The sequence below is a fragment of the Anas acuta genome, chromosome 1 (genome assembly GCF_963932015.1).
Source record: "Anas acuta chromosome 1, bAnaAcu1.1, whole genome shotgun sequence".
Classification (NCBI taxonomy): Eukaryota; Metazoa; Chordata; class Aves; order Anseriformes; family Anatidae; genus Anas; species Anas acuta.
Window position 1 is genome coordinate 106,274,441 of NC_088979.1, and position 264,940 is coordinate 106,539,380.

At 37.5% G+C, this 264,940-nt stretch overlaps 2 protein-coding genes and 3 long non-coding RNA genes across 11 annotated transcripts; 1 reads left to right on the plus strand and 4 right to left on the minus strand.

The window, feature by feature from the left end:
* Positions 1–957: 957 nt before the first annotated feature.
* LOC137860696 (uncharacterized) lies at positions 958–86,245 on the minus strand. Of its 2 annotated transcripts, XR_011099133.1 has the most exons (6): positions 86,158–86,245; positions 60,345–60,423; positions 46,984–47,088; positions 21,913–22,039; positions 5,530–5,642; positions 958–3,000 (listed from the first exon to the last, which is right to left on the minus strand). It is a non-coding gene; the product is annotated as an uncharacterized lncRNA (long non-coding RNA). The 2 variants fall into 2 exon arrangements; XR_011099132.1 differs by lacking the exons at positions 958–3,000; positions 5,530–5,642; positions 21,913–22,039; positions 46,984–47,088 and adding an exon at positions 57,852–59,130.
* A 5,930-nt stretch (positions 86,246–92,175) lies between these two features.
* LOC137856932 (inositol 1,4,5-trisphosphate receptor-interacting protein-like 1) lies at positions 92,176–93,696 on the plus strand. Its single transcript, XM_068683238.1, has one exon. It carries the CDS (start codon positions 92,176–92,178, stop codon positions 93,196–93,198), a length of 1,023 nt encoding a protein of 340 aa, XP_068539339.1. The 3' UTR covers positions 93,199–93,696.
* Positions 93,697–109,987: 16,291 nt separating this feature from the next.
* On the minus strand, positions 109,988–184,023 carry LOC137860702 (uncharacterized). Of its 3 annotated transcripts, XR_011099135.1 has the most exons (4): positions 183,843–184,023; positions 182,450–182,529; positions 114,472–114,665; positions 109,988–112,019 (listed from the first exon to the last, which is right to left on the minus strand). It is a non-coding gene; the product is annotated as an uncharacterized lncRNA (long non-coding RNA). The 3 variants fall into 3 exon arrangements; XR_011099137.1 differs by lacking the exon at positions 114,472–114,665; XR_011099136.1 differs by lacking the exons at positions 109,988–112,019; positions 114,472–114,665 and adding an exon at positions 123,452–125,912.
* Positions 184,024–185,600: 1,577 nt separating this feature from the next.
* Positions 185,601–218,780, minus strand: LOC137860706 (uncharacterized). Of its 4 annotated transcripts, XR_011099140.1 has the most exons (7): positions 218,684–218,780; positions 213,128–213,849; positions 204,475–204,596; positions 203,211–203,298; positions 197,622–197,752; positions 191,956–192,141; positions 185,601–188,764 (listed from the first exon to the last, which is right to left on the minus strand). It is a non-coding gene; the product is annotated as an uncharacterized lncRNA (long non-coding RNA). The 4 variants fall into 4 exon arrangements; XR_011099145.1 differs by lacking the exon at positions 185,601–188,764 and having other exon boundaries at positions 190,455–192,141; positions 213,718–213,849; XR_011099139.1 differs by lacking the exon at positions 185,601–188,764 and having other exon boundaries at positions 190,455–192,141.
* Positions 218,781–222,630: 3,850 nt separating this feature from the next.
* On the minus strand, positions 222,631–224,169 carry LOC137857495 (inositol 1,4,5-trisphosphate receptor-interacting protein-like 1). Its single transcript, XM_068684481.1, has one exon. The coding sequence runs from the start codon at positions 224,167–224,169 to the stop codon at positions 223,144–223,146; it is 1,026 nt and encodes a 341-aa protein (XP_068540582.1). The 3' UTR covers positions 222,631–223,143.
* Positions 224,170–264,940: the final 40,771 nt, after the last annotated feature.

Here is a 264,940-nt window from a genome sequence, read left to right on the forward strand (position 1 = left end):
AGTAAGTTCTATGTGCGTAACAGTAAGATCACCTAACAAGGTATTTCATAAGTCAACTTTCTTATATCATTGATTCGGAAATGTTTACTTTGCCAAAAAACAGCCAACCAAAGAAAAAAAAACACAAAACATTTTTTAGTTTTCAAAGTAGTGTTATCCAAAGAACTAAGCAAAATCTAAGCAAAATCAATATATGCTTTATATATTAGAAACCGTACTGAGACACTGGACTTTGTCTAGTTGCAATCAATGGTCTGATCACCCATTAAGATCCCAAGCTGTTGGTTTCCCTGCACCAACATGACAGGCAGCCACCAGACCATTTCTTGAAAGTTATCACACCAATTTAGACTCATCTACGTGACTGTGCTTAAAATAATCTGATAAAATAAAGTACATTCTGCATATAAAGGAACTTGTACATGGGATATGAGATCTATTAAGACACCAAAGCATAGGTCAGTCTGAAAGTCAGCTCAACAAAATGTGAAACTAAATCTTAGCCCCAGGCTATCTCAGACATTAGAAACTGAAGTATCTAAACTGGGTTATCACAGGAGAAAAGAGGGATCTCACAATAGGAATAATATGAATCCATATTTAGGTTTAGATGTTCCTCCTCCTCTGATTTTAACTTCTTGATTTCAAAACAGGAGATGCTACAAGGAACACGAGTTATTTCTTATTTTGCCTATTTCTCTCACTGGCAGGAAGCTATTTTTTTTTTTTCCAAATAATTAATTCAAAAAACCATAAGTCAGAATTTTGACATCTAATTCTGGAAACAAAATGTGATGTATTTTGGATCAAATTCTGGTGGGTACTGAATGTCTGGTTGCCACGTTGACTTTTGCTGGCCACACTCAAAAGCTCTCAACAGCAAAGAACCTATTAGCCTGGCTGCTCCACTTACTATTCCTTTCTCAGTGAGGTATGCAGAAAAGACCAGAGAATTTTGGTTTCATCTTTAAATTAAATTATGGGTTAACTTATGCCATCTAATTCTGAATATCCAGGAGAGAACAGGCAGTAGGAAACAAGCTGAATAAGTATCAAGTGACACTGCAGGAAAAATTGCTGTATTATCTGGATAGCAATAATAATTTAATGCAATCCATTAAACCCCAATATAATTTCATGTCTTAAACCAGACTCATAACCCACTGGAGCCCCACTGTGAACCACAACATACGCAGAGGAAACTAATCCGTAAATGAAAAACAGGAGCACATTTTGACAAAATAATGGGAGAGGAGAGTATGAGAACTAGACTGTACCATTACTCAGACTCAGCTGTAGCTGAGCTGTAGGATTATTTGAAAAATAAAACAGCTGAATACATATCAACATAGTAGAATAAGGTCAGATACATAATGCCACTGCCCACATGACAATAAAATAGGAAGCTACAGGAAAAAAACGAATGCAAACATCAGGCAGCAGCATGATAACACATATCTTTGATACGTCTAATAGTACAATATAGTACCTAAAACACAGGGATAACATTTACTCATGTAAAATGAACTGACATATTTATACTGTGACACTGGATTGAAGTGGGCAATGAGATTAGAGGTTAGAAACAGACTGGATAAAGAAAAAGCCTGGAACTAACGTCTGTTTACAGAGGTAGAAACAGCAGAGCTTTAAGCAAGCTCTAGGTAGATCCAGAAAACTGAAGCGTCAATTATTTCAGTAATTTGAAACACAGGTCACATCAAACCTAGGTTGGTATTTATGTACACTTGACAAACAAAAGGAAGCAGAATTAGTTTTGTCTCATTCTTTTAATTTATATGAACTATTTTAGAATCTCCTGTGTGGTACATATTCTCTATAGTATATTCAGCAACACTGCCAGCCTGAAGGCCACAAGTTACAGGGGCAACAGTGATTTCCCCTCCTCCCCTCAAATATGCAGCAAGGATAAACTCATTAATTTAGAATATTTAGTATTCGCTACTGCCGTGGAAAACTACAGAATACTTCTCTGGAGTGCATGAGAAAACCAGCATGCTTTTGAGAAATGGACTTCACTTGAGGCAAGATCTTTTTATATAGATATTTGTGGATAAATAGGGCTGAAACAGCTTTAATTAGGCCTATCCCTCCTTTACAATTACTCATGAATAAAAATGAACTTTTTTTTTTGGTCTCCATGGCAACTTTCCCCTATGAGACTTTTCAAAGAGTTTTTGTAATAAGAATTTGTTACTCGAAGATGTACAGAATTGAAATCCTTAACTTTCACAATCCAGTTCTCAATGCTAAATGCCAAGATTTTTGGCGACATGTTTGACAAAAAAAAAAAAAATATAAATACAAATCAAATTATTTTCCATGTCAAAAAATGAACAACTAATGTTCACCCCACAAGTGAACATTAATTGGAGATAATGGCTAAGCCTTCTCTACCTGGAGAGGCACTTGTAGATTAGAGTGCTTTCTTAAAGAAGAGTACCTGCCTTAAGCAGTAATTTTTTTAACTCTGCTACTGACTGGCTTTCTAAGGTCTTAACCCCGATTCTGTGACAAGAGCTGATGATAATTCTGCACTCAAGAGCAAGAAACATTCTGTTCTACTTTCAATGATGTTTAACAACTTTTTTTCATCCCCCCCAGACATCCAGAAAGAATAATTAAGCTTGAACAGTGCAGAACGGATGAGTGAGGGGTACAGAATTGAGTTTTTCAGAACCCTAGCATGCGAAGCACAGCCTTTCTGTTAGGTCCTCTTTACAACCAGATTCCTCAGGCCTCCTGTCTCCAAGTTACTCTTCTTTCAGGGACTCCAGCTAGCTATTCTTTCCATTAAACTGAAAAATATTTAGTCTCTTGTAGGGAAAAAAATTGAGAATGCTTCCAGACACAAGAAAGTGCTCCATTTCCATTGCCCTGTGAGACCTACTGGTAGCAAAAACTCTAAGATTACAGAAGTGATGGTGAGAACTGTGATCGAGCTCCTGAAGAGGATATAATCACCGATTAGTTGCAGACCTGAAGTAAAACAGAAGACATTTGTGCATATACAGCTACATATAACTTGTTCTGCCTGTTAGTTAATGACCCAGCTATTTAATAGCTTGCTGCTGGTTATAAAACTGGCACAAGGCTGTGGGGGAACGGAAAATTGATAGTTCACAATAGGAATGTACTTTCCCATCACTGAGCTGCAGAGCGTGCTCACAAATATCTCTGCTAGAAAAGGGTGAGAGAGAGGTGACAAAAAATCCCATTTTTCAAAATTCTCCAAATCAAATCCCTTAATGCTTAATATGCAGACATCTGCATACTGCAAAATCGAAAAAAAGAACAAAAAAACAAAAATAAAAACACCATGCAAATACCAATTAGTAACTACTCAAAGCAAACCAGTTTGGAAATGCTACAATTGGAGAGTCACCACCTCCTTTCAGCAGAGAGATTTTGAAGTACTGTCCATTGTTTGCTTCTGCCAAAAGGTGAAGAGATCCCAAAAGTACAGGTTTCAAGGATTTTTTGGACAACATCTACTCTGGATCCAAATCAGTTCTACCTGTAACACACCAGGCATGATTTCATAAAATCATAAAAAGACTCGGGTTGGAGGGGACCTTCAAGATCATCTAGTTCCAACCCCCCTGCCATGGGCAGAGATGCCACCCACTCGATCAGGGCTCCATCCAGCCTGGACCCATCCAGGGATGGGGCATCCACAGCTTCTCTGGAGGATCTGTTCCAGTGCCTCACCACTCTCTGACTGAAGAATTTCCTCATAACATCTGATCTAAATCTCCCCTCTTTTAGTTTAAGACCACTCCCACTTGTCCTATCATTATCTGACCTATTTCTACTCCTGCTTCAGTGTCATCACATGTTGTTCATGGCAGCAGTCCAGATTTTAATTGCTGTTGTGAAATAATAAAGTTCCTCTAAATGTCATTCTTCATATATTCTGCTGTATGCCTTAAGCTTCTTTCTGGAACTCCCGGCATTTGACCCTTTGTATGACTGTAGGGGTGTAGGAGTCTTCTTCCCCTTTAATTTGATAACCTGGCCATAACTAATGTCACTTCTGAACTCTGCCCTCTATGATGTTATTTTGAGTTAGTGGCTGCAGTATACATAAGTTTTATGGGGGATCTGTATGTGGCTTCATTGCTATGTTTTTAAAGAAAATAACAATAGTACTAAATTTAAAATTAATGGTTTGACGTGCTCAGGCCTATGGCATCTGTAACTCCTACTGAATTTCAACAGATGTGGCAGTTCAACACCTCTGAAAGTAAGACTTTTATAATATTTTTCCATTGTTTCTAAAGCCTCCTGAGAAGCTTGAAAGAAAAATCTGTTTGAGCTCTGGAGTGTTTTCTTTCACAACCCACATGTTCAGCTTTGTTATTGTTAGTATCCTCATGAGCCTTTCTGTGCTGATAATGATTCAAATAATGATCTGGGGGAAAATGAAGTATTTTTAATAAAGGATTACACTGAGACTATAGATAGATATAAGGAAAAATAATTCAAATGGGAGTCTAGCATACTTGACAATGGCCCTTTAATTTACCCAGGTTTTAGAGATAAGCCAAGTGCTGGATGCATTTATAGTAAAGGGATGAAAAATTTAAGTTGAATTCCTTATTATAAAGGCTTATTGTTTGACCTTGGGGACAAGTCACCTTACTCCTCTGTACCCCAAGCCTATTTTTGCGGTTCTGTTTAGGCTGTAAAATACTGAAGGGTAGTCTACACCAAGAATAAAATGCCCTCCTTTTAATTGCATGCTTGGACACTATTGTAACACAAATGCTGTAAACTCTTAGTCAGTCAGTGAGTAAGGTAGAAACTGAGAATAGCATTCATCTGAGAAAGCAGTTTATGTACTGTCATTTTAATAGTAGCATCACATCATCATGGCCTCTTTCTATCCAGCACAGCTGCTACACTTATTAGGCAAGCAAGCTGTAATCAGCCACTTAAAGTTGTCGGTACATCACAGTTGTGCTCAATTTATCTGTTTAAGTTCATTTCTGACTGTGCTGGCCTCTTTCTCTCTCCCCTAAAACATTTGAGATGAAGGCTACAGATACATCAAACTGGCAATATTACATGTAATGTATTCAGTGATGAGATCAATGTTTTCCATTTTAGTTTCCTTTGAAAATGGAAAAGACAGAATACCGTGAGCTCACCCATTACAGTTCTCTGGATCTTTCCCACTCAGTAGGAAACAGAATTGGCATATGTATGTGGCCCACTTAATTTTTTTTTTTAATTTTGCTTTCATGCTAGCAAAAAATTTACATGGTCACAAGTACTCTTTCCCATCACAGAGACCAGTTGTGACTGATAACAGCATTTGGGCAGTATTGAGAGCTGAATTACTATCATTGTGCTCTTTAGATTTGGCAAGCTGGAGTTTTGGTTAGCAGGCAGAAGGACACCTCAGTACTAAGTGGCCGCTGGTTCATGGGCTAGCAGTCTTTCCCTAATGAATGCTAACTGTACCATTAATACAGCAAATTAATAATAAAAGAAAAAACTTACCTTTCCTACCAAAAGGTCAGATGCCTCCCATAACCTTTGTATAGTAAAATAACAACCATTACCACTCCTTCCATGACAGACTGGGGCACTGTGCAGTCCCGAACATAAAGTCTCTGAAACATAATTAAACACCTGCCACTTCTCAGCAAAAAGAGTTTTACTTTATCCATAGCTCAACTGTTAAGGTTCTAAATAAGTATTTCAGCAATATCAGAAAGGTTTTAATTACATGTAGCAGAATTGTTTTTTTTTTTCCAATTAACTTGAGTCCTGCTCCTGCACAGGTACGCAACACTAAATATTTCAGTGTCCAAAAAGATTTCTTCCCCTGTAAATTACATCAAATAAACATAGTAACATTAGCCAATGCACCTACCTAAGAAATCACATTAAAAGAAAACTTACACTGAAAAATTTTATATATATACAACCTATAAACTAATTTTACCCTGGAAGCAAACTATATATCTTCTGAAATGCATTCATTTACCTTTGGGATATTTATCCATTTCTATTATTTCTGACACATAAAACCACACAAGAAAAAAAAATAAATCCCACAGTTTGTGAGAAGTAGAATAGTTTTCAGGAAGGATAACCCAGGAGAGCCATTTCTGAATCTGGTAGAGTATTATCATTTTATTACACATTTTTGATGCATATTTTTTCAATCTATTTATCAAGTCATGTTTTTTCTGTTTCCTGGTACCATTTCATTATTTTTATTTTAGACCTACTTCAATTGCTTCAGAAGGTGGTAAAAAATAAGAAAGAGAATGAATTAGAAAATACTGCCTTTAAAAGTGATTGTTCAGTGCAACTTACTAATTTATTTGCTAAGTTTCAAACTGCTGCCTTATTGGGTCATTTCAAGGGCCCGTGTTGCCTGCTGTCCCATTTCCAATGGCTGTTGACTGGAGATGGTGAGTGCAGAATGCTGCATCAAGTATGTGGTCATCCTTCCCTTGAGTATTCTACCAGTCTCCAATAATCTATGGCTTAGATTTTTGCTTAAATATGGTCTGAACATACCTTGAGGCTTCAAATCTGGATGCAAATAGAAGTGGTAAATATTTGGATTGTTTTAAATAGATAAATATGAAGTTCATTACGTCTCCATTTTTGTTGCCATTGACATGCTTTCTGAATCACAGAATGGTTGAGATCAGAAGGGACCTCTGGAGATCATCCAGTCCAACCCTCTTGCCCAAGCAGGACCACCTAGCACACCTTGCACAGGATCACATCTAGGTGAGTCCTGAATATCTCCAGAGAAGGAGATTCCACAACCTCTCTGAGCAACGTGTTCTAGCGCTCTGCTACCTTCACGGTAAAGAAGTTTTACATCGTATTCAGATGGAATTTCCTTTGTCTCACTTTGTGCCCATTGCTTCTTGTTCTCTTGCTAGGCACCACCAAAATAAGTCTGGCCCCATTGTCTTGACATCCTCCCTTAAGATATTTATATACATTGGTAAGATCCCCTCTGAGATGGCATCTCCCATGTTCCAGTTTGTGCCCACTGTCTCGTTTTGTCACTGGGCATCACTGCAGAGAGCCTTGCTCCACCTCCTTTGCAACCTCTCGAGATATTTACACACATTGATGAGATCTCCCCCCAAGCCTCCTCTTCTTCAGGCTGACAGACCAGCTCTTTCAGCCTTTCCTCATAAGAGAGGTGCTCCAGTCCCCTAATCATCTTTCAGCATAGAGTACGCCTCAGCTAGACTCTGTCTACGATCTCTGTGTCTCTTTGGTACTGGGGAGTCCAGAACTGGGCACTACTCCAGATGTGGCCTCACTAGGGCTGAGTAGAGTGGGGGGACGATGTCTCTCGATCTGCTGGCAACACTCTACCTAACGCTCCCCAGGATACCAATGGCCACAAGGGCACATTGCTGGCTCATGGAATATTAAGAATGAGGCAACTTAAATAGGACTCTAGTACCATGTTTCTCCTAATTTTGAAGAAATACACAAAAAATAAAACAGGCACGTACATTTTTTTTCTTTTTTTTTTTTTTTGGTTGTGGCGGTAGGGGAATGGAGAAGAGATTATTACACTAAGCTCAATGTTTTAAAAGGAAAAGTATTTCTAAACAGTATTGTTGCAAAGCCTCCTCATTTTGTAGATGCATATTTACTCTGCTTGTCAACAGACTCTGACATTGCTAATAGACAGCTGTCCTTCAGAAATTTATAAATATTTATTCTCTTTATACTACACACACTATCACATGAAGTGATGGCATACTATGCAATCAAAAAGCTTGACAAATTTCACATCCATTTTGTTTTCTTTAATTAAAATGACTACAGATATTGAGACGCATATAGAAAAGTTGATGCTTCACAGCAGCAAAGTGAGCATCAAGATTTACTGGAGGCTGCCTATCTGGAAAGCAGCTTTACAGAAAAGGAGCTGGGACTCCTGGTGGACAACAAGTTGAACTTAATTCAGCAATGTGCCCTTTCTGTATAGAAGACTCTTACGTGTCAAATCTTAAACTTAAATCTTAACAGTAGCCAAAACAAACTAAAGCAAGCCAGTGAATCAATTTCATCCTGGTCATACCAGTTTAACTAGAAGTCTCTCAAACATCTGGATGCTGCTGTAATTCAAGGCAGTTGAAGCTACTGAGATGAACACCTTCCACAGAAATGTTTTCAGAAGAAGAAGGGGGAAAAAAAGAACAAACAAAAATCAAAACAGACCAAGCAAGATTGCAGAGAAAAAAAAAAAATAAAAAAAAAAATAAAAAAACACCAAACAACCAAACAAAACAATGAAAAGCAATTGGAAAATTACCAGATAAAAGACGATACCCTTCAGATTGAGGGTAACCAGTTTCAGCTTTCCAACAACAATAAAAGCAATATGTCTGCCAGATGAAATCTTTTTGTTTTCCTGTTTTGCTCAGAGTGATTCATTTGCACATCATTATTTACAATATAGATCAGTGATACATAAACCTCAGAGTAGCTCATCCTGTGGTAGATAAAAACTTGCTTGGTGCAAGCATTTTCATGTTATTTTCAATAACTGACTATTTCTGCAGATTAAAAATTCACACATTTTCCTCCTTCATTTGAGTTTTGAGTTCTATTTAAAACTTTTTTTTTTATTTATTCCTGGGGGCAGTAATAATGAGAAGGAGACAAATAGCAGAAGAGAAATATATGAATATATAACTCCTGACTCTGAAATTAGTTGAAAGCAGCTACTTGGAAAGATGTCTCCATAAGCATTCAATTTGAAGGTAATGCAATAAAAATTGGAAAGGGGAAAAAATGTCAGAAAGCAAACTGCAAATCCCATCTTTCGTTTTTGTTCGCTAGGTATTTGTAAACGCATTTAAAGAGAAACACAAGGGACTTGAAAGAAAAAACCCAGAAAGGCTAGACACAACTGAAAGATGCACAGTCCAATGAATGATCTGAATTTGAACAGTGTAATTGTAACACATGCCCTAGAGATCATTTTCAATCCATAAGAAAAGTTTATAAAGGCTGAAAAAGGGAAGGACTGCCTGTGAATTTGACTGTTGCATAATTCTCTTTTTATGCTATTTCTTAAGTATATATATATAAAAAAAAAAAAAAAAAAAAAAGAACAAAAAAGCAGAATGTACAAGATTCCAGAGAGAAACTGACATTTCCAGACTGGTGAAGATTAGGGAGCAAATTAAAATAGAATAAACTCCAGTAATATCAAGTTAACATTATGTCACTGAAGCAGAAAGTAGGAATTTGTTTTTTTCTCATTTGTATATGAGATTGCTATGGGCTTCGTATCTTTAGGCATGGCATTTAATTATTTTTTGAACAAACGAATCAGACATTTAATTTATTAATTTATTTTTTGTCAGTGTCACATTCCTGTACTACATGTACACTAAAAAATGTGTGGGAGAGAGCAGAGAAAATATGCTATTACAGTGCTGACACACAGCAGCTCCATTTGAGCAACTGCTTCAGGATATGCCTCGAGCAACTTTCGTATGTTAAATACCCATATGAGGGGAAAAGTAATTTCTCCAGCCTGATAGGTTTTTTGGAATATCAGCTATGGTTGCTCCAAGAACTGACTGACTCAGCAAACCAGACGTCAGGTAAACAAGAGACATTAAGTTTTTCAGAAGCAGATTAACTGCTCTCTAGACTTAGGAAAAGCCAGACTACAGGATGCCTGGGCTTATAGTATACAGACAGCCACAAAACAATAAAAGCATGATATATCAGATAAGCAAAATGCATGAGAATGTATGTCTGATCATGAGAATGCAGTAAAACAAAGTGAACTCGATTGTATCCTGGACGGAAACAATACCTCTTAAGAAAATTCTGAAAAGATCAAATTCAATTTACATAAACTAAGATATTTTATATCAGATTCAAGAACTGCATGTGAAGCTTGAAACCATGTGTGATAAATGTAACCAAAGATCTCCTGAAGAAATCAAATCAAATCATTTTCCCACAGGAAGGAGAAAGTTGTCCTGAAGGATAAAACCACACAGGAATGCTAATAACTCATCAAATTAATACAGTCCAATCCTCTTAATTGGGACATCTCCATTCATAGCTTATTGTCGCTATTGCTCTACTTTAGACAAGTAATTTTTAAATCGAAGTTAAAAGTTGTACCTCCTCCTCCCCACCCCTCCTTAAAAAGAAGAAAGAATTGTTTACTGAAAGCATATTTTTAGACTTTTATGTGCTGTTCCTAGTAATTTCTGTGTCCTATTATTTCAGCTCAGGATGAAATATATATAAACTCCCTTTTCTTTAAGACTCAGCTAATTGCATTAATACATTTAAGAGCAGTGATGCTCTTATTCTGTCTATAATGTAAAAAACTTAAGTCACTATTTTCTTCAATTAAACTGGTTGCTCTTATCTCTAACTTCATTTTATAGTACTTACAAATAAATTAGGGTCACTCAATTAAGCATCTATGCTGATTAAGCCAGTTGAATAAACCAAGTATATTCCAAACTAAAATAAACACACATATATATAAGTATTTTTCTTCTCAAATATACACATATATATTTAAATATATTTCTTCTTAAAGAGCTACATAATTTTGCAGACTAGTCTATGCATATAAATTATTTTAGCCATCATTAAAATTAATGTCTTTTCAAGAATGAACAGCCAGTGAACAGCATATGGCCGCAAGGAGAATTATTATATTTCTTATATTGGTAACAAACATAATAAACTAAAATTATTTTATGTTTTAGTCTTTTGAGCAAGCATATTCAGTGGGAAGCAGGTAACACTTACATGCTTTCCATAGCCTATTCAGACTAGCCTGCAGCAAGTACAAGCACTGAACCTTCTGTTCTCACAGAGTCTTCTGGGCATACAAAATAGTAAAGCAATGACTGAAAAGCCATGAAAATATATATTCAAAAATAATTTAAGTAAGCAGATTGTAAATAACAGATAACCTTACTACTGTGGAAAACGACAGAGTAATAATGAATAAAACTACCTGCAACATGACTTCTAACCTTATCTGAAGGCTTTCAGTAGCATTCCGCCCCATGAAACCCCAATGGAAAAGCAGTGACTAAACAGAAACTCAGAATAAATATTGATCTGTACTGACCATCAGTACCACTTTTCGTAAAATAGCTTCTTTGCACGTCCCTTTTTCGCCTCTTGAAGTATCAACTTATCAAACCTCTGAAGAGTCTGCAGAATCTGACTTGATCATTTCTTTATTACAGCTGCAGGATATATATGAAAACATAGTTATGAATGCTAGTTATCAGAAAATGTATTATCCAGATAGGTCTGGTCATAAAACAGAAAGGCAATGTATGTGACATACCACATAACATATAAATGTGATAATTTGTTCTTGTGTCTAATGTATGTTAACATGGACCTGAAATACAAAAGATGGCTTTAATAGAAATCCCAACAAAAGACAGCATCCTGGGCTGCATTAGGGTAAGTGTATCCAGCAGGACTAGAAAAGTGATCCTTCCCTCCTCTTGAGCACTTGTGAGGCCACATCTCAAGTACTGTGCCTATTTTTAGGCTCCCCAAGAAGATGACAGAAGCAGACTGGATTAAGTCCAGTGGAGGACCACCAAGACAGTCAAGCCTGAAAACAAGATACACAAGGAGCAGCAAAGGGATCTGTGTTAGTTCAGCAACACGAAGAGAAGGCTCAGGAAAGATAGTCTTGTCATCTCCCTCTTCTCCACACTGTCCAATGAGGTAGGTGAAGCCAGACTCTTTCCAGAGGTACACCAGAGCAGAATGAGAGGGAACAGAAACCAGTTGCAACTAGAATAAGCCCTATTGGCTATTCAGTAAAATTTTTTCCCTAATGAAGGAAGTCAAATGCTGGAATGGGTACTCAAAGAGCCTGGGAATTACTATCCTTAGAGAAATTCAAGACTTGACTGGGTGTGGCCTGAGAACTAGATATCCTTTGATCAAATTATTTCAGGCAATTCCTATGAAACAGATAAATTTTCCTTTGATCCAGCCTTCACAAAGATAGCATCTGCAATGGGATCTGCATTTCAATTTCCACCACCATAAAATTTCTGCTACCATAATGAATGCTCTACTCTTGAGGTAGAAAAAATTTAATTCCCCAAATATTTTTTACAACCATTTTTGTATTGTTTCAAATTACAAAGATAATGCACATCCATTGAAAATGCCCGACTTAACTAGATTCTCTCTATTAGCAAGGAATTGTACAGTCCTTTCATTTTTAAGATGTCCTGAGTTCCATTAAGTTTTGATGTGATTTTGAAATCCAGTTTACTTAAGAAATTGTGTGTCAGTGTAGGGGATAATTAGCAAATATTTGATTCTTGTTGCAGTTTCCCAGGCAGTGAACACATTTAGTAATCATTGATGCTAGTTACAATCCATTCTGTTGAGATGAAAAAAGATTTTTAAAGCCACCTGTCCTTTGGGCATCCTACAAATTAAATGAAGTAGATGCAAAAGTTTTGCATGTCTAATTACACATTCAAGGGTGTATCTCAGAAAGAATTTTATGAGCATCTATAGGTAATGCAGGTATTTTAGAACATAGCCACCTCAGTGTTTTACAAATTAAAAAACTGTGTACAAACTATCTTTAAAAAACAAGATTACAGGTACTTTACTTGTAGACCCAAATTGAGATAAAGTTTAACTTACATGTTCTATTACAGAAATGGGCTGTTCCTTCTGTCTGAAGTAAAATAAAAGATCACAGCCCTAGCTAATACCCTTTCAAGGTTAACATTCATTGGCACTATAACACTCCATGAAGAGAAACACCTTCATGTTTCCAAAAATCACTAAACCCACATTTGTTAGCTCCCTTGCTTTTCTTATCCATACCTTATTTTCATGTGACTATGAAGGCACTGGATGCAGAAGACTGCACCACTGTGAGTCCCTTCTCTTATCAGGTGGTAGGGAACAGACATCACACACCAGGCACAACAACAGAACAATGGGGTTGTGCTGGGTTTGGCTTCATCTATTTCAGATGGACTGCCTGAGCAAATTGTAGTTAATATGCTAATAAAACAAGCCAACTCATGGCAATTCTCTGAATTTTCCAAAAATTCACAAAGATCTTTTATCTTTAATAGATATTGTCAAAAGTTATTAAATCAATCAGTTTTCTTCATTTAGAAGTGATTTTTTTTCCTAATGCAAAGAAAATTCTGTACTATTATTGCAAAAATACTGTTTAAACTTTTAAAAAAATAATAAATTGATATGGTCTGTCAAATTAAACAAATCAGTTCATAGAAGTGTTCTAAATGAGAACGCATACCCTACACACCAGATATTTTTGACATCTTACATATTTTCATGAAACAGAAAAGCATCCCTATTTGAAAATGTAGAAGCTTGACTAGTTAAGCATGTGCCAATCCTTCTACTCTGAATGATGAATTGCACCTTCCTTGCATTGAAAAGGCTGTAGACAAGACTACGTAAGATTCCACTTCTGAATTTTCTAATTACCAACAGCACACCCATTCCTTTTCATGCTCCATTATAGCCTGTAAGCACAGTAAATATAATATTACTGTTAGCACCAGGATTCACGGAGTGCATCAACTCAGCAAGGTCTCAGACTTAGGAACTGTCAGGTTTCACTTGGATTGGCTTGACTGAAGCTTTTATTTTAACTTGTTTAGCTGTGTGGGCAATTGCTTAATGACAAGGTAAATATTATCTTATCTGTTTTAGTTTTATCTTAGCTTTGAGCAATTGAGTTGTATAATGCCAGCTGTTATAGTAATTTTGATACTTACCTGTAATTAACAGATAGTAGAAATAAGTAGTCTTTCCATGCAGACTGAACTATGACCCTAGAATAAAAATGCAGTCTAGGAAAGCACAGTGATGGGTAATCGCAAAGGCCTTGAAAGTACCAACACAGCATGAAATCACAAAACCTCAGCTAGATACATTCTTCATTGGTCAGGTACTGCCCGTTAAAGGAAAGATGCATTGGGATACCAGGTAAAAGCAGTTTTAGGGATACTAAAGAACATACGTTCAATATAAGTAAGACATACCATATAGGGCAAGTGAGGTAGAACTGCAGGTCAATGAATTAAAAACAAAACCATACCATTCTGGAAAACATAACACAGCTCCCAGCAGACCCTAGAGGAGTAAGTAGGAGGAAATCGGTGTTGAGGACATCACGTCCCTCTCCTCCTGGTGAAGATCTCTCATGATTTACCACAATCCTCTTTGACTTACTCTGAGAGGGACAAACAACTAAGACACAAAGAAGCGTGGTCTGAGTCAATTTCTATCAATGCTACAGGTTTTGGAAGTGTGTCCTTGTAACAAGCCTAATGATAGGTTTTTGATGGGATTACAAAGATTTTAATCAAAACAAAAATATATATACTATCCCATACATATATAATCCCATATACTATATATATGCATGTAGATACAGATATTGATGTATGTATAAGGTGTGGGTTTTTTCTTCCAAAAGAATTGCACAGGTGCTTTGATCTGCCATCCCTACTTCTGAAGCTTATTCATAATTTCCATGTAACATCAGAAGAGCCACAGTTTAAAGGAATTACTGGCAAAGCTTCAGCTACAAACTGTTGATTTCTTCTGTATGCATGTGCGGTGACACCCTGAAGTTTAGATCCATGGATATTGTAGACTTAGTCCTCCAGACTGGAAATACTTACACTCATTAATCATTTGATTCCAATTCTTGTAACATGACTGGATGTATATCAAGGTTTTTTTTTGGTTTGGTTTGGTTTTTAATGAAAAAGCCCATAAAACAAGCAATGAATATGCAAGAAGGCCTTTTGCAAAGAATAACAACTGATGAAAAAACAAAACAACAAATACTAATGAGAATATCACAAAACAAGAAACAAATAAAATTTCAGTCTTTTGCTTCATACTATCAACTATTCAAAGCAATATGAAAATGACAATGTGCTTCCTCCTTTCAAATTTTCCAATATGAAGCAAAGTGTCAATAGATTTTGCTAACAAATACACTGAGTCATAGAGAAGTCTGCAAAAAAAAAAAAAATGACAAAGAAATGTTAAGTCAAGTGTCATGAATTCATGAGAGTAAACATTCACTCTAACTACTAAGTATAAGTGCACTGCAGTAAAAATGTTACTAAAGGAGGAGTGGAATAACGACATTTATTTTAATCTATTTGCATTAAAATATAATCAAGCCATTTTTCATCAGGTGAATAATGTTTTGTTCAGGATTTTTAAGCCCAGAGTATCCTTAAAGTCAGCAACTGAAGAAAAAGATTCTTCATTTAAGTTTTTTTTTTTTTTTTTTTTTTTTTTTAAGGAAAACCTAAACCCAAATGGAAATAATGGATTTTTGAAGTTGTAGGTTGAATTAGTAGACCTAACACACTGCAGATGCCTTAGTAAGTACTTCCTGAAATCTACAGCTCAACTACAAAGTAAAGTAAAATTCCAAGATTTGAGATCACGTCCAGATATCTTTTAAAAAGCACAACAGATACAAAAACCTCATCAAATTCAATTGCAACATCATTTCAGTATAGATTTGAGACAAACAGACTTTCAAGGCTTTGTTTACACTTTATAAATCATCTAGTAATATAATTTACCTCATAATTTTATAGATATGTACTGAAAAACTTTGAACTAGCTTTTAACATGAATTGTTTATATAGCACCTAAGCTAAAAAATCATTGCAATGCTGTTTTCTTCTACTATTCCTTATTAGGAAACCTAGGTTAAAGAAAGTGGTAAAACCAAGAGAGTGCATTCATCCTGCTGTCATCGTCCACCAGCTTTATATGCTGCTTGTAACTCACAGTCCTGCTAGCAGTGTGATGGATCCCTGACAGATTTCTTGGACAAAATGCGCAAGTCCTTATACCTACGCGTGCCAGGCAATACAGATGCGTTGGCATGGCTTTCCTCTATGGATCATCTTGGTGTCTCCTTCTGCTGAGAAAAGGTCTGTTTCTCCAAGACAGAAACATATGGTGTCAGTCCAGCAGGTGCTAAGCATCTCCCTGATATTTAAGTCCATTTATCATCAGCTAGGAAAGGAGAAACCTGAATCAGATACCATCTGAAGTTAACACGGCGATGGTAAAAGTTGTGAAACTGAGTATGTATGAAACAAGCATAGAAGAAAAATCCAGTTTGTTGCCACTTACTTTCTTCTATCAGGATTGAGTGCATTTACTAATTTACTCATTTAAAACAAACAAACAAAGAAAACCCAACTGATAGCAGTTTTCACCTTTCCCCTACCTGAAAGAGTCCACAGAAAGCTTGAAATGAAACAAGTGTAAAAATCCCTTTGAAGATTGGTGACATTCTTAAAAAGGATGTAACATTTCAGTACAGAAATAGCATGAGCACAGCCTACAAACAAACGCGTTTAAGAGAGCTGCCTCAGTAAAGCAGGTCCCAATGCAGTTTTAGAAACCAAAGTGAAAAAGGCCAGAGACTGCTGAAGCAGAACCTGGGCTGGTTGAATACCGAGTGCCTCGCACGTAGCTGAACAATACACTGCCACACGAGGTGCGGATTTGAACACTCAAGAAGGAGAAAGGTACAGAAAGTTTATAAGGTCATTGCTACATGATTGCTGTAAACTACAAGAAGCTGAATACCACTGATGCAAGACAGAAAGGTTACAAACAACTGGCCCAAGGCTAAAAATGAAAAAGTAATAGCTCAAAGGCTAACCCGGCACAGGACAGAAGGTTACTACTGTAAATCAAAAGCAGGTCTCTCTAGAAAAGGAAAGGGGAGTGCTAATGAAAGAAACGTGCAGCCTGAACACTAAGCATACAATGCAGACTGATTCAGATTTTTACAGTGACCTGATTTACTGGTGGAATAACATATCATCTTGCTGAACATATTTCTGTTCAAAACCGATGTAAATGATACCAGAATCAAGCCCAGAGGGCAGACAGATAACACACCCTGAAAGAGCTAGTGAATTACAGAATACCCAAGTCTTGTCTCAAAGGAGCCAGGTAAAAAAATAAGATTTTTTTCCCTATGGGAGAGGATTGTATTTTTTCCAGTCGCTTCTGGTATCAGTAACAGTAAGCTGAAAAGTACCTGAGAAATGACTACGTTATTAATTCCTTACAATGCATTAGCCTGATTAAAATGGCTTGGGCATGAATTCTTCATCCTGGCAGGCTGCTTTGGAAGCAGAGGTCAGAGTCAGGCAGGAGATTCTGTTCTGCTTCTAGCCTTACTACAGTGGATTTACCATTGTATGACTATTAAAATGGGCTGACTGCCTTATTAACAAAGAAAATCCTCTTGGAAAATTTATTTTCCCATTTTTCAGAATTTAAGAAAATGAGAGACAAGAAATAAGCTTGGTGTAGGCCCTAAAATTAACACAATAATTCCAGTAGAAAATGTCTAACAGCTCAGGATACAATAAAGCAATTTAGTATGTACTTAGAGAAATTAAAAGATGTAAAAAGGCAATACAGTCCAAGCAAATCAGGTATCTTACTCTCCCTTGCTCACAAACAGTTCTTTAAGTTACAGGCTCTCTAACCAATGACAAAAATCAAATCATTTACTGGGGACACTTAAAATTTGAGAATAGAAAACTGAACTGGGAAAATAGATTATATATTTTTTGCTGCACATACACAGAAGTTTATCATATAGAACAGTCAAAAAGAGAGATTTTATGTGCTCGCTCTGAGTAAAATTATTATCTTTTCTCCTTCTAAGATCTACTGTAAAATCTATAGGAAATATCCACTGATAAAAAGGACAACAGGATTACATTTAATAATTTTACTATTTTTGTGCACAGGCGTGACTACAACATAGCTTGAGCAAACTCAAGCCCATGATCCATAAATGCAGCTCCAAAGTGTGTGGGAGCCCCAGAAGAAGCTCCACACCAACTCTTACCATTTTGCTGTTTTTCACAGAAGTCTGACCCAAGGCCACACAGCATCATATGGAATCTGACATTGAACACTGACAGCCTAATCCATCGGAGAAGGGGGAAGACAATGTGTTTAACTCAAGACCTTGATACAGACTATCCCCAGCATACTGCACGTGACTTGTTAGCTGGACAGCTGGCTTGGAGAGTTTCCTGAGTGCTGATGCACCAGTGTTACAGCTTAGAACACTCTTAGCTTAAACATCCCTGATTCAGAAATTTACATTGCTGTAGGTGATATGTTCCATGCCTATATTATCTCTTGTTACTGTGGAAGGTTTGGAAAGAAATCCAAAAGTAATTTCTGCCTGTTAGGGAAAAAATAATGCTTCATCTGTCAAGCTTTCTTCTACCACTCTCTATAGATGGCTCATATATAAAAATCATCTTTTTTATAAGATGGGGAGCAACTTTTTGCTTAGGCAGATAATGACAAGACAAGGGGAAATGGTTTTAAACTAAAGGAGAGATTTAGATCAGGTGTTTGGAGGAAATTCGTCACTCAGCAGTGGTGAGGCACTGGCACAGACTGCCCAGAGAAGTCATGGATGCCCCATCCCTGTAAGCACGCAAGGCCAGGTTGGATGGGACTTTGAGCTACATGATCTACTGGAACGTGTGCCTGCCCATGGCAAGGGGGCTGGTACTACATAAGATGCCGTCCAACCCAAGCTATTCTATGATTCCTATGATTCTGTGAAAAATGGTCTGCAAAGAGTGAAGACTTTGGAATGGAGCTACAAGTACTAGAGTCATACAAAGTATGATATATAGACTAAATAAATCATTAAAGAAATCCTGATATCTCAGCTGTAAGCTACTGAATGACCTTGTAAATTTGAGTCAATTTCAAAACACGTAAAACAGATCAGGACAAGGCAACACTGGCAGAACATGAACACAACTTCTCAATTCCCAGAATCCAATATAGCTATGTATATTTATGTTAGGATCTGACCATTATCAGAACTGCACAACATTGTTCCTCTGAACATCCCGAGAACGTAACACTTCCATCACATGGAAGTTAGAAGTGTGTTAGACACTTCACTCTATAAAACTCCTCTTTATTCTTTCATCTAGCATTCATATAATGATAGGTTCTCAGGTCACAAGGATATAGCAGCAGTCAGCAATTGGAAAGTATCGAAGCATCCTAGCTATACTATTAGCATTGTTGTACAACACAGGATGCAGTGTCAGGTTCCAGAATGGGCCAGATTCATGAGCCCCCTCTAGTTGCTTTCCACTGCTTTGGTAATGGAAAGCAGCCTTAAACCCACTTCAGCTGAACATTTAATCTGGGTCTATGGTTATTTTGCACTGTCTGACAAGCACAAAGCAGCTGGAGCCTACTAACAAATCTGGCTTTCTATTTATATATTCTGGTAGTGAGGGATTAATTTTCAGACTATATGCAATTGCTTACTGGTGAGAAAGGTTTTTATACTTTCCACATAGATATTATGCAATATAACATTTTAAGAGGGTGTAATACTACAAGCTGCGAGTGATTCAAATCAGATACACAGTGGTATAAAGTCAAACGTTTTCCTTTTCTAATTTAAAATTGTTTTCTCATACAATAAATTATACTTTATCCTTGAAGGGTTTTCTTTCGTTCTTTCTTTCATTTGTGCAAAGACCAGATGGGTCTCACAGGTCATTCACAGTTATAAGAGAAACAACATCAAAAAAAATCCCTTTTCAGCGGTGAGATATCTTGTATTCTTTACTGGAAAAAATTATTTGCTTGGATGGAAACCTTTTGTATTCCAGTGTAATTGGTAATATCTGTGGGGTGTCCTGGAAAATGAGATGCTTTGTATCAAAGGGTTATAATTTAACCCTGTGCATAAAATCTAAATAAATAAATCGGAGCAGACTATAAGGTATCATGCAGGGAGGAGATACAAGGAATAGAACTGTGAAATCAGTGAAAAAAACTTAAGTGGTAACAAGTAGACAAGACAAAATTATTTCACAGTGGGATGGGGCTGATCTGCTTGTAAGTTTTTTTTTGTTTTGTTTTTGCTAAGAAAAAGACAGGGAGAGGTTTTTTCTGGACATTATATTTTATAAATAATCTTAAACTACTTCCTGCTGTTGCAGAAAAAAGAGATGCTTTTGGAGAAGTCAATCAAAGATGGCTTATTTTTCTCAGGCTGAAAAGATCACTTTTGGTAAGATAACTTTTGTTAGTTATTTTACAAACACTAGCGTGGCACACGAACAAAAGTATTGCAGTATTAGGAACATCGTAAATAAAGCATTTTATGAAGTGGTGAATTTCTGCCCCTTAAGAGGACACCTATAGACACAGTGAAAACATGACTAAAAAGTGCTTTTACAAGACAGGAATATTAAGAAAACTCAGCGAGACCTTTGACTGTGAGAACTAAATTGCTTATTCTTTCAGCAGAGCTGAAAGAACGTGATCAAACTATCGCAGTTCATCATTATTACTGAGAAACAGGTCCCTTTTAGTGGACCTCTGCTGCCAGCGGCTTCAGTGCTTTCAGCTATGCAAAACTTCTTTTCCTCTGAGAATGAAGGTGCATAGGAACATTCCCACTGGCACAGGACATGGAGACAGCTGTTGGTGTTGCAAGGCTGATTTTTATCAGCCTTGGCACAGACCTGTGTAACCCCAACTGCTGAAAATCATAGAGCTCAAGGCAACAGAAACCTACCATTCAGGATCAAACCGCGTCACCTCTGCATCAACTATGGAATTAGATGAATTACGTCACTGAAGTGCCTCCTTCAGCTGATTCGCTGTAAACAAAACCTAGGTGTCTACATTCCAAATAAGTGCATTTGAAAGATGAATCCCACACATAGTGGGATTCTGGCAGATGTGGCATAAGAAAGAATGCAAGTGTAAGAGAATAAATGACTTTCTAGAAAAGTGATCAGTGAATACAAGGAAACATGAGCTTCAAGACCACCACCTATAGCAAACAAAGTGAAATAGTTTAACTTGACAGATGTTGGGCAGATAAGCAAGATATTTTGAATGTATAAAAAAGTAATTTTATAAGAACTTTGACTTGATGCTACAAGGTTGGGAAGGCAGGAAGGGCAATGATTTAGCTTCAAGTGTCTACATACCGCAGCACATACTATTGCTCAGGGATTCAAAACTTTATGGTGTTCGGCAAGGATTCTGCCTTTTCTTTCTACTTGTTTTCACATAACTTCTAGTGATTAGTACAAGTTAAACTTTGGCTAGTGGTGCCAAGCATGAATTACTATCTCTTGCATTTCAGCCTTACTAGATCCACAAAACCCGCAACTTTGGCCTGGGACAACAAGTTTGCATCTGGTGATATTGTGATCAGAAACTATATGCCTGCTTACGAAGTATCCTTCAGACTCAATGCCACTGTACACATCTAAAAATAGTCTGGACACTCACAGATATTTATGAATACAATTTACTTATTTATTTTTTAAACAAAATGGAAGTCATCCTCCTATGTAAGGGCCTGGTACATTTTTAAATCTAGAAAATAAATCTTAATTGGGATATAACAATTGTGTTGACCTTTACTGGCAGATTTCACCAGTTACATATTCAAAATGGCAAACAGACAAAATATTTAATGTGACTGAGAAGGCAACATGCCATGATTAATTCAGTGAAGGTCTGGTAGTCAAAAGACAGGCATGCATTTGTTCCTTTACAGCATATTGAAAAGACATCTTTTAATGCTTAGAAACACAAATTACCGTTCATGCTGAATTTGAGAGACTACAGGGTAGGGTAAAGATGACTTCACTTGTTTCCTCCAATATGCATTTTCCCTTCGATTCTTTCATCTTCACAACACCAGTGCTATAAATATACTTTGGTTGCTACAGTAATACTTGTATAAAACTTTTCACTTACATTTCACTCAACGTTTTCCAAAAGAAACTAGCTGTCTATGGATTAGATCCAAAGCCCATTGATGTCAGAAATTCTTCAGTGGGTTTTGCCTCAGGACTTGAGTGCATGGAAAAGCTCATGACAGTACCTGTCAAGAACAATTTGAAAGAAAGATTAATATTTGCAGGCTAGAAGCAACAACTGAGAACCAGTAGTTCAACCTCCTTCCATTGAACCTCACTCAGACATGTCTGCATCAAACACATAACCTTGTGGTTAAAATTAGAGCACACCTTTTGGAAGCCATCCAGCTGCCTTGCAAATACAATATGAAGAGTCCAAGACCTCACTTGATAAATGACTCCAATCCGTAATTGCCTTTGTTGTTTATTGCTTAAAAAAATATGTAGAAGTTGCACCTTATTTTCCATTTGAATTTGTCTAGCTTCACAACTTGAAATTCCTTAATGCTTTTGTCTGATAAAGAGCCCTCTACTGTCAAAAACATTCTTCCTGTGTAGATACTCTCAGAACATGACGATCGAGTTACCTTTTAACTTTCTCTACAATAAACTAAATAGATTGCAGTAGGAAGATGATGTTCTTGTCACAGAAGGAAGAATGAAACCGTTTTGCACAAATATTTTGTACCAGAACAGCTGGAAAGCTTATCAGCTTATCCTCACCACTCAACATGGCACACAGGCTCCTCTGAATCAACCCAGGATCATACGTAGTCAGACAAAAGGGAATACTAACAGCAATTGTGGTGCGTTGTTTTTTTTTCCCCTGGAGTTAAGCAGCTGTGTGCTACACAGAGTAAAACCCAGAAAAACTGAAGGCATTGAGGCTTTACTCTAACTACACTTGAGATCGAAAGTATCAATTAAATATCCACATATACATACCCATACAAACACATACTCCTACATGTATATAAAACTAAGATTTCATTATTGAGATCAAAAGTTAAACAGACAGAAAAATCCTGGTTGTCAACAATTCATTATGAAAATGACTTTTTTTGAAAAGTTAAAGTTTCGCTATAACATCCTGTTGCAAATGCATTCCTTGGTTCCAGAATAGCTCTAATGCACACTGAAGTAGCAATTGCAATACAATGTGACATAGTATTTACCATTTTGTTAAAAAAATAAAATGTTTTAGAAACTAGAAATTTTTAGAAACAGCAATGCTTGGGACATTTATATCTCATCACATTAAAGCTATATTTAAAGTAATGCATACGTCATATTACAAAGAACAAAAATATTTTTGGACAAAGAATATGCCTATAGTTAGATTTGATTCCCGAGAACAGTGAGTTTTTCCAAGCAACAAATATTCTCTTCTTCTACTAGTTCAACATTATTTCTAATACATACATGTACCAATAAGAATAAGCAGAATAGAAGAATCTAGCTATAACCATTATTTGTGGTTTGGTGCTACGTAAAAGTGATGCTAATTGCCTTTTTAACACCAATTGTATAAGCAGCTTTGAAGATAACAGTAATTCTTATGTTTTATGTTAAAATAAATATTTACTTAGTAATTGTTTATTATGACATACTTATCATCCTAACTTCTTTGTGCACCAAACATTCATTTCTATTAATACAGCCATGGAAAACTATTAATATAGCCACAGGAAAAAAAAAAAAAAGTTTCTGTGGTTTGAAAGAAAAACAACCATTTAATCATAAAATGGCTAACAGGGTGTTACTAGAGTAATTTACACAATTGATTTATGAAGGTGTTGCAGAGTATTTATTATTTATCCAAAGAATGTAAGAGATTAAAGCAGAATTTTAGGATGTGAACGGGCTTTTCAATCTGTTTTATACATTTTGATAAATGAGTAATTAAATTTACCAGTATAGCACGCCAGCTTTGTTTTCTATTTTTATTCTTGTGTCTAGCAAACGTGAAGGAACATTAGACAGATTTGCTGAAGTATTTCCTGATAAGGTTTTTTCCTTCCCAATAAATTTAAAAATTCTAGAAGGGAAAGGAAATAATTTATGTGAATGGGCACTATACACTAGGAATCCATCTCAATCAATTATTCATGATGCTTCAGAAGTGGACTCTATCCAACACGTAGGTTTGCTGTACTGGCAAAGTATGCGCATGCTTGCTGAATTTTTCCTGATAGGATGTTCCCTCCAGGATACTGACAGGAGAACACCTGTATATTAATTAGTGTTAGAAAAGGCATCTGAAGCAAGATGAACCCTTAACCAAGCTCTAGTTATTTGAATCCTTGTACGCAGATTTTTAAACATGTTGAACAAACCAGATGTGAAAATGCATGTTATATCCTTATGATAGCTATTTGACTGCCAAAATTAATTGAAATGGCATTTCCATGTAAGCAATATATCATACTGCTGAATCTGCTTATAATGCAAGCATTGTCACATTAACTGTTTCAAATATTTGAGGTTATTTAAAAATAAGGAAATTGTTCACTATTTTGCTATTTTCACATTTCACAGACACAAAACTACAGACCAAGAGTTCAATGCTATGCTTTACTCGACACCCCCCCCCCCCCATTGCTGAATATCTGAGCTGTTTCAATATAAGCCATTGTAAATAAAAGTACCATTTCAAAATGAATATCCTGTGAAACTGCTTTTAGACAGTAGCAGTAGAGACTTGTACTTCATTAGTCCACAAGCAAGGAAGATGTTAAGAATGTAAAGCCACTGATGATTTATTTTTTTTTTAAGATGACTGAAAAAAAATATATATCTTTTTTTTTGGTGGGGGAGTGGGAGTAGAAAATGACTTGTTAGAGAAAAGCAGAAGTTGACCCTTAATCTTTGGTGCACAGAGGATTTTTTTTATTACTTATAATGATTCTCCCCCCTTCTCACTGCCTCTTCTTATGAATGAGAGTCTTGGGCAGCTCCATTACAGAAATTGATAACTATCCAGATTTACAGTTCAGATATAATAGTAGCCTACAGGAAGGTCACTGTCACTTTAGTTCCCAGTTTGCCCAAGGCTAAATACAACTCTGGGCAAAACTCCCAAAGGTGTCAAAAGCATCAGCTAACTTCTATCTAAAACTTCAAATGTGGACATAATTATCTATTTAGATAATAGCAACAGTGCAGATATTAAAGAAGGGGGCACATTTCATTCGTAATATTTCAAGAGATGTACAACAGCCATACTGCTGCGATCATCTTCCTAATAACATGGCTTGTTTTCAGTATCACAAAGCGTGGCCAAAGGTATGATAAACAAATTTGATGTCTGCCTTCCTTCATACCGATTCCATACACCCTTCAGGGTTGCAACACTATGCACTTGGCTACCTGAACTGAAGAAACACAAGACCATGGGAACTGGGAGACTGACTGCCAGGGCTGTTTAGAAAACAGTTTTTGTTCTTCCAGTTGTGTTAGTTAATATACTTTAGTTTACCAGCTCCCTCCACTCTTTGCAGAGGTGTAAACTTGGGAGAAATGACACCCATTGAGTACATTACAAAGTACCAGTAAGCATTTTTCTGCCCAGTTTCATTTATCATGCCCTCAAATCTCCTGCTTTCGGATATTGTTTCTTTGTGTAAGAACTTGAAGGTGGCCAACAGAACTTTGCTATATTACAGCTAAACTGAATCAAAAAGGTCAGACTGCCCTCAGTTTGATACTAACTGCCACGTGCCTGCAAAGTGTCATTAACCACAACTTGCATGCACCCCAGAAATACCGTTGTTCGTTATGGGAGACCTATTCTGTTCAGCAGGCACACCCACACGTGATCAAAAAAATTAGAGAAAAATACTCCTCAAGTCTAATTGCCTTTTAAGACATGGTCTGTATCCTTGCCAGCGACACTTTGTCATCATGAGTCTGGTATGCAGTGTCGAAAGATTATCCGAGAGGAAAGCACTAAAATCCTGACCATTTTTCTAGAGCAACATTTTGAATTCTCAACAGATGTCACTAATGCACCTGATTTACGGTAACATGCACTTTTACATTTTGTCATTCATATTGACTTTCCATTTGACACTCTCTAATGGGTAATCAAGGTCAACTAAAGCATAATCAATTAGTCTGCATTAATTGGTGCCCAGAACTACATTTTTCTTGTGATTTCCTACATATCCATGTACTGTACATCTTTCAGCTTTCCCCAGAGCCCCCCTCAAGCATGTTGCTTCAGAGTAATTATAATGAGTTAGGATGTCTTTGTTCAATGATATTCTGGCAAATTATTCTCCAGGAGCAGCAAATAGAAGATAGAAACTGGGAATATTTTAAGGCAAAATCTATCAAAAATATAATTTGTTCTCTTACAGTCACACTGACAGATATCTTCAGTGATATCTTCACAGTCAGAATGGCAGGTAGGAAGACAGGCAAAAAAAATTGCATCTCACAGAATGCTACTAAAAAAGAAAAAAAAAAAAAAAGAAAAGAGGAAATGTGTTTCAGCTGCAGCCTCTGAGGGTTCAGTTCTTTTTGATATACACCTGCGGGCAAGGGTAGACTTTTCTCTAACTGCAGATATTAGGCCATGAACACCAGGCCACGGACTGAAGAAAGAAAAAAGCTCTTCCCTACCTTACAAATGTCTAACCAAACCTCTGCTGGATAAGCTCATTTACAATTCACATCTTTTGCTCCACCATACCATGCTTTCTCACTTCCCTCCCCTCCCTACCTCTGTTAAACAACTATCTATCTTACGCCTAGTCATTCCCAGCCTCCCCATTAATTTCGGGAGCATTGTCAATGCTTTTGAGAACCACAACTTAACTTTATATGAATCTGAGAAAACTTCTTAAATTCCTAATTTTAATAGTCTTTGCAGAGTTGAGAAAGCCTTCTAGTCATCATTGTGAGCCTTCAGAAAATATGAGAAAAAACACATCAACATAGCTAACATGCCACTGCTTTTTTTTTTTTTTTTTTTTTTTTTTTTTGTGAACGGACAACCTGGATGGCACTGACCAGCTTCCATTTTCCGCATCTTCTGATTCTTCTCTCAAAAGGGTGACAGGCATAACCAAAAACTTGGCTCTATCATAACAATATAACTTTTCCCTCCAGTATATTGAGTGCTGCTTTCAGTTTGCAGTTAGCCAAGTATGCATGTGGTCTCATTCCCCAGGTCATTAATGAAAACATTAAATGGGATTGATCCCAGGATGTGCCTGACACACAGCAATAGAAACCGATTGCCAGTTCGAATTTGCCTCATTGATTACACCTCCTTGAGCCCACTGGAGCACACAACTGTAGTCACCTGTTTGTCCACTTAAACATTTCACATCTCAGCAATTTGGCTATCAGGATGCAATAGGAAAGCATGTCAAAAGACATCCTGAAATTAAGGAAAACAAAATGCAATTCTTTCCTTTTGCCCATGTAATCAATCATCTCATCACAAAAACAATCTGCGGTCAGCTACAACTTGCCTTTGTGGTTACATCTGGGCTGACTGTTCCCAGTCACCTTGTCCTTCGTGTGCCTGAACATGGCTCTTGTGGGATGCTTTTGTGAAGACAAAAGTGAGGCTTACCTGTCTTCAGCAACAAGGAACCTCTCCCTTGCCATCACCTTCCAAAAATGACAGAAAGAATCACAGAATGGTTTGGGTTGGAAGGGATCTTAAGAATCATCTCTTTCCAACTCTCCTGACATCTCCCACTAGACCAGGTTGCTCAAAACCCCATCCAAGCCTTGCAATGACATTAGCCAGCTTTTCAGCAAGCTTGAAGGTATCCCTTTGAGGTGCAGCTAGTCACAGGGACCTGGAACCATGGAAGTCACGTTCCTGAAGAATCCATGGCAGTACTATCGAGCATCTCAGCCTTTTCTGTGTTGTCAGTACATCTACCACCCCACTGAGCAGTAAGCCCAGAGGTTCCCTGGTCTCACTGCCAGTTTCCAGGAGTATCTTCATACTAATGGTGCTCCCTTTTGACTCAGCAAAGCAGTATTGACTTGTGCAGACAGCAGTAACAACTTGGGAATGACCAGCAGTCACTTTCCTAGAAATCTCACTCTGCAAGTACAGAAACAGCACGCTAACATGAAACCATCCAAAGAAAAAGAAAAGCATGCAGTTAATGGTCTCTGAAAGCCTGACACCCAAAGGTACTCTAAGTCTCTAGTTTAGAGGCTTCATACAATTAGACATTTATTTTGCTGCCATGGAGACATACACTGCCTGAGACACTGATGGCAAATGTCATGAAGCTAATGAAAATTGTCCATGAAAAGGAATGTATCTGTTCATTTTGATGAGATGGGTTAGAGTACTTTGATTTTTGGCACCCAAGACAGCCACATTTAGTTTCAAGGATAAAAGATCCCCTTCCAAACAATATTCAAACTGCTTTGTTCAAGACCTCAATGTGTTGGCACCTGTCAACAACTATTATTGCAGGTCCATCCCCTTCACCTCACTCCTGCCACCAACGTAGTCCACTCCCATACTATCTGTATTGCTACGCATTAATATATGATAACGACCAATGCCACCACTTGTTTTTAAACACAGAACACAGGAGGAGAATGAAAATATAAATATTAGTTCACTGGAAGCATTGTGTTTTCCTATTAACAGCACAGAATGAAAAGCTTCCTGGTCATTCTGCATACCACTGACAGTGTACTTCCAGGACAGCAGTACCCTGTGAGGGCAAAGGATGACCGAACTTTGCAGAACTTGTCCATCTGCCCTCTGTTATTTTGAACAAATGCCTTCTTTGAAACAACTAAGAAGCAAAGAGTATTTTCCAACTGAAAGAATGAGAAAGTTAATTAGCATTTATTTTAGCTGCCCCCTAAACCAGACACATAAACAGCCTAAAATGCCAGGCTTTACTGAACATACAGTCCCATTTGAGACATCCATCACCTTAACCTCTCAAAATTAAGACCAGGTGTCCCATTCACAGAAAGATAATGCGTAAAATCATGGGACATCTCCAAGCCTCACTAAGAACAAAAGCGGCTATGGGGTTGATCTTTCCAGATTGAGAAAAGAAGGATTTTAATTATTTTGCTCAATTCAGTCACCTTAGCAACAATGACTCTTTGGTGTTCACTGCAACTCGGAGTCTCTTATTCTGACATACAGTATAAATGCACAATGCCCAAGTGTACACCCTTTAGGCCAAATAAGAGAAGGCAGACAATGAATTGGTCAGGATTTCTTTCCAGGTATTAGAAAAACCCACAAGCAAAAGACGTCTGGAGGAGAGACACAGAGGCACTACCAGGAAGAGGCAGGATGTACAGAAATACATCCTTGAGCTGATGGAAGCCAGCCATCCCTGACAGAAGAGTCATGCATTGCTTCTACACAACATGGAAATCAGAATTGCAGCCCAGCCGAGCACAGGGAGCAACACAGCCAACAGTGTGTCCCTATCACGTAAGCTTTTTATCGGCCCATTCTTTCCCGTGTCACTCTGTGTGAAGAGATACTTCTCTGTGATGCCCACCTTCCCTTTGCACGCTCCCCACTGATCCACTGCAAAACCAAATTCATTCTCCAACATCATTCTGTAACAGAAGAAAAAGTTATTGCCCAGCTGACTAGCTCATGGCTCCCAAAGTGCAGTCAAAAATCAAGTTCTGCCATCACAAGGGCAGGGAGTAAACAATGACTACACATCTGGCCACAGGCTGTGAGCAGGTGCTGTCTTTCCTCTCTCACTAGGGCCTAAGGGGTGTTTGAAACCTTTCACAGACAAAACCACCATCATGTTCCTCTTCACAGCCAGAGCGGCTGTCTAACTGCAGTATCCCTCCCCAGCACCAGAGAGGAAAGGAAAGGGAACTGCCAGGCTTGGGAGCTCACTCAGTCCTATAGCACTTCGGGTCAGTCGGACACAGGGGTACCACGTGGAGCTGCTCCACCAACACCTGCAGCTGCTCATTAGACGATCTGGGGACAGACTGCTCTGAAAAACTGCCTGCTTTGCCAGTTTACAAGTGAGGCCTAAATGCATTTGCAGAAGTCTGTGGCATGTTCAATACCTGCTGGAACGCTTACCACTTTTAGGCATGCTATCTACAACACCAGCATTAACGTCTTCAGCGTTCTTGGTCGTGCGATTGCGAGCCGACAGCTCTTACACAAAGCTTTCTCCCGACCACTTCCACAGAAGAGTGGAATAAGTAGAAAAAGTGTCTATCTGCCTTTGCAATATTCAATAAAACTGTTCTAACACCGGATCTGTTATTCAAATCAAAGTACAGAATTTGCACTTTAAAAAGAACCACACAATGATGTCAGGAAAGAATTCCATAACCAACGGAATTATGTTTACTTAATATACCAAGGATGTAAGAAAGCACTATGCCTGATTTATAACAAAAGTTACTGCTGTTATGAAAGGCTATGGCATCAAATATCATTACATAACAAATCAAAATTCCTACAATAAAATCACTGCTGATTACCTTAGGGACAAACAAGAACTGCTGCTTAATGATTCATTTTTAAGAAATTGGTCACGGAAATGAAGATGCTGTGCTTGCTGCACTAAGATTCCTAAAACACTAAAAGGAAGAAACCATATAGTGAGGATTTCAAGGCCACATGCTGAAAGTTGTGGGTATCTTACCCCTGAGAACTATAAAGCTATATTTAATAAAATCAGCTTATTTGTGACATCAGGGTCATAGCGTATAGAAGACCTTTGCAACTGTGTTCAGAAGAACACAGAAAGTTTTGCTGCATTTTTCCTAGTGTTGAATAGAACTTTGAATACCAGATCTGAGCTCCTAGTTTTAACGGTGAATAAGAGAGGAATTCAAAACTTCTAAGGAGCTACTTACCCATGTCTTGAATGAAACCCATCATTTTATGTTGTATCTGCCAAGTATTTTATGAAAACAACATGAAGTACTTTCTATCTGGCACACTTCCTATGATAACAGGGTAAAGGAAAAAGGAAGGCAAGTGAGAAACAAAAATTTAAGGTCTAAGTATCATCATTTTTAAAAAACTGAGATCTTGCTGCATAAATCTTCAAGATAAGTTACATCATGAATAGTTTGTTAAAATACAGGTACATTCTCAAACAGAGTTGAGAGCTGCTTTTTGGCTTGTCTAGAAGACTGCAAAATTTTGTTTGCAGGTGTCAGACCTATCAGACCAAAAAGCGTTTGATCGCCAAGCAAAACAGTAGTGCCAACCAAAAGGAGAAGGATTGCTGAAGAAATCAATTTGATGAATTTCTCTATTTTAAGGCTTAATTCAACAACAAGCAAAACAGTACTGAGCTCATAGTTGGCTAGTTGGCTTCAGGTTCTCTTACATTATTGGTTTTCCCAATGCTTGTGCACTGGTGCAAGAAAGGGAAAGAAGGTGCAAGAAAAGGCAGAATTCATTCCATTCGAACTAAAAGGTTGGGTTGAGATATAGAAATAGAGTGTCTTTTACTTTTTTTTTTTTTTTTTTTTTTTTTTTTAAATCACTGAAGGAAATTGCAACGTATTTTCCCTAGTTTACTAGTTTTGTAGTTCGGTCCATAAAGCCTTAAATGATCAATTAAGTGTTAGTGTAAAAATGCAACTGTTCATTTTCACCATAGGGTGCTTACACAATCCTTCCTTTTTTATTACAGGCATGATTTTATTTTCAGTGATGGTTCCACGCTGGTCTACAGTATGACACAATGAAGAAGGAACATGACAAGCAGATATCTATACGAAAACCTAGATGAATTATCAGAGTGCCATTTTGAATTAAAACATCCCTGTTTCAAGGCATTCTGGCTTTTTTTTGAGAGAATGTTGAGTGCAGAGATTTCTCAGGAAAGTTGGTTTTGTGAAAAAGCTGTATCACTTCTTTGAGGTGGGGTTGTTGTGGGATTTTTTTTTTTTAAGTTAAAAGTTTAATCCAGTTATTTTTTTAAGTTTAAAAGTTAAATCCAGTTAAATTCTTCAGCAATGCAACTGAAGAATGAGTAGACATACACACTATCACTAGTTACAGTGATTAAGATACAACAAGCATGCTGAAGCTGTTACAAATAGGTGTCTAGCAAATTGCTAAAGCTATTATCTACACTGGCTAGGTAGCTAGCAACAGCAAAAGTATGGCCTTTCATTCTGCAGTCATAATAACCAGTTAACAGTGTGGACAATGGATTTAACCTGAAGAGCTTTGCAACCCCACTTCCAGTAAAAAGGACAGCCTTTATTCTCAGCACTGTACAGAAAATATCATTATGCTTGAGTGTACACAAACAAAAACCTGAGCTACTTACCTTGAGACCAGTAGGAAATCAGAGGACAAAAGATGAAGCTCAGTATTTGCCAAGTGTTGAAAGATAAAGAGTTGTTCTTATTCTTTAAAATATACTGTTTGAGAGTAGGACAGAAAATAGCTTTTAAAACTTTGTCTCCCAAGAAAGCATTTCTTAGTCCTCCATTTCCAAATGGGTTACCTCCAAAATGTTAAGACATCTTTGATAGTTTGTGATTATAATAAACACAAAATCATCTCGTTCTCTGAAAAAAAAAAAAAAGTAAAGAGAAAGCGGGGCGGGGGGGAGGGGGCACAGATGGGACGGACAGAGATGCCCTACATTACACACAACTGATATTCTCTGAGAGCACACGTTTAACAGAAAAAATATTTTGTTTTCACATTTCCTTCCCCAAGAGAACGTTCCTGATATGGAAGGAGTAGCAACTGATGATGTACCAGCCACCTGTAATTTGAAGCTTTTCAGGAAATATTGACAATGAAGAGGTAATTACTGATTTCTCTTCTGTAGGGGTGCACCTAATTCCCCTCTAAAAATCTGCACTTGAGGATAAAAGTTATCAGATCTACCTGGAAGAACTTAAGCGCTAAAAGAATGACAGAAGAAGTATCAGTGTGACACTGCATAACAATTCCCGAAGGCCCATCCAGTCTGTTTTCCTATCTTCCCATTTCCCACTGACAGAACCAGATGAAAGCTCAAGAACTTCTTTCTATATAATACAGGATAACTTGCTGCATCCTACCTTACTTCCCCTGCATTTTCTCTTCCATAGACTAAGGAGATGACCACAAAAAACAGTGCATTCTGAAAATGAAATGTCAGTAAAGTGTGAAAGCTTCCAACAAAATCAGTAGATTCTGAGGAAAAAAAAAAAAAAAAAAAAAAGATTTTCATCCATTGCTAAAGATGGAAAAAAAAAAAAAGATGGAAAATGGCAGGTTTTACATACATGGTATAATTTTTTTCTTGTTGTCACAATTTATTTTCCTTTCCCTGGAAGGAAGTGAAGTTGATGTAGCACTAGTCATCTCAGGTTCATTCCTATTACCAGACCTAATAAGGTGACTCTCCTTTTCAAGCGACGAAAAGTTAAGGATCTAGTCTCATCCCGTTCTATCACATTTTTCTACACAGATCTTGAAAACCTGATGCAGACAAAAATTTAGAGAATCAAAGTAATGTTTAGAAAATTCTCAAGACAAAGACTTGGGAACAAAACACCATAGTCATTGCGTTTGTATTTATTTTCCTTTTATCTTACAGCAACTAAAATATCAGCAAAAAACAGACTAAGCCACAGAATCACCAGCTAACCTGGAAGAAGAACAGCATGTCAGGGGAATATGTGAGCCAGGGGAAAGGCGGAGAAATGCCCCCCTCATCTCAGAACCAGCTCAGCATCTCCTTGCCTGCCTTCTAATAAGAAGGTAACTATAATATTGCAGAGGAATGGGAAAGAAGGGATAGGCACCCTGTTACAGAAGTATATGTTAAGAAAAGACTGAAAGCTAAACACTAGCTTTACTTCATATATTTCAAAATTGGTAAGAGTAACCACCAATCAAAGACAGCAAGTATTTGAGATATTGCCTCAATCTTGGGGCATACAGTAAGGATATGTTTTTGCTGATTTAGCAACTAAATGTGACAATTCCAAAGCAAAGAAGTGTTTGGCTTGCTTCTGTACATGTCCTATGACCAAAGAGATGATGCCACCTCCCTCAAAGTTCTTTCTCACAACTTCCACTGATTTACCTTTATATTGAAGACTCATCTCCTTTATAAGCTCTGATAGAAACATCTCACTAACCATTGCTCAGAAACTACACAAAGCAGAAGGGTGATTAGGAATAGAATAAGTCATCTTAAAACAGAAAAGGTATTAAAACAAAAGAGGTAACAATTGAGAATTTCAACATACCTAAAATGTCCTAAAATTCAACGGGAAGGCATTCAAATCAGAGTTCAGTGTTCTCACAAGCCAACATTTTAGCAACATCATTACAAAGTGTATTGGGTCTGGCTGGAATGTTAACTTTCCCAGCAGCAGCCCATACAGTGCCGTACTCTGTACTTGTAGCTGGAACAGCGGTGTTATCACACCAGTGTTGTGTCTGCTGCTGAGCAGCAGTGGCACAGCATCAGGCCTCTCTCTAACCCTCCTAGGGGGTGGGCAAAAGGTGAGGAGAGAAACTTCACTAGGGCAGCTGGCCTAAACCAATCAAAGGGATATTCCATACCATGGGATGTCACACTCAGCAATAAAAGGTGGAAACAGGAAGAAGAGGGGAGGGGTGGGCTCTCGTTTGGAAGACGTCGGTCCTCCTCTCAACACCGGCTGCGTGCGTTGAGGCCTTGCTTCAAGGACGTGGTCAATCATCGCTCATTTGTGGGAAGTAGAGAGTAATTTCTTTCCTCTGCACTTCCATATAGCTTTCATTTATTTTGTTTGTTTGTTTTCCTCCCTTCTTTTTATTTTCCTTTTTTTCCCCTCCCTTTCCCCTTTCCCTTTTTATTTTCCCCTTAGTTAAATTGTTAGTTCATGGTAGTCTTTATTTAATTATTATAATTATTTCCCTTTAATTAAATTATCCTTATCTCAACCCGTGAGTTGTTCTTTGCTTTACTTCTCCCCCTCCTCATCTAAAGGAGGGGGAGTGAGAGAGCGGTTGTGGGGTTTAGCTGCCCAGTACGGTAAAACCACCACACAAAGAAACCATGGCATACTCACAAAAGGAAGTGTTTCCAAGCAACTTTCCCACATGCAGCTCCCAGAAGACCTGTCCCAAACATGCAGGAAGAAAAGCAACATACAGGAAACTTCTTAATTAGGCTGCTACTCTATTAACTTAACCCATCTGGGAACTGCCACCAGTAACTTACTGAGTGTAAATTATCATCCTTTCATTGTTTTACCTATTAAAGGGCTGTCCTCAGTCCCCAGCCCTTCATAGCTGGTCCACAACCTGCTGTGGGTACCCCACCTTGCCCTCTTCCTATCAAGTAGGTTAGAGGGCTGCAGAAGAGGAGCTGTCTCCTTGCTGTACTAGGAGTCAGTTGCTCCAGCTTTGCTTCTCACTTCCTTGGGGCATTCCTAGGCACTTGTTCATGTGTCACAGATGTGACCTAACTTCGCACCACAGTACTGAATCCCTGAGCTGTTGGGGCGAAAAGACAGGAAATGCTGAATTGAGAGCACAAGAAGGAAGAAAGAACATATATCCAGGTTTACCACCAAAAAAAAAAAAAAAAAAAAAGTATATTTCCAAATATACTTTCACCAAAAAGTTGATTGTCAGAATGAGCAGAAAAGACAGAAGTGACCTGACACCTGAATACAGCAATCCAATGTTACTGCAAGAGTTAATCACTAAATGTGTTACATTCACTAGATCAAGCACTTACAAAACACTACTATTTCTCTATAAGAGAGATCTGCTTCCCTCCTGGTTGGTATGCACACAGACATATTAATAGAATTGAAAGGAGGAAAAAAGAAATACCAGCTGAGCTATGCGATGTGTGTATTTATATAACTTTGCCAAGGAGAGGCTTAAAAAGACAAATCGCAAACATCTCACGACACCAGGAGGAGTGGTGGGACTGCTCCCAACAGCAGCAACACACTGCAGAGCAGGAGCCTGAACTCCCTCAAGCAGCTGACAGCACAACAGCATGTATGGGAAGTCTCTAGAGCAATAAGCCTCGTTTGAAAGTTTAGAGCATATGTTGCAGCTTAAGAAAATACATCAAGTTTATTGGAAAAATATCAATATACTAATGTTAAAAGTCTTTACAGGTACCTGGCTGTCTCCTGGAATGCTGAATAGCATTACCTAGCACGCTTTAGCAGACCTCTTTCAAAATGCATTACGTATCAAAATGCAGCAGTTTTAGAGTAACTTGAATTAGTAAGTGCTGTTGCTCGATATGGAAGGAGTGCAGTGAAGGTATCCGTTGTTTTGTAATCAGCTACCTGTGATCTACCTTCTAAGGAGAATTGGAGTGGAGAAGTTAAAAGGTTTAATCTAACTGTGAGGCTTTGATCTGCTAAACAGACATTTTAAAGCTGAATCTGAAAAGACTCAGGGTTTCAGTCTGCTTTTCTTTTTGTTCCTCCTTGTTCTGTTGTCTAGCAAAAACCGCACGTGCTAGCCTTGTGATGGATTTGACTGAAAAGCCTTTCTTTCACCAAAGATTTCCAATGTATTATCTTGGATGGAAACCTGCTATATAAAACATCATTATATAACAGAGCTTGACATCTTCAGCCCTCCAAGATCTCTTTCTTAATATGATTATGTACTGGCAGAACAAGAAAGATGGCAGATAAAAGAAGGAATTAACTAATATTTTAGTTAGTCTATTTATTTCCCCCTTTGGCTGCACTAGATTCAAGCGTTTCGCAAGGTAAATTCACCAATAGAATACCAATTTCTAAGAAAATAAAAAATACTCCCATGTGTTACAATCACTTCCAACTTGGACTTTTTTTCTTCCTCCAAAAATTGAGCTTTTTTTTGTTTTTTAAGGCAAAAAACAGATTTGCAAATGAGCTAGGAATACTCAACATATATCCATGCTACATTTAAGCTTGAGAGATTTGAAATCCCATGTTTTTTTAATAGGATTATCACATGCTGGTGACATTATACTGCCTCTGGAGGAGAAGTGGTTATTAGAAGGTTATCTAGCTTGCTAAATGTGCTGACCCTTAAATAGTAAGAATGTGTTTAAATAAATACAGAGAAATAGCAAGTGTCTTAGCTGCTACTCAAAGGCTCCAAATCCCTGCCCACTATCAACATTAATGTCCAGGAAAGACTGAACCAGAAGGATTTCTTGATATTGAAAATGAGTTCATAGCCTAGATAGTTTAGTGGTCAAGATGCAAGGCTGACAGTTTTCCAAAGAGCAAAAAAGAGGCTCACAAGACTTTTGTTTCATGGAGGTAAACCTTGCTCCCATGAGAACAGGGCTTACATAGTAGGACAGTCAGATGATACATAAGAAAAAGAGGACAACTTCAGCTTCTGCAGATGGAGGAGAATCTTCTCCAAACCTACCAGTTCCAAAACATGGCAGGCTACTGAGGGGAAAATGTATCAGGGAAAAGAAGCAATCGAACAATGCAAAGACTGCGCCCAGTTGTTAAGGCTGTTGAATTTGTAAGTTCTGCCTAATATCCTTTAGGAACACGCTTTCAGTATTGTACTGAAGTGTGACACCCTACAATAGGGTGTATGTCAGTTTGAGCACGTATTTCAGTGGCCAAATGCCTACCACAACAGGCATAACTAGCTGGCCACGTAATACCTAGCTTTCCTTTGCTTGGTGGACAATCTAATTGCTAGGTTCAGACTTCCTCTGATTGCTGGAGTTGCTGTCCCTGCCTCTCTGCTCTCCCAAACTATAACCAACCCATGTCATTACCTGCTTAGTAACAGATCCGTTTGTGCTTGCTGCCCTTCCAGAGCGTAACTTGGGCCGGTATTATTCACTCCTGTTTTCATATCTCTCCTCTCCTGCCAAGTGCTCAGAATAACATTATTCCTATAATTAAGGTATCTGCCCAAACACCCAACTTTAGTTAACAGCAGTGCCAAATTCTCAGATCCTATTTGTATTTCAGCATTTTCTTGTTCTTGCTTAGTACAGTTGCAAAGTCTCTTAATCAAAGTGATTAAAAAAGGGGGGAGGGGAAGTTATAAAGAATTAAGAAAGGATCATTATTCGATTTATACCTAAAGAGAAGCTAGGGAAGGAGGAGGAGCAGAGAAAGAGTTTGAAGTGTCAGATGATTTCAATGAATGAATAAGGACAATAAGAAGCTGCTCCTAAAATAGTACAGAAGCATCTCAAAACCTTTCATCGTCTTTTTTGAGCTGCAAGGAATGGTACAGATCAGAGAATACAGACTGAGACAATCCTACAGCACAAGCACAAAAGCAAGAATATGAACTAAGAGAAAAAAAATAAGCAGAAATTTTGGATCTGCTATCATTTTACTAGCTAAATTCTATAGCCTGTTTATATTTATTTACCAAGGATAGATAATAACTGCAGAAAAGAAAAAGGATTACTACTCCCCAGATTATTTCATGTTCCTGCTGCCATTCTGATCTCTCTTCCTAATCAAATATATATACATAATTGTCTCAGTATCCTAACTAGAACCCGTATATTGTGGCTTAAATTATTTGAAGATTGTAGCTTTTCTTCCTCAATTAAAACAAACTTCAATTCCATCAAATGCAACACCAAAACTATGGGCTTTGGGGCAAGAAAAGAAATAAGACAATCAGAGGAAAAGAAAAATCTATTGATTGAAATTCCTCAGCAATAGCTCAGACCTTCCTACAGAAAGTCATTATGGTAGGAAATCACTGTAGAAATCATTCAGCTTGCACAGTGTGGGGAAAGTCATGCGGCACACCACAAGCTGTCAGTGGGACAGCAGGGGACAGGATGCAATCACCTTCCTCTCCTGGAACTTCCAGTGGAGATTGAAAGGAACCAGACGGTTAAGCCACAAAACTTTGCTGATACTTGCCATGGGTAAAACATCTCTCAAAGCACTTTTCTCACAATGGTTTACTGACAGGAAGAAAGAAAAGAAAGGTATGGAGAAATTAAGCAACTGTTTTGGTATGGTCCCAAAACATCTAGCTCTACCATCATTCAAAAAGACCTCATTACCAGCATGCCTTTTTTTTTTTTTTCCTTTTTTTCTGACTATTGAATATTGTGATAATTGAATTTTAAAACAAACAAACCATACTATGAAAAAAAGTGTATGAAATGCAAGTCCAACTCAGTATGCTTCCAAGGCACCTTGGCATGCCATATGAATATACCAGCTCAGGTCAGAAAGCTGTTTTCTGTACTAACCTCTACTGTATAATGGGGGCACATACTTCATAACTCCAGCTGGAAAACAGGAACTTGAATCAAATATTGTAGAAAAAACATCTTAAATGTATGAATTAGCTAGATATTATAGAGCCAACAGAAGAGCCATCCGTTGACAGAGAACTGTGATGTCAATCATTTGAGTAACCTTCCGAAACATTGGGGCTTGCATTTGTCTGTAAGAAACAGTAAAGCAAGTAAAAGCTAGTGCCATCAAAAAGTTGCCCAAATTCAACATGTCATCTCATACAAAGTACTTGCAAAGTAATATGATGTCATGTGTACCATCTCCCAGCATTACACACTGCATTACAAATAAGGGCTTGTATTTTAAAGATCAAGAAAAAACAGGAATTTTCACTGAGAACCGGTACGCCATAACATTTTTGTAAAAAGTCTTAAATCCATCTGAATATGGGAACTTAAAATATGACTTATGTTGTTCCCTCTACAGTTTAGCCACAACAGAACCAGTTGCACTGGGCAACAAATATTTAACATGCTGCTTTATCAGAGGCTTGTCATGGGAAATAACTCAAAGTAATTTATTTAATAAGATTGCCATGATAGCCAATAACATTTCAACAGAAAGGTTGCTCTTTGGACTAATTAAAACTAAAGCTTTTGAGACCTTTGCGTTCTTTTTTTCCCCTCTGATGTGCCTTCAAAGTATGAAAGACGAACAGTATTTCTGAGGTTGTTTACTAAAGGTAATTTGATAGAGTTTTGAGCTCTACTAATGAGCTCATGTGTCTTGCATATTAAATAAAATGACAGAAATAATGCTGGGAATTCACAGCCCTTGGTTATTGGACCATATAAAGGAGCAGATCTTGTAAAGGTTGTGACACTCCATCTATCCATTGTGACTTTGCAACTATGTATTTTTACTATTTCCTAAATCCATGTCTGACCACAGAGGACATGGCAGAACGGTTTATTTTGAAATATTCACAATGTGTTCCATTTTGCTTCTGTTTGTATCGTGAGCCTTCAAAAAAATTATCAGATTTGACAACAGATTTACAGAGGAAAAAATAACCAGGAACTATTTATACAGTATTATCTATGTATTACAATAGACACTGTTTATTCAAAAATGGTCTTATGGAAGGTTTCCCTAACTTGAGTGAACAAAACAGTCTGATCTTGCCTGATCCCGCTTGCTCCAAATACTTAACCCCTCATACAGGAAAGTTCAAAATATAAAGTTTAGGTTTGATTAATTTGTTTCATTCTGTGATTCTGTTACCTCATACATAAGTATGTACTGTACATACACAGGACTGAAAAGGATGAAGGCTTAAGCGAGATCCCAAAGAAAATAAGATACAAATGGTAAGGATTATTTCACATTCAATGATGGCACAAACATATTATGTCAACAAGTTTTTCTTACTCCAACTGAGACAATTTCTCCTCACAGAGTGGTGTGGGCGAAGAAGAGGATGAAGTGAATATATATTATTATTCAGCTTTGTAAAATAGATGTAATGTCCATTCTTAAATATTTTACGAGACCTAAACTCTTGCTTAGAATCACATTAACATTTTTATCTATGGTCATCTACTTGAATATTTGCTGCCACAGAAACAAAAAAAAGTATTTCTTTAAAGTTGTCTTCTCTGATGGCTGGAAAAGGAAAGTAACATTTAACATGTCAACTGTACAAATTTTATATAATTTATTTTACTTATTTTCTAGTCTGTGTACACAATTATTTTCTGCACCTACATAACATTTTAGTGACCTGTGCTTTTTTTTTTCTTAAGATGTATCCTTTAAAAATAAAAAAATAAAAAGAAAGCAAAGGTGGTTAATGCCTCAAACAAATACACAACTACTTGAACTGAGAAGTTAAGAATTTCAAAACTGAAGTTTTTTGTTGTTGTTGTTTCCTAGAAACATATCTTTGCTTCCTGAATCATCCAAAAAGAGCATTTGTCAGGTAACATACAAAAAAGCATCTAATTTTAACTGTTTTGTTAAGATTTTGCTTAAGCAATGCCTGTAGCAGTCTATCCAGATCAGAGCTCCATCATTTGAGGCACTACATGTATTTATAAGAGAAAAAGAGCCAGCTGAAACACTTTATTGTATACAGTAAAGTCAGCCAGACATAAACAGCTAATCATGGGAGTATCACAAATTCATAGTGAAATGGGTAGCCAAATGTAGGTCGTGATACAAATTTTTTCTTTCTTTTCATGTAAATCAAGTGGTACTCAAATGTGTAAAAAAAAAAAAAAGTGTAAATCAAATTGAAATAAAGTCTGTTAATTTCAAAACAAAAGATCTCTCATTTGCTCTTTCCCCAAGATATAAATTTGAACACAAAGTTTAAGTGGTACTATTCCTCTTCAAGTTGAAGAAGGTATAGATATATATTTTTCGTTAAGCACCTGAAGTTCCTAAGAAGTATTTTTGCTAATCAAGCATATAAAATTACTGACAGGTTTTCCAGTTTCCTACCACCTGCTATCCCCAACCTTTTGTGTTCACCTCCCATATCCTTTTTCAAACACAAGAAAGGAACGGAAGAAGAGCAAGAGTAGTTGTTGTCAAAATTTGGGGGGGGGGGGAAAGTTTCATTAAGTCCATTTCTGACTTACAAAGCAGAAAAATGTTGGCCTGCTCTATTATTTCCATATGCTTTTCCCCAATGAATTCCTTCTGCTAATACGTGATGTATCCCTTTCTAACACTCACCACATTATCTATTACAGAGACACTTGAATTTTTATTTCAGTTTGCAAATTTATTACATAGACCAGCTGAATGTCTCATTTCTCCAAAAGTATCTTTCCACCCCGCTTGATCCATTTCAAGTCACTGATGTTCAAGAAAAAAACAATCAAAAAAGGGAAGAACTCGCAACAAAAAAAGTGAAGAACTCTACTTCAGCAGAAGCTACAAAATGCTTCTGTGGGTTTGCTGAATGAGCAACACACTGGAAGACAAATAGTTACCACAAGCTCTAAGTCTAAACGTGCAACTCTCAAGACAAGATTGCTTCAGATCCAGCTGTATTCTGCTACCACAACGTATTGGGTACTGTGTATTTTCTTCCACAATACCTTAAAATACCATTCCTTACACCCGCCCTCAGAGTTCATCGGCTGCATAGGAAGATTTTAATAGTGTTGGACACTTGATTAGTATTTAAGTACCCACCTTTTAAGAATCACATATCTGTACAGCTCATTACCTTAAAGTCACTATGAACTCATGCCAGTCAAAATGAGTAAAAATATTTAATAACAAAATCTAAAATTGACAGTGCAGCTATAAAGGCATGTAGGGATATGCATGAGAGAAGAGGAAACAAAGTCTCACACAGGCTACGTATTCCAAGGCTGGTATCAAAAATAGCACTTCTCTTCCTCTCTACATGCCGTAGACACTCAACCCATATGCTCAGGAATGCATTACACTCCTCGCAAGGCAACATGTGTTTGAGAATCTGCAGTATGTTTTCTCCATAAAACCTAACTTTGTTATGCTTGTGGAAAGGCTTATTCAAATTTGTTGTCTGTTGTTTGTTTTTACCTGCCCTCTAACTCCATTAGAAGATAGCTTCAATAATATTCAGTGAGAGCTACAGAGTGCAACAGCTTGTAAGGAAGATTAGGGACTGTCTGCTGAGCAGAAAGTTTAATACGACCCATTAGCAGCAGCACACAGCACACTTGTAAAGCCCTCATGAAAATCTTAATTCATGCTCACTCCTGCCATATGTGATTGCATTCCACTTTGCATGCTGAATCTTATTTTTTTTTTACATAAAATGTTGCATATTTTGGTCATCACACGTGGTGCAACTGCACAGGTGGGACTGATGTGCTCAGCTCACTGCGGTCACTCCACAGCAACAACCGTCACGGTCTCCTTTACAAGCTGAAGCATGGTTAAAGAAATGGTGATGGACTGACTTTTTTTTTTTTTTGTAATTAATGTATCCCAAAGTGTTTTTTGAAGCCTCTATTTTTAGCTCGTCTCAAAACTGTAACATGCTTCAAGAGGGAATTCGTAGTTTTTTTTTCCCTTTTTGCCTTGTCAGTCACAGAAAATGTTCTATTATAAAAATTATACAAAGAAAGAAGGCAGCACAACTGAACAACAACAAAAAAACTTACACCAGGGAAAATTCATAAATGCTTATGCTTGATTCCTTAAAAGCACATCCACTACTATCAAGGCAATGAAGAAAAAGCAACACCTTTACTAGAGGCTCGACTCTCATTCTGTCAAAATGCACACAGCAGGCAGGTTACTAATATGCTTTCTGAAATGAAATATATACACTGAATGGAAATTTTCCAGAGGAAAAAATATAATTTGTGATTAGTTGTGATTCTGAAAAGTTCAGAAGTAATTTGTAGCTGGGACTTCAAATGCCTTGGATTTTACACACTTCATTTGAATGAGCTACTCTGGGATCACAAAGCAGAATGTGGTTTACAAATACCAGAATTTCAGAAATTCACAACTTGAACTGCCCCAACCTATTCTCTAACGAGTGCTTAGCTTGCACTGAACAATATATATATGTATTGCTCAGTGCAATATATACATTAAAAAGGGTATTTCAATAAAAATACTAGAAAAAAAACTCCGCATTGCCCTACCAGAAATCCCACATTCCTCTTTAGATGGACAGATGCTCTCTATTTGAAGAACCAACCCTTCACCCCTCCTACATCGCCCCCCTCCTCTTAAAACCAAACCAAACCAAACCAAAAGTCACCACCCCACCTCCACCAAACCCCCTCCAACCCTTCCTAAAAAGCACCTCCAAATACTTCCCCACAAAAGCTACAAAACCAACTCTCCCACCCCCATAAAAAAACTCTCCAAGCCACCAAAAAAAAAGTCTCCTCAGAAAATAACCAAAAACACCCCTCCAAAAATAAAAAAATAAAAATGACAGCTGCCTTCCCTCACTCCCCCCCCAATCTCTGAGACTACCTCTATATAATTAGCATGAAACAGGAGTAACAGAAAATTCAGCCTTTATTGCCTTGCTGACAGTGTGAGCAATACGCATTCATAAAAGACCAAAACCAATTCCTGAGTAACATTCGACTGGCTCCATTAAAAGTTCCAGACCTGGTGCAAGCAGGCACACAGCCCAGCTGTATGTGGCAGCTAGCTACGAATCCTGTTTCAGAATTCTTCATTGCCCCAAGCATTACTATCTCCTAGGCCTCCACCAAAAAGTCTAGCTTCTACAATTTCTTTCTTTTGTACTAGGAGCGAGCAACTCGTGTTTCTCCTTGAATGCTTCTGAAAGTCATTCATCAAAAAGGGAAATAAATTAAGGAAACATGACTTTTCCTGCAGTTCAAATTCAGCCTTGGTAAAGTCCTGCTTCTTTCTGCCACACACCTTGAACACAGTCTAAAGAAACTCTGTTTATAGTGTAAGAGGGGAAAAATAAGGAGTTATTTTCTGCATACACAGGGAAAGCTAGCCTGTCCATTCCTATAGTATCAAGGGTGCATCATCTATGCCATTTCGCATTTTAGTGGGCTTCAGAAGGAATGCTTGTGCTAAAGTGATAAATAACCGATAAAGTTGTCCAGACAGCTGCGGCTGAATTTCTGAAATCATCTATGTCTGCTACATAAAAATAAGGGACTTGGTGTAGCATTTATTAGTAATGACCTGTCCGTCAAGTTACATGGGATATTAACTTGCGTGGATGCTTCCAGTTCAATCAAAAGAATAAAACCATAGGAACCAAAAAAAAGAAAAAAAAAAAAAAAAAACGATCTGGGAAGATAACCTGAAATTTCAACGTTAATAGGCTTCTAGTTTATTTCCTTAGTTTTCTTTTATCCTTTCTCAAGCCACTCTAACCATGACAAGAACACAGATGTAATAATGTGTTTGTGTATGCATAGCCATTAATATTCTAGCAAATAAAATATAAATTTGATGGATATTCTACACAAAAAAACAAACAAACAAACAACAGTCTGAATATGTAGAAAAAAGCAATTTATGAGCCATGCATCTCAAAAGCCAAATTATGAGTATGTTCATGGGAGACTCTGTTTTTAAAGATACAGTGCAAGCAAATAGGAGACAGTTAAGTGTTGTAATTTGCTTTGCCCATGCTCTCAGTGAACATACAAGAATCAGACCAAACATAACTTGCAGAACCTCTGAAGCTGAAATATATTCACGAACATTTGTAAAGTCACTGAGTAAACACACTCATTTAAGAAAAATAGTTTCTAAACTAATCCAAAGAGGGAGGGATGTTTGTGGAAATAGAACTTATCCCAAGAATTGTCAGCTCCAGTTGGAAATCATACCTTTGCTTTTAATGTAACAAATTTGAGTCTTCAAAATAACTAATATTTGTGTAAGTGCAGCATTAAAGCAGTTGAAGTCAGCAAACACTGAGCGAATACAAGACAGAGAAGGTAACGCACTTCCAAAAGGATGTAAACAGCTGAGCTTCCACATCATGGATGTAACTGGTATGAGACACTGCATAAATATGCCAGTCCAACATTTATAAATGTTGCCACACTTAAGTCTACTAGAGTAAAAAGCAGGAAGTATCTCCAGAAAAGTCAGGACTACATCGCTTTTACAGGCTTCTGAGAAAGAAGGTTCAAGGAAAGCAAGAAATGAACATCACAGCATGTATTCACTTGCAATTTATACACAGAAAACCAGGAAAATTTTTCACCTATGCCTTGCCAGATCTCCAGCCCTAATTGCCTCAGTTAATTGACATATCAGTACTGCATAATCTTTGTCAACAGTTGTGTTTTCACCTCGTCTACAAGCAGCTATTTGTAACGTCTGACTTAGGCAACCAAAATATTCAAAGTCATTTTTACCAGCAGAGCAGCAGTCTAAGTAATACTGTTTCACCTGAAAATCTTTCTGAGATATATCTCAATGCTAAAAAGATGAAACTCTCTTTTGAGTGATGCACTGAACTCCTGAAATTATGGGTTTCTGATTTGGAGTATACATTGAATTTTGGTGTCACACTGACAGACACTGGTTTTGTTATTCTTTGTATCACACTACCAAATTATGAGCTGAGCAAGCCATATTTAGAATCTTTAAATAGACTCAATAGCTTTCAGGGTGGTTTGTTTCTATTTTTCTATATTTCTTATTCTCAATAAGTTCTATTTAATAGCAGATCTAACTTTCAGTACCTAAAAATATAGTTTTAATAGAATTTATGCCCAGACCAAACTGTAATAAAGAAATCAAAATCCTCATTTAACTATCTCAAAAGCCACCTACAGTCGTACTTTACTTTGAGACTTGATCTTCCTTAGGCATCTAGAAATCTGTTCCTGCTCACAGCTAGAAGACTCCAAAAGTTCTATGGGCACATCCACACTCACAGTTTAATTCCCTACTACGCTGCCTGACCATGGGTCCCTGATCATTCATGGCTTAATACATGTTAGTTATTATTTATAGCCACACTCAAGATGAGATTCTCATAATAACTCGATCCAGGGAATATTCCATGAAGGCAATACGGACAGTCCGCCATGAGTTTTGACTTGATTAGCCTTACAGGCTCCACAACTATTCTTTATATTAAATATATATATATATATTAATATATATATGTTAATATATAATATATATTGTTATGTGTTATTACATATATATGTTATATATAATATATATTAACATACATATTAAATATGTATATAATAACAAATATATATTTAATATATATTCACTTAGAGTGCAGTATGGTGCATATGGGGCATCGGGTGCCATGAACTGAAAAATGGTAAAAAAGATTTGCTCACGTATAACTGATGTTATATGTCCATAAAGTATCACAATTCCTAGAGGAGACCCAAAATCAAATGCTAGTTAGTATATATACATACACATACAGGCCACAGCTCACCTTGAGAAGTGATGCCATAATCCAATTTGCCTGGGAGCCGAGGATCAAATCCGGGAGCATATCCTTCCAGCAGAACACATACATCCTAGAGTCTCTGTCAACCACCTCGAACCAGGAAAAATGAATATCCAGAGAAACAGAGTCACCATCTTCATCTTCTGAAAGACTGGATTAACTAGTCTTGATCAGTGCATTCCAACAATTAGCAGGGGGGACAAGTTATAAAGTTGACTTTTTTTTTTTTGAGTGATGATGACAGTTAATCACTACATATTTAGCTAATGATTAATTGATGCTCCATGGAAGTGTAGTGCCTAGACTCATTTAAAAATGAGAAGATATATCCTTATATTTCATTTTATTTGTGATAAAGTTTTGAACCATTACCTCCTAGACTAGACTTCTGATCCGCTTCACAGCAACTATTTTGTACACATATGCTACTCTCCAACTACAAGCGTGGAATTCATCTTTGCACTTTGAGATACTTCAGAACAAGGGAATACATCAGAACAAGGGAAAAGTTCATATTTTCATGAACTCACCTGTGTTTCTTTTCTATCATTTTCCATTTCTGACTTACCAGTTAATTTCAAAAGGAATAACACTTTTCAGCTTTTACTACTCAAGCAGGTGTGCTATGACAAAAACCTTAAACTGTGTTTAAAACATTTGGACTTCCTTGGTGAAATTCCTCAACAGGAAGATGCCTGATAACTTTGCCAAGATCCAAGGAACAAAAGTAATAACATGCATCTCCTTGACCATCAAGATAATATTTGAATAGCTCATTGCTGTGCTTTAGCAGGGAAGGGGAGAAATACGTGGAGTAGTACAGAAAGGACTCAGCTGCCATGGGAGAACTGGCCATCAGTAGGAAGGTGCCCAGTCAAAAGATTGGAGGTATTCAGTATCAGATAAAGAAAACAGCTGCCATTAGAAGCAGCCAGACTCTTTCAGTTTATTGCGTATGTAATTGAAATCTACTGCCAGTTTATTAAAGCTACATTTGGAAAGAAAAAAGGCAATAAAAATCAAAAGCGTTTTTATATTTTTTCCTTCCTATTCCTTGATTACGAGGAGGGATATATGTTTTTTGCCCTATATGGGAAAGCCTAGAATGATTCTGTTCTATTAAGGGTATACATAAGACTAAAGAGCTAATTTTATAGGCATTGAATGAATTAGTTTATTTTTATTATTTATTTTTTTAAATGGGATAAAGACGTGTATGAAAATGACTAATATACTGTATCAGGACAGGGTTTATGCGTGGTAAGCAAATATCACTTTAATGGGAAGGGAAACAAAAAAAATATCAGTTCTAAGTAGTTCATGCTTTCAGCTTGTGCCTAATGCTCAATTCATATATTTGCACTGTTTATTTCACTGTTAAAACTTGCTCAGCAGTGATGGTAGACTGTTGAACTTTTACAGTGTACTTCAAGATATGCTTGCAAGCAACTGAACCCAGTGAAGTTGACAAAAGAAGAAAAATCTTAGAGGCCTATTTTCTGTTTAGTGAAGTGTAAGCAATACAAATATTAAGCAGACTGTGCATCTTTATCATATTATGAACAAAGATTCAGTACACTGAAAAGAAACAGACAAAACAACAGTGTTTAATATAACAAAAAAATAACAGACTTTTTGTTGTTGTTTTTCCTCCAAATAAGTTTTATTTTTAAATAACACTAGGAAAAAAAATGTAAGAGGGAATTTTTCAACAACAAATAAACATAAATCTCAGACACAATGAAACAGCTTTTATTTATACTATCATGCCACATTAACAGAATACCTTATAGGTATTTTTATAGGTCATCACATGACCAGACAAATCATAAAACACTTGCAAATTACCAAGAGTAGAACTAAGAATGCTTGGCTATAAAGTACGAAGCCTAATTACAAAGAACACATCTTTCAGAAATGAACTCAGAAGAAAAAAACAAACTTCACCAGAAATCCTTGAAATTATCTATTTAATGTTAGCTCCCAGAAATTACAAGTGGTGACATCTTCTGTAGAGATTTACTGTGGCATTAACTTATATGAAACTGAAGTTAAAACAATTTTAAAAACTCAAATTGGAATTCCATATGCAGCAAGTCTCTGTTAGAGGCAGAAATTTAATGCGTTATAACTAGTCATAGCTTTAAGCTCCCCTGACCCTGTTTGATTTGAAGTTTCTTTTACTACCAGCTATTATATCACCCGGGTTGGAAAATGTTCTTGTGTAGGCAGTGGGCAGAATGCTGATGATGTAACTCATGATTATGAAGAAGGAGGTTGTAATTGCTGACTTTTAAAAATAGCACTAGCTAATTCCCCCATGACCTCTTCAAGCCAGTGGAAGCTGCTGAAGGAGATGTCTTCATAGTTAGAGTAATTAGGAAGCTTGGGGATGTGAATCCCTCTGGAGGGTTATCTTCATTTTATATTGTGCTATTTATACTGCAAGTTTTAATGCAACTAATAATTCCTTTTTTTTTTTTTTAATGCATCATGATATATTAGCTATTAGATTGCTAGGAGGAGAAAGAAAATGGAGAAGAAAAACATCAAAGCAAGTGGACTGGAGAGCATGGCCCCCCCGTATCTAGAGAGACTAAAATCTTCCACTATTATGGCCCAGGAAGAGTAAATTACATCTGAAACTCCAAAACTAGCATCAAACCAAGTCAATGAATATGCTAGTTAATAAAACGCTATACTTTTTAATATTACCTACAATCTACAAGATGAGTCCCCTGCAATGATGAACAGAAAGTGGTCAGCGGTGAAAGTGTAATAGGAAGGAAACTGATAAAAGCTATGTCTTCAGGAGTAGAAAAATAAAACCATGGAGCTCTTATGACATTTTCTACCATGATTCAGTTTCAGTTGTTACTAGCTCCATAGTACTACAGTATTATCATCCTCAATTTCTATTTCTTTGTGGTGTAGCCAGTAGTGAGTGAACCAAAGTGACTTAACAAATGTGAGCTTTCAAGGGCAGTATTAGGATACAATCACAATTATGAATTAAACCTACACTGAATGTAATTTGTAGCAATGAAATAAATACAATAAAATGAACCCCAAGTTATCTCATACTCTTTCAAAACAACTAATTTCTACTAGAAATATATTTCTGAAGAGTAACTTCGTGATCTTTTGTGAAGGCAGTGTACAAAGTCATTTTAAGATCCAGAACAAAGCAATTTTTTGGGTCATCAAGCTCAGCCCCTTGTTATGATGAGCATCACATCATAAAACCCCCTCATTAAAAGCACTGTACTCCATCAAATGTGATTAATATTTTTTGAAGGGCCTCTGTTTTCCTATTTAGTAGGCTCTTTCAGATACTTTTTTGTGGTAATTTGAAAATTTGTCGTTTTCCATCTTAAATTTGGTTTTGGTACTTGCTCTAATGCAAACACTTTCTTTAAATTCTCTCCCTACTATTTACATTTTGTGTAAGTAGAAAAACATCAAAAAAAACTATGAAGAGTTTTAAACACACTATTACTAATATAGCTGCACCCCTAGCATACACCCAAACTATGATGAAGAAAAACACCAAAAAACAACTAGCTAAAAACAACTAGAAAAAAAAGCAACCACCTGTTCTGTAACTGGAGTTATGTGCTTTAGAAAAGTGATACTCTATGCACCTGTGCATTTCTTGTGATGTTCAGGCATTCTAACACATTTATGGCATCTACCTATATAACCATCATTTTAATTCTTTCTACTGAATATCCAGATAGATGTAGCACTTCTGAAATTGAAAAGAAGATCACTTTTTAGCATTCAGAACCATTTGTTATTTTCAATAACATAAAAAACCTCAAAAAGATTCATGTTACTACAAATACTTAAGTCCTTCATTAGTATTGTTTTCCACCAATTAAGAATTAGGGAAGCTTGCAAGCTTGGAGCAGTCACAGACCTTTGCAAAATTCCCTTTTATCCTCATGCTACGTAGAGGATCTGACAGATGCTTGTGAGGGGACTGAATGCCTTTAATTTCATGCTTCTTGCATATATATGCAATTCTGAGAATCAAGATACGTTCCTCAAGTTGGTGTAATGCAGAGCTGCTCCACTGAAATTGACAGTTTGCCTTACCCACTGAGGAGGTGGTACTCCATAGAGTATCTTGTAATGGAAGTTAAGATTAGGTACCTACAACTCATATCACACAAACAGCATGATAAAAAAGACTAGCGGTTATGGCAGTAGCACCTCAACAGGAGGCTATCGGCACTTTTTGTCATTACAATAATGTAGATATCCAACACATAAATGGAAGAAATTTTTACTTTTAATGTACTGGGTAACTTGTGCTTTACTTATTTTTACATTTGGTCTAACGTTTGAGAACATGAACACACAAACTGACCTAACATGACAAGATTTTTCCTTGATTACTGATAGAAAATTTAGGAAGTTTAGAAAGAAACACAGACTGACACAGGAATGGCCAGGCCTTTTATAAAAGGTTTCCATAAATCAAATGCATCAAAGCAAACAAATCCCAGTATACACAGGAGAGTCTTATGACATGGTGCTGTTTTTAATATGGACCTAAATAAACAAAAAGTTAATGTTCCTTACTGGGTCCAGAATATTGTGCCAACTTTAGCTTCAGTAGTGGCACGTGCAAAATGCTGTTCAAGTTTTTAACTTACCATAATACAACTGTCTAGAATTATGCCATAAATTATAATGCAGACAAATCCGGACATCATATCACTTGTTGCATTGTTATGCAAGACAGCAGCAAGTAGGTCTAGAAAAAGGAATCTACCTCTAGTATAGCTCAGGGTGAGGTTGTGCTCCTGGCCCTGCAAGCAGTGTGGGTGGGATGTCACAGATGATGCTGGTCAGGGCAGTTAAGGCCTATTGGAGCACTCAAGACCCTGAGAATTGATCAACTGTCCCCATTATGCTGTGCCAGTGGTTTTCTTAGCTGCCTTTTTGCTGCAAGTATGCTTGCCCTTCACATTGCTCATGAATTTCCATGCCATCTGAGCTCTGGTTTCCTAAACCCATCCATACACACTGAGGCAACATGTCTGTATTTCTCCCAGGTAGCTTTTCCCCTCTTGCACCTCTTTGTACCTCCTTTTTGTGTAGGAGCTCAGTCAGGATATGCCTGTTCATCCATGCAGGCCTTCAGACATACACACTGGAACTGACCGTGCCTGTAATTTGTGGAGGCTGTCCTAGAAGATTAACCAGCTCTCCTCACCCCTTGAACCTCCAGAACTCTGCCTAGCACATCCTTCAAAAAGGCTGAATCCTGTTCCCTTAAAGTCCATGGCTGTGGCTCTACTATTTGTTTTGCAAGCTCTTAGGATGGTTCATGTTTCGTGCTGCCAAGGCTGTCTTTGACCTATGTATCTTTGACCAACATCTGTTTGCTATTAATACATCTATCAGAGTATCTCCCCTAGTTGGCTCATCCATCACCCACATCAAGAAATTGCCCTCAATGCACTCCTAATTCTCCTGGATTGCTTGTGCCCAGACCTATTGCAGCAGATATTGGTGGGTTAAAGGGGAGTACAAGGAGCTGTGATCATGGGGCTTTATTCAGCTGTCTAAAGAAAGCTTCACCTGCATCCTCTTCCTGATCAGATGGTCTGCAGCAGACGCCTGTGAAATGTCATCTGCATTGTTCTGTCCTCTGAATTTTTCTGTAGGTTCTCAACTGGCTTATTACTTGTCCCCAGGCAGATATTTGAGATCTCCTCGTAGCAGAGCACAACTATGCTTCCTCACCTTCCAAGCCTGTCTTAGCCAAAACACAGTATCAGTCCACTAGGGCAGCACTCTAGCCCTACAAGCTGTCCCAACACATCTTCATTAAGCTGTGACAGGTTTCTAAAGCCTTCTGCTTGTTTACCATGCTGCATGTTTGTGCACAGGAATTCAAGATTGAGCAGCAATCACACTGTTTTTATGAACACAGTGCGAGGCCGTCCCTACCATGCTCTAATCCAGACACTTCCTTTCCGCCCCTTGCTATCATTTCTCTTCTGGTTGTGAAAACCATCTCCCAACATACTAGCTTAAGGCCTGCCTAACAATGTTAGGTAGCCTTAAAATGGCACTAGTACCCCACTTTACAAGGTGGCTCTTACTCCTTCACAGCAATCCTCACTCTTAAAGTAAGAATGTTATTAAGGAGCCAAAGTCCTGCCTATGACACTAGCCTCACAGACAGTTACTGACCCACTGGATGAAATTTCTTCCACATAAACCTTTTGCCTTTCTTGTCAGTATCAAGGAGACAACATTTGGCCCTCCATAACCTGCACCCTCACACCTACATCATTACTCTTAAGGCACTTAACTCCCTGGCAGTATCACTGATGCTCACGTTGATGAGCACCAAGACAAAGAAGTTTAAGAGCTGGATAAGCCTTCAATATTCTGGGTCTGAGTCAAGCAGCAAATCTGAGATATCAAGCCATGTCAGCTGACACGTGCATCCACCCCCCATAGAAAGTTGGCCCTGATACCTAGCACCCACTGACTCCTCCTCATTCAGAACCCCCACTTCAGACTCAGATAGCTCTGATGACTGCCCTGACTGTTCCTGTCCCTCCTTGCCTGTTCCCAGGGCATTGTGCCCATTCTATAATTACAACTCTACAGGAAGAGAAGAAGCCTTCCTCCTGCTGCCAGAAGTCACACATTTCCAGCCTTCCTCTCCACAGTAGTTCATCCACCCCTCCTCTCAGCACAGTCACCAGCTGTCCTTCCTTCCTTCCTACCATCACAGGGCTTTGGCTTCTGTTTCTGCTTTCTCTCTCTAAAGACAGTGTTCTGTTCATCCACTGAGATGCAATTCAGTTCGTTCATCTTTCTCTCCCAGCTCCTTCACCCAGTTGGTCAGTACCTCAGAGCCTACCTCCCAAAGGCGGGGACACCCTTAGCCCCCAACCCCAAGGAGGGGTACCAGGCACTACCAGCAGCTGAAGGCTACATCCTCACCCCAGAGCTCCCTCAGGGTCCAGACATGAAAACAAATTGCCTCAGAACAGCTCCAGATGGTGCTGGAGACTGCCTGGTAGCAAGCTGACACCATAGATCAGCAGTCTCGAGCAGTCTTCAGCAGAGTTTCTGGGCCCCTTTGCACTAACAGCTGCAGCAACTGCAGCACTCCGCATCCACACTCCTTCCCACAGGTTATAGTTGCTCCCCACACACCAGCTAAGTGTTTGACAGCCCCTGAGTAGCAGCCAGTTAGAAAAAAAAAAAAAGTGTAGGCGTCCCCAAATCCACTAACTGCCAATACAAGCCAAGTTACAGAGCTTAGAGAAGCAAAAGCCTCCAGAAGCCAACTCTCACCTGCAGCAGCAAGCTGCCAGAAGTTCCCCTAGAGAAGATGATCCCTGCGGAAGAAGCATATGGAAGAAATTCCCTGAAGAAGAAGTCTAGAAAGTGCCGTGACAACTGTTACATCTCTACTAGCTGCTTCTCTTTGTTGCATTTAAGCACAGGCAGAGTGAGAACTAGTTGTTAGCACATGGGAGTCATGAATGTATTAAAAGCCGAGGAGGTTTCTGAGAGCCAGCGCACAGTCACGTCTTGCATGACAGAAAGGAAAAGATTTGCTTAGGACTCTGACGGGATTCTCTCACAACCCAGGAAAGCCATTCATGTAACGTTGTTAATCTAAAAGTGCAATTGGAGAAAAGCATGCTCTAAGGAGAAGCTGCAGGCAAAACTACGGGCAGTTTGGGGATCTGTCACAAGGAGATTCTCAAAACCCTGAGAACTTCTTGCATCACTTGCAAGAAGGCCTTCAACCAGTCCCACTATTAGAAATTAGAAAACATTGAAAGTCATTGGGAAAGGTAATTGCACTGTCCATACAAGCAGATCTGTAAGATTTTCAATTACTTGTAGCAACTACTTTTGCCAGCTATTAAGCATGCACATTAGTGAACATGCACAGAAATTAACTACTATCATATGCAGAAATAGTAAATAGCTATGTTTATGCTAGAGAGTAGTGCAGCCCAAATGAAGCAGACCTGAGGAGCAAAAGAACTGTGCTGACAATGAGACAACAATAGTATTTGTGCTCCAGGAGGTTTTATTTTAGCCCTATTCTGTTTTGTGGACTGTATGTCTATTAACAGCTGGAACACACCAGGTGCTCCTGGAGTGTATCTGCTGCCACGGCTTCATCTCAACTAATCCCAGTTCATGCTTTCCTGCCCTTAGGGACTGCTCCATGACATGAACTTTTTGCAGTAGATAAATTTGCTTCAAAAGATTCAAACTCAGATGCCCATATAGATACACCCACTCTCTGAAGGAATGTAAAAACCCTCCTCCTCTCAACCTACCTAACTCAAACTTTTTTTTTTCTTTCTGTTTGGACTCCTTGGATGAAAATTTCAGCCTCTTACCAACAATATATAATTTCTGAGAAATTCTTTGTCTTTCCCAGCTTGGCTTCAGACTTTTTGTCTAACACTGTTATGGTTTGTTAGCTTAACTCTGTCCATCGGCTGAAGCAGACTGGCTACCAGTGTGACCTTGGAGCAAAAAACCCAGACATCCATGTAGGATATTGCTGAATGTGGCATACATAATGTGTTCTGGCTAACACTGAGCTTGCCATCAATCATTCCTTTTGAAATAGTCCCAAAAATTAATGATAGGCAACTTCTGCACCCTAAGCACATCCTCCCAATGACAAACAAGATCTTTCAGGGTTCAGTGCTATCACAGCTCTTACTTCAAATGTAACATTTTGAAACTAAGATACGTGATTTGCAGAATAGCTCCATATACCCTACCAGACACTGAGGACTCTAGTGAGCAACCCCACAGATAGGGTTGGATAAAAACTGGGAGATCTGTAGAAAGAACCAGGGAAGACAGAAGGAATGCAAGGTACAATACTACTCATTTTAAAATGCTAGTGAGCTTTCCCTTCTGAACCTTATGGTCTACACTGAATCCTCTTAATAAAAACCAAGAACATAACAACAACTGTATTCCATGACTAAGAGCTGTCTTTGCCTGAGACTGAACAAGACGTTACCCAGTTATGCACAGTTGACATAAAACTTCAGATCCCTCTCAGGTAAAAGTAATAAAAATAAGAAAATATACAAGAGAATTGTAATGGTTTGTAATATATTTTCCTATAAACAACCTTTCAAATTTACTACAGATTATGGTTAACCTGTGTATTAATTAGCTAAAAATGTTTTTACATCTCAAAACCTTTCTGTTTTGAAATCTTATTCTTCAGGAGAAGCAGCATACAAATGCATTATACCAGGGCTCTACTACTACACAGGTTCCTGCTATCTGTCAAATACATTTTAAGGATTCTGGCTATGATGTATGGACTATATTCATTGAGAACTTTCCTCTCCTTCATCATCCAGCTTTGTTGAGATAATAAACTAGTACTGAGTTGTTAAAATGCCCCTGGTTTTGACATAACTTCTATCCTTGAACAATACTTAGATACTATAATGACACATACAATATAAGTATTACATATACAAATGACAGATGCCAGAGCTTGATCTGTATTTTCTATGAAAGGCATGTTATTGTGTTCATTTCCAGTTAAAATATCATTATAGCCAGTAAATCCCTGTCAAACCAGTTTTTTTTTTTTTTTTTTTTAAAGCAATAGCACAATGGTCTCAAACTAATGGAATAACCTTGTTCAAACATAGCAGACAGCCTTGTTTTTCATCTGCCCCACAGAAAACTTCAGTGTCCTTAGGTTCACCCATCAACGGTGAACTCCAACCCCCACCTGCTCAGCCACCAAATACCAGATACTACAACACTACTCCATTTAAGAGAATCTTAAAAAAAAAAAATAAAAAAAAAAATCCCTTGATTCTTAAGAACTCTAGGAGTTTGTAGCTTAAGCCTTGTGAGAAGAGTGACTAATGCAGAGACAAGCTAACAAAAACACTGTTGTTATGTGTGGACATAATATAGCAGAAGAGCCTTGAGATAAATGAACACCCTTTTAAATATTAACACCAACTAAGGAGTTTCAACTATTTCCCAGCATTTTCCAGTTATTTTTGTTTAAAGTCTCACATTTTGTTTTTCCCTTGACACTGCACTGTGATATTGCCTCTTTGAGAACTGCAGACAAAGCCAGACAGATGTCTCGAATGTGTGAATACCAAGGGAATTGTTTATCAAGAAGCTATGGCCATGTGTAGCTCTCAGGACTTGCTCTCTCCTCTGTTGTAGGAGAACTGTTAATAATTTGCATAACAAGTAGAGAAAACCAGATACAAACTACTATATCACACTTCAGAAAAACATTGGGAAATAAAGCCAAAACAGTGCTAGTGAATCAGTCGGCTACTTACCATGAGCTAACATAAAATTTTCTGCACTAAGATGAAAAATAAGGTGAAATAAATGGTAAAAGCAGCCCATTTGTTTCTGCGTTATTTTTCTTTATTACATATTGTCATTTATTTATTCTTCATTTTATTGGCAGGATGTTGGTTTTCCTTTCCTTTCTTTACCAGAAATGCCAGAACTTATGAATATTTTTTTTGTTAAACAGAACTACTTTTCACACCTTAATTACATTCAAAAAGCTTTTTGCTGCTTTCTGTATACATGATAAGCTCGAGCATATTGCTTGTAATGTAATCAAATGTAATGAAATATGTGGTTATTATCTATTATGTAATGAATGAGGAAGAATGGATTACTATGTTCTTAATCATTGCAGATTTCCAGATGATATCATTAACCAAAAAAGTCTAGCTTGAGTGGTTCTGTAACAACATCTGAACTCTAGTATTGATTTGTAATGCATAATCCACCACTCTTCACAGGTAAGAAGAAATTAGTTGTTTTTTTTTTTACATAAGTTTTGTATATCAAAAATGTGTTAAGAACTTTTATTTCATAGCACAGAGATGTGAAATAAAATTCAATAGCAGAGTAGCAAGTTATTTTGTGCCAACCTGCATGCATTGACTTTATCTCATTACAACAGAATTGTTATTTTGTACAATTGATTTTTACGTTCTCTTTATAATTTTTTGTTAAACTGTACTGTATGAAGAATAAGACAGGGCAATAAAAAGGTCTGTATTCTAGGCTCTGATACAAGCTAGCATGACCAATCATCATCAGTCATCTTGTATTACTGTTGGTAAGATGGAAACGCCTCAGAATTTTTTTTTTTTTTTAAAAAAAAGGGTTACATTTGACCCATACTTGAGTATACATGCCAATCAGAAAAATTCGATTTTTTTTTCAGAACTCAGAAGACATCTCAGAAAAATTGTTTCCTGAAACATTTTTCTTGCCATTTCTTATCACTTTCTCTTGTTCATGATTGCAAAATAACCCTGAGGCAGCTACTATAATAGTGCTTGTCATTAGCATTATTAACATCATATCAGTGCACAATAGCTTTTAAGTTTCTTTTAATTGAAATGAAAAAACAAGTAAGATTCAGAATAATGGTGTTGGACATTCATCTGGAATCTCTCCATCATTTTTATAAGAACTGCTATACTACCCTGTTCCTTCAGCACAGGACTTGAAAGTTTGGTTCTGAGTATAAAAGAACAAATATATTCCATTAAAAAAAAAAAGTAGGTATTTAAACTTATCCTTGATACCAAGAGAGGATCCAGAAAAACAGTGTGGAAGAAACATAGGAAGTCAAGATGTGGTCCATGAAAGTCAGATTTCTGCGCCTATTTAAATATGGTCTTTACGTAAAAGTAGCCTCTAAAAAAACTCCTGAACTAGTTATGCACAAACCAGTAAGACACAGACAATATACAGCAGATATACAGTGTGGTGATGAGACTGGGCCTTGCAAGAGAAAACTGGAAACAAGCAGAACATAAGAACCAGGCTGGGGAGAAGGCTGAGAAATTGGAAAGTCATGGTAACGGTATAGCAGAAGTAAATGTGTGGATAAAGAGTAGGAGCAAGAAGGAAAGACTCAATGAGACAATAACCTCAGCCTGTAAATATTAAGATTGGTACTTGTAATCATCTTCCAAAGAGTTTTGAATTCACGTGTGCTAATGCCAGTTGGAATTCCTCTAAAAGGGAAGGCCTCTTCCACTCCTAACCTTCAGGAAGCTCTTTGCCTTCTTTGTATTGCTGGAAGATTGATGGGATGGATAAAGTTATTGTTCATTATTCAGTTGTGGATTAACACCATTGACTTACTGCATCTACTTCACAGAACTATTTTCTGCTCCTCTGTGTTATATCTGTGAGTTGTATTGTGGGTTGTCACTACAGTGCACATACATTCTGTATGGTGCTCTACCTCCCTCACCCTAATGCTATCTGGCTGACAATTTTATTGTAAAACATCAACAGAAAAGATGTACTTGCATATTTTTGGCTCCCAAACAGGCCACATTATGTTAGGCTGCAAAATAATTACATGACATTCTTTGCTTTCCAAATTCAGGATTATCTGGCCTGTGCCTATGGCACTAACACTACATCTGCTGGTGATATGCATGACAGCAAGAACAGAAGCTGATTTGCAGTTTCAGAAGCTATTAAAACTAACAGCACTGAAAACCTAATAATTATATTAATTGGACAATGCCTCTACAGCACTAGCTTTAGCCTTAGCATTTAATGACTTCTCCCATATCAGCAAATATTAAAAGAAGTCAAGAACTATTCCTCAGTGCCTTGGTTTCACAATAGGTACACTGAGAAACAACATGAGATGGTCAAAAGCCTTCAAATGGCATCTCTTCTTGTCAGAAAACATAATTTCATGAAAATAAAAGCATTCTGCAGCAATGTACTGATTTTGACAAACTGAACTTGGAAACAAGCTTAATTATCTCTTGGTATCGTTATAAATTAAGACTTTTGTTTTAATGCAATTTTGAGAATATATTTTTTACAGAAGTTATACATTTAAAAAACAGTTTTATTGAAATTGAGGATTTGTATTGAATCAGCACTATCTTTTCCAAGAATCATAATGAAACAAGTTCAGAAATGAATTTTCTGTTCCATAGACTTTCAATATCTGGTATATTCCTGCAAAGCTGAAGTAAAAAGTGACCTCACCACACTATTCAGAAGCAAACAAATAATTCTGTAAGGGACTTTCACAATACTTTTTTTTCCAAAAGAGGGATGAAGTTTACAAGCTCGTGTTTCTACTAAATACTTTCTAGAACACAGAGCAGATACTAAAATGATATAAATCAGAGAAGTCCACTGTGACCACAGCAGGCAGTGTTTAATGCAATCAATCACTATGAATGCTCAGGCTTTCTGGGTACACTTGATGATGGACATCCTCCGTGTTTTATAAAGCTAGCATTTGAAGAACTTACCATTGCAGTTCAGTTTGCTGTTCTGCTCTGTAGTGTGAATTTTGGCAAGTCACTTAATCATCCTCTGTCTGGTCTCCTTCTGTAAAATTGAAATAATATTTTCCAACTTACATTTGATCCGGAATTCGACTTTACTCCTGAAGTATGGACATGTTGTTAGACTGTACAGAGCAGAATGGAAATAGCAATTTGAACATATGCTACATGGTTAACGGAGAAATTAATTCTTCAGACTGGAAAATACCTTGTGTGTTTTTACGGAGAACCCATTAGAAATCCATATCTATAGTATATATTACAAAACAAATGAAAAGAAACAAAAACTTCCTGCTTTTATCGATAGGAGTTTTTACAGCATTTTTACTCTGTGCTTACATACCTCAGGTTGTTATTTGGTAACCTCTTCTGAAGTTACATATTTATTTCTTCTGTTGTTCCAACTTTTAGATAGTGGGAAAGCTTGTGTCTTCATATCTCTTCAGTAAGCTAGTTTAACCTTTTTCCTTCTTTTCCTTTAAGTCTCCAAAGTAAAACAGTCACTGACAGCACAGATGCTGTATTACAAATACAGGCCTCATTACAATACAGGTTTACTTTTTTAAATTGCTTTTCATGTATCTGTGCTAGTCCATGAACTCCTGAAGATCATGGGGCAAAAGCTATTGACATAGATGAACGAATTAGATTTTGACTAAAACCTGTAATGGAAAACACCTTTACGAACTCAATAGTTCACAAATTCCTCTATATTGGAGGATTTCTATACAAAGAGCAAGGAAGACAATCCCTTCAATGATATATCAGAGAACTGCTAGAAAAAAAGCCAATTACTGATATGAAATTACCCTGTAGACAAGAGGTCTGAACAATACTGATTATTTCAACTATTTACTAATTACTGTTGTATTTGTTGTTACGAAACACCTTTTACATGTATTTCACCTTGTCTGCAATATTATCAGAGGGGCAAAGGCCTCTTACTTCACCCCAGGAATAATTAGCTAAGAATCATAACCTGATGAAGTCAAATGTACTACAGAATGGCACATGGACTAGAATTTGATGTTCTCACCGCTAGCAATATTCCTGATTAAATGCAGTGTGTGGTTCACTGCTATGCAAGAAGAAAAAAAAAGTTGATTAGGTATAAGTTAGAATATAACACTCTTAGTTGACAAGGGAGACAAATGCATGCCAATTGCTGCAGTTCTCTACATGTGGTCTGTAAAATGCTCAGCAGCAGAGCATCTACAATTCTGACATTCATTAACACAAATTACCTTGTGGTATATCAGAAGAGCTTGTAGCAGCATGCCATATAATAATTGTCTAGGATATAGTGCTATGGATTCCACAGTGCCTCCCAGGAGTCTGCCAACTGCACAGCAGAAAGCCAACAGTTTGTGTGCAACAGCTATGCGTGTGGCCTGTTAGTGAACAAGACTCCTTAAACAGTCAGGAGTAAAATGACAGTCTCCGTCGGGCCATTACACTGGGCATCTTCCTTGCTCTCCAGAGCAATAGGAGCTTCTCAGCAACTCTGAAGTCACATCACCAAAGAGATATAATTGGCCTGCAAAAACAAGTCTGGGACAAAGTGTTTCTTTTATAATTTAAGGGAAAAAAATATTGGTACGAAGTTTTTAAATTGTGGAAAGAAATCCAAGATAGAATTAAAAGGCATTCTTTGAAAAATTATTTCGTCTACATAACAACCTTCCCTATAAAATCCCCCAGTCTGAATTTCTTTTCCCATTGGCATACCTATGCAAATCAAGTTCACACTATCCTAAATTGTCTCAATAGCTACAGGAACTGTAACTCTAGAGTCTTCTTTACTTTATATTTTTGAACTAGCTTTCCTCCTATACAGCATGTTGAACTTGGTAGAGTGCCAACATCATATTAGAGTTTAATAGCATACCTCCTATTGCAGGTGTTAAAGAGAGAACAACCTCGTTCAGTGGTAGTTCAGGAGCAAAAAAAAAAACAACACATGATCAAATAAAGGATATACATACATTGTGCAGTATATATGCATTGAGGTTTGTGATAAAACCAGCTCAACCAGCAAGTTGAAAGAATTGGATTTAATTATGCTCAATTATTTTGTCATTTAGTAGACTTGTACCATAAAGCCAAAATAAACTTATTTTTCCATAGCTATATATATGTTATCATATATATGTGACAACTGTCTGTCATGGTTCCGCTTGAGTGGGCAGCCGAGTTCCACCACAGTCGCTCTCTCCCTTCCCCTCCTCAAAGAGAAATGGGGAGAAAATATGTGAAAAGGGCTCAAAGGTTGAGATAAGGACAAGAAGATCACGCAGTAATTATTGTAATGCCTGCAAAACAGACTCCGCATAGGGAGATAGTAAGATTTATTGCTTATTACTAACAAGCTAGAGAAGTGAGAAACAAAGGAAAGAAACCAAAAGCACCTTCCCCCCCATCCACCCTCTTCCACCTCCTCCCCCCGAGCGGCGCAGGTGAACGGGGGAATGGGGGTTATGGTCAGTCTACAGCGCTTCTTCTCTGCCGCTCCTTCTCGGTCACTCTCATCCCCTGTGCTGTGGGGTCCCACCCACGGGATGCAGTCCTTGATGAACTGATCTGGCGTGGGCTTCCCACAGGCAACAGCTCTTCCAGAACTGCTCCAGATACGGGCCCATACCACAGGGTCCATCCCTCAGGAGCAAACTGCTCCAACCTGGCTCCCCCACGGGCAGCTCCTGCCAGGTCACCTGCTCCTGCGTGGTCTCCTCTCCACAGGCTACAGGTCCGGCTCGGAATCTGCTCCGGCAGGGGTCTTCCACAGGTGGCAGCCTCCGTCAGTGCAGGTCCACCTGCTCCACCGTGGTCTCCTCCACGGGCTGCAGCATGGAACCCTGCTCCACCATGGTACTCCATGGGCTGCAGGGGGACATCCTGCTTCACCATGGTCCTCACCACAGGCCGCAGGGGACTTCTGCTCCGGCGCCTGGAGCACCTCTCCCCTTCCTTCTTCAATGACCTTGGTGCCTGCAAGGCTGTTCCTCACTCCTTTCACTCTCCCAGCTGCTGTGTGGCGCAGCGTTTTTTCCCTGTCTTAAATCTGCTCTCACAGAGGTGCAAGACAACATCGCTTATTGGCTCGGCTCTGGTCAGCAGTGGGGCCCTTACCAAACATGGGGCAGCTTCTAGATCCTTCTCACAGAAACCACCCCTATGGCCCCCTGCTACCAAAACCTTGCCACATAAACCCACTACACTGTCATGCTAAATTATTACATAGGTAAATATCAGTACCAGCTCTGTCAGGCACATTTTTCCCTGCATAGTTTAAAAATTAAACACATACAAGAGGCAATTTTAATCTTGATATACCACAAGAATGAGGTTAAGGATCTGATTTTGTGCTATCATAACGACTGATCCATGTTACTCCAGTTCTTGACAGAATAAACCCTTAGAACTCAGCAGATTTCACTGATGGGTGAATTGCCATTCTAATTGGGCTACTCACTAAAGCATTAGTGAGCAGTTTTTGCCACAGAGTGAGAATTGTTTGTGTACGTGGGATTAAATAGCAACGTTTACAGTCAGTGCATTGCTTCTTTTCCTTTGCTGTAATCCCTTCTAGATTGTGCTTCAACATTTGAGAGGTATCTTTACCCCCTACAGTAAAGGGTAGCTAGGACTGTTCAGTTTATTATTGCCCACCATAAATCTGCTGCAACTTGCAGCATATTAATGAAAAGGATAAGTTAAACTGTGTTATCCCTGTGTAATACAGCTTTATTCTGCTTTCTGTACCCACTAATTCATTAAATGTCAAGTGCTCGCTGTGTCCCTGCATCCCTCAAGACGTAGCTCTGGTACAGTGTACAGTAAATTCCCAGAAAGAAAATGGAATACACGTATTTAAGTATTCTACTGAAGAAGGTTAATGGGTTTTAGAAGTGAGTACAGTATTGTTTGTTTGTTCTGTTTTTTTTTTTTTTTTTTTTTTTTTTTAAACTTTCTTGACATGAAAAAATTTACAAACAAACATCACCTGGAATTCACATGCTTAAACTTTTGTTTAGAAGTCAATGCTGCAGGTTTTATTGAGAAGGCAGTAAAACAACTTAGCTTCCTTCTTGATGACAAGTACAAACTAATTAGAGCTATTTTTTATTTTGTAGAACATGTACTGATTATCTGTTAATTATTATAAGCCATCACAACAATATAGGCAGCAGTTAGGTGTTGCATCCTTCATAAACTTATGGGCAAAAGGAAGCACTCTGTACGAGCAGTCAAGAATTTATTGCTAGTGTAATTGAAATCCTAACCATCTAGTCATAGAATTATTTTTTTTTTTCCAAATCTAATCATTACAGAAGATTAACTGTTATTCAGATGTTTTTCTGTAATAATGAGTTAAACCTGTTTGTACAGACAATTCCTGCTATCTACCCCCCACCCTTCCACTTTCCGAGTCCTAAGATTATTGGCTACCCCTGGGGGCAGGAGGGAGCTGACAGCAAGTTGAGTAAGTTGTCAGCACCCCAAGCTCTTCAGAGATAAGGATGTGGTGCTGATGGTGGGGATTTGTTCTTCTTCTATAGAAGGAAGAGCAGTGCATTTTTTTTTTTTTTTAATGTTTCCTATCACTCTTTATGCTTAGTTCTTTCTTCATTCCTCTGCAATTCCACATTACATCAAAATATACTATATGTGGAGTGTTTTAGTGTTTTATATTTATTGGATAATTGTTCTATGTGACCCCTAAAATCTGTTTTCTCCAGCATCTATATCTGCTTTTTTTTTTTTTTTAATTATCAGAACACAACCACTGGCAAGTTCTTTAGAGCGCTGGGGTCTCCAGTGTCACCATAAGGCATTTCAATTACCATGCGATGCCCACGCTCCTCTGTGCTGCACTAGGTCCCCATTATCAGCCCTGTTATCATAGTGTGGCTGAACTCTATGCTGCTTCATTATGCTATGATCATAGATTTTTGTTCTATACAGAATAACCAGTTACTACCAACTACAAAAAAATATAAATAATAAATATGGAGAGCTTTAGGCAGCAGATCAGGGTAATCCTTCCTCTCCCAGAGATGATGTACCCATGAAATCAATATATTATTTTCTTTAACTTCAACTGTTAAGTAAAGCCACAGACATTACTAAACAATGGAATTGCCCAAGTGGTTTAAGACATGTGGTCAAACACATATGTGGTCCAGATGACCATCTTCAGAAAATGATTTGGTAGTTGACCCACCAACCTTAACAAGGTATGTAATTACCAAGAACATGTTTACACAGGGCAATACTTTAAATGTTTTTCTAGTGTTCAGAGCAAAACCAATTTCATAAGTGAAATGTAATGCTTGATAAACCCTGGAGTTGAGCCTTGTGGAAGTTTTTGTATATAAACATTTACAATACCTCATAGGATGAAGAAACTACCAAAGCAGATAAAATAGGTCAAAACAAGCCATACATTGTGTTAGAGTAAAACACCAATAACCTACCGCAACTGTGATGATATTACTCACTTTAATACAGACACAAAGATCCCACAAAGCACAGAAACATTTGGACTGTTATTTTTAATGGCCTTTTAAAGACACTAACAATAAATGCAAATAGTAAAACATTTTTACTACGTTGCTGTAGTTGGCAAGAAATTAGAGATGTTTTGGATGATGGCACTGACTGCATTTATTTAAAAATAATGTGGTAATTGTCACCATGTTCATGTGCCACAGAGTCAAAAAATAATCAAATTGCAAACTCTGAGAGGGACTCTCCAAAAAAGCAGGTATTAATATGCTTATTCCTAATTACCAGAACACAAATATCATGATTGCAAGGAAGCTAGGAACTGTTCTTTTAGGGTTTCTCTAGCAGAAGAATGAACAATAATTTATTTATAATTCCAATTTAAAAATGAAACAAACAACAAAATCTTAGCTTGGTCAAGTCCTGAGGTCAATTACAAAGTTCCTATTTATTCCAGGCTGTAAAATAAGTCTCTAGAGAAGAATAAGAAATTAAGTACAACTTAGTATAGGAGAGAAGTTATCCAGCTAATAGAAAATTTTCCACACCACTATATGCTGTCTCTCACCCTCAAACCATCTGCAAACTGTTACAGATCTGATATCAGGAGAATATTATCATTTAATACAGTGTGACTTCAGTACAATACACAGGAACACATCAACGTATTCCAGTAAGAAATGTAGGTTTCTGTAAATTAGTACAGTATACATAGGAAGTGAAAGGTAAAATATGTAGCATTAAAAACATTTTTGAAGCAAATTATATATTTGTTCTAAAATGAACCAGGTGTCTCCTGCAAGCTCAGAAAAACATCTATTTCCTCTTTTCTCATACATCTGATATAAACTCCCAAATGCTTGGGTATCTGATGGGATGCTCTAGCAAAAACATTACAAGGTATAAAAAATTAATAGATTAAAGAATACAAAGAATAATATTATCTAGTTCTCATCTCTTTTTGCTTATAAGTAATACTTCAATTGGCTTATTAATAAGCTACCATCATTTCTATTTTATAGTTGGGAAACTGAATCAGCTGGTCTATTTTCTGTATTAGCAAATATCTTTTTCCATTTTTTTTGAAAGCTTAGTTACTTTTTTTTCATGTAATAAAATCTGTTTCCAGCTGTTCCTACAATATGTACATACCTTAAGTTCCAAATGGTTTCAGTACTTACAGCTTTTCTTCTACCTACAGCACCTCAACTCAGAGAGAGGAGCAGAGTTGTATCTAAAGCAATATGCTAAGCAAATTGCATTCTAGGTAGCTTTTCCACCATACCTATATTGCTTTATGGAACACAGGCAGTCTGAAGGCATTTAGAGGGACTAATGAGATTGATATCTCATTTTGGTTTTCAGGAAAAGTTTGCGTTGTAATCACAGCAGGAGTCTGTAACACCAATGAACATCAAGCATTACCAGCTTAGAGAAAGTCTTTTGGTCAAAAGGACAAAAGCTTGCTCTAAAAGCAAACTTAGTATTCTGGTTTGTTTCTTTTACTTTACTGTTCATATCCAGTACATTTTGTATTGATGCTGTACCTGATTTTGTATTGTTGCTTTTACTCCCATATTGCTGGGAATACACTTAAGCAAGGCAGAACTTTCAAGTCACAGAATCCTGATACATTTGGGGGGAGAAGGAGGTGGTGAATTTTGTTGTGTGTGACTTCTTGTGGCAGAAAGATCATTACTGGTGTGACTTCAGTATAGTAAAGCTGTCCTGATTTGAGATTGGCAGGGTTTGGAGCTCAGAACTCGCAGTGACAGCAACTACTGAACATAATTCAAGTAATTTTCCCACTCACCAGAAAAATAATTTGTGATCTGTTCTGTAACTAGAGAAATTATAACACTTCAAAAACTTTCAGTAACTGTGGGTTAGGACTGTGCCTTTTCAGAAGTGAAAAAAAAGTGCTCTAGCTGATCAGGAAAAAGAAGTTGTTGTCTGACAGATACTCACTTACAAGATCATTCTTGTGGCTTAACCTTATAAGTGGCCCTTATAAAAATTCCTGATCAACCCCAAAGGCATGTAGCAAGAACTAGACTGGAAAAAACTTTATCTGTTGGGTTTCATTCTCCACAACATTTTATAGTAATTTATGCCTCAGCATAGTAGCATGCAAAATGTTTATAAAACAATTCTCCATTCAGCTACAGGTCTAGTACCAGTGATTTTTGTTTTTACACATTACGATGGCATGCACAAAGGCATAAGGATTATTATAGTAAGGAGTACAGAACTGAGTTAAACTTTTGAGTGTTGCTTCACAGAGCATTCAAAAAGGTTGTAATGTTTTTCTTCTACTCCTCCCCAGCTAAAAAATGTTTTGAAATTTCAGAATTCCTTTTCACGTTCCATTGCTGAATGCAAATATGAATTGGTTTAAACAAAAGGAAAATTTTTATGTGGATAGATTGAAAATGTATTAAATGATGGATCACAAGTATTGTAGAATATGAAGAACTGTAAGAACTCTCTTCCAAGTAGACTGTATTTTTTAAAACAGTTAGGATTGTATTAGGCAAGAACAATGATTTATAGCATGAACTAACCCATACCCAAATAAGAACTAGATTGAGACCATCAAATTCACATCTGTGATGAACCACAGGAATTTAAGTGCCATGTTTGTTAGCATTACCTCCCCTAATATTGACCACAACTTGTCAGCTTGTGTGCTTCTGATTTGGGCAACTGCAGTAATACTGTACTCCAGCTTGGTAAGAAAAAGATCGTCTAAGTTAATCTTTCCAGGTCCTGAAACACATTCACTATATTAACAACAGTAGATAAGTACAATATATGTAAATCAGTATGAGTAAAAAAACACTCACCTAATCTTAAGAAGCCCTGTAACAAATATTCAATATGTATGTACCCCAACAAAAAACTGTGAAGCAACAATATATGATTTGAATTTTAGAATCACTCAGAATCACTACAACAACAAGGGAGACTCTGGTAAAGAGCAGAGAAACCAGTTCTTGTTCCGTCTTCCTCAAGGGGTCCAGAAGGAACTGGCAAATGAAGTTGCTAAGCCACTATCTATCATATTTGAGAAGTCACAGCAGTCCAGTGAAGTTCCCACTGACTGGAAGAGGAGAAACATAACCCCCATTTTTAAAAAGGGAAAAAGGGAAGACCCGGGGAGCTACAGGCCTATCAGTCTCACTGCTGTGCCTGGCAAGATCGTGAAGCAGATCCTCCTGGAAACTATGCTAAGGCATGTGGGAAATAAGGAGGTGATTGCTGATGGCCAACGTGGCCTCACTGAGGGCAGATCATGCCTGACAGATCTGGTGGCCTTCTGTGATGGGGTTACAGCAATGGTGGATAGGGGAAGAGCAACCCACATCATCTGCCTAGACTTGTGCAAAGGGTTTGACGCTGTCCTCCATGATACGGTTTGAGTGTACTTAAATGATGCTTCTGAACTCTCCTTGCCAGAACAGCTGTACACATTGACAATAAAGAATTTGTTTATCATATTCTTCAGCTATATTCAAAACACGGTTAACTAATAATGCTTGAACTTCAAAAGTAGACACCTTAGAAAATAAAACCTTATTTTAATTGACTTATTTCCTTTCCTTCATGTTTTTATCATCATGGTTTGATGTCAATAGATTTTAGAACCATCTGTTGAAGAAATGCATGGAAATTCAATATATTGAATCGAATATTATGTTATTGAGGACTGAAACCCATGCAACTCTGCAATAAGCAATCATTTCTCCCATTAACACAATTCCTTTTTTTTTTCATCTAAGTAGAACTAGATATTTCCATTCCAAAATATGTATTTGGTACAAAGGCATTAAATTATTTTTCAACAGAAGAAAATACTTAAATAAAAGGAGTGACATTCAATATCCTGACTAGACCAATTTGAAACTGTTAATGAAGCAAAATTTCAGTAAGAACTATGACATATCTGTGTATTTCAAGCCATAATTTATGATTAATACTGTAGAAAATATGAACTCCATCATGGCAGACTAACTCAGTACATAAAGTTTTACTTTCTGAGGAAAGGATGGCAGAAATAGGCCTCTCAGCTCTACAACGTAAGGCCTAATGTGGCCACTGTGACCAGGATGAATTTTTACACCATTTTCCCTTCATCCCTCTTGGTGGCACTACACGCAGTTTGCTATGAGCCTCACAGAGAATTTTTGTTACCCAGACAGCATCTTAAATAAGGTGCAGCTTGAAGTATTTCACCAGGGTGCCAAGCCATCAATAACATTTCTATTTCTCAGAGCTCTTAAATGTGCTGGCCTTCGCAACAGTATACAAGTAGCTTAGTCATGCTAATAAATAAAGATCACTTAAGCACATACTTAAATGTGTTGCTTAATTAAGAAACAGAGCAGGTACTAAGATCATATTTCTGTGAATAAAATAACTAGGATTAGGCCTAGGATCAGTTTGTTCTTCTATACATTAATATTTCTATAGAAACTGCACTGTCCTTTGTGTAAAAGGAAATAAATCTCATTTTGTTAATTAGTAAAAAAGTAGGGATTTAGTCATTACCATGATAATTACTTGCTTTGTCACCATGTCTCCAGACAAGGACAAGTGATGTTTTGTGTGCTAGGTACATAGGAAACTTAGTCCCTGTACGTATCTCGAAACGACGAATCAAATGTAGCTACTTTATGGTCAGCACTATCAACCTGACACAAGATCCTTCTCATCTAACACCTCTGCATCAGCACATTCATGGTCAAGCATCATTATTAAAAAAAAAAGAAAAGTAAAAAACCTAACTTGATCTATATATCATTACTAAGTATGTGCCAACTTACAAAAAAACTTCATATTTAAATTATGAAGCATGTTAAAAGGCTCTATAACCTCAACTTTTTCTTACTTCAAAGCCTACTTGTTACACATTAGAGTCTCTTACATCTCTAGCACAGTGGAAAAAGGCAATTTTTAGATAATATTGTACTATTTTCCTGCAGCATTACCACCATTTCTACCTTTCATAGTGTTCTGTTAATCCTTCCCATCTATTTACCCAATTTGCTGCTTTTGACAGATCTAATGAACAGCATACTCTATAGCATGTGGACTGTTAAAAAATAAACATAAAAAACAAGGACAAGATGGAGTATGCTCGGTAGAAATAACTTATCTATGTGCTACATCTCCTTTTACCTCATGTAGTTTCCTTGTCAAAGATATCAGTAATGCTTCGTTTTCAGAATCACCATTTAGAATGACTGAGGATTTAAATGTCATCCTTCATTACTGTTTGATGTGATAAAGGTTTCATGGCACAGACCACCACAGTAAAGATAACTGTTTATCCAATTCTTTTAGGAAAAGTATTAATTTTGTTTCTTAAACCAGTCTTTTATCAGAAGGTCTTTTGTTCTCTAATACATATGCTATTAAATAGATCTTACTAGACTTAAAGTTCATCTAGAAATGTGTTTTATGCATTTTCTTAAATGCCTTTTACGTGTTTCACATTTAAATACTGCCAGGTAAAGACCCGGTAGCTTTTCCCAGTAGGAGCCGTGGAGGTTAGGTGACAGAGTGAATTAACTTTAAGACATTCAGAGCCATATGCTCCCACAGCCTGCATGCCTACAGGAGCAGTGAATCACTGCACCCCTACTCCCCCTCAAACAAACACCAAGACTCTGAATCTTCCTCCAAATCCAATGTGTGAACTAAAATGCTTTCTCAGCACCCCGCCAGGCCAGACAAAAAAGGCCACAATCAATCAGGGACTTTGTATACCAAACCTCAAACTCCTCATAATAGAGGAGCATTCTGGAGTTCAGACATTCTTCCCCTTTACTTCACCATCTCTACCCCCTCAAAAAAAAAAAAAAACAAAAAAAACAAACAGGAACTTGGAAAGCAAAATAAGCTGCTTCTCCAGTAGCACCCTCTTCTCTGGTGTCGCCCTCACCTTCCCATGCACCCCAGGTACCACCACTGCCCCCAGGACAAGTCAGGCATGACGGGCTGCCTAGGCCTGGGTGCTCTGTGTCCTGCACACATTATTCCTGCTGGGATTCCTGGATGGAACGTGGCCCGTACTGAAATTGTTATCTGCATGAACAGAGGAATGCCAATGCACATGCCATTGTAACTTTTTTTAAGCTAGCTTTTAGTATACTAAAAATGGAAACGTAATACCAGGATTTCACCCCATTCTTCTCAGCTGTTTGAAAGCATGATGCATATGCATTCATGCTTTGTAGCATTAAAGAAGAACAGCTCAGTCTTTATCAATTTATCTCACCCAGATTAAAAAAAAAAAAAAAACAAAAAACAAACAAAAAACCCACAAAACCCAGATACATCTTCTGACATACAACATCCAGGATAGCCCAGGCCACTCTGTCGCAAATGCTGCGTGTCCCACCCAGCAAGCCAACCCAACCTCCACTGCCGCCCTTCCTTCATTGAGGTGAACAAGAACAGAACATAACAGTTTGGTTGGAAAGGACCTTCAAAGATCAGGTCCTATCACCTGACCAATTTAATGTTAACCAAAAGTCAAAGCACATCACTGAAGGCAGTGTCCAAATGCCTCTTGAACGCTGCCAGGCACAGGACACCAACCACCTCACTAGGAAGCCTGCTTCAGTGTTTGACCACCCTCATGGGAAAGTTTTTCTTTATGTGCAGTTTGAACCTCCCCTGGTACAGCTTTGTGATATTCTCTTGCATCCTAACAAGGATGAGCAAGGCTCCCGGGGAGCACAGACTGGCACCTCCCTCTCTGCCTCCCCTCCTCAGGAAGCTGCAGAGAGCAGTGAGGTCGCCTCTCAGCCTCCTCTTCTTCAGACCAGACCACCTCAGCTTCTCCTCACAGCACGTGCCCTCCAGCCCTTTTACCAGCCTTGTTGCCCTCCTCTGCATGCTTTCAAGGACCATTTGACATCATTTTCATATTGTGGACCCTAGAACTCTGCACAACATTCGAAGTGAGGCCATACTACTACTACATACAGCAGGAGAATCACCTCTTTTGACAGTTTGACTTATTGTCCTCCACACAGCACTCTCAGGCCTAAACATCATTTTCTGTACTCCCAGACAGTGAGATATGCATTCCCTCGCAGGATCCCTATTTCAATCTAAGTACCTTTTGGATTACATGGATGAGTTAAAAACAAAGCCTTTCAAAATTCTTAAAATTATGATTACAGCTGAGGCAGGATCTTATGCTAATTAGCGTGGAAATACTGTAATTTGCTACTTTTGTTTTTTGCAAAAACATACGTGTATATGGATACTCAATATACACATACACTTCTAAATTTCTGCAATTAAAGAAAGGTATATTGTATTTACCTATAACAGAATTAAACACATTTACCTCTTCATAAAATCCTCCTTGCAGAATTGTGATGTTTAGTTTTACTGTTTCGTGTCCTTTCCTGAGAGATTAGGGAAGGACTCTAATAGGGGTCCTCCCTGGCTCTCAACTTAGTTTATGGTATTTTAATAGCAGCATTATTAGCTTAAGGAAGCTTTCAGTTTCCTGCACTTTTATTCTGGGAAATTTTCGTAATTAGGTACCTATAATTAAGATTTCCATTAGTGTTTTTTGTTGTGTGTAGTTGTTTTTAAGCCCTCTTGTCCCAGTAAGTGACAGCTAAATGCCTTGAGACTGAATGCCTTAATTGCTCCCCAAGATTTAGATTGCAGAGTTAGCACCTGATTCACACACATTTTATGCACCATTTCCTTGAATTTCTTTAAAAAAAAAATTGCTTAGAAATAATATTCCTGAGAAAAGTGCCAATACCTCCTATTTACATAAACCCCTGGAGAATAGTTGCCATGTCTTCCCTGCTCACCTCATTATGCACTACATGCATTCCAAAGTAGAGAAAGAATCAGCTAATAGCAAGGCATGCACTGGTCCAACTAACCAAATATATACAGCTCTTTGTTGTTAGCGTATTTTATTTTAACCTTTCAGATAAATAGTGCCATGGGTTTTAGCAATATACATGTAATGTATTTCAGAGAAATCACCCTGAATTCACCATCAGTGTAAATAAACAGATTTTTTTTTTTAATACTAAGAGGGAGACATCAAAACAATGATAAAAAAATGTGAGTGCACAAAGCTGTCTGTTTTTCAACCTTCATAAATATTTCATCATAAAACCTAGTTACCATTATGCAGAGGTGAGCTGCTAAAATATTAAAATAATTGGCTTAAGAAGCAGCCATAAAGTTGGTAGAGGCGTTGTGCCTTTTCTCCATGGAGACAGGACCCTCTTGCCCGGACCTTTACAGCAAACAGTGGTTGTGCAGCTTCCCACAACGTAGATGGAATAAGAAAGAAGTAGTTGGCAATAGTTAGCTCTGACTGTAATGAACCATTTCCCTCCTAGCCTTGCCCCCATATATGGCAGTAATAAATCAATTGTAGTGCAAAGTACTTAGGAAAACCAGTCATTGCATACTTACTGCAAGGAAGTCTCATTCAGCATAAAGCCAGCAAGTTTAATTTCTCTAGAAGACTTGCCTATCCCTTTGGTGTTGAAAAAATGGTAGTCTGTTACCTTAAAGAGCACTGAGCAGGCAGGAAAATGAACTGCTAGCTGTACTCCTCTTCCTCAGAGACCCATTCCAGTTAAGGAAAAAGTTTACTCTCCTACTCTGAGTAGCTGGATTCTTGTCAAAGAAGAAAATCATTTTACAGAATTCTTTTTTGGTGCCCTGTGAAACCCTCAATATTTTTTCTTAGTCACAAGAATCAGGCAAAGATGTTGGTGACTGCTCTGCTAACCCCTGAGACTGAAATTTTTAAAGGATTTTGTCCTCAGAATGTATTCTCCATTCAATCAATTCATTACATCTGATTTCTGGAATATAGCTAGAACATTCCAGCTTTTTTATTGTCGTTAAAACAAATATTTCTCCTTTGTAACAACAAGTAATGAGGTGGAATTTAATGTGTTTTCCTGAGTGTCATGTTAAAAGACAACCAGCAGAGAAAAACAGAATAAAATATTATTTCGTTCCAATACTACCAGACAACCAAAACAAGGGGGGAAAAATACAAAGAAAATACTTTTTGCACACTAAGGAAATAAGGGAAATGGACTTTGAAAAACATTAATATAAAGGAGGAATATGTATCTATTTTTATTTCACTTTACGCAAAGATATCTCAAGAGAGATTGTAACCCCAGATTTTTTGAGAAAAAGAAAAATCAGTAAGCAATCCAAGATTTTTCAAATACTCAAGAAATGTTTACATACAAAAAAAATTAAACCAGTTTCTTTCCTTGCCTCTCTTTCCCCCTCCTACTCCCCATGGAGAAGAATTTTGCTTTCCTCTCAACACTCAAATTTAGGAATGTGTGTGTAAAACTTCAGAAAGTATCAGAGGTCAAGAACTATGGAGAGTGGATTTGAAAAAGCATTTACACTAAAGCATTTGCTGTATGTAAACTCTACAAATATTTTAAAAATCTATTTACTAATTATCTTATAATTTTAAGTCCAAACTTGCTCTCATTCACTCATCTACATCTTGAACAATTGCATTGTCATTTAAGATAAAAAAGTGCATGTATGCATTTCAAAATCCAGACTTATTTTATGTTTACTGGCAAGCAGGCATTGTGTTTGTGTCTCAAAGCCTAATCAAAACCTCAGAGTTATTGTACATCATGGTAGAATGAGACATTGTGTCTCAAGTAAAAAGTTACATCCATCTTCAGCTCCACCTTTTGCATACATGCTGTCCAAACTCTCCTGTTTAAATAACCTTATTCTTCTGTGCTCTTCCAGAAAGTTAAAAAAAAAAGTTGGCTTAACAAAGTTCACGTGACATTACACTACAACATGTTTCTGTTCCACATACATGGACTTTTTGTAGGGTCATGCTGTTTTTTGATTTCTCCTCTGTTCTTCCATAGGCTTTGAAGAGATTGAATCCTTGTGATATACTCATCTAAGAACCTCTCCAGAAGCTTTCAGCTGAACTCAAACTGAACTGAAGAAGCAGAGAAAGAACAACTAAGATCTTTTTAAAGATACTGAAAATTACTCATCACCTACCTTTTGGAAACAACTGATAGGATTTCGTTTTGTAGAATAACAACTGTCAAAAATTACTTTTTTTTTTAATTCTCAGGGCAAATTAATACTTCCTGTGGATACATACCATTTATAAGAGTTAAGAAATCTGTAATAATTAACCTGTATCTTAAAAGCCAGTAATTAAGGGTTGCTTTTCCTCACTATCCCAACCCATACACATTCATGCACAGTTCTTGCCAGATGTAAGCTATTCACACCAAAACAATAAATTACAGAGTATCACTTATACAGAGAATATCAAAAAGATCTGACAGGTTTTCCTGTGTTCTTCCACAGGAAAAAAAAAAATCTGAACAAACTTCAAAAGGAAAGAAAAAGCTTGCCCTAAATTCTAGGAGGTACACAGGTTGAAAGACTACCTAATCTTGTAAGATGTTCATTGTATACTATCTCTATGGAAAGAACTCTGAACCACACAGCCTTACAGACTATGCCAAAAGGGTTACCCAGAAAATACTTTCAAGAGCAGATACATTTGCTTCAATAATAATCCGTACTTACAGCCACTTTTATACAGCCACCCAAGAACTGCTGTACTGTGATAGACCACAATGACCTCAAGATATTTGCCTAAGGCATTATAATTCTCCTGAAGTACTTGCAGAATCAAGACCTATACCTTCTTTCTCTTTCCACCCTCCCCTCTTCTTCCACCTTTGACTCCTGTATACAATGCTTTCTCAATGAATAAAAATGAAAAAAATCAAGCATTGCTCTCCTAATGCAACTCTGCCTGCTAACAGACCTGCTGAAGCTCACAACTTATTTAACCATGTACAAAACTCAACATCATCACACCATTGATTTCATTTTAGGAAGGTCATTGCTGTATTTTCTAATGGATGTGTATACAGCTTCTGAAATACAAACACTTTATTCCTGGAACACATCCTCTTTAATGTTGCTCTTACATTTTGGTTCAATAACCCTTTGTGTCCTACACTTATCTGTAACTGCAAGAGAACATGATTTCCGAAGTTCATAATTCATTCAAAACCACATAAAGCTGGGATTTTTTTTTGCCCTCTAAATGTTAACTGCTCATCTGACACTTCAGAAAATGCCTTTTGTGGCAAGATTTTCGTCAGTGTTAAAGACACCTTAAAATAAAATTCTGAGTATTGTCAGGAAAACACGTTTTTCAGAAGTTGTAAAAATCATTGGTACTGTAGTAGTCTCTGAATGACCTTAAGGACCTGTGGCATTGATGCAAAAATCTGAATTTCTAGTGACCACCTTCTGGCAATTATACAATTCATTTATTTTGTATTGTCTAGACACTTGTTTCTGAAAAAAATAATTAAGCAACTTGTAATGATTGTAATCTGTATTTAAAATTAGGTAATAGAAGAGCATCTTTTATATTTTACTATTAAAGCATTTTTAAAGCAGTTAAACTACTGCTTTTTAAAAAAAGCTTTTTTTTTTTTTTTTTTTTTTACAAGGCCTCCTGTTGGCAAGTCACTGGCCCAGGTTCCTGGAAATGATAATAGACAGGTGGGTCTCATTTTTATTAATCTATCATTCCTGCTTGTGAACAGTTGAAAATTTATAATTAGTTGTAGTGAAAATTACAATGTTAATGTCTTTCTGTGCAATGAATTAACAAATAGATCTATTTACATATCCTATTGAGGATTTATGCCTTTTCTGGTGAATTTTGACTTTGAAAACTATTTCTGAGCATAGCAGGTGTCTCTGTCATAACAGATATGAATGCAAAATCAGCATGAAAGAACAGAGGGTAAAAACTCAGACTGAACTACTTCCACTTTAGAGTGAGACTCGTTCTTTAACACCATGCTTTGGTAGTACAACAACAGGGTACTTTCTGAAAGTTATGGTATCTTTACAAGTGTTTTAACTGCTGAAAAGCATAGCAGATGCAGCTATAAATGCAATGGATATAGATGCTGGAGAAAAAGCGCTAACTAAAATCCTTTCCCTGATGCTAGCAGTATATGCAGTTTCAGAATGTTCTACACAGATCAATATTAGAGCCATGTTATTCATTGAGTCAGGATGAGGAATCATGGCTGAAACATCTGTAGATGCTAAAAACTAATAAGTTATCTAGGGATGGAAAAGCTATGGCAGAACGAGATGGATCAGTTTGTGAACTAGACAATTCAGACAAAGATCAAGCATCTAGAAGTAAGGATGTGAGATGAGAACTAACAATGCTTAATACTAAAAACTGAGCTTCTCAGCCTCAAAAAGATAAGTTACTTGTGTTCTGCATGCAATTATCCTCAGAAGACACTAATACAGAAAGCAAAAGTAAGAATACTTGAAAACAGGCAACTCACTGAGAAATGACTTTGTATCAATGGAAACAATCTATTCAAAGTTGTGATACGTGGAGATCAGATTAGATGACATAGCTGTTCCTTGTAGCATGAAGATCTGCCAGTAGCTATTTCAAGTGTTTGGGGAGGTGATAGTGTTGGGTTTTGTTTTAAAACTTGTTAGCAGCCTTAAGAATGTGGCTAGGATTCAATGAATGAAGTACTCTTCCTCTCAGCACTCCCCTGCAACAGAAATAGCCTATTTCCTTGCAGGTTTATTAACAAATTATGTAGTGACACACCTAATAAACACATAAGCATTTCCCCACAGTAACCGACAAGCAAACTTTTTTTTTTTTACAACTTAATTCTAATATAGTAGTACTTTAAAGGGCCCTTTTTATCTCAAAATTCCAGCACGACCTAGTTCAAACAAGAAACAAGCAATCCTTTTCACTGAAGAGATGCTGTTCAGCTATGGCTGAATCTGTGTTAACACTGGAAACATTTCACAGTTAAAATGATCATCTTAGACTACATCAGCAATGGATATACCTCATACCTTAGTATCTCTGCACTTCTGTAACTTGTCTCTTGTGTAAGGAGCTGCACAAATACCAGTCCAGTTTTGCTGATAACAATGCATGTCACCCCCACTTCTGCTACCTTATCAAAGACATACCCTCTGCTACAAGACTCAGCCTGAACTAAAACTTTTTCATGTGATAAAAGTCTCATTGTTTCATAGCAAAATGTGTCCATTTGCTCATTCAAAATCAAGTACTTCATACTTGAGCAGAATGTGGTACAGCATTGAAATTACTCCCAAAAGGTCATTCTTCGATCTTTGGCCATAACAGTGCCCAGATGCAGCTCAGTTCAAACACAAGGAGCTGGCTAACAATGCATTATCAACAGGCAATATTGCTTTAGAGATCTCCTAGGAGATGCAGTTTCCTGCACAGAAGTTGGCCCTCAGGAAGAGCATGGAGATGCACAATGCCTACAGGAGTTGCCTTTCAAAAACAGAAAAAGGCCAGAGTGCTTTCTCATTTAGAGAGGAACTAGGAGCCTGGGTTCTGTCCCAGCATCTGCTAGCTCCAGGAGCACAGCGCTTTCTATTTCTACCTCACCAATAAGGACTCTTGTGTACAGACACATACCAGCTGTAAAGGCTAACCTCCTCAGAAATACAGGACATGCATTGCTTGTGTAACAGGACATGTCTCTAAACAGGAAACAGCTTAAGAAGTTTTTATCCTACTAGTTTTACAGAGAAAAAGAACAAGTGCTATTGCTTGGTTCTGTTCCTTTATGAAATTAGATGTAATTATGGAAAATGAGATTGATCTTGAATGTTTAAATATCTGCATACCCATAGATAAAAATCTATAATGAAGGCACATGGAATTTGAACAACACATGCATATTCCTGCACTGGATGCTCACAAAACTCATCGTATATTCTTGAAGCAAAAAAATAAAATCAAAAGATGTTTCCATCATCTCTAGAAATTCCTATCAGCATCAGCATAAGGTTTTTTTCCTAGTTAGTGCAGGCCAGTTTCATAGTTGGGAATCTATCTAGGTTATTGATTGTGTTACCAGTAACAGCAAAGTTCTTGTGAATTTTGAAGCCATCATATTCATCTTGTATCATATCATACGATTTCTTATAGAATGGTTTGGGTTAGAAGCAACCTTAATAACCATCCAGTTTCAAACCCCTGCCATGGGCAGGAACACATCCCACTAGACCAGGTAGCTCAAAGCCCCATCCAACCTGGCCTCGAACACCTCCAAGGATGGAGCATCCACAGCTTCTCTGGGCAACCTGAATGCTTTCATGCCTTGTTTTTTAATCTGAACACATGATATGCTTTAACAGCAATTGTTTGTGCTGTTTCATTGCAAAGTATTGTCTATATCTATTGCTTTTTGAAAAATGTTGAGAATAGAAAGTTTATGATGTTTATCAAAGTTGAGTATTGTTGGGGAAAGCAAAAAAGATAGGGTCAATTTCAACAATATACAGTATTCTAAAGTCTTGAAAGTTGCCTATGCCTAGGTTAATTGTATAAATGATAATTCACACAAATTAGAATCTCCACTTTTTCATAAGGAGAATGAATTAAAGAAATAAAACCTGAGTTCCAGCTCCAATACTGCTGTTCCTCTAGGACTGTAATTCCTGGATAAGTGCCACATCTGCCTTATGCTGTTTAATTTACTGATGATTTTTACCTTTTTCCTTAGGAAAACAGAGTATTTATTCATATAATATGACATGTCACAATATTACAATGATTATCCAGTTGCTTTATGCATGGTCATAATACCATCTGGTATAAAGCTAGCCTTCTTTTTGCATGTGTACCATCTGGAACATCTATCTATATTCTAATTATTGTACAGATGAGATTTTTGTTTTTACAGAAACACCATATTGGCTGAATCCTTCATTGATTGCTTAATTTTAAAAAATACAATGTAAAATAATGCAAAACAGAAACAAGAACTTGGCATCTTAAATTAGTTTTAGCTATCATATTTTCCCATGCATTCCTTCCAAGAAATTGAAAAGAAGATATCTAAATGCATTTACAACGACTTTGCTATTCATTTTAGTAGAAACAGGATGTCGTTATTAGGTGAGATAAGATGACACTTATTTTAAAGTAGTTTGGAAACTCTTTATGCACCAAGTCTCCACACATTGAACTGAATTCAGTTCTCTACAATTCTGTAGAAGTTACAGTTTCTAGCTCCTTCGTAGAAAACTGCAGTGCATGACCATAATCTCCTTTGTTATTTGCATGCATGTCTTATCTCAGTCATCAGCTCTAACATATCTCAAAGCCATCATTAGGCTATGCCTTCACTGTAAAAATATTAGGTCTCAAAAAGCATATATAGGGGGGAGATTTGGTAATACTCCACAGGCACGAGCAGACAGAAACTCCCCAGGTTGTCTACTGCTTCGCTGAAGGGCTGGATGTGGCTGAAGCTGGAGAGAAATAAACAGTATTTCACAACCCAAGGAAGGCAGTAGGTCCCTTCTTCCCTGGGTCAGCCTGGACTGATCCATACATAACACTGCCAGCCCATATCGACATGAGGCAGCTGCACTACCAAGCAGGAATGCTGCATGGTAAGTCTGACAAACCTGATAACAAACTGTAACCATATTGCACTTTGGTCCCTTTTCAACTAGGGACAAACAATCTACCTCAGGGATGGAGAAGAAGGCAAGAGAGACTGATCAGGCTTCTTTCTGGATCTTAGTAAGAAAGGACAAAAAACAAATGGCAAAATAAAATGCTTTTTTTTTTTTTTTTGATGAGATAGAATAAAATGAGGAATATAGATACTGAGTGTATCCTTCGTCCCTTCAGAGGCCGGGAACTCCACTTTTGTGCAGCTTCAGATGGATCCTGAGTGTACTTACCCACAGGACACTGCCCAGATTCTGTCCACGGAAAGGACACTTCTCTCCCATGCAGCAGTACATATACACGCATAACAAAACCAAACCATAGATCATCTTCTGATTAGTTAGGAAGCTTTCTGTTTTAAAATCCACCAGTGCACAGCACAGATTGACACAGGGCACTCCAGTGGATTCCCTAATAGTGGCTTAAGTTATAAAACTTAAGTATATCCATACAAAGGCTTTGAAACTCCCAGTGCTTAGCACAGAGAAACAAAAGGCTTGGAAGCTATGTAAAAAATTCTATATGAAAAACTTGTAAATACAGTTAGATTGCACAGGATGCCAATTTCATTCATATTTTATTTTTGGAACCAAAAATTCTTTTTTGTTCAAAAAGTTGTCAAATATCACACAAAATTCAAAGAACAAATTCAAATATTCCACGAAGTATCCACCTCAAACAGTCAAATATAGGAAATAGTTGATCTAATATTGGACTATCTGGTCCAAACAAGTTAGGGTTCAAGTTAGGACAATGAGTTTCAGGTACAGACTGTAGCACTTCTCAGACTGGTACAAGCTTAAACCAAAAAAGACTCTCCAGATCTGAAGATCTTCAGTCTTTCCATGATGAAGAAATTAAAACAATTCTGTTATAATATAATCTCTCACCTTGGTCTCAGCCCTACCTGAAGTAACTTTAGGAAGCCTCACTGGTGATAAATGATCACTTTCTCTTTAGGCTGGAATAAGAGTCTCACAAGTAATTGATATGAAATACACAGAAATGTTGGTATCACTTCAGAGATCTATGGCATACAATCCTTGAGTCCCACATTCTAAGCTTAGCCTACTTCACCTAAACTTCAATGCAGTTTGTAGAGCATGAGTTTTCTAGCTGCAATTAAGGCAGATGCATGAAGTGCATGACCTCCTTTTGCATTTACATTTTATCAGATGCCAGAATTAGCATCATCTCACAGAAGTCCCTGACAGGTTCAGTTTACAAAGAACCTGGGGCTGACCTACAGTAGATTCACTGTAAGAACAGGCACTTTGGCCACATGAAGCATATTTTCAAAGTATACATAAATATATGATAAAGGAGATTCCACTATTGCCTAAACAAGATTATCATTATACGTCTTCTATTACACAGCTATAGAAGAGATTTCTGCTAGCACACAGTAATTAACAAGACAGAGGAGAGAGCGAGAAAAACCTTCCAAAGGAAACAATTTAAATCACCTTGAGAATCACTTTCATTATAATCAACATTTCCGCCTAAAACGTGACTTGCAGTTTGAGATAGCCTGCAAACTTTAAGATTATCATCATGTGTTTAAAGATGTCAGATTGAGAAGAATAAACAACAAACTAGAGATCCTTTGTATGAGCTTTTTTTTTTTTTGTGTTTTCAAACTACATTTTGTTCATGTTACTTTTAAATTTGGTAGCAATGTAGTAGCATAATACATTAGCAAAATCATATAAAACTTCTACCCATGCACTCAAATACACTATCAAATATGCTAAGGGCTATTGCTTCCTCCAGTGTAATCTTGCTTGCTTTTAAATTATTCTCTTCAGGCAAGAAATCAATAAAATACAGAATGCCTTTAATTAGTTGGAATTTCAAACTAAGCATCTCACCCTTTTAGATTTAAAATCATTACAAGTGTAGGAAAAAGCCTACAGAAATTAATTCTGTAAAAGAAATTATATACAAAATGCAAGATGTTATTTAATTCTCAGTTAATTATGAACAACATTCTCTAAATGTTTTGTAGACTGAATTGTGCAAAATGATTCTAAAAATCCACAGCTTGTGTACTTCTTGAGTGAGAGTCCATCTCTTCATGCTTTACAGAAGCAGGCTGGGCAGGCAAAGCTCTGTATCTATCACTGAACTTAAAATAACTATAAAAAATGTATGTTCCTTCATTTTTTAAAGTTACCTTATTTGATTTTTTTTTTTTAAAGAAGTATTCTTGCATATGATCTTAACATATAACCCTTGACAGGATTTAATTGAAGTAGTAACTCCTTAAATTCTAAATTAATGCATTTCTACACCTTTATAATAATCAGTCTCTGCTTCCTCAATAATATATTCCTGTACTAGAATATTCATAGTACTGGAAATAGAATTAAAAATGTTTATTTATAACCAGTATTTACCTATTTATGGAAAGATTATGCAATATTTAATAAGATTCAAAGTACTTAAGTAACCAGAGCTTCCTCAAATACTCAGTAGCTATCACCAAGTTATTACCGATTATTTTCCATATCTCTGGGTGTAATTGGTATCTCATAGGCCAGTGGAAGACAAAACAAGGAGTACCAGAAAGTTCTAAGTCTGAAAGACCTATTTCAGTACCCAGAAAGATACTGGAACAAACTAAACCTATTTATAAAGCCTTGAGTAACAACATGACAAGAATCATTGTTAATCCAAATGAATTTCCCACTTTGACAGGCTAAGCAGATAACAGAGAGAAGTCACAAACTGTTCTATGTAATGTTTTATACAATAATCAAGGTGAAGTTTTTAGGCACTGTGGACACAGCTACTGAAAAGGGTCCAAAATCTAACAAAAACATTAAGCATAAGCAATACATGGATATTATTTCTTAGTTTGACATCAAGAGATCTACTCTAGGTTCAGTGCTTATCAATAGTTAATAAGACTTGGCTCAAAGTACAGAGCAAATATGTCAGTTGTACAGACTGCATCATTTATGTGGCATGAGATTTTTGCAAACAGGACAGCAAATCTTATTCTGTGACCTATAAAGTGGTCATGGCATGTATGAAACGCATTAGCTTGCTGTTCTACTATCTTCACTTCCCATGACACTTCTGTTTACCTATCTTTTGGTCATTGTACTTCCAAAGTGTAGACAAGCTGGAGAGAACACAGAGAAAAGCAACAGAAACAATAGAGTTTAAAGACAAAACGTTAGAGGAAGTTAAAACATACAAGCATGCATTTATTCCTGAGTACTATGCTACTACATGTATTGTCTTTGAAGACTGCAGGAATAGACGAGGAAGGAAAATGCAATTAATAATAACACTATTCTAGTGAGTAATTAAGAAGTGAGTAATTTTTTCCTCAACTTTTGTGGAGGTTTGTCCAAGTTATGATATTTGCCTCCAACAGAATACAGAACAGATATGAAATCTTACAAATGTACGAGCGTAATACCAGTTACCTGGAATGGGTAAGGAATGCCTGCAAACAAACAACTTTTCAAAAAGGCTGGACTTATGTTTGAGATAGTGACAAAATCCAGGACAGTAAATGCTAGATGACACTAGTAAGCACTAGTAAGAAGAACCAATGCAAGGCTTTTTTGGCCCCTCCCTCTTCAGGAAATGGACTTGAGCTAGAAAGGCATACTTGAAGAGGACTTTACTGCTGGAAAAAAATAAACATTTTCACTTGAGTCTCACAAGGACCACATACAACTAAGAAAAGCAACCTATTAAGTGTAATTATAGGAAGAGGGAAATATTGATTTCTTCCAAGATATTTTATCAGTTCACAGAAAGTGATAAAAGTATACATATAATTGCACTCATACTTACTGATAACTACTCTCCCATACCCCATCAAACATGAAAATGCTTTAGAAATTCCATTTGTCACCATCACACAAACAATATATACACCCTAGCAAAAGAAGTTGAGAGAAGCAAGAAGGCTAAGGACTGTACCAACAACAGGGGAAGCTAGGTGTATGTCTATCTCACGTTAGTCCATTTACAGAAATTGTTCCAGTGAATGAAGCAAGGATACAACTGCAGGTATCTAAGCCCTGCCTATCACATTCATGCCCCACAACGTGTGTCAACCAGAAGTGAATTATGAACTCAGCTTTATTCCACTTCTGAAGAAGAAGACAAAAAATTAAAAATAAACAAACTGGCTTGTACAAATGCACCAATACATTACTCTTGTAGGTGTAATCTCCCAAACAAAAAATAGAAGCCTGACCACTAAGTGTTTAAAAATGAAAACTGAGTGATTGAAGTCCAGAGTGGTATCTTATGCTGAGATTGTCCTTAACTACATTTTGCATCTGTCTATTATCTCAGTGAAGAAATCATGTTTTCCTCTGTTTGTTCTGAATCAAACAAAAAAACAATGCAACAACAAAAGACACAACAAAGATCCAACAATAAGACAAGAAACACTCACACAGGAAATAGGACACCTACGAAAAGCCATAAATACAAAATAACAAAGTAAACTTTCTACTAATATGCATGTTCAAAGACCAAATTATTGCCTAAGGGACACAGTAAGCATTCAGTCACAACAGTTACCAGTCTCAAAGCAAAAAATCTCCAGGACTCTAAGACAGCCACATGGAGTCAGGCACAAGCATAATCATCCCACAGGGCAGAGCCCCAACGTACCTGAGCAAGGCAGAGAGCCAGGCACTGACAGCATCAGGTCCCAGGGAATGCCTGACAAAGGCAAGAGTTATACCTAAGGCTTACCCAGGAGAAGACAAGAAGAAAAACAAGCCCAAGGAGAGCATTTATAAGGCAAGACCAGGGCCTGAGCTGAAAGAGGATCCAGGTGTGGGGACCAGGTGAGGCTGGCCAGGGTCATTAACCCTCGCTCCAGTACCCAGGGCCCTGATGTTCTCAGATGGCATGAGATGTCTATGCCTGGATAAACAGGGCCCCTCATCTTTTGCAGTTATTTAGATAATTTGGTTATAATTAACAATCATCTGTTTTTATAATAATTATTTTATTTTCTGTAATAGAAGATATTTTAATTGTTGTAAATAGTATTTTATCTCACTTTTCCCTTCTTTCCTTCCAGCTCTGTAGGTACCACCAGGGGTTTTTCCTCTCTCTCATACTTTCCCACTTCCAAGTACCACTGCATCATTTCTGATTTGCCATTTCCTCCCACATCTTAAATAATAATTTTACGTCTCCCTTTAAAATTGAGTTGCCAGGGCATTTACTGACCTCAACCCTTTTCACTATTTAAGTTCTTTTTCTTCTAATTAAAGACACAGCTTAAAAACACAGATATGTTACTAGAAGTGAAGATGGTTATTTTATATGTTAACAAAGGAATACTCACAACAGTTGGCAAGCATTGTGTTCTGTGCCTACTACAATTCTCAGTAAGGATGATCGTTATGCACCACCAGCTGTTTCTAGTGCAATGACTGTGGACCAATTGACCAGGGATTATCGCTTCCTCCCTACTTAAGGTGAAGTGTTTACATATTCCATGAATGCTGCTGATGAAGAGTCCTGGAGGAAATGGCTGGAACTATGCCGTAATCAGATTGTTTGCAAAGTTCTTCCAAACATTTGTGATTTTGTTTTCTACTTCTGACCTACATATCGTACTACTCTGAATTATTAAAAAATGATCACATCAGATGATGTTCCTTATATACTAAAAATATATGAAAATAAAATAAAAGCAAAACAATATATATCTGTCAAGTCCAAAGGAAATCAGCATCAAATTAAAATCAGTCTGAACAGCCTTCCTCCTGTAATTGTATTTTCTTAATCTCAGAGCAGTAGGGTGAAATTCGCTCCTCCCCTCCATGTAATAACCCAATGATTACAGTGTCATTTATTTTAATTTACATCATAGCCACTCATAGAATTTATCCACTCATAGAAAAACAAGAAAACCAGCCAACAACAACAACAACAACAACAAAAAATAATTGGAAAAAAAAATTAGTAGTTTTTCCAATAATTAGTTAGAAGATGAATTTAGTACCAGTGATGATTAGTGCTAAGATAAATTCAAACACATCAAACTTGATCATGACCATATTAAATAACAAAAAACCCCACATTTTATTAGAACATAACAAACATACTATCAAGTCACCAAAACCTGAAAATTGACTAAATCTCTAGTGAAAACACTTCATATGATGCATTGTATACAGAACATATTAAAAAATTCATTTAATAAATGTACTGCATAAGTAAGGTATCTGAAGTATACCAAAACCATAGGTAAGAGATTTTACTGCCTTTCTGATGACTAGGTATGCAACTTAACAGTGCATTTTTAAAGGGAAAAAAAAATACACAGAGCAGTAGTGATGCGTAAACCTTATAAACCTTATAAAAAGCAACTCATTTAAGAATCATGTCTACCTGATCTGGTATCAGTTCTCCTCTATGAGCAACAACAACAAACAACAACAACTAACAGGAAAATAAAACTTTTAAATAACTTAAGTATATACGTAGTTTAAAAAAAAAAAAAAAGTTTGGAATTTGAAGACTTCCCTTCAGTAGCTAAATCTTCTCTTTCAAGAGAAGCAGTTGCAGATACTTGGCAGGTATCACCATGCAACCCATACACACCAATTGGTTATGCCCTGATGTGTGACTGTCCTCGCTAATTTTGTCATTCTACTGTAGAAATAGTACCGTTCTGTTTGTTAACAAAGTGGTTGGCTATGGCACATTTTTATTATGTCCATTCCCATCATTACTTTTCCCAGAGTATCACTGTTTCAAAAATGAATACTATTTCTGAAAATTGAGGCCTTCTCTTTGACAATTCTGCTGAGGATAAAAACATAAAACTGGGAAAATCCAGACTCTGTTACTCTCAGTGAATAAAGCCCTCTTTAACCAGTGGACACTATTACGGAAACCACTGGAGCTATTCAGAGTTAGATATTACTCAGAGAAGTATAAAACCATAGTCTATGAGATAATCAATCTGCAGACAGTAATACTGTTTTACAAGACCAAAGAACTATTCAGACCCTTTTCATGAACTACCCACTGTCACCTTTACTAGACTGAAAACAAGCAGCTAACATTAATAAATACCACGCAAGTCATTTGCCACCTTGCATTATCCCTCCTGTGCTGCCTTGATGGCTGGGAGAAGTCCTTTAAATATGTACCTCCAAGGCTACCCTCTAAATTTCCAGGAAAGCCTTCCTCGTTGTGTGAAGATTTTGCAAGGACTGGCAAACTCATTTGAAAAATGTAAAAAGTACATTGCCTTCATTGTCAATCATGCTGACTAAACTGTCTCACCTTTTCCAGGTCTTACATTGTACAGACACTGAAGTTTAGGACTATCTACAGCTCAACATTTGTACATCCTTCTTATGTGACTATGGGTGCTAACAAGCTAGTGTACACGGAAATTATCCCTGTGGCGCAGTCAACAACCACTTTACCAGGAAAAAAACACATTCATGAGCAGAGATCAAGAACTGCTCAGGAATCCTCAAGAATACCTGAACCACAGGTTGTTAAGCAACTGCAAAGCAGTACATTTCAGCAAAGACTCTCAAACAGCTACTCATCAATCAGGGGTCAGCTATGGAGCCCTGAGGTTGTGTGGTCTAAATGTCTTCTATTCTTACAGCTAACAAGCTAACTCAGATTCTAACGCTGGTTTTTAATGAAATCACTGGTTGCAGTCCTAAAGAATTTATGGGATTATTATTTAAAGATGTGCTCCATGCTAGGAAAAAGACAGAGAACACCTATACTTGTGAGTGAAGTGCTGAACTAGATATGTGGGTTGTATGGAAGACTCCTAAGGAAATTTTTGGCCTCCCTGAAGGGGATGGAATTTTGTCCTTACATAAAATTGCATTTGTCATAAAATATCATTGCAATTTTAACAGGATTTTATTTCCCATCACTGACTTTCTTGAAAAATTCACCTTTCTAAACATCCCACTCTTCAGCTATAAAATAAGGATAATAATGAATTGCTTTCATTTGGAGGTATTTTTAAATGATGATAAAAATCATCATAGGACTGAATTCTCTGGAAAACGGATTTTACTTCCACATGTCAAATATATAGCACTCAATTGCCAGCACAGTCTTCTTCAATAAAAGATTGGTTCTATACTAATGGTAAATTAAGAAATAAAATGTATGATTATACTCAATTCCTATAGTCTTGCATTCACTTGCAGTAGGTAATGCTCTCCCATTTATCCTCGTGGTGAAACAGATATTTAAAAGTTCTAGTAAGATGAGAACTGGCTAACACAGATGACTGACCTTAAAGATAAATCCCTTCCTATCAAGGAATAGTATTTTTATGGTCCCTTCTCACACTGACATTTTGGCAGGTGTCAGAACGATAGCACTGAGCATCAAGAAATTCCCATTAGACTAGATTCTAGGCATATGTAAATCAGCAGAGCTAAAATGCATTAGAGCCACAACAAATTATACCACTTAGAAATCTGCTCACAGGTGCCTGCTATCCCTACTGAAATACCTTTTAAGTCAGCATTGTGCACTGTTATCTTCTTAATACCATGTTGCTTTGAGTATTAAAAGTCATATGCCATGCCTCTGACTCAATGCAAAACTCAGCAGACTAGAACTAACAAACTTATTGTGAAGGGTCTGCAAACCGCCTATAATATTTTGTGTCCGTTACATATCCAGCATTTTCATAGAGTCTTGTATTTTCTCTGTGTCCTACTTTGCTTTTAGGAAAGACTACAGCCGTTAAGAGTCGGAGGGTGGTTTCTGTTGTCCCAATGCACCTTCTTTTTGATATCCTTTGTTCCTTTTATTTTGAAGACACAGTAGGTTGGTTTCGAACAGGCTGTTCTGGGGTACGGTATTCATAAACTGGTGTTCACAACTCCTGAAGAACAGATCATGCATGCTGAGCAGTTGTTGCTGGTTCACAGGATGTCCGTGAATCCAAGACAAGTGCACATTTCACGAAGTGCTGGGACCAATGAAAAATAGAGGGGTAGCTCTGAGGGTTGGTGCTCCATTGGCTCAGCTAGCCCACATCTGCCACCTCTGTTCTTAATGGAATTCCACAACAAAAGGGTCCTTATTTGTCCAGAATTCTATTTGGATTTAATCACTCTTATATGAAAGCAAAAAATTATTTTCTTTTCTAGTTCATATTAAACCAACTGATTATTTTACATGCTATTTCCAGATGTGAAATCACATCAGCTCAGTAGAAGTGATACGTTACATGTGTACATTTTTTCAATAGTAGAAAATATTGGCAAATCAAAATAAAATAACAGAGTACTGTGCTCGTTCAACAACAAAGGGGAAAACTTGATGTAGAGCAATAATCCATGAAACTCAAATTTTACAGAAAACCAGATATGACCTTGTATATTCCTGAATGCAAAGCAGCTACTACATAGTCTAGTACTTCCTTACAGAGAACTGGAGAGCAGCCTAGCTAGAAATTCCTTGAGAAGTGTTATGATGTTCGGATACTTGAGTACAGAGCAAAGATCTTGTCATTGTAGTATTTGTGAAACGTCTTCTATCAAGTCAAGACTCTGTGTTCAATAAAATACATATAATACTAAGTAATAAATAGAGAAATAAACAATAAATGAATTCCTTTGGTCTTGATCTTCAAGACTGGCAGTACAAAGAACACCGAAGGCACTCCGCGTTAGGCATTCTATCTGTGTGGTTGTCACGTCTACCTAAGGAATGGTGTGGGTAAGGAATGAACAGACATTTTAGCATCCATGAAATTGCATCACTTTCCAAATTTTAAAAATAACATTTTATAGAAGAACTGGGGGACAACAGACACAATCCACATACCTTGGCATGTTTCAGTTAACAAACTCCAGGAAAAAAAAACAAAAAACAAAACACCAACAACAAATACTGGAGAAAAAGCAACAAATCTTATCTCTTTACATCCACCGTTTTTATGCTTTGTGAGCCATCTGAGTCTGTGAACACAGGCCAAGTACCACTGAGTCCTAATGTTAACTTGGAGACATACAACAGCATAACAAAAAAAACAACAAACAACCACCACCAACAACAAAAAAAGCACAGAGATATTTTAAGGAAGATAACCTTGTACTTATAAAACAAAAATAAGGTATCAAAATGATGAATCCTATCTTATTTTCCTAATCATCTCCCCCTAGAGGCCGCAACAAGCTACTTCAGAGAACCAAAGACAGCTTAAGGTTGGAAGGGACCTCAGGAGGTCACCTGGCCCATCTCTCCAATTGATGTAACCATTTTTGGATTTCTGAAAAAAAACAACATACTGCTTCTCTCAGAATCCATCTGGACAGAACATCCAGAATAGAGATAACAAAGTACATAGTAAAATGGGTGAGCAATTTCCTGAACAGTCATATTAAAAAGGTTATGGAAAGTGAGAATACATCATGCTGATGGTCACTTATCAGTGGGATTCCCCAAGGCTCCGTTTTAGGGCCAGTTCTCTTCAACGTTTTGGGAGAGAAGAGAGCAGAAGAAGATGCAGAGGGAAACGGACTGGTGTGATGCGGCTGTGGTGCCTGTGACAGCACAGAGGATGAGTCACAGTGGGGGAGCTGTCATCAGGGCCAGCAGCAGCAGCGCCACCACACTTTGGCCTTGGCCGTCGGTGTGTGCAGTTTGCACCTCCTGCAAGCCATGGCTCGGCTGATCTTCCTCGCCCTGGCTGTGCTGGGCATTGCCCAGAAGCCGTGGTTCGTGGATGATCATGTGGATGCAGATGCAAATGAGCGAATGCAGCAGCATGCGGAGCAGCTGATTGAAGGCATGGCTCGGCTGCTGCATGAGATGGAGGAGAGGAGCCAGGAGCAGAGCGGGGTGGCCTTGGGAGCCCTGCTCTTCACTGCCTTGCAGCAGTGGCAGCTCTGGACCTTTATTGACCTCCTTGTCCTGCTCTTCGGGCTCTGCCGGTGGCTCAGGAAATGGAGACTTGGGCTCCGCAGGAGCAAGCAGGGCAGCTACCCAAGGAAGAAGAAGGACAAAGACAACACCAACACCGATGACACCCGGGATCTGGGCAGGGTTTGGGCCAATCACACCCAGTGGCCGGCGCCGCACATGGCCGACAAGTGCAAGGTGGTGGAGGAGCTGGTGGACAAGCTTCTTGGTGCCTGCCAAAGACTCTCCGGGGAATCTCTCTTCAGGCCACGGCTGCAGCCGGCCATCGGTGTGGGCTGCTTCTCCGAAGACGGGAGTACCCGGCAGGACAACGTCCTCTACCGCCTGCTCGTGCCCCTGAGGTCTCCCCCCGGGCACGCCTTCCACCCGGAGCTGGGCGCCGAGGGGGAGACGCCAGCGAGGAAGCCCGGCCTGCGCGTGGAGCTGGAGTGCGCCTGCGCGAGGGAGCGGCTGGTGGGGGACATGCTGTGCTTCCTCCACCACCCCGAGCACGAGCTGAGGAGCAGACAGGAGCCCAGCCTGCTGCGCACCCTCTGCACCGGCTCCTACCTGGATGTGGAGGAAACCACTCGCTGGTTCCAGGCCTTGGTGAAAGCAGCCTGGGAGCTTCTGCCGCAGTCGCGCCACTGCCGCCTGACGCTGCTGCCCTCCCGCCGCTCCTGCAAGATCAGGCTGGCCAACGCCTCCCAGAGCACCCTCTCCATTGAGATCACGCTTGGGGTGCGGCTAGACGACTCGGACTCCTTCCTGAGCCTGGAGTAGCCGCGGCCAGCTTCACCAGCAGCACGGCGCCGCCAAAGAGCTGCGCTGTGGCAGAGATGCAGTCTGTCGGGCACACGGCCAGGCATGCCCGACCCCACAGCTTCCACCTCAAACATCTGCAGCCCCGCGCCCGTATGCTGGTGAGCAAAGGCTTTTCCCCCCACGCCCTGAGGACGGCTGTGATTCACCACCTGACAGCCACAGCCCTGGCAAGCCTGGCAAAGGAAAGATTGCCCCCTGCGCCTGGATGACCTCCTGCGGTGCCTCTGCTGCTGCCTGGAGAAGAAACACCTCAACCGCTTCCTCGAGAGGGAAGGCAACGAGAGGGTACCTGAGGAGATGGATGGTGGTGTCCCCGGCCTCCCAAGCAGCTGGACTGCTCAACTTCTTCCAGGCAGTGAGCACCCAAACTCTTGGAGAGAGTCCATTCCGTCAGGGAGCTTCATCCTATATATTGACACCAATAAACAGCCTATGTGAACAAATGCTCTGACCGTGTCTGCGCAGCACTTTGAGGGGGAACGTGGGCACAGGGTGCTGAGTGCACCGCTGTCACAGAACTGCAAATTGTTTTCCTGAAGTGACTGGCTGAGGTTGGAAGGGACCTCTGGAGGTCACTTGTTCCATCCCCCCCGTTTCAAGTAGGGCCTCATAAAGCAGGCTGCCTAGGACCATGTGCAGATGGCCTCTGACCATTTTCAAGGACACCACACCCCCTCTGGAAAACCCGTGCCATTGCTCAATAACCCTCACAGTAATATACCGGGTTCCTTACATTTTGGATACAGTATCTCAGTGTTTCTGTTTGTATCCATTGCTTCTTGTCCTGTCACTGCGCACACTGAAAATAGGTCGGCTCTGTTGTCTTCGTACCTTCTCTTCGGGTTCTTTTCTGCAAAAGTGCTTTCCAGCTGGTCAGCCCCCAACCCATACTGGTGCCTGGGTTGTTCCTCTGGAGATGCAGGACTTTGCATTTTCCCTTCTTGAACTTCCTGAGTTTCACTGTATTGTCCGGATGGTCACATGGAAAGAGTTGCAATTAATCGCTCAATGTACAGTTGGAGGTCAGTAATGAGTGATGCTCCTCACGAGGGACAACATTGGGACCAGCACTGTTTAACATCTGTGTCAATGCTAGGGACAGTTAAATTGAGTGCACCCTCAGCAAGTTTACCGATGACACCAAGCTGTATGGTGAGGTTGACACACAGGAGGGAAGGGATGCCATCCAGAGGGACCTGGACAAGCCTGAGAGGAGGGCCTGTGCAAACCTCATGAGGTTCAGTAAGGCCAAGCGCAAGATCCTGCACCTGGGTTGGGGCAATCCCAAGCCCAGATACGATCTGGGCAGAGAACAGCTTGAGAGCAGCCCTGCAGAAAGGATCTAGGGCTGTTTGTTGATGAGAAGCTCAACATGAGCCAGCACTGTGTGCTTGCAACCCAGAAAGCCAGCTGTATCCTGTGCTGCATCAAAAGAAGCATGGCCAGCAGGTCAATGCAGGTGATTCTCCCTCTCTGCTCTGCTCTTGTGAGACCCCACCTGCCGTTCAGCTCTGGAGCCCCAGCACAAGAAGGACGTGGACCTGTTGGAGCAGGTTCAAAGGAGGGCCACAAGGATGATTAGAGGGCTAGAGCACCTCTCCTATGGGGAGAGGCTGAGGGAGTTGGGGTTGTTCGGCCTGGTGAAGAGAAGGCCCCAGGGAGACCTTATAGCAGCCTTCCAGTACCTAAAGGGGGCCTATAGAAAAGCTGGGGAGGGAGTCTTTGTCAGGGAGGGTAGCGACAGGATAAGGAGTAATGGCTTTGAACTACAGGAAAGGAGGTTTAGATTAGATATAAGGAAGAAATTCTTCACTTAGAGGGTGGTGAGGCACTGGTACAGGTTGCCCAGAGAAGCTGTGGATGCCCCATCCCTGGAGATGTTCATGGCCAGGCTGGACTGGGTCTCAGGCAACTTGGTCTGGTGGGAGGTGTCCCTGCCCATGGCAGGGGATTAGAACTGAACGATGCTTAAGGTCACTTCCAACCCAAAACATTCAGTGATTCTATGATTCTGTGATTCTGTTTTCAGCAAACTGTAGATATTAGGAATATTCATGTAATCTTAGTGATTTCTCTATCTTTGGGAACAAGTAATATGAACAGAGCTAGAATGCCACAGAATGTGAGAAAACAGAAAACTACTTTGGTGTGGTAGGTGTACCTGCAAAACAAACTCCACCAGTGCACAAACCACCATCTAAATGCTATGAACCATGTATTACAGCTCTTCTGTTGATGTTCTGAAAGTAATTATGATTGTGAGCTGTCAGAAAGATTCACTGCACCAATTACATTCATCACCAACTGACAACCTACCTAGGCAAACCCTTTTAAAATCTGAGCCTCCTACAACACTAATGAGCATTAAAGAATAAAATATATAGCTCCCTTGAGTTGGAGGCACAGCATCATAGCTTAACACTGCTATAAACAGTAAATCTTTATATATGCCTATTGGCGGTGATATGCCACAAATGTCAGCACAGACCCTTGTTTTCTGACATCATCAGTAATGCTCCTCTTTGTTACACTTATAACGGGCAACCGAAAATCAACAGTACCACCATAAAGAAAAATGTTTTTTTAATGCAGAAACTGAAATTTCCTCTTAGCGTTGGATCAAGCAGGGTGGCACAGAAAGACCTGCATATGACTTTCAAAAATTGAGAGCTCCCCTGAAGATTTCTAGGTCTCTCCCTAAAGACTTTGCTGTTAGCTTCCAGCAAAAGATTTTATTTTTATTTCTTAATGCAGTGCTGGCCATGGAACGGTGCCACTGTCTCTGTCATATTCTATGCGGCAATGTAGCCATTTGTCACAATGTCATATGCGCTACAGGATCTCATTGAGGTGTCATGCCCTCAAAACCCATTCCTGCTGCCAAGAATGAGACACAATAAAACAGGAGTGTGTGCTACTAGAGAAAGAAATTGTTTTGTTTGTCAGGAATGTTGAGAGCAGTAACTTCACTCAGAGGACTACTCTCAGATTATTTTAGCACAGCTGTCACACGCACAGATAAACCCAGAGAAATACACTTTTCAGGATCATTATTTGTACAGCATTTCAAAACAATTTATCTTGACCTAATGCTTTCACAAATACATGATACTTGGAACTCCTGGGTGCGTCAACAGGCCGCTACAAATATGAAGCCTAGATAAATGTAGCAATCAGCTGTGTACTGCTACATGTGGAATACCATTTCATTAAAAGAAGGCAAAGCAACAACCAGAGCATCGCTAAGTAGAGATCTCTAAAAACATGCTAGAAGAAGAATAGGAAAACTGTTTCAAAGGTGAAAATCATTTCAGACCACCTTTACCAAAAGGAAGCTGATCTACAGTAAAAAGGTGCACAAATACCTGTGTGAAAGAGTCATAAGCAGTGTACTCAGAAGCAGATGTTGTTGCAGCCTCCCTGCCCATGCTCTCTGGGACAGTTCCAGAGGGGTCCGCACTGCCCAAAGGGAGATGCAGTAAGCAGAGCCATCTTCACTTGCATTGTTAAGGTAGAAAACCTTTAGGTGGTGGGAAAGCCTTCTAGTGTGTATAGGAGAACACCCTCATATACATGTATGCACCCTGAATCTATAAATACATATCCCATAGCTATCTGCATAGTCTGTCCCATATCCACTACCCTCATATAAAGTTCATATGCTCTTGGATCATCTGCACAAAGCACTGAAATAGGAGTCAAAGCACAAATATGAATAATGTGTAGGACATATACTGGAGAAGTACTTCTGCCTCTGGAATGTGATGTTTGGAAAGGTTCTTGGCAGGAACTTCATTACAAAATAACACCTTTGATTGCTGAGTAGGGAAGAGAGGTAGGAGAAAGAAAAATCAGTACCTACCAAGAGTAGAGGAGGAGAATTTGGGCTTCCAGTTCAAGAGTCTCATATGAAGAGCCAGGCAATGAAACATTCAGCTTGTCCACACAAGTGCAGGCTTCCCATCACCACAGATGCATCATCTTCACAAAAGGGAGTGAAATAGATAAGAATACAGAACTAGTCTCATAAGCAGTAAGGTAACAACCTGCAGGACACAACTATAGCCCTTTGTGGCTGGCAACCCTTGGTAGCTGAGAGGTGAGGTCAATTAGTCCTTCTGATAGCCCATCTGGCAAACAGGTCTTCTCTGTCTGGCTCAGGCAGAACTAGAGAAATGGACCTTGCTCATCTTGCTGCTCCTGTTGCAATGTCTTTTACGACTTGCTTCAACTTATAATCCCTTCGAGGAAGGAAGGTAGGCAGAGGGTAGTCGGTACCTGTGTGGAGAAACACCAAAACAAAGGCCACAGGACTCACCTTAGAAGCACTGGCTATGCAAGAAACACCTGAACTTAACTGGAGATTGGCATGAATCAAAACCTCATCTAAGTGTCATGCCCCTTGTGCTAGTAGATAGAGCATGCTGCTGTAGTAAGATACGGCACTGGGTGCCCATCTTCAGGAACTGAAGCACAGAAACAAAGCAAATCTACATGGTTACTGTATGAGAGCAGAGGAGAGCACAGCATGCTAAATTGGACAAGCATGACCAGCTCTGCAATGAATGACAGTTTTCCCCATTTTCTGCACAAAGAGAGGGAACCAGGATACTTTGTTTCTTTGCTATTCCTTTGCTATTGGTACAGGCAACAGAAGACCTGATGCTTTCAGCATGTATAGGAATGCTTAACTCCATAGGGATAATCTAGGAAGACGTAACATAAACCACAAAAAAAGTCACAGCAAGGAAAAAAAAAACCAACAAACAGAGCAAGAGCATGCCAGGCAACGTTTGCACTAAGAAAAATTCTGGTCTTGTTCAAGTACTTCTGCCCTCTGAAGGCTGCCCCAAACTTGCTTGCATCAGCAAGAACAGCAGCAACACCACAGGACCCTAATTATGATCAGCCCTTTGCAGGCTATAAATGCCACCACAATTCCCCAAGCACAGAGTAGGCTTCCCAGTGGTGGTTCTGCAGACACTCTTTAACACCACCACAGGGTGATCAGAAGAAACAGAGCAAAGTGTAGTGTCACAAACCACCACAACAATGGCTGGAATGAACTTGCCAGTTCTCAATTTCTTTTACCAATCTGCAGATGGCAAGATAATCTTCCAGTGAGGAGTTTGCAAGCACTTGAGAAGTTACTGAAGTTAGCACATAGTGCAAAGTAGACAACATGTATCTTTTGATTAGCTTTGTGCCATAGCTTAGTTATACACCTATATACAAAACGCATTCAAGAAGTGATGAAAACAAGTTACATGGAGCCTAGAAAAAGTATTTCTTTTCAAAGGTTTAACATTTTCTGAGCTTTAATTTAATTAAATGCCTTCCTGCACTTCTCTGTTAAAAAACCTCACATTTTCTGCTGTTGACTCCATTCATTCATGTGTATCAGAAGAATAAAAAGTCCATATTCATCAGGCAGGTTGAAGTCCAAATACAGCTCTTTATTCACCTTGCACAAAAAATGCAAGTTATGTATCTCTATTCAATAAATACTGGATAACATTTTTCATAAGTCTTTAGACCATTGTAATTATACAGTCCACCTCCTGCATAACCTAGCTTTTCACAGATGTACTACTGAAGTGATGCTTGTAATAAGTTTTACCTACCATTCGCCCTGCTGAAATCTCTTAATTAAGACTTTCAGACACACACAATAATCCTACCTTTACTGTTCCTGGAGGACTATGCATATGCATGAATGATCTTTGCAGCTGGAATGTTAACGCTGCTGAGGGTAATATTCCATACATGAAACAGTAGCCATATGCCCACACATCATACCCTGCCCTTTTTACATAAATATAATCCAAATCTACATTTTGGGATATGCAGTGTTTCAGGAAAGATAGCCTGAGAAAGGAAGGTTCACTGGGCAAAAGTATGTCTTTAAGCCTTGGGGGGGGGGGGGAGGAAAAAAGTAGAAATAATAGTTCGGATGCTAGCTTCTAAAAATAAAATACAGTTATCAGAGCTTCCTGGCTATTTGACACCTTCTTTTCTCTGCAGTAATAAATACATGGAAGAAGGCTTCTATTTTGATAGCCCCTCTGAAAAACCCTCCACCTCCTTCAATACAAGATAATTTTTTTTTAAGTACCTTTTAAGATCATTGCAGTTATTCAATCTTCCTTTCTGCATAACACAGGAAAATGTATTTTCTGGCTGAGAAGCATGAGACCTTTTAGAAAGCTATCCAACCCTAGTAATATTGTAGGATATAGTAGGATGTATATAGTATATTGTAGGATGGACTTCTTCAGTCCATCAGACAAAACAGACACCTCAGATACGAGGCACCTATGCACACGCTGACAGGGACCAAGATTTGTCTTGACATCTTACCTAGTACAGCCTTCACTGAAAAAGTGAAAGGTCTCCGTTTGATGCCCTGACTACCCTAGGGGTAGGCAGCTCTCACTCACATCCTAGCAATGTCCTTTAAGCAGCTGCTATTCCCAAGGTGCAGAGATGCTCCCAGTCTCCTCTGGGTTTGCTTCCATATGGACAACACGGGTGTTCAGTCAGAAAGAGAAAAGTCAACAGTGGTGATTACTACTGCCTTCCATTTCCTCTCTGCTAACCACAAACTGGGACCTAGTTCTCTCCCCTTCCAACACAACACCTTGAGGACCTCCTGAATTGCTGACCTGGAGTTTAAATCTCATCCTTGTTATCTGTCTTGAGAGAGAAACTGCCCACAATGGTGCAACATCACTGCAGAGCTCAAATAACGCTCCCTAACAGGGATGGGATTTGTGCCCTTCCATGCTTGCTATTTACCATAATTCTTGTACACCAAAATGTAATTACATTAATGGCAGTGTAGCAGCAGTAAATCATGAACTTAATTAGAAATGGAAATTGCAAGGTAATATTTGACAGAAACTTTCCATTGATGGTGGACTTGGCTGGCCTAAGGTACCATTTGCAACATGACCAAAGGAGCTGCATTTTGTCGTGTGATTTCTAGTTGTAAACAGCAAGCGTGTAAACACTTCCCAAATTATGGGTCCTGGAAATGCCGTGACCTGTTCGCTACCCTATCCTGACTACATCAGGATTCTTACTCACACGAGAGGTATAACTGGTATTTCTGAGGGAGGGAGGATGGTGGTTTGTTTGTTTGTTTATTTTGTTTCCCTCAAGTGTATCAAGTTCAGCAACTAATTTGTGTTAGAAGGTGAAGCATACAAGGCAACTGTCTTGTGGCTGTCACAGGTCTTTATGGCAGCTCAAATAAACTAAAGCATTTTAACGTAAAAGCAAAATATTCAGGTTTATCATTGTACTTTTTTGATAATAAGTATCAAATCTACTCACAAAAGAGTTACTATGGAAAAAAGGCACCTCAAACCCCAGACTTTGAAAATTGTTAATTTTCTGCTAAACATTTGGACAGAACATTTTCGAGCAACTGTAATAACCTTTCAGTAAACATCGTTATACAGAAGCAATAAAAATCTTTGTGTTATCCCAGATTTAGATCATGATAACTGAAAATAGCATTTGGCCAGAATCTGTCCAAAAGACAAAGTAAACTGTGCTCAAATTCTACTCCTTGTTGTAGAGATTCTATGAGATCTTTCTTCAAAAGAAAAGGGGTGCTGACAACAACAAAATGAGTTAAACTGGTTGGTATATTTAAAATCCCTCAGTTGTGATGCTTAACAGAAAAGGAAAAAGACCAATATATCCCTCAATTGTAACAAACAAACAAAAAAAAACCTTCAAATTATTCACATAGGTATTTCACAAGCTAAGCACACTGCAAATTGATGCTAATAAACAGAATAAGAATTATTTTTAAGGAATAGATCTTACTATGCTTTCTACCTTCCTTGTGTTTCTAATACGTGTAGGTATGTCAGAAACAGATTCAGGAACCCCAGGCGTGTTTACATGAAGATGACAAATTCTTCATTCTGGTATTGAAATGAACTCAATATGCGAGAGCTGATATACTGAGAAAGTATTTGCGGACATAAACCAGCTTAATATCTGAAGCCATGCATCTCTGGCAAATACTGACAGGAGTTTCTTGTCAGAATATGCCACCTGTTAAAACAGAGTAGCTCCCCACCTCAAGTGCTTTTAAAAGGCTGCTTAATCACCTCAACCATTTGTATTTCAAATTAGTACTTTCATGTAATGGTTATGGTAGCTAATTGATTGAACATTAGTTCCATTTTACGTTACGTCTGATGAGTTATTGATTGCCCTTTGCTTGCATGACACTTAGGACTTTCCTGGTGAAGCACATAAAAGAATAAATACCCCAACCCTGCTGCATCAGTAACGCATCCTAGCAGGGCTGTTGTAGGCTTCCATATAAAAGAACCCTAACATTGCAGTGCATTGATCTAACAGTGTGTGCTGCATTTCAATGTTGTAAACAGTTCCTGTATTTTCTTTTTCTTCCTCTCACAGCTCCGGTCTTTGAAAGAAGAAAGCCCAAAACTCAAAGAATTGACCCCTTCTCCTTTTGGGGCATTTAGAGCTAGAAACTTGCTGCCATTCTAGCTATGGTTACTGATCTCAGGGAAGTACACAGATCGAATCGGAGTTTTTCAAAAGCATAAGAATTTTCCATAAGACTACATGGTAGCCTCTAAATCCTCTTACCGAGCTATTGTGCTTCAGCTCAATGGATAGTTTAAAGGCTTTATAAAGTACCTTTTCTTTTCAATAATTTATTTTCCTAGCTGTCATTTCAGTTTTGCCAAATGAAGGTCAGCACGCATTGCGGGGACCACTAAAAAACACTAGATTAAGATGTTTGTATTGGTTAAACAAGTGGAAGAAGACTCTCTGAAACGGTCTGTTCTGAGGATTCTTAATCAAGCAGAACAGATGTTTATTATATAATTAGGGAACGCTTTGCCATCAGTATGAACAAATCATGAAATCAAATTGCTCCATAATACTTTCCATTATTTCACAGACACTTGCTGTGAAGAATTGGGGGTAAGCAAAAAAGCCAGATACTCTGTTATTCTCCAGCCCAAGGCACTATTTGATTACCCAGCAGGGAAAACCACACTGCCTGTTAGCATAAAGACAGAAGAGCTAGTGCCTGCTTCATCTGCCAGTCTAGTACAGAGGACTTGTGGAGAAGTGAGGGATGTGAAAGGTGTGGCACAGCCCTGCTACATCACGCCCATCTCTTAGGAATACAAGGTGAGAAGGTAACTTACCACTCAGAGCTTTTCGAGCAGGTTTGAGCTGATGACCTCTCTGGTCTAGTACCGCCAACGAATTCCAGATAAATTTTGATACAGATATTCATACAGAGGCATGATATCCTACTGTAGGCATCAAGAAACGTTCATCCACACAGAGTTTTAACAGTCAGGCCTGTCCCCTGAGCACCTCTAAGCAGGAAAGCCAATCTATGTCAGTAAGCAGAATGCTGCTAGGGCAGGGACCTCTACCCCAGCAAATACCCGTCCATGCTATTAAGTTACTAGTACCTGTTGGCCCAGTGCAGCAAAGCATCTTCCCAGCAGAGCTCAGGCATGGTTCAGATGTTAGCACACAGAAGTGGCTATTCCCTCTAGGCAGCTCGGAACTGGCCCCTCTGTTTGAGGAAGAGAGCATTTATCTTTTTGGACATAACAGCAGTTGTGCCACTCTGCGCTTTATCAGTAGTTTTGATGCACACATTTCTGCTTCCCAAATTCTGAAATAGGTATTCCAACTCGGAAAATCTTTAGAGAGAAAAGACACTGCAATATGAAAAAATTAAGGCAAAGAGAAGACAGTTGATCTCCAGCTGATCTCTGGCTTGTAGCTACCAATGGTAATTTGGGGCTGGAATAGCTTTGTACATTGCAAAATCCACACTGTTTATGTCTGTGATTCACACTGTATTCCTGCTAAACCTCATAGATATGACATGATAGCATGACCAGTCTGTTCCTCTTCTTATTTTCATACTCAGCAGAGTTTGCTTACACATGACAACAGCTACAATCAAAGCACTACAATAGTGAACAAACAACTAAAAATCTATGCAAATAATGTTTTACATTTAATTAGGCTAACCCCAGCAACTAATATCTTTAGTATTATTCAGCATTTTCAATATGTAATATCCAAATAAGGATTCTCAGCATGTTAGCTTCTGCCAAAAAATCCTAATACAAGGTCAAATCATATGGTGACTATGAACTGTCACAATTGGAGACTGATCAACGTATCAGTAAAATCAATATTATATTCATTTTCAGTTCACCATATGGTTATTGTTTTCCTGCAACACAATACTGCCTTCACTGAATGTGAATCACAGTCCAATGGCCTTACAGCCACAAACCCTGGCATGGAGAAGGAATGAACAATAAAGGGTAAGAAACCTAATATAATTCGAGCTTTGGTGTAGTCAGACTTGGGGTCTTTGAAAATATTTATTCTTCTACTTGGCACTTGAGTGAATTTCTCTGATATCCTTTTACACTCCCATGAAATTATACTTCCCCCCCTCCAAATCTAGTCTCTGTGTAACCTACAGTAGCACATACATCTTTCTGATATTATTTATTTCTTTAACTTCATTTTTTGTTTATACTCAGGCTGGTCCAGTTTATTTCTCTGGGAGAAATGGAGAGACTCCCCTAGGTACTACAGCATAGCCTGTCCATAAAGAAAGGGAAGGAAAAAATACTTTTATTGCAGGCGGCAGAACAAATGTTGAGAACTAAGGCTGAGAAGGGAATGACCAGGGCCGTTAATTTTTGGGGGAATCTGAGGCAGATATATGCTGCTTTGACAAACACTGGTGCTGTGGAAAAGGAACTGATACTGGATAGCCGAGAAAGGGATTTAGAGAATTGCACCACAGTTCCATGCCGTGTGAGGAGGGTCAAGAAGGAATGTTAATCAACAAAGAGCTCCCTCACTTGCAAGTTCTCAGGTCTGCAACCGAACCTCCTGGCAGCCATCAGAAGTGCCATTTCTTGCTCAGATTCCTTGAGGGAGCTCTGAGGAGAAAGACTGTAAAAGCAACAAACAAAACCCTTTGTAGCAGTAAGTGTAAACCACTTTCTACCTACTTTGCCTTCCGTTCAGCGAGCCTCTTAACAAGGAGGTTCCTAGCTCTGTGCTCAACTCCTGTGCTGCAGAATTTCCCTGTTTCCCAGCCCTCCCACTATACAAAATTCTTTTGAACACAGATCAATCTTGACTGTACTCAGTGTATTCAGTTAAATGCCAGATGGTAAGGCAGGGTATCTGGCCTTATAAATAAATCATTTCCATTGGATCTCTGAGATTATGGCCACAGTCCCTTTCTGCAATTGCTGCCTTTTGAAATTGGGATGCAGAATGCAAGTCAATAAGGTCACATTCATCACACAGCATTTGGAACGCAGCTATATGATGTTAGGTATCTCTCAACAGCTACTTTGACCAGGACATTATTAAACAAAGTGTTCTGAAACGTTTTTCCCTGCCCCCAACCCTACTACATAAAAGCTTCTGTTTATAGAAATACCTCAAAAATACCTCATTGCTCTTCCTCTAAAATCCTGTCACCTTGGTCAAAGCTGTTAAACTTAGCAACAGCATTTCTTTGCCTTGGAGATATGCATCTGTCCCAGAGCTCTTCCACCCAACCTCTACTATCTTTGCATTTCTTTTGATAACAAGCCTTCCAAAAAAACCTCACAGTTCAATAGCCAAAGCTGAAGGCAGCCTAATAGTCACCAAGACTGCACAGCAGTCAAGTGTCAGCATGCTGGGTTCTGCCCTCCAGATCAGGAATGCTGCCTGTGAAGCCAGAGGTCTGCAGGTACAGAAGAAGGAAGCAGGGAAACCTGCACCCACTGACTGCACTGCCACTACTACATGAATGCAGGTCTAATACTGAGGAAGAAAACATCCTGATTCTGAAGTGAACAGTCACTGCCATTTCCTGAGCTGAAATAAACAACTGGTTTTACAGACTCTTTTCAAGTTAACACCTTCCCATTGAAATATTTTATTTGAGGACTGTATCTCACCATTCTTACCTGCAAGGTGGTGAACAAGCATCTCCAGAGGACTGCTACCGCCACTGTGATGGATGACACACACCAAAAAGCAAAAAAGACAGAGAGCCTGCAGACTTTTTCAAGATAAAACAGACATGAAGTCATATACCCCATGGATAGGTGGCATATGACTGGTCAACTCAGGAACAGAATTCAGGTCACTCGAACCCCTGGCGCTGAAAAAAGCTTCTGCCTTCAGCTTTTAATTGCCTTTCTGAAAATGTGCAATGATAAATTGTATTTTAGAAAAACAAAGCAGCCTCTTGGACTGGGGAAAAACAACAACAAAAAAGCCATGCCCCATTTACTTTTGAAGAAAAAGGGTGGTGAGGATTTTTGGTTTCATCTGAGTTGATATTACAGCAAGCATAAAAGCTCAGCAGTAATTGCACAGTTTTTTGTATTCTCTGTGTGCACTGTGCATGGATTCTTTTTTATTTTATTTCATATATAATTTATAACCTGCTGCATAGAATCTACTGAGTTAATGCATATGTTTAACACAAATAAAAGGGGAAGTTTTAGTTAAAAGAAAAGCTATTTCCCCCTCAGTTGCATAGGTGCTATCCAGTGCACGGCTGGTCACTTTTTCCAGCAAGCTAGCATTTGCTTTCCTACCACAAATCTCATCCACAGGGGGGGAAAACAGAGTATACCATTATACATTATATATATACATATCCTTTCTTTTCTTTATTTTGTGATTCAAAATCTACCCTACTGGGACTCTGAAGATATATTAGAAATAGAATTCATTTTGTTTCACTGTACTGCTAGCATCCCTTGTAATAAATAAATACATTACCACAAACTGAAAAAAGAATTAAAATTAAAGACTTATGCATAGGTCACCTTTCCCAGTACATGCTGGATTTGATTGCCATTACAGCTTTTCATAAAGCCACTCCTGTAGCTGGTGGCTGGTGCAATGACTTGCAGCAAAGAAATTAATTTAGGGACATATTCTTTCAAGCCATTTATATGACCTACAGGGAGGTACCACAGCACCTTTGAGTTACTAACAGATTTTCCTCCACCCAGCTGCGGGTGGCTGAGCTCCTGCCACGTAGCTGCCAGATGGCTGAGGATCAGCAGACCGCCGATCTTGCCCATGGAGACGCAGGAGCTAGGAAGCTGCCGAGTAGGCCCCCAAACACTGCCCCTCTGCATACAAATTGGGGACTTTTCACACTCCAGAGCGTAAAACAGCCAGACTAGACTTTGTGGGTAACTTGACAGGTTGCAACACGTAGGTGACCTTCAGATTTGGTTCCAGCTGGGGCATATTTAAGGCACCAGCAAGGGAAGTCCAAGAGGTAGACTGTGAGAAAAAAACATTGGGATTTGATCAGAGAACACTGCAGTAAGAAAGCATATGCATAGATAATGACAATATCTTACCTAAGAGGCATTCTTCCATACAAGAACAAACATGCTAAGAAGTTGGAGACGCTAGAATATGGTGAGTTTTCCATCTGTGGGACTGGTCAAATCATTTTTCCAAGGTTTCACAGGAAGAAGGTAGCAAAATTAAGAACGTAGGCCAAGTTGCTCTACCCTCCTGGCTAGAAAGCCATCTTTTCTTTCTTAAGAGGCAGCTGATTTACTCACAGAGTAACACTTTACTGTATGGGTAAGTCCTTCTGAAGTTCAAGTGAGTACAGACATTAGACTCTGGCTCTTAAATAGTGTCTGTAATATATTTAGTCCACAGCGCGTCTCATCTTCCAAGATACCATCACAACATTATTATTACAGTGTTTCACATAATTCCCTTTTTTGTATGCATTATCCCTCTGGGAAACCTTATTTTGCCAGCCCACTGATAGCAGCCAGAAGTCTTTAACAAAGCTCCATTTTCAAAAACGTCAGTGATAATGAAAAAATAAAATGAGGAGTGACCAGTCATTCCTTTGGGGTTATTACACACATTATTCCATTTCTTCTAGCTCCAATTCCTTGTCTAGGCGAGAAAGGATATGTAACATCCACCACGGATTTACTCATCTCTGCTATGTCATCATTACTTTGACAACAACACGTTATCACTATCACTCTGAGCCACAGGATAGCACAACGCTAAACAGCTTAAGGACTTGGGAGGAAATAAAGTCAGGGTGTAAGCTTTGCTAAGGAGAGAAAAAAAAACAGGAGAAGCAACAACTTACTGATCCTGAAATTTCTTGGCTTGGGACAAAACTGTCATTAAAAAGAACAAAAATTGCTAGACCACATCCTAATGTGACTCCAGCAATACCCTGCTTTTTACTACCTGAAATTCCAGCCAACCTTAGATTCCACAATACATAGAATCAAAGCTAGCAGCTAATGGCAAAGGATGAGCCTTTAACATACAAGGACCATTCCCACAACCTGACACCAGAACACCAAACACAAGCATTACGGTGACCTTGTCCAACGCTTCTGTTCAAGTGATTCCTGCATTATGTCTCCTTTAACAGGTGAGAAGGGGATAACCTGGATTCATATGCAGAAACTGAACTGTATTACACCTTTGAATCCATTCTATTCTTTTATACATTTCTGTGCTGTATTTCTGTGGAGGTATTTCTAAGGGTTGTTTACCTTTTTTCAGGTTTTGCCCCCAGGCTCTGGTGGAATCTCCAGCAGACACAGGCATATAAACCTTACCTCAAACAGGAGCATATCCTCAGCTGGGGAAGCTGGATCGAGGAGCTGCAGTGTGTGAATGTGACCGTGGCAGTCTGGAACCTGCGGCCTGTGTTACTCCTGCTGGGAAGAGACACCCCACTAGACCTCAGAGAGGTTGGGAAACAGAAAGGAAACACTTCCTGAGGATTCAGAGAGCACTGCATGGACTTCTATGGCATTCATAATTACCTTACCATTATTCCCAGACTGAGCAGAAACCTTACGAAGAATATCTGCTGCCAGGACGCAGTGGGCAGGGGAAAAAAATGTATTAATAAGCCTGTTTACTTCTGTTCCATCTCACCTTCCATCCTCTCTTTGGAAAGTTCTGCCTTTATAATTTTAGCTTAGTTTATTGACTCAATAAGATTTTAGTTTATTATTGACTCAATATTTTCCCTGTCTCAGGGACCCATCACCCACCTTCAGATGGATTCCTTTAAACAGTAGACAGAAACAGTACCAACACTGACAGGAGGAAAAAAAAAAAAAAAAAAAGAGTCCTAGTAAGTGTAATGGTATAGTTCAGAATTGCCTCAAAGGTAAACTATGGTAAAGAAAACGGTAAACATTTCACAGGTCCAAAACTCAGAGCAAATACACATTGCAGTCCTGGTCTCACACTAAGGAACATGCTGAAACACACTAAAAACTCTTCATACTTATCCTTTCACTGGAAAATTGGGTTTGAGGGATGATCAGGGAACACTGGGATGAGACCTTAGGCACCAGGAGGTGCCCAAGATACACAATAGATCCAGGTGCACTCACAATCCTGGGAGTCCCAGTTTAACTCCAGATAGAGTTAATGCTGTTACAGACAACAATCATCTTATCAGAGAGCACAGATTATCACGTCTACAGAGAGGCAGTGAGTATAAAATTTCCTCCTAGCGCTATTATCAAAGCATCCGAAATCTTTGTAGATCTCTAAGAAAGTAAAAATTTCACACTATCGAGGTGAGGACATGTACACTTTATTTAAAAGAATAATAATAAAAACCACAAACACTAACAAAAACAGCTATCTTTGGTTCCACAGGAACTTATCAGCATCCATTACCACGTATCTCAACTGGGTAAGCTCTATCTACTGGACTATGTAAGCATGAATTCAACAGGAAAAAAAAGAACGGCTTAGCGGTTAGGTAATAAAATGCTTTCCACGTCTGTATTTTTCATGTGAAAATACAGGCATCTGAAAATATGAACAGCTGTACACAAAAAAAAAAACACACAAAGAGCTTGTTGGATGTAGTTTAAGAACCACACACTCTCGATGAATAACACAGGGATTGGGCCCAGGGGGAACAAGGACATAAGAAAATGATTGTTACCCTGATTCCCTGGTACCTGGCTTGGCTAGCTGGACTTGCATTATAAGTTCTTTCATTAGCAGAAGTACTTACATGGAGATTTGGTTAAAAAATATTTTTTTCTGCTTCATGAAAATTTTGTCATGATGTGAAATTCTCAAATATCACAATATTGCAAATTTTAGAAGTTGGAGTCTAAACAATATTTTGATTAATGCATTCTGAAATATTTATTATGAGTTTAAATTGTTCATACTAAGAATACGGTTATTAAACAAAAAACATATTGCTATGTGAAAATTAAAGACTTTTATAAATAAAATATTGAAACAGACTAATTTATTAGTCAAGCTGGTTTTAGTTCCATTGCTTTTCTGACATTCACTGAAACCATTTTCCAATTGTCTTCTACAAAGGTTCTCCTTTGGTATTTTCTCCTGGTTGTTACTACTGCACAACTGCATGGGTAGCTGTAGGAAACTGCCCAACTTTGCACCATAAAAACAGGGGGAGACTGCTTTTATTCAAGGAAGAATAATTAGCTGGACATATAATAAGCAGGACTTGGTTACCCTCTACCACCACTGGTATGGTATTAATGTAGACAGATAGTACTATATTGATATACTCGGCGTGCAAAAAAAACTTCTGGTAACTGGCAATATACACAGTGCTTGCCTACACCCAGATATTCCATCTCAGGCTAAAGAAAAAAAAAAAACAAAACTATTTCCCAATCTGTCTGCCTTTGTCATACAACCCCGTGCCACCACTGCTTCTGTTGCCTTTTTCCCAATTGATTGCAAGAGAGACTGTGAGCACCCTAAACTAGGGTTCATTCTTCATGGCAAAGTGACATCCCCTTACATGCCCTGAATAGTTTCCTGCAGCTCTGCTGATCCTTTTCTAGACAGGCATCCAGTTCTTAGTAGAGCATCACAAAACCCTGTGTCTTCATGTGTCTTCACCTTTCCAAAAGAAGTGCACCAGTACAAATTAATCTCCAAACACCTTATTTCAACAACAGTATGAGTGGAAGAAATTTGAAGGAAAAAATCTTTAGCAGAAAAGCATTCCCATGGTTATATGCCAAATAAGTGATACATAAATTGGAAAGAGGAAAATGTCAGAAATACAACTAAAATAGAACACAAATTAGAGAAGCTACAAAGTCGAAGAATATACAGTATTTACATACTTCACAAAGGGAACAGTAATCGCCATTCTGTGACAAAAAATAGAGCAAATAATGTGAGCTGTAAGGGCTTAGAACATAAAAGGAAAATACCTTGAAATCACCTGTGTTCTCTTTCCTTCTCTATCATATAAAAATTATGTTGCCTTTTCTGTCCCCCTCCCATCTGAAGAGTTATTTTAAAATAAGATTTTTAAATTTTATTATCAATATCATTCTATAAAAAGAAAGAGCGAGAGAAATCCCACTTTCTCAGGTTTGTCTCTTCAATTGCAATGTGGAATAGAATTGCTGAAACTACAAAGCTTCCCACTACTTCTAATCACATTACCAACAATGCTACTACTACCCTGAAACCTCAAATCACCAAGCTTTTTCCATTCAATTTTTGTGCTTTGGAAGTTCTGGGAAGCATCAAGAATTACAATCAAAGCATTCAGTGTAAATAATTATCAGACATACTTAATTTTATTGTTTTTAACTTTCTGAAAGAAACTTCTAGAATACTCTCGCAGATTTTCCTTTCAAATACTATTCACAAGGCAACCTCAATCCAGTAGAAAATCTCCACCAAACAACTCTTTAAATGTCAAACAACAGTTTTAATGTTGTATGACTACAACATTTTAATTTTCTTAATGTCAGAGTTCTTCCATGGAAGAGATTTAGATCCAGCTATCTGATATCTACCTTCGATACTCAGGAAACTCTCTCGAGTAAGCAAAGAGGTTGCCAGTAGATCGGGTAATCAAGGGAAGAATCTACTAGAAACCACACAAATCAGTTCCCAGTGCTTGGTTTCTGCCTAATATGATAGAAGGAAGAGGAAGAACCACTTGAGTGAAGAGCTAGGAAAGGTTACTTGGCCAAGACTGAAATGGTGCCCTTCAAACTGTGTGTGCTCTATCTAGTAGCAGGGTGAAAAACCCTTGGGTATTTATTTTTTTTCCCCCTATATTAAGTTTATATTAATTCACAGTACTCATTGAATTGGAAGATAATAAAGACCAACCATATGAACAAGTAAGACAAAGACACTTGAAAAACAATGGATACACTTTATATAACAACTATCTGGTACCACATTTGAGTGAATGAATTACCTTTTGACATCTCTTCACTGTATACAAATAAAGATAAAATATATGTAAAATACAGAGGACATCTTACATGGATCTAAGAAAATAAGGTTTACATAGATAGTTAAGTCACACAATAATAGCTTGAACTTCAGAATATATCTTGTAGAAGCACACTGACTTCTCGTAGAACCACATGCTTACTTTACTTTTAAATGAAAAAAAGAAAAAAAAATATTTCACCTGTTTGCTGTAGTAAGGGACACATTCTCTCCCACTATAACCAAGAAAAATTCTGAAGTTGATTCTTCTAAAGTGACTGAAAGTCTATCTTAACAGACACCACAGCATCACTGAAGCGCTTACTGTATGACCACAGAATCACTCCAAACCAGTCATCAGCAGGTTTCCCGGACATGGTAAATACTGGAAGTAACACTGTTTCTGTTTGACCTGAAATAATGACATTCTGCAAATAAAGGAAAACGTCAGGTTAGGTTTGAGTACCGAGGGTGAAATGCTACTTCCATTACAGTTGACTTTGCTGTTATATACCGGTCAGACAGTACTGTGTGAATTTACGGGATATACAAAAATGTTTTCTGTGTTTGATATTCATAACAACTCCTGTCATGATATTGCCTTCCACTGCTGATATGCTTTAAATTGCATTACCAAACAGAGTATCTTGAATGTTTTCTTTTCTTCTTTTCCTCCTCACTTTTTGGGTCTCAGGTATGCTTGTACTGACACCTACCCCACAGTCACAAGACATAACGGCTTGAATTGTCCTTCTTGTAAAGCTATAAACTCACACAGCAGCTAGTTTTCGGCACTTACATTTATTCATTTTTTAGAATAACAGTTTGTGAGAGAATTAGGCAGACATTTTGCTGTGTGCAGTTACAAAGCTCTGTGCAGTCTGATTCAAATTCTTTCTGCTCTCCACTGTATCTGCTTAGTACTAGGTTTTGTCCTCAAGTTTCCTGTGATACAACGCAGACATAAACAACACATAACATAACATAAACAATGACACTAAATTCCACTACTTTCCCAGATAGCAACTGCTTAACTAACTACTCTTTGGGTCAGTTTTACTCCTCTGTTAGGTGATCTTAGGAATAGTAGGGAGACAAGGCATGAGTTACCGAAACACATATTACCAGCAGAGCAGCACCAACTGAACAACTCAAAAAAATAAATCTGGTCCTAAAAAGACTCATAACACACTTGAAATCAAACTTTATCCTGAGTTGCCAAGGACACAGCTTCCAGTGTGCCCACAGAAGAACTTTTGGGGAAAGCCTCAGTGCTGAGCTGGATATAACCTCCTTAATCTGATGGGTAACCACTTTTGTTTCTGTATTTGCATTTAACACAACATCCTGTAATTCTGTATTTCATGTAAACAGATTACATTCTCTCTACATTGGTAGGAACTTTGAATTAGACACTTGGCATATACTGTAAATATATACAGAAAGTATATACATATTCTTATTACCTGCTAGGACACAATGACTACTTTTTAAACCACTTAGAGTATGCCCACTGTTCCCACATGGGAATTATTCCTATCCACAATTCTTTAAAGAAATGACACAAAAAGTTCTCTGAAGTAAAAAGCACTATTTCTCTTATACTTAAAAAATGGGGACATACACTAAATGCATTTCTCAAGTGTAATGCAATTACGATTGCAAAGTCTCCTTAAAATCAACATAATTCATGACTTTATCACCAGGTTCAAGTTAATAAACTGAACATTTGGCAACTGCACCAGGCAATACAGAGGACACTAGTAAGAGTGAAAGTATTAGAAGCACTAGGGCCAAAGGAAGCTTGCTACACTGCACAAGTTTTGAAGTTACTGCAGCACCTATGTAGTTGGAGTTTCTGTCACCAGCCCAGAGCAAAGCATAATTACTCTGTCTGCTTAACATAAATGAGATACAGGACAACCACAGCAACTTATTTTGACTTCATGTGTCAGCCTAAACTCCCTTTTTACTGGAAATTTGGACCTTCCTTGTGGCTTGTCTGGGAAAACAAAAAGACAGTTGAAGATTTTATATTATGTACACATTATTAGGTTTGCCCATACTCATGTGTGAACTGAAAATTTTATTTGCTTAGCACCACAAGGTTAAATCTCCATTGTTTTCTTGGGAATGCATAAGCCCTCCTGGAAAGCATAAATTGCCTCTGTTCTGCAATACGACCAGTTGATGGACTGACAACAAGGCAAGCATGAACCTCAGGCTCTGAGGCAGTTAGTAACTAGTGGAGTACAATGAAGAACAGCTTGTTAAACCATCTCTCAGCTGTAACTGGGAATATTTACCTTCTGCCAGTGCTGAAAGTGACTTACATTTCATTTCACACTGAGACGCACTAGGGTTACTGATCAGCAGTTACATCAGTGAGGTACTAGGAAGATGCCTCTTCACAGCCTTTCATCTGCTAGCTGCTGCCTCCTAGCCAAGATGCTGTTATTGGCCTTGTGAAAGCCCCCTTGAGAGTGTGGTATTTCACAGATTAGTTTTGGTAAACCTCAGTGAAGTTTAACTTTCCACTGGAATGGAAAGCAGAGCACCCACCCACTCACAAAGTCTCATCTGACAGACTGATATAATCAAACGTCTATGATACCAAGCAGTACCTCAAGAAGAGTAAGTTCTTTTATAGACACACTAACTGAAGCATGCTTTATGCTAGAGGAAAGGCTTAGGAGCAGAACTGCCATGGGCTCTGTGGACGTGCACACAGCTCACCTCACACCAACACTCAGGCAACCGACTGCTGACTCCTGGATGCTCACAGTACACGGTTTTTCACTTGTTGCCATTCTGCCAGTAATCAGTCTCTCTCTGCTTAGCACAACCTTGCTGAGAGTACTCTTCAGCTTTAATACATACCATAAAGCTCAGAGAACCAGCTGAGCATGGCGAAAATGTGTGCAAACACTCAACCAGGTAACTGAGATAGGTGTTCTCCTTTCCGGCACAAGGAAACATTGAGAGCACAGAGAGCAGTAACAGCTACCTTCCCTAGCTGTAGCTCTTCACATAAACTGAGCAATATGTCTTCTGTGGTAGCTCATTTCTTGCCTCTGCAAAACAATGTTCACTGGTCAGCAAAAATTCCTTACTGAACTCACCCGCCCCATGAGTTTCACAGCTGAGGTGCCTGAGAACAAGACCGAGCCCTACAGTAGGGAACCTTTTTAGCCCTCCCACGATTTTCTCTGCTTGGGCGAGTTCCAGGTCTGTGCCATCTGCCTCACATTTCTTCCACAAGGCTGCTGATGACTGTGAAGCATGAGGAGGAGGCAGACAAACAAAGAGAACATACCCACCAACAACAAATCCTCTGCAGCATGAGCCCTGTCATTCACAGGCAATTCTTTATTACCTTTCTGAGAGGCTACCTGGCCTAATTCAAACCAAGTTACCTCACCCACAGATACCCTGACAGCAGTCACTGCAGCCTGTTAGGTCTGGTGTTTTAATACCTGCCTATCTCTAGCTAATAATGCTTGCTGGCAAGTTTTAATTTCATTAGAGATATCACTGTAGTACATGCTAAATGAACACCACCAAAAAGTAGCAAGAGAGTGCAAGAAGTCATTAAATTATTACTCCCAAAGTCTCATGATGATTATTGTTAATAGGGCAATCAAATCCTGCTGTATTGTTCCCTAACTACATGCCTGCTTAGTGGGTGGCATACATTTCCATTAAATAAAGACTTATGGTTAGAAGAAGAATGTAATCAACATTAATGACCTGAAGAGTAATTGAAAATACAGTCCCAGTCACCACCCCACCCAGCTATTAAAAAGGACAATCATTAAAAAAACTTTTAAACTAATTCCATTTTGTCTCTCTGCATGTTTGTAGAATATCATTCACATTTTCCCCGCGCTGTTATCTCTTCTTCCATTCAAATTAATTTAATGTCATTATAATAAATACATTGTACATGAAAATAAAATTTTGGCATTGACTACTTCTGATAACAAGTACTGCAAGGAAGAACATTACACTTGCAACATACATTCATTACAAGTCACCATTTGTGCTAACTCAATCACTTTGGGTGAAACATTTAACCACAGTGTACAATTCACACCCTGCATACACCAGTTTTACCAATTCTGTAAATTAGGCAAAAAATGCAGTTTATGTTTAAACAAAAAATCTGAGGCAAACAACCACAGTTGTTTCTCTCGAACTCACAAATTACAACATTCCCTTCTGCGATTACACATTTTTGTTTCTTCTTTTTGCTGCTTCTTTTACAAGAGCTCTGTATAAGTGAGTTGTTTCTATGCAATCATAAAACACACATACATACAAAACAAAACGGAAAAAAGCTGAACACAATCGAGGGGTCATTTTAATTTCCCCATGAGACAAATGACTAGAGCCTCATGTGTTCCCTCAGTTCAGTCTATCAGCAGTTTGAAAGATCAACAATTCTGAAATACTTCAAGGCTGGGGACCAACACAGCAAGTATTTAAAATACCCAGTAATTTCTCTACATAATGACATCTGAGAAATAGTGTCAATCCACTAATCAACTACTCCTTCTGCATTTCTTTTTCACTATGGGAAAACATTGTTTTTTCAGGGAAGAGCTTCAGCACAGTTGCCTTCTTCTGCTGACTCTTATCTGTAAGCAGGCAGATGTTCCTGAATTAATGTGAGTCATTGACCATTTATTCTTTAGTACCGAATTAAATACATTTTGTAGCATTAAGCAAAAGTATTAAGTGGAACGTATAAAACAGTTTAATGATTTTTGTGAAACTGGAAAATAAAAAGATTTCCATAACTATGCATTTTTCAAATTGACTTTGTTTGTTTTAATGTAGATGGCATTAGTATCAATTCTTCAAAACTTCTCCTTTACGTAAGTCTACTAGCACTTCAAGGGAGTATTGGAGTTAAGAATGAAACATACGTAATATAGTCAAACCTCATTCACTCGATTTAAGAAATATACATACTGACCTACCCAATAATCCTAATGATGATCCAGAACAACTTGAACTCAAAACATTAACCTTGCAAAAAAAAGGACCTAGTATCGTTCCAATTAAATCAATGCCTTTTTTTTTTTTTTTTGTCCAGTGGTTAAGGATGAAGAATTAAAGTGAAGCGGTACTTGAGGATAAATAGATGTGAAGGAAAAGACACCTGGAAAATACTATTTTATTCTGAACTTACCAACTTTGCTCCACTTTTGGAAGAATGTGCTGCGTTGTTTTTTTTTGTTTGTTTGTTTGTCTTTTCCCTTTAACCTATCTTCACTTAAAATATGCAAATTTAGAAGTGGCATTCATGCAGTGAAAAATGTGAAAATTGCTCTTAGTTATACAGTATACCTGTCCTGTATCAAATATGTTGGTATGTTATTCCATGCATTTTTTAAAAGAGGAAACGATTGCCAAAGCCACTGAAAGATGCTGATGGCACAATACAGCCTACATTCAAGATTACGAAAAGTATAAACACAATGATGGTAAGGTAATTTTGTAAAAGTTACATATTGAATAAAAATCCTTTTTGCTATCTTGACTGCACTCAAGAATGGCACTGCTGTGAAATATTCCTACATCGTTCAGAAATCTGGCATCGCATCTAACCCTTCATCAGCCTTTCTCTGCAGTTGTACTTTTCTGCTGTTCTTTGTGGCTAATGGGACTGAGTATTTGCTCTTTTTTATTATAATCCAGGCAATTCTGAGCAGTGGATTCATTGTTCAGGCTCCTGTCCAGGGCTAGGCTATTTACAGAAGAATAAAAAAAAAGAAAAAAGAAAAAAAAGAGTTCCCACACAGCTCCCCTGCTGTGATCCCTAAAGGAAACTGTCACAGGATGTGATGAATGTATCAGTATCTCTTCTTTGCTATGTGAGTGAGTGTTATCAATGGAATTTGCTTTCCAGCATCTGGAAGCACAAGGAACAGGTTAGTGTATGTGTGTATCTAGAGAAGGGTACCATGAGTGGCATCAAAGCAAGAAGAGATACAGATTTATAGCATCTACTCGATTTCAAAGGAGTCATCCATATGTGCACTCGTATATGTACAACAGCAAAAATTGTGTTTATGAAAGTGGAAAAGTCAGTCAAACAACTACCATGGCCTAGCTAATGCTAAGTCAACTCAGACACTGGCTTACCTTACAATAAGATGTGTGCATAGCTGTAGCCTTAAAACATCTCTCTATCCATTACATCCACTGGCTGGGCATCACAGCAGCAGGATTGGACTGAAAGCTGGTGTTGGCTGCTTGCTTCATACCAGGAGAAGTGCCACCCTACCCACATAAAGCCCAACGCTGCTGTCTACCGCTAACACAGACCTGGCAAAACCACGCAAATTGAGATCCAACACCTGCCCCACACACCGTGACACACAACAAAGAAGTTGTCTTAGCTGCTGTGAAGGGACAGATCGAGCCTTGAGTACAATTAGCAGGTTTCCTCTAGAAGTCACTGAAGTCCTCTGCGCACGGAATCCAACAAAGACATTTTAATAGCACACTTTGAAGTGTGAGTGCACTTCACAGGCCTGTTTTATTTGATCATACACTTGCTTTTATGATTCGGATCAAGCATATACAGCAGGCTTAATATTTGCCATGCTGTCTCTGGGGAGCCCATCACATAAGCACATAACAGAGTTTTTCAGTCTTCAGTCATCACCAGCAGAACTTGCAATTGCTAGAGATGGTAAGAATATATCACTGAAAACCTGAGAGTTTTTCAAAAAAGTAAATTATTTCTGAACACTTACTGCTTTTCAAAAGTACTCAGTGGAAATATGACAAGAAGATATATATACCTATAGCTTGCTTATTTTTTCTCTAAAAATAATCCTCAATACCTGCGTCTTTCATTTTTCTCACCCCAACTTCTGACTGGTCAGCTGTGCCATGCACACCATGGATCCCTGCACCCCACCCTGGTTAAAAGCCTTCTGTTTTAAAAGCTCCAATTTGAAATAAAATATTTGAAAACATTACTATCATTATTAAACAATGAAAAGTGATGCATCATTTCCCCCTGTGCTTGTCAGGGAATGATGAAGTTGAAAAGATACTTGTAGGAACCTAATGAAAGTTTAAATTAGCACTTCTTTGTTGTTGTTACTAATATGATCTGACCTGCTGTACCAAAGGCCCATACAAAATATATATTATACCTATACAACATATAACTATTTCTGAGATAGCCAAGGGTACTCAGATTCTGTGGTAAGCCATTTTTCCTCATCTAATATTACATACTGAATAAAAATAATAGAAAGTCTGACAGAATTTTCTTTCCAAACGTCTAACTGGATTTCAGACATAGTAATCATAATTATGTACTTATATCAACAGAAGAAATGCATACACAACCCTTAACTGCCACATATTCTATTTTATTATATCCTCTATACATGCTCATCAAAAATATCCATTTCTTTCCCTTCTCACTATTATAGTTCATCTTATTATTTCTCTTTTAATTCTCTTGCATGTGTCAATTTATGAGACCAATCATGAGTGCTGACAGTATGTAAATTAGATCCAGAAGAATATAAGAAGAGATTTCTCATTTCTCTGTGAGATTTAACAGGGATAAGGAAGAGAGTGAAAAGATCCTTCTGGGTATCTGCAGAACTCAGATAACTTTTATTACGGTTAAAACAGTTTAACCTCTTAATACCAGATGTGTTTTATTGCTCACACAGCTGTTCCAACAGATTGTTTTCCTGAACCAAAGAGGAAAGTAGGTAAGATTCAGATATTTTAAGTGAAATTCCATTTTAATTATTTCTTAATTAAGAGGACATTGTTCAATTAAACAAAATTACACTGTGAAAAAAATGGGATCAACTGGCTAAAGAGATCAAAACACGACACTAAAACGGATTTTAGAAGGATATGCCAATAAATAGAGTGCATTGAAAGAGCTGTAAAGAGGACAAGACAGAAGACACTTTTTCTCAGGTAGAAAAGTAGTCATTTCGGTTTACTGCTGTTCTGATATTAACGCTAAATGGCAGTTCTGCTGTTAGCCAAGTAATGTACTTTCACTGAGTTGGAGCACACTGCCCGTTATCCAACTCGTCCGTCACAATTTTGCTTTGCAAGATGATGACAACACAAAAAAGGAACAACAGAAAACACACAAAAACCTTCATCTATGATTCCAGATCAGTCAAATCAGTTTTTGTGAGCTTACTGAATTTTTACCTTTTTTAAATTTTATTTTCTCATTAAAACTATGTGCAAGCTTATGAAAATAGCACAAGAATGTTGATTATTGTTTTTTATTTAGTTAAGTGAGAAATACTTGAATTTTGCAATGAAGTCCATGGTTCTGACTGATTTTCACACACAAAAAAAGTTATGCAAAGTTTCTTAGAACCTTACACTGGAAAGCAAACTTCTTTGAACCAAAGCTCTTAATTACTCCTGCATCTCTGGGAAGACAAATAAACAGTGAAGTGAAATCACCCAGCATTTGGGAAAGCGATCGAAGTGCCATTGATCTCATTGAGATTTAGCATTGTCTCAGTCCACCTTATGGAGATCTACTGAGGGAATCAGTTGCTTCTGAGGACTTAATATCCTGACTAGATATATATATATATTTACCTCAAATTAGCTCGAGTCTTGTCTTGTTGACTGAACGCCCGCTAGTGGCCAGTGAATGCTCTTGGAGTACACCATCCAATTTATTTTCATCCGACAAATGTGGTCTGCCTACTCCAATAACATGGGGAAATGATTTTGAGAGGTTCACTGCTAACACACATTTCTGATCTGAACTAACGTGCCAACGAAGACATTTTCTGTGTATCTTAGTTGGTACTTAAAAAAGAACGTTAGCTTTGTTGATCCTACTCATAAAATGTAATGGCTTACATTCCAGGCTGTATATATGGATGCAAATATGGGCCACGGATACTTGCTCACAATCAAACATACACACAAAAAAAAAAAAACAAAAAAAAAAAAACAAAAACCACGAAACTGAACGATTCGGCAGAAAAGACAGCTGGTCCCATGAGGAAGGAGACTCAAATTACTGAGTACATTGAAATAATCAAAATTAAGTCATGGAGTTAAATAAGAGGCTTGTGCCTCTGAGGGGAGCAGGAGAGGTTAGCTGTTAATTGTGAAAAGGGAAAACCATTTGGCAGTTGCTTTTGAAAATGAAGTTCAGTGAATTTTACTGTACAGGGACTGGTTCATTGCTAGTTACCCCCTGTGGACAGAACCATGGGATTCAATTCATGAGACTTCTCACCAAGTGTTCCTGCAGCTACAGTCACCATACTGTGAAACCCAATGTAGAAAATGCAACTATTCTGATAAAAAATGCAAAGACTGGTCCAGAAAGTTAATTATTTTGCCACTGTATTCATGCAATTAAATTAAGGACACATATTGTTTAATGCGCAGGAAGGACTCGGAAAGGGAATTAGTGCAGTATAGTGAATAAATAGAATTGTGAAATGATTTCTACAGCTCTAACAATAAAGCCTCAGTGGAAAGATAGGATTGCAGAGCCCCTTCCATAACAAATGAGCATTTCAAAACCTGGCTCTAATCCTGTGTTGTGGGTGGTGTCCAGTACAGTGATATTCTGCTCAGTGGAAAGCAGAAAGGAAAAAAAAAACTATTTTTCTGCAGCTTTAATTCTTCCTCCTCCATCCCTTCTTTTCAAAGTGCATTGCAAATGTTAACTACAACTTTACACAGATTACTGCAGGCAGGTCATTTCAAACCTGTTGTGCCTGGACCACAAGCCCACAGGGCTCCTTTTTGCTCGCAAACATGAGGTTGCCAGTGTTGGGGGACAATGGGATGGGTGTGCAACCTGCTCACAACAGCGGGCGAGTGCAAAGGAATGGAGAATAAGGCAAGGGAGAGGCCTAAAACACTGCCAGAGTTACTGGGACAACACCCGTTAAACACAGTGCTCCCTCCGCCTGGTACTCCAAGGGAAGGGTGTTAGTTCTTTATTGCACTGCGCAAACCAACACCACTCAAACAGCTATTTCTGTCTCATGTGTAGGAGAAATGTATTCTGTATCCTATGGTATACTCTCCCTTCATTCTACATCGTTGGTGACAACAAAACAAAAGCGAATCTCCTACATGTTTCAATTCTAATGTCTCGCTTTTTACTGTTTTTAGATTGCTTGCATGCACCTACTGTCCTTACGTACAGGGGCTCAGAGACTTAAAAAGAAAATGCTGAACGTGAAAATCATCTAAGAACATTTTCTTTAGACTATAACTCTTCCTAAGTCTTCGAAGGACCCTTCAATTCAAGCTTCAGGGAATGTATTTAAGGATAAGTGGATACCAAGGAGTGGAAAGAAGCATACACTGAGGTTTGCACGAGGTCTTGAGCATCCTATGTGAAATTAACCACATTACACAGCTACACATTTTGCTGAGGTGGTCTACGCACTCAAGGCGATAAATATTTATGTATTTACGTACCGTAGATGCCAACGTTGGTGTCCCAGTGAGCGTTCAAGGTGCAGGGACCCGGGCGGTGGCCGGGGTCTGGGGGCTGCTGCATGCGGCGTGCTGGGGCTGCCCCATGCCGGCCCCACCGCAGGGCACGGCCGGGCCCCGCAGCCTCGCCTCGGGAGCAGCCTGGGGAAGGGAGGGCAAACACCGCACGGCAGGGGGCGGTGAGGGGAGCGCTGCGAGGAGCGGCCCTGCACGGACAGCCAGGGGAGAGGAGGAGGAGAAGGGGCAGGAGCTGCTCCAGGCAGCGGAGCAGAGGTTGCCCTGCAGCCCCTGGAGTGGCCACGGCGGAGGAGGGGGAAAGAGCAGGAAAAAGGAGCGGCGGGGAGGAGCCGCCATCCCCCGTGTGGGCTGAAGGGGCTCTCAGCAGCCGTCTCTGAGGAGACAGCAGCTCTCCCTGCCCCTTTTGAAAAGGTTTTTATGTGCTTACCCAGCGAAGGTAGAAGCTGGGCAGGGCCTCTGAGCCTGATGTGCAGCCGTGCAAAAACGAGCACATCATGTACACAACAATTAGGAAACAAAATAAAAGGTAGCTGGACGTGCATTTGAACGCATCGCAAAGCAACAAGCAGCAAACAAACGAGGTTCCTAAAATACATGCCAAAAGGCCTTTCCAAAAGCAGAGGTAACTAGTTGGCAGAACACATTATGCATTGCATCACATTATCAGTGTGTTATGAAGTCTAAAAATTGAAGTTAATTAATATGGCATTCAAAAAATAAAATAAAAATAAAAAGGCTTCCTGGTTTTATTTCCTTCTTCTTAAAAGATAAAGTTCACACGTGAAAGACGTACATTAACTTTAAATATAGGCAAACCATTTATGGCAGAGATAACAGCTTTAAAAGGCCAGTATGGACTAAATTGCTTTTCAGTGAGAAGAAGCTGTACAGTGAACTGGAAAATCCATGAGCTTTTAACACAAGTTTTTACCATTTGATTTGAGAAAATTTCATCTATTTATGGCACCCTGGGCCTCTACGTGACGGAGCAGAATGCAGCTGCTTCAGCTTTTCCCGCTACTATTATCAGAGTACTGACACAAGGAATTTTGACCTTTTATCCTCCTTCCAGGTAGGGTAAATAACATGCCTAAATAATGTTTTCATTTCAGGCGGAATAGTACATCATTACTCATGTGGATATATATTTTGCAGAACCTGGTGAATAAGATAGCACCATGAAAACACCGTTATGCTGCCTTGTTTCTCTGCCAGAATTAGTGCTTCTTGATGTGCCTGGGAATGTTTACAAAACCAAAGCATCATATTCTAAAGGCTTGCAATAAATCAACGGACCATAATAGTTTTCAACCAGAACATTTAATTATTTAGGCATAGGCGATTCATTCAGTGGGTTTTAAACGATGTTCTAGTGGGTAGAGAACAGATTATGATTGTGAGTGCAGTTAAATGATGCCAGTCTGTCACAAGTTCCTGTGTTACTGCAGACAAGTCATTTAGGATTATATTTTCAAAAGTTCTTTGGCACCCAAAGATGCAGTTAAGCACACAGGAGATTTTTCTGCAACTATTGGAACAGTAACAATGAAGGCCCATGGATTTTAACAGATGCTGCAGAAAACTCTATTGGCAACCTTTTTGTCAATAAAAGTTCAAGTGTCTTAGAAAATAAAGCTCTTCAACTATGAACATGTAGAATCTATTTTTTTCAGTGATTTTGCAGCACAATCGCACAGCATAATGGTCAGTCAGTGTGTCAGAGCCCCACAATGAAGTTTCTGAGTGGTTTTACTTTGAAGTTAGAAAAAAAAAAGTAACTGTTTTCTCATCCAACCTACATTTTATTTTATATTGATTAATTACTAGGTCGCAAAAGTCTCCACATTCTATAAACAATATAATATTATACCTCAGAAACAATATAGAAAAAAAAAAAAGTTATAGTAAAACAATACCCTCTAGCTCTTGTCTAATTTCATAATTATATAAAGTTGCAAGAGTCATCTGTCCTGTGGGGCCACGCACAGTGGGAGCAACTATTTCTACAGCTGGTAGCTTGTCTGAATTCTCCCGAAAACAATAATTAATTTAGGAAAGAGGAAAGAAAGAACAGATTTTGATTTTAGTATCCCTCTCTTCTTTACACATTTTTCACAGCAGCCCCACCATTCAGACCAAGACTGTTTTGATCTTCCTGTGGAGTGGAGGAATGGAAAAAAAGAGACTGACAGTGATCATTTGGTCAAGACTCAAGTTTCAGCAAATGCGGTATTTCCCAAAGCCCGATCCTCGCATTCTCAAGAGCAGCCCACATGTTCTCTGCTTTCCTCTTGGGGTCTACAGAACATGGATGGGTAGACCGATGGTTTGCTCTTCACTCCCACATCTATGACAGTAGCTGCTACCTTTTTTGACAATCCTATTGCCTTTTGGAGGGCTAAAAGTTAAACTCACACTCCTTAGGATTTTGAATAAAATAATTGCTTTGCCCAGCAGCAGTTATGGCCTGCCACCACCCAGCTCCATACACAGTAGAACCACAAGAAGGACTTGGTGCATAGCTAATAAGATCTCTCCCTGTGTCTTCTGAAGCTTTCCTTACACTAATGGAAATTTGGCTACTTAATTTAAGAAAACTTTTTGAGGTTTTTGTCTTTCAGCAGGGACAAATTCTGAACTCGGATCTGATTACTGAAGTGTAACTGCTATTTTTGACTGACGGAGAAACAGCTAAATTATCATTTTAGGAGTTTATCTCAGCTGCAGCATTATAAATTTGAAAATGTTATGGCTTTTCTTTTAGCTTAGTATGATAAAAATGTGAATATCTCCACGTATTAAATGTTATCTTCTACAGAGCGTTATTGCTTAATATTTCATCATACTTCATAAATTAAAGCAGAAATGTTAAAGTTAACTTCTTTTTTCCTGAAACAAAGCTACCAGTGGACTTTATTAATATACAGTTGCTGTACTCTGCTGGGGCTATGTTTTCCTTTTATCAGAGTAATATGTTCTGCTTATGCTTTTGCAGCCACATAGATTTATACATTTTGTATTTTAAGATAATATATGGAACTTAATATTGTTATGCAAAATGTGTGCTTAAAGTAAAGCATAGCACTCTTATTCCAGACTCCGAGAGTAAAATGCACTGAATTTGCATAACATTTAGCAAAGTTAAATTTAGGAGTATCTCTGCATAGCATAGGTGTATGTAGGGAAAAAAAAAAAAACAAAAAAAACCACAAACATTCATCTCCAAGCCTCATTTTAAGTTTAAGTAGGTCAGAAACCAGGAAATAAAATTATCCACCAAGTTACTCTGCACAGGTCTAATAGTAAGCTGTGCCTGGGTATTCATGCTGCTGGAACAGAAGTCTTAAAGTGATTTGGCAAAAAATGCATGTAAAAATGTGTGCTGCATAAAGAACATTAAAAAATGTTAGCATCTCACATGGCAAGTGTTTTCCTTTCCATGCCGGCAACAGATACCATGTTTGCTGGGCTACTTACAAAGACCCCAGCACACTCTGGGCACTGTACAGATTTTTTGCTACATTGTAGATTTGCATTTGTAGCAAAGACTATGGTGAATGTACACAGGAAAAAAAAAGTAAGTAGCAAGCCCCAAAAACATAGAGTGAGTCTCTGTAAATACACTATGAGCTTTTTTCTTTCGTGCTCATCTTCCCTCATGTAGCTTTGCATAATTCTGGCCCTATTAAGTAGATGCACTTCTCTCTGCAAATTGTCTTGCTACATTGCCAGCAGTGCCATCCAAGTTGAGGCCCGTTCATCTGTTTCTATTATTTCTTTTCCATCACTTCTGTAATTATTATCTATGAAAGAACAGGCCAGACATAAACATCAGTGATATTATCAGTAAGGATCTTGTGAATATCTTTGCAGAAGGAGTGAGAAGTGAAAAGATTGATAGCTACTAACTTGTCTTTATCCTGGAGCTGCCCAAAAATTTATACCCATGTATCTTTCCCTATGAAAAACAATGAAATTCATTTTTTCTTTATCTTAATTTTTAGAAATGTGTCAAAAAATTGTTTGCTTAAATACATAAAAGTCCCCGATACTTACTGTAAAGAAAAAAATTCCCAATTGCTTGAAATACCTAAAGACTTTTAATCTCTTGTCCAATCTCTTTAAGTCAGCAAGTGCCTTTGTAAATTAGTATAATCAGATATGCAGGCTACACTGCTGAAACAAGCTTCAGGCCAAAAAGAAAACATAAAAACTGAGAAGTAGAGAATACACTGGACACAAGTGAAATTCCTGTAAATTCAGCAAGTATTTCAAGCACTTTTGGGAGGGGAGGGCAAAACAAGGAGAACAAATTAAGTAACTAACAGATACAAGGAAGAGTAAGGAAAGTGTGAATGACAAAAAAACAAAAACTTCCACTAGGTTCCATTCAGCAGTCATTTACTGCTACAGGTTTACAGCCTAACACCTTCACGGATCAGGTTTTGTCAAGCTCAAAGCAACATGCAGATACTATTCAGCCACCACATCATCACCCAGGAGAATCTGTGCTTTGTTTCACTGAAACAGTTTCCTTGGTTGTGGATGGAATATGTATGCCTTTAGACATCCATACCATTAGGAATTCTTTATGGCATCATACAGTCAGGCTGTCCTAGTGCAGGCTTTCCAGGTTCATATTAAAGTAGGAAACCATATTGTATCTGTATTGGAATCCCCTGGGACTAAGGGGGATAACATGATAGGTGCGATACTATGTTCAAATTTTTGATGTTATCCATCATCCTTTGTTTTCAGCTCACTTACAGCAGCAAAGCTACCGAGTACTGTATTTTGTGAATAAATATGTATGTTACTGTTTCAGTCTGACAAGGCAGGTTTTGTCAGTACCTTTCAGGACTGTAGAAATGTGTGAATTAAGGTTTTTGTATCACTGTAACAAAGCCAATGTATATACCTGTACATCAGAGTTCCAGTGAACATTTATGAGCATCTTCAAATTCAAATCTTATAGAATTGTATTTACATATACCAGACAGATAGTTAACCTGCAATGAAAAACACAGTGGTAGTTGCAAAGAATATAATAAATTCAGGTGCCCTACTCCTACATTGCAGGTGGATTTTTTGGTGTTTTTGTTTGTATGTTTGTTTTTGTTGTTGTTTTGTTGTTGTTTTGTTTCCTGGAATTATATATTAAAACAATAAAAAATAAAAAAAAAAAAATCAATGCATTGTTAAAACAAATGCACACAGCTGTACCTTCCTGATTATCATTAACATCAACAAAGTTCAAAAATTTACCACAACGTGTCCAGATAACACAATGAAACTGTGAGAACACATGCAAAATTGCATACCAAAATAAATTAAAAAGTAATTGATAGGCTACCTTGCCTGAATTTACAAATTCTTCTTCAGGTAATCAGGTCTTTGAGTTTGAGACATTGTCTTAACTGCAGTCTTTATCGTGATGGATCCTACTGCCTCTTTTATTGTTTTTCTTTCTCATTAATCATGGCTGAACCTAGATGTAATCCTTTCTTGGTAGTCTCTTTGACGTAATGGGTCAAATACGCGGTGTTAACTACATTCATCATTTGTTTCTTCAGAAATCACTTAGAAGTGCTAAAAGCCTCTTAAAAAAATCATTTTACTAAGGAAGCTAAAACAATCCACAGTTACAACCTTTTGCTGAGGATTTCATATAGCTTCAGTTACCTGTTACATCCTGTTTGATCTCTATTTCAGGATCACAGGTTTTTTGAGTGACAAAATCAGCATATTTTCACTGATGTAAATGATACTGGTCTCTGATTTGAAGTCAGAGGAGTGTTTTTCAGATCTGCTTCAAATCTGAGCCATATCAAGTTTCTCAATGTTACACTGACTTCATAAAAACTTATTAAAATTATTCTGCCTATAACTTGTCTCAGGAGGATAAAAGTAGTTTCAAGTAAGCAAACATTATTGAAGAAATACCAAAATCTAACAATGTTTTGTGGTCTTCTTGGAGGATGTAAACATGTAAAAAGCCCTAAACCCGTAGGTTTGGCTTGTTCTTTTCCCAGTAGTGAAAATTTCCCACAAAACAAAAGAAAACAAAAACAACACAGACATGCAAAGAAAGCCAGCTATATTCTAGCTCACTATTCCCCTTTCCATAGACAGGTTCTGGCAGAAAAGAGTTTATGCTCTTATGAGATCTTCATAATTACTTGACCACTCTGAGATACACGGATACTGATGGCTGGCTGAATCCACTGTCCTCTCTTCACAATAAGAATCAACGACAACCATCATGCCCTACTTTTTACTGTCACTCAGCTGCTTATTTCCAGCTCCAGCTGGCTGGATAAATGCCAATTGACCACGGGATAAGTGCTCCCAGGAGAATTCATGTTTACCAATAGAGCAGAAGGAGCACCTATTTTTACTGCTCCACCCACCCTTTTCTTCTACTGTTCAACTCATAGTAGCAGCTAGTATACAACAAAAAGTCAGGTTTAGCTACTTTGGACTCATGCCTTTCCAGCAGAAGCCTGGGCTGCTAGTTTGTATTACAATGAGCACCTCCACCAGCCTGTAATCTACTCATCCAAGAGTAGAGGAGAGTAAGGTATGCTGCTCTGAACTTGAGCCTCTGTTGTTTCCTCCTTTACTGTCAATCCCAATGCTTGCACAGGAGAAACAATGATTCTAAGGAGAAAGGTGTAAGGAGGAGCCACTTCTACAGAAAGTGCACACGACATGCCAAACCTTGTCATCTCTTGGTCAAGCCAAGTAGTCAGCACGCATTGGTCCAGCAAGCTGTAAGGAACGAGTGTGCCCTTGAGCGCGCTTGCTTGGCAAAAATCCCTGGTCAGGCTCAGTCAGAATGGGGAGTCAATTGCCATTGCATCTCAGGAGTGATACTTCCTCTGGAGGAAAACCAAAACACACCAAAATAAAACACAAACAAACAAAAAAACTTTAAGTTGAAGACCTTGAAAATGTGTATTTCAGACAATGATATGAAAACCTTTGGGCAGTTTTTGTTTTACCTGATCAGCTTCACCTCATTCTAATGAAACTGTGGAACATTGTTGTGGGTTTAATTATAAGGAAAAGCTAGAAAATGAATGATTCAGTTTTAGATATAGGTTTTTTTTTTTTTTTTTTTTTTTTTTACATCCAGCTAGTATTTTCAAAATAAATAAATAAAAATTAAAAAATCACAAAATCTTGTATGTAGTTCATGATGCATATTCATGGTTGTAAAATACTCAATATTTGAGCCCCTAAGTACTCATTAGTGCTTATTAAGCCAGTCTGCTTTCGCAAAGGCCCAAAATGTAAACTTTCATTCCCTAACTTATTATTTTCAATTTACAGTGCCATTAGTTATGCAATTTGGCATGTCTTCATTTATTATTTGATGGGTTAGCACCTGCCTGTATTTGTTTTTTTAAGCCAACATTAGCAAAGTGACATAGAGAATAAACACTATGGGAACAGTCGTGGTTTACCAGCACAATGTAGAAGTAAAAACTGTGTTTTGTTTTGTTTTTAACTTTTTTTTTTTTTTTCAGTAAAATTAAATTTAGTCTGTTCAGTGCAAAATATTGTTCTTTAACATTTTTTTTCTAAAGTTTTAATGCAATCTGGTTTTGTTTATTTAACTGGATTTTAGCCAAAGATTCTATTAGAGGATTTATTCTTCCTGTCTCAAATACAGATGTACCTTCTGAATTGTGACTATACCTCACCTTTCTGCATGGTTGCTGCTATGGAAAAGATTCTCAAGAGATGGCATAATACTAGTGCAGACTGCTTGGTTAGAGAAAAACAGTCCTATGTTATCACAAACTTGTAAAAATATTCCTCACAGATGAGCAGATTGCTTATGTAAGGACAGTCTGTATTATTAGCCTTGAAAGTACTTTGAAGCCTAGCTAATCTTAGCTAAAAACAAAGATTTTGCAGTAGGTAAAATTACTAATGCAATGCATATCATAAAAGCTTGAATGACAGACAGAGGATGGATTATTTTCACAGTTTTGCCTATTTTTATCTAAATGAGTGAAGTAAAAAGAAAAGATTGATCAAGTCAGGGAAAAAAAAAGGGAAAACATGAAATTATATAACAATAAATAATTACTTTTAAACCTTGGCACACTGGAAAGGACACTTTATTATTTCAAAGCTAAACTTTCTTTGTTTGCAATGTATCATTTTAGGAATACTTTGCTACACAGAAAGAGAAAAAACAAAGCTCACTTATTTCCCCCCCCCCCCCCCCCCCTTCCTCTCTAATTTGATACTTAAATACAGTGGTACAAATTTAAAGGAATAACTTGAATTGTTAGACTGCAGGACACTTTACTGTAATTTTGAACTCAATGCGGTGGTATAATTTGAGTCCAGTTTTGATAAGGTCTGTCAGGGGAAAGGAGACAAGTGGGAGACAGAATTGGAAATATAAAAGCTTTCAAATAGCGAGCTTTTTAACTAGGCTGTTTCTACTGTTTGTTTCAGTAAATGTTACTGTTTAGGGATTTGCAACCACCTCCTGTTATCTTCCATTTTAAAAAGGATGAAAGGTAAGTGTGGTCCCAGGCATGGACGACAGCACCTCCAAGGTGACCTCCATTTGTATCTACCACAAGCACTCTCGTATGCTCCCTATGCCCAACACTCATCTGGTTTGAACTGCAGTGTTATGGTACCATATGCTAATATGGTAACTTTGTGTTGAAAACAGCATAATGGAAAAATGAACTTGCTAAATTCATGCTTGATTACTGCACAGTTTAGACTGTGATTGGGAGGCATTGCAATTTTAATTCTACTACACTACAGATGAGCATTAATAATATACTTATGTAATTGGATGTGTTCCCTTAATCAGAGCCAGGAAAATGGATAGTTCAGTAAATCAGTTTTGGTGTTAGATCTTTTAGAATTGAATATTTCTACATGTTATTATAGAACTACCCTGACTTAAGAGGCATTAAAATACAAACGAAAACACCAGCCACTTAAAATTTCACTCACTAGGAACCAGATTCTGGCTCCAGATTCAGGTTCAGTGGATTTTGAACAATCAATTCCTGTCCCATGAGTAAAACCATTAAAAAATAAATCTCTCTGCTGTATCCATTGCCCTGGGTAAAAGCTAAGGCAGTCACCAAAACAGTCCCTGTGTCACTGCAACTCAGATCCCATGCACGAATAGGGCACCTCAATGACCTGGCAAAACCTAAGCTATTAGAGGGTGAATAGTCCAGAGTCCCAAGGTTACCCCAATAAAGCTGTTTGCTTGGATGCTGGCAGGAAGAATAAACAGAGGAACAAACTGCTTCTCTCCATCCACTGACACCCGGTACAGTTGTCCAGACGTGGTATGAGACAGTGTGTTCATGCAGCAGCTAGAATTGAGCTGTTATGAAGAGGTTTCCTTAGCCACACAGTAATGCTTGCTCTGTAACAACTTTTTTTCCCCCCACTGCTGAGTCCTTTTCTCAAATAGAATAAAATTGGGCTGCATCATAAAGCTTTTCCAGCTACTTTTGTGATCCACAGCACAGTACTTTCCTAGGATGACACTGTATCTTTTTTTAATATTTTTTTAACCAAGCATTATCAAACAGGTAGTACCTCCTTAAGCCTAGACAATGTAGGCAAAGCTTAATATCTACTTACAAATGCTCTATAGGTAAAACTGATTCATTTTCAAAATAATATTTAAATACACTTTTAATTCAAATGTGTATGAAATTTCTTGTGTGTGCCAGCTAGATTTCAACTGACCATTAAGAACATAATTATTGTGAATTACTCATAGCATGCAAAGGTGTGTTTTTAATAATCTTTCACATTTCACTATAAGTTTTTAAACAAAAGAAAACACACACACACAGTATTTAATGAGGACAGAGTATTCTTCTATTTAGCCTGCATTTTAAATGTGCAAAAGAGATATTCTTGCCCCCCCCCCCCCCCCCAGCTACAACTGAAATAATGACAAGACAAAAAAATGTAAGTGATATAACATTACCTTTGTCGTTCACAATTCCTATCTTGCTTTTCAGTCACAGAGTTTTGACACCCAGTGAAAATGTTATTGTGCACTGAAGCACTTTGCAGTGGTTACACTTAAAATACATTTTAAAAGTGAACGCGCTTCACCTGGAGACTAGACTCGCTATCGATTCCCTCAGTGGCTTTCTAACCAAAGCTTGGAAATGAAGTAATTATCTACTGTGTGTGGAAATGAACTGCAAACCACCATGGTTCACCAGCTACCCAAATTACTATAGCTCCCTATATCTCCAGCAACAGAACTTCCATCCAGCGTATTTTGTTTTATTTCAGTGTTCATTTTAACAAGATTAAGGTTGGTTGCCGTAACACCTATCTCAGGTGTTATTGATTGCGAATCTGACTTCCCTCCTCTGGAATTGAGGATTACTGTAGGCATTGCTGAGCTTGAACATGCCTCTGCCTTACCCCAAGCCACAAGCATTCATTGTGCCAACTGGAACGAAACAAAGTGCCCCATCTGCTCAGCAATGTGGCTTGCTGCGAACACGCTGTCCCCGTGCTCGGATCCCTGCAATCGCTACCCACTGGCAGCAGAGTTCAAGTCATGGTCTCTGCTTTGCTGCTGCAGGCTCTAAAGGGAGCTGGATGGGATTGCTCTGCTAAAAGGTAGCATATGCATATACTCACTAAAGCTGTATTCTTAAAGGGAAAAACTTCAGGCATTCATGGTGGACCAACGTTTTTTTGGTGCTTTTCTGTTCATTCTCCAATTTCTTTCCCAGCCTGAAATCACTAATGCAGAATAGAGCAGCAGAGTTCAGACACTAATATACGAGACAAATTTCTGTTAAATTTCTGCTCAGAGCTTTAAAGTGATGATGGCTAGTGGAAACTGCCTAGTGGAGTGCCCTGAAGTCTTCTGCTGATCTTCTAAACATGCTGGGTCTTTTCTTCTTAGAAATACCAGTTTTGCAGACAACTGATTTCTTAGGATCTCTGTTCATTTGCAATCATGATGCTGTTTTATTTAATTTTCCAATAGGGGAAAAAAAAACAACCACTGCAAATCTTGTAATTTATACTAATGTCAGAAAAGAATGAGGTCCTCTGGATACGGGGAATTAAAAGCTCGGCTCCCATATGAGCTATTCCTGATTAGCACTGAATGCAGCCTGATTATGAAGAATTTTTGCATTGCCGCTCCATACAAATTTGTAACTACTGCTTTTTGGAGGCACCTTTCCTTCTCTCTACACTGAAGTACAAAATAATTGCATTGGCAAAATCCAACAGGAAAAAAAATACTAGTTAGACTTTCTTATAGCTATAGCTATGTAAGAATACAGAAGTAACATAAATTGTATTAGGTAGGTAAAACTAGCATGATACACATGCACAATTATAATAAAAATAAATTATTTTCTATGAGACACTTTAATATTAAGGAAAAATATGATGTGGCATTAAAATATTTATAGAAGAATATCGTAGTCACTTGTCTTCTAAACACTCTTAAAATATTAACATTTTTGCTGTGTTGGACTCCTAACAATGTGAAATGCCTAAGAACTTCTTAATTATTAGCATAAATCTATGGCTGGATTGGGATTTAGTCTTACTAAGTTAAAGCATTATTATTGCTGAAATGTTAATAGTTTGAGTTAAGGAAAGACAGCCTCAGCTGCTTACATATGATTATGTGGTTTGCATAAGTAAAATATGATAATTATGCTTAATTATAAAAAAATCTAGAAGCTTATTTCTCTGTTAAGTTAGGATCCAGACCAAAGTTTAATTAATTCACAGACTGTCTTCTTCACAATTTCTAAGAAGCTTGTTGTAAGACTGCTAGGAATCATGAAATAAGACAAAACGTTATCCTCGTTATTTTAATTTAAACTGTGAAGAAGTTCTTGAAAATATGACCAAATGGCCTTTTGAACCAATGGGCTGTCTTTAGGGGGAGCATTTGCTCCTTTTATCTGAAAAGTAGGGCCTGCCACTGGGTCATGGGGCCTCTTTTTCCAGTACTCTGTCTGCCTATGGTGGGAGGAGAGTTCTTGCCCCTGACCAGCCCAGTGATGTGGCCTCACACCAGGGTGAGGGCCAGGTTTCCTCTGCTGTAGCCCCAGCCATTTCTGGAGGGGTAATTGTTCTCTCTCTTTCCTAAGGGAGAAGCTTTTCACTATTTTCAACTCAACTTTGCAGAACTATACTTGCCTAAGCAATTAATAACAGCAACAATAGGCCAAAAAAAATTTAAAAAAAAATCAATGAAAATGAAAGAAAATATTATTGTAGAGGAAACAGGATGTTGAACACAGTGTTCAGACAAAGTTCAAACAGCTCTCATTTTAAAAGTGCAGTGCTATTAAAGAGCTAGTGAGGCAAATCATCTTGTAAAAATCCTATAAAATTTAATACCCCAAACAGGGAAGGACCCCATTGAAAATCAGTGGATGAGCAATGCAAGAAAAAATAATGTGATTGTAAAGCATATCAGATTCAAAAGGGTTTAGTGAAAAAAAAAAAAAAGAAAAAGGAGCGAACTTCACAAAAGCTGAACCATGGTTACTTAAAGAAAATGTGTTGGCACCAGTGTATTCCCAAACCAGCTCAAATAATAACTGTTTTTGTGCGATAAAGTGAGAATACTTAAGAAGAAAATGTGTGCACACACACAAAATCCCACTCTGCGTCTCTGGGTAGCTCACAGTATTCCCCTAAGTTTCTGTTCTATGTATGTCCTGTGTAGATGTAGCCCTGATCCTTCACCTTTCTGCAGCAAAACAAATTCATTACTGTTTAGTATTGCTTTGAGCTGTTCAGCCACCTATTGAGTCGATTCCTGCTGTTCCAGCTATGCAAGAACAGATTGTCTTTAATATGCAGTTTTCAGAGGAGCTGACTGGCCATAAACCGAATGGGTACAATGACCACTGATGTCGGTACAAAGCTTCCCTCTCTCAATTCCCAAGAAAATATGGACCACCAAAACAGCCAGAGCTGGCAAATTGATAATTAAAAAAAAAAAAAAAAGCATGAAGAATGTACTAGAAATTTGACAAGGAATATTTTGAATAATTTATCTGATGAGTACCATTTGACTGTCTACTGAGCTCTTCAGGTAATGAGGAAAGCCATTTCAGTCCCGTTACTGGAAACGTTCACAGATGTCATTGGCAAGTATAAGACACCCTGTTGTAAAGGGTTGCATTTTCAAATTTAGGTCAGACTTCTAAATTCACAATTAGGTTCTTAAACCACAGCAGCCTTATTTCCAGATATTCTTAGCAGCTTTAGTGTCCACTGAAACTCTCAGTTGTGACTAAGTGTGCAGTGTCTGCAAGCTGAATGCAGGTCAGCTGATTTTCACTTTGGCAGTCTCATTTAACTTAGAAGTCCAAGGCACATAGTGCAGTTCCTGTGTCCCCTGAATCATTTATTCTTCTTCTATTTACCTGTGGCTTCCCACATCCAAACTGCCTTGCCATCCAGACTGCCCAGTCCCTGGCACGACTTCTGGCATCAGCTGAGCTTTCACAGACAGTGGGAGAGAAATCTGAGCCATGCCACCCAAACACTCCCCGCTGCTCCCCATGTCCCACCTTACAGAGAGCACAGCCAGGCACGCTGTGATCACTTGCGCTGCCATGCTGCTATCTCGCACTTCCCAGTGTTCAGAAGAGGCCTCAGCCCGTTCTCCTTCCAGGATGCCTTCACATCGCAAGCAGCAATGAACTTACAGGAGAAGTCGCTACCAGCATCTTAGAACTGGCATTGTTGACACAGGGTATGAACTGTTTCAGCTTGCTGGTGTCTCCAGATCCAACAATGTAGGCACAGCTAGATACATCCAATTTTGCTCCTTTCATCAGCGTTAGTTTGTAAGCTTGCATATCCACATCCACACACACCCTGTAGCAATGCCTGCATCTCCCACCGAGCCGCTCTTCCTTGGCCATCGTAATCCAGCGGGGGGAGCAATAAAAGAGGAGGCAGCAGTGATGAGTTTAACACAGCCCACATCTGATTCTTGAGACCGAAAGGCAGAGCTGAAGGAAAATTTCTTCAGCCTTCCCACAGTTCAGCCAGATGTGAGAGATCCCTCTGAGGTGCAGAAATGTGTGACGGGACTGCTGAGGTGTGACAGTGACATGAGATGTGTCGCGTTTGCCACCTGGAGACCCTAGCAGGCTCAGCGGCATCTAATTAGCTCCCAGCTGGGAGCACCTTACCAAACACCCCTACTGCCGGCTGGGAATTAACCTCCTTCAGACCAGGCCATTTTCTGGATCAGCAGATCCTCCTTCTAGGTTTATTACTTATGTTGGGCTGGCAAAGTTTCGTATCTCCTGCAGAATGCAGTATAATACCTGTACATACTTTTCACCCTCAGAAAACAGAAGTATTTCACAAGGGTACTTGCAAGGTACACCTGCTAAAAGTGATTCTTCACACATTTGCCACAGGACAACAGCATTAGATGCTTACAGGCTGAATGAGGAACAGAATTGCATGTTCTCTCTCTCAAACTCTAACTTTCAGGCTATAAAAAAGGGAAACCAAATTCAAATCCTGCTTGATTCATTATGTGTTGTAGTCTGATATTAATTACAAGCACAATGAGAAGAGCAGGCAACCATGAACTTGGCTGTAGTGGTAAAAGCTGGGTTAAAATACATGTTTAGCGACCAAAGGCTATAAATTGTCTCATTTGTTCACTAAATGGATGTGGCCACTCAGACGGTTGAATAATGAAAATAAAATTACACAACCATTAATCCAATCCCCAGCAAGCCTTGAGCTCAGCTCATCTGTTCCTTACCATGTGCTACTCCGTTATATGGTTAGCACGTGTGATGCTGGGTACTCATGGCAGATGTTGCTAACAGATAATGCTTCGAGTTAGATACTCATGGCTAAGATTGGCACAAGAACTTGTGGAAGTCAAGATAGATGCCAGAATCACAGGGCAGTAAGTCTAATGATGTTAATAACTATCTACAGGCAGTCATTTACAGCCTTTTTTTTTGGTCTTTTTTTTTTTTTTTTTTTTTTTCCAACCTCAAATGCAGTTGCTTGCTCCAAGCCTTTGCTAATATTTGCTGCAGGTTCACCACCTGGATGTCTCAGCAACCCTCCACTAGGACTATGAAGCAAGTAGGGAAGTAGGAGGCTGCAAAATTTTAATTCTTAGGCTCAGTGCACTGTGGCAGTCCAGGCCCCTGGTGCTTCCAGCACTCCTGAGCTGGAAACAGCAGCTTCGGCAGCTCTGCTCCCTCACAAAGAAGGTTCCAAAAGCATTTGTTTTTCCCTGCCAAGAGAGAACCGAATGACCTTCAAAGGAGCCAGAGCCTCTCCAGAGTGGAATATCTATGTCCACCAGCAGAGATGAGCTGCTCTGCTTCATCATGAATTAAGTACATTTTTTTTCAGTGCTTTGCAAAATGCCTTGTATTCACACAAAGTCTTACTGAGCTCAGTATAAAGATATCCAGAAAAAGCTGGAGATTATATTCATATTCTATTTCATGCCTACTTTGACTTACCTCAGCATGTTTAGTATGCAGAGCCAATTACTCTGTAGTCCAAACCTTTGTTCAAATCTAGTATTCCATTAACTAAAGCTGACAATAATAAACAGCCATATTTGCACAGTGAAGGCAGGTATTGCTGTTGTGAGTACTTTTGGGGGGCGTGTGGGTCACGTAGGAAACGTTTCCCCCTGAGTTACAATGACAACATCAATTGAAATAAAAATAATAACGAACCAAAAAGCTTTTAAACTAAAATAGTAAATTCTGTTAGAAACACAAGGTATATGTCTGCTTAATAGCATGGAATAAGAGGATCCACTAAAGAGAATATATACTACTGTCAAAGAAAGTTTATTTCTCAAGCCCGTGTTGCAAATAATGGACATCAGCAGCTTGGAGAATACTCAATAGTGTCCTTTAAAACCTTCAAGAAGAAGAAATGGTGGAAGTCAAGCTTGAAGCCCAGCCTGGCAAACAAGTTTTGACTTACCTCATTGCATGACATTAATTAATTGAATCTCGTGCCACTGAGAAACATCTAAAATAGATGAGCTAAAGTGAAGAAAAAAGCCTACAGCTTTTATTGAAATTGTAATCTTCATGACTCTGTACACATTAGAAATTAGACTTTCAATGAAGCATTATACATAGGCAGGCTAGATATCAGCTGGGTGTAAATACCCTAAAGGACTTGAAAATTTCTTCCTTTCTCTCCCTTAAAAACAATAACTCTATGTTTGCTGGAAATGAAGGCCGTACCTCTCAATTCTTTCTCTCTGCTTGAAGCAGTGAGAGGCATCTGTGTAGTATTTCTGTATTTTCCTGCAGGAGCTCAGACACTACAAAGTAGAAATAACCACATTCTCTAGACCCAGCTCATTCCCTTCATCCTGTTATCCACTCTCACCCTGACACATCCTTTACATTGTGAGAGGTCCTAAAGAAGATACCTTCACAGTCAAAAAAAGCGACATGCTCTAAGGCTGTTCTCTGGAAGAAGTCTGTGACCCCATTAATGCCTATTTGCACAGGATACATGGCGTAAAGGAGTGTTAATGTACTTCAGAATTTGCCTCCTTCAGTTTTTGTCTGTATGATGACTATTTTGTTCTTAAGACTTAACTAAATGTAGAAAGTTATTTCTCTTTGTAGCAAGTTTGAACAATTATAACTTTATTATTTCTGAAAGATTTTTTTTTCCCTGAGTTTTAAATGAAATGCACAGATAACAGAACTCTACCAGAGTGCTAAGGGAGTTTGCTGGACAGCAACCAGTTTCCTGAGGATTTAGCTGAACAGCTCCTGAGAAGACAGATCAACTGTTCCTGAGACTTTAGTATTTCATGGCCCTGGGGAAAACCATCAGGTGGACTGCTCCTGAACTAGTGACAGAGGGCTCCCAAGTCCACATTTCCATTTTCTTTTACATAGAATTAAAAAGTTAGATTTTTTTATACCAAATGAAGAAAAGAAATCAAAACCATAAATGTTGAAATTATCTGCAAAATTAAATTATCTTTTTTTTTTTTTTTTTAGTCCCCTACTTTCAGTTCTAGTCTGTTCCCTTTTCATTTATTATCTACATAATGGAAATGAAAGTATTTTTTTCAAGAAAAATAAATAAATTCTTAAGGTACTTCATAGCTCTTTAACAGTCATTTTTATTTCTATCCTCAGAGAATGATTGTCAGGAAAAAAATATGGGAATAGAATAATAGGATTCTTTACAGATACTTCTGTATGCAAATAAACAGAGTAACACCAGCCATTTCTCTAAATGGATTCTGCCATCAGCATTCACCTGCAGATAGACACTCCCCTGGGATTTCGGTAATGCAATGTACAACATGGATGACTGGGTTTGTCGACAGTAGTCATTTCTCTCTGAAGCTTATCATCATGCAGTGCAGTATCTTGAAAGGCAGAAACCAAGGTGAGCAGAGAAGCTCCCTACAGATATATGGTGGGGAGTTTTTACACAGTAAATCACTAAGAGGGAGGTAAACAGAAGATATATGATTATTGGAAATTACATCCTAGGAAGTGACATCCTATCAATTTCTCGGTCAGGGTGTTACAGTAGTCTGGAGCCACATATTCCACCTCACATATGTTGTAGCTTGAATCTTTTGTGAGTTATTATGAGAAGTGGAAATACCAAGGTGCAAGCAGGAGCCTCCAAGCTTCCCCCTCCCATTTAACATTTGGAAATGCAGTGAGCCCTAACCATGGCATGAGAGAAGCAGAGGAAGGGCTCTGCAAATCCCATATGCCATCAGCATTGCAACAGAAAAGGGTGATCAGTTTAGAGTCAGGTGATATGAGTTCTGGCCATTGCTTTCCCTTGACACATTGTGTGACTCAGCATAATAAACCCCCTTTCCTTGATTTTTCTTTTGGTACCATGGAGACATTAACCATTCTATTTCTTTTTTGAAAAGCAGAAGTGGGAGCAGGAACTGCCTAGAAAGTATGCAAGTGCAAAGTAATACAGTTGATTATTTCTATAAGGGCACTACCTGTAACTTCTAAGTCCTATCATGCTGTATTATGAAGAAATATAAAGAAAATAAAACAGATCTCACAAAGCTCTTTTGAAACAAAATCCCTATGCAAAGGACGCAAAAGTACCACAAAGTAGTTGGGACATTGCATCTTTCCAAACTAGCTAACCCTGGTGAATGCTGTTGGTGCACCCTGAATACCATCAGATGTCCTTCTCCTACTTCATGAAACCAGCTGAGTATCAGCAATACATGGCAGAAATCAGTGCATGAATTGAAAAGAGCTGACTCATACATGTAGTAGAAGAGCAGAAAACAGAGATTTCCCTGGAAATTGAATTAACTTCTGTGAATTTAGAAGAATTTCTAGCCAGCCTGCGGACTCTGATCATGGGGGCAGGTTGGGTGGCGGATGATCACCTTGCTGTCCCCTTGCAAAAAAGAAAAAAAAAAAAATAAAATGTGGGATGAGTGAGAAAAAAATAGCACCTGCAAAATGCAAGAGGAAAAAATTGTGTTTTTCTATCACCTTTACTTTTCTAGTAGACCTTTTCCTGTCCTAACAAATGATTGTGACTTGATGTTATTGATGCTACTCAGTTTCATCATCTCTACCAGAAAGACATAGCAATGTATGTAGCCATGAAGTATTAGTCTTAATCTCTTAAAAGTTCCAGTTTACTTCAAGACTTCTCTTCAGCAACAAAAATGTTTTTCTTATGACTTCCCATATAATTTTGCATCTACTTCAAATATATGAGCCTATATCATATGATATGAGTCACGCATTTAAGGCATGAACTGGGCTAAAAATACCTAAACTAAATACAATACAGTATCTAAAATTCTACTAGGAATTTATTCAGTGATAATGCTCCTTAATGACAAGACTCATCATCAGCAGCATCAGGTGCTTGAGTAGAGGTAAGCTTATACTGCTCAGCGGGTCTACTTTTAAGCTCTCTTCAGATGCATCTACAATAGTTGCTTACACTTGACTTCCTTCAGCTGGCTTCCAGTAGCAATCCAACCTTACTCTAGGAGCAATATAAAACTTCCAGGTAAGCCCTGGAAGCTACCACTGTTTGTCGTTTGTCTTCTAACCTACCCTCTTCTGAAGTGGGTTTATAACCAAGCTGCCCATGCTGCATATTTGGCAAAAATAATTCAGTCACCAACATCATCCAGAAATTCTTATATCTTTCTTTAAAATGCTGTGTTTTTTTTTTTTTTTGTTTGTTTTTTTTTTTTTTTTTTTTTTTTTTCAATGGATCCTTTAAGAAAGGAGCAATTTCTATGACTTCCTGGAGGACTTTAGCTTACTGAGACTTTTCAAAGGGACACAAAATTAAGGACAGGCAAAACAGATGCCATCTGTCACAACTGATTTTGGCACATTGTGGTCTTATATTTTCTGTCTTCAAAAGATCACTCTTAATTAGCTGAGTTCAATTATCCAGTTTCCTGCTCAGCCCACCACAGAACAGATTTGGTGCAGCTGATGACGTAGGTGGGAGGACAAATTGAACTATCAGCACAGAAGAAATGACCAGAGAAAGAATATAGGAACTACTGCTACCAATTTTTTTTGGTTAAAGTCAAGGAGACTTTAACCAGGGAGAATGTGTCACTCAGAACAATAAACCTACTTGCTGGGGATCATTGGAAAAAACTTCTAAGGCACTTATTTGACACTTTTCTGACTTATAGCACAGAGTGACCTGCAGGACAACTCATGCTAATTCTATAATTACTCATGGAAGGGCTGCATGGGCCTCATGTAGGCCACATCTACCTGCTCCACCAGGGCCTCCTCCACGGGCTGCAGTATGGAGATCTGCTCCATGTGGGACCCATGGGCTGCAGGAGGACAGCCTGCTCCACCAGGGGCCTCGCCGCAGGCTGTAGGGCAACTGCTGCTGCCTGCCTGGAGCACCTCCTGCAGTGACCTTGGGGACTGCAGGGCTGGTCCTCTGTCCCAGCTGCTGTTATGCAGCAGATTTTTCCCTCCTTAAATCTGCTCTCCCAGAGGCCCAACCAGCGTCACTCCCTGGCTCAACTCTGGCCAGTAGCAGGTCCCTTTTGGAGCTGGCTGGAGCTGGCTCTGATCTGACATGGGGCAGCTGCTGGGCTCTGCTCACAGAGGCCTCCCCTGCAGTCTCTCCATTGCCAAAACCTTGCCATGTAAACCCAATACACAGACTTTTTGGACCTAGTTAAGAGGCAAAACCTAAAGGCATATTGGTTTCAATTAGAAGTTGTAGGGATACTGCTAGTTTTGCCTTGTTAGACTGATAGATTCTGAGTAGGTTACTGGACTAGCTGGTCTTTTTATGGGGTCAATGTCAGGATTTGATCTTTTCTAAGTTATTGGATCACTTTCATCATCCCACTCTGATCTGAGAACAAACTCTGTGAAGTTAGTAGAACAGAGCTTCAGGCTTCCACAGATAACAATCGTTTATTGGAGCAGCATCTTTAGCTTGCTGGACTTATTTTAGATCGAAGATCTGTTGAGCTCCTGTGGGCTATGCTGATAGAAAGGTGCTGTGCTCTGTAGCAGCTTTATCTTGATTGCCTGCTGCCATGTCAAAGCCCTCATGACATCACTGATGCAGCCCCTCTGTCACACTGAGCCACAGTGTTGTGATGGGCTTTGGAAGGTCCTGGCTCAACTCCTCTTGATCTCATCGAGCTCAGAGTGATGTCCTTACTACAAAGCACTAAGGAAAATGAAGTGTTGGCTGAATACCAAGCAAAGAGGACATCTCTACTTTGATAAATGCCTTTCCATTCAGAGGGTAAACAGTAGGAGCAATGCTCTTTGAATAGTACATCTACAGAAAATAAGACATAGTGCATCTACAGAAAATAAGACAAGATGGAAGGAGGCTTTAGTGATACTTCAAGCATTTGCTGCCTTACTACCAATAAAAATCAGCAGTAGAACTGCCTGGTTTTCAGACAGATTTTGAACATGGAGGATGATTATATGACTAATAACACTGAAATGGAGCTAATAATAGTGGATGTGAACCAAATAAATAGAGTCTTAAATTTCTGGGTCAGGTCAGGCATGCAAACTTGAAAGACTGAAAACAAAAGTTGATATTTTTGTCTGCCAACGTGACAATGGATGATGTTACAAGAAAAGGTGGTTTTATTCATTCTTTAGAAGAAGCAAATAACTTCCTTTCACACAGCATTAAGAAGTCAGTGGTTAAACTGATTTCACCAAATGGGAAATGTGTCCCACTCACAGGCAGCATAATGTGCATTATTATGGCTTTTTCAGTTCTCCTGAATAGCAGCAGGTAGCTATTTTAATTCTCATTCCATAATGTTCAGGGCTTTTCAAAATTTCCAATACATATAATAAGCATCCCAAAGAGGATTGCACTATTACTCTGGTTTCTCAGACATTATTCTAGGCATCTCTTCTTTTGGCCATGTTTTGAGGTGAAATATCTACCATTACATCTGCTTGACTCTTGATAAAAAAATTCATTTTCAAATGTTGTGAAGCTGTTCTACTGCATTTCCTTATTTTCACTAGTTATTTCCCTTCTAGCTAATGGGGTGAAGAGACACCAGGCTCACCTTATAAAAAGCTTCTGCTACTTATGCAGCTCTTCTGTTTTTAGTTAAGTGTTTTCTCCCTCCCTGCATCTACATGTGGAGATCTGAAAAAAACAGGAGACTAGAGAAACCCTAAGCCTCTAACTTATCCATTTGATAAGGCCCTATGCTATCTCAAAGGAGCAAGCATTAGTACTACAGCTTCTCGATTCTGCTTTCTTTTCCACATTCCTTACATTTAGTACACCAGAAGTGATTATGATACATGGGGAGAAAACAGATTTGACAACAGCCTTCAGAATAAATAGCTGTTTGTTTATTGTTGTTGTTTTTTCCCAGAGGAAAAAATCAAAATGTTGAGGTACATTTTCCAGTTTAAAATTTCTAAGCATGACTAACATCCCAGTTACTAACTTCCTTCCTTGCTAAGCTGCAAAGAAAAATGTATGCTGGCATTTTATCTATAGTCTGTCTGCAAGCTGGAGAAAATTCCTGTTTCAATCACTGAAAAAAAAAAAAATGACCAGAAGAAAAAGCATTGCACATTCCAGAAATTTGACCTGTTTTTTCATCCACATACACTGCTAACAGAAGGAAAAATACTTTCAAATACCTATATAACTTTCAAGACATTTTAAGTGTATGTGAAAGAACAGCACATAAAAAGTAGAAGCTTACCAAAACGTAAAATGGATTAGGATATTATTATTCTATGATTCTTTCAACTTCTCTCTAGTTCATGAATGAGGAAGGGTTTGGTTTTCTCTCCCATGGCTTGGTTAGACCTCTTATGGCTCTAACTTTAACTAGAAAAGAAAAGAAATGTTTAGAGGACAGATTGCTGACAAAAAGAGAGATGTTGAATTACAGGAGCATCAAAACCAAAGTCAAAACCTTGAAAAGATCACTTGATCATCACTTCTTGCTAGTGCAGTTGATGCCAAACCTAAAGTGTTTAAAATTACTGACTTGGCACTCCATGCTTACAGCCTGATTCCAAGTCAAAAACATTCATAAGGACAAACTCATCATCTTTATTTTCCAGGTTCTATATCAAACACTTCAATGAGGTCATTGGATGATTATCTCCTATTTGCAGGACCAAAGCTGTGAACAGGTTAGCATCCTAAGCTGAAAGGGTGATGTCAAAGAAAAAACATAAATAAATAATTTTCTAAGCAGTCAGCACATCAAGCCTGCTTGGCTATTGCCACAGCAAAGGCTCTGTTACACAAATATGTACCTAGAGCATACCTAGCTTGCTGAATTTATGCCCAGGTACAGGCATGCATAAGGTTATCAAATTAATATTTTAAGCTTTCTGAGTTGATGCCAACTCTCACCCACCCACCTGAAGAAAAGACTTAATTTCTGTTAACTTTGTTGCCCTGAGTAATAAAGAAGAAAGAAAACCTTGCTGAACAGTTAAATAACTTCATGTTCTAGTCTTTAAAAGGCTTGATCATTCCAGTCCAACATGAATGAGGTAGCACTTATATGGTCTGACCACACTTCACAGAGTAGAATGGGAGAAACAAACAAAGACTGTCTGTGCTGTTAAAAATAATAATCATGTATTTATAAGGCCTCAGAGAAGGAAGGATATTCAGGTCATTAGCTCTGTAATCTGAATGCTTCACATTGCTTTGCAGAAATAGTGTGAGAGAATCAAATGGGAGTTCCACTAGCCAGCCATGTCCTTGCTGCAGACACCTATAATATCCCTGCACCCAGCCCCTTCTTCCAGCACACGCTGTGTTTATGGAAGAGAGAAGCAAGCATACCTCCCCCAGGAACTCTGAAGGATGTGCACGTAGGAGAGATGAAGTAGAAAACAACTCAGAACAAAAAATAATAGCTAATGTTGTCCTTGGGAGTCCTAACCACCATACCTAAATTTATGACCCCCAGATCCTCAGACACAAACACAATGGAAAAGTGACCCTACAGAGACAGGCTGGATGCGCAGAAGTCCTTCAAGATGCTCTAGTATACATACACATCAACACCAACTGGGTAGTAGATTACGTCCAACTCAGCAGAATCTTGGGTCTCACACGACCACATCATTTGCTTAAAAATAAAATGTACTCCTGCACCAAAGCCTGAGGCCTTTTCTCTGTTCATTCAGTAATCCCTCCTTGAATATTTAGGTGTCCCTCACAGGAACCAGTGTTATCTCAGGTAGGCTTGTCTCGAATTCAGATGTTTGTCATCAGGATCTCCTGGGTTCCCCCACAACTGAGGATTCCTCTCCCTATTCTGCAACAGGGATGTGCATTTCCCTTTTGGGCAGCTACGGCTACCAGCCACTTCATGCTTCAGCAGTTGCTGTAAAACCAATATTTTCTCTACCAGCTGACACCCCTGGCAGAGAGTCTAAGCCCAAAGGATCATTCTCTGCTGATGACAGAGGGACAGATCCAGAAGCCAAAATTCTTGAATCAGTTCCTTGCAGCTGCACTTCTAAACTTCTGTGCTGCTGACTTTAATTGATCAGAGTTACCAAGAAAGGTAGGAGATAAAAAAAAAAATCCTATTAATCTATATAGGAACACACAGTTGTCAGTGAGCAAGGCCAGAAACAATCTGACCTTGATTATCTCCAGGCAACCTACCTTACAATTTTGTAGCTAAGTAAACAAGAGAAAATGTTTGAATCATTTTTGAGTGTTTTCATGAATAAAAGCAGTTATTTCAGTTACTAAAATTCAGTTTTATATTTTATTACTAGTTGTGGAAAACATTATATATATACATGAAAGCATCTACAAAATCCTGCTTGGACTGCATATTTGGCAGAACAGTTTTTTGAACTCTCATCATGGCCTCACCACAGGGGGGGCTGTCCCACCCTACCTGAACAAGAAGGGCAGAGCAAGTCCAGATCTCCAGGCAAACCCACAGTGATGAGGTAGATCAAGCCAGGATGTCAGTCTGCTCAGTCAGTCAGGATCCGGATCAAAAGAGTCAACATGCAGCTGCAACGTCACTCGGGCAGAGACCAGGGCCCAGAGCCTCAGGTTAAACACAGCTCCTGAGCGATGGGGCTGAAGGCCACCAACGTGTCTCAAGGCTGCTCTGGTGAAACTGTCCCGAGCAGAGGCAGCAGACCCCTGTGGGAGGAGGTGCACTCATAGCCCTGATGGGAGGAAGGCAGCTCCTCACATCAGTTAGCTACCTGCTGCTTAGCAGTCTTCTGCTGAGTGCTTTACCCAGGGCATGGCACTAGCAGGAGGATGTGGGGCAATGAAGCTGGCCAGAGAGCTGCATGGGCAAGAAGTGATGCGTCAACGGGTGCTAAAGTCTTATCTGCTTCACGTGCCAGTGTCCTCTGCATTTCCTCCTGGCCCTCACTGCTAGTATTCAGGGTTGCGAACAATGTCTGAATGGATCATACTGCCCTTTACAAACAAGAAAACTTTTTTTTTTTTTTCTAACCCGAAAGCAGATGGACTTTCAGATGTGCTGAAATGTTCTGTATCTTCACTGCATCCCTCCCACTGAGAGAGACTCCTGCGTGTGGATGGGGATGCATAGGACAAATAGCCCCACAGGAGGAAGGAGGGAGCCTGGCCAGAGGACAGGTCCAAGGGAGCAGGGGTATTATCACCTCAGGCAGGATCTCTCAGGACCACGACATCAAATGGCTGTGGCCTGCAAACAAATTCATGAAGTCTCACAGTAGCAGGGCAGTGCTGAAGTCAGTGTAATATTAACCAACCTCTGCAATTATTTCCTGGGAAATTAACGATGAGGTTTCAGTCGTCACTGCCTTCTATTTACAGCCTCTATTTGAGAAGGATTTGCTGCATTTACAGAGGTGGTGGCAAGATGATAAAGTCTAATAGGCTTTTTCCATCTCTCAGACTTCTTTGATCCTTAAGCACACACAAGATACAAACTTGAGTCAGATCCCCCAAGTATTTAGTGTCGCATTTCTTTTTCTTCCAAATGGACATAAGAGGCTGCTCAGAGAGCTATAAGGATTTAAATTGATTTCGTATTCTCCTTTCCATGTCTCTTGGGGATGCAATGATAAACAAAGAAGAGACACTGTGAATTCTTGTGTTTGCAGTAGGGTAAATAATTAAAACTGTTCAGTGTATAAGGGGAGTTCTCAAGGTTGCTGCTGATAACAATAGAAGCTGGTAATTAGTAGTATTACTTTGTTTTGTGGCACAACTGAATATGACTTACTTGTGGCTTTTTAAGTATTTAATATTCTTTCAGACTTGTTAGAATATTTTTGTTTTGTTTTTGTCTATGTTTTTTATATAGGAAGTTACAGAAGATACATGAAAGAGGCTTGGAAGGAAAAGAAGAGAAGCTGCAGTGATTAAGGAAGCAGCGTATAGAGAGCAAACCAAAAATATAAAAACCTCAGAAGCCCACAATGGAGTAAGAGACAAGGGGAAAGAAAGAAAGAAAAAAAAAAAAAAAGAATGAATCCTGAGATAAGTAAGCTATACCAAAGCTCAAAAAGCCACACTGTGAGAACAAAAAGATGCTTGTATGAAAAGGTATATATATATAGCAAATAGCTGTTTCCCTAGCTGTATCATCTCGCTGCCCAGGTTCCTTTCCGACACACCTCAGGTTACTGCGAGTAACCCTGTTACTGTAGCAGAACAAGTGACGCATAGGTAAAACAAACAAACAAAAAACTAGAAATAGGAGCTAATGAGAACAATTACACAAACCATGAAGGCTACGTGACCAGTTACATCTCCCACGAAAGAACTGGGACTGTGTGGCTAGGAACTGTCACACAGATTCATAATTTGGCTAGTGAAGCCTCACTGTGGGAAGCCTGTCTGTACAATACATGGAAGCCCTAGAAATCTTTCCTCTTCCGTTTTGTAGGCAAAAGGTGACAACATGTAGTCTACAATATGCAGACCTTTTGCTTTAGAAGTGCTTCATGCAGGTAGTGAAGCAAATAAGCAATGGCATAATATGTGCGGTTGAGTTTCTTAGCTAAGAGGTTTGAAATTTAAAAATTTCCCTTCTCTGGAAACCATAAGCTACAACTTCTTTAGAATTTCTTACATTTTGTATTCATATTCAAAATTGGAGGTTAATAACTAAGTCACTCTTTATTTCCCACAAAACTAGGTTCAGGCCTCTGTAAAGGTAATTTTCTTCCACTTGGCTTTATGTTTCTGGTGGATTACACGGGAGATTTTTTGGAGAGACCACACAAGTGGTGACATGCAACAATACAGATCTAACAAGTGGTAGTGGGTGGAAATATGCTTTCTGCTTTAGGGAACTTTGAAGTGATCACTGAAGTTGCATTGAATTTGGTTCACAGCATGTTAACCACAATGAAAGAGCACACTTGTACACAATACACTGCAAGGTCGAAGGAGTGTATCTCCACCTCAGTCTGAGAGGCCAGGTTCAAAAAGCTGACATCCACCTTTCTCACCCTCTCTCATGGAGAGCAGTTGACCTAGAGCACCATTGAAAACTAGACTGTTGCAAACCACTTAGCAGAAAAAAAAAACACACAACAGTGGGAGTGAATAGGGACTCCTGAGACACTGGAGTATAAAAGCATCTTTACCTAATTGGGGAGGAAGTTATTCTCTGGTTGTATTGCCACTGCCGCCATATTTTTCTTCATATTAAGCCTGCTTCCATGTCTGAAATGTCATTCTGGGAACAGCTGCCAGATGTTGTTTGGATGAAGGTGACAGAAAGTGTTATAATGCTAGATGAGGCTGGCATATGTGCATCACCTATAATGAAGTTCTACCTGCAAGAGATATGATAATTTACAGAGAGTGATGAGCTTTAGCTGAAGAGGAGAAGCTATGGCCAGCACTGGATAAATGGCATGAAATTCTGTATCCCACTGAGGGCTCACTGTGAGCATGTCTGTAAGAGCAAATTCACAAGTAATGATATAAACATATGCTAAAAATATTAAGAAGTGATCACCTTGTGAAAATTTAATTGTGTTTGGTCCAGAGCATAGAAACTATTTAACTCTGGTCATAAAAAAAAGACTGAATGGATGCTTCATAGTCTTTCCAATGACATATATTTCAAAAGAGAATTATTTTAAGTTTAGTTGGCTTTTTTTTTTTTTCCACAACTCGTCATATCAATAATTTCTTTTTTTTTCTGCATTCCTTACCCTGCCCTTCTTTTTTTTTTTTTTTTTTGTTTGTTTTCCCCTCTGTTCTTCCCTTTATTTTGCTTTTAAATTTGTTATATAAAAGAAAAACAGAAAATCATGCATTGTATACTTCAGAAACAAAAAAATATTTGTTGGCACTATTCGCGATAGGAATCACCATTACGCCTCTCAGTTTTACTGTTATCTGTACACCACTACGTATTTTACTACATACATATAACTACATATAAAAATACATGGCAAGTGTATGTTCACATACCTACACTTAGAGGTGCACACACACATAGATTTGTAGTGAGAGCACATATCACATCATTGTGCACTATACCTGAGGTGTAAAGAGTCCCAGAAGACATTTAAATTACAAATACTCCTATTTTAAGTCCCCAGAGTAATTTCACTTTAAGTGAGATTAAGATCCAGTGTAAGTATTATGAATGGGACTATTATTCAAGTTACATGACAGTTCCCATTACAAAGCCCTGGTTTTGGTGGCTTATCATTTTCTGAACTTTAATCTTTCAGGCTGATGCGTTCCCCACCGACAGGATGGGGCTGGAGGCTATATGGTTCAGAAGGATGGTCCTGCTGCCAGAAATACCACCTGCCTCCCAAAATAACACTTCATAGTACCTCTCCACAGCATGTTCTTGCTCCCTGCCACCACCTTCAGCAGCTACTCCAGCAGCCCTGGGCTCAGTCTCTCCTTGCTGCCAGGACATGAAAGGGCAAGTGTGGTGAGGAGGCTGGAAGGAGGGTTGTCCCCACTCCAGGTGACAACACTGCTGCCAGCCTCTTTATTTGCTCCCTCCTCCCACATTTCCAGTCCCAGTGGGAGGCCAGAGGAGGAGCAGTCCTGAACTTCCTTGCTGCTCCTCGGTTAGTTAAGAGGATGCGCACACACGTCTATTCCGGCCAATTCCAAGCAGGTCGCTAGTGAGAAATACGATGCAATGTGATGCAACTCACGCTAAACCAATTTGTATTTCTCATTTTCTGGATGCCAGCTCTGGGACCTGAGGATCTCATTTGCAGAATTGCTGAGTATTCACAGTGTCAGCTGCCATCAAGGGAACCCGCACAGGTAACTAAATACTGACTGGCCAAAAAAAGCCTGAAAAGACAAGTCAGTCTTGTCTCTGCAAGAAACCAAAACTGAGAGATACTTTTCACCAACACAAACCCACAAAACTAAATGGTACAGGCTTCCAGATGAACAACACAGCAAGATAAATGAAGGTATTGGTAGTTCTACCTGCAATTTACAGTAAATAAACATGGCCACATACAGAACAAATAAATGGAAAAAAAAAATACTAATCACTTGGTCAATAAAAGCATCATCCATTCTGTACGCTGCATGGGATAGGAACATTCCAGACAAAAATACAGTGGATCACATAATTAGAGGCTTCTGAATAACAGATATGAATGGGCAACTTGAGTAATGTCTTCCTTAATTTCTCCATACTTGACTTGTATTATACCAGCCTTGGTATAACACAAATAACTTGTGTCTCTGTAGTTTCCAAAGGGAAAATCAAGCAATTGAACCAATGCAGACCAAACCAACAATAATTCTGCATTGTACACAGGGGCAGACAAGACCAAGATATTTCTATCTGTGCTTGAGTTAATGAGAAATTATAGACCTGTCTTTTTCAACACTACACTGAACAAGAAATGCCTTTTTTTTTTTTCTTCCACACTACACATCCCTAAATCAGCACTTAGATTACACTTTTGAAGTTTTGCTGCTTGACGTTAAACATGTTCATTCACAGGAAGCACAGAAACAAAATAAATAAGAACTGCAGATCATCAGTTCCTCAGTATCCCTGTTAACATCACAGTACCTTGGGACATGTAAAAGGTACTGCAGGCTAAACATTAAGAGGTGCCAGGAGTTTGGGGTAACCATGTTGGTGGCACGTATTCATAAAACAAGATTTCTTGAGAAACTTTACTCTTCAGTGAAACAGAGAGGAAAGTGTTCCACATACATCTGCTTACTCAGCAGAGTAGTGGACATGTTGCATGTTGTGAGCCTAATATAACTTCTTCAATTACAAAGCCCCATAATATCTGAGGAGTGAGCTTGGCATGCTACACTACTGATTTGAATGCAGATATGCAGGCTTTAGAAACTACAGCTAGCAGAAAATAGAATCCACAAAATGGGAAAAGACAAAAAGAATTAGAATATCCTACATTTTTGAGTAATGTACATGTCATTTTTTTTTTTCCACCAACTATGGTACCATCATATAAGAACAGTTCACATGTACGAAAATGTGATATTACTGACTACCTCGCTAGTCGTACAAAACTCTTTGAGTGTTGTTACCTACTTGCTGCTTTTCTGACATTTCTTTGTGCAAGTGCAGAAGCTTCTTTCCCAGTTTATTACGTTTTTCCCCCGTTCTTTGAAATAACTAGGGAAGTAACCATTGGTATTAGCTCATCTTTATTCTAAGCTATGCAAACTTTTCCATGCATTAAACAAAGCAAAGAATAGTATCTTAAGCTCAATATCTCTGGCAGCGATGTGCTACTAGCTGTGTTAGGGCAGGAGTCCCTAAATAGGACACCAGTCCATGTCATCCTTTGCACTCACATATAACAAAATAGGACCATGAACATCTACCCTACTTAAGTAGCTCCCTTTCCCTCCTCTCCTACCATGGTTCTTAAGCAATTTAGGGCCAGCCATCCCTACCAATGTCTCCATGAAATGCTCAGCTTCTCAAACCGAGGTTCTTTCCTCTCACTTACCCCAGACACAGCCCAATGCCCCTGGACAAGGAGATTTTTGCTCGCTTAATCCCATTCTGGGTGCAGGTTTCAAACTGGCTGGGTTCCTGCTGTGCTCAAAGCAGTTCCCCTCTGTTGTAGCAGCTCCCCAAATCTGCCTGAGAGCTGGGTCTTAGAGCAACTGGAAGTTCACCAGCAAGGTATCAGCAGTGATGACTGGCAATTCTTAGCTCCAAGGCAAATACAGGTCTCTTGCCTGGGTGTAAACATCTAAAACCATTTAAGATAACACGTTTTGCCCCTAGTAGGTGTCCATGGGACTAGCATACAGTAGACCGAAGTGGAAGGCAGGAGGCATCCCAGGGCATCTAAACTGGTATTAGCAGCCTGCATGTAGCTGACTAAATAGTGTAGTCTTAACCAAGTTTCCAGCATTGACTGGAGATTTCTGTTCACCAATATTTGGATCTCCCATTTTGAGACACACTTGGATGATGGCTATCAGAGGACAACTTGCCAGAAATAAATATAAAGAAAATTTCTTGTCAGAAATAAATACCTGATGCTAAAATTCTGTAGAAGACATTGATTATTTATTTATCTATGTTCAGGCAGCCTTAGGTATTGTTTGGAACTAATATTGTACTTCATATGATCAGTTCTGAAATTAGCACAGTCACCTACATCTGGACTACATTCAACAACACACAAACACATACATATATATGCATGTATGTGAATATATAATAGACATATGTATATAAATACATATAAGTTTATATATAAATATACACACACACATATATATATATATATATATATATATAAAGTAAAAAACAAACCACTTCTCTCTATACATATATAAATAAAATCAGCCATAAGGAAGAGCTTCAACAGTTCAGAGAAGAGAGAAAGCTTCTAAACTATTTTGGGCTAACCAGTAAGTGAAACAGATAAATGTGTTAACTACTTCCCTAGATGGAGTCTCAGGGGATGTTGAGAGGAAACATATGCCAATAATTGTAAAGAGGGACTGCTGCTCACTTTTAATTGCAAAACATATCAGTAGTTGTTGTTGGTGGTGTTGTTTGTTTGTTTTTAATACTGTTTCAAAAGTAATGCTTTAAGAATATAAAATGCAAATAACTGAGCACTGCAATAAGAATAACTATTGTAAATATAAATAGGCTATACCTTTGAGCGTTAACATAAAATTTATTTTAGAAAGTTCAGAAACCGTAGTTTGGATAACTGTATCATTATTTCACAATTCATCAGCCACTGCCTGTAATTACATGTCAGTTTAAGAGTTAATTATCTGCTGATCCTCTTCTTTCCTCTACTCTCTGTCCTTCATACTTTCTATATTAAATTCCCTAATGAGAGACTAAAATAAATATATTTTTTCCCTGTGGTAATTTCTAGGCAAATTCTTGCTGTTCTAACTTTTAACTCTTGATTGCTGGGCATGGCTAATATTATTTAAAAACAAACAAACAAACAAACAAACAAACATGTTTTTAACCATTTAATTCACTACAGACCATATGAATGTGAAAATATTTATAATCACATTTGTAAAAGAATTTCATAGCCAAAAGTCACACAACTCCCTGGTCTGATTAGTCATAACATTTTTTGTCTTTTTTTTTTTTTTTTTTATCAATGTACTTCATAGGTTATCTTGTGGAGAAAAATTAACTTATCTTTCTTCTTTCATGTTTGGTGTCCATAATGTAAACAAATGTTCCATCCTATTTTATGTAGTCATCTTCTTACCATAAGTACTGAAAGATTTTTCCCTTTTCATTGCACTGCGTATATGTATATCATATCCTTAAATAATACAGACATATTTTCAGAAAATAATGTAGAAGTTCTCTCAAGAGTCCTCAAATGCAACGATTACATGGATATTTACCTTGCATCACCTTGCATCTATTTCTTTCTATATTAAATATGTTCCAATATGCCCCTTTTGGATGACAGGATATGTTCATTTTCTGTGGTTATTCTAGTAGCATCCAATATTGTTACACTGCTTCCTATGATTATGTCTGTTCTGCTTTATTAAATTTTGCATAACTGTTGGAAAATTACAAGCACATTTGAAAGTAAATTAGGAGTATGAAAAAAAAAAGTCTTAAAAATGGGTAAACACTGCATCAGTTTCATCACTGAAACAGCCTGCAATATCAGCTCAACCATTATGAGACTCTTCAGTGTGTCTATAGGATACTAACATTTTAAAATCCTTAGGTACATGAAAAGATTAGATCCCAAAGACACCATCTATGAGACACAATGGACAGAAATAAGACTTTATTAGTTTTACTCTTCATAGGACAAGAACTTTTTCTCACTCACTTGCATTAGGATTCAGGTTACTGTTTTAAAATTAGGTAAATTCAAGACAAATTCATTTAGTTGAAAACTCCCTCGGCAGCAACTTTTGATCATCCATGCATCAGAAGCACTTGTGATCAAATTTAGCTTCCACAACATTACTGCTATATATCAAACCACAAACACCTGAGATGTTTGTAGCTTACTATAAGAATGATGCAATATAGATCAGAACAAATAAGGGATTTTTTTTTTTCTTTTAAGGTTTCTACATTACTTTGAAAATCTGTACTTATTTTCTCCCTTTGTGTTCTCCAGTGTAGGTGGAGTTGGAAGTAAATATGCCTGTAATTCGCACCATATTCCAGGATTCCAGAATACAGTACAGAATTGAAGAACTCTGGCACATAACAGCAAAAGTTTTTACAAAACAAGTGTTTTGCACAATCATTTATGCCTAATTCTGCATACTTTCAGTATCAAGAAGACCATGACTTTTGAGAATTTCTGTTGTTCTTCCATAGGTCATCCCACAAAACATTTTGTTAGATCTAAAATGCTGATTTAGTTTTATTTGCTTTTGGGATTATGAGTCTATTGGTTAAGCTTCAATTATTTAATTCAGCTTTTCTTCATAATCAGGGGAGCTAAAAAGCTTCTAACAGAAGATACCCAATCTAACCATGTTCCTCCAACAGCTGAAGAAAAATGCCAATTTAAAGTGCCAGCTATCAGAAGATTGATAGTACCATAGCAATGGTCCCATGTAAACCACTGCAAGAAACATATCACATCTGTAGTATAATTAAATACCATGAGCTCATCAGCTATATGAGTAATTATAAGAACCTCTCAGCATCCAGATTGATTTATCTAGATCTCATATTTCCAGATGCTGTTCACGAACAGCCTATCTGAAGACTGAAGATATCATTACCTGCTATTTTGCTAAAATGAAGCTCTTACATACTGTGCATCTGCCAACAGACCTTGTCTCTGGGTTACCTGGGGTTTGAGTGTGGTCTGGAACAAAATGCTCACTGTTTCCAACAATCTCCATGTAATTGGCTAGCTCCCCTCTGAGACTATAGCTCTGGCTTCTACTGAAATATTTATAAGGTAGCACAACAGAAGTGGAATGCGGTCTATACTTTCCTTGAACTTCAAAGATTTTATTTTTGTCTCGTTATTATTATAAACAGTTAGGCTTGTGGAGTACCAATTAGGTATGTGTCTGCTCTAGAATATATTGTGCCATGAAAACGAATCCACAGGGAATTCAGTTTTTATTAATGAAACCAACTGGATAAACTTTTTTTTTTTTCTTCCTCTTAGTAAGTCCCTTGACCAAAAATTGAATTCTTTAATAAGATACATTTTTCTCTTTCAACTTTAATCACTGGTCTTCAGCATTGTTTCTACACTTATATTGGGCTTGTCCTCAAACCTCACATGAACTGAAAAGTCATCCATGTTCTTCCATTTTCTACAAACCTATCAAAGTCTTGCTTGTTACTTGATTGTGCAACAATTTACTAGAGTTTGAATTCCAAATACACCATTATCCTGTTATGTTACCATGGAGAAATTTGTTCATACCTCTACTACACCCATTTTCCTGCCAATCCTTGCTGCTTAGGCAGTAGACTCTCTGTGCCAAAGGGCAGTGCGTTACTGACCATAGATTGTACAACATACAATATCAAACCTAAGTAGAGATCAGAGCACTATTCTCACAAAAACAAGTGCTGGAAACTGCAAAAGCCCGCATATGAAATGCAGTATTGCTCTTCATTCCAAGTGCATTTGCTGTGCTAAACTACGTGCCTGCACATTTTCAGCTATGGTTTAGGAACCAATTTTGATCTAGTTTCATTCTAGCTTCATTCACTGCCTGGCACTCTGTCAAGAATTTCTATATTTGGGCCCACTTTAAAATCATAATAGGAAATCCGAGTCTTTAAAAGGGCTATTTCCAAGACAGTAGTAAAGAAGATTGTTGGCAAAGGCCCATTAATGACAGAAGTATTTAACATTCTCCTTTCTTTTGGTCTTTTAAGGGACTGGGAATTTCCCTGAAATCAGTCTCAGATTTAACACGCACCTTGCAAGAGATCAATCAGCTCAAGCATGTTTTTCGATGGTCCCTTCTGATGCAGGTTCCAAGTGGTGGACTTGTACATTCCTTGACTAGACCATGCCACTTTTTGCTGCAGCATACACAGTCCTAAGGTTAGAGTTTCAGTCTTCTGCTGCTTTTTTTCATATACAGTTAACAAGAAGCGAGCAGTAAAAAGGAGAAAATAAAGAACAAGATGAACTTGAATAGCCATCTGTAGTAGGTTAAAATAATAAAAATAAATCAATGAAACTGCATATTAAAACACTTCCTGGGAAAATCTCAAACCAAGATAGAATACAGCAAAGTGCAGATTTTTCATTTCAGTGCAAAACAGAGGAAAGACGGAGAACCTGCGTAAGAAAACATGTAACAAAATGTATATGATGATAACAGCAATAGCAATGACATAATAGAAGAAATTAGGAAAGTAACTGGAAGAAGAGTGGGATTTGTTTTACTTTTTCTGAAAAATTATAATTTTTATTCAACTCATAGCATTCTGGAATTATTTCAGATTCATACTATTTGAACAATGTAGGTCAATTTTTAAGGAAAAAAAATACCATTTTAAATCAAAAAGTCAAAGTTTCATTTTACAAATGTCAAAATGAAATAGTTTGGCATTTCTGAAATGGAACATTTCATTTTTGAAAGGTCAAAATGATATGTTTTGACATTTTTTAAATTCTTCCCCTCTTTGTTCTTACCAGAACTATTAACCAAATTCAACCTTGATTAGTTTCATGCTCATTGAAGCTCAGATTTCTATCAGAAATGCTAGGCATAAAATAAATTTTGCCCAGCACTTTTACAACAAAGAAAACAATACAATCTCTAAAGCTATGTGTAACTGCTTCCACGATGATACCCTCTTCTCCCTCCTGCTCAGACTTGGCCTCCAGCATCCAAGTATCTACCCACATACTTTCACAGCTGTGAGGCTTGGCTTTTCCCTACTGCATGCCTTAAATTAGAAACAGTAACACAGTCAAAGACAGAATGTCTCAATTAAACCAGAAGCTGGACAGAGAATTAACTGCCCTAATGGACAGTCCTCAACATTTTTTATAGTGCATGTACATTGCCCAGGTGTTACAATTACAGTCACTATAAAAATGCTTATAGATGAATAAATGCACCCTCTGAATCTAATGCAGAGTAATCTGCCCATTGCCCTTAGCAATAACATGTCAGCACTTCTCTTCCATGTCTCATGGGCAGCCCAAGCCAAACACAGTAGTGTTAGTTTAGTATCTTATGAATAAATAAATCATATTAAGCACTGCAACCAGGATTGAGGTCGAAACAGAGAATAAGAATAACTAAGAGAAGTTATAATGTCTTGTTATAATGTTGGCTTGCTAGAAGGTATGTGTAACAGATTTATAGATCACCTGAGCACCACTCCGCCAGAGCAACAAGGGGCAGGCGGAGGACAAGAGCAATGCTGCTGAGGTGAGTGCGAATGAACGGCACTGGAATTACAGCAACATCCTACTGAAAGATCTGTCCATGTGATCAGCGGTTCTTCCATTAATGTCCCCAGAAAGAACGAGAGGGAATAATTCCTTTCACATGCGTTAAGGACAAATCCAAGGAGATCAGGAAGAAGAGAAGTAAAAGGAAGCTGTGACTATTATTTCTCAACCAGACTGGGTAAACCACCTGAGGAATGGTGCAATTTATATCTTTCTATCTGGGCTCTGTCTGAATGAATATTTTTCCTCAAGGCACTTCCTGAAATTCCTCTCTTACAAGTAGGTGCTCACCATCCCAAACAGCCTGAGTAGAAAATCAGCAACATAAGCTCTAGGCATCTAGGCATCCTCAGGAGTTTCTTTTTTTTTTTTCCCTTTAAAAAAAGAAAAAAAAAAAAGAAAAAAAGAATTTAAGAGCTTTTGGCAGAAAGTTTTCTCCAGAACACCTCAGCAAATAAACAGGCTGCAAACAAAAGGCCCAACCCAAATATATGTCATAATTCCACTCTTACTGGATCTTCTTGAATGTACATGTGTCTGTACAGAAATTTTCTCTTTTGGTGCAACCCCTGCCTGGCCTATCCTTACACTCCTGATAAGAGTATCCAGCTGTTCTTCACATACTCAAAAAACCCTCAGTGTTTGTGTCCTCCTCATGCCCTCAAAACTGGCTGCTCATCAGTGTGTGCTGGAGTTAGCTCTCCTGCACACTGTCTCCAGGATCCTTCTTAGACTGATGACTTTGAAGCTCTTAAGATGAGGTATGCAATTTGTTGTGTGTAATGTTATCTGCTGACAAAATCAAATAGAATGTTATTAAAGTTTGAAAGGCTTTATCTATTTTTCATAAGCATTTTAATAGGCACTGAATTCACTTCTGCCTCCCATATGCTCCATAGACAAACTGATCTCAAACTGGACGTTGTATACATGGACTTGTATTACAGCATTTATCTCAGAGCTGGTAGAACGTAGAAAAAAGTGTCTAGCGTTAGTGCAACAGTTAGGCTTCAGAGGTTACTAAAGGACTGCAGTCTGAAGCAATTTTATTTTTCTTTCAGAATTGTGGTTTGGTTTGGTTTTGGTACTGTAATGCTGGATTTTGAACCATAACTGCACTTGTTCTTGCTATTCACATAGCCACTTTCAAGTTTTTCCATCTCTCCATTTTCTGTCTGAGAACATCACTCTCAACAGAAACATGAATAAACAAGTTCCAGCATTAGCATTGATGGGCCACGGAGCCTGTGTTGATGTCCAGTGTCCTCTTTCCCAGCTTCATATTACATTCATATATACAAAAACATGTCATAATGTATCACATTGAAAAATACTACAGTTGGTGATTTGCAAAATTACAATAAACCTTTACCTACTGAAATATTCCTTTGACCTTCTCCTGGCAAAACCAAAACACTTTAGACTTGGTAGCTCAGTCAATTTTATATATAAAATATAAGTTGTATCCTCATAATTTATCTATGTATGTATGGAAATATATTAGAATTTAAGAAAAATGATTGTTTTCATTCAAATACAAGTTTTTAACCAGTCATTCTCACTAATAGTATATAAAGCTGGATCTTAGTAAACAAAGAGTATCCTGATTGTCAATTGTTTTAGACAATGTTGGGCTCTTTGTACTTCTAGATAAAATGATTCCAGGGACAGATCCAAGGACAAGCAATCTGTAGCAACCTATACGTTATATTCACAAAGAACAGAGACTGCATCTTTAGGTACCTATTGGCCACATCTATACTGTATAATACTGTATATAATTTGGCTTTGGATCTACAGTGGTGATGTGCCAAGAATGCAACAATTGGTTTGGTTTCCATTCAAGTCTGAAATAACACGAGGCATGCTAGATTCACCAGTATAGCATTTTTATGACATGAAGATATAAGCAAAGATGTTCCTAAGGGCCAGGATCTATGCATACTCCTAGAGGACTATGTGGAAGGAAGGGAGACAAACCTGGTGTGGTCTCACTAGTACTGTTTTGGGGATGGGGAGCAATCCTTGTGAACAGTTCCCAGAAGTACACCTGGGCTTTCTTTTACAATGGCTTATTGGGACACTCAAAAAAAGAGGCAGGGAACTGGCTGACCATGATGATGAAAATCAGTGGTGATGACCAAAAAAAAAAAATAAAAAAAATAGTGAACATCCTCGACAGCCTTCATTTTATTTAGCAGTGTAGCTGTACCTGTAGACATCAGCCCTGTTGCCCTGTTGTGTGTGCAACATATACATTTCACACAAGTTGGACTGCACTAATTTCATGTATCACAAAAACGAAAGGACACTGGGAAAAAAAGGAAAAAGGAAAAATACACAGCAATCAAAATGATGACGTAGTAAGGCAGAAAGTTTCCTCTCAGAACTAGAGCCATCATTGCTTTCCTTAAGTATATACTCTTACTCCTAAATCCTCAGTGTAAGGTAACACATCTGGTTTAGCGGCTCATCGTAGTAATTTTTGGCAACAACTTGTGTTCCTTCCACCACCATTTCTTTCCCTTCAAAGGACTCAAGTTCACTTTTTTTTCGTCCCACATCTTTAAGTAAAGATCTACTACATATTATGTAAATGAACGACAGAAAAAAATGCATACGTCTTTCTTTGGATAGTACTTTTCATGCTACAATATTTACTGTAAACTAAACAAAAATGAAACAAATAATAATAAAAAAGTTCTAAGAAAAGCACAAACCATTCACAGTTGTAATGTTTCCACTTCAGATTGCCAACTTCACCTAAATTTATTTGTATTACCTAGGTTCTTAAGCATAAAAAAAAGAAATAAATTACTATTTCAGACAGGTATCTGTTGTAAAAGAACAAAACAGGTACAAATCTGAAGCAACTGCCTTTACGTAAAGGAATAGAAGTCTTTGTCCATTCCTCTCGTGAAAAAGAAGGCACAATGTGCATGCATGGTACATTTACTAAATGCAGACTGCAAGGACCCTGCAGGAGCAAGCCATTGCAACCTTGCAGGAGTGAGGCAGCGCAGTCACAGGGCTGCCACCCTGGGAATCCCACCCATTCACATGGGAATCCCACCATGCAAGACAGAGCAACCAAGACAGAGCACCTCCCATTCCTTGGGACAGTGTCAGAATTTGCAGTGCACATATCACTGTCCTCCAGTTTTGTTGGCACTGCCACAGAAGAGAAGCCCTGGACCACATGGGATATTCTTCTGTCATTTTTTTTTTTTTTCCCCCCAAATAATTGGTCCTGTCTTTCCAGGTCTGGTAGAGCTTTCTTTGCTTATGCCTGGGACCCTATTTGTACTGACAAAGAGCAGGCAAGAAAATCCATGCTTTCTTCTCCGTGTATGTTTGAGGCGCCCTGTGATTTCATCAGAATTCCTGCAAAATTATATGTCTATAAAGCTCACACAGTTGAGTTATGTGAAGATGATAAACTTTCTTTTCTTTATTTATGAAAAAAATCAAAGTTGACTTCAGTGGAAACTGTGTAATATCAAAACAAGCACAGCTTCCTCCTACTCAATGGGTGGTTAGGAAGGATTACACTACCAAACAGAAGATAACAGTAGAAAATGGACCTGAAAGAAATCACAAACACTACAGCCCTGTTTCAATTGAAATTTAAGATTGTGAATAAGTTTTCTGTTTGATAAAGACATTAAACACCGCTAAAAATGAAATATTTTGTTTTCCTGAAATGTAAAATATTCAAACCTCATACTGAAAATCATCTCTACTTTTTGGGAAGCATTTAAAAAGCAGGTTTCACCCAGAACTTATAGGACCACTTTTTATATGTGGAACAAGAGAAGTATGCTCATGCTGACACTTTCATTAGATATATAAGTTAATTGCTCTGAGATTCAGTACCAGACATAATACTGAGTTATAACAGCACATCATAAGCTCTTCAATTCCTCAACTAACTTGAGCAGATCAGCACAGGTAAGAAAAAAGGTATTATGATGTTCACATCAAGAAGTCTTCAATTGCTAGTGAAAGAAAAGACAAATCCTAAGCAAGAAAATCGTAACTGAATTTCAGCTTGGTCTTGATTGAAAACATTAGCATGCCAGTTATATCAACATTTAACTTATTTGGAAGCCAAAATAATTTAAAGATATAAAAATTTATAGATATTATGGGTCAGAGAAACAACTAAAATATTAGTATAAGTATTTAAGCTTACCAAAGAAAAAGTAGAAAAGAATACAGGAAAATAAGCACTTGCTTCTCTTAAAATTTGTATCATCCAATAGCAACTTTTACAGGATGAAAAAGATAAGGTATTAATGGCATGATAACGTCAATCAGTGACAGAAAGTAAATGTAAGTCACAGAGGAGTTTCATTAGAAGATAGGTCTTCATTTTCTTGCTCCTACTCACCTGCTGGAAATAAAAAATTCAACAGGCCACATGAAGGGGCTCTGCATTTGGTACCCTTGGAGAGGATTGTACCAGTAACTAGTGATGGGCTCTAATTAGTCAGGAGACACTGGTGAAATGGAGTCTGAGTCATTATAAGATAGCAACAAGGCTGAATTTTTATAAGGAGACAAAAAAGACTTTATTATTATTATTATTTTTTAATCTAGCTGTTAGAAATCCCAGTTTGCTATCTAAGGGTAAAATTAATAGCCTGAAACATCTTGGGAAAATTTCTATCAAGAATAATAAACGTATGGAAAGGATATATATCTGTCCATATACGCGCTGAATGTATAATTGCTCTAAATAAATGAAGTTTAGGTTTAATCTTGTGATTTTAATTCATTGATAATACAATTTTTCAAACAGTGTTTACCTACATGGGTGCATTTATCAGATATGCACACATATGCACAAAGCACGCAATTTCATTACATACAATATGAAATAAGAACCAGTGTGGGAAGCTCAGTGCTGGCTTTGTTGCATGCTGAGCACTTTAGTGCAGATGTATGTAGGACAAATTCCACTGGAGAGAGTCTTTTATCATTAGCTGATCCCTGGGTCTCCTGGAGATTGTACTTCATTGACCGGTAGTGTCTTGCCTTGTTCCACTGAGAAGTACAATCTGGTGTTTTTTTCCTTTTTTTTTTTTTTTTTTTTTTCCCTCTCTCCAGACAGAAGTCAACTATGTGAGCTAATAACTGGTTTTAAAGGCCTCAAAGGACATGTGTGTGTGAAAAGTTGGTCATGGAGGAGCAGGAAGAAAAGAATGAATCAGCACTGCAAAGAATAGCTTTCTGAAGTTGTACCCCATAGGCCTGCATACTTGGGAGTAAAATTTTGGTCCCACTGATGTCAAGTATAATTTCATCACTGATTTTACTCTTGTATAATTAAGAAGATTGTAAGGGGGATGATTAAAATTAAAAAAAAAAAAGTAAAATAAAACAAAGAATTTTTAAAAACAAGGAGAAAAAAGAAAAAGAGGACAAGTCAGTCAGCTAAAGTCACAAAAGTGAGGAAGGGCACATCATGGGGTTAACATTACAAACTGTTTAGCAATTCAGAAGAACGCATGTAGATTCTGATTAAATAATTCAGTCTCAGCATCACCTCCTCTTCAAGCTAGCTAATTCTTTTTCAACAGGAAAAAAAAAAAAAGTTACAGACTGAGATGTCTGGCCTGTTCTTGCTCATATACCATACTTGATTTTCACAACTCATTTATAACAGAAAATTAAGACTAACATCTGGGAGAACAAGAACATTCTTCAGATTTTTTTTTCCCCTATATGATTTCAGCTTCTTTACTGCAGCTCTCCTTAAGGGGCTATTTGCTTTGTTTGTTTTAAGATTTACTAAAAGCTAGTTTGCAACTTTAATTATGCAAGAGGCTCATTAAAGACAAGACCACAGTTTCTTCTCTCCCTGGAAACACTTGGATCATAGCATGAAGGAATAAACCACCCTGAATTTCCCCTTCTTCCCAGATCATTCATGGAGGGGAGGTAAGGAACACCAAAGGATCTGTCTCCTTCTTAAGCGCTGCAGCTTCCACAACGGTCTGGTTTCTGGATGTTAGAATATGAAACATCTGAAGCACACCACCAGCCAGGAAGAAATACAAAAGCAGCTGTGCTTCAGGGAATATGTGTCAAATGCCATCACCCAGATATGTGCCCAAAAGGCTGCAATTTAGGCGCAGGCATGGCACCGGGTCTACAGAAGGTCTGGCAGGCATAAGAGCCCATTTTCCCTTAGCCCTTGAGGGAGGAATGCTTCCTAGTTTGTGCCACCTCTGCACATCTTACACCTAGATTAGGAGCAAATGGGTGCCCTTGAACCCTAACACAGCATATTGCTACAGAGTAAGCAGTTTGTGTGTGAATGAGGGCTGTATTCAGCATCAGAATGCTGCAGTGCTGGTTTTCCTGCTATGGAGAAGCTTCTTAAAGGCAATTTTTATCTGTTTATTTTTGTATCAGATAGTAAAATTAATTAGCTTTATTAAAGAGCAAGCAATCTGATACTCAAGAAAACACAGCAGAGTAGCAGGATTCCAAAAATACGCCTGCCACCTGGTATTGCTGGTTACATGTGCTTCCTTACAAAACATAGCTGCAGCTGTAAATGTAATTTGTGTCTATAGGCAGAATTGATGCAACACTTTTCTCTGTTTATCTAAAGTATTTGCAGTTCTTGACTCATTAATTAACACATTGATTGGAATATATGCAAACGGGGCTAAGACTTGGTTTATTTGAACCTTTTTGATTTGAGATAGCTTTCCTCATCTGCTACCTATCCAGATGTCTACCGTGCTTCCACAAGAAGCGATTTTATTATCTGCTTTCTAGAGAAGAACCTCCTGTGCACTTTCATATTGGCTGAATACTGTAGACCAAGTACCAAGTCTAGGTTTAGAATGGATAAAACTTCAACACTAAACAACTGGTTTGGACAAAGAGCATCACAAATGTGATTGCCCAGACAAACAGTCTAGCAATAGAACAAGAAGACTATTTCTGGACTATTATGCAGATATTGGATGCATGACTGGGTTGGTGATTAAAAATGTATAGTATACTATATCTGACCACTCCTCTCCTTATACACGATTTGTTGTCAATCACAACCACAAAGAAACAGCTCTAACATTCAGACCAGTTCACTCTCAGGTCATGTTTACCAGGTGTGCTCTGAATGTTTCAACTCATTACTAATTAATATTCAGTTAACTGGATGATAAGTTCTCCTCAAACTGCTCAAGATGCTCATGTTTCCTGTTCTAGACATGAAAGACAACAATAGATATACCCTGGTCACATTAAAATGTGCACACCTATTATTCATTATTGCAAAACGTGTCTCAAAATCCAAGCATAGCTGTATCTTTCAATTTTTTACATATATATATATATATATATATATATGCACACACACAAAATCTGCTAAGCATGATCAGGAAAGAAGGAGTAAGCGTTGAAGTAAGGACCTCATATTCATTTGTGCAAATGTAGCTCTATCACAGGGCATCACACTCCAGCCCATTCACACTACTTGCTTATTCATTATTATTCCAATGGTGAGGAAAACACAAAGGCAAGACATTTCAGCACATTGCAGCCCTGTATATCCACATAGGGAACCTACAGCTAATGAGCAACAGCTGAAGGCCTTCCACTGGAGAAAAAAAAAAAAAAAAAAAGAAAAAGGTAAGGTGAGCTGGTAGCAGTGCCAAACCACAAGCTCATATTAATTCAGTCCTTCACCTCTCTGATGCCAATACCCTTGAGCTAACTTTGATGTGGCTTCTGCCTAGGCTGTGTGAGAGAGAAGCATGCTTTGGATTATGACTCAAACAAAACTGGTATACATTCAAACAGGACTCAAATACCACTGCAAAACTGTTTGTTGCACATTCGAAGTTGCCTTCTGCACCTTTTTTAATAGGAAATTATGCTAGAAAAATATCCCTTTACCTCATTTAGACAGAAACACGTAACAGGTAACACCACCTTTGATTGTAATAAGACTAGTTAGATACAGCCAAACATGCTCTGAAACAAACTAGTCTATGATCCCAAAATAATAATAGTAGTTTTGAGTTTCAAATTAGTCCGTATTTGCCTGAAACAAGAACTCTATTAGTTGGATAATAACGCTGAAGTATATTGTTATATAACTCATAGCACTACTCCAGTCTTTTACCTCTTTTCTCCATCTGTTTTATCACTCTTTTTGAAAGTTACTTTTATATCAGGGATGTGTTCTACTCAGTCACCTTGGCAACAAGAGTTATTCCCTTATGGAACATATTGTATTTTCGTATTTTGTATAATAATAACAATGCTTAGCTGTTATTATCTGAAAGCAGCAAGTGAAGTGGAGCTTTTGTGCCAGAATGTTTCAGGTCATTATCAAAACCAGATGATAATCTCAAAGACTAGTACCTCTCTTATAAAAAATAAATAAATAAAGTTTATTCTTATTTTTGTTTTCTTTGGAAAGATATTTAAACTATTTAAATATAAACTTGGAATCAAATCCAAAACAGGAAATAAATGCCTAGCACCAGACTTAAATGGCACTTAGGTGCTGAAATCCAAAACTGTAATCTCACATCCCACTCATCCCTCCTCAGCTAGAAGTTATTAAAGGCTACAAAGTGCTTAATTTCTTAAGTTTGAAGTTGGTCCCAGTATGCAATTTTTTTATTATTTTTTTTTAATGCTGAGCCAGATCAGAAGCCAGCTGCTCATGTGTGCAGCTCTCACCAGCTGGCTGGGCTGCCTGCCCCTGTTCAGCCACCAGTGGGGCTGCCCTTGTGGCCTCCTGGTCCTCGCTCAGGCCAGCGTGCTGCCTTAACGCTCGCCCCCCGCCGAGCACCCTTCCCTCCTGCCTGACCCTTTCCGGAGGAGAGAGCTTGGCTCTCTGTAATTGCTGGGTGCATGAAAGGGCAGATGAGCAGTCACAGCAGACCAGGAACAAAGCTGGAATGCAGCCCAACGCTTGGCTGTGTGGTAGCTTCTGGAGCGGCCGTCTTCCAGCTGCTCGTTGCCATCTCACCCTTCAGCTATTAGTTACTGCTCTGCAGTGGAGACCTGTGAGCTGACTGTGGGGGCACTCACAGTTCACTGCACAGTCAGAGAGGTCATTTTAAATTACTCCTGATGTTATGGTTTCCCAAAACCCTGTCTGCCAAGGCTTTCCTGCTGAGCCGGTTGCCTTCTGGCTGCGTGTCTAACACCAGGGCTACGCAGGATCCTGCTCTGAGATTCCTGCCAGGATGCACGCAGTGTGCATGCAGCAGGATTTCGGAACTCCAGAAATGAGCTGCCTGAAGTTAGCTATCACAGTGCTCAGTATCACTGTGTTTAAAATTACTGAGTATTTATCCAACTTTGAGATGGAAAAATAACATTTTAAGAGTGCCCAGGAATATGTCACCATTGCTGAGACAAAAAAAAAAAACAAAAAACAAAAAACAAAAAAAAACCTTAAAATTTAAGTAAAGATTAAGATTTATTTAAAATATGGGGAATCTAAACCTAATTTGGAAAAAAAAAGTTCAAAACATTATCTAGGCAGACCACAGAGCTAAGGACTCTCGCTGTTAAGTGGAAAAGAAAAGAAGCAAGAGACTTGTAGACACCTAGACCCTTAGTTCTTTGCCTCATTGAAGAGGAGATTTTGCCATTAGCAAAAGAATTAGGCTCCTATCTTTTGTGACAAGATTTACAGCTATTCTACCAGTTATGCTGGTAATCGGCTCCTGTTCTTCAGGCTGATTTTGAAGGAGGTCAGGGAGTCCCACCTCCTGCTTGACATCCTGAGAGGGCTGCATCTAATAAGACTGTAACAGGCATGCAACGGTAGAGAAGATAGAAAGAAAGAAAAACGCGAACATCAAAATAAAGGGAAAAATAAAAAAAGGGAAAGACTGTAAAAACTTCCTATTCCCCTAATGCCCATCCTTTCTCTCATGTCTTTTACCAAATCATTTTATTGCATGAAGAATTAATAATTGATTAAATAGAGAAATATTTTTTTTTAACAAAAATAAGCTCCTGTGCTTGAAACAAGTTACCAAACTAATGCTAAATGCACTTAAAATAGAGTTAACACTCAATGTAACAAGATCATAGAGATTATAAAGCTGCTTCATTTTATTCATATTACAAAACTGCCACATATAATTTGGTAATTTTAGCTGTCTTTGATCATCAGAGGATGAAGATTTATCTATCATAAAGGCTAATTACTGTTATCGTCTTCCATAGACAGTGGTCTCTATAGGCCTTGCTTGTACTTTTTGATGGAAAGAAGAGGGCCAGCCTTTGATGATTTCAGACCTGTCTCATCAAAGAGCCAGTGGGGCACTACCCTTAATGTATTCACTTCTGAAGAGACGGTAGGAGCACCGCCATCTGCTTTGCACCACAAAAATCCACCAAGAAAGCTTTGTTATGATGAAGACATCTTATCCTTCACGGGAGATATTGACGCAGACTCACAAGCATTTCAGAAAAAAAAAATAATAGAAAGGAGCAAGAAAAGGAAGTTATGAATATTGCAATTACCCCATCTTATCAGAACCTGTCTCTCACTGACTTCATGACCTCTGTGCAAGTAATTAGCATGCTCTGTGACTCTGCCATTAGCAACATTCTCAGCTTGGGAGCCTAATGCTATTAGCGTGCTGCTTAAAGGAGAAAAAAAGGGGTGGGGGGAGGGTGGAGGGAAGGAAAAAATATGGAAAGTACAGAGCATTTAACTGCAAAAATAAAACAAGCAGTTTCTCTCACTAAATATAGCCAGAATTCAGGACATCATTGATTGATTTTAAACCTTGCAGATGAAAAGAAATGAGTGAACAAACAAGCTGAACTAAGCTGTTATAAACAAAACATTCAAATACTCTGAAAAAAAGTAGTTTCTCAAACCTAAATTACCTCTAATTCCTAAAGAAATTAAGTAACTCATTTCATCTTGTTTGGGTTATTTAATTATCTGATAGAAATAAAAAAGCAGGGAGCAAGGCTGAATCAAAGAAAAGAAAGATTGGCTTTTTGTCTCACAGTGAGACATACAGCTAAGTTGTTAACAATAAAATGCTATAAGCCATATGTTTCATGTGGTTTTCTTTTAAGCTTGAAATTAGAATGTGCTAATTAGAGTGTGGGCCACATATAAAAATACAGCACTCCATTGCAATTGTGCCTGTATGAGGACTACATTGTTGATGAGTAGAAGACTGGTGCTATAATTATCTTACAATCCAAGGAGTAATTCACCTTAGTAATTTTTGAATATGTCAAGAGCCTGGTTCACAAATCACTTAATTGCTTTTTATGCACTCTTTGTGCTGCAATTTACTGTATATGAGAAAAGTGACTTGTGTACCAATATCATATAATTTGCCTCATATTCTCCAACCTTCCAAATCATAGCATGGTAACTAACAACACATGATTTCAGCTTCATTTCCCAGGACTCTAAAGACCCAAGGAGATATGAAGTTGACAATGTCTCCAGCTGGGAGCAAATAGCATGTTTACAAAAAAGGGACCCACAAAAAACTTCTCAGAAATCCAGCAGGTAAAATAGTCTTGTCACTTCGAAGATTATTCCCCCAAACTGCATTTTACTTCATTCATTATAAGAGCAGAACCTCTGTCTACCCTTCAGAAAAAAAAAAGTAAAAAAAAAATGCAGGGAAGCTGAGATGTGAAGTGAACAAGGAAGAGAAAATTCAATAAATACAAAGTACTTTCTAATGTGCTTATTTGCTCGCTCCCTGAAACAAGAAGATGATGCTCATTATAGCATATGTATCACAGTCTCTTCTAGTCAGACAGATGCCATCACATGAGACATGCTGGCCAACTGATCTAACTGGGAACTTTGCACCAGAATATTGATGAAAAAATGAGGTTTGTGTGAAGGAGGGTACGTTTTAGGAAAAAAAAGGCAATTTTTAGGAATTGGCATTGTTCCAAATCGAGTAGATCTTAGATTATTTTTCTTTATGAATCCTAAGGTAAACGTTTCCTAGTTCTGCTTGATGTGTAACCTATAAGCTACAAAAGATGCTGTAGTGCTTTGTGGGCATTGATGCAAAGAGAACAAAATTGTTAGCAAATACCACATCTGCGGCAGAGGTTTGCAGTCATTTTGCATTGATAACACTGTAATCTTCAGGCTAATATAAAATCCAGCCTCTGACCCATGTCATTTCTCAGCTTTTTTTTTTTTTTTCATAACATCAAATACAAGATCTTGTCTTCATTAACAAAATTTACTTTGAACAGAACTTCCTCAAATATAATTTCTAATGCAGAATTTACAATTTTATTCTAGACTATATTTGGCTTCATATTCATACACTTGTCTTCTTTTTCACAGCTGTTCCCCACACTGTAGAAAAAAATCCTAGCACTATATCTTTCTCTCCCTTCAAATTCTGTATGTGTTCTGGAACCTACAATTAGACCAAAAAATAAAAAATCTTGTCCATCTGTTTATTCATTAATCTACATGGACTAACAGAACATATTTTGTAGATGTTCTCTATTAATATTTTAGCAATTTAATACTGTCAATGATGGAATGATCCACTAAAATGTAAATAGAGCACAAATCTATATTTGATACAAAATCTATTCCAATCAATTCATTTTTGGAGAAAGCCTGAGTTTACAGAAGCTTTCTGTCTGCAGACACTAACTACCTGGGCTTAAATGGAATGAGTACCATTTTCAAGAAGATTCATCTCCAACTGTGAGATGAAGAAGTTCATGCCATGCCAGGTGATGAACTGGCTGAACAGTAGGGCTCAAAGACTCATGGTTAATGTAGCTACACCTGGCTGGCAACCTGTCACTAGTAGTGCTCACCAGGGTTCAATTTTACGGCCAGTCTTCTTCAACATTTTTATTAACAATCTGGATGCAAGAGTTGAATGCATCCTTGGGAAGTTTGCTAATGATATTACACTGGGTGAGGTGCTGTTGACTCCCTGGAGGGACAAGAGGCCTTGTGGAGTGATCTAGATACAGTGGACAATCACCAATGGCGTTAAGTTCAACAAGAGTAAATTTACCATGAGGGTGGTCAAACACTGAAACAGGCTTTCTAGAGAGGTGGTTCATGTCCCATGCCTGTCAGTGTTCAAGAGACATTTGGATAATGCCCATAACTAAATGCTTTAACCTCTTCTTAGTCCTGAAGTGTCGAACAGCGGTACTCAATTATTATTATTTTTAGGTCCAATGTTATTTTTCTCAACAATTCTATAAATATGTAGGCATCCCCAACCTAGGGAAACAACACTAACAAATACACTAAGATTCAAGATGGGCAAATAATCCTTATTGGCCATCCTTTGGACATCCTTTGATGTCCTCTTGTTGCTAATGCTTAGTAGAATAGGGTTAGCACCATGTTATTATGCCCTCAACAGTTATTTGCTATATGGGGCCTTCACTACATGGGAACTCCATATATTGGAAGAGTTTTTTTCAGTCCCATTAAACAGATACAGTATATTAAAACTGCACTGTAAGCTTGCTATTGAAACTTCATCTGATCAATGCAGTCCATTAACCATAATTTGTAAGTCAACTAGCAAGCATATATATCTCACCTGTACACAATGGCAAATCTATCTTTTTAACATATTACAGGATATCTTCTAGTTATTTTTTCTGCTCATTTCTTCATACCCAGTCTCATCCTTGCCAGTATATCTAACTACTGTGTTTGTTGCTTAATGATACACCTACCTTCCAAATTAAGAACAAACTATAGGATGCTGTTTGGTGACACTCAAATATCCTTGTTTGTGGGACTCCTATCAATTTGACTAATTTTTCTTTGATTTTCCTGTTTTGCAGATAAAATGGATTTAATTGGAGAAGGATTATAATTATTTTTTTAAATCAGTTACTAGAAGTCTGTCTAGACTTCCTTGATCCTGTCTGTCTTCTATTTACCTTACACATCATACTTATATTTTCTTAAACAAAAACGCAAATATCAGCAGCCACACAGATATTCTTTCAACTTTTTGGGGGGAACACCAACACATGATTTCAATGAGATGTGATTATACTCTTTAAGATTATATACTTACATACAATACTGAGTCTGGTTGTACATTTCTCCCAACACTTCTTTTATTCATTCCGTGTTAAATTACTCATCATATACCTATGCTTTATTTTCATAGCTTTGCTTTTCCTACTGAGCAAAATTTTCTTCTTTCTAGCCCTGTTTCTCTTCAGTGAGGTAGGATTTAAATACTTTTTGTACAAATATATTATTCAGAATCCACAGATGGACATGTTGCAAGAAGTGACGTGTCCATACACGTCAAACAGCAACAGAGAAAATGTGTGTGTGTGGGGGGGTACTGTGGAGAAGAATGCCACTAAAAGGACAACGACGGAATAAGGGGTCTCCTTTTGTTTAAGGAGACAAGGTGACATCAGCTAGATAGCTGAGAAGACAACCTGTCTACAAGGAAGATAATCCTTAGATCACTTAATACTGCAGAAAATATAGTTAGCATTTTCTTTTGCAGAACATCACAAAGACAACTGGCTTTGACAGCTACAGTTCAGGTATGACTCAATACCTGGCAAGATTAGCAGCTACAATTATGCTCGGTATCTCTAGTACAAGCCTTCAAGGTCTTTTTTGGTTGTGCCTTAAAAATAATTAATTTTCTCACTTTAGATCCATTATATCCTATAAGCAGTGTTCCTATACTGATATTACCTTCACATATACTTTTCATCCACTCAGAAGAATGGTCACTCATTCTTTACAAGCATTATCTGTAAACTTGCGGGACTATTACATGTTAGAACAAGTGCAGATTTTGTATTTTGCTACGGGATAATATACATCATTACATAATATACATCAGTCACCATTACCCTTCTTGGTTTGAACAGTCAAATAATAAAATTCATCTTCTCTGGAGGAAAAGAGCTGATAGAATTACGGATTTCTTTAATTCAGTGTCATTCAAGAATAAAAATGCATTGAAGGGCCTAATTCCATTAATTAATAAGGTTCAGAGTGCAGGAAATGTTTTATCTGCTCACAGTTCTGAATGTCTTTTCAATGGCTTTCTTAGTTTCTGCCCTCCCCTTCCTCCCCCCCTCCAGCTGCACTCTGACAGTACTTTGCTTTAGCTGTTTGATTGGTTTTCTGGGTTTGCTTACTCAAAAGCAGAGAGAAAAAAAAAAAAGGAAATAAAAAAAAAAGGAAATCACTCCCTCTCTTCTACACCCACTTAGGTGCAACTCTTAATCAAATGAAATCCAATTCATGCACACAATGCTGAAATATGATCCTACAAAACACTTTGGGCTGTATCCCTCAGCCACACTTGGCCAAGGTGTCATCCGTCCCTGGTAGTTACTGTAACAGACCAAACAGATCAGTTGCCAGCTCTCTACAGTTGTGATCCTGATTCTGAAGGCGGACATTAAATGGAACAACTTGACTGAGATGATACGCTTACAAAGCTCCTACTTCATCTCTAAGTAACATATTATGACTAATAGTCCTGCGCCTCATCATCTTAGCAAAGAATAGGAAGCAGGGCAATGAAACATTAAGCAACGCATATTCAGTATCAGTGCCATACAAGGGCCAAAACTATGTTATTTCAACACAGTTCTGCAGATGACAGTGTGAAGTGCTAACCTTTTGTATACGCAGCTTAATATTTTCATCTCCAGCATGTTTTTTTTTTTTTTTTTGGTGAGAGGAAAGGTGAATTTTGTCACTCTGTATTTAATATTGATCTTTATATTTTTTAGTGTGTGTTTTTTTTTCCCCCCCCCCCCTCAAGAAAATTCCACTGTTTATTTAGTGCTGGTTAGCACATAACCTTATTCTTTGAAATGCTAATTGTTAAGACAAAGTTTACTGAGCCTGCTGAATAATGAGATATCATTATCTTCAGGTCTTTCTTTGAATGAGCCACAACTGCACAGTCATTTATAAACATAATTTTGTAATAGGGTTCCTGACACTATTCTTGATGCATGTAAATGAATTGGATTAGATTCTCTGCTTTGGTGGAATCCATCTTTTGCTTTGACTGTGAGCTGTCTCATGTAACCTTACTAGAAGGTGTGAGCAACAAATATGGCTCAAGCCTACTTTACAGCATTTGTGGCACTAGAAGGAAAAGGAAGACACAGTATCTATCCTTCCATTGCAGAGTTGATGGATGATGTTGGCCTTCTTATCTGAACATTCACATTTCCTCAGGAACATTCAAGGACCACACAGGCTGACTATAACAAAGGATTTTGTCAGAACGTTAAAAATTATCTAACCATCTCTATTTTGCTTCTTAGATATTTTCTGCCATTCTCAAACAGTAAAGATCATGTCAATAGCTCTATGCCACAATCACAATTTCACTGTGTTTCCAGGAATGTGGTGTCTATTAAGTTGTACAGCAGACAGCTGAGAAGAGCTCCTGTCAATATTTTGCAGGCAACTGTCAGCTGAGGGAAATCTTTATAATTATGATGCTCACTTTTTTTTTCCTTTTTTTTTTTTTTTTTTGTTTAGACCATTTTGCTTGTAAAAATGGAAAAAAAATGAATTTTGTGTGTTGTACTTTGCAGATAGTCACTTTAAGGTAGTAAGGCTATATTGTCCCATCATTGTTTCACATCTGTCTAAGAAAGTATTTAAGTTATTCTGCTAGCAGGGTATTATTCAATTCCCCCTTCCTCCCCCTTCCCTTTTGCAAATAGAAGCTATAAAAAATGTTATTTCTAATAAGGTGCAATTCTACAGGGGTCAGGGCGTTTCATATCACAAGATTTGTATGTGAAGTCAGCTAAGGCTACACTATGCTAATAGCTAATGCTATCCATCAGTGAGGGATACTTCTTTCCTAAGGTACTCATTTCCTTTAACTACATGCATTACTATCAGCCTTGTACATAAGATAATCATAAATACTTTACAGAAAAATTGGTTTTGCAAGCCCAAATGAGCTATTGAATTAGAAGTACATCCCCATAAGAATTATACATGAATTCAAAGTGGGTTAGAACTTGGTTTGGTATCAACTCCACACAAAAAAATTGCTTCTGACCTACAGATCATGAGCCAGTCAATTTTTCTTTTTTTAACTACTATTTTTAGTTGTGAAATTATTTAAATGAGTGTATGATGAAAGCTGTGAAAATTCAGATAAACGACACATTTTATTTTTTTATGCCTTAACCTGGTTGTGTGCTAGAAACAGCTATTTTGGTCCAATATACCCAAAATGTTTTCGAACAACGTATCAGAAACAAATAGCAACATCTTTCAACGCAGTGCTTATTTCACCCTGAACAGCGCAATAGGAATTTCAGGTTGGTTGTCATAGCTGCTGCTCCCTGTAATAAAGTAGCTGTAACTGCTGAGAAACTGCTAAGCTTCTTTCTGAAACTCCAGTAGCATGGCAACCCTCAACTCTGTTTTGAGCAACTCTAATAGAAAGATTCCTTGCACATACCTAGGAGAGTGGCAGGCATGAGACAGTGATGCAAAATGCAAAAATAATGATCAGGGAAACAAGAATGAAAAACACCGAAAAGAAAAAGCCAACTAGAAAGATCTATTAAGAGAGCTGGATCTTGTGATTCTCCTGGGTTCAGAGTAACTAGTCTCGTCTGTTCCTTCTTTGAGTGTTAATACCTGAAATAAAACACTTTTTATGAAAGAAACATGATTCTAACGTAACTTTTGAATAACTTTCTTAGTGAAACAATTTGGATCTCTGTTCTCGAATTCATATGATTTCTTACAACTATTTCATCTGTCTGTGTGAAGCCTGGAACTGCTTCTTCATCCAAAGACATACATCCTAACAGGCAGACACAGTTACTGATTGTGTGTACCACCAGCACAACCCAACCACAAAAGAGGGCGGCCTTAGCAGGTCTTCATCCACATTTGTTTCAGATCAAACAAAATGGTGTTTTGAATGCAACTGAATGCAAGTTTAATTCTAGTGAAGTGTGCTGCAAAGCTGCAGGAGCAACTCAGGCAGTGCCAAAGCCCTCAAAGCTCTACAGCTCCCCTGCTTTCAGGAGGTACCTGGCAGCTATCCCCAGAACAACTCTTGCAGGTGCTGGTAGGTCAAAGTGCTCAATACATGAGGCACTACTACTCAGTTGCACACGTGACATTCTGTGTTCAAACTCCTGATACACCTGCTCTGTAATAAGGACTTGAATCTTCCCATAAAAAAGCCCTGATGATTAGCTTGCTTTGGAATGACTGAGTCTCACTTGTTGAAACAATACATGTAAGTAAACTGAAATTAACAGTGGTGTTAAGGTACCTAATATCTATCAGTACTATCAATTTTAGTTAAATAGCCCCTACTCTGTCTCATCTTATAGATCTGTCTACAATTAATGAACTACGCTTTTATGTTTCCTTACACGCTTTTGAATGTTTGCTATGTCAAGATCAACTTTGTTTAAATGATCTCTGACCAATATTTGTCCAATCTTAAAATCTTCTAATAATGTAGATTCAATTACCTGCTGAGGTAACATAATGCAATACTTCCAGCTTTCTTACGTTTAATCTAAAATTCCATTGTTGCCTGTTTCTTCCCCATAATCACTAGCAACAATAAGAAGAGTTTATTCTTTTATTTTTGTAAACTTCTGCAGAAATTGTGAGCTGAGTCTAGAGACTGCAGTAATCCCTCCAGCTTCTTAAAATAACCCCAGTTCTTCCACTCTTTGCTAATAGGTCATGTTTTCTAAATGCCCGATCATTTCCGTTGCTGATCACTCAGAGGAAAGAATAATTGGCATAGAAAACACAAGGGTAGTCAAGAAGTTATAAACAGAATGGCATTAATAGCGGGTATGCACTGAAAGATACAAGTCAGTTGTTAAGCTAATTAAAAGTAATGGTATAGAAGCAGAGAGAAAGTGTGTACTGGCTCAGTGTTAACTGGTTATGTCAAAGACATAATGGAAATAAAGTTTATATTACTTCAAATGGTCTAAATATCTATGAAATGGCCTTTAGATGCATCCAAAGCAAAAGTTTGTTATAGAAATTAACTGTAGAGATCTGATTTTCTCCTCATGAATGTGTGGTTACCTACAAATAGCCTACAAAGAGGTCTGAAGCAAAGCAAAATTAACAGAGAGCAACAAAGAAGAACTTGTCTTTAAGATGATGGGCATACACTATACTGTGAGAAAAACAGACTGCTCCAGTAATTATTCTATTGATGATTACTTATGAAAAAGAAAACATGGAAAAAAAAATCAAATCATGCAGTTTATGTGAAAAATTGAATTACTACTACAGAAAAACATACCCTAGGATTATCCTGCATTGCTTCATCACGAATCAAATATCTTTTTGAAACCTATCACTAAAAATTTTCTGTATGTATTAAAACACAATGGCTCTACCTTTTCAGAATGAAAACCTAAACCAGGGAACCGCTTTTCAAGTTCCTTGCAGAAATGCTAGAAAACTGTAATTGTTTTGTGTGATTACTCTGAAATAGTAAAATCTTCCTAGAATACAATAAAGAATCATAACTTCCCATATTAACCAGGAAGCACATATCATGGAGGTACAATATAAAAAGTTCACCATGGATACTATTTTATTTTATTTCTATTTTAAAAAGTTAAAATCCTGCTATGTCACCAGCACACCTAGTATACAGAAACAAACAACAAACACTTGAAATACTAAAATGAACTAGGTAGTTTTAGCAGAATGTAATAAATCAAATAGCAGGATAATATATCAAATGGATTAGTCCTCCATGCCATTACATATTTGGACTTTAAACACATAACAAGAGGAGTAACCAGCCAGTCCCTGAGGTAGCTTCCTGCTTGGTATATAAAATGGCTGCATAGGTACATCTGTTTCTATAGTCACTCATATCAAACATACTTACTATTCGTGACAGAAATTTACTATTTTGAATCCTTTTGAAAAAAACACATTGGCAATGATCTTAACCAGTTGCCATGAAATGCCATATTTCTTTTCAACAGAGAAAACATTAGCCATTCCCACTGCCAGTTATCAGCATTCAAAATATTGACAACAACACTGCTGTGAATTGGAAGTAAAAATACAAGGTGATACACAAGATAAGAAGAACAGTAACAGCAATACACACACAATGCTGAACAACTGAGTGGTTTGTGGTGTGGCATAGGCACCGAGTGACACTGTAGTCTTGCATTCAGCAACAAAGAAAGAAAAAGAAGAAAAGAGACTTGGTTTCCCAGGTAACCCCCCACATCACCCCAGATCTCTTATCTCAGATTCATGCAGTAGAGAGGCAGAGTTGAACACTAAGACCTGGAAAACCCAGGACAAGCACTAAAGCAAAATGGCTGACAGAAAGCTGCACCACCCTTCTCTGACTCTACACGTCAAGCCCTACATCAGTTCTCATCAGACAGTTGCACTTAAGTCCAAGCAGACAAATTTTAATTCTATGCAAGCATCAAAAGCAACAATCAGCATTTGTTAACAAAGAGAAATAACAATTGGTACTTCTGGAAACAAGCTTCCACTGTCCAGGCCCTGAGTGTGGGGGAGTTTCTCAGAGCAAATCCACCCATCACTGCAAAAACTGTCAAGAGGTCTCTATTTTTGCAGACACCCTCTGACACCCACATAGATTAAAAAGCTAAGTTAATACACTTCTTACAAAAAAGAAAATAAATATTTTTTAAATTATTTTTTAAACAACAAGACTAAATAAACTTTCAGCTATCTATCTCTAGCAGTAGTCACTCCACCAGTTTGAGATCTGCTTTTAAAATTTCTGAATATTTTGTCTTGTCTGGGGTCATTCTTACCAAAACTTGAAATAGTTAAATCTTATTAGATTTTTTTAAAAAAGCTTATTTTCTCTTTAAGAAGAACGTGTAGGCTTTCATTTTAATATACTGACAGGCTAGGAATGATAGCTACTTCAGAGAGCAGGTAAATATTTCAAAAATTTTGGTTAATTTCACTTGAAAAAATAACGAGTTTTACAATTCCCTTCAAAAATATGTCTCCTCATTTCAGCTGGTGCTAAGACAGCCTGTACGATGATTTCCTTGAGAACTATGGACACTTTGATCCCAAGCAACTGAGTACAGCATGTCTGAAAGCTGGGACTCCTGAGGCCTTCTGCTTCCTGTCAGCCCATCAGGATGCCAGCTGGCAGCAAGGCAGAATGCTTCTGCATGATGCCCAGTTTCCTTGTGGAAATTTACCCTAAGTAACACATTCCTGTGGAATCTGGGGGCTGACAGTTCCTGACTGTTTGAGCAGTGGGGTTTGGGGACTGCTTGTCAAATGAAGGAGAAATTCTAATAGCTTTTGAGATGCTGATTACCAGTTTATTAAAAAGAGCCTGTAACATGCCTGCTTGTAGAGGATTAGTTCCTTCCAGGAATGCTTTCTGACCCTACTGTCTGCGTAGGCTGGGTTTCATACTGCATCCTTCGCAGTCACTGGAGCCTGCTTGAACAGGCACAGTGCATCAGAAGTCACACACTCATGATACATTCAGAGAGACCTAGCCTGAGAGGGCCATGCTGAGAATGGAAATGAACATGTGGGAAACTTAAACTGCTTTTTGCCTGAGACAGCAGTGCTTGGGTATCCCGATAATTTCATCCTAACTGGGGGCAAAACAATTTATGAAATTTAGAGTTCCATTTCAGGCAGCTTTGCCATAGAGAATGGATTTCACTCATACTTTGTGTAAGAGACACATCCCCTAGCATTATTTCTCTCACAAATTAGGAAACTGAAGTATATAGCCATATCTAAATTTGATTCTTTATCATCTAAGTGCACCATTCAGGGTAAACAATAGTCTACTAATCAGAAAAATACCTACCCTGCTAGTCCTGTCAAACAGCAATATACCAAAAGAACAGCACTGTTGGGGTTAAAGTACTGTCCCCATTCAATCAGCTGGAGTTTTAATATCAGGTTAAAAAGTGTCAGAATTTTGCTTTACATATACTGAGCCATATTTCTTTCTGTACTGGTATCTTCGCAATATTTCTTGTGTTAAAGAAGTTTTATTGAAACAAACAAACAGATAAAAAGCCAGTAAATTTACCTGAGTGTTAGGTACATGGATTATAATGCACCAAATTTTGTATGAAAGAGAACTTCACTAAATGCAAAGTACCAATTGAAGTCCCACATCACATATGTAGCTAGTTGAACATAGCTTATTTGAGTATGCAGTGATGCAGAGATAAAATAAATACACTTATGCATAAAATGCATTTGAATCTCACACTGAATCTTAAGCATATTTAATTTGAATATGTAATTAATCATGAAGCATTGAAATATTTCTGGTCTTGCTGTCTCTAATTTGTAACAATCAATAGCATTGCAACCTGACAACAGTTTTTGTACCCCAGATCATCAAATTCAATGATATTTTCCACACTAACAATATTTCTGCCACGTTATAAACATACAGAAGCACAAAGCTAAACAGCAAGTACAGTTCTGTAATAAAATAGTACATATGTGAAGGGGATTGATTTAACTTCTTCGTGGCACATTTCTCAACTTTAAAAACTCTTATACATATTAATGTAGGTCTTTTTTTTCCTTTTTGCATTGAATTGTAAAGTAGTTTATAATGAGAAAATGACTCAGTTATCCCCACTTGTGCTACATTATCTGCTGTGGGATGGAGAAGGAGTTGATAATGAATATATATATATATGTATGTAACGTGGAGGATTTGACATGGGATTTAGATAGAGCACAGGCCTAGCGTTGATCACCTGCCTAAGGCTGAATTTCACCCATAGCACAGATGGCAGTATTAAGTATGTGAAAACAGCAATTCCTTTGAATAATTGATGGATTCTTTGAGTTATTTTTTTATTGAATCTATTTATTGGTAGGTAAGAAGGATCTATATTTTTATTCCCTCACTACAGATGACTTCAGACAGGTGCTTTGGAAAGACACCTTAATCTCTCTGCAGATAAAAAACTATGATGTTAGCCAGCTGCAAGAGGACAGGCTTTCCTGGGAAACTTCTTTTTTCCACACAGACACACACAAACTCCAAAAAGAGCAATCACACTCAAAGATAACCACTAAAACAATTTGCTTAGCTACAAAGAATTATTTAAAAAGATAAAAAGAAGCAAAGAAAATATTTCCTGTGAACATTTTAAAATACACTAAAATAATTGTTTCATATAAAATAGTTTATTTTAGTTATAACTAACTATGCTTTTGGAGTTCAGAGTTCCTTGCTTCCTTCCTCCCCCAAGAAAAAACATTTTCTTCTTCCCTGAACCCTTTATCTTTCACAGTAAATGGGAAGATAAAATTACTTCCCGATTGATCCAAAACATTTTTCCTACTTTTTGTTGTTGAAATATTACAGGAACATACACAAAAATGAGTTTTTCCTCACAGCTTCATTTTTTAATGCTTAGTTATTCCAATCTGATAATGTAATTTTCTGTTGATGTAAAATATTCTGCTTTTGTGGCATCACATCTCTAGTGAAGTATGAGCTTGATTTTCATGAGATGGGACTGTCTACAGGTCTTACAGAAGCAGCTCCCCATAATCTCTGCCTGTTTTTCTCTATGGTTTCTTGTACCGTGCATTTGCAGCCAACCCAGCTTGTTAACAAGCTTTACCAACATCAGCACTGGAAACTCACCAAGTCATTGGTTAAACATACAGAAGAAATGACCAGTTATGTTTACTGGCTTGAAATGGGCTTTTTACATTTACTGTTTTTTTCTTTTCAAAGCTAAAGCCCTCAGAAACAAACAAAACATCTGCCTTCTGAACATTTTTCTGGCTTTTGCCACTTACTCTTCAACTCTTTCATCAGTCATACCTTGCATCTGGAGAGACTCTCAGCAACTGCAGCCAACAGGAAAAGCTGTTGCTCTTCTAAGTGGACTCTTCAAAGAGTACCTGGAAAAGATGAGGAACGAATGGGAGAGATCTGTCACCCACATATTTTCACAATAAAACTAAACAACATGGTGGAGATTACAGGAAACATAGGTAATGTCATCCAAATAGACTGCTCTGCAGTTTTCTGAGCAGAGAGAGAATCAAAACAGACTCGTTCAGAGGGATCAAAAAGGCCTCCAGACAATATAAGAAGAACACAAACTGGGTATCTTGCTCAACAATCAACAGGTTACCCAACCTTATAGAAATAATCAGTTGGGTAAGGGTCAGACAGAAGTATTAAGTAACTAAGAAAGCATCTCATGAATAACACATGACCTTTAAAGGAACTCCTCCACTGGAATGCACGTAGATCTAAACTCTTCATGTAAAATACTTTATACATAATGTAAGTCAGAACTTAAGAAGTGGGAGGTTTTATGCTCCAGGGCGCAAAAGGAGCAGCAGAGCCATGATAATCAATATCTTCTTGCTGGAGGTTCAACAGAGGTAAGGTTACCTCATGAACAACTACTAACTTTTTTGAGTCTCTGACCAGAGTACATCCAGAAGTGGTATTTTAGGACAGACTGGTGCAGACACAGAACTAATATGCAAGTTTCAGTGTTCCTTTGTCAATGTGTGTGATTTGCCTACAAGCAGTGTTACTGCAGGGTGGGAATCTATTTTCTTTGTTCTGGCACCAGTGTTCCAGTCAACAGGACATCCCACTCACTTCAGTGGGACACTGACACAGGTGCAAACACTAAGAGAGTGAATCACAGGCAAGAAGCTCTAGCACCTCTGCTTAATAGTAAAGTCTTCTGAAGACTGATATTATTCAGTCTTGAAGACAATGATCAGACCTCATTATCAGTTTTGTCTTACTTCCTCTGATTAATAGCTGAGATACTGTTTACAACTACATATATATCTTATCTAACATCACCAAAGATGTGATGATTTCTATATTTTGATAGCTAATGTTCACAAATATACTTCATGTAACAGTTCCGAACAAAGCTGACTTATAGTCCCTACGAGAACATCCTAACTGTTATAAACCAACACAATTATCAAATATCAAGGCCAGACCAAACTAACAAAGACGAACAAAACCCACAACCTCAAACCAACAAAAAACAGAATTTTGCTGGGTTTAATACCATAGGAATGTGACCAGACATCCCACTTGCAACTGGCAGAATTTCCTACCTATTGTCACAAAGTACCAGCTGTTAATTAGGAAAAGAAGTAATCCAAAGGAACTATAATAAGACAGAACAGCCAGCATTTTTGGACATGGAAACACCAAGCCATATAATCCATACATAAACATTTCCAGAACTGCTTACTAACAAGATCCATAAAATGGGGCATTTCTCCTCCAAGTTCTAATCTTCAAAACTCATTTATCCAACAGTAAATTTCATATAATATTAATCATTAAACAATACTTTCAATATTGTAAATTATATAGGAGACCAGACATTTTCTTTCTGAGGGTTTCAGAAGCAGTTACCACTTAATAAGGCTGAGCAGCTCGCCAGCTTTCTCACATTTCAGCCCTGATGATATGCATTAACAAGACACACCTTTGACTTGTTTCCTGTCTGCTATACAGTCTGGATATAGGCTGTTTCAGTCCATGTTTTTATAAGCATTTCAGTATTTTACCCAGTGACTGCTTAATGTAGAACAAACAGAATTCTCAGACTATTATTAAAATACAGAATTTCCTCTTTAAGCTGGACTGTAGAAACACTACGCTGTAGGCTTAATCACCGGTTTCTTTTGTCTCTCTGGAATATTACAGAAAGTAAACAGCTTCCAACATACCTGCAGATTACTGCAGTGTAAAAGCTGTCCGTTGCCTAATAGGCAGGGCAACCCTCCAGGCTGAGAGAGGTAGAAGTTTTGAGCTTGTGCAGATGGACAAGTGAACTCAGACCTTTGACATTCCCAATGACTGCTCTCACCACTGCTGCATCAGTGGAGGTGGGAGAGGACGAAGGAGATCCTCTGTAAGCTCCCTGTCCTCCTGTGATGGGAATAAAAATAATTAAGTAAAAATAAATAAAAATAGGAGCAGCTGTTTCCTTTTTGAAGGCCCTGCTTGCAAGAGAGATTTCAGGATAGAGAATTCCCCAGATAGAAAGTTGCTAGCTGGTACAGGCAAAGTGGTACCGAAGCCTCTGAAAGAACAGTGTGATTTAAACCCCAGTGTGTCCTCAGTGAATTATTTTGGTTATCTCAGGGAAATCCCTGTTCTGACATACCTCACGTCTCTTAGGTCAGAGGTTGGACTCGATGATCTTGAGATCTCTTCCAACCTAGAAATTCTGTGTGATTCTGTGATTCTTCAGTACCCCCAGAGGGGAACACACCTCTCAGATTCAGCTCACATGTCAATGCCATTTTGGTTTCAAAACCCCATTTTGTAGGTTCAGAGTAAAACCTAAATTACTTCACAATACAAATTGATTCTAATGCAGACTATGCTCCTAAATGAAGGAAGCAAAACACCCACAAAAGATATATAGAAAATTCTCTCACATCCCAGACTGCCAACATGCTCCAGAGACATTTAAAAATCCATTCCTAATTTGGAGATCTTAATAGATGATATGTTTTTCAGAAGTGCTGATTACCAGTGACTTAATACAAAAATGCTTTGCTGCTTAGATAGAACATGTTGGAAATCTTTCAAAAGGGAAACTTCAACCTTATTCAAGTAATTTCCATGAATGTACAGAAACTTGTTTTGCATTCACAGATTTTATGTTATTTTGGGGTGGGATTAGACTCCATAAAAGCAATTTCTTGTGAAGCAGAGACATAAAGTGGCAAATAACAGCTCACGTAAGAGTTATTTTCTTGTGGAAAACATAAAATACCCATTCTCGCATACACAAATAAATGACATGAGTGTTTGAAAAGCTTATGAAAAATAGGTACTGTATTGACGACAATTATTTTCATGTAATACAAACACTTTTTTTTTTTTTTTTATTTAATCTCACTTGCTCTTTTAAAGTGATCCAGTTTTAAGTGTTTATTGTATATTTTACACTTTTTTTTTTTTTTTAAAATCTCTCACTTGTATTATCTGGTCCGTATCAAAAGAATTAATCTAAATCAAATGTAGAAATCAGCAGTTAGTTTGACAAGTGTCAGTTTTATTTCCATTTTCTTATCTCTTATCCCAGTTTCAATGCATCTTTAAACATATAAGCAAATCCTTTATTCTTAACACACAATAGCTTGAATTTTTATTACTACTGGGTATTTCCATCAAAACTCTTCAAAATCACTATTCTTGGAATGTTATATTTTTAAATACCATTTTAATCAGCATTTAATGCATAATATATATTTTGAAATTTACATTACACAATTAAGCATATTCAGTTTTATGAAGTTTCAAAATAGCTACTTTCTATTCACACAAAACATATTTACACTACATTCCACCAGATGCAATAAATCTGAAAAGTGGGGCATTTTTATGAAGAGATATATATCACTGTATGCCAATTCAGTGTACATATGGGGCTGCTTCCAAAGTAAATTTTTGTGAATTACCATTGCATTGGCAGATACCTCCTAAGCCCAAAGTTTGTATTTTTGCCCAAGATTTTTGCCTCAGTACTGAAGTCTATGGAGTTATGGGCTAAGAAATGACTGCAGAATCACTATTACCAGCCTGTTGATAGACATTTTACTGTGCCATGAAGACTAACATAACATTAAAGAATTACAGACACATCACAGTCTACCTTTCAGGTTTGTTTCAATTTCTCTCTCTTTTTTATCTAAGTATGCCCTGTGTGACCATCTGTTCATTCCATGGAAATGCTTAATGACTGAGTGATGTAATATAACTAAGGAGGCCACTGTTATTTAGGAAAAAGTTAAGTAAATTCAACTGGGGAAAGTTTTCTTAGGGTGTAGGGTGATGGGAGGTGCATGAGTGAAAAAACGGCTTGTGATCTTATACTGGAGATAGAAGAATTTCTTATACAGTCATAATAACATGGCAAATTTATTTGCTAATTTTTGATTTTCAAAGGTGTACTTTGGTCTTGGAAATACTATTCACTAGAATGTGATTCTGTCACCTTCTCATTTTCTTTTTTCTTTCCACGTGAATGATTAGCTTAAAGAGATCCACTATCAATTTGGTCTTCTGCTTGGTGAGGACTTCTTAAGTCCTTATCATGAGGCTGCAGGTGATATGACATACAGTCATGCCATATACGTGAGTATTTTGAACAGAATTATGTCCACAAATGAAGCACCACTGACCCATTTTGTTGTGTATCAGAATTCCAAAATAGGTTAGCTTTTCTAGGCAAAGCAATCTGTCCCTAAGAAGTTTTCCCTTCCATTAAATTACTTATTTGAGGGAAAGAAGAAAAGAGTTTTCTATGGGGTTATTTTTCTGTGCTCGTCTTCCAAAAGCAACATTTAAATGAAAAGCAAAGTCAATATTGGATTAGTTTGATGTTTGCTTAAGCAGAATCTCCAATGTTCAAAAAAAGCTGAGTAATTTAGGAACTTAAATCCTGTCACTTTCCAGTGGGATTTAATTTTTTTAAGAGGAGGAAGATGTTTGGGAGATTATGACTGTGCAGAAAAAAATGATGGGACTATTTTCAAAAGAAGAAAATAATAAACCTTGTTTTATAAAAGTCTATGGGAAAAAGCTTAATGACTTTAGCTCTTCCTTTATCTTTCTGCTACTAAAGAAAACAGATTTCTCTCCTTCCTGAGAGCACATACTTCTATTCTTCTGTTCTGAGGGAGGATCACTGAACAAAAGGTCTATTATTTAACCTTTACATGCCAACTTGTAAACACAGCAATAAAAGAGAACTACATTCCACAAAAGTTGTTGTCTATGGGCACAACCTGTGGATATGTAGGGAAGATATTTTCCTTTGCCTTGGTATACTATACTCCTCTACTAAGATTGCAGTAGTTCAGCTCTGTACCTCCTCCCACAGTTTACTCTGGTAAAATGAAATAACAGAGTCCAGAATAAATCAGTAGGTTTTTTTTTTCTTTCTTTCTTTCTTTTTTTTTTTTTTCTTTTTATTAAGCAAAGAGAAATTAAATAACTTTGCCTTTATATATGGAAGGACATAGGAAACAACATGAAATCTAGATAGCAGAATGCCCAGGAACACTTGCTGATTTCTTCTAATCTGGATACAAAAATCCCTCATAAAAATCCCTTATCAGTTTTAGTCTGTGATGTTAGAAACAGAAGTAATTGTCTCAATGCTGACAAGTTGCCTTCTTGTTTACCTTGCTGTACTTTCAGGGGGAAAGGGTGATAAGCAGATTCTATCTTGCTCTTTTCAGACTACCCTAGAAAAAGGCTTGGATTAAGACCCTTGGAGAGAAAACCTATTAGAAATTCACTGTGTGGTTTACTTTAGATAATGCAGGAGTTTGGAATGTTCCTCTCATTTCTCCCTGAATCTTTCATAACCAGGAGGTAACATAATACCCACTCAATCAAAAGTTTAAAAATACATGTCATAATGAAAAATGTGAGTCTTGTCATTAGGGCTCATCAGAAATATTTATTTATTTAAACCTGACAAGTTTTTTTTTTTTTTTTTTTTTTTTTTTTTTTTTTTTATGAGAAATGGAGAACAATTTTCCTCAGTGTTTAAGCAGAGTATATTTTTAGGATGAGAAGTATGGCAAAAATGCTAAAATGCTTCCTCTTCAAATTTTAATTTGTATTTATCATCTGGTTGGAGACAGAGTAGACTCAAATAATAAGATATTATTCAGACTGGCCTGGCTGAATAATGTGACCTATGTTAAAATTTGTTTGCAATCATTTCCATGCTAACATTTGCTACTGCATGTCCTATCATTCTTTAAAGTTCGGTATCAGCCTCCATAGTTCCATTATCACTCAAACTTCACAACAACCTAAGTCATTGATTGCCCTTGTGTCTATCCTCAGTCAGCAGCCAATAATGACCTACATTCATTAATCCCAGTTATGGTGTTATATTAAGTAAGTCTGTTAATTTACAGTTGATCTAAATTTTCAAGTTTGGGGAGTGAGAAGGCTTCATGCATCAGTTTATACAGTTTTCTTCTCAAGTGGAGGTAAAGCTTTCACTTCCCACCTCTACCCATTGGATAAAGTCGAATGAAATATTTCCTATCACCACCTGGAGGCTACGGAATAGAATCTGACAAAAATATCTGCATCTCCTGAGAGCTGAAAGGAAATAGAAGAATCTTTTTAGGAAGTTAATCTGGATTGAAGTCCCAGGACAGCCTGGAAATAAACTCATTATGAAATTAGGAATGATAGACAAGACTTGCTAGTGTGACATGAGCTATAAGGTAAGTAATTGAACTTAGTCTCTGACTGTATGACTACAGGTTATGTTGACATGGTGAGGACAGGCCTTTTGGAGCTGAGGATACTTTCCTCTCAGTCTTGAAAATTTTGCATGTATTTCTTACCCTCAAACTGGCCTTTACCTCACACTGGTTCTAATTAAGGTTGATCTCCAGACAGCTGATTCCCATCCATACATTTGACAATTATATTATTAATATTGTTGTTGTTCGTACAACACATGGGGGGGGGGAGGGGGGTAGGGAGGGGCTGGGCTGTTTCTGGGGCACTGAGCATGCCACTGCAACCCATGATCCTTGGAGTGAAAATTGCTGTTGTGGCCCAGGGCACTTTTCTGTACTCCCTTGTCCAGGAGTTTCCTGGCTGCCCTCACAGCTGATGGTGGGCTGACAGAAGCTGCCGCTGCGAAGAAGGGCAGGAGAAGCCTCAGCAAGGATCTCCCCTCTCTGCCTGGGGAGATGCTCTGCCCTGAGGCTCTCACTGGTTCTACCCAAGCTTTGGATGCGGCCCTGCCCCTGCCCTGGGCCCTGCCAACCCGGTCCTATTTGGGGGCTGTCTTTCCAACCAGACTCAGGGCCTGCGGCAGCACCTGGGGATGTTGGCTGTGGCTGACCCTGCTCATTGTGCCTGGCCTGGCCCAGCTCTCCTTGCTGGGGTTGCAGGGCAGGCTGGTCAGAGAGGGAGACCCCACACCACCCAGCCCACTGCCAGGTCTCCTAATGCTGGTACTTCACCTCAGGGCCCTCCACTCACCAGCTCTTTGGCAGCACAGGGTCATAGCATGGTGAGCTGGGGCCCTGGGCAGGTGCTGCAGCAAGCCCAGCTCCAGGGCTAAAGGCAGCTATGGGTGCTTTGCTGGGAGAGCCACACTTCAGGCACCATGGCAAGCACTCTTTGTAGAGAGTGCTTCATAGATGGTTCTGGTGCAAACAGAAGATTCCTGTGCAGATGTTTCTGAAATATACCTCCCATGTTCTGGGCTGATTTTGGCTCCCCCCTCCCTTTTTTCTTGTCTGTTCTGGACAAGAGACGGTGGTTATGGTCTGTCCTCCCCCTCTGTGACAGACCACGCTAAAACACAGGGTTCCTACAAGTCAGCCCTGCTGTCTGCTTGTGTTATGGCTGGTCTGACAGCAGTGTGGAGGCCTCAGCAGAGATGGGGTTGCTCCATCAGCCATGCCAGCCCAAGCCACCACAGCGTTTGTCTTCCTTCTGCCTCTCCTTAGGTGATACAAGGTTGTCATCTTCCTGGAGGCAGATGCCTAACAACAGTCCTGCACTGAGAAGTTATTCCCCAGGGTTCCGTGGCTCAGGTCCTCAGAGAAAAGCTAGGAGAAGCTATAGAGACTGTGCACAACCTACAGGGGTGGTGGAGGTCCCCAGTCCACACAGGCAGTGTGGCAGGTGTCTGTCAGAAGGAGGACAGATCCCACAGATGGCAGAAGTATGATCTCAGCCAGAAATCAAAAGTCTTTCTGCCTTCTTTCATCTATCTACTATACAGCCTACATAGATTCTTATTCAAATATCATTAAAGCTCAAATATTGAATTATTCAGTGTAAGCAGCTTTGTGAAACACAAACTTCATGGCTGATTACATATTGACTACCCCTGACTTACGGAAAGAATTTAACTCCATGTGTTCATATACCAAACTACACATGAAACTGAGTTTCATATACCACATTGTAAAAACAGTGTTAAAATGTTTTTTTTCTCCACTTTCCACACACAGTAAAGTGAGAAAATAAACAAATGCTTAGTACTATATAGCAAAGTTTTAAATAATATTGGGGGGGACAAACACAAAAACATTTAGAAGCATTCCTATGACAGCAGTGAAAAACATGTAGTGACTATCTGGTAGGAAAAAAATAACCAAAGAATATAAATGGTGCCTTTAGGGAAGTAAAATGCGTCGTTTCTTACAAGGAAAAGCACTATAGAGTTTTCTGAATTTCCAAACAATGTAGTCATACACGTATATAGAAAAAAGTAGTCCTTCCCTAATAAAAATCTATGATGTGGTATAAGAAAAAAAAAAAAAAAGGAAACATCATATATTTCTGTAGAAGCTTTGGAAAATGTCTAAAAATATTCAAATTAAATCAACTGTAACAACTCCTATATTAATACAGCATGCAAAACTAAAGCCTTGCATACGTGGCCATGCTACAGCTGTGTTTTTAACTTGATTAGAATGGATGAAATATTTATGTGGGGCAGTCATTTATTTATTTTTTTCTTTTACATTGAGTTCAGAGGATATTTATATGAACCAGAGCTTAACAGAGTTACAGAGTTGTAAGCTGAGCATATGCAAACACGACACTTCATCTAGGTTATACAGTCTTCTATGAACCTACATAGCAAAAGCAAACCTTCGTTTTATTTCACTTGGATTTCTATTGCCACCCAAAAATTGTCAGGCAGTATCTGTTAGGTCCCATATGTTATATGTGAAAGCAGGAAATACTCCATTTTATTGTGCAGGCCTATCCTAGAGTTATTTTTTATTTCTACAGCTGTTTCTTAGTAGGTTGAAATACCACAGAGGTAAGTCTTTCTTGAAGCAGTAACAGAATGATTAAAGTATTTCTCCTCAGGTGAATTCACTATTATAAAGCAATACCTTGTTCTGGAGCATGATCTGGACTTAAGTCTGTTATTTTAATGTGTAGGTCTTTGCCATAAATTATAATGAAACATGTACACACATTTTCTCATAATATATGACAACTATGTGTATTAAAATGTGGCTCTAATGACCAACAGTAAACAAGAAATATCCTCTTTCATAAAGGCAGGTATTTTCTGTATATGAATATTACTATCCTGTCTCTCCAGTGCTGCTTAAAAATGGTCCTCTAAATAGATATTATTTTACTGGGAAATAACTTGTCTGCTGAGTAAGAGAAAGAATTACCAGTATTCACTGTCCTGCAGTTAAGAAGTGTTAGCATTACTCCAACAACATTAATCCTTCTTTTGTTATCTAACTGGAAAAAATGACAATGACAGAAGAACATGGTTTGTAACTTACTATAACTTTGAAATGGTGCCAACTCCAAAAAGGTGCCATTCAATATGAAGAAGTTTGAATGCTTCTGAGTATCTTCTCCCCAAGTCCTCTGACACGCAAATCAGTCTTAGAGCTTCACATAAGAACCTGGTGGCTACCCAAAAACCCGAGTCCCCTTGTGCAAGATATCGACCACGTGGTATGAGGCTACATGTGTCAGTGTACAAAACAGTTTATATCACAGAGTGTTAAAAACACAACTCAGCAGGCACCTTTAGACCAACACCATGGAATGAACAGGACTTTACTACAGACTGACAACAGACAGTGCTTTGTCAACTTAGTTTACATCATTCAGAAAAATAAGACACCAGCCCTTTTGGTAAAAACTGCCATTGACCCTGCTTATTTTTGCCTATGAGAAACCTTTGTGAACAATTCACATTTTATCTTTGAAATCTCAGTCATGTTCCATGCAGGGCATGGCTTTCTTAATCTGTGATTGAGTAAAGCTATATCCTTTTCTCCTTCTAGATTTTATAGATATATTATTCCATATGCATTTATTAATTCAGATTGATTAATTTGCTTTCTGATCATAGTGTTGAAACTGATTTATCCCACAGTAATACGGATGCTGCTCTTGTGCAAGGAAAGTGGCTATGACTAAGACTATGTTTGCTTTATATCTTGCTTGCAACATAATCTTTCAACATTTTAGGTTAGGTTTTAACATTTTAGGAGGCTCTGTGGACACATATTAAAAAGGACCTTGAGGAAAACAGACAGAAGGTGTCAGTGACTGGAATAATACATTATTTGTTATTTCTGCCATAAAACAACAGCAACAACAAACACCACCACAACAAAACAACCTGTAGAATTTCTCATTCTTTATCTGTATATAGCATTTGCCATGGAAGGAATGACAGTGTTGGCCTAATCACGAGTGGGATCAGTCCTAAGATACATATAACCTAAAACTTTGCTGGCTAGTGAGAATGAGAAAGGCAAAGAACTTAGTACTGTTATTCAGAAACTCAGTATCTGCTTGAACCCAGGTAGAATTTCACTCAAGTCAATTGTGAACTTAAGAGTTAGAAAAATGTAACAGTGATACATAAATTTAAAAAAAAAAAAAAAGTCTTGATACATTCTGGGTAAAGTTGAAGGCACAGGAATAAGTTTAAAATTTTCTGAGAAATAACCTATTTGTAGGGAAGAAATAGTATGAGAATACTGCTTAGAATTAACAAAGAGATTTGCAAATCAACCTGTTTACTTTAACAAAGTTATATTTTTCCAATGTCTTAAGTGTTGAGGGATGACATGGATTGTAGTTCCCTGTCTTACATAGACATAGAACTTTTCTGAGGGTTAAGAACTTACATCAGACATGGATGTGGAAGTGTAAGTATTAAAATTTCAGTTAAAAAAAAAAATATATATATATATTAATATATACACTTAACACAATTAAATTGTGGCAATTTCAGACTCAGCAAAGTAAAGGGAAGCTTTGCTGTTGATTATAATGTGACAATTTCTTGACATGTTTTCGACAGTAATTTATAGCAAATTTTATTTGAAAAGCTCTCTGCTTTTGCAGGACAGAACATAGTGCTTTCCACTAACTGGACTTCACAAAAGTAACCAGAAGGTTGTCAGGAAACATTTCATACAGATAAACACTGTCCCTTTATGTGGATGAAGCTTCTTCTTGATGTATGACTTTTTCAAGGTCAGAGTGGATGACTCTTCACTTTGGTGAATATGGAAATTAACCTGGACAATTGCAGAGATTTTTCAGACCTATTCACCTGTGCATTTTATAATCACTGTTTATTTTCTGAGTTAATGTTTTCGTACATTAGAGCAAATACAGAAGGCTAAATTTAATACTACTGTTGGATAGATCTTGATAAAGTAATATGCTCTTTAAGAAGCAATCCTGAAAAAAATAAATGTTTTAAAGTCAGAAAGGATAAAGAAATTTTTCTAGTATACTCGTCTCACAAAGCAACTGAATGCTGAGAGAATTAATTTTAGTTCTTTCAATGAATTTGGCCATTTTGAGGATTTATTTTTAGTATTATTTTGATAGCATATGTTTGTTGTTGCTGTTTTTAATTGATTATTTCTCTGTATTGCTGGCTGGTACAAGAAGTTATTACCAAGAAACAGTACCACTATAAAGAAGTTATAAAACTTAATATGTTGACAAGATTGATTTGTAGCTCTAGAATAACTGATGTATATTGTAACATAAAGAAGTTTTGATCTAGGTGCTAAGAGTAATGTAGTGAAATGAAATTGATAGTAGACATTGACTAATATGCCCAGTTATCCAATAGGTCAGAGTATGAAATTTCTGATATCTAAGGTCATTAGAGACCTTAAGAGTTAAAAAGAAATGATGATACTGCATCAGTAATGCAAAATCACATTCAAGAATGAAGAAATCTCTGTATACATTTTTCTTGTCTGCTTCTTTTTGTTTGGATATTATACATTTTTATAAAGTACTTTCTGTACTTTCTGTATTTTTTATACTTAAAAGCTTTTAAAACCTGAAGTTCAGATTTCATCAATATTCCTCATTGCAATATCTCAACAGATTCCACATGGTCATGCAAATAAGCAACCTGGATTCAAGACTTGAGTGCAATATACACAGAATTCCTTTTACTCACTAAGAAATTGGAGATGCACTTATGCTGACATACATGGTAGTACTTAAGGGGTGAAGTACAATAGATACACGTATGTTCTAGAACTCCATTAAGATTCCCTACTGTAGTACTAACTCTAGCTGGATCGGACCTTTTTGAGTATGCTCATGGTAGGAGCATCCATTGTATCAGTTTGATTTATTATAAATTAATCAACTATCGACATGTTTGCCATTGCTTTAAAAGAAAGGAAAAAGATCTCTACTTAACTAAAACAAAACAATAACAACACAAAGCTAAGAAGTGAAATTGGATCATATTTTCAAACAAGTTTCATACAATCTTCTTGAACCAACCCATTTGTTTGTCATATCTGAATGGTGTATACATTAACTTTAAATACTGGGACAAGGAGGAACATAACAATAAGGGAAGTAAGTAGAAAGGGAAAGTGGGAAGCAACAATGAGATATGGAAAATGACAACCAGATGTAAATGGTTAACATAATGAGAGAAACAAAGCTTTTTTTATATGTTACTACATCTAGTTAACAACATACATAAATCTCAATACTGAAAGAAATCCAATCTATCCTGAGGCTCATCATCTCTATTAGAAATTACAAATTATCAAATAAAAGATTAATTTTAAATTATATTTAGATAAATTCCTTCTAATTTAAAAATTCAAGTAAACCCATATTGATTATGAGAAAATATAGAAGGATTCCTTCTAGCATATAAAAAGTTTTGTTTCAGGGACAATAAATTTATAAAGTCAAATTATACTTGCACTGATAACTTTAAGTTTAAATAGCTTAGCTTCTCACTTTTTTTTTTTTTTCATTTGAATATCAGAGGCATAATGAATAAAATAACTTAGAAATTATGAAAAATATCCCTGGAGAATTCAGGGTCTTCCACATTTTTCTGTCAGGAAGAATTTTAAACAATATGCTCTTGCCAGTCCAGGATGTTTAACTGAATAAGAAGACAAACAAGCTCAATTATCTCATCAAAATATGTTACCATTTAGACTTTAGGAGAACTATTTAGTAGCAAGCATATTTAAGCAACCAGGTTGTAGATTATTAATTCAGTAGGAGGGTCAATTATCTTAATAAGGACTGGAGGTGACATAGCGGTTTGTGATTTTAATCTGCAATAGGTTATTGTGAAATTGCCTGAGGGTGAACATAATCAATTTGGAGCATCTAAGCAACATTTACTTTGTACTAAAACTGACAAACAACCGCAGGAAATTCACCAGTGCTGTCAAACAGAACACTAACACACAGAACAATAAAGGTATTATTCTTCAGAGGTGGGTGAAAGAATGACACTAGGTATAAGATATCTACAGAAGTTTTTGCATGTATTATCATAAACTATCCTATTCTGCATTCAGTTCCTGGAAGAGAAGAAATTGAATTTGCCACCTCCCAACCCACAAATAAGTGCCCAAAGTTTTATGGAAAGATGGAAAAATAATGTTTCCCAAATTTAGAACTCAATATAAAAAAATCAGCCTGTGCATTCAGAACAGATATGACAATATACTATAAAAGTATTCAGACATATTATTTATTAAACTCCTATGCTGAATGTCTCCAAGTCCTTATTCTTACAGATAAATTATTTATTACTGAGCACCACTTAAAGAAGCTGCTGAGGGGTCACTCCTCTGAATTTCTTATGTCTGACAGAAAGAAATTCACATCATTAAAATGCAAGAAAGTATGCACAGCACAAAGCTGCCTCTTTTCTCATTTGGTATAGATGGATAATTGACAAAGTATCTTGATTGTATTTGAATGCTCTGACTTTTCAAACAGGGAGGAAAATATATTTTAATATATTGGGCCTACCTAGAAAGAATTAATATTGTAACTTGACCTTTATGTCTACATTGTTCAAATATATTCTAAATTGTTCTGAATATTGACTTACAGAAACCTAAGATCTCAGATTGTGTAATTAGCTTGGCTTATAGCCATCAAACCATATTGGAGTTTCTTGTCATTAAATGTGCCAGTGAAGAAAGGCATGTCATGAATCTAGTAAGAGGGGGAAAAAAAGATTTTTTCATGTTATTCTTTGATTTTCATCATGAAAAACAGATAGATTGGCTTTTTTTCCCTTTTCTGCAGAGAATCAATAAGTTGAGCAAAGTTGTGAACATTGGCAGAATGACTAATATCAGCGGATCTCCTGTGGTGACCCAAGCCAGCCTCATTCCCTAAAATGCATCTCTGTGGTTATTTTATAGCTATTAGTACAGCATGTCTTTAATGAGAAATATTTCATAAACTCTGACTACATCACAGAGAGATGGCACATTGTTTATCCCAATAATGAAACAATTAGAAAGCTTAGCAGGTATAAGAAGAATATACTCTAAATATCTTCCAAATCTATCATTCTCTGTTGGATTCCTGCAGACTTTCCAATCTGCAGTGCACAATTACAAAAATCTTTTTCTTTGGTTTATTTTCTCTAAAATAAAATGTTTAATTTCTTGATCTAGGATGTAATGTCACAGTGCCATACTCTTTAGAACAATTAAATAAAATGGAGGTTAAAGGACGACTGTGTCACTCTGACTATCAGACAGTAGGAGAAAGGTGAAAAACAAGGCTCTAGTGTTTGAAGAAGTCTATTTCTATAATAAATTGAAACTAATTTCAAAAATTAGGGAATGGATTCAAGCCAGGAAAACATCAGCATAATAAGCTTAAATGAAAGACCACTCAGGTAGGACTGATGAGATGGGAGTCTTCAAAGAAAAGAAAAGAAATAAATACAATTACATCATTGCCACTAAAATAAATAAAATGTTAGCTTGAAATATTTGAGCAATAAATGTAATTGACTGAATGACTACAAGAATTTATACAACACTATAAATATGATGGACATGGGATTGGGAATGAAAATGGTAACAGTGTTGCTACAATAACACCAGAGTCATCAATACAGCACACCCAACCTTAAACTTTTATAACATTCATCAACAAACCTGTACCTACATTACCACATCGTTGCTGTTCCTGTGTGAGTTGTGTAATTTCTGCCTCCAGAACTCCTGTATAGATAGCCCTGTCCATCACAGGAGAACACATCCACTGCCTTTTCCCCCCAGGTGCCTGTGCAGAGAGGATGTTAGAAAGATAAAAGAATAATCATGTCTGCACATTGAGTGCATTAAATGGAATCTTTTAACTCCTTTCCTCTCCCCTTCCTTCCCCATTTGTACAAAGAAACATAGAATCAAAACATATCAGATACATAAATATAGCATGTGTGCAGACCACATATATATGTCAAAAATCACGAGCTGGAGTACAAAGTTAGATTACAGTGTAGACATTCCTTAAGAAGATCTGTAAATATGAATCATTAGAGCATAAAACAGTAGGTAAGTAGCATAAAGCACTAAAGAGAAATAGAAATGAAGAAAATGGTACCTGAAAAATCTAACTGAAAAATGAAACTTTATGGACACAAAGATGTAGAACAAATGGGAATCATGTGAGTACCCAATACATGAGAACAGTAGCAGTAATCTGAGAACAAGTGAAGAGAAAGACTGCATTATGAAGAGCATCCTGCAAGGATTTTGAAGCAGATAAGCTAAAAGTGAAACTGAGCATACGCTTTTCAAAAAATCATCTCAACAGTGTAAAAACAGATGTGAATTTGCAGTGCGTATAAAATACTGAATCATAAACCAAACAGCTTTTTGTTATAAAAACTGTAGAATCTAAAATCTGATGTCTCACTTCTACCACAACAGATAAAGGAAATAAAATGAATGGGAATGTGGCAAGGTAGACAAAATTAGCAATCATTGTCATTGTAGGCTGGGAAGAAGAGAAGAGAATGAAGGTCCTGTTTTGAGTACACAGGGAAGAAAAAATTGGGAACTACTTTTGTAAGGAAAGAACTGAGAATAAACCTGCAAGTCAGACCTTCTTGAATGTTATAATACAATTGGGTTCAGGATTTTCAGATTCTTTTTCTCTCTTTTAAGTCTGTGCAATTTATCTTCTGCTTTGTGACCTTTCACTATCTCCTTCCTCTTTTATTTCTGAACAAGTTTCCAGATGGTCTCCCATCCAAGAAATTCCTTTATTACTCAAAGTAGGTAGGATCCTATTTTTACCAAAATACATTGGACAAGGTTCTTGTGCTTTCTGCAGTTGTAAGAAATGAAGTGAAGCTTAATTAAGGCCCACATCATAAATACTTAAGCAGTTTATATTCATATCATCCAATCGTTCTTTAACAACATACAATTAAAATAACCTAACAACGATTCTAGTATGGAGAAAACACTGAGACTAAACAAAGCTAGTCTATTTTATTTTATAGAGGATCCATTTTGACAGTTTATAGTTTGCAGCTAATTGTGTAATTTTCATTGGGTTAAGATTTATGCAATGTTGAAGAGAGACTGACAATTAAAATCATTTCTGACTGAAAACAGTTTACCTGCAATTTTTGCAAAGAGCAAGTGAAACTACACTAACTATAGGAGATTAAACAAGAATTCGTATCTGTTTTTCAGTTTGTTTGACATTTTTGCATTTGGCAGCACACTGTGTATTGACAAAGTAACTGTTTCCAATATACACTCAGTTTGTTAGTCAATTCATGTGTTGCTGGCATTGCTCTTCCACACAGCAGCAGAGAAGCAAAATTTGAAAACCCCCAGAAATGTGTGACAGCAAGCCCATTAAAATTGGCAGAGTTATGAAGGAGATCTAGTATATGAAATAACTTTGATTTTGTAGGCAAATAGAATTCAGAGTGCTTTATATTGTTTTGTTTCATCTTTGCTTTTCCTTACAAAATACTTTTAAAAGATTTCCATCCAAAGCTTCAGATAATATTAAATATAAACCTGCTTGGCTGTTTTCCAAATAAAAGAAGATTTTTACTGGAAAATGCTAAATTATGAAAGTTATGGAAACAGATTCAACAATCTTGTGATAACCGGCAAACAGTGTTTCCAGCAGCCTACTCTCATCATACCACATGAGTGGAGAATGAAGAACTCAGCTCAGTGGTGCCAATGAGGTTGCTCTAACAACTACTGGGCTTCCAAGCTCTCTTTATCTGGAATGACATTGTCCCAGAGCCTGAACTTTCAAGTTATCTCTAAGCACTGTTCTCTGAAGAACAGTTCCATACTGTGGACTGTCCTAGAATTAGAGATCTCAAAGTTTCTTGTCACAAGACCTAAAAACTTGGAGCTGAAAGCTCATGAGAATCCCAGCTGCAGTAAAAGCTCCCTAGAATTGTTAAAGTAACTTTCAGCCTTCCTGAGGAAGAAGAGTCACCCGTGCTGCAGGGATGATAGATTATCCATATGTCCCTTTAAAATTTTGCTCTTTCAGCTCCATAACGACTAGAGAAGTATCAGGAAACTAAAACCTGGAAATCCTGAGAAACTTCAAAGCTCTATTTCAATATATATTTTTTTTCAAAATATAATATTTAATGATTGTGAATACATTTGTTTATACATGCTTTCTCCTGGGTATTGCTTTTATATAAAAACCCAGTTTTAAAAGCAAAAGGAATTTTCCAAGAAATAGATAATCTGACCTTTTCCCATATAAAGTTAGAATAATATCTCTCTTTATAGTATAAAATATATGTTAAGAAATTTATGCTAGGGAACAGATGGTAAACAAATCAAAAAGCAAAAACTAGAGCACTACAGAAATATATATTTTTCATCTTTTTCACTGTGGCAGAATGCAGATGTAAATGTTCTGACCGTGGAGAGTCTTTCACATGAGGTTAGCTTTTCTGAGTTGTCCTGTTGACAGCTGTGAAACTGGCACATATACAGCTACGGGGACAGAATCATGGAATAGTCTGAAAAGTACCTCGAAAAGTGTAGTCTGGCATCTTGCCTCAGACAAGGTCAATTTTATCTTTGTCATTCCTGGCTGATGTTTATCTAACCTATTAATGAAGGTGTCCCATGATGGCAGCTACAGTTTTCCCTCAACAATTTATTCTGTTGCTTTCAATATCTTTATCATCACAATGTTCTTCACAATATCTAATCTAGGTTCTTTCTTGCTGCAATCTAGTCTAATTAACTTCTTTTTTTATTCACCATGGACACGGTGAAAAAGTTAGTTTTTTTTCCTTTTTGCAAAGGATTTTTGTATACTAGAAGGTTTGCAAATATGTGTAAAGGACAGGGAACAAAGTTAAATTTCTTTAGCAGTCATCAGCTGGAGCTGGGAGAATAAACTAGGTTTAGACAAAAATTTGAAAATTTAGCACAACAGTAGCTATAGGAAAAATATAGGAAGAAATGCTGACATATTTGTGGCACATGATTATTGATGGGATTTGGTAGGTCAGCTTGATTGTTGGACTTTGTGGTCTTGGAGGTCCTTTCCAACCTAGATGACTTTATGATTCTATGATTCTGTAAGAGAGGACTAAGAACTTACTGCTCTGCATGATGCTATACAAGAAGAATGGGAAAAAAAATTGTTTGTTTGTTTTTTGGACACTGAACTTTTTATTGAAACAGAAAGCTCAGGCCCCAGAACATTTAGTAAAATCTATTTTCTCTCGGAAGTTATGTTTAACAGATTATTTTTGACCAGCATATTAAAAAGATTCAGAAGAGAATCCACCAGTCTCTGAAAATTTTTTAGAACTTCCTCCAGCAACATAACAATGGACTTTAACATTAGATGGGAATTTCACCATGTATTTTAAGTACCTGCCCCAGTACTCACTAAAATCTTAGCAATTTGAGCTAGCTTTGAAAGTGTCTTGGAAAATTCGTTTTGTGCCTCTGCTTACAGTTGTCTGCTTAGCTGCTTTTTTCATGAAGGGAGTCAAAGCCTCATGTGCTAGGTGGTCTACAGTGATCTATATTTCATGCAGGGATACACTGAAAGCACATGTGTCTGAACAGAGAACAACTTGACTTAAGAAAATCCAACCCAAAAGTGCAGATAAGGATTCAAATAAGATTGAATAAGCAAATTCAGAACTAACCAAAGCAAAACAATGCAAATGAACAACCAACCACCATCACCAGAAAAAAAAAAACTCTCAGATGAACATTTTGTCCTTTTCTTAATACATTCTGCTCATTTGTTGTGGCTTTATATGAAACTATCATAAAATAAAAAATATGCAATCTCAAAATTGTTAATAAAGATAAAAATAGACAGTTTTGCTAAATTCTACATATAGAGCTTGTGCTAAACATATTCTTAAGAATCATGATGTTGGTAAGCCTTAAAATAACAGTGAATTGAAAATACGAAATGTATTATTAATAATAAAAATTAAAGCAGCTTAATCCATAGCTATTTTAGGTGCTTGTATTATAAATCTAAAGTGTCAAGCTGTCTTGGATCCAGTAGCTGTCTTGGATCCAGTGCCTGCAGAATTTCATCTAGAGGACATTCAGAACACCTAGGTTAGTATGGCACAAATGTACTCTGTAGTTTTCATTTTCCCTGTGCTGTAACATCTGTAATGAGCTAGAGATGCTTGCTTTCTAGCATCCTTGCTGACCCTGTACATTCTTGGTAACATCTACAGTGATTAGCACAGCACATGCAGAAGACGCACACATCAGGTTGACAGCAGTGCGTAGAAGTGTCCCTCATGCCTTACTTACTATCATTTTGTAATTTAAACAGTCTGATTCTCAAACTATAGAAATCCAAGGACTGCTTTATTGCAAATTAACTTTCATTAGCTACAAAGGCCAAAGAGTTCTATTACAAATAGAACTCTTACCAGACATTGTCCTTTTTGCTACAGAAAGGAGAGAAGAGAGCTCGGCTTTACATCACTAAAAAAAGCCAGGAAGCCCAAATCCCCAGAGTCCAACACTACTACAGTCAGTTTAACCATCTCAGGAACACCTTAAGCAAGCATTACATCAGAACTGAGTTTGTTGGCCAAAGGGAGAATGTCTGCCCAGAAAAATGGAGGCAGTGTTTTTATTGTCAGTATTAATCTTCGAACATATTAAACCACAAACGTTCTCCTGAATCATCATATGGAATATCTGTATTTTTAATGACTGCCACTATTGATAGATCAGTCTTATAAGCACTGAACAAGCTTCTTTTACAAGTGTGAGCTCTTCTTAACACTCTTTATAAACATTAGAGAAAAGTTTTAAATGTCGTATTTGATTTGTGTTTTATTTGAAATGGAAATAAGCAGCCCACACAGGCTTAATAATTTATTTAGTGTTTGGTTTGATACATTAGGGCACACCGTTTAGATGTCAAAACATCCTCTTTGGAACTAAGAAGTCCAGCAAGTCTTAAAAATCAGCTATTCCAATAGTCATTCTAAGGCAAATTTATTTTTCTCCTGGGCATTGCTTGATATGTGAGAATTCCATATTTTACCTTGTGGCTGGACTCCCTAGATTATTTTTGGTGCAGTCTTTGCACAAGTCTAAAATAAAAGACGTGAAAAAGTGGATTTTCTCTTCCAGTCACTGCATTATGTCCTAATGAAAGACTGTGGCATTTTTTATTAACACTGAATATTGCTTTAAACAGCTAAATGAATACAATAGTCTCCAACTTACCTTCCCAAAACACACAGTTTGCTAGATAGATGATAACCACAGCTGAATTCAGTCCTAATCGGATTCCACTGTCAAATACAGAACCTGTAGAAAGGAGGAGAATTAGTCTAATTGCTTCTAGTAATTAGAAAAGAACACAAGTAACTAGGAGAAAATTGCTAGGGAGGGAAACAATTTAACAAAGAGAAGAAAGTGTCAGAAAGCAGTCAGAAAAGAGCAAAAACAAAACAGCACTAACTCAATGGGGCATGCTGTCTTCCCAGACACCGTAGTCAGAAGGTTGAGCTGGGGGCACATCTCCCACGTGAGAGTGCGATGGAAGCTTTCGAGACAGCACAAAGGTGACTTTGTAGTCTGTGGGAGATGTATCACAGCATACTTGGTTGCAGCACTCACAGCAGAACCTGCTGGAAGCTTTGCCATAGTTCAGCAGAAGAGTCGGTCTGGAGGAGCCTTTTGCCCTGCTATCCTATCATGAGAACAAGGGTTTAGTGCTAAACACTATGAGCAGCAGAAGCAGGTCCAGATGCCAGGGGAATTCAAGTGATCGTGGGGAAAGCTGAAAACCATGGTCTATAAATCGCACTACAAAGGTTATAAAAATAATTCAGATCGTTCTTTCTTTAATCCCAAACCCAGTCATCAAGTAATAAAATACAGCAACTGTTTCCTAAAAACAAATTCTGTCATTTGTTTTTGTGTTTTCCTTTTTTTTTTTTTTTTGACATCATTACCTACTTAGTGGATAAAAGGAATTCAATATATATAGAGTCTAGAAAAGTGCTTGACTGATACCTCACAGCAAATTATTTCCCAATGACTTGCAGAAGATCATTGTCACATGGCTTGAGAGCTGACTGTAAAATAAAGGCTTAAAGTATTAAATTTGGAGTGTGTGTGTATTGGGGGGGGCGGGGGGAGGGTGTTATTTAACAGCATTCTGTGGAGATTCATTCAGTTTAATGTCTTTATTAATAATGTGGATGTGGGAGTAAAAATACATTAATGAAATATGCAGGTGAGAATAAATTAGAACTTGAGGTGAACACCAGAGAGCACAAAGGAATAACACAAAGGGGACCAAGTAAGATTAAGGAATCAGACAGAAAATTACAAAATGAGATTCAAATAGGAAAAATACAAACTAATATGTGAGGAAAATAATGTAAAATACAGATATTCAAATAGAAGCTGGGATGAAGTATAATGCTGGAAGAAGACCTCAGAGTAATAGTTATTGAAAATTGAGTAAAAGCTTACAGCACAGCATGGGTCAGATCATTTTAGTTCTTTTCTAGAATTCAGTTTCTTCAGACAGTGAAGAAACTATAGCAGCTCTGGCACTGCAACCAACAGTTTCATTGGAATCAGCCACATTGGACCTATTTAAACAAAAAAACAAAGAAAAAGGTTGTCAGTGCTCAGTTCCCATAACTGTAAAGATAGTGACAAATGAGTGTATGATTTGTCTTGGAAATGACATAACTAAAACCATTATGAAAAAAATAAAAATAAACCAACACTACATATTAGGTTGATACAAGGACCCAGACCTGAGAAATGGAAAGGAGAAGATCAGCCACAAGCAAGCCATGGTTTAATTGATTTGTGTAGCCAGACTTTTTTTTCCCCTTTGGTCGGAGAAGTGATCGTGCAATTTTAGACTATACTGTGATTATACCACAGTGGTTGTATCAATGTTATTGCGTAGTGTGGTTTCAAATTATATTGAATATTACAGAGTATTTGATTTAGATCTCATCTGAGCCTGTTCCCTGACATGCCAGAGATTTGGGACTCTACGTGTATTTCTTTGAAGACCATAAAGAAGAGCTGCTTCTGGGAATTTATTGAAAGGTGTCAGAATGTGTGACTAAGACAATGTTGTGCAGGACATGCTAGAAAAGCTGCCTTTCTTGCTAGAAAACATGCATAGAAGTCAAAATATCTCATCTCTTGAAAATCTAGCAAACATTTGCGTCACTGAGGTATTTGAACAGTAGTTGCTTTATTTAGCAAGTTCCACTTCTGCTCCCCCTCTTAAATTGGTGTCAATTCCTATCATCCCTCCTGCACCTATATTAATAATTCTGAATCCGAAGCAGATATTTTCTCAGGTATGATCATTAGCACTTGTTAAAGGCCTTGTTGAGATTATTAAATGAATCTTTCACTTACTCACCTTCTGGTTATTTTTCAATTTGTTTGAAGATGGCTGCAATTAAATCTCTTCCTAGGAAGAGGAATTCCCCTAACAAGGTGCAGCTTGCAGCTCAGCACTCCCAGCTTGCTCCCCATGATCCCAGAGTGGCTGCATCACACCAGCTGTGGAGAGGGGAGCTGCCAAACTCCTGCTGTGCTCTTGTCCCATGGCTCAGCAGCTCCATTTGCCTCCATGAATTCTTCTGTTTCTTTTCACATTCCTATGGCTCTGGATGCTGTCCGAGAGTTGCCATGTATAAACATATTTAGTTTGGTTGCTCACTGAAAGCAAGACTATGAGATAAAGGGGACAGAATTGCTTTATGTATGGCCAGCCTTACCAATCCTCTCATCCTCTGCAATCAAAAGGCATTGGGAAAGCTGTCCTGAAGCCAACTAGTTCAGGCTTATGGCATGCTCTCTAGCGAGGTGACAGCCAAAATCATGGCATGCTAGTTGAGAAAGTATTAAATTGATGGAGATGCATCACTGACAATGAAAAACAACTGAGATAAAATTTGTGCACAGGGTCTTTTTTGTTTGCCTTTTTTTTCCTTGTTTGCTTCCTTCTTTTTAAGCATACAACTGCATCACCTTTTTTTTTTTTTTTTTTTTTTAACCACCTTTTGTTTCCGTTTGACACAAATAATTTTTCAATTGTAAAATTAAGACTATGCAGTAGTTTTGGACAACTTAGGAAGTGTTGATAGCAGGGTCTGGCTTTTGACATAGTGGGGTTTTAAGAAAAAAATTTTCATGGCTTTTGACTTACAGTTTGTAACATGAAGGAGTTTAGATGCAGGTGATTTATGTGGTATCTTTGGAAGCTTGAAAACAGATTGTTACTTTGCATAATCAAGTTATTGATATCCAGTAATGAGTTACTCTATGTGAATCCCAGGCAAACATTTCTAAAATAAACCTGTAAACATGCTGAATTGTTATTGCATGGTTTATTGGCACAAATGACTTTGATTTCCTCCTAAACTCTGTCTTCATCTCACAAATGCAACAAATAAATCATGTAATCAGTAACGTGATCATCCTAGGCAGATGTCTTGATACCACCTCAGTAAGGTCAGCTGAGAGTCAAGGCTGTAAGTAGAAACTTACTGTACACTGGTCCTGTGGCTAATATTAAAGTGATTGAAGCTTTAAAACACTGTTTAAATGATAAATGGTTATTCTACCTTGAGCTACCTAGGTTGTATACCACATTTTCTGAGAACCAGTGTTTGTCTTGTTGCTCAGCTCGTTTGTCTCTATTAATAAAATTCTCAGAGTGCACATGCACTGTAGGCAGTATGGAAAATTTGCCTAAATCCACCAATTCTATAATTAACACTCAAATTTTTCATTACTTTTCCCAAGATTATCAGCTCTTATTACCATAGTAAATTCTGAATGTTCTAATGTAGTTCTATGCTTCCATACATTCCCCAAAACAGAAAAAAAATGGGGTGCTAGTATTCACCAAACCAAACAAGCACAAACAACGACAACAAAAACAAAACTCTGCCTTAAATTTCCAAACATAGAAACATAGAACTAGTTTTTCAGTGTTGCATACATTAAATAGAATTGAGGCATATAAAGAAAAACAAGTATATGCTTAGGCCCAGCCATGAGCCATGTGATACTAAAATCATAAGGCTTTTTTTTTTCTGGGGGGGAGGGTGGTGGTGGTGTATGAAATATTAAAATGATTGAACTAATTTATATTAGCCTGTTATCTTAGTTTATCTTTAATTGTTATTATTTTTATTATGTCATTCCTTTCCTACTATTCATCTGCATTGTTGCAAAGATATTGGAAATATCTCTTCTCCCAAATACATTTTTCACAATCTTGACTCAGAAGATACGGATTTTGGGGAAGATCATTCAAACTATTGGTCCAGAATAATTAAAATACCAGAATAAGTTATGCACAGTGAATTTTGATTAAATATATGCTTCATCCCATCATTTTAGCTCTTTTCTAGAGCCTGAAATATGACACAGGACAAGATCTTTTTACGGATCTTGTAGAAGAGTATTTATTTTTGCTGGATCATCTAAATATCTTTTAAATAAAAATAACAATATTTTGACTCACAAAAGTACAATTGACTCATGCATTAACATTTACAAACACACATATATATGTATTTTTTTTCCCCACTTAGATACATATACATTTTGAACACTTCAATCAAAACTAGCCATTTCTTCCTGATCAGCGTAATACACGATTCTTTCTTTGTACATAGATAATTTTTCAACTTGTATTTTAGAAATGGATATTTTTTCAGTATCATCACTATGGTAATGTATTTCAGATTAATCAAAGCACAAATAATAGATATTGGGTAAAACACTCATTGATTAATCAAAATTCCCCAAATGGAACTTCAGTTGCTTTCCGTATTTTCATAAAGAAATGCATTGGTGTTATTTAGATAGGCCTTACTCAAAACATTTTATATTTTTTAAGTGACCTGCAACCTACATATTTGTGTTCCTAATGTTGTTCATTTCTTTTGAGACTGGCACTGCTACCATACAAGATAATGATGATGAGACAGTCTAAGGATAAAACATGTTTGGAAGACACTTGTCATATATTATTAAATGAATGGGAAATGATCGGTTAAAGAAGCAGATGATTAGGAAGGAAGGCACATTTTACTTGCAAATAGAGCACAAGTTGGCAACTAAACTTGAGCAGGTTTTAGTACTATTGAAATGTTATGTTACTACTTTTTGAACATTTGCAGGATGAGTCCATGAACCAAAACACTTCTGCTATAAGGAGCGCTGGGTGGTTATTTCTGTGACTATGAAACAGAAGTACTACTCTAACAAGGGAGATACTATGAATTTGCCAGAAATATTGTTAAATTAGTGGACATAAGCTTCTTAGTGGCTAGGTATCTTGTGATGCATATGCATTTAAAGGAAAAAATAGCAATGTCAGAGTAGTGTGTAATGAAGACTTAGTGGAAATTCACATTAAAATCAACGTTTATGCTCCTTTGTTAAATATTTGATGTCATAAATTGCCTGATGACTTCAAATCAATGCAATAAAGATAAGAAAATGTATAGTAACAATAAACTGGAAAACATATTGACATACTTAATAGTCCATGTCAAATAGATTATAGCTTTTTTTTTGTTTAAGTCACAAGGTATGTTTGACATTGATGGAGGCTGCAAAACACAGTCTTCTAATCATTAAAAATTATGAAATTATGTTTATAGTCTTTGGGCTTACAAATTATTAAAAAAAGAGATGCTTTGACTGATGTGATTCTGTCTTATGAAGTTCTTCAGACTGGACAGAATACTACATTAGGCTGTGAATTCTCCCTTTACTCTAATGAGATTATAGACCCAGACTTGAAGAAAACAGTAACCCGTTGTACTTCTTCCAAACACCCCAAATTACAAGAGGAATTGAATAACAAGAGGATTCACTGTAAGACTGAAATTCCCTCTTCTACCCAGTACCAAACCACAAGAATTATGTTATTCAACAATGCTAGGGGATTTTCTTTCCCTCACTCCTGTGTTAGCACATGTACCATACATCCTGTTAGTGATCTAACATCTTGCCATCTAAAATTTAGAAGACATAACTTATTTAAGTTGGGTACTGATTATACCAAAATCTAAAATACAGACTACCTTTGACTACACTAAGGAGAACAATTTTTCATTTATGAACACTGTTAGTCATAACACTTTCCTTTTATGCTGTGATATTTTTCATGGTATCTCTTCATCAAATTAATATGTCATAACATTTATTTTGCGATGAATATCAAGACACACGATGGGTTGTGCAACATATTTCTTACAGGATAAGTCACCTTCTGGAAGATAACAAAGAAAGCATTCCATATGAGAGGGGCTGCTAAGTATTTTTACCTGAGCAGAGTTATTCTCCCTATCTATAAAATATACGATACCAGTATCACACAAATGCTATGTTATTGTCCCAGGCTACTTCACATAAACCCTCTCCTTTTTCACTACTCCACTCACTATTCAAATGTCACATAAAAGCATTAGTGTCATAGGCATTGTTACTGCTATTCCTCTGTCAAAGGCAACAGTTTGGCAAGATAGAAATTGTGCTGCTTTTCTGTCAGCTCCCCTACATCACTACTAGAATACTGAATTTTCTGTTACATACAAATTTACCAATGTAAATTGTTTGAGATGAAAACGTTACACATGAGAGATAATTGAAAAAATAAATCTCAAGGGGTGATGTTTTCTTTTTATTGTTATTGTTGTTTGAAGAGCAGGGAAAGACCCGATCTACGGTAATAGGTAATAATTTCTTTGAAACCATCTGGTGTCCTCGATCTTTGGATTAGAGAAGATTAGCCAAATGCAGAAGAGATGTCATTGTATGGATCCATGAAGATGGACAGACAGAGGGAAGAAAACTAAAGGGTTTTGCCAGAATGAAATCCTAGAAGGTGGTAGTTTTATTTCATTGTACCAAAATAAGTTCACTTTAGACTTTTCTTTTTAACATAGCAAATACATTCAAAGTCCTAATCAATGAAAATATTTATTCCTTACACTTTATGTTCAAAATAAGAAGCATAACTAAGGCTGATGTGATCTGATATTATATTCCCAATATGTTTGGTTTTCCTCCTTCAGAAAGATATTGTTTTTTCCAACAGCTGCTTGTCATTTGCCATGATTTAATATTTTTGAATGGTGAAAAATAAATACATGAAAGAAATGTAAAAAAGAAAAATACAGAACCAGAGTTTGATGTTAATAGTAAGACAGTGATTTTGGAAGATATTTACTATAAGAATTTTCATCATATAGTAGTGATATTTTAGTGTTTTTGATTGTTCAATAGAGGAAGCAAAGAAAATGCAAATATTACCTGTAGTTCTTGATTTCAATACTGAACCTCAGGTTACATAGAATTAATATTGATAAGAGTACTTTCTCAACACAAAGATCAGAGGGAGAATATTCACACATTTTGAATGAAACCCATCTTGATATGGAAGATTAAGTATGAGGTAGTCTCGCATCTCCAGTACACTCATCTCTCCTAAGAATTATTTCTGGATATGCATTGTTATTTCTTAATCAACATTATTTTGTTCATGGTTTCTAAAGAAATTGGCACAGCTTTTCAGAATGAGCTTTTCAGAATGCAGAATATTCACCTAGTTTCTAAGCTTGGGACCAATGTTTATTTTTGCTGTCTCAATTTGATTTGATGATACTGGGGGAACTGTTACCATCTGCTTCCATCTTATGAGATTGGTCTCACCATATGAAAAATAATGGATGTGACCAGAATGTGCTGGTTGGTGAAAAAAATCACATGTACACACTGCTTTGATTTTAATGAAAAAGGAACAGATTATATGATATTATAAAGAGCACTCACAAACATTTTCCTTTATTGAAAACTGAAACTAATAGAAGTGTTTTTCAAACAAAAAAGATATTTCTGACAAAAACATTTTTAGAACTTAGAGCAGAAATTTGGGATTGCCAGAAAACAATCTTTCTGACTTCTAAAGGCTTACTTGGGGGGTATATTTTGTATAAGTTTGGTGTGGTTTATTTGTTTATTCACTCAGTTCACAGCAATATTTTATTTTATTGAGTAAGGAGAAAATTTGTTTGAAAACTTGCTATGATCCATAGATGTTTTCATATAAGATAGAATTCTGAAGACCAAGTTTTAAAAGCAACCTATACTGATACACTGAATACTAGGACTAAAAAGAGCTAAAAATGATTAAATCCTGTTTTGCAACAGAAGATTAAACCCCTAAACTGCCTTCTGTTTTTCACTTCCTAGACCCCTGGAGCCACATTTATGAATATGGACCCTCAAAGCTGTTGCTTGAAAATAGTAAGGTAGAATCTTGTTTTCCATTTTTGCAGTCGTTTGTTTTGGCTACTGCAAGGTGGGGATTGCATCTGGCCATTGCAATGGCATAGAGAGGAACTTACCCTCTCCAGTTTCTATATCAGAAAGAGAAATATTTCTGCATTCTTCTGCCTTTTCACTCATCATCTGATGCAGTGAATGAAGATATAAAATAGCTGAAATGGCTGCTGCATCATCTGGGCACAGTGCTCTGAACCAGACCTCTGAGGTGGCACTCTCAGCAATCATCTGATCTACAGGTCATCTAAATGGGACAGCTTAGGGAACTCTTCTGCTTGGGACCCCCGCAAAGCAACAGCTGCCTTTTTCAGTTTCTTGTGAACCCATTATGAGTCTTCCTCAATTTAATGAGTTTGTCTAATTTTAATATTTTGTTTTTAAATATAATTCATTAGTCTTTAAGGTAAAAGAGGGGTCTCAAATCATGTCATTTAATTATTGATGGTGGGAAAGAGGTAGTCTTTCCAGATTTTTACTAGAGCTAAAATCTAAGGCATTTTAACAGGTCTGGTGAATGAAGAAAATAAAACTTTGAAGGGGAATAATTACATAACTCATCTGTTTTGCAGTGTTCTTTGAATGCTATTGAAAGTAAAAATATGGAACAATCAGGTATTCAGTTGCCACCACCTTTCCTTATTTCCCTTATCAATGATTTATCATGTCCTTAGATATGCCAGAAAGTAGACTGGATAAAAGACATCTGGTTTACTTTGGATGAAGTCTGTTAATTTATATCCTCTGTGGTCTATTCAGGAAAACTCATGGAACTCTACTCAGGAAAACATCTTTCCTCATCTTTTCTATCTATTGGAAGATGGAAAATAGCACATAGTCCGGCTTCTTCCTTAGCTGCTATTCCCTTACTATTTAAGGAAACAAAAACACTTTTACAGGAGGAAACATCTCTGCTCATAGTACAAATAAGTAGGAGATTAATCTCATGCTAAACTTGGTTGTGTTGTCTTCTGAGCCAGTTTCAAATTCTAGTCCAGTCTGGGAGAAGTACTAATGTACATCCTACAGTGTTCATTATATTTCTCCTGTAGGTAAAATTAAAGGAAATCTGTGATCTGGTTTGGCATTGGGGGGTGTGTGGGAGAAATCTCACATAATCCTTTTGTCCTTTCCTTCAGAGAAATGCTTATGGAAAAAAAAAAAAAAAATCAACATACAAATCTTCCAGAATGCTGTTGTCCATTATCTTTGTCTGCAACTGCTTTCTTGCATTCTCAAGGCCAATCCTATGTTTTCTCTTGTTTTTAAAAAAATAGATTTTTTGTTTTAAACAGAGTGCCTCATTATAATGAAATTAATCAATCTAAGGTTTTTGTCCCCTCCATAAATTCTCTTCTTGGTTGGAAGAGAATGTTTTGCTGGCAGATCTCTACTTCTAATTTGTTGCCATCTTTTTTTTTTTCCTTTACATTAATACTCCGCTTTTAATAGTTAATCATAACTCTGTCTAGCCAAAGGTTGAGGTCTGAAAAAATTGTTGTCCATCTCATATTTCTAAAAGTACAAATCACAATGAATGATGTAACTTCAGCTCCAATGTGGAAGTATTATTTCAAAGTGAATGGCAATAATGATCTTTAAATTATATGGCCCAATTTTCTTCTGACTTTTATGTTTTCCTGTAAATCAGGAGTACATTTCTCAGGGCTATAAAGTTGCACCGACTTTTAATTAAGCAGGTAACCACAGAATCAGCTTGTTTTTAATACTTGCAGACAGCATAAAGACACAGATTCACAATGATTATAATTTAGCTCACCTTGATAGCTGGGGGAAGACAAAGCAGGAGACCAGACACGTTTTGAGGCAATTCCGTGAGCTTCCATGAGTTAACCACAATACTCACTTCCTCGACCCCTTGGGCAGCAAGCAACTAACATTTCTTCACCATGTAAAAGCAGCATCCCAGCCTGCCCTCCTTCCCTGGGGAGGTAACTACCACCAGCTGGGGCTCTTGGTGATCAGAAGGCATGGGGTCTCTGACAGTGCCTTCCTCTTTTCTCAGGGGAAGCTTTCAGATTTTGAAGGAACATGTTATCATACAGAGCTTGTGTAGGCATGCTGTTTTATTGCAAATGTTGGATTCATTGCATCTAAAATATCTCCATGATTCTCTTCTCAAGCAATATAAAAAGTTTTGTTTTGTTTTAAGAAAGCCAAGTACTGAATTTAAGAAATACTCCTGTAGCCTTCAAGAACTTCAGGCTTTCAGCTGGGAGTCTGACAGTCTGACATTATTTTTAACCTCTCATTTACTGTCTCTTTGGATGGTTGGTTTTCCTCATGTACATTTTTATTTCTTAGGTATTATTCATGCTATTCCAGCAGTCATGTGAATTGGTTACTCACTGTGGGTGGAATGTTATGAGAATTTAGTAATGAACATCTCCAGCGATTTAGATGAAACTGGATACTTAGTTGCTTGCAGAACCAGGTGAAAGTAAAATTTCTAGCTCTGAGGAAATTTCATTCATTCACTCGCTAAAAGAAAAAAAATAAATAACGTCATAAGAATGCAATGATACCAATTTTCCTCTTAAATTTGAATTCTTTTCACACAAGTTACCCGATCCATGCAAAGGGTATTTGTACCTTGTTTTTCCTTGTTAGCTTTTTATTGTTTTTGTTTTTATCAAAGCTCCATCCTGAAACACCAAAGATCTGTTTTGTCATCAACATATGTTGTACCATGGCTGGACAGTGTCTAGATAAAATGAAAACAGACCAAAATCTCCTAGCATGATCTTTTGTTAAAATCAATATATTGACATCAATAAAGGATAAAAGATTATGACAGTTGTGCTTTCTGTGCCAGAAAAACTACAAGGCAGAAGACAAGCTGCAATATGCATTTGGGTCAGGGCTTGTGTCAATGGAAGCATGATGAACTTTCAAAAGAAACAGCAGGCAGTTTAGGTTAGGCTCAAAAGAAGTAAGGAACAAAAAGAGGTCTAGTTTTCTTGGCCTTATGGCATAGGGACAAAAAGCCTCCAGTGAAGTGCAAGGAAATTCCTCAGGGGATCTATCCTAGCTTCAAAGAAGGACGTTTCAAAATGTAATAGTTTTAAAAAGAATTTAAAAGGAACTTATAACTACAAACTTGAAGCCAGGCTTCTTTGAGATTACATGTCAACAGATATTTACAGTATGTTGTGGTCAAGTTCATAGTAATAAAAATTCAGATTGGTGATATGAAGGTATCATCTAACAATATACTTAGATTTTTTTTCCCAAAACATTTTGTAGTGTTTAAACTGTATTTAATCAGAGAGGACATTTCCTGTGATATTTAAAGAAATTGAAGGCAGTGGTAAGTTAAAAGAACCTCAGTTTGAGTTGGCAAAAAGCAATTTAGATATTTTTGTAGTGCTGATGTATTGCCAAGGTCACAAACAAGACTGATTTATATAGGAAATATGAGTTAGAAAGGCTATTTAAGGGAGCCATAAATACTTCGCTTTGATGTGCTTAGATAGATTTATTTCTTCCATCAGCTGCACAGAAAAATTATGATTTACCAGTAATCTTCTAGCACAATTCAGTGATAGAGTATCTGATAACTTTTCTTGAAAAGAAATAATTCCCCCCATATTCTGTGTATTAAACTGATATTCAGAGTAGAATTAGGAATTAAGAAAGACATCCTGAAAATCTGCAACAGCCTCATCTGCTAAGGAGCTCTTAACATAACAGAATCATAATCAGAAAGAGTTAAAGAAAACTTTTACACTGCTGGGTGCCACATCCCCCAAGCCCCAAAGAAACAAGGCAGAAACACGCATCTTAAGAAAGATAAACCATTACACACAGTAGGGTTTTCCACCACCAACACTCTTCCAAGCACGGTTTCTCAGGATTACCTCTTCACTGTTGAGAAGGGTGTTTTGCTTACTGAGTCTAGCCAAATACTACCTGTAAAATAGCCTGTTTGTGCTTTTATTCCAAGGATTCAGCCAGAATGTTCATTTAAGGCAGAAAATTCTCAACATTTGTCTCAGAAACATTGGTATGAAAAAATTTCTTGAGTGGGTTCACCCCTCTCATCTTAGCAGTTTTCTAGAAGATAAAACTGCGCTTCCAGTGTTGATTTCAGCTGCACAATGGCGGATGGGTTGCATGGCTGATCTCAACAAAGAAAGGAAACAAAGCAACAAAGACCACAACAGCAGCTTGAATGGTTGACTCTGTTTCAAGTATGATATACTTATTATTCAAAGCTTCTCCCAAGCCTGGGGCAGGGGATGAGGTGGGGTGAAGTGCTAAGAGGTTTTGGCTCAGGAAAAAAAAAATAAAAATCTGAAAACAGCCACCTCTTCTCCTTCCCAGGTTTTCCAAAATGCCCTGGAGGTAGGAAGGTCAGCCTTAAGGAAAATTGTCTAGAAGAGGACAAGAAAGAGAAAGGCACAACTCTTTATCAAAGTGTTTAAAAGTTTTTCACCCCTGGGGGCTTCAGAAATAAGGTAAGCAATGATGAATTGCATGCACACAACTACAAGGGAGTAGAGAAGTCAGACAAATGAACAGGGCAGGAATTGTGATCTGTCCATAGCAAGTAGCTTTCACAATGAATAATGCAAAACTAAGCATTTTGAGGTGGAGGTAGGTTAGTAATAAAGTTCAGTTTTATAAGTTTCCTGAGGGGAAAATATTTATATATATATTTATTTATATTTTTATATTTATATATATATTTATATAAAAAAAACAGTTCTTATGTCCATTAAAAAAAAAAAAAAAAAGTGCTTTCAAGCAAGAAATCTAATCAGCACATTGCTCACAAGCTCAGTTACAGGAGGTTTGGACTTGGACTTTCTACATTTAACCCCAAACCTTTGTTTTAGCTTTTCTTAAAATCACTACATACTTGGCTCTAACCCCAAGTAATTTAGTACCTGTTTGACATAACTGTAGTGTTAACTGGAGGTTTACTTGAAATCACAATATCTGTATCAGAGGAAACTCAGTAGGAAATAGTTCATAGCTTCTCTAAAATTCAAAAAATTAAGTGTTTGAAAGCAAAAACAACTCTACAGGGTAATAAAGTTTAGTGTTTTTTCATTATGCACACTTATTATGGATACATGAAACTGTCACTGTAAGATTATTCTAAAGCACCTATTAACCAGTATTCAAAATAAGAGGCTTAAATTCATATTCTTGTTTTGCACGTTGCAAGAAAGTATTATTCTACATAAGCCACCAATGAGACAGTTACTCATTGACTAATTGCTAACCACAGTCACTATTCTGCCCAGTTTTTCATTTGTTAAGTCTCACATCTGACATATGGACACTAAAAGTCTCCAAGAAACCCTGTCTCTATGAGCTCAGGGTTAAAAATAGATTAAAATAAGTAGTAAGTTCTGTTGTTGGCTCCAAAAGTGCTATATTTTCCAAAGCTGCTCCTCCTCCCTTGTTTGTTCAGGAACACGAATCAAGCACAACTAAGCTTGTGAAGTGCAAAGAATTTTGAAGTACACCAATTGTAAAGAAAACTCATGCTTCAGACTGTTTGTATGAGTTTTCCTCGGTAGCTAAGAGCGTCGCATACACTAACACAGCTTTTAGAAAAATGTAAGACACTAGCCAAGAGAACAAAAAGGACTGAAAAACCTGTGCTAGAAGAAAAACAAATCAGTTAATAGGAGTGTTTTGCATCAAATTGTGTGCTATTCTAAAAAAAAATTCTGCAAAGAGAGAGCTGTGACATTTATGTATTAGGGAGTATTCTTTCTTAGAAGAAAATGTTTTTAAGGGAAAATAGGGGAAAAAAAAAAAAAACAAAAAACAAGAGCAACGACAATAAAAAACTAGAATTAACCTTCTATTTTTTTTTTTTTCCTTTCCCATAACTTCTCTCGTGTTCCATTTTTTCAGTACCCAGGTTCCCAGTCCCATGTATTCTTTTACTGTCACTGATCTTTCTTTTCCTCAGACATTAATCTCCAATCCACAGACAGTGTTTTCACCTCTGAAAACCACTTACACATAGTACAGAAATTCCTGCAGTACCTTTGGATTCTTGGGATGGACAACAATGGGTATTCAGTATGCAGTACTGGAGGTGACCATGATACAGCAGGAAAGAAAAAACAGAAGTTTCAAAACTTTTCTACCAAAGGAAGAAAAATTGAAGTCACCAGTCTAATTGAGACTTGTGATCTTTCGGGAAAAAAAAAAAAAAAAAAAAAAGATTAAAACTCATTCAGCATACACATAAAGTCTATTTCCTCTCCATAAAATTGCTTTTCTATTTCTTCAGGATTTACAGAATTATTCCAAGGCCATAGATCTGTGGGAGGTGGAAGGAGACAGGCAATTTTAATTCCTATGTAAGTAAATATAAAAAGGGAAAAGCAAAGAAACACTTTGTTTTCTTAAAGTAAAATTAGCAGGACTCCAGTAGAACCGGAAAAATAAAAGAATGAAACAATCATTTGAAAGCCAATAAGTAAGGCTTAAAATGCAGGAGTCTTATGTATCAGGCACTGGTACTATGACAAGTCTACTTGCCATTATTTTTATTTAACGAGAATGAGTTTTCTGCTCTTAGTAATGGCCCTTTCTGAGACCATCCTATTCCATTTTATAAACTGCAGATATTTCTCAGGGCTCTGCCTATGCAATACTGAAGGAGCATGCTAAAGGGCACCACAGAAAATTCCCAGGGTAATTAAAAAAAAAAAAAATCCCTCAAGCAGATTAAAAAAAAAAAAAGTAATATTTACCAGAACTACAGGCATTTTGTTTAGTGTCAGAATCATATCATTCTGAGCTTTTCTTAGCATAGACTTGAACAAATTGGATAGCAAGATGCAGTAGTAACACACTTCTGATATAACAAATTGCTCTTTATTTAAAGTTACTTCTAAAATATGAATAAGATTTTAAAGCCTGTCAAAGATGGCATGAAAAGATAAAAATAAAGAAGTGTCAGGAACAAAAATGTTCTTTTTTCCTTCCTCTGAATTAATTTGCATGTCAGTCAAAAAATCTGTCAATGCATATGCAATATAAGCAGCATGACTTACACTACTAAAAGCGTAGGAAAAAGGAACAAGAAGAACCAAAGAAGAGGAAAACGACAGCTGTGATGAGCAAGGATTCTTCCCAAACTATAGTACGTATTCAACTATAACAATACACTCAAAGATGGTGAAGAAATGATGACAGAACTGTCAATTACAGCTGAGCAGAATGTAAAAAGAGCTACAAAATCTACAGAGCAGAACCAACATCAGGTGGTTGGTTAGGCTTCTCTAACCACCCACCCTACTGGCCAGAGCCCAAGCCCTGTGAAGTAGCGAGGTCCTACCTCCTCCTGGCAGCCCCCACAGTCTGTTGGTACTCCCAGGCTACCAAGATGGTGCAAACAGCTCTCAGGAGCTACAGGGCTGAAATAAATACAGGCCTGATGGGAAGCTGTAGCTGTAGTCACAAAAGGTGTTGGCTGAGATGTAAATTGGATTATTGATTGCTGCTGTTCAAATCCATATGAAGTCTAGGAAAGGAATGAGTTGGGACTTTAATTTGAGGTCTTGTTTATCCAGCTGAAGAAGATGTAGGGATTAAGCATGCTTAGAGGTTTTTGCAGCTTCTGTAGAGGTATCTTTCAAGTAAATTTTTAATTTGAAACTTTTCTTCATTAAAAAATCATTTTGTTTTTCAGCATTCAATGTGAAGAGCATGGGGAGGTAAACAAATTCTGTGCACAAATGCCATTAATAAAGCTAAAGATGTCTTTTAATCAAATCCTGCAAGTTTCTCTATTCGGAATCTGAAGCAAGACTAACTTCAGGTTTTGCATGTATGAAAGGACCCTATGGAAAAGAATCAGCTTCCCTTCAGTTCCTGTTAGGTTCACCTTGAACATGACCAGCAGTGCTGCACAGTACATAAGTTGAGACAGAATTCAGCTTTGGCGTTGTCCTAGGATAAAGAAGCAGCAAGGAAAAACAAAAAAAAAATGCCACAAAATCCCTTAACATCACTTTTGTCTCAAGAATAAGCAGCTGCAACTGAATGCATGCAGACAGAAGATCTGCTGAATAATGAGTTCCCATTTCTTTTGTGTACTCACATATTGAGAAGAATTGTACTCTAACTATGGATTTCAAGGTTCGAGTCCAGGCTGTCAGTATTGCCAGCACACTGGGCTGGCATTTTAAGTTATAGGTAACACTGTGAAAAGTGGAACACGTTAAGTGTTGTTTCTCTCAAGCATTAAGATTTCATCATTCTGAGTCTGTTGTTCAGAGAAAGGCAGCCAAGCCTTTCTTCCACAGCCTAGCAAAGGACTGTGTTATCAGTCAAAATCTGTCTACATAAATAATGTTTCCTTAGGTATCCTTCTTAATTTGCTTTTTCATAACATGCAGTCTTTATACGCGAGATCTGATTTAAGTTCTCTGCCTCGATTGAGGCATCTCAAACCCCTGTTTCCAACCTGCAAATGCCTTACCCTGTCTGCTGTTCCAGGCTTTGTAGAAAAGACACAGATTCTCTTGCTGTCATTTTTTTCCAGAAAGGATAGAGTGCACTTGGGGTCAGAAAGCTATGGGTAAGGATATCAAGAAGTTCTCCAAGGTTTAATATTCTGCTCCAGTGCCTTTTGAAGATTTTGTACTAAGTAACCTATGAATAAAATACCAATACTATTACTGGATCTCAGGGGAACTAGAAAGCGCCACCATTCCAGATGAGTTCACACATATTTACTTTTTTCTTCCTTCTCTTAGTGTGCTAATTTTGTCAACAAAAATAAAAATTTAAACATAGTACATGGTTATCAAAGCAGAATATTGAATGCAAGACAAGGAAGCTCATTTTGTTAACATTGGAGTTACTGCTCTAATTGATCTGTTATTTATTAAAAAAAAAGTAAAGGAAATACAACTACTGTTTTTGCAGTTCTGCTCTATGAGCAAAGAGATGCTTAAAGTGCATGTTCTCATGGGATTTAGGCATTAGTAGCTCAGAATGAAGTTACTCAGCCTTCACGGGACTCAGACCTCTGTGCCAAGCAGAAGTGGACTACTTTGCAGTGTCTAATAAGAGGCACCCACGCATTTTAAATGCTCAAGGGCCTGAAGGAAGTGACTGATGAGGACCCCACCTTTAGCCTTCAACATTTCACAAGCCATTAGAATAGCAGTGGTGTAGCAACAACATAGCAAAGCTCCATATGCAACTCTCTGGAAGTGAAAGCAATTTTATTTCAAAAGAAAACTGTTTTTACTCAGTCTCTCTTACACCAGTGGGCATGTGTCTGAGTGGTCCTAGCAGCTAGGTTTCAAAGGAAGGATGGTGGCTATTGATTTTTTTTCCTTGATTGTTCTGAGGTTGGTGACCGGGTGCTAGCTTTGAATGTCTTTCTTGCTCTTTCAGAGTTGACAGTGAAAAAGTAGGAAAAGTCTAATCTTTCTAATTTCCCCACTGTTGACATAAGTACAGACATGAGGCTTGGTAAAGGAGCACAACTGGGTATCCAAATGCTGCTACAAATGGTAGTGCAAATATAACATGAGACTGCACTACTGGTGTGGATGGCAGTAGGTGCAATGAAGGCAGAATCACTGAAATCAAAAATAAATAAATAAATACTCCGAGTGCATAAAACATTGATATTATTTCTTGGATGTTTCCCTTTCTGTCTCCTAATATTCAGCATGCGTGTCTTCTTAGGATCTCTCACAGCCAACTTAAAAAGTCACTAAAAGTTTACTTTCAACCCTTTCAGCTCTCTCTTTTTCTTTTTTCTTTTTTTCTTTTTTTCCCAGAACATCATTTTTTCTCTATGAAGTGGTGCCTTGCCCAACTGAAGTGTTCAGAAAAATGTGCTGATTTCAAAAGGAAAAAAAAAAAGCATTTCAATCATGCTGAATTTTTTCCTCATTTTTAGAAAGTAGTTTGTTGATTTATTACTTAAAAGTTTTACAAATTTATGAAAAACATTTTTTTTATTATTATTTTTTTATTTTATTTAAGCCGTGAAGAGCTGTAAAGTGAGATGAAATTTTAAAATCTTTGTTGTTGTTTATTTTAAGGTACTATCACATTTTTCTCTTCAGGAAATTTCCAATAAAATTGAAAAAAAGATCTCCTTCTCAGCTCTACTTATTCACTGTTGTGTTACCAATTTTGATCCAAACTGACAGGTAGGCATAACAGGCTGGGCTTTGTGAATTTATATGTTAAGTCAGGACATACGGATGTGGTCTTCTGGTGTCTTTTCAAGGAGCTTATATACAAAATTTGGATTCCTATGGAACCAATAAAGCAACAGCTACCCAGGTAAGTAACTATAATGCAATTAATTTTTTATTTTCATTTTATTTTTATTTTTTTTTCAGAAAGACAAAGGAATTACTTGTGTGAATAATAACATCAGTGCAATATCATGCACTTTGTTAGGGATTTGAATGCACACAAGTCAAAAGTTAAGAATTATGATTACTGCTATAACAGGAAGTCAAACGTGTCACATATAAATGTATTTTAATTGTAGAGCAGAGTGAACTTTGGATGGTTTTCCTTGATGGCATAATCTCAACATAAAAAATAAATTCACCAAAGCTTTTTGTGTCTCTTCTTTGCCTGCTTTATGGGCCAAATCTTTAAAGCTATGGAAATTTCTGCCAATTTCAAACATATCAGAATTTGCTTACTGTAAACACATACATACTAAACTTTTACTTGCATAGCCCCTATTTGCATGCCACAGAACAAGAACATTTCATGTTCTCCCTTGATATTTCTTCAAAAAACAAACCATATGAATACACAAAATAAAAATAGCTTCTAGTGATCACTCCACACTAAGACCTGAATTATATGAAGTTGTTTCATGCAAAGCTTATGCTGCTACAACTGAAGAACCTGAACTTTGAGATCTATGCATATAGAAACCACTCAGATTTATCAGCGTTAATTACATTAATACATACCTTGCAAGGAAGCAAAATCTATACATGTGCATTGCTGGAAACAAAACCAAAAACAAAAACAAATAAACAAACAAAAAACAACACACACACACACACAAAAAAAAAAACAGAACATTTTTTTATAAGTTAGATTAGATATTTAATGAGTTAAATCTAGTCCCAAATACACATAAACATCATCAGGTTTAAGCATGATATATTAAAATCAGTAGCACTACTCGGCACACAGTTAGTTAATGCAAGTAGTTAGGTATGAGAAGCTTGCCTTTTGGGGAGTGAAGCTGCAACTCAGAGCAAAAAAAGTACGAACTGCCTCTTTATTTTATGTTTATTTTTATTTTTAATTTTAGTTTAGGGTATATATAAAAAAAGTTTGAAACCCATGATATTTTGTTAAAGAATAAAACAGCACAAAGATCAAACGTTTTAAACGTTTTGTTTACATGCTTGTACTATGCTGCCTGAAGATGAATGTGGTTATATCAGCTTGCAGTGTACACGTCATGACAAGATACTGTGATTTCAGTATTGATCTTTAAAGAAAATATCAGCGAGTCTGTGTTAAAAGTCCAAGTTGGTCAACCAAGATTTCTAAGATTTCTAATTTTACACTTTTTTTCCAGGGCTGTGGCTGTCAGGTGGTGAATCACAGCCATCCTCAGGGCGTGGGGGGAAAAGCCTTTGCTCACCAGCATACGGGCGCGGGGCTGCAGATGTTTGAGGTGGAAGCTGTGGGGTCGGGCATGCCTGGCCGTGTGCCCGACAGACTGCATCTCTGCCACAGCGCAGCTCTTTGGCGGCGCCGTGCTGCTGGTGAAGCTGGCCGCGGCTACTCCAGGCTCAGGAAGGAGTCCGAGTCGTCTAGCCGCACCCCAAGCGTGATCTCAATGGAGAGGGTGCTCTGGGAGGCGTTGGCCAGCCTGATCTTGCAGGAGCGGCGGGAGGGCAGCACCGTCAGGCGGCAGTGGCGCGACTGCGGCAGAAGCTCCCAGGCTGCTTTCACCAAGGCCTGGAACCAGCGAGTGGTTTCCTCCACATCCAGGTAGGAGCCGCTGCAGAGGGTGCGCAGCAGGCTGGGCTCCTGTCTGCTCCTCAGCTCGTGCTCGGGGTGGTGGAGGAAGCACAGCATGTCCCCCACCAGCCACTCCCTCGCGCAGGCGCACTCCAGCTCCACGCGCAGGCCGGGCTTCCTCGCTGGCGTCTCCCCCTCGGCGCCCAGCTCCGGGTGGAAGGCGTGCCCGGGGGGAGGCCTCAGGGGCACGAGCAGGCGGTAGAGGACGTTGTCCTGCCGGGTACTCCCGTCTTCGGAGAAGCAGCCCACACCGATGGCCGGCTGCAGCCGTGGCTTGAAGAGAGATTCCCCGGAGAGTCTTTGGCAGGCACCAAGAAGCTTGTCCACCAGCTCCTCCACCACCTTGCACTTGTCGGCCATGTGCGGCGCCGGCCACTGGGTGCGATTGGCCCAAACCCTGCCCAGATCCCGGGTGTCATCGGTGTTGGTGTTGTCTTTGTCCTTCTTCTTCCTTGGGTAGCTGCCCTGCTTGCTTCTGCTGCGGAGCCCAAGTCTCCATTTCCTGAGCCACCGGCAGAGGCCGAAGAGCAGGACAAGGAGGTCAATAAAGGTCCAGAGCTGCCACTGCTGCAAGGCAGTGAAGAGCAGGGCTCCCAAGGCCACCCCGCTCTGCTCCTGGCTCCTCTCCTCCATCTCATGCAGCAGCCGAGCCATGCCTTCAATCAGCTGCTCCGCATGCTGCTGCATTCGCTCATTTGCATCCGCATCCACTTGATCATCCACGAGCCATGGCTTCTGGGCAATGCCCAGCACAGCCAGGGCGAGGAAGATCAGCCGAGCCATGGCTTGCAGGAGGTGCAAACTGCACACACCGACGGCCAAGGCCAAAGTGTGGTGGCGCTGCTGCTGCTGGCCCTGATGACAGCTCCCCCGCTGTGACTCATCCTCTGTGCTGTCACAGGCACCACAGCCGCATCACACCAATCCCCCTTCTCTCACCTCCTCACCTCTTTGCCTCTCCTCTCCCCGGATCATTTATAAAAACTTTGAAGGTAATAGGCCCTAAATTGGAGCCCTGTAGAACCACACTAGTGACTTTTCTCCATCCTGTTTTAAGTCCACTTGAGCCTGGCCTATCTGTCAATTGCTCACCCTGTTATCCCATAATGTTTCTTTCAACAAGTTAGCCATTTAAACACAGAGGCATTGTGTGTGTATATATATTAATATTAATTATTATTATTATTATTATTATATGTTATGTTATCTAATATCTAATATCTATAATATATGTATCATATATTATATATTATATATTAATAATAATATAAAATTATTGCTATTATTATTATTATTATTATTATTATTATTATTATTATTATTATTATTATTATTATTATTATTATTATTATTATTATTATTATTATTATTATTAATTTCCTGGCATTTTCAGTAAAGATATCTGCTTTTTCTTCAGGTAAGGTAGTAGTCAAGATGTTTTTGTTTCCAGCATCTTAAACAGCATCTCTTGGTTCCCTTATTTTAATAGGAATGCTCAAAATAACTTGGTACTGGGAGTATGTCCTGTGAAGTAGGTGCTCCTCATCCAGGGTTGGTATTATAGAGACGGAAGTGATGGGATTGTGTGTGCCTTTCCTCAGGTTATATAAAAGAAAAAAGCAACTCATGTTGTATACTGCATGATTCATTAAGTGTGTCTTGAGAATACCTTTGACAGGAAGGAGATGAGATGAAACTTTGTTTTGATCATTGGGAAATCTCAACATTAAAAATGCATCATGAAGTATAGTCAAATGTATAGTTAGCACTTTGAAAAACTCAGCATTGGACATATGTACATGAATCTGGATAGCATCATGAACTTGGTGATCAAACCTCTTGTTGGATATAGCTCATAATACTACAACTAATACTGTTAACTAAAATAAATAAATAAATAAAACACAGAAATAATAAAATATTCTGTTTTTGAGAGAAAAATTAACCTGTGGAAAACTATATGACAACATGGTCAGTCATAAGGCACACTGGCAGTACACTTTAGACTCTGTTTGTAGACATAGTCAAAACCAGGCATCCAGTCACTCTGTGTAATCCTCTGCTTTAGGTATGGACTCTAGCAGCATACAGAAGTGATAAATTTTACAGAGGAATTTGAATTAAAAGGAAGTATGTTTTTCACATAAGTTTTAAGTGTAGCGGTTGGTCTGTAAACTGGAATATTCTATTATGTTTTGGTTTTACGGAAACATTTTTAAGGGCTTTACCACTGCTGTTCTTACCTTTCTAAATCCTGAGTGTGTTCCTGGCTCCCAAATTCACATACTATTCCTCAAAGACCATATTTTTAAGCATACTGGCACAAGCCATATTTTAAAGCTTCTCATGAAGAAATTAATTTCTCTACACTCTCTACTATTCCATATTGAAGGGCATCATTATGTTGGTTTCACATGCAGTGAGCTTTAAAAAATTATCACAATGATATGCTAGATCAGTCTGGCACCTCTGAAAGATGTTGCCTAGTGTCAGTAGAGGAGGAACCATAGGCAGCTGGAGGGCTTGTTCCGGCACAGACATTGAGATGCAGTGCATGAAGGATGGAGTTTAGCTGTTGAAGAGAAACCGTCAGAGCAAGTAAAATGATGACGTGTCATCAGAGCTGAAGCAGCTGCAGATGGGATAATCCAAGAAGACAATACATATGCTGAGGCAAGAGCAGTTGTCAATAGGGACAGCTTGTCTGGTTATTTGGGTGCCAATTCTATAGCATGTATTTGCTTGTGTACTGCATCAATGAAGGCAGTCACTTGACAGTCAGGCAGCTTATTTGGGAAGTTCAGTGTTACCTGTCTTAATCATTTGTTAGGAGAAAGAGATAAAATGCTGCAGGCAATGTGAACTGAAGAAAAAAAAAACCAAAACAACAACACAAAACAAAACAAAACAACAAAACAAAAATAAATGCACAAGAAACAATGTCAAACTAATCATATTTTCAGATTTCTTTTGAAATTTGGGTTGCCAAAGACAGGTCTTGTTAAAATAAATCCAGACAGCTAGATATGACTCCCTGTCCCCTAACATTGGTATGTTCATAAACAGTCATATTTTTCAGATTCCTATTGAAAGAAAAGAAAAGAAAAAAAAAAGACAAATAACATCTGTAAAAAAGCTGATGAACTATAGACATCTTTCAGAACTGATAGAAAAAAACAAGCTAAGTATGATTGTGAGGAGAGGAACAAAGGGAAGCTTATTGGTGTTTATCTGTGAGTGAGTTACTTTCCTAAATCAATAGACAGCGTAGAAGTCTAAATAGAAAAGAACCCTGTTTAATACTTGCATCATCTTTACCTCTCTGTATGGCCTTTCTCTGTCAGCCCCCTACTCTTTCTGCTCTCCCAAGATGTATTTTCACAATAGCTCTTTCTTTTTTTTTGTCTTTTCTTTTAAAATTCTCCTTTTTTTTTGGATCATGGGTCCTGTTTGTCTGTCTAATCTAAGTTACCTCATGTAAGCTTAATATTCACCATGAATCTGCTCTTTGGAAATAATTGTATTGCCATATACTTGTAAAGTGTAGATTTTTCTTAATACTATTCTGTCATGAATGGGTTTGTTGACCCCGTTTTCCTGCACAGTAGGAATGAAGGATTTGCTTTCCAGAACGATATGAAGAGCAAGCACCTTTATGGATATCTGCATTTTTTGCCCTACATATGTTGTGGTTTTTGTTCTCTGTCTGGAAACAGTATATAGCAATATCACTTACTTCATTTTACAAATCCCATCACTGTGGATATGAAGGCTAGAACTGCTGCCACAGAAAAAGTTATGAGTTCCAAAAATTAAACCTCTATGTTAAAACATATACAGCAGGAAGGTAGGGGAGGTGATATCATTCCTCATTTTTACAATAATACAAAAGAACTCTAATCAAGGACTGAATGGCAAAAGGTGAGGAGCAATCACAGGCAAAAATTGCGAAAAAGGCATTTGGCTACTAGCTTCCTCATGAGCACTCACAAAGACCAACTACACTCCAATCTGAAAAATTCTTTCTTGGAGCATCTGAGGGTACTGTTTAGGAAGAAAGAGAATGTTTCATAATGTTGATTTGTGGACTTAGATTAAAAAACAGGTAAAAATCCTCTGGTTGCTCAAAAAACACACAAGAAGAATTTCACCTAGCTTTTCCTGAAGTGACCATGCATGTATTATTAACTGAAATGGAGTATAAAATATAAAACATTAGTCCAAAGCAAGTTTCTTTAAATAACTTCTTCACAAATGCCAGTTAGGAGGTATAATGGTAGCTGAGTGACAACCTTTGCTATGGCATTCAGCGACAGGAACAAAATTCAGTAAACTGTGGCACCTCCAGCATGGCAATATTGCAGTTATTCAGAGTTACACATTTTGTTTTTCTAGTACAAGCTGTTTCTCTGTAACTAGTCAAAGAGCAAACAAATATCTGCACACTCTATGTCACTCATTTAATTTGTTATGAATGTAGAATACCTCATCAGGAATGTGAATACATAACTAATGAAAACATTAGCTATCATTGAGGGATTTCAAACACACAGCTTGTAGAAATGTTCCATCTGATTGTTTAGAGGCAAATGTGAAAAAGGTAAAGATGCTGTAAAAGTTGTGAAAAAAATAAACTAGTGAGAATATGAGAAGCAAAAAAGGAAATATTGACAAGACCTATAAATAGATAACAAAGAACAAAGACATTTATAATTTCATTTGTATACGTGTATAGGAGTTAGACTGAGGCATTCTTTTATTGTAGAATGAAGACCTAAGATTCATAGGACCATGCACTGGCAGTAAATAACAGTAATTCAAAGAATAAAATAAATTTGTCATTCTGTAGTGCACTATTAAATGTTACTGCATCTACTCCACTTTACATTACCTCTAAAAAACATGCAGGGAGGAACTATGATAGCTAAGACACTAAAAAAAAGACCCCAAATTTCCAGGTGTCATACAAGAGTAGGAACCTAACAGCCACTGTAGGGAAAATAGCATTTAATATTGTGGTCAAACAAGTCACTCTCCTCCACAATTAAGACAATATTTCTGGTCTCTTTACACAACTACTGGCAAGAACTAAAAGTAAACAAATGAGCTTGTGATTTAACACAATGACTTGTCTCCATCTGAGAAGAATTTAGAAAGCAAAGCAATAGACAAGTTATTATTTATTTTTTTATTTTTTTATTTTTTCCCCCATACCAATAATCCTTGATTTGTTGTTGGATTTGATCATTAAATGTTTTCATGTAAAACCATAGAGTTGGTGGTAGCAGTTTCACTTGGTTTTGGAAGAAGGTTTTCTGACAGCTCAGCATCAGAACTGCACATAGGATTGAGAATTACAGCATTTGCATGAGAAAGAGTTCGAAGTTCAACCTCCAAATGATCCTACAGTGGTTTCAAAGGGTCTGAAGAAAAGGAATACCACACAGGAGTAATTATCTGTACCCTTTAGAGATACCTGTCATATAGCTAAGTACTTAAATAAGTTCTAAGTCCTCAGATAGTTGACTTGTATAGTAGAGGGAAATATATGACATCTCAGTGACAAAAATTAATTAAGATCCCATTTCACAGCTATAACAACTGCAGCCTTTGACATTACTGCTTTGCTAATATCTACAGGGAAGGAACTAGTTAATCAAGAGGAAAAAGTCGTCTACACCCATCTACATCTAAACTTGCAGATGAAACTTAAATGCTAAAATATTCCAGGACCTGGTTCATTTATCGCATTAAGGGAGTGGTTTTTTTTGTTTGTTTTTTTTTTTTTTTTTAATTTAAAGCTTAAATGCTAAACTGGAATCTGTTGCTTAGTCCATTAAAACTCTAATTTACTCCAATTATGTAATTTATTCAGTTGTCTTTCCTAGGGCATCTTTATCAATTAGGACACACCTACTAATATTGTAATGTTTGGGAATTATAGCAAGATACCTTTTTGAGAGAAATGAAATATTAGTCCAGTACATAATTGCAAGTTCCCATTTCTCAAATCAGATTGCAAGTGCAAGGTACCAGCATTGTCTTCATTTTTATTCCTGTACCCGCTTGTACTCTTGCTTTTTCTAAGTCACTGGTTCACTGAAAGGTTAAGTACTCCATGAAAATTGAAACAGCTACAGTAGGAAGAAACAAGAGCATCACTGACCCAGGTCAGCTTATAGATACTTTGGGAGATGTAAATTGAGCTCACTTCAGTCAAGGAAAGAAATCAAGACCTACTTCTCAAACCCTGTGCCGGCCCTTCAAAGCACAGCCTGGTAAAACAACTGGCGTAAATCCAGATTTTGGGAAGTGGGAAAGGAGAAGCAGGGATACTTTGCTGCCTTCCCAACAGCTGTGATCTATGCAGTGTGGCATGCCTATACAACCACTTGGACCACAGCTACTGAGCCTTTTCTTTGAAATAAAAAGATGTGACCTCTGGCTTCATTTTTGAATGAGATGCCTTAGACAACTTTTTCCAGGAAAAAGTTTTAGGGCAGAAAAGGATTTCCTCTCTCACTACTGCATAAGAAATCTTTGATGATCTTGCAAATTGTAGGATGGCTGTTTAAAATAATCCTTTAATAGGGAATTTTTAGTTATTTTAGGGGTCTGTTAAACCCAGAGTTATAAATTTTGCTAGAGAATAAGTAGCTTCAAACCCAGGTCCTGTGTTTAAATTAGATTTGGCTTTGAGTTTAAGTTCATATTACCTTACCTCTACATGTACAACTGGCTGCACAGAGGTGATCAGGCACAGGCTTTGGCTGATTTTGGGACCACAGCAGGGGATGAAGCCAAGCTCTTCTCAGCTCCCAGGGCACATGTCAAAGAACATCTTCTTGTAGTGCAGACACTTTGAGCGCATGCACTGTCAGCCCAAGCGTGATGTTATATATCAGTCTGTACTTTGTACGGACATGTGGCTGATGTCAGCAGACAAGTTGTTGCATGCTCTTTCTTCAAGAAATCTGAAGTGCCAACATGTTCAACAGGAAAAGTAGGAAGCTTGAATTCAAACTATTCTGGAAATCCTTTGGGTTTATAGTATCCAAGCACTGGCTACTGAGGCTAGGCAATGCTGTTACATCATCACAGAGTGCATATGGTTTAGCAAATGCACGGGTGGTTAGATGCCAGGATATCTCAATTCCCCTGTGGTCTTGTGCCCAATGGAGTAACTTTCAGTAAACAAGCAAGATGAGTAAGAGCCTTGTTGGTGAAATACATAGCATGTTCATGTGAGGCAAAGCCAGCTTTCTTCATCATGGAGGAGTGAGAGGCCATAATTCTAAACATTACCCTAATCTGCTGAGCAGTTTTGGTACAATGCTATGAGAAATGTTGCTATATTAAACACAGCTGACTCTAAAGTGTCAGTTTCCAGAAGCTGAAGGATCCAGCAATTTTTACTTTTTTTTTTTTTTTTTTTCCCTTGACATGATGTTTTCTTCCTTGGTCATGGAGAGAAGTAAATACAGATAATTCAAAGTAAATAGATAAACATTTTTTGAAGATCCTCCCTGTGTCTTAGCATACGGAGCTGAACAAAGTATGACATGATATTTGTATTTCAAATATCCTGAAACACAATAATTAGCTGTTTGCAAGCCCAAAACATAGCTATGATGATCCAAAAGCTGCTATGCTGACTTAGTCAAAACTAGGTAATTCAGCCTCAGCAGACTACCTAGAAAAATTTGGTTATAACTATGATCTCAGGTTAGAGATCAATTATCCTATTTAAAAAATAACATGCAAAAATCTTTGGGATTATATCAGAATGATAAAATATTCTATTTTTCTCTCATCTTTTGTTACTGCCCTTTAAATGATTCATTTCTTTGGTCCAGTGGGTCGCTTCTTTTTGAATTATTGCACTATTTTCTTAAAGTATCCCAGACATTTGTGACTGACCCTGTAGTAGAGAACAGTAAGTCCTTGACTAGAATTTAAAATCAAGCTAATCTTTTAGGTGGAATTCCCTTTAATGTTCGAATTGAATTTTCCATTTAATCTCATTCTTGCTCTTACATTTTGTTTGAATTTTGAATTTCATAATGATAAGCTGGAAGAATCCATCCATCTCTACATGTAGCTTTTATCATCTGTTAGTGCTATGCAGTAAAATGTTTTCCTGAAACCATATTTGAAGTGCATTTGAAGCATAAAACCTGAACTGAAAATAACAATTCTTTTGATGATAAAATATAGTTTTAATGTAGAAAGAAGGTGAAGAAAGTGAAGAAGAAGGTGAAGAAGAAGAGATGAAAAAAAAAAAGAGAGAGAGAGAGAAAGAGAGAGGAAAAAGGAAAAAGAAAAGAATAAAAGAAAAAGGGGAAGGGGAGGGGGAAGAGTAAGGGGAAGGGGAAGGGGAAGGGGAAAGGGGAGGGATTTCAAGTCACAGAGAAGGAAAGATAGTAAAAAAACCTAACTCCAAGTACAAAACCATTTCAGAAGAGTTTGAGAAACTTCTAAAATCAAGAATATATTTGCATGTTTCAAAACATATGCAAATTTACAGTTATACACCAAATGGTAGAATCTTTCCTTTTTAGAAACATATCTTATTTCCATCATTATGTAAGAAATAGTTTGCAAAAATGGTTATGATGGAGCATCACAGCTGCTCAGTTCAAAATAGAAATCTAACACATGTCCACCTGAAACATTTTCTTCCCACATCCCTCTCCTGCCACAATTCACAGAGCACAGTATTTGTATACAGCAGTCATTAAAAACTCACATAGAAAGTATGTAATTTATATCTTGCAAATACCGTTATTTATCACTCTTTTATTGTGTTTGGTCCCAATTCATAACACAGGTTTTGATTTTCATTTGATACTTTTACTTTGTTCAGTTTTCCTTTGCAATAAAGTAATCTGAAGGACAATTTCAATGGAACAGATCATGATGAATGTCTATTTTTTGTACAGTTGTAACATTGAAGGGCAGCAGTATTTCACAGCAACAAAACTAAACAAAACACTTTCCTGTTTTTTTCTCTTAAAATCATTATGTTTCTTAGGTTATTTACATTTAGAGGAGGAACAATTGTTCGAACAATTGACACAATTATTTGATTGGCTGCTGATAGGGAGCAACAAATCTGAATCTCCCAAACATATTCAAGCTGATAGCATTGCACTACAGGGAACTGAGAAAAAAATATTGTACAGAAAAAAAAACACCACCATAAGATAGAGGATATTTCAGAGTCCAACATTAATCAGCCAGGAGGAAGTATCTTTTTGTTGTACCTTATTACAGTGTACTGAATATACTTAGGAGAGAAACTTATTTGTTTGCAAAAGTCCTTGTGGTTTCAAGTTGTATGAAAAAAAGCATCTCTTGCCATTATATATTTAGTCTGACTGCTAGTAAACTCTTACTCTAAACTCTGAATTTTCATCCTCTGTTCTCAAGCTGATAACACAATGACACTGTGGGGGTAAAAAAAGAGTGTCACATATGCCAGGTGGCAACCAGGAGTTATACAGTAGTTTGGATAGAAGAAGGCTGCTAGAATTAACTGATATATGAAACTGGATATATGAATTTGATGTTTATTTTTCAGTACATACATGTATGTTCCCTGATCAATCACACTCTTCAATGATTACTGCTAAAGAAAAACTTAAAACACAATTTTCTCAAACATTTGTTATTAGCTTTGTTTGGAAATATTCATTCCAGTAACCTTGTTTGTTGGGATTCTTGCAGGGAAAAATGACACTTGGGATGCAAAAATAATCAAAGTGACTTCAGTTAAAACTTTAGTAAGTGATTGCAGAATGCTTTTATTAGCATTCAATAGTTCAACTAGAAAGGGAAATCTAATTTCCATACAAAAGTCTTTCAGATGAAATAACAAATGAAAGTCAATACTAAAAAAGAAGATGCATTTTTTTTTTTAATTAAAATAGTATTGTGTAATCAAAGCTGAATTCCTTCTTTTGGGCAAAGAAAGGTTTCAATTGTTTAATATCAGCATAATTCTGCATTTATGTAATTATTATTTCAAAATTATTAGCTTCTATGTGAGAAGAATAGTTAAGTATTATTATCATTAACAGCTTTATATATAAAATGTATTGTTTTTAAAAATAAATGAAAAAGGAAAATTAAATTTACCACTTATTTTCATGACCAATTGGTTGAATTTTACTTGTTATTCTCTTCTGGATGACATATTCTAATTATCTAGCAATAAATACTCATTACTAAATTACAAACAATACATGTATGTAGTACAAAAATCAGTATTTATCAATGGTGACAGAGTCATAGGTAAAACAAAACTGCCTTCAAAATATCAAATGAAAGATTGTTAATGATATCTTAGATGTTACATTGTGCAAACTTACATTGCAAACGTGTATTTCCACTTTTGATTTCCAGTAATAAAATTCACCAATGCATGACTTATAACAAGTAATATAATTTAGCCATTAAAGATCTCTATTTTTTTTCTCCACCATTATGAAAACATACTTTGTTTTCTTGTCCTTAAGTGTGTGTGTTTACTTACCCCCCTTTTGTTGCATGTTTATTGAAAAACAAATCTGAATTTTGTCTATGAGGGTGAAGGGACTGAAAGGAAAAACGAAGTGTAACAGGGAAGGTTGACTTCAAGTAATTCACTGGAAACAACTGGTATAACTAAATAAGTCTTTATCTTTGGTTTAGGAGTCATGGGATATATTTATTCTCTTATTGTTGTAGGGAAGAGATTCACCCAAACAACTATTACATCAAGTTGAACTAGGAGATGGCTAACAACACTAGAAATAAGACTGTTATTCAAGATCTAGATTGAAGTGCATGTACACCAGATTCCCATTTCCATTATTCAGCCATTCAGTGCCTTCCCTTACATCTTATTCTCTTTCATAGCTAGAAAAATAAGCAAGACCAGCAAACCAAAAAAATAAGTATGAAAGACCTTCTTCTGTGAAAGGTCTTGGTACACTAGAACCTCCCTCCCCGCTGGTGTGAAAGAGGCTATGGCATGATGAAGTCATTCTAAGCTTGTGGTTCAGGGTTATTTAAGGCTGGCCTCAGTTTGACCTAATATCAATGTAGATTTCTGCTATGAATATGCTGTAGGAAAAATAATAAGAGCTGCTCAGGAAAAAATATTTGAATGGTCTGATTCCATCCTTCTCACCCGTACTGACATCGATTTCTTAATACATAAAGCTGGTCAAATTATTTCCAAATAAACCACACTAATTGAACACCTTATTAAGAATATAAATATAATGAAGAATTATTTGTGTTTTTCCCTGAACAATCCTTGACAACTCATCTTTTTTTTGTTTTTCTTTTTTTCTTTTTTTTTTTTTTTTTCTCTTTTTTTCCTCACCTGCTAAAAAGCTTCTGGCAGCTCAGAGTCTTTAAGACTACTGTTTTTCTGAGTTATTTCTCATGTACTTGTAAGGGTTGTCAGAGGAAGATTTTGACCCTTGCTATCCTATTAAACATAATTAGTCAATTCTGAGCAGCAGCAGCTACAGGTTATCTGCTTTTCAACCCTTTGCATGCCTGGTATTGTATGAGATTCACCCATAACATTCAGACTGTCATTTTCTATGTCATTATATTTAACTCAGACTAACGATGCCTTAGAAATGTTATGGAATAAAAGTCTGCAAAAATGTGATTCAAAAAGCAATGGTTATCTGGAAGGTTTGCGAAACAAAACAAAACAACAACAAAAAATAACCTAAAGCTCCCTCCTTCCTAACCAGTTTGAAACATGGGGTCACATTTACATCCTGCTATATTTATTTATTTTATCATGTTGTGATTTAATGTCAAATGCACAAGTAGTCTTAGAGCTAGAATCCTAAGGGTCCCTATCTTAGATGACTATGAAAATGTAATGTTGTGCCCAACACACTGTTTCATAGACAAACTAAAGCTGGAGTATATAGTAGGAAGTGGGCTGGTACAACAAGTAGTATTGGAGGACATCCTCTTTCCAGAGCGTGCATTAACTTGATTTGGAAACTCTCCCTACGTGAAAGAGACTAAGTTTGAATTCCTTCAAGAGGAGGAAAAGCTTCTTGACAGACATTCAGCTATGATGTCTAGGCAGGTACATAAATCTAGTGAAGGAAGACAGCAAGTCTGCTAATTCTGACCCTGTGTTAGGTGTGTAGACTGCTTTCTCAAAAGCTGTTTGACAGTGTCTTTGAACTGAAAACGCATTAGTGAATTTTGAGCAATATGCAAGTCTAGCACTGAGCTCTTTCAGCTATATCAAGTTGCTCAGAAAGGCAGATCGAAAACTTAAGGAGTGTTCATGGTGTTATAGCTAAGAAAGAGCTTGCAGGAATACATATGGATATACACACATACTGCATAATATAAGAAAAAGTCCCAGGCATTCAATTAGTGTGAGCTTCATTCCTAAGCCCAGCTCCAAGCCTGTACAAAGGAGATACAAACTTCTTTATTTATTTAAGTTGCATGTACACATACATTAAGATACATGTGCAACTGTTCTTCCAGTACCCAACTCGCAGTGACAATGGTGAGGTTCAAATTTTAGGTGCTACCAACAAAGACTGAAAAAAATTATAGGTGTTCAGTGAGCTGAAATTCCTCACTTAAGTAGTGATCCCAAATGACTTACACAACAACACTGCACTGAAGAGAGAAAAGAGAGGAAAAGAAAAATCAGGAGGAAAATACGCAGTGGTACTTCTCCTTTTGAAGAAGAAAAAAAAAATTTTTTTGACAGTTCTTTATGATGACCTAATTGGCAACTGCTCAACCAAACATCTGCTTCCCACCTTCTCAGTCCCTGGTGATGGAGGCCTTATCCCCACTGCTCTTGCCACATACACAATGACCACCACCTATCTTTACTAGATCTTTTGCCTGCCTGATCCCAACTCATCTGCTAACTAACTCTTCAATAGCAGTTTCTCTTCCTCAGTTATTTCTTCTTTCTATAAGTATAAACAGGACCCAAAAAAGTTTTTTTTGCCTCTCAAAGCATGTTTCTCCAACTATCTTCTTTTATTTCTGCTCATGACATCTGTACTCTAAAACTGTGATTCTTAGGTGACTAGCAATCCCAGAAATTATTAGAAAATACGGAAAAAATAGTCAACCTCAAGTAATACAGTTATGATATTTCTACTGTTACTTGTGGTGAAGAAGTTTTTATAACCATAAACAGAAACACCCCCAACGCATGAAAAAAAATATGCAAGCCTACATATTTCAGGTTAGCTTCCTGGTCTCTTCTGTCCATCATCCCTTCTTTTCCTCAAACATCAGCAGAATTTGTCTCCCTGTTAGGGATTCTTTCACTCCCTATGAGATGCTAGTTAACTCCAAGGTGTCAGTCACTGGACTTGTATCTGGTAAATAAAAGCTCCATGGGCTTCAGAGTGCTCTCTGAAAAGAAGCAGGCTATTCCATGTAGAAGAGATATAGGATTAGTGCTCTGAGTGTCATTTTAAAGACATAATTAACAACTGAATAAATTTTATGTTAGAAATTTTACCAAGATTAAATATGAGAAAAATTTTGATGCTAGTAGACAACCATGCTTGATTATGAAAATATAGACATTCCAATGGAAAGATTATAACACATTGTTTTTTCTTCCATAAGGCTTTTTTTTTTAAAAACTTTTTTTTTTTTTCCCATTAGACATGTGTTTACGTATTTTCAGCTTGATTTGAAGAATCCAGAATGAGATATTTCCCACAACTGAATGAAAAGCAAATAAGATTCCAGATTGAACGTTTTGCCAAAATCAATGAAAACCACACCAACCATTTCATCTTTTGGGATCACTTAGTTTGTGTCATTAGCAATCCTTAAAAGAATGGATTTTGTGTAGTACATTGGCTGTGATCCAGATAATGGAGGAATAAGAGTAGAAAATAGCTCTCTATTCAAGAATGCATTAAGCTGACTGCAGCCAAGTTCCTTGATCTTTTTGACACAGGACTGCAATTACAAAAAATTAAATTAGTTAATTAATACGTTGGTAGTTTAAATTATGCCTTTCCATAAAGCAGTTGAGACCTTATAGAAGGCAGAAGAGCCTTTTCTGCACTTATGGTTTTGATGCTAAACATCTTAATTTCTGGAACAAAGAAACAGAGTAAAAGCTTATACCTAAGCACTGAGATCAGCACTTTGAGAAAGACTGAAAACTGAACAATGTGGGCCAGCCTGCTCTAACAAGAGGCAGGGAGAAGAGCAGAAAGAAAAGCACCTGAAAGGTGTACAGGAGTTGATATTTTGTTTTCTTTCTGCTTTCAGTAGCGTATCAGTAGCACTGGTTTGTTGGATTTGGAAAGGCAATGAAGAAATGACATTATTATTATAGATCTCAATGGAGATCAAGTACTCTGCTGAGATGAAACTGTCAGAATTTGCATTGTTGGTACCTCTTGCTTAGTAGCTGTTCCAAGTCCACCTTCATAAAGAGTAGGTTGGACACATGGTATTGTGAGGGCACACAAGGTACTGCATGCAAATGCTACAACTTCCCTAGCAGGAAGAGTGGGAAGACCTGGGAAAAGGTGACATTATAATGCCAATCACAAGAGCAGTGGCTTTCCAGATCACCTAGACACATATATTCTCTGTTGTCTAACAGGGGACACAAGGACTGCTCTTCCTTCTCCTTGTGCTTTCTTTCTGCTGCTTTGACTGACAAGATGGAAAGGGTTGTCTCTGTTAATGTGGCCCCTTTGTGTAGCCATTCATTGTTGTTGCTCTGGTCAGCAGTAGAAACACTGCTTGCTCAATGTGAGGTATTACATGTCTTGTGTTTGCAATTCATGTAACAATAAAAACATCAAAAAGAAACAGATTTAAGATCTTTCTACTGAAGCTAATACCTGCTGTCCTAAATAAAGCTTGTTTTTTATTTTCTAAGCTGACTTTGTATCAAAGCTATTTTCTTAAAGTTTCTCATCCCTTGACTGGGATTCCATTTCTGCTTCACAAAGAATGAGAAGGGATCTCCTGTGTCACTGTACTGAGCTTCTGGAAATCCCGAAGCCACTTTATCTTCTTCTTCCAAAAAAGATAAAGTACTTCAACATAGAAAGAGAAGATGGACCTAAAAGAAGAATGCAAATATGCAAAAACAACCAGCAACTAAATTGTATTGGATAGATATAGTGTATTGAATAGATATAGATAGATAAATAGATATAGGATAGATAGATAAAGCAGATAACTAGTGATAGGACTAGATGGAATAGCTTCAAGTCGCATCAGGGAGGTTTAGTTTGGAAATTAGGAGACATTTCTTCATGGAAAGAGTAGTTGGGCATTGGAACAGGTTGCCCAGAGAAGTGGTGGAGTCACCATCCCTGGGGGTGTTCAAGGAAAGGTTGGACTTGGTGCTTAGGGACATGGTTTAAGGGGTGACATTGGTAGTAAGGTAATGGTTGGATCAGATGATCTTGAAGGTCTTTTCCAACCTTAATGATTCTATGATTCTATGATATCTGACATAGCATTCAGCCAGGCAGTGCTTGGATAAAGAGATTCAACGATAACAAAGAAGTCATCTCTGTTTTAACAGATATGAATAAATGATATATCAGAAAAATGAAGGAATACTTTTGCTGTTCAACCTTAGGACACAGAGAGACATTGAAAGGATGCATCATTGTACAAAAGGGTGGAAATTAGCTTTCCTATGTAACAGTTATTTATTATTATTATTATTAAAGACCTTTCTGTAGTTATATGGGCTATTATAGGCAATAGTGTATCATTGTAACTGGACTAATAATTTGGACATTTAAATTGGTAAAACATTAATTGAACTAAAAATAAATTCTCGGCTTCATACATATGGTGTGCTCCTTTTTGCATATAACTGGTTTTTGAGTGCAACACATTAGCTTATAACAACATATGTCTAAGCGTAGGGTAACTCCCTCATATACTTTCATGTTTTCTTGAATGAATTGACATTTAGATAGAACTCCTTTCTGCTATGGTTCAGCAGTTGCCAGTACTCAAGGAAGACTGTGCAATGCTAACTTAACTGCCACTGCTACTGGAACTACATAACATTGGTCTGATTGACCAAGGAAATCAATTAATTTCTGTTTCTAATTTTTTATTTTATATGCCAAGGCTTTTGGGAGGAGAAGGTTAATTTATTTTATTTTACTTTTTATTTGTAGAGATTATAAAAACAGAAGTACAAAGAGAGAAATACCACTGAAGCAAATTTGGATTTTTCAGTCAAAGTTGGTGTTTCATTCATCTGTCTGACACCAATGCATTCATTCAGCTTGCTGCTCATCCCTGTACCACTATGGAACGTGTGCAAGAACTGCACTATAAGATTTGATTGTTTTCTTCTACTTGTGGACTGACTTCATACCAAAACTACACACACAAAATTCCTTACAACAGAGTTGCTTTAAATTTTAATAAGGCTCAATGAATATATTGAATAAATTATTGAAGACGTATGGTCATCCAGGACACAATACACATTGTTAGAAAGGAGAGAGAGGGAGGTAAATAAAAGAGGGAAGTATTTACTACTAATAAAGGTGAAGTAGCAATGCCGGGTATGACAGGCAGAACCTTGGTCACAATTTCTTCTCTGACCTAAGAAATAGAATAATGTAACAAAGACAATGTATGAAGTTCACTGCAGAAAATTTTCAGACTCCAGAAAATACACTTTTCCCAGTCAATGAAGGAGATATTGACTGTCTATAGCATACATAAACACATATAAAAATTATATTTCACAGTACAGGAAATCTTTTGATCTCATTCTCCAAAGTGCCAAGTTGAATGGCACTTTAAAAATTAATAAAAAACTGTCTTTCTACTTATGCAGTGTAGGGCCAATGATGTGAGGAACATCACCAAAGAATCAGTCATTGACCTTGTATTGTCTTTATTTGGACAGGGTAGTTAGCAATATTGCTTCTAGCAAACAGTTTACTGAGCTTTACTTGCAAATGGAAGAAGGGGTGATGACAAGTGTTTATTTAAATTCCTGTAAAAAGTACTAATTAGAAACAGTTTAGTTAAATTCCTCACAACAGTGGCTGTGGAGCACTACAGGAGGTATTACAGAAAAATCACTGCATCCATACTTGGAAATTCAGTACTAACAAAGTGGCAACAGCAGGAATACCTCATTTATGTAATTTTCCTTAACCAAATTGTCCCCTTCAACACTAATCTCTGTCAGGTTCTTGGCAGCCTTAAGGAAAGGTTGATAAAAGGAAGGTATTGCAGATAAGTTTCTTTTTCTAGGGAACATTCCAAAATATCACAAAAACAAAATGATACAAAAATGCAAGGTCCTTTCCAGACCTGTTTTTCTATGATCATTAGCTGAAGAGCACTGGGAGGTTTGAACTTTGCGTTTCATGAAAAGCTGATTGAAATAAAGAGAAAAATGTGAAGATTTCAAGGAAGTTCAAGGTTCTAAGAGGAAATGATGCTCCAAGTCTTATGTTAAAAACTGGATCAGTGTATCGTCAACAATGATCACTGTGCTGTAAATCTATTCCCTTAAGACTCATCATTTTGCATTAATACAAGCAAGATACCTACCAGTTCCAGTATATCCAGGCTGGCACAGTTGTGTGTAGTGTAATAATGGCACCTGAGATACCTGGAGTAGTTTCCTAAAATATATATATATAAAAATTCAAGATTTCTAATGCTATAAAAGATCAATATATCAATATAATAGTACCTTCCCCCCCCCCCCCCCCCCAAAAAAAAAAAAAAAAAAAAAAAAAAGTTTGTCAGGGCAAACCCCTAAGGGTAAGTAAATATTGAAGAATGCATGCTGGAAGTGAATTTTGAACTCACAACATTCAATGGTTTTACATGAGACTCAATGTTACCTTTTGAGGGGAAATTTATTTGTGTTCCAACATTTCAGAAGTTTCTACAAAACACAACAGTTCCTGTTAGAAAATTGAGCATCTTTTTCCTTGGTGATGGAATAAGCTTCCTTATATCTAGCTTTGCAAATACAGGGGAATGGATTTCCCCTTCGCTGCAAATTTTTTCATGACCAGAAACATTTATTTTAGGTATAGGATTAAACCACAGAACTGGCAGTGAGCTTTCCTCTGCTAGTTAACAACAGAGATCCACAATGAAGCTATTCATTACAGAAATTAAAACATCTTATGTACAATATTCACAAAACATTTTTATTTATTTATTTTTTAAGTTCACAGAGTTTCAGAGAGGAAGACAAATATCATTTACATGTACTCTGGTTTCTGCTTGCAAACAGACTAAATGCAAGCAACAAAGGGGCTATTGACTTGTTTGGAAGATGCAGATAAAGAAGTGCAAAATTATGTGTGTTTTTCCTGGATAGAGCCACAGTAAGGAGGGGATCATGCTACAGAAAACGTGTTGAGAGTGATGCTAAGTGGGAGCAAGCATACCAGAGTCCTACTACAAATACCTTGGCAGCCTGCCATGCAAGCAGCCAATTTTGGTGGCTGCAATGAATGAAGTTGAGAAACAAGCAAACAAACAAAAGAGTCTGGATGGGAGCCAGATTAGGCCTAAGGGGCAAACAGCAGAATGCCCTTTCACAGCTGGAAACAACAGAGGAAAGTATTTACACTGGTGGGAAGGGTGGGATCCAGGCACAAAAATATCTTCCTTGTATAGTTTACTAACTTCAAAAGGCCAGTAGATCTGATTTCTAGGTGTGGCCAATCTGACAACGCAGCTATAACATGTGACTAGTGCACACACACTTACCTTGCCACAAATGAGAGTTATCTGAGAGATGTTCTGGAGCTGAGAGCATGGGGATGGGGTGGTTTTTCTTCTTGTTTTCATTGTTAGATGAACAACCGCTTGTGAAATTTGCTTGTCTCCTTCCCGGCTGGTGTACACTGTGCTTGCATTTTGTGATAGAAGAGGTTTTTGAAAAATGATTGCTAAAGTTCTATGAAACTTCCACCTCACCACATCGGGTTCATAATTATCCCTATATAATAATAATGTTCTATTAACATAGTTTTATCATTTCACTTCCTTTTTCCCTGGGGGAAAGAAAAAAAGAAAAAAGAAAAAAAAAAGAAAAAAAAACTAAATTGGCTATTATTAACAATATTAACATTTAAGTAGTACCAATTAAACTTGAAGTTCTTGCACAAAAAAAGGTGCAATTAGGCAAGGCCTCTTTGTCTCTTTGCAGCTGCTGTTTGGAGACACTTTTTTTTGAATACAGGGTGACCAGGGTAGTAATGCTTTAAGCACAGGAATTGTTATATATTTGGAATGGAACAGGGAGGAGTAAAAAATTGATCCTCAATTCTTTTCCATCTAGATAAGGTGCATGTGATGTCAAAGAAGTCACACTGATGTAAAATTACCATGAATAAGAGAAAAAAAAATAGCACTCTAAAAAAAATGCAGATTACTGTATCACACGGAAAGTTACAGAGACCTTAAATTAATGGAATCCACCACAAATTACCCAGTAATTTCTTTTTCTCCTGATATTGAGGAAATTAAGAGAGAGAGAGAGGGGGGGGGGGGGGGGGGGAGAAAGAGAGAGAGAGAAAGAGAATAAAGGTTTCCTTTTTTAGTTAAACTCAACAGGGTTGCAGCTCCCTACACAGATGCTAAAGCAGTAATGAAGGAGCACCATTCCTCCAATTTCCAAGCCAGTGTAAGCAAGCCATTTACTAAAATAAATGACTAGGGATAGGAAAGTAGTAATGTGTATTCATTTCTCTTTTTGCATTTAAATAGGCAAAAAAGAACTGAGCTACAATTATAACTGGAAATGAAAGGATCTGCCTGCACATTTGCTCAGACAGACAACTCAAGGTGTACGTGAGCCCTCCTGATCTGGGCCACTACCATAGTAAAATGAAAACACTTCCAGACTTGTTCTTTGATTAGAATAAAGCAAAGCACAAACATGAAGCACTTAAATGATCATCACATTTTGAAAGCATGATATAAGTGCAACAATTATGGTACATAAAAAATAGTCACTTTTAGAAAGGTGAATCTCATTCAATAAATACTGACTTTCTCCATGAGTCATCTCAATGGCTTTTGAATTTTTATTTCACTAGCACTACCTGAGAATGCCTGAAGTAATTTTGGCAGAATTAGATCCACAATTATTAAGCTATACATGATGTACAACACCTTCCTACAAGTGATTTTGTTTTGAGTTTCTTTCTTTTAATCTCATTATTCTTCACATACACAGGGAAGTAGCTGCTCTACAGAACTGTGAAATCTTCAATAAAATGATCTTTATAAATTAAAGAAATAAAATTTCCTTTTGTACTGACACTACACACTGCTTCTATACCTATCACTGTCTGATTTACCTCAGCATTTGCTCCTGGACCCTCTGTTTTTCCTTCATGTAGGAACAACAACAGTAAGGATACCACTGGAAGGTTCAGAGCAGGTTTTTCGACTTCAAATTTCTGTTACTTCAGATGACAGAAGTGATTATTCTGTACTTTTTAGAAGTATCTTTTGTTTCTTTGTGCTATACAGAAGTGACGTGCTCTTCCAGCTTATGAAATACTATAAAGAAAAGTATCTTGAGGAAGGGCAAGAAAGGAGAGAGACAACTAAGAGTTGGTGTACATGTAAGGGAAGTGTATCTATATGGTGGCTGAGTCTTTTTATTTCTTCCATCTTTGTGCTTGTCGTTTGGCTGACTCAGCTGGCTTGGACAGGTATTTACTTGCTACTCGTAGCCACCAATGTCATCAGCTCTGGCCACTGGTATAGAAAACAAAGAAAGAAATGGTTACAGCATTAGGTATTATTGTTTTAAATTTAATTTTGTGCTTTACTGTCTGATCTTAAAAACTCAGATAGTACCCCACAACTAAGAGCCTAATGGCTGAAATGAACACTAGGTTCAAGGACTCCCCTTTCAATACATTTGGGAACATTAAACTGTATTATCTATTGTTCTCACTTCCTTTCCAGTGCCAGTAAATGGCACAACATTAAGTATGTTGAGATACTGACTCAATTCATGGCTGGCTTTATTTATCCTGTGAAGTATAGCATGGCTTGAAGCATAAGGCTTCTAGTCTGTCTTCTGAAAGGTACCCCTTACAACTAGTAGTAAGACAGGCTCAACAAGCAGTGTTAATTAACGGGAAGCTGAAGCATTACAAAATGAATCTCTAAATAGACAAGAATTTCCCTGCATTGTGAATTCCAGTTCACGTTTTGAGACAAAATGCCCAAAAGTTTTCATTCCAAATGGTTAAACGCACAGCTGGAATGCAATTAGCTGCAACTTGACAGCCACGTGAACGGATTTCTGCACAATCTGTTGCTGAAATTTCATCTTCAGGTTTCTGAGAAAAGGTGAGGATAAAGCCCTTCCTTAGTAAATAGTTTACTTTTAAAAAGAGGATCTTTCTGAAGTTTTGGAAGAGTCACAGACCTTCTCTTTAAATGTATTGCTTAAGATAGAATTAACATTCTTATCAAGGAAATTTACCTACTCTACCTCAAAGATTCAGCAAAGAATTCAGAAGGTCAGACTTTCATCCTATAATAGATCTTTCCTTCATAACTTCATCAAAGAATGCTTTATTTTATTTTATTTTATTTTATTTTATTTTATTTTATTTTATATTTTATTTTTTCCTCCTTGAAACTATATTTAAGGTTTCTATACAGTGCATTGTAGTATTCCTATTTTTCAGACATTTTTAAAGTACTCGATAGGCTTTGGCCAAAGATCCATTTGTCAGAGGCAGTAGGCTGTATTACTTGCTGGATATAAGACACTTAATTAGTGCCTTAAAAGAATTATGAGCAACTGAACCTAGGATGAAAAGAACACTTCCGTTTCTATATATAATAGGCTCTAAACTGATGAGGAATATGGATTAATCTCTCTCATCAAACCAGGCATTGTAGGCATTGTAATTTTTTTCTCTTTGTGTTTTCATACAGTCTTACTGAGTTGAACATCCTGCACATGCACACAAAATATTTAAATAGATGTCTAATAGCTAATTCCTTTCCTAACCAAACTATTAAAGTTCTGATGAATATATAGGTTTGAACTTGTTCCCTTCTCCAATTTGCTCATTTGAAAGAACTTGAATCAAATTTAAACTGAAGTGTTAAAAATTTTTAATTATTTTTTTTCAAAGGTAGTTTATTTTGGAGTTTGTCATTTTTACAAAGAACATGTGAGATAAAGTTCACCTAAGTCTATGAAAGTTATGATCAGAAAAATTTCTAGAATAAAGCCAGATTTTTTTAAAAGAGTAATATATTTTAATAAATTTTATGACATAACTTGTCTCATGAAAAAACTTGGAGGAGGGTGTATTTATTTCAATATTTACATAGTAATCTTGACAAATCTGGCATAATTAAACTAAAGCTATTCTGAGGAAGTAAAAGCCAAAAGAGGAACTTTTACCTAATAGAAATGAGACAGTTGAAAATACAACACAATATTTATCAACCTTGAAGAGCTGTAGGATCACATTGTTTCTCCTCACCTCCTTTGAGGAATATAAGAGAATTGACATTAGGCTAGCATAATTTATACATCAAGAATACAAGACAAGAAAATGGAGCTAGATTCTTTACCTATTAATTTTCTGTAAAGAGGGACCCCCCCAAAATATTTATTTTAAATGTCCATTTTTTTCTGGTAAGAGAGTTCAAATCACATCAGGGTATTTTAAATGTCGATTTCTTTCTGGTAAGAGAGTTCAGATCATGTCAGGGTCACTTACATTAACTCTCCAAAACCAGAAAAACTGTAGTCTCTGTTCCTTCATAATTGTTTGCATGGAATCAGCTATACTGATTTAGTAAACTGAATGTGAAGAAGGTAATGGTGCCCCAGGCTGTTGGATTGTATATTTCTAATCTATTTACCCATTAGAAAGAACCTACAAAATGAGAAAAAAAATAATTCCAATGTATAAATCACCTTTTTTCTTTTTCTAACACACTGCCATAAATGTTAGCTATAGAGATGGATCAGGGTCACGCTGCCTTTTTTAAATGAAAGACAGTTTTTACAGCTGACATATGAACTAAAAATTCAGACAAAAGAAAGAAAGCAGAACTTTCCCCATGGAGTTTCATTTGATTTGGGATATGTTTCTTCTCTTTCAACTAATATAATCCAAACATGTTGATCTTTAAAGGCAGACTATAAAGGGCTGTCTGTTACGGTCACAGGGCAACATCTATCACAGAACTTACAATATTGCTCACTCTAGAAAAATGTATCAACATTTCCCAATGTTGTGTTTATGATATCAATTTGGTTTCACTAGTATGGGCAAGGACTTCAGAATAGACAGCATTTCTGAAAAATAATTCTGTGCAAAATTCATCATATTCATGGCTGTATGTGCTCCAAATACATTGCCTTTTTTTTTTTTTTCTCCTTATACAAGAAACAAAAACCAACAAAATGAACAAACAAAAATTGCTTTCAACCATTTTTTAAAATTATTATTGAAGATATTCTTTCAAGGATCCTATTCAATCATTACAACATATACTGTGAGGAACTAACTGTAAATTATGACAAGGTAATGAATGGCCAAAGTGATTAGTACATAAAGCTTTCAATTATGGTTAGTATAATTCTTGGGAAATACAATGAAGACATTTTAAGGAACAATTATACCTGTGGTATTTTTGAGATAAATGAAATTTAAATTCACAAGAAATTATTAACAAGGAACCAAATCCTTTTGTGTTTGTTTGCCCCCCTTCCTTTTTTTAATATTTTAGTATTTGAAATCTACTGTTGTGAATATTACTTTACCAAAATGTGTATGGGCTTTATAAACACCTTAAAACAAAACAAAACAAAAACTACCAATATTGATTTATCCTGAAGAAAAGTATTAAGAAATTGAAGTTAAATCAATCTACATCAGTCATCTGTCTACTTGTGTATGGTGTCTATTAGGAAGCCAATGCTTTTTGTTTGACGAATATAATATAAGAATATTAATTATTTCATAATGTCCAAACATTTGTAGCATATTTTCTGAGGTGCAGTGTTGCAGTTACAATTCTGTGTTCATGGGCATATGTTCATGTCCAACAGTTTTAAACAGAAAATTGAAGAATTGCCACTGGACTACAGACAATCTCAAAGGATAAGAATGGTACCAAATTTTGATTTTTGTAAGCTCACATAACAGATACACTGCCTTATTTTCCCTGCAGCCTTATTGCTATATATCCTTTTCACAGGCATTTAAAAATCTTGTTTAACAGATACCTAAAAGCAGAAATTATATGCCAAGAAATTCAAGCAAGCAAGGAAGCAAGACTATTTTTAAGTCCCTTTTACATGTTGCCCAGCAATTATTCTTTAAAAAGTTGTAGATTTTGTTGTTCTCGTTCTCCCTAGGCGCTTCCCCCCCAGATCCTAACTATAGGTTTGAATTGAGTCTTAGAAGCATTACTTTAAAGATACCTGTAGATTTTCTAGAAATATAGTTACTAAACTAAATCCTTGTCTAGGAATACACAGGTTGGTACTTTATAAGGTGCAATAAAACTTTGATGATATAGACAGAAGGTAGCAATAAACTTCATATTGACTTTGATATTATATCACTTTGCAATTCTGACATCCCACCTGAGTATCTCTAGGCACTTCTCAAAATAACAATTTGGCTCCATAATGTTTCTGTTTTGAGTGAAGGAAACAGTATCATCAACAACAATTTACAGGCAAAGAAACTTTCAGTTGAAATTGAATCAGACCCTAAAAGCTGGGGGCAGCTATTTGCATGTGTGTGACAAGAGTGTGTAGAGAACAACCAGCAAGAAAAGGTTCAGTCCTTTTTTAAAAAAGTAAGTTTTATGAAGGCCATTTTTGGGGGTGGGTATGGAAGTCACTGCACTCTAATTTTATGGATTTGATTATGTTTGCTAATGGCACTGAATTAGAACCTTATTTTTTACATAAAAAAGCAATGCTGTGCTAATACTAATTCAGTGGTGCTTAGCTGGAGATATGAAAGCACAGTTATTTTTATTGTTAAGATTTCAGAAATTCTACAAAAATTTCCGTTGTGATTCAGTTTAAGAAGTATTTGATTTGGGCTGTTAGCAAGCTTTATGTATTTGTTCATACTCACAAGACATCAAGTACACATTACCCAGAAAAATACAATGAACCTAACAAGTTTGAATCAAAAACAATTTACTGTTATCTTATAGAAGAAAGGTCAAGGAAAGTTGCTAATTCAGGTAGCCTCTACGTTTTTTGGAGACAAAGACTAGAACTAGAGAGAATGGCCTCAAGTTGAGTCAGGGGTGGTTTAGGTTAGAAATTGGGAAACATTTCTTCTCAGAAAGAGGCATTGGAATGGGTTGCCAAGGGAAGTGGTAGAGTCACCATCCCTGAGGGTGTTAAAGGAAAGGTGGGACTTGGTGCTTGGGGACATGGTTTAGTGGGTGACATTGGTAGTAGGGTGATGGTTGGACCAGATGATCTTGAAGGTCTTTTGCAACCCTAATGATTCTATGATTCTATAATCTGCTTAACCTTACCCTTGTCATCTTCATAACCTTCAGACCTGAGGAGGTTTAAGATTAAATGAGTTGGAAAAGATTAAGAGAATCACATTTGGCATTCTTTAACCCCCACCATGCTCATGCTATATGACCAATTGGAGTAGACTAACTCAGTTGCTCAGAAGCATGTTCATTTAGTTTATCTTGGTAGCTTTAAAAGCATTCAAACAAATTCAGCAATAAGGGCATTGAGACAAGTGGATACACTTTATTTCAGTTTTAGTGCTCTGTTCCAACACCTCGCTACAAATCTATGAGGATAATTAAGACAAACAATCGACCTGTTACATTTTAGCCATCCAGACTATCTCAACAAATATTTTGGGAAGGGAAATCATTTTAGTAAGACCTAGGCAAGTGATACAAAGAAAGCAATGCTATTGGAACATGGGCAATAAGGTGAACAGAAATAAATCTCGTGGGATATTGTTATTGTTGTTATCCTTGATTTGAAAGGTGAAATATTTATAACAAAACTTGTTTCTCAGGAATAGATGGCTGGCTGCTAAAACTCAGAGGTAAAAACTAAGCATATAAACTTCAGCTTTGCTAGTATTACTTTGGGACTTCTTTTTAAATCTGCTTTCTTCCTTTGAGAAGAATAATTGGGCCCCTTTTCTGAGTATGCAGAATTAAATGTTTATTGATTGTGGATATATTTCTGCCATTCTCCACCCCCATTAGGCTGGCTAAAAACTGGCTTCGTTTTAATTAGCTGCTAAGCTACTGACCTAATTGATTTTCAAAATAATTTTAAAATAGCGCAGATATTTTGAGTTGCCTACAAATTGCAGTTTGTGTGAAAACCAGCTCTATAGCTCATGACTGGGTTAAAGGAACAGTTCCATCATTTTTCTTTCCCTTCCCTTTCTTCTCCTCTCTGTTCCTCTCTCTCTCTCTCTCTTTTTTTTTTTTAATTTTTTTAATTTTTTTTTTTTACACTTCTTGAATGAAACCATAGTAAATTTCTACAGTTATGTCTTACTGAGTTTATAACCATGTCCTTTCTAACATTTTAAAAACATTCAATTACTGAGAAGATTGAATCGGGCAGAAGGTAAAGAAGATACAAGACACATCAGTTCATATAGTATCATGATGAGTTAATCAATGAACAATTTAGTCTTCCCTTCAATTAAACTAGAAAAGTTGAAATAAAATACTCATGCAGCACTCTGAGCAATGTATTCTGCTTGCTGCATGCTGCTCTATATCACAGAATCATAGAATGGTATGGTATTTGCATGACACAACAGACTGACAGTTTCAACAATAATACACTTTCTCAATATACACTTTCACAATATACATTACAATAGTTCCTTTGCCAGGATGCTGTACTGCACTTCTCCCGCTCAGTCCTTATCCATAGACTAGGAAGTGGCTTCTCCTGCCAAAATACAGCAACTTTCAAACAGAAATGAAGGAAGATAATATTGTGTTTTGTTCCTTAAACTTATGACAAGGAAAAAAAAAGTGGAGTAATTGTTTCCTTCCCATAAAATTATAGATATACATGAGTGTGTGTTTCTGTCACTGTTAAAGTTCTATATTGTTCCTAAATATAGGTCATAAATTGAACATTGCACTTCAGCCTGTAAGGCTTAGACTCAGCTAAGCTTTTTCTAAAAATCAAGCCCATTCTCTGCTTCATAAATGCCCGTCTACATGCCAGCCATTTTTGTAAAACATCTGTTGCACCAAATCGAATGTAGATCAGCAGATCTGAGTACATTTTGACTAAGAAGAAGGACTGTATTTTCAAATAGTGATCCATGTTTAAGAAGTTAAGAAAGTAAACTGATTTGGACAGTAAGAACAAAGATTTAATCTCAAGATTTTTTTCTCTTTAAAGAAAATTATTTAAATGTATATATGTGTATATACATGGTTTTTCAGCATTGTCACAAATTTTCTTTTGTCATGTAATGAATACTACTACTTTATGTTGTTGTGGTATACAGAAGAAATGATAGACAACCACTCTTTTCAAGTATTTTTTTGTCTGAAAGTACAAAGGTCCATTAAATAATATTCTTCATTTTCCCTTCCTCTTTTACATCACCTTTTGCTTTTACTTTTTAGTGGAACCTAATAAAATATTTAAAACATTAAACCACATAAATATTAAAAACACATTGAAGGTTTTAAGCCATTCACCACGTAATATATAATTTACTTGAAAAATATATTAATGGTTGGGACTAGGTATTCCTTGCTTTACCTATTATGATGAGAATTGAAAGTATCACACTTCTCTTTTGAAATTTGTATAAATCAAATTATTAAATCAAAGAATCATGTTTCTTACAGAGTGCCTGTTTTTCCACTAGTTGTCCATCTAGGAAACACATAACTCATGATGAAGACAATAAAATTGAACCTGATCCAATTTCATGAACAATCCATTTTCAAATTGAGGTTTTAGATGCAATTTCCTACTTTATATATATTTATATTTCTTATTGATATAAATCTGGAATTTCTTATAAAAAAATGGAATTTATCCATGAAACACCCCCACTAAACAGAAGAATAGTATGCATTTCACAAATTTAAAATAGCATCAGTGATTTTACTCTCCAGATGAAAGTGCTTAATGTTATAGATTCAAAAATATGTCCTTTATAATTAGGAGATGCAGCAACTGAGAAGTAAATTAGGCTCTCCAACAACTTGTTGCAATGGTAGGCTGCTATGGAGACCATTTTGAGCTGCCCAAGTAATATATTCTAAAGATTGTGAGGGAGGATAACAGACTTATGTGTCAGACCTGTTGCTATTGCCAGTGCCAAGGAAATCTATCTTCAACATAAAGTGGTGGACAGACCCCACATCATAGGCTTGCATGAACATGTTAACCTGCAAGCATACAGTTCTCAGAAGTTCTCCATGTCACCGTCCACTCTGTTAGGATTGACATGTGCTCGTGGAACTATCTGACCTTTCAAATCATTATTCTAGGTCTTGTACATAAGTAATTATAGTTGGTTATAAGGAGAGTTCTACATAAAGGGCATGTAATGAAGAAAGTTTTCACACATTGTTTGGTTAAATTATCTAGACATGCCAAATCCTCCGGCACATTAACTATGTCTAATTCTACTGGTGGTGGAGTACAGCATTGCCTCTTCCCCATAGTCCTGGTCTTTGAACACAGACTGGCCATGTACTGTCTCCTATAACTCTCTCACACACCTAGGTTTTGCTACAGAGGAAGCCTGGTCACACAAAGAAGCCACAGAGTCACCCTCCTGCAGGTCCCACAGGTGATGGACATAAAGGAACTGGCACTGCAGGCTGCATCACAAAGCCATCCCTTCTGCACCCAGGATGCACCTTGTGCACACGGACAGGGCAGTGAAGGGCCTGCACCCACTTCTGCTTTCAGTGGGCTACATTGCTTTGCACCAGGTGAGGTCTGCTGAGCTAGTTAGAGCTAGTCAGAGCTAGTTTACAAGCTACTTACTGAGTTGCACATACCATTAAGAGCTCCTATTTTTTCTACTTTCAAAATGATTTCTAAAAATCTTGTGTGTGTATATATATATATATAAGATTTTTAGATTATAATGATTTAATGATATGTATATATAGGAAATCATTATAATCTCGTTGAGGTTTTCAGTTATTTCAACAGGATAAGTAGAAAACGTTTTAGTGAAAGGTTGGAGAAAGGGATCAAAACAAATTTAGTTTGTAGTAAACATTTGATTGATAACTGTGTTTTCACAAGTTTGTTTATTGCCTTCAACTGCTAATGGTTTTATCCATCTGTGTAACATTGCTGTTTGATCTTGTACTGCCTGATTGTGTCAGACCCGCTCAAGTTCAGGTGTCCAGAAAGGTTGTCCTAAGACTGAATTTATACAATAGACAAAATAGGAAGGGAAGTTTAGCTGTTGAATGAAAAACTAATCAACTGGCAGTCTGAGTACTGAAAGTATTTTTTTTCTCTGAGCTTGCTAGATGTTTCTCTGTAACCTTGACTGAGCTAGGCTGTGTTACAATCTGGCAAGAAGAACTACTATCCAAAGATCAACACATCCTTAGTCAGTGACAGAGGCAGCTTACAGAACTCTAGATTCACTTGGTGGGGCAAAGCTGGAAAACAACTGCTTAATTGCTCTTAAAAAGTAAAACAAAACCAAAACAAAAGAACAACAAAAACAATGAAAATATATAACTGCATTTAAGTTTAGCCATACATGTAATTCACTCTTGATGGAACCAAAGCTGTTCTCAGACTGTTCCCCTGCCCTTTTCTCATTCACTTGTACCAGTCAAAGCTAGCAAATACTACCCTACATAAAGAAATAGCCAAAAGGTTTTTATTTTGCATGCTGCACAGACGTCTCTAATCTCTGTAACAGTATTTACCAATACACATACCTGGCTCCTTGTGTTCCGAAGCATATTGTGGCTGCCACTTTCCTTGTTAGCTTTTTGTATATTTGGAAATGTCTTTCGAGCATGACTGCACTCTTTTCTCTTCATTAAAGATGTATCTGTATTGCATTCCCTCCCCCCAAATGCAATTATTTAGCCATTTCCTGCCACCTCATTTTTGACATAGGGGGCCCTGCTGTCCAAATGAAATTTTAATGAAGGCTTGAGGATGTGCTTGTGTATTGTTAAGTCCCACTGCAGTCCTGTGACATGCAAAGAACAAGAGTTGAACATTCACAGTTAGTGGGAAAGTGTCGTGTTATCACTTTCTAAAAGGAACAAATGCTGGCATATGCTGTATGCTCTGCCAGCTCCACTACTCCCAGTACTTTTGTTGCTGCCCCACATGCATTACTGTGTAGTCTCTCCTTGCTGTCCAATCTGACCAAGATGACCAGGATCCCACATGCCAAGAGGTATACTTTGAATATTTTGCCCAAGCTGCTTACCTCCACTAATCCTGTCACCACAGCACTTTGATTTTTAGAAAGGCCACATTTCACCACACATTACACAAACAACCTCATTATCTTCTATTGCACAAACTTCGCTGTTCTTATTCCTATTCTATTCCATTTTTTTCTTCTTTTATCAGTGAAATCCTACCTTTAACATAAGAAATCCAACTGATCTATAATCACTTCAAATTACAAGTTAAAGAAGCAATAAGATCTTCAGTTTTTGCCTGTGAGATCCTGTGCAAGCTCCAGGGGCCATGCAAATACACCAACAGTACCTACTCTTTGCTTAGCAACAAGGCATGCAATGTCTTCATGGACATTTTCTTGCTACAATCCCAACCTTCCATTCCCTTATTGCAAACACATTCAGTAGGTTCCTTCAAATTCAACAAATAAGCCATTAACCACACAGAACACAACAAAGTTCTCACACAGACCAGATTAATCTCCTGGACATCAGGTGCGAAAGGGGTTTTCTGGAAAAGCCCAATTGCCTGCAATGGTGTCACTGACTATTACTCCCCAAGTATGCTCAGGAGTACTAAACTATAGCTGAGTGGAAAGTTTAGTTCTTGCTTTTCTGAATTTTTGAAAACATGATTAAGCTTATTTGAAATATTTTGGCAATCTCAAAAACTTTTATAATTCAAAAAAAAGTCCATTGGCTTGCCTTCCTAATAAGATACAGCTGAACACCCTCAGTTAAAGTATTTCTATAAAATCTGAAATACAGCAGAAATATGAAATATGTAAGCTGAAAAGGGTTGAGGGTTGGTGAAGATGGTATTTTAAACAGGAAGTTCTAAGTGACATTGAAAGGTGACACTTCAGTTTCATTTCCAATTAACTTTGTTTCAGAAGTCTGATGTAATGGTGATATATACATGTATGATTCTAGATATTTTGAAGCTGCCTTTAATAAGGAAAATATCTCACAAAATTAGAGATTTGCCGAGAACAATGGTAAAAGAATGGTTTCCTTACAAAGAAATCCAGCTAAAAATATGCTGGGTAAACTACAGAGTGCCAACAGAAGTGAAGCACCCATAGTTTTTAGAAGGAAGAATTCTCCTTTTGAAGTTATATTTTCTATCTTCACACTATTTCAGTTTGTCAATATTCACCACGACATCAGCTTCAGCAGTTTAGTCTGATATTTTGAGTACAGATAACTAAGAAGAGACTTGTCTAAATTCAGACTGATAACAGTATGAGGAAATACATGTTAGTTGTAACTAACTTGTGACAGACCTCTTCTGCTGTTTTCCAAGAGGAAATGTACGAATTTCTATTTCTAGTGGATTGCGAGTGCTTATGATTTTTTTTTCCAATTTTCACTATTAAAAGCATTATGCAACAGTCATATACTTGATATCATGCAATGAAATGAGTAAATTGAGTACAAACTAGGGAAAATATTGTATACTGAAAGCTTTTATATGGATTAAATTATGAGACAATCACATGATAAATAAAATATTTTAAGAAAATATTTTAAGGAAATATCATGTTTCTGAAACACACTGTTCTATCAAATGTGCATTTCTATTTCCTCAAATAAAAACTGAGATCACATTATCTTCATTTTATTAGTAGTAAGTGTCAGATTTAAATTATTTCAACACTTAATAAAAAAACCTCACAGAACTGTTTGATAAAACTCTTGATGCAAGTATTAACTTACATTCTTCTATTATCATTAACAGGCTATTCTTAGCAGGTTTCCACAACATATTACGTTGTCTTTTCAGAAACAAAAAAATATAATTTGAAGTGGGTAGAATGAAATTGGCATGTTTCAAAGAGGTGAGAGAAAGTAGGCCGTGGTGACAGAAAATCAGACCTAATAGAAGTCACTGAAACACAAAGTCATGCTATACTCCATATAAGCAACAATCATAAACTTTTCAGCTGTGTTTGTTGCTTCCAGGAGAGTTTTCTTGTCATACCATTTTGTACAATAGTTGCATTTGTGCCCAAGGAATGATAGCCACTCTTTAATGTAACCTATCTTTCATTGAATACTGTCATCATTTTTAATGCATGCAGAATTAGATTCTTGTAATTTTAACTACCTTAATTTTCAATACATGAAAGAAAGCAACATGAAAGAATATTCAGTTGTTCTAAGTCTTTCTTAAAAATTTCATCTCCAGCATTCATAAAAAGTGCAATTTCACCTCACATAAAGCACCTTTTCACAGTCTGCAGTTTGGGGACTATTATATTATTATCGTAGAGAAATATGCTTATATATTTCCATGTATTAAAAGTTATTAAATGAAATATCTTTTGTAACTCTTTCTCTTCTGGTAAAGTTAAAAAGAGGAACAAAAAAACATCATTACAAAGTTGTCTAGATTACTTTATCTATCTATAGTTCAGTTTGATCAGGTTTCCGATATATGAACTGGATAGGTAACAACAAAGAAAAAGTTGTTTTCACTTTATGTTCATTTATAGACAGATGTGATTTCTGACGTAAATATAAAATTTTTCTGTCCTAAGTGATGAAATATCAAAATTCAAATGATCCCATGCTTTTCCCTTCCCCTACTCCCATATCCTAAAATCCTGATTTCCTTCATAATAATTAACTATACGATCTGGAAAAAGTCAAACCTTCATGATACAAGGAATGCTTCCACAAAAATAACTCAGATTCAGTCACTCTTATTTATGGAAATCAATAATTACAATGTTTCTCTCAGTTTCTCCTAGTTCTTTACCTCAGTTTGCCAGGTTATTCAGTCTTAGAACCTAAACAACTTCAAGCATTTTCATTTCCATTCACCTCAAAACCTCAGTCTCTACCCTAGCTAAAGGAGACCTAATTTCTTCTGCTGCTTCTACCATGAACACTTCCATAAATATCCAGAAAACAAGTCCATCTCTGGCAAGACCTTTGCCTGGGTAATTCTGTGTACTACTAAAAGGACCCATCCTTGCTTCTCCCTCAACTCTGCTTGTGCACAGTTGCTTTCATTAGGGACATTATTTATTTATTTATTTTTAGGCTGAATTCTACACTGAAAATAAAGTTAAATCTATAGCTACAAAATGCAGCATAGTTGTACAATTGCTTGATCGCTTGAGTCAACCTTCTGCCTCTCCAGACAAAAAAGAGAATTTCATAAAGTAAGAGCTGGATGGTCTGTTGAAGACATGCCAAAAGAGCAGGGAGTACTGATCAATTATCATTAATCAACCCTGCCTTCAGAAAAAACAAAATCTATGTGGATGGGATTCAATGTATCTGGAAGTGTGAATTTCATACATGTAAGCATAATTCAGATAGAGTAACTTTTATACGAGTTTAGAAGATTTTCTGGTTCCATATGACATCCATGCCTCATTTTTGATCACCTCACTTCGAGAACTATGCTATAATCTTTTTTCCCTGATATCAGAACAATCCTGAGCATGTCCTTTTTTTTTTTTTTTTTTTTTTTTTGTGACTAAGGGAAGGTGCCAGTGTCCTTTCAGAAGTTATCCAGGGCTGCTGACAGAGGGAAAAATGGTGCCTGTACCCTCAGACCTGCAGCCCTGAGCCACAAGCACCCCACCGGTTGGGGTGAATTTCTGGTAGGCTTCATAAAAAGGGTTCCCCTTCAGCCTCTCCTTAGGCTTGTATCTTGCACCACCTCTGTGACTGAATACCAAAAAAAGAACTGAAGTGGCAAAATCACACAACTGCAGTGACACGTACTTTCAGCATTCAATAGGAAAAAATAACCAGGTTTCTCTACACTTGCTGCAATCTCAACTCTGACTACAATCCAGACATACTCAATTGACTGATTTTAATTCAGTTCAAAGTATATGACCTTGAGATTGAGTAATCATCTACAAAAGAGAGCTAGTAAAATGCCACACAGTAGATAAAAAGTTGTAGAAAATCAAAAAGCCAGCAAGTCACTCACAAAGTATTTATCATCACTACCACTACCAAAAAAATAAAAAGCTGCATGACCTAAAGGCCACAGCTTCAGGATGCATAATCTGTCTACAGCTATATGTGAACAAGTAAACAGTGCAACAGTTCAATTATTAACCTTAAACCACTGGAAGGAAAACCATAACAAACCACACAGATCTGAATGATATCGAATACAAAATCACGAATGAAATGATGATGTGATGGATCCTAAAGTTTGTTATAATATATCATTTACACAAAATATAGCTAGTAAGCATGAAATGAATTTGCAATTGCTGTCATAAAGTTAAAAGCTTATACAAACACAGCAACCCCAAGCCACATTGTGAACAACAGTATTGTTGAAGTTGTGATGGCATAAAGTTTTAAATTAAGCAAACTGTTTAAAGGTTGAAAGTAGTTTTTTTTTTTTTTTTTTTTTTTTTTTTTTTTTTAAGATTATCTACTATGCAATGTGTACAGTGGTACACGAAACACATACTCTTGGACACAATCTTTTCTCCACAAACTGAAATTTTTATAGCAATATCAAAATGAGATGAACATCGTCCTTTTTTGCAGATCTCTTCTTACCACGGTTTGTCATTCTTCTCCATTTTTGTAACAGTATTAACTAAGATTTTTTTTTCCTAATTAAACTTAACCTACATATCTTGTCCATCTCTTTACCATTTGATATTTGTACTTTCAGGCTTTTCATTTTCAATTTACTCATGTTTACAGATATCAAGCAACAAATATCATTTTTAATTTTGAGTAGAAACTTAGGTAAAGAGTGGGATTTTTTTAAATTATTGTTTATATTTTTAAAAGTAAAAATATTGATTTTAAATAAGATGTCTTGAGGGACCTAAAAAAATCAGGGCTAGAAAGCTTAAGGGACTATGTTATGATGCTTCCAAATGCCAAATATCAGATTAAAATTTAATCAAACAGATTTCCACTCAAATCAACACAATCTTGCCTCCTGACTTTGTTTCTGTTAAAAAAAATAATAAAAATAAATAAATTGATGCAGCCAACCCATATCCAAACCTTATGTGTTTGTGAGCATTTTCTTTAGAGTAGCTCTTTGCTGAATCTCTGGATGCAAGGGCACAGTAGCAGTTGGGAAGCATGAGGTAAAGTTCTGTATTGGATGCTTCAGCCTCATTTCTCCCTTCAAGACTGCTTCATAATACAAACCAAAGCACACTAAGCAGAAAAGGGTGAGAAATGCATTTCCAGAGTACTCTTGTGATCTGAATTAAAATGGTCATGCCACCAACAGAGCCACTGAAGACCAAGGTACCGCTTATCTGCTTTGCAGAGGTGGCAGAAAAACAATCTTCAGATCAGTAGCCAGCTGAAGCTGACATTTCTTAGCCATTATCCTTTTTATTTTCCTTCCCATAGAAGCTCTTTATAAGGACACTTAATTCAGCCTTAGATTAACTAATTCTGAAATGTATTTTGAAATGTACTTTAAAGAACCACTGGGTTTGGTGGAATTATTGGCTTACCTATACTTTCATAAATATGAAGTCTTTCATTGCTGCTGTAGTATGGGCAGCTGAGCTAATGAATTGCTGCTTAAACAAACCTTATAAATTCCAGCTGAATTATGGTAAAGTAGATACTGAGGACTGCAAAGGTCTGTTTATTCTACTTTCTTTTCATCTTGGATCATGTTCAGGATACTTCTGTCCAGTCTTTTACCTCATCTTTCTTCTTTTCTTCTCTATTTTGTCAACTCTATAACCATCATTCTTCAGTTTTATTATCTTTGGTTTATAAATGCATTTCTGAACATTATTTCTTACATATGCTTCTTTCATGAATTGCACTGAAGACATTGTATGTAATCCAGAATTGTTTAAAATAAGTGGAAAATACTGTGCTTAGGACCTGAAATAAAGCTCAGGGAAGCACACACTTGCTAAAACAAAATTACAGTGCTTTGAGTTGCATCTTATATGAGAATATCATTGAATAGATAATACATTAAAGGAATTCATTTGCAGTTTATAAGGGGTTAATAAAATAGTAACCCCTTACTGAAAATATTTAATGAAGTTTAAATCAAACAGATCAAACGTTTATTCTTAAAAAAATGTTTATTCTTAAAACAAAACCAAACACACCACCACCACCAAAACCAAAACAAACAACAACAAATTAAAACAAGAAAATCCCATAAAACTATCCATAAACTAGTTCATTACCATAACACACTTATAGCATTTATTAATTCATAAATACTTGACACACAGCCTTGATAAAAAGAAGAACAATGTCAGTAGTGTCATAGATATTGGGTTTTGTTTGTTTTTCCTAATAGTGCTAGCATACTTAATTCCAAACTGAAAGGTTTAAGAACACTTTGTAAAATGAGAAATTGAATAAAATTTAGCAAACCAAATTTTAACTTTTAGATTTTAACTTTTACTTTTTAACTTAGATTTTAACTTTTGTATCTATGGAAGGTTGGGATTAAGATGAAGGAGTCTCTCAAAAACATTTTCACTTCAAATTTCATGAATTTAAAAAGCCAAACTGAATTTCAACATTCAAACCACATTCTTGTTGAGAAGTGCTTTTAACAATAAAAACAAAGCTTTACTAATTTATTTATTTTAGATTATGGCAAGATATCTGTTATGACTTTAATGATATTACAGTACTTTTTCACTGTAGAGGTTTTAGTTGTTCAAAGTGTGCTTTCTTCTGAAATGCAGCCCACAGAAATTACTCTCATAGGGGTTTTATTCCTTCATCTTGAGGAATATAAATTTAGATTCTATTACTAATTGCTTCCTTGTAATCAAGGAGTTGACATCTGGGGATTTTGTAATCCTCAGGCTGCATTAAACAGAAGGATAGCTCTAATGCAGTTCATTGAAAGAGTAAGTTAACACAGACCTTCATACAAGTTTGACTTGAAAGGAAATTCTGACCTGTTACTGTTTTTTTCTTCGCAGTCATCTTAATATTAAATAAAACATAATTTAGAACTTTTTTTTTTCATTAAAAGCATGCTATATTAATTGTGGGAGAGTTGACACGTTTTATAATAATGAATTTTGGAATTATGCAAAATGTAGAGTTGTACACTGAAGTAAATTGATATTGCATTTTTTTTTAATATATTATACATACGCAAAACTTTTTGTTAGAACAAGTCAGGTCTTGGAGGCTGTTACAGAAGTAGACAAATATAAATAGAAGAAAATTTAAATAGAGATTGCACTGACTCTGGTTAAGGTGATCATTAAGAATAACCAATATCATCAGAAGTAGAAAGAGGATGCAGAATGGTGATTCCAGTTGTTCCTACAACCCAAATTTACCAGGTATAGATGTAGATGAATTTGAAACCTTCCCTAAAGGGTCCTTAGATGAACTTACTGTCTTCTAGGTATTACTAGGATTCTGCTGTTGGCTTCTCTTAACTGTACTAAATACTCTAACTTAATGTAAAATAGTATCAGAGTCTGAAAGTAAGCTGTGCTAATTCAACAAGGCACAAACAGGTATGCTACTGTGGGTATGCTACCCAGTAAGACAATTCAATTTTATTTTAAAAAATTAATTTCTTAATTAAATGTTTTTCTGCATGTTTCACTGAGGAATCCATACTCTACCTTCAAAATGTACAATATGAAGAGGACCTACCTGACACAAATAATTTGTGACACAAATCATTAGCTGAAGAAAGGAAGTATAATAGTACCTACTGTTGTCTCCTTCAGATGATAAAGCAAATTATTTTGATCTCCAGGTCCTTTAGAGAGTCACCTTCCGTTTAATTTAAGCATAAATATTTGCAAAGGAATACAAACAAAATCTCTGTGAGTTTCTGACATGGATATGAAGGAAGCAGACTCCTGCTCCACCTTCCAAAACAGTGTTTCTGTAGCAAGGATGCTAGACAAGAGGCAGTCATTGTCTCTTTACATTAAATATTAACTATAACTTTTGTACTCATTATTACAGTATGCTGTAATGGAACTACATCCAGGAGCATGTTATATATTGTTCTTTACCAGGCTTTCAGTTACCATAGGATTTGACATCAGTAAAAAGTCTGATAACGAATCAGAAGAACTTCATGACAGAAGTGCTCACTTATTTTTCATTCTCATCAGTTTTAAAACACTAAATATAGAAAATTACAGTCAATAAACAGTTAGGCAAGTATCATTAGGTAGAACTTACCATAATCTCCTTTTACATCTATTACAACAAATAACAGGATAGGTCAAAGAATGTATAGTAATAAAAAATAAAAATGTTTTGATAACAAGCTTTCACAAACTACTGTTTAAAAGGCTAACACATCTATAAGATGTTACATAAAGAAAGTAAAATGCTGCAAGAAACCATTTGTATTTTTTGGACATTTCTCTATGAGATATGTAGGTTTTTCAAGAAAGATGCTTCATTATTTTTCCAAGAAAACTGTATCTAAAGAAAGGTATCTCAGAGGCTTTGCACCTATAGAATTAAGATTAAAAAGAGGAAAAATAAGTTCCTGAAAAAACAATTCCTAGAAATGGGTTGTAAGAGAGACAGCATGTGACTAAAAGAAACATCCTCAGTCAGAGTTTTGTCATTGTATGCATACATCACATGGCACACCCATACATCTGTTATATTTATAAAATAACACATAAAACCAGTTCAGATTTCTTGCTTATATTTTTTTTCTATTAAAAAGGCTGTCTTGTATAGTTGTTTCTTGGATTGTTTGAAATCTAGTTGCTAATCTAATTTCCCATTCAGTGCACACACAACTCTTTAGCTCAAGAATCTCCTTCCTGCCTCTACTTGCACCTCTTACATAGCTGTAGGCTATATTCCTTTCAATTCATTGGAACAGGCTTGTTACAAACTTAAATAGGTTCTCCAGACCCTGAACATCCTGACAGTAAATGTTTTCTACAACTGTTTGCATCTGTCAAATTCATTTTTCTGGATGACGGATGACCAGACCTGTTTTGTATGTTAACATTTGCAATGTAACAAAATGTGAAAAATGCTAATCCATTGCTCTGGAATCACTCCCCATGTTCAAATTATGGATATCAAAGAATCACTTTTTCCCTTCACAATACTTCATACTTGCACATATGCTGTGAATAGGAGTTCTGCTTGCTTTTTTTTTTTTTTTAATAAATAAAGGTGTGTAAAACCCACAGACAGATAAACAGCTGAAATATAAACAGAAATGAGAAAGGAGGTAAAAGACTGGCATTCTGGTTCAATAACCTGTGATTGTAGTAAAAGTAAGAGTGCACTTGTGATCACAAGGTGTAAAGAACATTTCAATTGCAGCTTCAAGGTGTTTCAAATGGTGTGAAGTTTAAAGAACTCCTTGGTATAGGTTATGGGTGAGTATGCACTGCTATCGAGGGAAAAATATGAGCATGTAACTTCACTGCTCAGCTGAGAAGAAATCATGTATCATACGAAATACACTATAATTCCAGAGACACTTTATATATTTTGAGCAAGAGATGCTTTGTGGATTCAAGCATTTAAGACATATTCTCTGTAAGATCTTTGCATGAGGGTCAAATAGAGACTCTAAACCTGTTGTATGAGAGCTGTTTGCCTGTGCCTGTATTTTCTGCGTTGTGAACGACAAGAATTTGGGTGCTAGACTGGATGACCTCTAGATGTCCCCTTCTACCTAAACCACTCTGCCATCTCTGAACTACTCCAATGCCCAGAAAATATGAGAGCACCTGAGGCCATCCCTGAGCTGTAGCACAGCAGGACAGGGTGGATATCCCACAGCCATTTGGAACATTTTTTGTACCCTCGGGATGCCAGAGATCCCTTCAACATTCCTCTCCTGATGTGCTCCCTCTCCATATCCCTCAATGCTCAGTCGCACTTAGATTGCACCTACAAAAACCCTGCACACCTTGCCTACTGCATTAAGGTGACATGAGAAGGTTGACTTATATTACAGACAAGTGAATAATCTGAAATTGATTATTGAATGCATTCAGTTTATTTGTTTAATCTAGCACCCCTGAAATCTAGGGTGGTGAGGGAGGGTGGAACCAACTCAAATCAAAGCTTTTTGCAGTAAAAGGATCATGAAATTCTGCTATTTTCAACATTTAAAAATCACCTGGGAGTTTCTTTGCTGAATAATTCTCAGACTGGAAAGTATTCACACAAATATATAGGACAGAATGCTTTCTTTATGTTTATAGAGAGTTTTGGCTCTCCATTATGGCAAGTGTCCAACTCCCACCTCCCCCCCCCTCCCGTGGTTTCTTCTGCACTAAATGCACTAAATACAATATTTATTTCCTTTAAAACTAACTCTTGGCAAATTTTTAAATTTGAAGGTGAATTTCCCTCCTTCCCTCAAGGAAGAAATTATGCAAACAACAGAACCCATGCACCAGAATTAATAGGTATTCAGTGTTCTCCCCACTCCACACCTTATTACCTGCAAGTTAATTATGCTAGCAACCACACTGCTTTGGGACCCACCAGCACCTGGGTTCAGAGCAAGTACTGAGTTTCTGATTGCTCCAAGTACGGTGGAGAATGAACTCTCTTCTCCCTGGTACCCATTTGATAACCACCAGAAGCTGTCTCTTTCCAAACATCCCTGTGATCTTTCTCTCTGAGGTTTTGTCTCTTTATGCCAGTCTTTTATGAATGAAAGTGCCTAAATAACAGGAACTGAATTCAGATCAGCAACATTGGTAGCTACAAAGTCCATATTGTAGTAACATCAAAACCAAAATTATTTAAAGCATTTCTAGCAAGGGCTTTATTCACTAATTAAATGGATGCTGCTGAATTGCACTGCTTCTTCTTATGAACAATGCATGCACATATGCATAAATAGTAATCTAAGATTACAGGTGGGCTTTTGGTAAGATAAATACATGCAAAACCCTCACTCCTCACTATCCTAATATCAATAGAATAAGAACAGAGGTAGTTCTCTAAGACCATTTCTCTCATTAAAAGACAGGACAATATAATTTCTCTTTCATTAATTTTCTAAAACAGGAAATTTATTTTTAGTGACCAGCCCTGTAAAGCTCCTGTCTTGCCAATTAATGAACTCCTCCGCTGAGCCATC

Coding starts and splice junctions, on each gene's coding strand:
- LOC137856932 (XM_068683238.1), top strand. CDS start 92,176: ATGGCTCGGCTGATCTTCCTCGCCCTGGCTGTGCTGGGCATTGCCCAG.
- LOC137857495 (XM_068684481.1), bottom strand. CDS start 224,169: ATGGCTCGGCTGATCTTCCTCGCCCTGGCTGTGCTGGGCATTGCCCAG.